This window comes from Nilaparvata lugens, chromosome 6 (genome assembly GCF_014356525.2).
Source record: "Nilaparvata lugens isolate BPH chromosome 6, ASM1435652v1, whole genome shotgun sequence".
Lineage (NCBI taxonomy): Eukaryota > Metazoa > Arthropoda > Insecta > Hemiptera > Delphacidae > Nilaparvata > Nilaparvata lugens.
Window position 1 is genome coordinate 12,360,694 of NC_052509.1, and position 228,654 is coordinate 12,589,347.

General features: G+C 33.8%; 4 protein-coding genes across 9 annotated transcripts; 3 read left to right on the forward strand and 1 right to left on the reverse strand.

Moving 5' to 3' along the window:
• Positions 1 to 44,124: 44,124 nt before the first annotated feature.
• Positions 44,125 to 47,815, forward strand: LOC111054657. Its single transcript, XM_022341721.2, has 2 exons — positions 44,125 to 44,619; positions 46,715 to 47,815. The coding sequence occupies exons 1-2, from the start codon at positions 44,480 to 44,482 to the stop codon at positions 46,986 to 46,988; spliced, it is 414 nt and encodes a 137-aa protein (XP_022197413.2). The 5' UTR covers positions 44,125 to 44,479; the 3' UTR covers positions 46,989 to 47,815.
• Positions 47,816 to 80,519: 32,704 nt separating this feature from the next.
• On the forward strand, positions 80,520 to 147,436 carry LOC111054655. Of its 4 annotated transcripts, none has more exons than XM_039430123.1 (24): positions 80,520 to 80,696; positions 89,323 to 89,912; positions 92,135 to 92,635; positions 97,463 to 97,701; positions 98,792 to 100,211; positions 100,863 to 100,999; positions 103,405 to 104,754; positions 107,930 to 108,061; positions 109,371 to 110,088; positions 112,418 to 112,548; positions 113,632 to 113,756; positions 114,472 to 114,573; positions 115,561 to 115,693; positions 116,441 to 116,559; positions 117,315 to 117,463; positions 117,875 to 118,043; positions 119,766 to 119,892; positions 121,089 to 121,254; positions 121,965 to 122,125; positions 124,621 to 127,393; positions 127,436 to 127,870; positions 128,556 to 128,632; positions 140,588 to 140,722; positions 142,907 to 147,436. In XM_039430123.1, the coding sequence occupies exons 2-24, from the start codon at positions 89,393 to 89,395 to the stop codon at positions 143,612 to 143,614; spliced, it is 10,527 nt and encodes a 3,508-aa protein (XP_039286057.1). In that variant the 5' UTR covers positions 80,520 to 80,696; positions 89,323 to 89,392; the 3' UTR covers positions 143,615 to 147,436. The 4 variants fall into 4 exon arrangements, with proteins under 4 accessions (XP_039286057.1, XP_039286058.1, XP_039286056.1 ...); XM_039430124.1 differs by having other exon boundaries at positions 124,621 to 125,432; positions 125,514 to 127,870; XM_039430122.1 differs by having other exon boundaries at positions 92,135 to 92,281; positions 92,312 to 92,635; positions 124,621 to 127,870.
• Positions 147,437 to 151,122: 3,686 nt separating this feature from the next.
• On the reverse strand, positions 151,123 to 181,855 carry LOC111054654 (CXXC motif containing zinc binding protein). Of its 2 annotated transcripts, none has more exons than XM_039430127.1 (4): positions 181,547 to 181,855; positions 155,592 to 155,814; positions 152,943 to 153,052; positions 151,123 to 151,485 (listed from the first exon to the last, which is right to left on the reverse strand). In XM_039430127.1, the coding sequence occupies exons 1-4, from the start codon at positions 181,580 to 181,582 to the stop codon at positions 151,339 to 151,341; spliced, it is 516 nt and encodes a 171-aa protein (XP_039286061.1). In that variant the 5' UTR covers positions 181,583 to 181,855; the 3' UTR covers positions 151,123 to 151,338. The 2 variants fall into 2 exon arrangements, with proteins under 2 accessions (XP_039286061.1, XP_039286062.1); XM_039430128.1 differs by lacking the exon at positions 181,547 to 181,855 and adding an exon at positions 160,018 to 160,234.
• Positions 163,449 to 222,760, forward strand: LOC111060106 (peptide transporter family 2). 2 transcript variants are annotated; one of them, XM_039430125.1, is made up of 18 exons: positions 163,449 to 163,777; positions 180,331 to 180,476; positions 185,993 to 186,067; positions 188,244 to 188,281; positions 190,934 to 191,012; positions 192,080 to 192,221; positions 193,219 to 193,305; positions 198,450 to 198,724; positions 200,539 to 200,621; positions 202,566 to 202,730; positions 204,810 to 205,058; positions 206,810 to 207,064; positions 208,066 to 208,172; positions 213,233 to 213,355; positions 214,721 to 214,823; positions 217,077 to 217,205; positions 219,866 to 219,973; positions 221,238 to 222,733. In XM_039430125.1, the coding sequence occupies exons 2-18, from the start codon at positions 180,455 to 180,457 to the stop codon at positions 221,460 to 221,462; spliced, it is 2,265 nt and encodes a 754-aa protein (XP_039286059.1). In that variant the 5' UTR covers positions 163,449 to 163,777; positions 180,331 to 180,454; the 3' UTR covers positions 221,463 to 222,733. The 2 variants fall into 2 exon arrangements, with proteins under 2 accessions (XP_039286059.1, XP_039286060.1); XM_039430126.1 differs by lacking the exon at positions 185,993 to 186,067 and having other exon boundaries at positions 163,450 to 163,777; positions 221,238 to 222,760.
• Positions 222,761 to 228,654: the final 5,894 nt, after the last annotated feature.

The following is a 228,654-nucleotide window of genomic DNA, read 5'->3' on the forward strand; positions in this document are numbered from 1 at the left end:
TCTCCTTCCTCCTTATCCTCTTCTTCCTTCTCCCTACGTTTATTTTTCCGTACCATTTTTCTCTCTCTGTATCCTTCTTTTTTCTCCGTATCCTTCTTCTTCCCCTTCTTGAATCACATTCGAATTCATGGCAGAATATCTCCGGATCTCCTGGGAAAATGCGAATTCCTTGTTAACTTCCTTCCAAGATAACGCTGTTCAACATTATAAAGCCTGCAGAATTATGTTTGTTTGGATAAATATAAGCTTGTATTACCTGTAAATTTTATAGGTAAGCTCAGAATACTACCATTATCAGTACAGGTAGCACCTGATAACAGAAGGTGAGTGTAAATTGAGAGTGGAATTTACGAAGATAATCTTTTGAAGTTCACTTCATATCTTTATTCCAATGTGAGAGAAGGCTTCAAGGCCTATCTTCTTCTTCTATAAACATAATAAGAAAGAGTAGGGTTGTGTTTGTTCGTTTGTTCGCATCAAAACATGTCAACTTGTGGATTGCATACCGGAAAAACAAGAATGATTTAGATCTCTAAATTTGCACATGGATTCTAAAAATATCAATCTCGTGCATCTCGATACCCGAATTTGAATTTTTCCTCTAGGTTTTTACTTTCCTTGCCCTATTACCATAGGTAAGGAAAGTATTGCTTTCCGAAAAAAGTTAAGGTACCCCAATTTCTAAATTTCTATACGTTTGAAGGTCCCCTGAGTCCAAAAAACTGGTTTTTGGGTATTGGTCTGTATGTGTGTGTGTGTGTGGTGTGTGTGTGTGTGTGTGGTGTGTGTGTGTGTGTGTGTTGTGTGTGTGTGTGTATGAGTGTATGTGCGTCTGTGTACACGATATCTCATCTCCCAATTAACGGAATGACTTGAAATTTGGAACTTAAGGTCCTTTCACTATAAGGATCCGACACGAACAATTTCGATCAAATGCAATTCAAGATGGCGAAAATGTTGTCAAAAACAGGGTTTTTCATGATTTTCTCGGAAACGGCTCAACGATTTTGATCAATTTCATACCTGAAATAGTCATCAATAAGCTCTATCAACTGCCTTAAGTCCCATATCTGTAAAAATTTCAGGAGCTCCGCCCCATCAATGCAGAAAGATTCCCAATTATCAGGCTTCAAATACAATTGAAACAAAAAAAATCAAGTGGAGTAGATTGAGCATGAAAATCTCTACAATTAATGTTCAGTAACATTTTCACCTAAAATTGAAAATAAGCTTTAAATTCGAGAAAATGTGATTATTCAATTGCAAATTATTGTTGATTCTATTAAATCATTCACTATGAAGAGATAGCAGACCTCATGTGTGTCTCCAGCGTTATTACCCTGTCACCAGCTGGCTCAAATCACTGAATAGTAGACTTGAGATGCGCGGGAACACTAGCGTCAGGTGATCAATTTTCATAACGGCAAGGAAAGTTGTGTGAGTGCGCCACACCAGATTCTTCAGAATTAATGAACAAATTTCATTCATGGTACATGAATCCATACCATATGTATAAATAATGAACTATAATCTAGAAAGACTCCCTCTTTGAAACAGATGGTTAAAATTTGTAACTAAATTAATAACTAGTCCAATTTTGTCAGGTTGACATTAAGTTGAGGAAGGTTTCTAAACAAGATTTGAGTTCTGTCACTTTATTAGGTTAGCACCAAGTTGGAAATAACAGGAAATAACTGGCTCATACACATACGGGATAGAAAAATTATGTTTGAAGCATTAATCAGTCCAAAAAACTGGTTTTTGGGTATTGGTCTGTATGTGTGTGTGTGTGTGTGTGTGTGTGTGTGTGTGTGTGTGTGTGTGTGTGTGTGTGTTGTGTGTGTGTGTATGAGTGTATGTGCGTCTGTGTACACGATATCTCATCTCCCAATTAACGGAATGACTTGAAATTTGGAACTTAAGGTCCTTTCACTATAAGGATCCGACACGAACAATTTCGATCAAATGCAATTCAAGATGGCGAAAATGTTGTCAAAAACAGGGTTTTTCATGATTTTCTCGGAAACGGCTCCAACGATTTTGATCAATTTCATACCTGAAATAGTCATCAATAAGCTCTATCAACTGCCTTAAGTCCCATATCTGTAAAAATTTCAGGAGATCCGCCCCATCAATGCAGAAAGATCCCCAATTATCAGGCTTCAAATACAATTGAAACAAAAAAAATCAAGTGGAGTAGATTAAGCATGAAAATCTCTACAATTAATGTTCAGTAACATTTTCACCTAAAATTGAAAATAAGCTTCAAATTCGAGAAAATGTGATTATTCAATTGCAAATTATAGTTGATTCTATTAAATCATTCACTATGAAGAGATAGCAGACCTCATGTGTGTCTCCAGCGTTATTACCCTGTCACCAGCTGGCTCCAATCACTGAATAGTAGACTTGAGATGCGCGGGAGCACTAGCGTCAGGTGATCAATTTTCATAACGGCAAGGAAAGTGTTGTGTGAGTGCGCCACACCAGATTTTTCAGAACTAATGAACAAATTTCATTCATGGTACATGAATACATACCATATGTATAAATGATGGTACATATGTATGTAAATGAACTATAATCTAGAAAGACTCCCTCTTTGAAACAGATGGTTAAAATTTGTAAATTAATAAACTAGTCCAATTTTGTCAGGTTGACATTAAGTTGAGGAAGGTTTCTAAACAAGATTTGAGTTCTGTCACTTTATTAGGTTAGCACCAAGTTTGGAAATAACAGGAAATAACTGGCTCATACACATACGGGATAGAAAAATTATGTTTGACACATAATCACGTCTAAAATACTGGACTGATTAACTTGAAATTTTGCATATAGATTCTTAATTAATCGAGGATGGCTCTAGGCCTATATCAAACTATTCAAGATTTCACTAGGTCAAGTTTTCAGTTTGTCAAGTTTCAAAATAGACCCTTGTGGAGCGAGGGTGCCTGCTAGAGACCTATAAATGGAAAAAATGAGAATGAATTATCAGGAACATGATGGTGGAAAAATTATCTGATGACTTAAGATTCAGTACAAGACCCTTCAACCAAGGATGCTGTTCATGATTTCATAAAAGTCGATTCAGAAATAGCGGGTCCAAATGAGAATGGATTGGAGAAGAACTCCAGTCACCGTAGTAGGATCCCAGTTTTTAGGAATGATTTCAAGTCTAACCGCACACTACATGTAACCACTGTACAAATAAATGCTTCAAATTAATTCATAATAATGATTATCTCGATTCGATTTATCCCATATAAGAAACATCTTTAAACACAGAGTACAATTAAATACTATGAACTTCCTCAGTAACTAAAAATTGTTACTCAAAAAAATTTACAGAAATAGAACTATTGTTTTGGAATACTATAAGGAACTACTACTATCTACTATAAGGAACTGCTAATTACTATCTAAAATTTAATATATTCTATAACCCAAGAAAATTATCTCTTTTATTTTCTGATTAGCAGGTGACCCGTGCTCCACAATAGTATATTTCGCACCTAGAGCATGAAAATGATATTTTTCCGGCTCGAAATCGGGTTTCAAGTCCGAGGCCGTAGGCCGAGGACTAGAAAAGATTGAGAGCCGGAAAAACTTTTTTGCCCGTGGTGCGAACGCTATTTTTCGCCACACTACAGGTATTGCTGACAAAATAAATAAAGAATACTTGTTATCGTACCTATCTCTTGATTTTAGTGGTAGAAGATTTGCAGTCAGGATTTCAGATTCTTTTAAAATTTCACTTGGATATTACGGGCGTCGTCATCTTCAAGCATTTTTGAAAATTTGGAATGCGCTAATCAACAATAAATAATTGAATAAAACTGGTTGCAAAGCGATTGCTGAATTAGTTTGATTGTAAGACTGGAAAACAGCTGCTTTCTGTGCAGTGTGGCGAAAAGGTCCAATTGAAAACTTTAAAATTTTAATAACAACTTGAAAACTTGAACTACTGAAAACATAAAGAATTTAAAATAGGCCTATGTCCATCCTCGAAAAATTAAGAATATATATGCATAATTTCAAAATGATCAGTTGAGTAGTTGAGACGTGATGATGCGTCATTCGTGAATTTCCTATCCCTTACGTGTATAAGATAATTCTTTCCTGTATTATGTGGATCAATTATTTACATGATTGAAATGAAATATTTTGGAAGTTCATGATAATTCTTCAAAGCGAGTGAGAGATTTGGCAACATTTTGTAGCTAGGAAAGGATAGAGATATCCGCTTCGTCGAATGATAGACAAGGATAGCAACAGCAATGTTGATAGAATAATGCCATTATAACGTGGACCTCACTATAGAAATAAATGCCTACAGTACAGAATGCAATGCTCCACATTTCACCAATAATAATTATTCTGGGAGCGGTCTTTGCCACAAAGTAATGTGCCTCAGACAGGAAGAAAGAAAGGAAGTGAGAGAGATCAATAGAGAGAGAAAGGGTTATGTGTGTGTGAGAGAGAGAGAGAGAGAAAGAAACATGGTTCAGTCTGTTAGAGAAGAGTGAGTGTGTGATTAGGAGGGAGAGTGTGCGTGTGTGAGAGATAAAGATAAAGAGAGAGTGAGTGAAAAAAGATAGCTCAGTCTGTTAGAGAAGAGAGAGAGAGTGAGAGAGTGTGTGTGTGTGATTGAGAGAGATGATTGATGGATTAATTGATTGATTGATTGATTGATTGAGTACTTTATTTATGTAGATTACAATATATACTGGCTTATACACTTATATACAATAGCTTATAATACAGCAAAATTATGGATGAATTTACAAAATATAAATTAAGAGAATAATTATTGAGCTGTATATAATATGAAAAAAAAACAATTTGTAATAACTATAGATAAAATAGATAATATTGTTATGCATCTACATAAATTGGCGAAGCTTTGGACATATTCTTCTATAATATTCGAAGTATTCTTCCCAATAACTCTCTACCGAAAGAGAGAGGATATTCGAGGTATTCTTTCCACTAACTCTCTACGAGAGAGAGAGAGGATGAGAGAGAAAGAGAGTGAGAGTGTGTGTGTGTGTGACTGAGAGAGAGAGAGTGAGAGAGAGTCTGAATGAGAGTGATGGGAGAGAATGAGATGAGGGAGACAGATAGATGGAGAGAGAGTGTGTGTGTGAGAGAGTGGAAAAAGAGAGAGTAGGAGAGAGAGAGAGAGAAAATCAGGAAGCAGATAATCACGTTGTGGTAGCCACATCTGTAACAGATGTATAACATCCAGCCATAGAGAAAATAAAACTCAAATCTCTAAATAAGCTCTCTAAATAATACCATAAAGGAACGATGGCATAAGAAGATATCCCATGGTATAGGTCTGTTATGTGCCAAATTTCAAGCCGATATTTGTTTACTTTAGCCGATTACTGTCGACTACTATCTATAATTATACTATCTCTTATTGTTACTGTATTGGCCGAGTGACAGTGTAAACGTGCGTACAGATATACACTCCGCGAACATGAGCAATTCACTTCTAATTAGCCGACTATATCTGTATTTTTACAGAAACGGTCTAAGATATAGATATAAAAAGCTTGGCATCAGCTGATTAAAAGTGAATTGCTCATTAGTATTTAATTAATTTTGCTCATTATTATTATTAATTCCATCTGAATTGCTCATGTTCGCGGCGCGTAAATCTGTACGCACCTTAAGAACGGCACAGTATGAGAGACTACAAGCGTCACATGGCTTCACCAAAAATGACTACTGGGACTTGAGTTAAAACACAATTTGGAACATGGGATAAAATCTATCCATGGGATACCTACTTATGCTATCTTTTCTCTATGCCAAACCCTACTTGGCTGATAAACTCACTAAGTTTGTTTTCAAATACGATCGCCCTTGCATTGTCCTTGCCATCTTCTCTCTATCATAATCCTATTATATTAAGCGAGCAATTTTTGTATTTATTGACCGAGCGAAGTGAGGTCTAAGATTCAAGTCGACAGTTTGGCTGGCATTTCTCTCAATGTTTGGATGTTTAAATGCTCAAATGTTTGTATGTTTTTATGTTGCGCATTTACGGCAAATAGATTTTCATAAAATTTGACAGGTATGTTCCTTTTTAAATTGCGCGTCGACGTATATACAAGGTTTTTGGAAATTTTGCATTTCAAGGATAATATAAAAGGAAAAAGGCGAAGTTAGTAGACAGAAGGTTGGTCACTCATCTGTAGTATTTCAGTTGAAATGCAATTGGAGTGGGGGAACTGCAGCCGTGACGTAGGCTGTAGTACAGAGTAGGCAGAATATCGCATTCTTGAAAATCATACGGTGACCTATAGTCAAATTATATGACACAAAAATTTTCTGACATGCAAGCTTTCTGTTTCTGTTTTACAATAATTATCAAAACATTTGAATAATACAAGCATTTTGCAATATAAAAGCAAACAACCCACCTCCTAACCTTCCCTTTGAAACCCTTAAGGTTTCTTTATCATCTAGGTCGTGTTTATATTTTGTAGTTTGGCTATACATCAGCTTGTGAATTTCGGGGATGAGATATTTTGATTCTCGTAGAACATGACGTGCTCGATACCAGCATGTGTTCAGTCAGTGCATTTATATGAATGAAATTCATTGGATTTATCGGGATCGGTTTACTGTTTTATTGCAATGCATTGGTTTATCAAGATTTTTTATGGGTTAATCTGAATTATAATAGTATGTAACCTTGTCCACTAACGCTTTTCCAGCTTATTAACTTCTTCGTGTCACGTGTTTAGATTCTAGAAAAACTTTCAACTTCATTTTATTCATACAAGTTGAATGAACTTGAAATATTAAAAAACATCATTAGAATCGGTGATTAATTCGCTATAAGTATGGAGAATTTTTAAGTTCTAGGTCAATCTTGAGGGGATTAAACGACGATGTATTTGAAGATACAGTGAATAAACTTATCTCTTTCCTGTATAGGGCTACTTGTAATATAAATATAAAGAAAATAATTAAAAATCTCAGTACCCTTTTTTTTGTGATATAATATATTTTTTTAGTGAATAAACTGTATGCTCAGTGTGGTTACTCTATCACATTTTTACTACACGTGACGTCACGCTGGCGTTCCCCCCACCACTTCGAATCTTACACCTGTGAGTGATCAACCTTCTGTCTACTAACGTTGGGAAAAAGGAGCCTCCTTCATACGTGAAGACATGGAGCCAATATTACCGTGAAAATCAGACTATAGAATTATTCATTATAAATCAGCTGACAAGTGATTATACAGATGTGTGGAGGAGCCAATCTATTGCTGTATTTCCATAAGGTCTATAGTTTTAATCAGGTACTTGTGGACGAGAATACTGCGTGAGGTCTACTGTTCACAGAACTACTAGTATATCTGATTATTTATGTTCAACGGATCTTGAAAACGGCTCTAACGGTTTTCACGAAATTAGGAACATAGTAGGCTTATGATATAAAGATTCGATTGCACTAGGTCTCATCCTTGGGAAAACTCGCTGAACGACATTGAAAGGATAATTCATCCTTGGCTGAAACAGCTGTATGCTGAGTGAGCGAGTGAGTATGAGAAAAATCAAAATATCGCATCCCCGAAATTCATAAGATGACATAAGCCAGCTGTGAAATATAAACACGATCATTTTAGAGAATTGTGTTCTGTTTATCAATAAATAAAAATAACGAGCGAAGCTCGGTGCCCCGATATTTTGCTCTGTTGATAGCTCGGAACATCAACACTGCGTGCGCCTCACTGTACTCTTGTTTCTTCGAGATTTGAAGATATCGAAATAGAAACTAAGCAAACATTTGGTTAATCAAAAAAATTTTATTGCCCACAGATATATTATATCTAGCCGTGTCAACTGATCGAACTAGCTGATAACGAGCTGATAAATTGAACCATCTCCCCCCAAATATGAGTGAAAGGAGAGACAGTTATTAGAAAAAGTGGATGATATTTTGAAGCTACGGTAGGAACCGGAAAACTAAGAATCTTTCAACATTTTTATCAAAAATTATTCTTGTAATAGAGGAAATGTCAACAAAACAAATTAATTTTTATTAATTTACTATATGACATTAATTTTGGTAATGACTTGAGTAAATGCAAAAACTTTCAGAATCACTGATTGCTATCAATATAAGCTGATCTGATGGGCTGGTTCACATACATGTCACTTGGGCTTTTGAAATTTAATTGGCCGCACTCTCAATTTGCGGAAGAGTTCACTGAAGCGAAACCCGCTCCACTGTGACCTGTCCATTCACATTTTCGCATTATACTTTTTAACCGTTACATATTATACTTGCCGTCTAGCTCGCTTCGCTCGCCATATCCGTCTAGCCAGCGGTGGTCCGCCCCCTGGAGCCCCGACTGGATCGTCCAAAAATGAAATCAGCGGGCTCGCTTCGCTCGACTGCATGTAGACCTCAACGGAACCTCTGTACCGAATTTGAACGAATTATGACAATTTGGTCTCGAAAATTTTAGAAAATGTAGAAAAACGCTGGTAAAAACACCTGCTACTATATGGCGTATCTTTGGCGAACAAAACTCGTCGACCTCAGCTAAACCTGTGTACTGAATTTTTTAAATATAATTCCATCATTTATTGAAAAAGGTGAGGAAACGCAGAAAAGCTGAGAAAAACGCTAATTTTGGGCGTATCTTTGTCGTTATTTCAAATTCCTTCTAACACAACATTATTGCACCCCAGCTGAGCTTCTGTAGTAAATCTGAACATTTTCTGTTCATTTGTTCTCGATAAAGCTAAGAAAGCGCAAAAAACGCTGGGAAAACTAAGATTTTGAGCGTATTTTTTTTAATTTTCCCCAAATCCGTTCTTAGTGCGCCTCTAAAGGGCCAACTGAACATACCTACCAAATTTGAACGTTTTTGGTCCGGTAGATTTTCAGTTCTGCGAGTGAGTGAGTCAGTCAGTCAGTCAGTCAGTCAGTCAGTGAGTGAGTGCCATTTCGCTTTTATATATATAGATTAACACTGAATTGAAAATTCATACGATATATTGTATAATAACGTTTACTATTCAATTTCAACAACTATTCTATAAAGGCACTCTGAAGGGTTTCACCATGCATAGAGAAAAGATAGCATAATTATGTAGAGATCCTATGATATTATGTCGTTTATGTTCCAAATATTTTATGTTCAGAGATTAACTATTACTCTTTCCTGGCTATTTAAAGCACTGTTCAGAGCTATTATGAGAGCATTATCATTGAGAGAAGGTAGCATAAGAAGATATCCCATGGTGAGAGCGTTTATGTTCCTAATTCCACTGTTAACTCAAGCCGATTGTCCCAGTAGTTCTTCTCCGTGAAGCTATGTGATACTGGCTCTCATATTGTGCCGTTCTTACACTCTCACCCCAACAAACCAGTGATAATAGACAGTAATCGACAGTAATCGGCTTGAGTTAATAAGAAATCGGCTTGAAATTTGGAACATAAACGACCTATACCATGGGATATCTTTCCTATGATATATTTTCTTCATAGTATTATTGATTCAAAATAACAAGTTATTTATAAATTACCGGTGTTTATGGCGAGAACTAATACAAAGAATGATAAATTAATCCGCTACTAGTCAATATTGCACAAAGTTTTCATCTTTAGGTTTCACTCAATAGAATTCTGAACTATTTTGGGATGCTTTGAAAGATTCAATAACGTTTCTGCTGATATCTTAACTGCTATTGGTTGATCTCTTTCAAGTACCTATTCTCACTCTCTCTTTCTCTTTCTCAAATTATCTTGTTCTCTCTCTCTTACTACTTCCCGCTTCCAATAATTGGCCATCTAATGACAAAATTATTATCTACTCTTCGATCGCTTCCTACTAGCTGTTATTAGCGTATCATCGGCTATGAGAAAGTGGTGTTGCAGCAAATTGAAATGTTATCCATTTTCAAAGTTCGTTGTTTTTATTTGGCTGAAGGTTATTTCCACATAAGCCTGTGGAGTGAGAATTATATTTGATCGATTCAATCTATAAGTTTAGTTATTTATCCATAGACAGTGGATACAATCATGAAAATTAAATCATAACAAAGTGAATTATAAAAATTATTGAGAGAGAAACAGCTCAAATATAGCTACTACAAATTCTTCTTTCTTTTTTCTTCTTTCTTCTTCTACTTTCTTCTTTCTTCTTCTTCTTCTTCTTCTTCTTCTTCTTCTTCTTCTTCTTCTTCTTCTTCTTCTTCTCTTCTTCTTCTTCTTCTTCTTCTTCTTCTTCTTCTTCTTCTTCTTCTTCTCTTCTTCTTCTTCTTCTTCTTCTTCTTCTTCTTCTTCTCGCTCCTCCTTCCTCTTTTCCTTCTTCTACCTCTTGCTTTTCCTTCTTGTTCTTCTATTCCCTCTCGCGGAAAACTACAAATTCAAATTTTATTAATTTACGAATTTCCTCGTCATTCTAATCTTTCTTCTTCTTCTCTGGTTATCATTTGTTTGGCTGGTTAGCAGCAACTGTCCATGCCTCTCTGTCATCCGCCATCCTTTTGAGGTCTCTGTAGTTGGCACATCTCACATCCTTCTTCAGTTGTTCTATGTACTCCAGTCTTGGACTTCCCCAGTCCATTCCCTCCATTATTATTCTGCTTCATTCTGTATTTGTCTGTGTGACTTTTGTATGTATTTCGTTTCTTGATGACTATGTCTATTGCATTATGTGTTTAATGACAATAAAGAATTCTATTCTATTCTAGTATATTAGAATATTGAATTACTCTATTTTTGTTAGCTGTTCCTCATGCTTCAAAAAGAGCGATCTAGCGGTCAAATTCGGTACAATTTCAAAATGACGAGTTCTTGAATTAATCAGCCAATCAGAAGCGACTAGCTTTGAAGTAGTGTACCCTCCTTCAATCCTATTGGTCAATGGGATGTAAGCGTCAAATGTGGGATGGCTCTAGACACGGAAGTTATTCTCAGTCCATTTCAGAGTTTTTTTGAACCGTTTAAAAGATATTCAATGGAAGCAATCTTCTGGTTTGAGTGTGATTTATTGAAATTAGAATGATGAAAATTCCAACCGGAATAATTGAAAAACAGCGTTGTCGATTCTCTACCTTGACACTGCCTTCTACAGAATATAGCTGATACCAGTACCTGATGTAATATAAACAGTTCATTCATGGTTGAAATATTTGATTACCGGTATATTTCACTTGATTTTAATTATGTTTGGTTTTTGGAGCATCTAAATTTAACCTGTTGTCGATATATGCAGTAGCAGAAGTCTTCGGGGTGATTCACAGCATTTAATTGGATTTTCGTTTGATAATAAAGAATTTGATAATTGCTATATCCAAGTAATTTCATCTGTAGGCTACTGAAATTATTAAAACACTATAATAAGATGAGATATGTCTACTTCGTGGAAAAAATTCAAGAACTGAAAATGTTGTGAAGTGAACAACTACAAGACTTAGGCCCGGTTGCACAACAGCCGGTTAAATTTTAACCGTGATTAATTTTACGAGAACCAATCACAGAAGGCGTTTTTGAAAAGACGGCTTCTCTGATTGGTTCTCGTGGAATTAATCACGGTTAAAATTTAACCGGCTGTTGTGCAACCGGCACTTAACCTGTTTCGGACTATGCGTAACCTTATCTAAATTTGGGAGAGGAATAGCACAAGGTTACCTTTTTTTGCTCTCCCTATCATTTTGATGATGTACTTGTTGTATCAATAAATAAAGAATTTATAATAATGAATTTTTATTATTCCAAGTTTCAAGTTTCAAGTTTTATTGTTTACATCAGCAATACAACAAAATAAAAAACATCTCATCAGATACCTATAACTAACAATTTAAAGATACTAAGCACTTCTGAAAGGTTAATTTGGCACTATATCATAATGTATCAATAATACAGTAGGAATTAACTTCAAACTTATAAGTACACAACTCATATCAATATTTTGGAATAATGTAACTGATGGTGGAAATGAACCTTAACATTTTATGTGAGAACCGATGCAAAGTAAATATTTATTGAGATTAAATATTGTGTTAATCAATTATATTTCTAAGTCGTGTAAAACAATCTGGCAACGTTTCGGAGCTAAAAAGGATGAAACTATCTGCTTTGTCGAATGATAGACAAGGATAGCAACACCAATGTTGATATTATAACTTGAACCCCACTATAAGTGCAAGCGAATTTTAAATCCCAGTCACGTACCAAATTCAACTTGTGGCCAATCAAATTCTCGCATAAAATATTTTGATGACATAAATGTAGCGTAGATTATTTTGCACTGAATCTCTCGGAGAAGTGAGCCGACTATAAAGAGAGCAATTTCTAAGCAGAGTCATGCGTCTTGATTGAAATATAAAATTTTATTGCTCAATTAAATTTTTAGAGAACATGACTGTAGTATAGGCTTCCTGTATACTTGGGCTCCGGTAATTTCAATATATTATAACGGTTATGCAAAATATATATTGATTGATTGGAAAGTTGGTTTAGTTCAGTCGACATCTGGTGATTTTGAGTCAAAGATTTCTGAGGAATTTTCTAAGTTAAATGAAAATGGTGTCTCACAAGTAAATACAATTTTTGCAAACCGCTTCACATACTGGGCCATATGAATAAAGTTGAGCATTTGCTTATACTTCTAAAATATGGAGCACTTGCTTCATTTTCTATGAATAAGCGTGAGCAAAACCTTTTGCTCATGCTCATCAAAAAAATAGTTTGAGCATTTTCTCAAAAGTAAAATCTTTTGCTCAGAATTGTATGAATAAACTAGAGCATTTGCTCAACTTTTGAAGAAAATGCTTCAAAAAAGGTGAGTCTACTCTGGAGCAGCTTATCACCTTTTGCTAATAGTAAAATGGCTCAACTAATTCGTATGAGGAAGAGGAAACTATACCAGATACGATCACAACCAATAGTTGAGAACTATAAAACTCTTTTTAGATTCAACCATGATATAAATATCATCATTATCCCTACAAAAGAATAAATACAAAAGCACAAACACAAGCGGTGCCCCCTACTTGCATATTTAGCGCTTCCGTGAGCTATAAAAACAAAGTAAGGCTACAAAAGCGAATCAGCTGATGAAAAATCTTTAAAATACGTGAGCATTTGCTCCAGAGTTCAAGAGTATAAGGTAAAGCTTATTCATATAAAAATAAGCAAATGCTTTTGCTTCTACCTTTTGCTTATGAGCAAAGCCTTATGCTCCATGCTCTTGCTCATGAGCATTTGCTCTGGTTTTATTCATATGGGCCATTATTGTGTAATAATATCAATTGGGCCATATGAATAAACCGAAGCATATATGCTCATGAGTATGAGCATGGAGCAAAAGGTTTTGCTCATGAGCATTAGGTAGAAGCATAAGCTTTTGCTCATTTTTATATGAATAAGCTTTTGCTCATTTTTTATGAATAAGCTTTACCTTAGACTCTTACCTTCATATTATGCTCCTGAGCTCTGGAGCAAATGCTTACGTATTTTATAGATTTTTCATCAGCTGATTCGCCTTTGTGGCCTTACTTTGTTTTTATAGCCTCACGTAAGCGCTAAATATGCAAGTAGGAGACACCGCCTGTGTTTGCGTCGTCTGCTCTGTTTTCTATTTATGAATTGAGTTTTAGGTTAGTTGAGTTTAGAATTTTGAAATAATAGCGTGAAAAAATGTCATCTCTATAATAATTTTCAGCATAATTTTATAATATCAATATCCTTCTTATAATCGTCTACACTCTCATCTTCTCAAATGTCTATTTCCTATTTTGTGATGGCTATCTTTGTATTTATTCTTTTGTAGGAATAATGGTGATATATATCATGGTTAGATCTAAAAAGAGTTTTATAGTTCTCATCTATTGGTTGTGATCGTATCTGGTATAGTTTCCTCTTCCTCATACGAATTAGTTGAGCCATTTCACTATTAGCAAAAGGTGATAAGCTGCTCCAGAGTAGACTAACCTTTTTTGAAGCATTTGCTTCAAAAGTTGAGCAAATTAATGCTCTAGTTTGTTCATACACTTTTGAGTATAAGCTTTTACTTTTGACCAAATGCTCAAACTATTATTTTGATGAGCATGAGCAAAAGGTTTTGCTCACGTTTATTCACAGAAAATGAAGCAAATGCTCCATATTTTTAGAAGTACAAGCAAATGTTCAACTTTAATCATTATGTATTCAAGATACCTTGCTACATCTCACCAACAGAAAATACACAATTTAGCGACTTCATAATAAAAATCAAGATTAATTGAATGTTGCTAATCATTTATTGTCTCTACAGAGACAACATTACATATATTGTCTCATTTATTGTCTAAGAATACAAATTTTCGTAAAATTACACTTTAAAACTCTACCACTACTCTAGTTCAAAACTCTATACTAAAGTCCACGTTGAAATGGCAGTGTTTGATTAGAATGGTATTGCTATTCTTGTCTATCATTCAACAAAGCGGCTAGTGCTATCTCTTTCCCGCTTTGCTCTGTTGCCAGATCGTCTTTTAACAACGTAGAATTCATAATTAATTAACAAAATATTTCATCTTAATTATGAAAACTCATTATTGAAAAGATCAATTTCTTGCTTAATTAAATAACAGTCATTCTGTGAACAGTAGACCTCACGCAGTATTCTCATCCACAAGTACCTAATTGAAACTATAGACCTTATGGAAATACAGCAATAGGCTGGCTTCTCCACACATCTGTGTAATCACTTGTCAGCTGATTTATGATGAATAACTCTATAGTCTGATTTTTACTCTAATATTGGAGTATGAAGGAGGCTCCTTTTTCCTTTTATATTATCCTTGAAATGCAACATTTCCAAAAACCTTGTAAATACTTCGACGCGCAATTAATTAAAAAAGGAACATACCTGTCAAATTTCATGAATATCTATTACTGCGTTTCGCCGTAAATGCGCAACATAATAAACATATTAAACATTAAGAGAAATGCCAAACCGTCGACTTGAATCTTAGACCTCACTTCGCTCGGTCAACAATACAAATTCCGTAAAATTACACTTTAAAACTCTACCACTACTCTAGTTCAAAACTCTATAGTGAGGTTCATGTTATAATGGCAGTGGAGAAAGATAGGAGAACAACGTTGCCGATCCCCTGTTTTGTCAATGCTTTCTATAGACAGTAGCTGATACAGGTTTATTGATGTAATATTAACTGTTCATTCTCGTTATAATTGTATTTTCTATTAAGCATGAAATTATATTTTCCTACAGTTACCTTGAAAAGTGACGATTCCTGCACTGATTACAGAACGCAAAGATTCACTTTTCCGCTCTAGTGCGGGAAAAAATTTTTCTGCACTCCAGATTTGCAACATGGCAACACAAAATAGTTGGTGGGTTATATGGAGGATTAGTGCACGAAAACAAAAATTAAGTTGGTAAAAATGACTGTGGTTAGATTTAGATAAGAATCATTTCAATGGCTACTCTATATTATATGATAAAATCCCAATCAAGAAATCCAAACAAGAATAATGTTCATCCAAATCATAATTAAATAATCATCATTTACGAATTCTCATCATGAAATAATAAATAATAGTTCTTTTCTATTGATAATTATTATTTCAACTCCAAGAAATGAGAAAAGTAGCAAATATACATTATAAAATTCGAATTTTGAGGTTACCTAAATGATTACCGTTCGATATTCATATAAATAAAAATAATAAAAACATAACAATACTACAATAAATATTCTCTGTTGTCTGTGTTATTTTTATAAATATTTTTCAGTTTACTTTGAGCATTTTTCTCGTTAATTTGAGCAAAAGTCTAAATTTCTGAATCGTTTTTCAGTAATTTTTAGCTGGATGAAACAAACTTAGGTACGATTCTTCCCGCTAGGTCGCACGCTTGTCGGTTCAGCCATCTTGCATCTCGGTTCAGCCAGCTTGTTGGCGTGTATTTTGAATGTGAAGTTTTTGTTCCATCTGTATTTTCCTGATTCTTGAATGAAATGAGAACTTTGGCTGAGAATTTTCAACTTCAATTGGATTATTAATTTTTAAATGAATTAAAGTTGCTATTAATGACAGCATCACACATACACAAACATTTGATGGATTTCAGCCATCATTTTACCCATAATCATGCAATCAACCACTTCACATATTCAATGGTAACTGTAGGAAAAATTAAATGTGGAATACGTGCGCAAAGTTCCTCTGCTGCACTCAAGAAGCCATTCCGCCCTCGCCTTTCTTTCGGTGCAGCAAACTGTCACTTTGCGCACTAGTTGCACAAATAACTATTTCAATAATTTTTTTAATGGATTTTTATAATTAAGATTGAATATTTTGTTAATTATTAATTCTACATTACTGTTCTATTTCACTATCCATGACGATTTGCAAGTAATAATTTATTTTTGAACAATTTTCAACGACACTAAAGTCCTATTTTCGAATATTAGTGTTATTGAAACTATTACTCACATGTGGAGCGCATTAGGGGTTTTTAAATCCATTCTCAACACTCTCAACACACTCTCAGAGTGTTGAAAATGGATGTAAAAATCCGAAAGAGCTCCACATGTGAGTACCATTTTTAATAACACTAATATTCAAAAATTAGACTGTAGTGTCGTTGGAAGAACTATTTTCAACTCATCATCTTCTTACAAGGATTAGGCTCTATTGGCCTGTGCCGGCATCCATTTCTTCCTTGGTCTTCCTATGCCTCGTTTTCCTTCGGGTTTGTACTCCCATGCTAATATTGGGAGCCTATTGGATGGCATTCTGAATAAATGAGTAGACCAATTTCCCCGATATTTCTTCAGAATATCCAATAGCGGTTCTACATTCAATTCTGCTCTTATGTTATCCAGTCTACTACAACCTTTGACCGCTAGTAAAAATCTCATTTCAGCAGCTTGTATACGAGATTCAGTTTGCCTCTTCAAAACCCATGCCTCGCTACCGTATGTTATTAACGGTATCGCCATTGTTCAGTGAAACTTCAACTGAGTATCTTGAATAGAGACTTTGTTCCAATCTATAGTAAGGTACACATAATAATAGCAGTTGAGAAAGATAGGAGATAGGCGATCTTCTGTCTTGTCAATGCCTTCTATAGATGGTAGCTGATAAAGGTTTATTGGTGTGATAGTAACTGTTCATTCTCGTTTGAAATGATCAATTATATTCTATTAAGCAAGAAATTATATTTCTCATTAATTTCATAATTAAGATGAAATATTTTGTTAATTGATTGTCAATTCTACATTGTAAAAAGACGATCTGGCAACAGAGCAAAGCGAGAAGGAGATAAGATAGCGCTATCCGCTCTGTTGTATGATAGACAAAGATAGCAATAACATTGCTAATCAACCCATACTCTCTACCCTAATCTACCCTAACTCAAACCCATAGTCCTATAGTGAGGTCCACGTTATAATGGCAGTGGAGAAAGATAGGAGAACAACGTTGCCGATCCCCTGTTTTGTCAATGCTTTCTATAGACAGTAGCTGATACAGGTTTATTGATGTAATATTAACTGTTCATTCTCGTTATAATTGTATTTTCTATTAAGCATGAAATTATATTTTCCTACAGTTACCTTGAAAAGTGACGATTCCTGCACTGATTACAGAACGCAAAGATTCACTTTTCCGCTCTAGTGCGGGAAAAAATTTTTCTGCACTCCAGATTTGCAACATGGCAACACAAAATAGTTGGTGGGTTATATGGAGGATTAGTGCACGAAAACAAAAATTAAGTTGGTAAAAATGACTGTGGTTAGATTTAGATAAGAATCATTTCAATGGCTACTCTATATTATATGATAAAATCCCAATCAAGAAATCCAAAACAAGAATAATGTTCATCCAAATCATAATTAAATAATCATCATTTACGAATTCTCATCATGAAATAATAAATAATAGTTCTTTTCTATTGATAATTATTATTTCAACTCCAAGAAATGAGAAAAGTAGCAAATATACATTATAAAATTCGAATTTTGAGGTTACCTAAATGATTACCGTTCGATATTCATATAAATAAAAATAATAAAAAACATAACAATACTACAATAAATATTCTCTGTTGTCTATGTTATTTTTATAAATATTTTTCAGTTTACTTTGAGCATTTTTCTCGTTAATTTGAGCAAAAGTCTAAATTTCTGAATCGTGTTTCAGTAATTTTTAGCTGGATGAAACAAACTTAGGTACGATTCTTCCCGCTAGGTCGCACGCTTGTCGGTTCAGCCATCTTGCATCTCGGTTCAGCCAGCTTGTTGGCGTGTATTTTGAATGTGAAGTTTTTGTTCCATCTGTATTTTTCCTGATTCTTGAATGAAATGAGAACTTTGGCTGAGAATTTTCAACTTCAATTGGATTATTAATTTTTAAATGAATTAAAGTTGCTATTAATGACAGCATCACACATACACAAACATTTGATGGATTTCAGCCATCATTTTACCCATAATCATGCAATCAACCACTTCACATATTCAATGGTAACTGTAGGAAAAATTAAATGTGGAATACGTGCGCAAAGTTCCTCTGCTGCACTCAAGAAGCCATTCCGCCCTCGCCTTTCTTTCGGTGCAGCAAACTGTCACTTTGCGCACTAGTTGCACAAATAACTATTTCAATAATTTTTTTAATGGATTTTTATAATTAAGATTGAATATTTTGTTAATTATTAATTCTACATTACTGTTCTATTTCACTATCCATGACGATTTGCAAGTAATAATTTATTTTTGAACAATTTTCAACGACACTAAAGTCCTATTTTCGAATATTAGTGTTATTGAAACTATTACTCACATGTGGAGCGCATTAGGGGTTTTTAAATCCATTCTCAACACTCTCAACACACTCTCAGAGTGTTGAAAATGGATGTAAAAAATCCGAAAGAGCTCCACATGTGAGTACCATTTTTAATAACACTAATATTCAAAAATTAGACTGTAGTGTCGTTGGAAGAACTATTTTCAACTCATCATCTTCTTACAAGGATTAGGCTCTATTGGCCTGTGCCGGCATCCATTTCTTCCTTGGTCTTCCTATGCCTCGTTTTCCTTCGGGTTTGTACTCCCATGCTAATATTGGGAGCCTATTGGATGGCATTCTGAATAAATGAGTAGACCAATTTCCCCGATATTTCTTCAGAATATCCAATAGCGGTTCTACATTCAATTCTGCTCTTATGTTATCCAGTCTACTACAACCTTTGACCGCTAGTAAAAATCTCATTTCAGCAGCTTGTATACGAGATTCAGTTTGCCTCTTCAAAACCCATGCCTCGCTACCGTATGTTATTAACGGTATCGCCATTGTTCAGTGAAACTTCAACTGAGTATCTTGTCTCGTTCGCCTTCCTATAGCTCGTCTTATAGTGCCACAGACCGCACTGAATCTCACCACTTTTTCACCAACATCTTCATCCTTATCGAATGAAATGCGGCATCCCAAGTAGCTGAAGTCTCTCACTTGATCTAATGCTTGATTGTCTTTCACGATTTTTGATCTAACTGGCCACTTTCCCCTGAATGCCATTATCTTGGATTTTTGAGGTGAGATTTTCATGCCAAAGCCCGACCCAATTTCGTTTAACTTGAAAAGAGCATATTGTAGTTTATCTTCCGTGATAAAAATGATGAAATGGTGTTAAAAACTGTAACATCTTAAATCTGGGTAGATGAAAAGCCCTAACAGAAATAGTAATAGGTCTAAAAATAAAGTAATTGGCTAATATCGCCAAGCAGATAATAATCAAGATAAGATAGCATCAGCTTGTTCTGGCTAAATGGTACAAGAACTTAAAAAGGATTTGAAGGAAGTTTATTACTCATAAATAGATTATTTATAAAATATTTGAAGATTGAGGTTAGGTAGATGTATTCACAGATCGGTGACCTAGAGATCGATCAAACCGAAGAACGTAGAATCTGACCAAAACCCCTTGGCAGAGCTTTATTGCATTCGGATGGTGTGCAATGTGAGAAAACACCCGTCCACGTGGCTAATTATTAGGTAGCATGGAAGTAATAGTAATATATAGAATATTAACTAGCATGCAAAGAGCATAAATAAAAAACCAAATAAAAATAATTTAATGTATTCAGGAAATAAGAGTTACCAGGCGCATGAATACCTAATAAAATTTGCATGCACCAATAGTAAAACGGCAGTTAATAGGCGGCAACTGTAGGCCGATTCAAAAATATTTATATATATTTATATAATGTAGTAGATTTTGTGTAAAAATTTGTGTAATCTATGTTATCAATATGGCTCGAATGCAAAGAAATTATTAATCATATAATCTAAGCAATATTTTGGCATTCTTTGTAAGATCTATTTGAATTTAATGGCGGAGGATTGAGATATTTAATTTTATGCTAATTTGAAAGTCGGAAAGAGGATCTGTAAAACTTGAGAAGGAAGAACCAGCACTCGCCAGCCAGATGCCACCATAAGAGGACCCCAAATATTTTAGAGCGAAGTACCTTATTAATAATTTTGTAAAAATTAAAGTTAAAGTAAATTATTAAATTTCTTAAAAGACTTCGTGATGCTATTGTGAAGCAGAAGTCATTTTTCATTTTTAATTAAATTTATAACCCCTTGGAGGAGACGATTCCGGCTACCATATTCCCGGACCACATGGAGTTGGATCGACATCGGCGGCTTACAAGAAGATTTTCGACACGTGAGTGATTTAAATTTGAATTTAGTGATGGGCGCCCTAGTGCTTCGAAATAATCTGATGATCAAAGCTAGCTCGCCGAAAGGGTTATTATAAATTAAGAAATTAATAAGAGTAATACTTGCGCAAGTAAAAATTAGTATTAAAGGTATTTAATTGAAAGAAAAATATATAGATCAATATTTTAGAAATTTCTATTTAATCAAAGAAGTACGAAATCTAGGCTATCAAACGTATGCATACAATATTTAATTTTTTGCAATACAATTTGCGATAATTTATCATAGTTCTAATTCACTAGATGAATGGCTCTACCTATTCCGTCAGGTGCCGAATCTTGCACCCTGAGATGAAAATATATATTCGATACAAATAAATCTACTAAATACTAGAGATTTTAATATATAGATATATTTGGATTATTAGTGGCTAATTTATCAAGCTGATCTTAGAGCACATATTTATGATTGAATTATCCAAGCCGACAAGTATTAGCAAGTACATGTCACAGCTACATGCCAAAGAATGCATATGATTTCAAGATAAAGGCACATGGTAATGATTCGTGCCATAAATCTAGAATATAAAGTTAGCCTGTGATATTTTATTGATTTCAAATATTGTTCTATTTTTATATTATATTTTTTATCGCTCTATATATATTTTTTGCCTCGACTGATCTTTGCATTATTTATGTAATATATGTGTAAAATTTTCATGGTGTGCAATTTATTTTATATTCCTCATCTCTATAGTATAAGTATCATTTATATATATATATTTATTATTATTGAATTACAAGAGTTTTGGAGAAGCCCATATCTAGGCCTATCAAGATTTTTTAAGACTGAATACTATTAGAAAACCACGCCCTAATTATATTAAATCTCATGCTTTACCGACTGATGCCAAGCAGGAGGCTAATCGTTATTTTAATATAAAGAATAACGTGACATAAAGACATGGCGCCCAACGTGGGGCTGATGATGAGAGCCAAGCTCATTGAATAATTATTTGAAATTAGGTCAATAACCATATTGAAAATTATAGATAACTTATACGAGTTGTGAGGAAAACTGGCGAAGGAAATTTGTATTACTTTTTGGGGAAACAAGAGCTTTAAATAGAGAGAATTATATGTTTTAAAGAAAATTTTATATTATTAGTACTGTGAAAAATATATTTTATAGAGAGCTATTATATTTTATGGGCCTAAACTGCTAGTCAGAAATCAATGAATAGTATTATTATATTATAAGAGCTTAAGTAATAAATAGGTTACCTGGCTTGTAATGTCCATAGGCCTATCCTCATTTGTGTCCTTATTAATGCCTTGTTGGCCAAAACTTTCACTTTTTTAACAAACACTTGACACTTAATCCATTTTTAAAATATGAGTCTCTTTTCGTCCACGCAAAGTAAGGTAGCAGACACACTGCAGACGGCGATAGTAGCGGAGATCGACGCTGAGGGGGGCGCGATGGAGTCCAACGCCCAGATATCTTCAATCACCGCCAAGAATCCTGTGAACAGTAATAAACCGTTAAATGTCTCCCAAGAAGCAATAAGGAGGGTTATAGTAGAGGGGATGATCAAGTCATTTTCTAATAGTTTAGAAAAAACAATGACCACAGTAATGAAGAACTTAAAGGCGGAAATGAAGGAAATGCGGGAATCACTGAAGGATACATCGGTAAGAATGGATAAGGAGACTGCGGAAAGAATAGATAACCTACCAGCACAAAACACTTCACAATTCATGAAATAGCTACAAACAGGAACAATAGTCAACTTATTTCCATAAATAAACAACAGAATAGTAAATCTACACAAATAGCTCACCTAAATTCTGATATAAATCAAAACAAAGTACAACTTAATTCATTGGAGACAGCCGTTGGAGAACAGCAATTATTTTCATCTGAATTAAATGCCGAAGTAGTAGATAATGAAACAGAAGCTTCTAGTCATTGGAAACAGGCCCAAGAGAAGTTGGTACAACTTGAAAGTCAAATACATCATTTCCGCACGAGAATATAGAGCCTATTCCCATAGCAACGTTTGATTCACTACACAGTTTCAATGAATTAGGCCGTTTTGACAATACAGACCGCTATCTCCAACCTAAAGAATTTATAGATCAGATAAAACTAGTTCAATCATTAACACCCACCTCTTGGAATTTTTGGCGTCTTCGTTTGACTAGTTTATTGATTGGCGAACCCCTGATGTTCTTTCGGAGTAGAGTCCATGAATTTACATCATTGGATGAGTTTGTAGCTGTCTTCCTGGAACAGTATTGGAGCAGAAGTAAACAGTTGGACGTGCTAGCGGACATTATATCATGCGATTTCAACCCTAACTTAGACGGTGCATGTACCACTTTCGTCACTGCCCTACAGTTTAAAAATTCTCAATTGAGCGAGCCCATTAACGAATCGGCATTAGCAAGTATTATTTTAAAGAAGCTACCGTATCAAGTTAGAATGGCACTCGCCACACAACCCATTACTGATTGCAAACAGCTGATAAATCATTTATATGGCATACAGTCTGTGATGGCAATATCAAACCACCGTTCAGACCAGAGATACGCACCAAATCAACATAATTCAAAATTTAATCAGTATAACAGCCAAAATTATGAATCAGTACCATATGATTGCTCACGATCTACCCCTCAATTTAAACGCCGCTATAATCATAATCAAAATAACAGCTGGAATAATAGAAGTTTTCAGAATCGTCAAACAAACCATTATCCACAGCAAACCTATGAAAGAAAGTATTATTATGGCCGTGATCGATTTAACACAAATAATGATTACACTCAGAATAATTACAATAGAAATTACAAACCGCCACCTCATCAAATAAGTACAAACTACACATTAGAGCATGCGTCCAGATCAAATAAACAAAAGACACAAGATAACCCACCACCAAACGCAGAGAAGACTACAGCTAAAAAATTACGAATACATGATAACCCCGATACAACCCACGCAAGCTCAGAAAAAATAGATAGAGAAAATAAAGATACTACAGCCTCTACTAAGTTTCCTGTTCCCCACTGAAGACCAATCACCGCCGGAGAACACAAACAGTCGACAGGAGGAGACCAACACCGCACCCGCGCATCATTTGACCCCACAGCAGACCAAGGACCCGGACCAAGAGGACGACACCAGAGAGGACGGCATGCAGGAGAAAAGAGGCATGCATCGCAAGGCCCGGAGACGGAAGCGCCCGAGGACACCGGACGGCCGACATCAGGACAGGGAGGACGGCATTCGGGAGAAGGGCATGCATCATAAGGCCCGGAGAAAGAAGCGAAAGAAACGGAGGAACCGCGCGCGCGCATACCGGCCGCATGCACGCTTCAAGAGGCCAAGGAGGATTCCGGACCGCCACCAAGGAGGACAGGAAGAGATCGCCGACGTCATGCATCCGCGGCACATACGCTTCAAGAGAGATATTGAGCGATGTGACCGGCAAAATGGATCGAATGAATGGGATAAAAACGGAGCTACTACTATGACTACTACTGATTCATGCCTGGATAAAAATAAAGTGGACTACGTATTGAGTTTGATAAGGATAAACGGTGGCTAATAAGATTGGAAGAATTAAAAAAAATATTAAGAAAGTGAAAGTACCTAGATATTATGCTATTGAAAAGTTGATAAATGTTTTGATATGGTGTTTAATATTTGTTATAATGGCTGTGATATTAATAAAATACTGTGTTGTGGATAGGACGAAAAATATTGTATTGTTGTTGTTAAATGAATCTATTATTGATAATTGGGAAGCTAATATTATAAAAATGTTTATTGTCTTGAGCCTACTAATTTATAATGAACCGAGATCAAGAATATTAAATGATAATGAAAGGAAGGATGAGTTAAGAGTACAGATTGAGGAAGAAAAATGGATTAAAAGGAATTATCATAAATGAAGCTTGGAATTATTTAAAGGAATACACAAGATACCGGGGTTTTATATTCATGAAGATTAATTAATAATAGGACAGCCTCAACAATCAACAAATGGATAGCAGATAACCAACCAGCCTACAGTGTAGCTACAAGCAGAAAGCCTAAAGATACGGGCAAACCACAACAATTCTACATGAAATATCATCAAATTTGAAATAAATATGATAAGAAATCAAGGAAAACATTATTATCAAACCGATTACTAACCTTCCTTAATAAATTTAATCTTGGTATAGGACCGCGTGGCAACAATCCAATGCTTTAATTCCTTCCAGCCGTTAGAAGCCTGCAATAAGGAAAAGAACAATTTTTAAATATGTAATTAAATCATATACATCAGATAAAAAAGGACACAAGCGGGGATAATAAAATTAAAATTGTTAATTACCTTTTTAAGAGAAAAATTGAGCAGTTAGGTTAATAATTATGAAATCGACAGCAAATTCTGTAGAACCAGTGACCAGCTGCCAAAGCCACCCAAATCAATGAATGTAATATCTGTGGAACATATGTTTATAAAAAGAAGTACTGTACCCAAAGAGTTATTTATTATTGTTATTTAGTATATTTATTAATGTCGATATATTTATTTATATGTTTTTATATTTATTACTTTTAATTATGCCACGTTTGTTACCTGAAAAGATTTAAAGTGAATACCAGTTACCAAAACCAAAGAGCCATTAGCAAAAGAAAGTATTGTACCTGATGTATAGAAAATTATTTATATTAAGACCTAAGAAATACTATAAGATATAAGCCCAGAAGTTTATGAATCGAAATTATTGTCTAAAAGGAATCATTTATGAGAATTATGAAATGTGTGTAGTTAAGTTGGCAGCCCTGCAAGCGGCGAATTCAAAAATTACTGTGTTGTAAATGGTGTCAGGAGGAGTACGTTTAGAAGTTTATATTTATGATATTTTTATGTGTGTTGAGGAGGAGAATTTGTTATTGTTTTTGATAAAGGTATAAAGGAGATGCAGCAAATATGACTGCGAAATGTGATAGAAGTAGGAGAGTATAATTTATAAATAAAGTATAGTGTATATCAGTGTATTTGAAGGGGGGTTTCATTAAAAACATTGTGATTCTCAAATATTTTGAATTCAAACCCAGGGGCGTGTGTAACATCTTAAATCTGGGTAGATGAAAAGCCCTAACAGAAATATAATAGGTCTAAAAATAAAGTAATTGGCTAATATCGCCAAGCAGATAATAATCAAGATAAGATAGCATCAGCTTGTTCTGGCTAAATGGTACAAGAACTTAAAAAGGATTTGAAGGAAGTTTATTACTCATAAATAGATTATTTATAAAATATTTGAAGATTGAGGTTAGGTAGATGTATTCACAGATCGGTGACCTAGAGATCGATCAAACCGAAGAACGTAGAATCTGACCAAAACCCCTTGGCAGAGCTTTATTGCATTCGGATGGTGTGCAATGTGAGAAAACACCCGTCCACGTGGCTAATTATTAGGTAGCATGGAATTAATAGTAATATATAGAATATTAACTAGCATGCAAAGAGCATAATAAAACCAAATAAAAATAATTTAATGTATTCAGGAAATAAGAGTTACCAGGCGCATGAATACCTAATAAAATTTGCATGCACCAATAGTAAAACGGCAGTTAATAGGCGGCAACTGTAGGCCGATTCAAAAATATTTATATATATTTATATAATTGTAGTAGATTTTGTGTAAAAATTTGTGTAATCTATGTTATCAATATGGCTCGAATGCAAAGAAATTATTAATCATATAATCTAAGCAATATTTTGGCATTCTTTGTAAGATCTATTTGAATTTAATGGCGGAGGATTGAGATATTTAAATTTTATGCTAATTTGAAAGTCGGAAAGAGGATCTGTAAAATTGAGAAAGAAGAACCAGCACTCGCCAGCCAGATGCCACCATAAGAGGACCCCAAATATTTTAGAGCGAAGTACCTTATTAATAATTTTGTAAAAATTAAGGTTAAAGTAAATTATTAAATTTCTTAAAAGACTTCGTGATGCTATTGTGAAGCAGAAGTCATTTTTCATTTTTTAATTAAATTTATAACCCCTGGAGGAGACGATTCCGGCTACCATATTCCCGGACCACATGGAGTTGGATCGATATCGGCGCTTACAAGAAGATTTTCGACACGTGAGTGATTTAAATTTGAATTTAGTGATGGGCGCCCTAGTGCTTCGAAATAATCTGATGATCAAAGCTAGCTCGCCGAAAGGGTTATTATAAATTAAGAAATAATAAGAGTAATACTTGCGCAAGTAAAAATTAGTATCAAAGGTATTTAATTGAAAGAAAAATATATAGATCAATATTTTAGAAATTTCTATTTAATCAAAGAAGTACGAAATCTAGGCTATCAAACATATGCATCAATATTCAATTTTTTGCAATACAATTTGCGATAATTTATCATAGTTCTAATTCACTAGATGAATGGCTCTACCTATTCCGTCAGGTGCCGAATCTTGCACCCTGAGATGAAAATATATATTCGATACAAATAAATCTACTAAATACTAGAGATTGTAATATATAGATATTTTGGATTATTAGTGGCTAATTTATCAAGCTGATCTTAGAGCACATATTTATGATTGAATTATCCAAGCGACAAGTATTAGCAAGTACATGTCACAGCTACATGCCAAAGAATGCATATGATTTCAAGATAAAGGCACATGGTAATGATTCGTGCCATAAATCTAGAATATAAAGTTAGCCTGTGATATTTTTATTGATTTCAAATATTGTTCTATTTTTATATTATATTTTTTATCGCTCTATATATATTTTTTGCCTCGACTGATCTTTGCATTATTTATGTAATATATGTGTAAAATTTTCATGGTGTGCAATTTATTTTATATTCCTCATCTCTATAGTATAAGTATCATTTATATATATATATTTATTATTATTGAATTACAAGAGTTTTGGAGAAGCCCATATCTAGGCCTATCAAGATTTTTTAAGACTGAATACTATTAGAAAACCACGCCCTAATTATATTAAATCTCATGCTTTACCGACTGATGCCAAGCAGGAGGCTAATCGTTATTTAATATAAAGAATAACGTGACAAAACTTGAAAATAGTTTTCTACATTGTTAAAAGACGATCTGGCAACAGAGCGAAGCGAGAAAGAGATAGCGCTATCCGCTTTGTTGAATGATAGACAAGGATAGCAATAACATTGCTAATCAAACACTGCCATTATAACGTGGACATATAGTCCTACTACACACTGAGTATATACTACTCACTTATATCACTATATGTACCCGTGTTATGTTATATGTTGTAGAGTTTGGGGGCAAGTGTTACACTTTTGTATTCATATTTATGTGCTCAAATTGCATATATTTATGTGTTATCATTGCATGCAATCCTAAAGTTGCATTACTGCATTGCTTGTAGTACCAATTAGGCTGTCATAAAGAGTGTTTGTGCAATATGTTTTATGATATCATCGGCTAAAAGTGGGTAGGTACAATGAAATACTGAAGGCAAAAATTTTCGAAAAGTTGGTGTGAAATTGTTGACTATGTTGAGAACAAGTGTGGAGGAATGAGAAAATTTAGTGATTATGGAAATTTGGAGGGTATTGTTGAGATTTTGAAGAGTTCTACACATAATCAGTTAACAGGGAGAAAATTTAGGGCGCCGGTTTCCGAGCTCGGGATTTAGCTCAGTTCTAGACGTAAACAGCTGGAGTCAGAAAATTGGCTTTCCGAAACGGGGCGTAGTCGTAGTCATTGTCAAAGTCACGTTTAATAGTATATTTCGCACCTAGAGCAGAAAATGAGATTTTACCGGCTCGAAATCGGTTTTCAAGTCCGAGGCCGTAGGCCGAGGACAAGGAAAGATAGAGAGCTGGAAAAACATATTTGCCCGTGGTGCGAACGCTATTTTTTGCCACACACAAGGATAAACTATATATATATATATATATATATATATATATATATAATATATATATATATTATATATATATGGAGAATAGTTGTTTACTAAGCATCCGAAAGCAGAAGTGAAGGTCTAGCAAATTGAGGTAATCTGAATATCAGGAAATGTTCAAAGTATTTTTATTTTTATCTATATATATATATATATATATATATATATATAATATGAGAGAATAGTTGTTTACTAAGCACTTCCGAAAGCAGAAGTGGAAGGTCTAGCAAATCTGAGGTAATCTGAATATCAGGAAATTGTTCAAGTATTTTTATTTTTTATTCTGATTTGTCTAAATAACCAAAAAGATGATGTTCAATTATGTGGGAGGTTGAGTTATACTTTTTTATTCTTTCAAATGACAATAAGATGATATTATCATAAATGTTTTAATTATTGAATAATGAACACAAATAATGAAAAGTTTTTTGATCAGGTTTTTTTGATCACCTTCCTAGTTCCATGTTAGCGGCTGGAAAGGGTACTCTTTCCGGCCTAGGCCGGAAAGAAACCTGTTCTGACGTCAGACGAGAGTCGTCTGCAAACAATGTCTTTCAGATCTACGTAGGGACTGGAAAACAGCTGCTTTCTGTGCAGTGTGGCGAAAACCATTATACAAATCAAGTTTGTTGGACAACGAAACTGTCTCGCTCCTTTGACCTTTTTGAGAATATGGCAGGATAACATTGGACTATTTTTCAAAATTAGGGAGAGAAAAAGTTTTGTGTTTATCCTGTTGATTCTCTCCCAATCATTCATGTGGTGTTGTGATTGTTAAAATAGATAGATACAGTGCCTTAAAAAATGTGTAGTGACTTATTATCCAGCTGACTGCTGATTTGTGTTTTGGGATTTATCACACAACTTGGGAATTCCTTTGGGAAGGCCAATTTGGGAATATTGTCCCTCATGCGCCGACACGTGATTTCAGCTGCCTATCATGAATTTCAATTCTGACGGTTTCCTTTACTGTAGTACATAAAATCGTAGGTCTATAGTGAGGTCCACGTTATAATGATAGTGTTTGATTAGCAATGGTATTGCTATCCTCGTCTATCATTCAACAAAGCAGATAGCTCTTTCTCGCTTTGCTCTGTTGTCAGATCGTCTTTTAACAGTGTAGAAATAATAATTGATTAACGAAATATTTCATCTTGATTATGAAATTATTGAAAAATATACATTTTTGCTTAATTAAATATAATGGATTATTTTAAACGAGAATGAGCAGTTGAAATTACATCAATTAACCTGTATCAGCCACCGTCTATAGAAGGCATTGACAACAGAGGATCGGCAACGTTGTTCTGCTATCTTTCTCTACTGCCATTATAACATTGACATCAATGGATGCCATTCCATCTCCTTTGCAGATGACACGGCCTTAATTTTTACTGGGTCAAATTGGCGGGAGGTTAAGTGTTTAGCCGAGGCTGGTCTGGCTAGGTTAAATCTTGGCTGGTTCACCACACGCTGACACTTAACATAAAAAAAAGTGTGTACATGCTTTTCTCTCCATCAGAAAGGTCTATCCCTACAGAGCTATTTCAAGATGGTGTAAAAACTCACTCAGACTCCTGTACATATTATAATCATTATGTAGAGTTGGAAGGGTTGCAGGAGAGGGATGAAAACTGTGTATGTCAGGCATTGATAAGAGTGAGGGAGACAAAATATCTGGGAGTCATGTTATATTCACAACTCAAATGGAACGCTCACATTGATAATATATGTAAAAAGATGAAACATATTATACATAAATTTTACAGGTTAAACGGGTTAGGTGATTTAAATATATTACTATTAATTTACTTTGCTTACGCCCAGTCAGTATTACAGTATGGCATTAGGGTATGGGGTGGGGCATTGGACGTACATTTTAACAAAATCTCCTTAATTCAAAAACACTTAATTAAAGCAGCACTTGGTCGACCCAGACGTTACCCTACAAATCTCCTTTTTACAGAATTCCCAGTTTTAACAGTTAGGCAACTATTTGTGAAAAACATAATATTATACATTATTAAAAACAGAAATCTATTACACCTCAAGCTCGAACCTACAATTTTCGAATGCAAGATAATTATCAGATTAACAGAACTGACATGACTGTATGCCGAAGACAATTTCCTTACATCTGCAATAGACTCATCAACCTGCTACCAGAAAACTTAATAGCAAATAGAACAACAAAAGCAAATCCTAAAAAATAGCAGAGTGGATAAAATCAATAAACACTTCTCAATTCTTACAAACATAATATAATATTAAATATCACCATCATCTCATTTCACTAACTACAGTTCATCAATAATTGTATCAATTCTCAATTATATTTCAGATATATTCCTTCCAACACAATATATATCAACATTGACTTATAACAGCAACCAATCATAAAATTTAATATAGCAGTAACTTACTCCATTTGTATTACACTTCAACTTTTCTCATATTATCAGTATTCTGTACATTTTATTGTCATACATATTTGTATTAATTTTTCTTCTCTTTCACTTGTGTATTGTACTTTTTATGATTTTTTTTGGTACTCGCTGCCAGCACTCAAACCCTTGGTTTTGCAGGCAGCGCCTATTATGTTATTTTGTGTAACAAAGTTTTTATTTATATGAATACTTTGATTGTCTATCTTGCTTAACTTTGTTTTGACATTTATCATTGTTTTGTATTATATTTGAAATGGCAAATAAAATTTGATTTGATTTGATTTGATTTTGATTTGATTTGATTTGAACATGGACTTCACTATAGCATGACGTATTCCCTTGCGTTATAACAGCCGTTAATACATTGTCCAATCTCATATAGAGATGGCCACGTTTTAATGGCAGTGGAGAAAGATAAAAGAACAGCGTTGCCGATTCTCTGTCTTACCACTGCCTTCAACAGATTATGTAGAAGGCTCTTACGTATCAGGAGCTCCTTTCATGTGGTATGAATCATAGAGTCAGGAGGAAGAGTAGATTTGGAAAGAGTTATAATTTGAGAAGAAATAGAAGGGGGTCAATGACTGGAGGAATAGAAAAGAAAAGTACATCAAAATTTGACCAGAACTTGCATCAAATGTAGAAGAAATTCCTCCTACTTTGTTCTGCCTTCCAAAGAAAATAGCTGATACAGGTATATCCGATGTAATATCAACTGTTGATTCTTGTTAGAAATGATGGATTATAATTTATTCACCAAGAAATTGTATTTTTTAATAATTATTTAATAACAAATTTTGATAATTGAGATCGAGTATTGTGTCAATTATATTTCTACATTGTTGGAAACCGATCTGGTAACGTTGCAGAGCTAGAAAAGGATAGCGCTACCTGCTTTGTCGAATGATAGACAAGGATAGCAACACCAATGTTAATCAAATACTGTAACATGGACACCTCACTACAGTTCGTGACTTGATTTGGGCTTTGGCTGCCCACAGCTATAGAGGCCTAACTTGCACAGATCAAAGTGCGTGTTTATGTATCCTGTATTTTATGTATTACGTACATTATGTGTATATATTATGTTTATGTAGCCAGTAGGATTCTGATTAAGACATAACCGTCGCATACTTTAACACGTGAGCATTTGCCCTATATTCAGTTCGTAGAGTGAATGTTTATAAAGTTGCAGCATTACAGTCGATTTAACGCAATAATGAGTTGAAATATTTAAATTTATCGCCGTGAAAAATCGAACTGAATTATAAAGGGTATAAGCTGTTGGCTATTGACTCAATATAATCTACCTCAAGAGTGGTAATATCTTCTCATTTTAAGGCTACTGAAATTAATGTTATTATTAACTCAAAGAGGTATTGAAATTATTCAAATGCTAATGAATAATTAATTCATTATTAAACGAAAATCCAAATTAAATGCTGTAAATCACCCCGAAGACTTCTGCTACTGTTAATATTGACAACAGGGTAAACAGCTATAGTGAGCTCCACGTTATAATTACAGTGGAGAAAGATCAGAGAAAAACGTTGCCGATCCTCTGTCTTGTCAATGCCTTCTGTATACGGTAGCTGATTCCAGCTGTTCAAAGTCTAGTACTAGCTAAATCACGAGCTCAGGAACCGGCCCTAGTGTGTAAACACTTTTAATTAATTAATTACATAATTTAATAGTGTTTCCTTTTCATATGGTAATTGAAAGAGCTCAAATCTACATTGGGAAGGACATTGCTATATTTATGGCGTACGAACAAATAACTAAAAACTGTGATTCTATTTGATAGGATTTACATCTATAGTGAGGTCCACGTTATAATGGCAGTGGAGAAAGAAAGGAGAACAACGTTGCCGATCCTCACTGTCTTGTCAATGCCTTCTATAGATTAGGTTAGGTCAGATTAGATTAGGATAGAATAATAAGGATGAATAATAATTATCCTTTTAATGTCCTTCAGTGAGCTTTCTCAGGAATGAAACCTGGAGCAATCGAATTTTTATATCATAAACCTACTATATTCCAAATTTCGTTAAAATCGTTAGAGCCGTTTTCGAGATCCGTTAAACAAAAATAACCAGATATATAAATACAGAAATTGCTCGCTTAATATAATAGGATTTGTATCGTAAATAAATAAGTCACAATGATTATAATAAAAGTGAATTGTAAAAAGGCTCTAAGTCATAGTGAATTGAGATCCAAAACGAATGAATAAATCTAATCTGATCAAATCTGCTCCAATCTCATTCAATTTCTCAATATCCAACGTAAAAGCTTGGCTACCTCACTTCTCCTGTCCTATATACATTTAAAAAGTATTTTCACGTAATGAATATTAATACCACTAAAACACCGTTAAAGTTTGATAACTCAATTATTTCAAGTAATCTGCTACCAGTATCCAGAACCCTCATCTGAATTTCAAGTTAGTTTCCATTTTTCTGAGAAGTGTTGCTACAAAACAAACAGATTAAGCTGTTATTTCAATGATGATATTGCAAATTCGTCGATAAAATTGACCAACTTTCATCTCAACACTGAACTTCCAATACATTTATGTAATGTATATTATAATATGGTGACAGAATTATGGCCACGTCTAGATTACCCGTTAGTTATAGAGTGCTAATAACCATCTCTCCCTACTAAACCCATCATTATAGTTACAATTTTAATACAAGATGATTATAGGTTATATATTCCCTTCCTGAACAACAAAGCCTATAGAAGAGATAATGTGTAGTGGTTTTTATATATAGTTATATAAGGGGGGTTATATTGGAGACTACCTAGATGGAGTGGTATCATATATAGTTATACACAAGGAGGTTTTAGAGTGTAGACCATGCAGATATACATGCGGAGTGGTTCGATATATAACAACAAAAAAAGACAGTTATAGTGAGAGAGAGGCAGAGTTACGTGTATATAATGTTAGCGAACTAGGAACGCTGCTCGAAATAATATTATTTAGCGAATTCTGATCAAGTTATAAGAGAAAATTATAGTTCAGGCTAATCGCTCCTGGGTTCGGAATTATAAAGAATACCGAACTTTCAACAACAAGATGCCTGCGCGAAATTATTATGAAATTTGCAAATTAAGTTGGTAAACTTACGAGCTAGCCTTATCAGTCGAACGGAACATGTCATAATGTTTACATGCGAAAAATAAGGTGCTTATTACTACAGCTTCTAGCTACCAGATAGAAAGTTTCTGGGAAGTTTATAGTAAAGTTCAGTAATGATAATAAAATATTTTTTCTGTAATAAGGTCCACGTTATAATGGCAGTATTTCATTAACATTGATGTTGCTATCCTTGTCTATCATTCGACAAAGCCGATGGCGCTATTTTCTTTTAGCTCTAGTTTTTCAACAATGAAGAAATAAGTTATAATTATCCAACAAAATATTTTATCTCAATCAATAAATGTATATATTTGTGAACAATATATTTTTTATCGGAAAAAATAATTTATTTCAAACAAGAATAAAACAGTACCGGTTTCAGCTAGTCTCCGCCTAATAAAGAATCCTCTAAAGAGGGCAGTGACAAGGCAGAGAATCGGCAAAACTGTTCTCTTATTTATCTCAACTGCCGTGAACCTCACTCTGGTTTAAATCTTCAACCATTACCTCAAATTATTGGTGAATAGCATATCAATGTTGAGTGGTAGAAAGACTTAACTCCGCCTAATAAAAAGTCCTCTATAGAGGGCACTCGGGCAGTGACAAGGCAGAGAATCGGCATCGTGTTTCTCTTATCTTTCTCCACTGCTATTATAACGTGGAACTCACTATAGGTCAAATCTTCAATTATTATTACTTCAAATGATTGGTGAATAGCAATCATTGTCAATGTTGAGTGATGGAGAATAAATAAATATTTTATTTGTCATGAATATTTCAAGAATACATGGACCATTTCAGTTCAACTCCACATAACTAGTAGTTCTGTGAACAGTAGACCTCACGCAGTTTTCTCATCCATAAGTATCTGATGTCACCTGTTCTAGTTGATTCAGTTGAATCACAATTCACAGTTGAATCATAATTTACTCTCAAAATTGTTATTTGTTTTCTCCAAGATCAAAAACTCACTCATGTTAATAAACTCAGTTCACGTTTGAATTTGTATCCCATATGATAATATTTATCCAGTCCCGAGATAATCTTTCCTGTTAAAAATATTTCTCACCTATTTAAAAATGAATTTTTTCTCAATCAAGAATATGTTTATTTCTTCGGCATTATTCAGTTCATTTGATCATTTTTTATTTTATTTTCAATCACCTATTGAATTTGTTTTTCAAATGTGAGAATATTGATACTGATGGGCACGGATCATGAGAAATATTGAAACCCCACCTTATAGAAATAGACACGGCCAGACATCTGTGTAATGCTTGCAATGAATAATCCACTTGTCAGCTGATTGATTATGAATAATTCTATACCCGTATGATTGATCCTATCTTCAAATATGAAGATAGGATCAATAATTAGACTATAGAATTATTCATAATCAATCAGCTGACAAGTGGATTATTCATTTCATGCATTACACAGATGTCTGGTCGTGTCTATTTCTATAAGGTAGGGTTTCAATATTTTTTATGATGCGTGCCCATCAGTATCAATATTCTCACATTTGTAAAACAAATTTAATAGGTGATTGAAAATGAAATAACAAATTATTGAATGAACTGAATAATGCTGAAGAAACTATAATATTCTTGATTGAAAAAAAAATGTTTAAATAGTTGAGAAATATTTTTATCAGATGAAAGATTATCACGAAACTGAATAAATTATCATGTGGGATACAAATTCATACGTGAACTGAGTTTATCAACATAAGTGAGTTTTGATCTTGGAGAAACAAATAACAGTTTTTGAGAGTAAATTGTGATTCAACTGTGAATTCAGTTTCGTGATAATCTTTCCATCTGATAAAAATATTTCTCAACTATTTTAAAATTATTTTTTTCAATCAAGAATATTATATTTTCTTCAGCATTATTCAGTTCATTTAATATTTCTCTAAAACATTTATAGTTTTTGAGAGTAAATTATGATTCAACTGTGAATTTTGATTAACTGAATCAACTAGAACAGGTGACATCAGATACTTGTGGATGAGAAAACTGCGTGAGGTCTACTGTTCACAGAACTACTAGTCTATCATTCATATTCAGAAATTGCTCTTCACTAAATTAAGTGCGGTTTCAAGAGATTCATTCATTTTCTAATTATTCTATACTCATTTCATATATTTAACTGGCAGGCAACCCGTGATCCGCAAAGGTCCAATTGAAGACTTGATCTACTGCAATCTTGAAGAATTTATGATAGGCCTATAACCATCCTCGGTAAATCAAGAATCAATATGCAAAATTTCAATTTAATGTGTTCAGTAGTTTAGTCATGATTTATTTATATATTTATTCATATACAAATACAAATTAAGGTAAAAACAACAGGCATTCGCCCAAAACTGCTCTAAAACTTAATTTGGAATACACAGTCTAAATTTAATGATGATTCATCATTCGTTAATTTCTTCCCTTCAACATGATAGAAGAAGGGAGATAGAAAATAGCTGAATCTGATGAACTCTATGTTGAAGGATAATTGAATAGATAAATTGAAGAGGTTAAGTAAAAGATAACCATATACGAGTAAACACTAAACAACAGTTAAGCTAACCAACCTAACAGCGAAAACAAACTAATTAAACTTTAAGCCAAGCTTCGGGTATTAGCGTTATCTTAACGGCACATAGTTCAATTAATTACCGTTTAATATCTAACTTTAAGTGAAGGTTCTGCTTCAAAAAGGATCAGAAGATTGGATGGCGTGGTTTTATCTTATTTTATGGGGCAGGTATTAGGTATGAGGGTTATAATCAATAACGAAACTAATTCTACAAGGGAGATTTATGGTTAGTAGGATCTAGATAAGCGCTTTTCAATTAGCTCCGGACATCGTTGGGTTTTTGATATTATTTGATACACTCTCCTTTGAGGAGAAAAATAAATATCTCAGTGCCGGTTAAGTTTTAATCGTGATTAACTCCCCCAGAACCAATCAGAGAAGCCGTCTTATTGGAAATGCCTTCTCTGATTGGTTTTCTTAGAATTAATCCTGGTTGCACAAAAGCCGGTTAAGTTTTAATCGTGATTAATACCGCGAGAACCAATCAGAGAAGCTGTCTTATCAAGAAGGTCTTCTATGATTGGTTCTCGTGGTATTAATTACAGTTGAAATTTAACCAGCGTTTATGCAACTGGGTCTTAGTCTGATATCAGAGCTTTCAGGTCAAACCTGAATTCAGGGCCTGAGAGAGACAAGACTCTTCCAATGTCTCAAGAAGATAGCAGAATACAAGATGGTTCAGTTTTATTATAGCTGGAGCTCTTTTCCCCTGTTTTCATTAAGCAAGATTTTGTCATTATCAGGAAATCAATTTTTAAGAATACTCTGTAGTATCATAGACAAATAATTATGATCTATAATACAATAAAGGAAAGAATTGGCTTATACCCGTACGGGATAGGAAAATTATGTTTCACGCATCATCACGTCTGAACTACTGGACTGATTAACTTGAAATTTTGCATAAAGATTCTTAATTAACCGAGGATTGTTATAGGTCTATTTTCAATTCTTCAAGATTTCATTGCGTCAAGTTTTAAAATAGTTCCTTGCGGAGCACGGGTTACTCGCTAGTCTATATAGTACAAAGTTTGCAACTCCAAAATGAGGCTACAAAAGAGAAGAGATCATATAATACAAGAAGATGGGGAAGGGAGATAGGATTTTTCAATAATTTCATAATGAATTCTCATAATTAGGATGAAATATTTCGTTTATAAATTTCTTAATTCTACATTTTCGAAAGACGATCTGGAAACAGAGAAAAGCGAGAAAGAGATAGCGCTATCCGCTCTGTTGTATGATAGACAAGGATAGCAATACCATTGCTAATCAAACACTGCCATTATAACGTGGACCTCACTATAGAACCAATATCAATCCGCAAGGTGCCACAATAGGTCATTCTCCTCTCTTTCGAATTATTCAGCTCTCCTACCAATCTCACGCCACATACCACTATACAGATATACAAAGCCCACTGCGAAAATTCTCTCCATAAGGCAGTATGGCTTATCAATGTGGTCCGACCTCTATAAATAGATATACAGGGTGTGATAAATCGATCGGCATAAAGCTTTATGAGTGTGATTATAAGCCTCGTAAGCCACGCATAAGGAACACGGTTACGCAATTCGCCGTCGAAGAACAAGAAAAAGAACAAGAATTCAAAGAACAAGATTTCTATCAAACTGGACCACGAGGTGAGATACGGACAGACCGTATTTTAACCGTGGTCCGTAACCGCCGTTAAATACTGCACCGGTCATTATGGACCATCGCACCAATGCAATTGCGCGGATATGAGTTGTTATAGAACTATATACATATATAGTGATCACACGATGGGAAGTTATAGAACTGTAGTATATATATAGCGATAGAATAGTTATCACAAGATGAGAAATAAATTATAGAAGTGTATATAGAGTTGATACCACAGTATAATTCCCTGCCGCAAATATCTGAAATTAACTGCACTGCATGTAATCGTTCATACATCGGCGGTTCAGTCTCATTTCGTTTTCCAGTACTAGATTTCTTACGGTACATTAATTTCGAATTCTCGACTTTCATTATTTTGTTGAACTAGATCTCCCATGCACTCGTCAATTGCGAGTTGAGAATACATTAATCTACATTGAGATCTACTTTATATACTGTAAGCATTATATAAATGGCTTCAACAATTCGCATACAAGAAATTTCAACTAACAAATTGATTGAATCTTACAAGAACCATATATTCAACCATAGAGGAAATATAGTATGAGAAGATATTTTATTGTAGCCTACAGGTCGTTTATGTTCAAATCTTCAATGTAACCTCAAGCCGATTGTCCTGAAGTGAGGTCCACGTTATAATGGCAGGGGAGAAAGATAGGAAAGATAATGTTGCTGATTCTCTGTCTTGTCAATGCCTTCTATAGACGGTAGCAGATATATGTTTATTGATGTAACTGTTCATTCTCGTTTAAAATAATCAATACTATTTTACTAGTAGTTCTGTGAGCAGTAGACCTCACGCAGTATTCTCATCCACAAGCACCTGATTGAAACTATAGACCTTATGGAAATACAGCAATAGACTGGCTTCTCCACACATCTGTGTAATCACTTGTCAGCTGATTTATGATGGATAATTCTATAGTCTGATTTTTACTCCAATATTGGCATATGGAGGAGTCTCCTTTTTCCTTTTATATATATTATCCTTAAAATGCAAAATTTTCAAAAACCTTGTATATACGTCGACGCGCAATTAAAAAGGAACATACCTGTCAAATTTCATGAAAATCTATTACCGCGTTTCGCCGTAAATGCGCAACATATAAACATTTAAACATTAAGAGAAATGCCAAACCGTCGACTTGAATCTTAGACCTCACTTCGCTCGGTTAATTAAGCGATAAATTATAATTTTCAATAATTTCATTATTAATTTTCATAACTAAGATGAAATATTTTGTTTATAAATTATTAATTCTACATTGTTGAAGACGATCAGGCAACAAAGCAAAGCGAGAAAGAGATAGTGCTATCCGCTTTGTTGAATGATAGACAAGGATAGAAATATCATTGCTAATCAAACACTGCAATAATTATAACGTGCACCTCACTATAGTAGTTCTCTTTCATGAAGCTATGTGACGCTATAGTGAGGTCCACGTTATAATGACAGTATTTGAGCAACTTTGGTTCTGCTATCCTTGTCTATCATTCAACAAAGCCGGTGGTACTATCATTTTCTAGGTCCACAACGATGACAATTATGTTTTTGACAGTGTAAAAATATAATTAATTAACGCAGAGAATCGGCATCGCTATTCTTCTATCTTTATCCACTGCCATTATAACGTGGACCGCACTATAGTAATCTCTCATACTTATTTATCCCTTATACCATGGGATTTTTCTTCTTCTTCTTCTTTTTCTTCTCGATCTCGACTAGTACACATTTAACCGTATTCCTCCTTCATAATATTGTATTGCCCAATAGAAATACATATTATTTATGCTCCAGTTTCAACTCCAACTGAGTTGACCCGACCTCCAATCAAAACTCACCTCTGGATTCAGATCAATCTAATCTAATCTAATCGAGATTAGATTGAAGTATGTCGTCATCCAGGCATGTAATTAGAGTACTTGCGGTTTGACAGGCTCAACTAGATTTATTTTAGAATGCCGGCATTCATTGGAAATTACATCTATGTTTTCCTTAAAATCAAATTCAGACAGTTCAAATTGGATGTCAGTATTATAGTACAGACTTCACACATCTATAGTTTCAGAATGAATATATATGAGCATATATTCAGAAGAATACTAAGAAGAAGAAGAAGAAGAAGAAGAAGAAGAAGAAGAAGAAGAAGAAGAAGAAGAAGAAGAAGAAGAAGAAGAAGAAGAAGTAGTAGAAAAACAATAAGAATAAGAAGAAGGAGATGAGGATGAGGATGAGAAGGAGGTGGTGGAGGAGGAGTAGGATGAGGAGGTTGGAGAGGAGAGAGAGAGGAAGAGAAGGAGAAGGAGAAAGAGAAGGAAGATTAAAGAGTAATGAACATCACTAGGAATAGGAAGTGGAGAGCTAGCATAATAATTAAAAAGAATACGTGAGAAATAGAAGAGGTCGAAGTCAAGAAGGATAAGGAGAAGAAGAAGATAAAGGAAATAAGAGAATGAAAAAGATGAGGGATGGAAAGTAGAAGATAAAGAGAAATAAAATTCAAGAAATTCAAATTTCAAATTCAAATTCAAATTCATTTATTTGCCATAAAATAATACAGATTGATAAAATAAATATTCTAATTTACAAAATGGCACTACCGGCAAAGAAAACTTGTGCGCCGGCAGTGAGTTCGAACAACTAGGTACAGCAAACATGTCAATAGAAAGAAAAAGAGCTTATTCAAACCACTAGAATAACTAAAATTATGGAAAACCAGGTCACATCTCAAAACTTACAAACGATAAGACAAAGTAACAAAATCACAAGCAAATAACAAACTTAAAAAGACCAATTCAAGGAAGCCATGACATTTTTTTTTAAATTCATAACACAAGAATGAAACACTACATAATGGATATAGATAATTTAAAATAAACATTTATCCTAGTCCAATCCAGTATAAGATTCATTATGGATTTTTTAATTCTATTAATAATGAATTCAGTTGGGACTTTATTTATAAACAAGTAACACTGATATTCAAACTGACGTCTACATACACTTAAGCTGGTAAATTCAAAATCAAATTGTAATGGATTGGAGGGACGCAAATCATATGGATTATTCCTGAAGTTGAATGTGTCACTATTCTTATTAACGAATGATATGATTCTTTTAACATAAGTTTGCCTCACTGTGAGCACCTGGAATTCTTGAAAAAGAAGTCTACTAGGGTACAATCTTGGCCTGCATAATGCAGCTCTGATAAGGTGTTTCTGTAATGTGAATAATTTGTTCATATGGATATCATAAGCAGCCCCCCATATCTCAATTCCATATTGGAAAAGTGATTGCGCAGAAGCATAATAAATCTTTTTCATTATTACCAAATCAGCTATTTGATTAAGTTTATAAAACTTATAAATTAGATAATATTTAAGCCGTCTGCACATATATTCAATATGAGTATCCCATTTTATCAAGAAAACAAGAAATGTTGGAGGTAGAGTGTATTATGTTTGTGTAGGAAGGTATCCCATGGTATAGAATAGAATGAATACCTTTATTTTTAATCTATGAGGGTGACGAAGATATCCAATGGTATAGAATAGAATGACTGCCTTTATTTTCAATCTAGGAGGGTGATGTTAGGGCACAGTCGGCCCTCTCTTACACTTAACCCTCCATAGGTGGTTTATGTTCCAAATTGCAAGCTGATTTTGTAAACTCAAGCTGATTACTGTCGACTACTGTCATATTAGTGTGTTGTTGGGAGTGTAAGAGTGTAAGAACGGCACAGTATGAGAGACTACCAACATCACATAGCTTCACCAGAAACAAATACTAGAACTATCGGCTTCAGTTAACATTGAAAATTAGAACGTAAACACCCTATACCACGGGATAATATCTTCTTATATTATGCTATCGTTTCTCTATGATAATCTTCTCGTATCATAAATATGACTAGTGAAGTCGTGATGATAAATTTCTCTACCAAAGCGAGAGGTGCCTTCTAAAAATGTATGAATACATTATATAGAGGAAGAATCCACTTTCAACAGTCAGCCTTCCTTATGGATGACTGCATTGCTTCCCATTCAGCAAACTCAGACAGTTTAAAGTGAATCTTATTCTGTAGCTTATAATTCCAATTTAAAATCGATAACTATTAATTTGAGGCATCAGCCAACTGAGACGTTGATTAACTTTCGATCTGATCGTTAATCAACTTTTTAACTCCAGCTTTTGATCTCGGATCGTTAATCAACGTGTAGGTTTGACGAGCGTCAAATTTGATTGACCGTGCGATTGTGCGCCATGTTTGTTCAAATAATTACCGCGAAAGTTGACGGACGAGTCTTTCAAAATGGCGCGTTTTTTAATTGACTAGTCATTTTTGGCTTGGACACGCACGTTCCACTGATTGATTTGTATCAATTTTGGTTTTAGGTCTGTATCAATTTGATCTCAGTTCTTTATCAATTTGATTTTAGTTCTGTATCAATTTGAGTTCAGTTCTGTATCAATTTGATCTTAGTTCTGTATCAATTTGATTTTAGTTCTGTATCAATTTGATCTCAGTTCTGCATCAATTTTATTCCAGTTCTGTATCGATTTGATCTCACGTACGTATCAGTTTAAGTTTTGTATCAATTTGATTTCAGTTCTGTATCGATTTGATATCAGTTCTGTATCAATTTGATCTCAATTCTGATTCAATTTGATCTCAGTTCTGTATCAGTTTGATCCCAATTCTGTATCAATTCTATTTCAGTTCTGTATCAATTAGATCTCAGTCTGTATCAATTTGATCCCAATTCTGTATCAATTTGATCTCAGTACCGTATCAATTTGATCTCAGTACTGTATCAATTTGATTTCAGTTCTCTATCAATATTTTTGATACAAGATCCACTTTCATAGTAACTCAATTGAGGAAAAGTCTAACAATCACTGGCTTTCCACAAGTTTTGACCAAGGTAATAATTAGAATACACTAGCAGGTAACCCGTGCTTCTAATTGAAAACTTGACAAACTGAAAACTTGACCTACTGGAATATTAAAGAGTTAGGACTATAACCATCCTCGGTAAATTAGGAATCTATATGTAAAATTTAAATTTTCAGTCGAGTAGTTCAGACGTGATGATGCGTCATTCGTGAATTTCCTATCCCATACGTGTGCAAGCCAAATTCCCTTTATTATATCACATATATTTGAAGATTAGTTGAGGCTCGTTGGAAATACAAACATAGCCTACAAAGATTTAAATATCTGACTATAGTGAGGTCCACATTATAATGGCAGTGTTTAATTAGCAATGGTATTGCTGTACTTATCTATCATTCGACAGAGCGGATAGCGCTAGCTCTTTCTCGCTCTGCTCTGTTGCCGGATCGTCTTTTAACAATGTAGAATTAACAATTAATTGACAAAATATTTCATCTTAGTTATAAAAATTCATCATGAAATAATTGAAAAATATAATTGATTATTTTAAACGAGAATGAACAGTTAATATTAAATCAATGAACCTGAATCAGGTACCGTCTATAGAATGCATTAACAAGACAGAGGATCGGCAACTTTGTTCTGCTATCTTACTTCACTGCCATTATAACGTGGACCTCGCTATAGACCCTTCTCTGCAGGAATATTTTCCCTGTGTTATGAATATTAGGCCTTCTCCTTTCTCTAAAGCAATTATTAAAGTTTCAAGGTCATCAAGATTCAGAAAAAGTATAATTGAATGAATATAGCATAATAATATTATACATTATCAAATATTATACAAAATAATAATTAAATAAATAATTCAAGTTATATTGGTTCAATCAGATGATTGGCAAGTGATAAGAAGAAACCAAACATGAAAAACTGATCAAATCAGTGTATTGAGAAACGTCAAGCTGCATCATTCAAAAATATGGAAAAATTTGTAGTTTTGTGAAATTCTTGTAACGAAATTTGTTGAAGATGTATAAAGGAAATAGATATGGACCACCACCACCTCCCAAGCCCAAAGGAATTGCCGAAATTTGCACCGAAGATGTCAACGAAAGAAGACGGGAAACTCTTATGAAAGTTTTGAATCTCACAAGAAGTCTGAATCTCAAGTATGTTTTCTTTCATGATTTAATGTCTTTATCTGACTCTAGTTCAAGTTACATAATATGGGAATACTTCACTTTGCATATTTACATCTAACTGAACTTTGGAATATTTTTTTGAAGTTAATTGCATTTTATGAACAGTCTTTCAGACTTTCAAATTTTTAAATTAATTTATTTTCACTGAATACACTAAATACACTTTATTTTAATAACAATAACGCCGTTTAATTTTTCTAATTTTGTGCTCAAAATAACATACTTAATCGATCCCAACCAAAAATTTGATGAAAGGTATTTTGGCACTGGACGTACACTTAGCCAAAAATTTTATTAAAAGTAAGAATTTCCACAGGTTAAAATCAATCGTGAACTGAGGCCGCGACAACACCGCATTTGCCAACTGAGTTTCCAAAATATTGCGGCAATTCGATGGCACTTTCTTTAAAACTGAAGCACATAGCCACATTTTGTCAACTCGTGGAAATATTTGTTTGCAACAAAATTTTTGTTTCCTACTAAGTATGGGGAATGAAACACTAAGAAAGTTGATAACAGTTTGTTCCCTCTACGTCAACTACGCTCTCCAGACAATTTTTTTGGCAACAAGTTTCCCATTATGGTTCTCTACATTTCGGAACAGCAAATTGGTATTTAACAAGAAGGATGAAACCTACTTGTAGAAAATTGTTTCGTGGGTAACATTTTGTTGATTTGTAAACTCACCTTGGAATCATTTGAAACTGCTGTATTTAATTGATTAAAAACAAAAAATATAGTTTATATTTTTAAATTGAATATTGTTGTAGAGTTTCTATTTATTAATGCTGGTACCTTATTTCACCAATAATCGTCCCTGATATCTCTGCAAATATATACAACTTTACATAAGGTTCTAGAATTTCCAGAAACTCCTATCTAGAATATCTCTAGTTTGTATAAGATGAGTTGAAACTTGAAGTGAATATCCGTGTTGCCAATTGTGTCCATCTTTTCATGCAAACCCATAATATCACTGCATAATATATTCAAATTTACGACTCTGCATCGACTGTGTTGTCAATTGATTACATTCTGTCATATAGGCTTGAATGAAAAGATTGAAATTTGGCAACATGGATATTTTCTTAGTCTCAACTCATTTTATACAGACTAGAGTGGTCGCCAAACAGTCGATCGCGAGCTACCGGTAGCTCGTGGTGTAGTTTTTGGAAGCACACAGAAATGCTTGGGTTGGCAACCAATATTTGGCCTCAAGTGCCCAAAGAAAAATATTCGAATATTATTCAAGTTGCATTTTGTATTGTAAATTTTCTATTTTTAGTTTTATCTCTATATACCTTTTATTTATCATAATGTAAGTATTTCATCCTTGTTTTCATCTCATGGGCAACCGTAGCAGAAAAAAAGTATTTTTTTTTTGTTATGATTTATTATGCGAAGTTTCTTTATAGAGCGGAGCGACCTTACTTCTCTGAGTATTTTCAGTGTTTTATTAGGAGTAGCACACCCCAATTGGGCTTATGCCTAGGGTTGTCCACTTTTATTTTACATTTTTATATATTATTTTGTTATTTTTGTGAAATAAATGAATTGATTAATTTATAAAGTTGCATTGAGTTTGAAAGCTATGTTCAGCTCTATCTACTTGTGTAAAGCATCTTTTTCAAGTATGAAATTCATGAAAAATCTATATATGAATAGACTGACTGATGAACAACTGCATCAGAATGTCGGCTACAACATATACTACAAAGAAAATATTTGATGACCAAAAGAGTTCCACTGCTCTCATTGAAATGTACATTTCAACTTTTGTTATACGTTTTGCCATGAGATAAGTAGATTTCAACAATAGAAATGTATCTTAATAGGCAATAAAAGTGTGGAAATTTCATTTCGCGTACCGTACTTTCTTCAGTCTAATATCTTTTGGTAGCTCACTAGAAGATTTATGAATGCTATTGAAGCTACATGCTCATAAGTTTGGCGACCAGACTAGATAGATCTAGTAGATTTCAGAATCTTCTGAATCTCTTGTATTATTTTTTCCAGTAATTTGTTCAATAATTTTCTATTTGTATTTCATTCTCTACCATAGGCAAACAAACAATGTAACCAGAAAACAGTTTGTCTATCCTTTGGACGGTTCTTCTTCGAATCACCAAGGAATGCGGAGAGGAGGGAGAGGAGTAGGAGGAGGAGGAAGAGAGAACAATCAGGAACAAAGGACAAGAAGATTTGTAAATCCTGCTTTGAGCAGTCGTGGTCCTGCCCTATGTCCTTCCACCGCTTACATTACAATGATGAAACTCTGCGATCGGCTTGAAAACGACATCAAAAATGAGCAGGCTGCAAAAAACACGAAAGAATAATAGCTGAAATATGGAAATTCAACAATGGAACATTGAGAACTAATCAAAAAATCACAAAAAACTTTCATAAACTCAAATAGTTTTCCACAAATGAGAGTAGAATCTCTGTCATACAATGATGACTTGTTAGAAGTAGTAGGATGGATATTGAAACAAATAGTACAAAACAACATCAAACCTAGATGATGAAAACAAAATTGGTGAAAAGTATTCTTCAAATATTATTGAAAACTATTAATATGAATTGAACATAGATACATACATCCACTTCGTGAATACAAATTCGAAAAAACAATATCATTGAAATTGAAATTGAAAATAATCAAAAATAATGTTTTCTGTGACAATTGTTTTGCGGTCTTATGACAAGCGTCAGAGTGAAACACAACAGTCTATCACCACAATTTTACCATCTAAATTGCAAGTTAAATAAATTCAAGGTTTTATTTCAAGGTCATGAACACGTTACCTTGACCTTGCATGAGACCGCTTATTTGAAAATGAAAAATAAATTTATTTTTCCAAAAAAATATTACAAAGAGAGGCAATAAGATATTTTGTCTTCATGTAGTCCTTTCTCCCGTGTATTTTTCGAGAATTTACAACAAATAATGTATCTGGAATACAAGCGAAACAAAGATGAATCAAATTAGTGAAGATCTTTCAAGAATTTTGTGATTAATTTCATTCAAAATGTATTCGAGAGAACAAGTGTTGCAATAACAGGGAACATAACTACATTATAAATTTTTAAGAGTGTTTTTAGAATCACCAATATTATAAATTATAAGTATATTCTGGAATAAATAGTGTATTTTTCTAGTGGATTTTGACTTTAATCCATCTTCTTAATGGTTGATTGTTTTTGTTATCATTTACAGTTCTTTTTCTTCTGCTTCTTTTAAATATATGAAGAAGAAGAAGAAGAAGAATCTACAGTTATGGAATTGGGTTTTGGTTCTCAATGTTAAAACGTGATCAAGTTATACCAAAGAGAAAAGATAGCATAAGACGATATTTCATGGCATAGGTCGTTCATGATCCAAATTTCAAACCGATGTTTTGTTAACTCAAGCCGATTACTGTCGACTACTATCTATTTATACAGTTTTGGCCGGGTAAGAGTGTAAGAACGGCACAGTATGAGCGACTACCAGCGTCACATAGCTTCAAGAAAAATAAGTATTAGGACTATAGGCTAGAGTTAACAGTGAAATTTGGACCATAAACGCCCTATACCATGGGATATCTTATCATGCTATCTTTACTCTATGGTAGTTCAGACATGATGGAAATCTGGAATTTTGAAGAATTCAAAATAGGACTATAACCATCCTCGGTAAATTAAGAATCAATATGCAAAATTTCAAGTTAATCAGTTGAGTAGTTCAGACGTGATGATGCATAATTTTTTGAGAATTCTCCATCCCTTACATGTATGTAAATGCCAATTCTACTCTTTATTATATCAATATTGGGGACCGAGCTTCGCTCTGGAGTACAAAAGCATAAAAAATGTATTACGAAAGAAGAAATTATAATAACATTCATACAGAAATGTTCTATCTAATCACAGTAAATCGATATTGATTCCCAGAGGAATGCAAAAATTCTCCTCACAAAGGCCCAGTTGCACAAAAGCGGTTGAATTTTAATCCTGATTGACTTCACGTGAACCAAATCAGAGAAGACCATTTCAAAAAGATGGATCTACTGGAGTTAATCAGGATTGAAAATAACCCAGCTTTTTTGCAACTGGCACTAAGTACCCGATTGAATGATTACAAAAGTTCAACAGCTGAGTCATAATTTTGACACAGTCCTACACACATGAACTCGCTCACTCACTTCCATCACCAACAGACGTCAAAATAACTATTATCAGCTGCTTTTCCAATGATGAATAATAATTATCCTTTTAATGTCCTTCAGCGAGTTTTCCCAGGGATGAGACCTAGTGCAATCGAATCTTTATATTATAAACCTACTATGTTCTGAATTCCGAGAGAATCGTTGGAGCCGTTTTCGAGATCCGGTGAAATACAAACATATAAACATCTAAACACCCAAACATCTAAACATCCAAACATCTAAATATCTAAACATATAAACAGAAGTTGCTCGTTTGATAGTATAGGATAGAAAATATACCTCTCTATAAAAATAGTAGCCTATTTCTACACACATACTAGTATCAGTCTTATTGAGCAAGTTTGTTTACGACTCATATCCAGTCTTAGAAAGACTAAGAAAGTCCTGAAAGCACGCCTAGAAAGTACCTTAGCACCTTAGAAGAACACGCAATGTGAAAGAGTGACCGGAGAACAATGGAGAATAGGCAATAGGCAGGCAAGCCTGCCTGTTTATGAGCCTAAAAAATATTATGAGCCTGGACAATGCAATGCGGTCTCTAGAACAAAGCCTCAACAAACTTAGCCTTATTTCGCCAATGTTGCTATCCTTGTCTATCATTCAACAAAGCAGATAGCGCTCTCCTTTTCCAGCTCCGTAACGTTGCCAGATTGTTTTCAACAATGTAGAAATATGATAAATGAGCATGTCATGTGCCTTTTCCAGTGCAAGTGTATTAAATTTTCACTAAAGTGAGGTCCAAGTTATAATGGCAGTGGAAAAAGATAGGAGAACAACGTTGTTGATCCTCTGTCTTGTCAATGCCTTCTATAGACGGTAGCTGATACAGGTTTATTAATGTGATATTAACGGTTCATTCTCGTTTAAGATAATCAATTATATTTTATTTAGCAATAAATTATATTTTTCAATAATTGAATTTTCATAATTGAGATGAACTATTTTGTTAAATAATTGGTAATTCTACATTGTTGAGAAACGATATAGTAACAACAGAATAAGCGAAAAAGTGATAGCGCTATCCGCTTCGTTGAATGATAGACAAGGATGGCAATATCATTGCTAATCAAGCACTGCTATTATAACGTTGACCTCACTATAGAATCATGTTGCTTGCAGATGCTTAATTTTCCAGGCATTCTGTAGACTATTTTGTTTTTGTTGGTCCCAGCTATTGATAGCATATGGTGGTACACCATTTAATCTCTATCCTTGACTTTGAAACTCATAAAAGGCCAAAATACGTTCTTCCGAACTTGGTTCACAATAATTGAAAATTAATAATTATTGATATTATTTCAATTATTTCTAGCAAACTTTCTCGCTCACACTATGCACTTATCTTTGGAAACAAAAAATGTTAGCATGTCGAAAACTTCATGTTTTCCACTGGAACATTGACGAACATAATATTATTAATTAAATAATAACTACGATATAAAAATTATCTAGACACCAATGAAAAGAAGACATCCTCCCTGTTATTTTGAAGTAGGATTCTCACTCATCAACACATCCCATAATTTTTAAGGAAGTGACATTCAAAAGAGAACCATATTTTCGCTATGTTTTCAATCTCTTCAAGGAAACTGAATTTCAATCTTTCAATCCTTCAAACCTGAATATTTTTCAGCACTTCTGAGATATTCATATTGAGATGTAGATATTCTACATCCAATTCTGTGATTAAATAATAAATTTGACCACACTGTTCTTCTATTTTTCTCCACTGACATTACAACGTGGATCTCACTATAAAGTAGATATACTTGTGATTCAATTATATCGGTATGTCATCTCTGATCTAATGAACATTCTCGATTCTATGATCAATATTTATTTTAAATCTATAAAGGAAAGAACTGGCTTATACACGTACAGGATAGGAAATTCACGAATGACGCATCATCACATGTGAACTACTGGACTGATCAACTTGAAATTTTGCTTGTAGATTCTTAATTTACCAAGGATTGTTATAGGACTATTTTTAATACTTAAAGATTCCAGTAGGTCAAGTTATCAGTTTGTCAAGTTTTTAATTATTCCCTTGCGGAGCACGGGTTACCTGCCAGTCTCAAATATAAATGAATATTATATTTATTCGAAGTTTCAAGTTTTTTTTAGTTTGTTTTAAAGTTTTAAAATGTTTAAAAGAAAAGGATACTTCATTTTTTATATTGTTTTTATTTATTTTACTTGTTTGTTTTGCTGTAAATTCCTTCATCGTTAGTTGTCAATGCGAATCAGCTTTGATTCAGCGACAGGAAGTCGGTTCCGTTCTGGAATGTCGACCGCAAAACACATGCTACGCTGTTGCTTGTTGAAAATTCAGTGAATCACTCAAGGATCTTTGATAATTTATTAGTCGATTTCTACCGTGTTATGTCACCAATTTGTGAAATCGTGTTTTGAAAAATGGAACAAATCAATCAATTATTGGGATTTCAAGTGATTCATTCAGTGCTTAAATAATGCATTATCGACGATGATGACTATAGTGAGGTCCACGTTATAATGACAGTGGAGAAAGATAGGAGAACAATGTTGTCGAATCTCTGCCATGCCACTGCCAGAGATGGATGAATATGAGGTTTGAAACAGGCAGAGATACCTTAACCCTGAATGGAAGAAGGAGTTGAGGAAGGGTATCTGTGTAATCTTTCATTTTCCATCTTGGAATTTTTATAATTTTCATCGCCCAATCCTCTCCTTTCATTACAATCTTTCTCTCTATTTTCCTATCCAAAACTCACCTTCACCCCTCTCTCTCTCTCTCTCTCTCACTCTCTCTCTCTGCTATCTCTTCATAGTGAATGATTTAATAGAATCAACAGTTGCCAACAGTTTGTAATTGAATAATCAACAATTTCTCAAATTTCAAGCTTATTCTCAATTTCAGGTGAAAATGTTACAAGACATTAATTGAAGAGATTTTCATGCTCAATCTTTTCCACTCAATATTTTCAGTTTAAATTATATCCGAGACCTGATAATTGGAAATCTAAAATCAAACTTTGCATAGAGCTCATGGAGCTCCTGGAGCTCCTGGAATTTTTACAGATATGAGACTTGTGACAGTTGATAGAGCTTATCAATTACTATTCTAGGTATAAATTTGATCAAAATCGTTGGAGCCGTTTTCGAGAAAATCGCGAAACACCCTGTTTTTTACAACATTTTTGCAATTTTAGCCGCCATCTTGAATTGCATTTGATCGAAATTGTTCGTGTCGGATCCTTATAGAGGAAGGACCTTAAGTTTCAAATTTCAAGTCATTCCGTTAATTGGGAGATGAGATATCGTGTACACAGACGCAAATAACTCATACACACACACACACACACACACACACACACACCACACACACCACACACACACACACACACACACACACACACACACTCACACACACACATACAGACCAATACCCAAAAACCACTTTTTTGGACTCAGGGGACCTTGAAACGTATAGAAATTTAGAAATTGGGGTACCTTAATTTTTTTCGGAAAGCAATACTTTCCTTACCTGTGGTAATAGGGCAAGGAAAGTAATAATGTAGAGCTGAATCTCAATTATGAAAATGTATTATTCAATCATTGACAAATATATTTTCTTGACGAATAAATTAATTGTTTGAATTAATCAAATCATGCACTCAACATAACCTCTGGACTGTTTATTTCAAAGTATGGTTGAAAGCAGTTTTGGCTGAATGCCTGTTGTTTAAACCTGGATGTGTATCTATTGTCTATGAATGAATAAATGAATTGATTATTATAAACGTGAATGAACAGTTAATATTACATCAGATATACTGGTATCAGTTACCTTCTATAGAAAGCAGTGTCAAGGCAGAGAATATTGAACGCTATTCGACTATCTTTCTCCACTGCCATTGTAACGAGGACCTCACTATACAGAGTTTGCTAAACGTTTCTGAAAATGGAGTCTCTCTTTTGAACATATTCTTAAATTTGGGCAGTTTAATTTTTTCAAATTCCTTCCGCTATTATTTAGTTCTTCGGTCAATATTTGCAGTAGAAGTCCCTAGTTCATTTTTTTTTGATAAAGTTTTTCACTGGTTATTTCAAATAATTTATTATACAGTGATAATTCTTTGATTCTATGCTGGAACTCCCTTATCAAGGATTATAATCTATTGATTCAACATTATTTTTCCGTAGGTCAGAAAGTTCTAAAGTTTCTAAAACAGTCAGGCTCGATTCAAGACATGAGTTATAGTCTACTCTGAAACTATAGTGAGGTCCCCGTTATAATGGCAGTGGAGAAAGATAGCAGAACAACGGTGCCGATCCTCTGTCTTGTCAATGCCTTCTATAGAAGGTAGCTGATACAGGTACATTGATGTAATATTAACTGTTCATTCTCGGTTAAAATAATCAATTATATTTTATTAAACAAGAAATTATATTTTTCAAAATTTCATAACGAATTTTCATAATTGAGATGAAATATATTGTTAATATATTACTAATTCTACATTGTTAAAAGTCGATCTAGCAGCATAGCAAATAAACGAGAAAGAGATAGCGCTATCCGCCTTGTTGAATGATAGACAAGGATAGCAATACCATTGCTAATCAAACACTGCCATTATAACGTGGACTTCACTGTAGTATGAAACTAGCCTAGCCTGTCCACTGTCTATCCTGCCTTATGCTCGGTCGATTCTGGAATGTAAATTATTCCATCTGCTCTATTCTGGAATGCAAATTGTTCTATCTGCACAGTAGGGTGACCTTTTCTCCAGCGCTATCTACTATCATTATTATGTAAGTGAATATAGTTTAGGATATATTTTCCCCATTTCATTACTTTTGCAAGCAAATATCATCAACACAACTTGACTGAAATATAAAGGGAACTCTTCTCTATGGTAACATCCACTGAGAATTCGGTGAGAAGGTGGAGGTAGAGAAAGGGAAGAAGAAGGAGAAGAAAAAGAGAAAAGAAGAAGAAGAAGAAGAAGAAGAGGAAGAAGAAGAAAAAGAAGAAGAAGAAGAAGAAGAAAAGAAGAAGAAGAAGAAGAAGAAGAAGAAGAAGAAGAAGAAGAAGAAGAAGAAGAAGGAAGAAGAAGATAAGAAGAAGAAGAAGAAGAAGAAGAAGAAGAAGAAGAAGAAGAAGTGAACCACAAGTAGTGGATAGGAGAAGAATCGTTTGACATTTAATATAAAAGCAAATATATGATGTAGACATCACGTATTATAATGTAGATTGGGTCTGAATTTGTCTGCTATAATGAGCTTGAATTTTCTATACAATAATTATTTTATATAATGTGGGAAAAGTTGATGCTCTTCTTCAATCACATTAGATTGTGCCTAGATATAAAACGACTAACAGTTTTTAAATTATATTTCGAAAAACTAGAAAATTGAAAACAAAATAAAATGAAGAGAAAATAGTGTAAAGTTTCAGGTATTTTGAATTATTAAGGAATGTTTTATTTAGTCAAGGATAAACGTTTCCAATTATAGAAATGAGAAAATAAAGATTATCACGAAAACTACGACTACACCCCCGTTTCGAAAAGTCAATTTTCTGACTCCAGCTCTTTAAAGTCTAGAACTTAGCTAAATCCTTAGCTCGGAAACCGGCCCATGATGTGTGATTTGATAGTGCTTCATGCAACAGTGGGTTCAACATCATGATTCTAGTAGTTCTGTGAACAGTAGATCTCGCGCAGTTATAACGACGTCCCAAACCATAAGCACATCCAAACTGATAAACTAACTATTTATTTGATCAGATCATGGTTACACAAGATTTAATTATCATATAACGCTTTCCGGAGTTTTGCGCGAGAAAACCAGAAAACATCTAGGCGCCCAGACGAGCTGTTATAAGTTCTTTGCATCCTAATTTTAATAGTGCATAAAAATTGCATTCAATGAGGCATGCAATTTATAGTCTACACAGCTGCTAATTTTTTACCAAGTTACATTGAGATAGTCAACTCGACAGCTGATTTATGATGAATAAATCTATAGTCTGATTTTCACTCTAATATTGACGTATGAAGGAGGCTCCTTTTTCCTTTTATATTATCCTTGAAATGCAAAATTTCCAAAAACCTTGTATATACGTCGACGCGCAATTTAAAAAGGAACATACCTGTCAAATTTCATGAAAATCTAAATGCACAACATATAAACATATAAACATTTGAACATTCAAACATTTAAACATTAAGAGAAATGCCAAACCGTCGACTTGAATCTTAGACCTCACTTCGCTTGATCAATTATAATGAACATAATATTATTCCAACTGGAATTATTTCAGAAGTTTTTAGCACGACAAAATAAAAATGACATTGATGGTGGTAAGACGTAGAAGAACAAGACGAAGAAGAAGAAGAAGAAAATTAAATAATAAGAAAGAGTAGACGAGTTACTAATATAGTTGAGAGCTCGAATCAATAAAATGTATTGAGAGCTTATAGCTGTTGTTGTCACACGTCATAGAGTTGCAAATTTGATATCAGAAGAAAATAGATTGGCGGGGAAAAATGAAACACATAAATTCGTTTAGATGATTTTATATTGGCTAAGCCAGCAGACACGACTGATCATTCATCAATAGCGAAGAAACACACTTCTTAGATAATTATTTAATGTAGTTCGATCTTTTCGATTGTGACATTTCTGACTTGCTTTCGCACATTTCAATGAATGTGGCTTGCTTTGCTCATACACCGCGTCCTGTTTTGGATAACTAGATGGAAATGTCAAGGACACGAAGAAAACTTGACGATAAAGATGACAAGAGAAGACACTTACAAGAATTTCGGTGATTTGGTGACTTTTTAACTCAATTTATTGAATGGAATCGATGAGAGAATTAGTTGGAGGAAAAATTTTGTTTGAGTTTGTATTGTGGAGGAGAAGGAGAAAAAGAATAAGAAGAAAGAGGAGGAGGAGAAGGAGAAGGAAAAGGAAAAGAAGAAGAGGAGGGAGAAGGAGAAAGAAAAGGAGACGGTGGAGGAGTAGGAGAATAAGAAGAAGAAGAAGAAGAAGAAGAAGAAGATGGAGAAGAAAAAGAAAAAAGAAGAAATGTAGAAGAAAACAGAAGAATGAGAGGAAGAAGAATAAAGAGAATAGGAAGGAAAGGAAAAAGATGAGGAAGGATGAGGTGAAGGACTATATGGAGGAGGAAGAAGAATACGACAGGAGAAGAAGAAGAAGATAAGAAGAAGAAGAAAAAGAAGAAGAGAAGAAGAGACAAGAAGAAGAGAGCAGGAGGAGGTAGGAGAAGAAGAAAAAGAAGAAGAAGAAGACAGGAGAATTAGAGAAAGAATTGGATAAAGAAAAAGAATAATTGGAGGAGGAAAGAGGGGAAGAAGTAGAAGAAAAAGAAGAAGAACCAGAATGAGTGATACGTTTTTCCTCTGTATCCTTCTTATTCTACCTCTTTATTCCCCTTCTCATTTAGAATATCTCAGAGTAACAGGAAAGACCCACAGTGGAAAATCAGGTGATGCTGATCGTGTATATAGTGAGGTCCACGTTATAATGGCAGTGGAGAAAGATAGCAGAACAACGTTGCCGATCCTCTGTCTTGACAATACCTTCTATACACGGTAGCTGATACAGGTTTATTGATTAACTGTTCATTCTCATTTAAAATGATCAATTATATTTTATTAAGCAAGAAATTATATTTTTCAATAATTTCATAATTAAGATGAAATATTTTGTTAATTAATTTATTATTAATATTCTACATTGTTTAAGACTATCTATAACAAAGCGAGAAAGAGAGATAGCGTTATCCGCTTTGTTGAATTATATAGACAAGGATAGCAATACCATTGCTAATCAAACACTGCCATTATAACGTGGACCTTAGTGTAGTGATTCATCAGGCATTTCCTCTCCAACTCCACTTTCTTCCAAAGTGAGATCCGAACTGTCTGCATTCCTTGCTAATAATATATCATGGCTTCCCATTCAATCTTTTCCGACACTTCACAGTCAATCATACTTTTCAAAAATCGTCTTTCTATAGTGAGGTCCACGTTATAATGGCAGTATTTGATTAGAATTGATGTTGCTATCCGTGTCTATCATCCGACAAAGCAGGTAGCCTTATCCTTCTCTAGCTCTGCAAAGTTGCCAGATCGTGTTCTAATGATGTAAAAATATAATTAATTAACAAAATATCAAATCTCATTCATTGAAATAATTATTCAAATATTGAAAAATGTATTCCCTCAACAAATACTAATTGAATATAATTCAGTTCAAACAATAATGTACAGTTGATATTACATCAGATTTGCCAAAATCAGTTATGATTTATAGAATTATCAAGATTATTAGCTCAGACTAGCAGGTAACCCGTGCTCCGCAAGGGTTTATTCTAAAACATCACAAACTGAAAACTTGACGTAATCAAATCTTGGAAAATTGATAATAGGCCTACAACCATCCTCGGTTAATTAAGAATCTTTATGTAAAATTTCAAGTTAATCAGTCCAGTAGTTCAGACGTGATGATGCGTCAAACATAATTATCCTATCCCGTACGTGTATAAGCCAGTTCTTTCCTTTATTATATTATAGACTAGCCGTCAGGCTCGCTTCGCTCGCCTGCATGTAGACCTCAGCGGAACCTCTACCGAATTTGAACGTATTATGTCAATTTGATCACGAAAAACACCTGTTACTATATCGGCGTATCTTTGGCGATCAAAATTCTTCCACCTCAGTTAAACTTGTGTACCGTACGGATTTTTTTAATATATTTCCATCAATTATTGAAAAAGGTGAGGAAACGCAGAAAAGCTGAGAAAACGCTAATTTTGGCTAATTGGATAAATTGGTATTTAGGAGGTCCTGGATAAATGCATTTCAATCTTCAACTTGGTACCAACCTAACAAAATCAACTCAACTTAATGCCAACCTGACAAAATTATTAATTTAGTTACCAGTTAACAACTGTTTCGAAGAGGTACTCTCTCTAGATTATAGTTCTATATTAACATATGGTATGGACATTTTAATATTATAATTTTAAGATATTGGAATAAGATGAATATACATGCTAAAAGAACTTTAAACCTTTAAAAACCATCCTTAGAGTAGAAATATCGCCAAAAGATTTGTTAGTGCGCCTCTAAAGGGCCAACTGAACATACCTACCAAATTTGAACGTTTTTGGTCCGGTAGATTTTTAGTTCTGCGAGTGAGTGAGTGAGTCAGTCAGTCAGTCAGTCAGTCAGTGAGTGCCATTTCGCTTTTATATATATAGATAAATCAACAACTAATACCAATAAAAACACAGATTCCGGTCGTATTGAATAAGGCAGTGGCTAGACAAAGAATCGTGAACGCTGTTCTCCTATCTCTCTCTACTGCCATTATAACGTGGACATCACTATAGTTGTGAAAGGACCTTCTGTCCTTTTTTAGCGGCTGTCAATTCTAATTTGATGGACAGTTTTGCACTGGCAAAATAATTGGTAATTGAAGCCTGTGTATTACATATCTATGTAACTTACTATGTATCTTCAGATCATATCCATATTATATATTATGTATATGATTCACACCAGTACACTGAACCTCTCACATGAAAAAATCTGTAATTTTCACTTCAAAATGTCGGCATACCTTATACCTTGCTCCCCATTGCAGACATTTTGAAAGAATCTTTCGACTCCTAGTCAGCTGACATACACGTCCAACATAACTAATATGCTAGCATATAAAATATGTTGATCATTGCCTTATATGTCGGCCACATATATCGCGTGTAAAATCGCCATTAACGGCGTAAGACATGTTCGATAACCATTAACGGACAGACACTTCCATTTTTTTCAAATCACTCCTGAAATGAGGAGAAAATTCTGGTTTAAATTGATACATATTCGCGATACAGATCATGATATACATATATTCATCTGTAGATGACAATCCAGATCATTATTGATTCATATTTATATATTTTCTACTACAGATTACATGAATGCCCTATTGGAAGAGAGATTGGATAGACGTGTGGAATGTCCAGTATATAATGTTGGAATATACGGGTTCAAAGATCTAGCTTTCTAAACACACTTTTACAAAAAATAGATTTCTAGAATATTTATATCATTTGCAAAAGATCACTGGAAGAGTGAGTTCAATGTACAGTCATTATTTAACACCTCTCTGTATGTTATTTGTAGTTGTTATGAAATATATTTCCCTGTTTGTTTTGCCTTTTCAATTAAATGAGAAAGATGAGAGATGTCAAGTGTTTGTATAATAATTTGAATTTATAGATAAGTTATTTATAGTGTTGTTGAAGCTGGAGTTATAGCAGGTGTTATATATTCTTATTATTCATTTATTTATTTATTTATATATGGATAGATACAAGATCATTCTCAACTATAAATGATCGGAACAACAGGCATAAAGCCCAAAACTTTTCCTTTCCAAAATTTGGATAGAAATTGTCCAAAAATAGGTTATGTTTACACTTCATAAGTTTTGTGCAATTTTGATTACATTATGTATGTAATGGTTGTTGATTGTAATATGGAGAAAAGATGGCATAAAAATATATTTATTCCATGGTATAGAGCGTTCATGTTCAAAATTTAACCTTTATCAAAAGCCGACAGCCCTAGTATTTGTTTTTTGTGGAGCTACTATAGTGGGGTCCACGTTTTAATGGCAGTGGAGAAAGATAGGAGAACAACGTTGCCGATCCTCTGTCTTGTCAATGCCTTCTATAGACGGTAGCTTATACAGGTTTAGTGATGTGATAATAACGGTCCATTTTCGTTCAAAATAATCAATTATATTTTATTAAGCAAGAAATCATATTTTTCAATAATTTCATAATGAATTTTCATAATTAAGATGAAATATTATTTTAATTAATTATCAATAATTCTAGATTGTTAGATGACTATCTGGCAACAGAGCAAAGCGAGAAAGAGATAGCGCTATCCGCTATTTGTTGAATTGAGTTTGTTTTTCGGTAATTCTTCAGAATATTATATTTTTAATATGTGAATATTTCCTATTTTAGTCATAATAATGTAAAATATTCGTTCTATGTTTAGTTTTGAAGCATCTAAATTTGAAAATCTAGTTTGTGAAAATACTTGAGGACTGAAAATTTTGTGAATTGAAGAACTACAAGTCTTGACCTATTTAGGACTATGATTGTGTTATCTGAATTTGGGAGAGGAATAGCACAAGGTTACCTTATTTTTCCTCTCCCTATCATTTTGACAATGTACTCATTGTATTAAAAGTAAAAAATGAATTAATAACAAATGAATGAATAAAGAATGAATGATAGACAAGGATTGCAATACCATTGCTAATCAAACACTGCCATTATAACGTGGACTTCACTATAGTGACGGTTCTAAGGGACGGTTCTAGTAACAATTTGAGCAACTAGATAAAAACTGTTTAAATTGATAGCTCAAGCAATTATGCATATATAAGAACACAGATTACAATCGTGTCCATCTGGTGTAACAGTGATCCGCAATAATTTATCACTACCATTGCATATACAGTGATGACAGTTAATTTAATTTGAAATAATTGCAATAAATCTTGGCTCGAAGCTTTAGTTTCACATCGAGACTATAAATCATGAAATGAAGTATTCTACCACAGGTTAGAGAACATCCATGCAAATGTTATTGGTATATACATGATACATAATATGAAGTTTTTAAGCTTGGTATAGTTTATTATGTAGTAACTACCTTTCAAACAGGATTGAGTAACATGTTAACAAAAAAGTAACTGTTACTGGGATGTAACTGTTACTGAAATGAATCGTGACCTATTGGTAATTGACCAGGTTTTTTTGGATGATGATTTATCATAAGGTTTGCACTAGATATACATGATGCGGAATCGTATAATGATTTTGACGATGCCATGCATTTGTATAAAAATCTGGTGTGGCGCACTCACACAACTTTCCTTGCCGTTATGAAAATTGGTCACCTGACGCTAGTGTTCCCGCGCATCTCAAGTCTACTATTCAAAGATTTGAGCCGACACACATGAGGTCTGCTATCTCTTCATAGTGAATGATTTAATAGAATCAACAATAATTTGCAATTGAATAATCACATTTTCTCGAATTTAAAGCTAATTTTCAATTTTAGGTGAAAATGTTACTGAACATTAATTGTAGAGATTTTCATGCTCAATCTACTCCACTTGATTTTTTTTTGTTTCAATTGTATCTGAAGCCTGATAATTGGTAATCTATCTGCATTGATGGGGCGGAGCTCCTGAAATTTTTACAGATATGGGACTTGTGGCAGTTGATAGAGCTTATCGATGACTATTTTAGGTATGAATTTGATCAAAATCGTTGGAGCCGTTTCCGAGAAAATCACGAAAAACCCTGTTTTTGACAACATTTTCGCCATTTTAGTCGCCATCTTGAATTGCATTTGATCGAAATTGTTCGTGTCGGATCCTTATAGTGTAAGGACCTTAAGTTCCAAATTTCAAGTCATTCCGTTAATTGGGAGATGAGATATCGTGTACACAGACGCACATACACTCATACACACACACACACACACAACACACACACCACACACACACACACACACCACACACACACCACACACACACACACACACACCACACACACACACACACCACACACACACACACACACACACATACAGACCAATACCAAAAACCACTTTTCGGACTCAGGGGACCTTGAAACGTATAGAAATTTAGAAATTTGTGTACCTTAATTTTTTTCGGAAAGCAATACTTTCCTTACCTATGGTAATAGGGCAAGGAAAGTAAAAATGTTCTCTGCAATAAAGAAACTTGAATCTTGAGCCTTGAGTGAAAAAGAGCATAAGAATATATCTCATGGTATAGAAAGTTTATATTCCAAATTTCAAGTCGATTTTTTGTTAACCCAAGACAATTACTGTCGACTACTGTCTATCATTACTGTGTTGTTGGGAGTGTAAGAGTGTAAGAACGGCACAGTATGAGAGACTACCAGCGTCACAACATAGCTCCACGAAAAATAACTTGCCAGAACTATCAGCTTGAGTAGGTATCTATTGAAAATTAGAGCTTGAGAAGCATAAACCATGGAATATCTTCTTGTGCTATTTTTTCTCTATGACAAGAGACATACATCAGTGAGGCATCATATAGTAAGGTCCGCGTTATAATGGCAGTGTTTGAATAGCAATGATATTGCTATCCTTGTCTATCATTCAACAAAGTGGATAGCGCTATCTCTTTCTCGCTTTGTTCTGTTGCCAGATCGTCTTTTAACAATGTAGAATTGATAATAGATTAGCAAACCATTTCATCTTAATTATGAAAATCCATTATTAAATTATTGAAAGATATAATGTTTCGCTCAATGAAATATAATTGATTATCTTAAACGAGAATTAACAGTTACTATTACATCAATAAACCTGTATCGCTACCGTCTATAGAAGGCATTGACAAGACGGAGGATCGGCAACGTTCTTCTCCTATCTTTTTCCACTGTCATTACAACGTGGAACCTCACTATACATCAAGGTATGATTGTTTTCATCATATTTTCTTCCGGGACACGATTTGACCAAATTTGGTCATTGGAATAAAATTATGATTTCAGAATTAGTGATATTGATACGAATTTTGACCACTTCTCAACGCCAAAAAATGAATTTTTCCATAAGATGAATAATGAGCTAATTCTCATTAATTTGTAGAAGTGCTCATATTTCGGACTATGTGTAAGCTTAAGTTATCTAAATTTGAGAGAGGAATAGCACAAGGTTACCTTTTTTACTCTCCCTATCATTTTTTATGATGAACTTGTTGTATAAATCAATCAATGAAAGAATCAATCAATGCTTGTATGACAATTTTTTTTAATTTGAATGTAAATAATGATGGTTTAGTGAAATATTTCTATTCAATTTGGGTTTCAACTTATCTAAATTTTAAATTCCCAGTTTATATTCTAGATTCAAAATTTGACAAAACTTATGAAGTGATAAACATAACCTTTTTTGGACAATTTCTATCCAAATTTGGGAAAGGAACAGTTGTGGGCTTTAAGCCTGTTGTCCTTTACCAATCATTCATAGTTAAGAATGATATTGTACCTATCAATGTATAAATAAAGAGATAAAAACAGGTGTATCCGTTAGGCCTTCAGGTGCAATATTCCTTCCTTTATAATATTAAAGATAGCTAGATATATCTGATAGATAAGACTGGTCAAGTTCCAAACGTTTTTTCCACGACTTTCACACAATCATCTTCCAACAAGCCGTTCCACAACCAACATGCATTTACAAAGAGACCGCTCCTGAAATAATTTACACACAGCAGAAACAGATCACCCTGGGGCCATACAATCAGAGTTCAACCTCTTCAAATCATTCTTTCTCTCTCTCTCTCTCTCGATCACTCTATCTCTCTCCTATTCCTCTCATTCATATTCCATCAGTAGCCAACCGATTACAAATCAACGTTTATGAGACACAAAAATGACATAATGTCCGTGTAATGTGTGCTCGTCGGATTCACTTACAACTGGCAGCATCTCTTATGGGAATACAGCAATGCTTCCCATGCAAATAACGCTGACAGGTCGAGTGAAATAGCTACTGGAAAGATGATTGAACCACGCCCATGCTGAAGCTATAGAAATCTATGAATATATAGTGATAGAATACATGCTAAAGTTCATGCAAAAGATATAGTCATAAATATATAGTAATTCAATACATGCTAAAGTCCATACTAAGGCTATAATAATCTATAAATATATAGTAATACCATACAAATCAAAGTCCAAGCCAAAGATATAATAGACTATGAATATATAGTAATACAATACAAGCTAAATTCCATTCCAACCCTATACAAATCTATGGATATATAGTAATAGGATGCATTTGTTAAAGCAAGTGGCATTATAGACGCGATATGTGGCGGAGTCAGACATTATTGTTATTGCAACGGCTGATAATACAAGTCCAGGCATTTGTATAATTATCTACAGTGGCCATCAGCTGTGGAAATTATTGCAAGTTCATTCTTGTGGTATGGAAGCCACGCTTATTACCTCTATCTACAGGTATGCTGATAAATACAGATATGTAGAGCAAGAATGGACAGCCTTATTTGTTTATAATACAGTTATACTATGTCTAGATCCAGCGAAAACCCTTGAATATTCATATACAGTTATACTAAGTATATTTGGGCGTAGTCATGCATCTTATCATCTCCATCTACAGATATTTATAAAACACAAATAGTGAACATAGACTATGTGTAATGGAACAATATGTGTACAAACCCTTATTTATGTATATTTGTGTATTTATGTTATAGACTCTTTTCAAGTCTAGACTCACTATTCTACACTAGTAGGTAACCCTTTCTCGGCAAGAGACTAATACAAAACTAGACAAACTGAAAACTTGAACTACTAGAATCTTGAAGAATTGGAAATAGGCCTAGAACCATCCTCGGTAAATTGAGAATCTAGTTGCAAAATTTCAAATTAATTAGTTGAGTAGTTGAGACTTGATGATCCGTCATTCGTGAATTTCCTATGCCGTACGTGTATAAGCCGATTCTTTCCTTTATCGTATTATAAAAAAATATCGGGGCACTGAGCTTCGCTCGTTATTTATTTATTGATAAACAGAACACAATTCTTTAGAATGATTGGGGAAGGACAAATAGGCACAGCCCAAAACTGTTTCTTCCCCGAATTTTGATTTATACACTATAAATGGTCCAAAAAGTAGGTTATGTTCCATACACTTGGATTCAGGTCCAATTTTCAGTCCAAATATTTAAAAATGGGGAAAGTTCTAATTTAGATTGTTTACAAACCAAATTGAATGAAAAAAACACTCACTAATCACTTAAAACTATAAAATAATAAATAGCTTTGAATATAATGATATACCATGTCATGTCAACAAATCGGATTATTTTGATCGAGTCTATTAAAATTTCTAGATTTCTCGCGAGATACGGTAAACTGATTGATTGCACAGCTGATCTCCAACACAGGCACACGCATCTTCTGTTATCGACAGATAACGAAATTATCATATGTTTTTTCAAGGATGGATAATTATTATCCTTTTCATGTCCTTCAGCGAGTTTTCCCAAGGATGAGATCTAGTGCAATCGAATGTTTATATCATAAACCTACTATGTTCCAAATTTCGTGAAAATCGTTAGAGCCGTATTCGAGATCCGTTGGACATAAATAACCAGATAACCATATATAAATACAGAAATTGCTCGCTTAATATAATGAGATGTACAGGTTTTCAGAGCAGAAATATAGCAGCCTCATTTATAAAAACAGTTATAATTAGCATTGGATTAACTGGAGTTGGAGCAAGAGTAATTATGCAATGGTCATAATCTATTGGAAAAGCATTGCAGATTGGAATATCCAGTGGATTATTGACCTCTCAGTTCAACCTTTCAGACTTTGTCTCTACAATATTGACGATTTCTCAACCATTTGTGAATAGATTTTAAATAGAGATGTAGCCCACTGTAATTATGATTGCTTTAGTGAGGTCCACGTTATAATGACAGTGGGTAAAGATGGGATAACAGCGCCGATTCACTGCCTTCCCAATGCCTTCTATAGAGGAAAGCTCAAATATCTGATGATGAAGGCTATAGTGATGTACACGTTATAATGGCAGTGGAGAAATATAGGAGAAGAGAGTTGCCCATTCTCTGCCTTGCCACTGCCTTCTATAGAGGAAAGCTTTTATATCTGATGATAGAGTATAGAGAGGTTCACGTTATAGCAGTGAAGATTGATAGGAGAAAAGTGTTGTCTTGCCACTGCCTCACTGCCGGTAGATCTGATGTAATATTCACTGTTCATTCTTGTTTAGAAAATAATCAATTATATTTTATCCGTCAAGAGAATATACTTGTGAACTCTAACTAGAGATGTCAATCCCGGGATCCCGGGCCATTTTTGGTACCTAACAATCCCGGAATTTTTCAGCGTCAATCCCGGGATTTTCGAGATTAGAAAACCTGAAATTGTGAATCCTATTTTTTCAAAAACGATTCAATACAGAATTTATTTACGGTGATGAATATGAGTTTTGCATAACTAATTTATTGTTCCAAGTGTTTGACTAATTTATTAGACAGGCACAGCCTACAGTTGCATATACAGTACATAATACTGTATACGGTACTCTGTACTGGCTAAATAGAATTCGAATAATCGATCCGCATCATTCGCAGAATGGTTATGCCTCAACATTTGTTTCTGTTTATACAGCACGACTATTACCAGTCTAGACGGCGCAATATTTGCAATCGTACTGATACCTTGAAATGCAATCAGATCTTTTAAAAGTCTTCAGAAATCAGAAATAAACAAGCACCATCCAATTATTCTCTCTCCAATATTATTCCTCATCCCTTCTATTTCTCTATCATAAGTAGAATATCTAGTTGAAGTAAATATAGTTGGCTCTACGAAATTTTATTTAGTAGTGGTTCAGCTTTTGAAAAAGTTACTCCTAATCTTGAAAACATTTATAGAGATAGAATGTTTAATTTCAATATTATTCCTAAGTATTTTTCCATTTCAATAATATCCTCTCCCTCTATAATGAGCCCTTTTTCATCTCCACACACTCATGTAACATGTAATTGAGGAGAAACAATTGGTTAAAAATGCATGAAACTGTTTTTTGCCAATCCTGGGATCAGTCCCGGGATCTCAGGTTTGATATTGGATAGTCCCGGAATACCGGTATTGCAAATCAGTCCCGGGATTGACATCTCTAACTCTAACTGATTAAACGGAACTTGACACACATAATCTGTTTGACATCATCCGTTTAATCCAATAGAATTTATCGATGAAAATATTAAAAATCTATGTGTGTATGTAACTGGCTTAACAATACACCATTCTTCATCTCTTGATACCATTATCGAATTATAGGAGAGCACACACACATGCTTTCGTAACTTTTAAACTTCACAAAAAATACGTCTTGAACTTTTCTCTTGTTTATTCGAAATGGATAGCTTTGGATATATAGCATTTGAATCAGACGAGTGACCTGGATTGGCTGCATCTGACATTTGAAGCAGAATAAGTGGATGCTCAGTGGGTTGACAGCCGAGATGAATGGAGTCAGCACTCGAATTAAATGAAATTACAGCGATTCGCTCGTAATGTAGTTGGAAAAATGTTGACCCTCTTGCTTGTACGTCCAGTGAGTTTGACCGTTGTTAAATTACGTCATTGTTCATAATGGATGGGTCCGTAAAATGACGTTGTTAAATCACCAACTTTGCAAGTCTAACAATGTCAGTTGTTGAATCTCAAAAGAAGAAAAAATATAGATCTAGATTATCTATAGTTGAATTGAATAAAAGGGGACAAACTCGAGAGGTGGTCCCTCGAAATTTTAAAACTATATTGAGAGCAAAATCGAGAGGTTGACTCTCAAAATTTCAAAACTATAGCGAGTCTACGTTTTAATGAACAGTATTCAATGTACATTAGTTTTTTTCCTTTTCTTATCATCCGACAAAGCAAATAGCGCTATCCTCTTCTACCTCCGCAACATTGCCATATAATTTTCAACAATGTAGAAATATCAACAAAAAATCCGAACTCAATCATGAAAATTTATTTTTGAATCATCATTTCTCCCGTTACTCATGCACAAGTTCAGGCTTCATTTGAGCATCATCCTCAACAATAAAAGTGGTGATACACCAGAAAATAGCTCGTCAGGATCTCTAGGTCACAAGGAATCCAAGATATTTCAATAACCTCTATTCTGATAACGTATCATGCACTAGTCTACGGTTGATTTGAGCATCATCCTCAACAATGAAAGTGATGATACACCAGAAAATAACTAGTCGAGATCAGTATGTCACAAGGGATCCACGATTTTTCAACAGCCTCCAATCTTATAACGTATCATGCACAAGTCTAGGCTTCATTTGAGCATTATCGTCATCAATAAAAGTGGTGATACACCAGAAAATAGCTCGTCAGGATCTCTAGGTCACAAGGAATCCAAGATATTTCAATAACCTCTATTCTGATAACGTATCATGCACTAGTCTACGGTTGATTTGAGCATCATCCTCAACAATGAAAGGTATGATACCTACACCAGAAAATAACTCGTCAGGATCTCTAGGTCACGAGGAATCCACGATATTCTTACAACATCTATTCTGATAGCGTATCATGAACAAGTCTAGGGTTGATTTGAGCATCAACCTCAACAATAAGAGTGATGATACACCAGAAAATAACTCGTCAGGATCTGTAGGTCACAAGAAATCTACGATATTTCAACAACCTCTATTCTGATAACGTATCATGCACAAGTTCAGGCTTCATTTGAGCATCATCATCATCATCATCAATAAAAGTGGTGATACACCAGAAAATAGCTCGTCAGGATCTCTAGGTCACAAGGAATCCAAGACATTTCAATAACCTATATTATGATAAAGTATCATGCACAAGTTCAGGCTTCATTTGAGCATCATCATCATCATCAATAAAAGTGGTGATACACCAGAAAATAATTCGTCAGGATATGTAGGTCACAAAGAATCCAAGATATTTCAATAACCTCTATTCTGATAACGTATCATGCACTAGTCTAGGGTTGATTTGAGCATCATCCTCAACAATAAAAGTGGTGATACACCAGAAAATAACTCGTCAGGATCTGTATGTCACAAGGGATCCACGATTTTTCAACAGCCTCTAATCTTATAACGTATCATGCACTAGTCTATGGTTGATTTGAGCATCATCCTCAACATTTAAAGTGGTGATAAACCAGAAAATTATTAGTCAGGATTTATCTGTATGTCAAAAGATTCCACGATATTCTAACAACCTCTATTCTTATATCGCTTTGAACTTTAAACCTATGGCAACAATGCCGCTCTATATTGTACCTCCCAGTTAATTGCTAAAATTGCACTTTTGTTATTCAACACTTAACTACTTCCCTATTTTCTCCGAGTTATTAATGGGGCTGTGATTGATGTCTGGCGAAAACGTAATTACTATTCGTTATCCTATTATTCTTTCATGATTCCCTAACATGACAAATGAGTCGTTTGTCTATACAGTAACGGTCTTTTATTTCCACTACAGTGCGGTGCACGTTATAATGGCAGTATTTGATTAACATTGGTGTTGCTATCCTCGTCTATCATTCGACAACGCCGATAGCGCTATCCTTTTCTAGCTAGGGTACCTAAAGTTTCTGTTACACCTTTTCCCTTCCTGTTATACCTTATCTGCCTATTACTTGGGGAATCATAGATGGCAAGATATTCTCCTCCTCTTTCTCCCAGCAAACCACTTTAGTTTAGCAACATTGTCTTACATTTTATTGTATTTTACAGATGGAAATGAATTGGAAGTTGCATTTGTTCAAATGCCAATTAATGAATAATTATTATTAAACGAAAAGCCAAATTAAATGCTGTAAATTACCCCAAAGACTTCTGCTACTGCAAATATTCGAATTTCCATCTAGCTCTTTACCATGTTGTCAATATTTGGAATAGCAGAAGTCTACGGGGTGATTTACAGCATTTAATTTGGATTTTCGTTTGATAATAATTATTGTATTTTAGTCATTGTTACAGTAATTGTTATTGTTCTATTGAAATTATTATTTCTAGCGGTATTTTTGTGAACTGTGAATGAATTGGATTGGATAAATGAATTGAATATGTTTTGTCCTTGAAGTGAATCAGTCAGTCAGTCAGTCAGTCACGAATAAGCTTGATTTCTTCAATAATTCAAATCAAATTACTGCATAATTTGAACAAGTTTTGGACACAACGCATTACATACGCAACACTACATTAATCAGTGCGAAAGCAGTTATAATAAGAACACAGTTACTGTGTTATGAAATACAGTACTGTACTTACTTGGCTACTTGGTACTCTGACCTGTTCAATAATATAAAGAACAATAAATTGGTGCAGTAATAATTTGAGAGAGAGGAAAGAGAGCAATGAGGTCATTAATGTGGTCAACTCCTGACCTAAATAAAAGAAGAAGAAGAAGAAGAAGAAGAAGAGAAAGAGGATGAAAAATGAGTAGTGGAAGAATATGAAGAGAAGAAAGAAATTAGTAGGAGAAGAAGGAAGAAATTAGTAGGAGAAGAATAAGAAGAAGATGATGATAAATAAGGAGAAAAACGAATTCAAAAACAAGAAGAAGAACAACAACAACAAGGAGGTGGAGGTGTGGAGGAAAAGAAAGAGAAGAAGAAGAAGGAGTTGGAGAATGAGAAGAAAGAAGTGGTGGAGAAGGAAAGAAGGGAAAGAAAATGGTTAAAAATAAGGAGGCGAAGAAGAAGCTGGAGAAGAAGAGTTGGGAGAAGAAGAAAAACATTGATAAGAGAAGAAGAAGAAGGATAAGAATATGATGATGATGATGGAGAAAAAGAAGATAGAAGATGAAGAAGAACAAGAACTAGATCAAAAAAATTAAGATGAAGAAGAAGATAGAGAAGGAGAAGTAGAAGGAGAAGGAGAAGGAGAAGGAGGAAGAGGAGAAGAAGAAGAAGAAGAAGAAGAAGAAGAAGAAGAAGAAGAAGAAGAAGAAGAAGAAGAATTTTGTACTTAATCTAAAGAATAAGTTTCATTTTTTACAAGTAGCAGGCAACCGTGCTCAGCAAGGGCCTATTTAAAAAAACTTGACAAACTGAACACCTGACCTACTGAAATCTTGAAGCATTCAAAATAGACCTACAACCAAACTCGATGAATTGAGAATCCATATTCATAATTTTAAGTAAATCAGTTGAGTAGTTCAGACGTGATGATGCGTCATACGTGAATTTCCTATCCCGTACGTGTATAAGGCAGGTCTTTCCTTTATTAAATTATACACTAGCCGTCAGGCTCGCTTCGCTCGCCATATCCGTCTAGCCAGGGGCCCCGCCCCCTGGACCCCCTACTGGATCGTCCAGGAATGAGATCAGCAGACTCGCTTCGCTCGCCTGCATTTTTCATTTGGGCATTTTTATCATAAACGTTAGGACGATCCAGTCGGGGGTCCAGACTAAACGTCTGGCTAAACAGATATGGCGAGCGAAGCGAGCCTGACGGCTAGTAATATAATATTCCCAGGAATAGCTCTGATTGAAGTAGCAGTGCCCAATCAATTTTTCCGCGATAAAAGCATTTCAAACTTCAACTTGGTGCCAACCTAACAAAGTCAACTGAACTTAATGCCAACCTGACAAAATTATTAATTTAGTTACCAGTTAACAACTGTTTCGAAGAGGTACTCTCTCTAGATTATAGTTCTATATTAATATATGGTATGGCCTTTTTTTCAATTATAATTAAGAGAATAAGAAGAATATACATACTAAAAGACGAACTTTAAACCCTTAAAAACCACCCCTAGAGTTGAAATATTGTCAAAAGATTTCTAAGTGCGCCTCTAAAGGGCCAACTGAACATACCTACCAAATTTGAACGTTTTTGGTCCGGTAGATTTTTAGTTCTGCGAGTGAGTGAGTGAGTGAGTGAGTGAGTGAGTGAGTGAGTGAGTGAGTGGAGTGAGTGAGTGAGGAGTGAGTGAGGAGTGAGTGAGTGAGTGAGTGAGTGAGTGATGAGTGAGTGAGTGATGAGTGAGTGAGTGATGAGTGAGTGAGTGAGGAGTGAGTGAGTCAGTCAGTCAGTCAGTGAGTGAGTGCCATTTTGCTTTTATATATATAGAAACATTATAGGTTTTATTTTTGTATGATTTATATACTTTATAGTAGATATTTCATCGATAATTATTTTCAGTTCTGTAGTATTTGCTATGAAGGTGGGAATTAATAGAGATTTCACAGTACTGTAGTTACATTCTCTCGGTTATCTAGTAGGAAGGATGTCCGCTTGTAGACAGCTCCACCAACAGATACAATTATCATAATTTCTGAGCTTCCAGCAAGAAACACTTTACACTAAACATGCTTGTAATCCAGTTAGCCCGAATTTTGTAAATGTCAACCGCATAAATTAATGCGGTCGAAATTTATAGCGTTCGATAATTATTTGCGTGAATGGTTGCACTCATTCCATTATGTTTCAAATTCACTTCACTTCCTAGCTGGGAAGCCAGCAACAAACCTGTCCGAGTGTTTTTTAAAAGTTTTTTCACTCCTAGCTTGGGTGGTCTTCATGGGAGCTGAGAAACTGAGTGAAAGAAGAGAGAGAAGGAGTGTGTGTGAGGGAGAGTGTGTGAGAGAGAGAGACAGTGACAGAGTGAAAATTAGTGAGAAATTTCGCCTCCAGTTATCAGACATTTTTCATTTAGCAGTTTTGCCGCCTTTTTCCGTCACTGCTACCAACCTTACAGTGTTTTATTCAAATTTAGTTTACAGTAACATAATACTGTATTTTGAATAGTGCTAAACTGTCTTAGAACTGACTTATGGCTTCCACTATTTGTCTTCTTTTTCTTCTTCTTCTGGTTTTTGGTCTAGTTCTTCTTCTTCTTGTTCTTCTTCTTCTTGTTCTTCTTCTTCTTCTTCTTCTTGTTTTGAATTTGTTCTTGTTCTCCTCATGTCTTCTTCATCTCTTGGTTCTTTCCCTTATTTATCATCATCTTCTTATTCTTATCCTACCAATTTCTTCCTTCTTCTCCCACAAATTTCTTCCTTCTTCTCCTACAAATTTCTCCCTTCTTCTACATATTCTTCCACTACTCATTTTTCATCCTCTTTCCCTTCTTCTTCTTCATCATCATCATCATCATCATCATCTTTCCTTCTTTTTTCCGACTAATTCTTTACTTCTTCTTTTCCCAACACTTCTTCTTCCCTTCCTCATTTTTCATCATCTATCTCTCCTTCTCCTTCTCTTCTCCTTCCCCAATGTATGAAATATTTTGTAAATTCTACAATGTTGAAAAAGACGATCTAGCAACAGAGCAAAGCAAGGAAGAGATAGCGCTATCAGCTTTGTTGAATGATAGACAAGGATAGCAATACCATTGCCTTTATAACTTATACTACCTCACTATAGGAACACTGTAGCTTAGACAAGAGTGGAATTAACATTGGTTGAGTTATAGTCTAGTAACAGATGTTCGTAAATTATATTTTATTTCTTCAACACACCTCCAAAAACGAGCTGAGTTTTCAGTTAGATTCACATTCTACTGTCAGAATTCCTCATTGATTCCATCAACGTTTCCCATTTAAATAATGCTGTCAGTATATGGACGTATTTCTTCAAAACACCTTTAAAAACTAGGTGATTTTAGTGCTGAAATTCACTTTATGCTGTCAGAATCCCTCATAAGAGCACATCAATGTTTTCCATTCAACGAATACTGACACTATGTAGCAGAGGCGTGATAGTTTGCTGACCCTTAGATCGTGGTGTTAACTTCCACTAAGGAAGTAAAAGAACTTTCTCCTTAAAATGTTATTGCAGCTATCGGCTACTAGTAGATCTTTGAACAGTAGACCTCGCGCAGTTTAAAACCACAAAACCTCCTCTAATATTGTCCCATCGGAGTAACAGCCTCTGTCTTGTCCTGTCGGCGAGATATCGGTGTGAAAACAACTCATGGCTGTTTGGGTTGGTGTATGGATAATGCTAAGCATCAGTAAAAAACTATCATCAAAAGCTGACGGAGTTGAAAGCAGAGAAAAGCCGGGATGAAGTACTATCACTTTGGCTCAACCCACACTTACGTGTAGGGATGTCAATCCCCGGACTGATTTGCAATCCCGGTATTTCGGGATTATCCAATATCAATCCCGGGATCGGAAAAAATCAGTTTCATGCATTTTCAACCAATTGTTCCTCCTCAATTACATGTTACATGAGTGTGTGGAGATGAAAAAGGGCTCATTATAAAGGGAGAGGATATTATTGAAATGGAAAAATAACAAAACTTAAACATTCTATCTCTATGAATGTTTTCAAGATTAGGAGTAACTTTTTCAAAAGCTGAACCACTACTAAATAAGATTTCGTAAAGCCAACTATATTTATTTCAAATAGATATTCTACTTATGATAGAGAAAGAGAAGAGATGAGGAATAATATTGGACAGCGAATAATTGGATGGTGCTTGTTTATTTATGATTTCTGAAGACTTTTAAAAGATTGATTGCATTTCAAGGAAATTGATATCAGTGCTATTGCAAATATTGCGCCGTCTAGACTGGTAATTGTCGTGCTGTATAAACAGAAACAAATGTTGAGGCATAACAACCGATCAACAACCACCATCATTCTGCGAATGATGCGAATCGATTATGCGAATTCTATTTAGCCAGTACAGAGTACAGTATACAGTATAATGTACTGTATATGCAACTGTAGGCTGTGCCTGTCTAATAAATTAGTCAAACACTTGGAACAATAAATTAGTTATGCAAAACTCATATTCATCACCGTAAATAAATTCTAAATTGAATTGTTTTTGAAAAAATAGGATTCACGATTTCAGGTTTTCTAATCTCGAAAATCCCGGGATTGACGCTGAAAAATCCCGGGATTGTTAGGTATCAAAAATGACCCGGGATCCCGGGATTGACATCTCTACTTACGTGACTCAGGTCGAGAAGAGACTCGACTCTAGTGGAGAGCATGTGTTTCCAAATGGTGACACTCAGACCAGTCGATTCTAGTCTCCGCGACGTCACCATTTCAAAATACATGCTCTCGACTAGAGTCGAGTCTCTTCCCGACCTGAGTCGCGTTAGTGTCAGTTGAGCCTTTGAGTTATCAATCGCATGTGTTACTGCATGCAATTAATAATCCACTAGACAGCTGATTCATGATGAATGATTCTATAGTCTGATTTTCATGGTAATATGGGCTTATGAAGAAGTCCTTTTCATTCCATGTGTTATCTTTAAAATACAAAATTTAAATACCCTACATTTATAAAACGACGCGCAATTCAAAAATAAACATACCTGTCAAATTTCATGAAAATGTGTTGCCGCGTTACGCTGTACATGCGGAACATATAATATTTAAATAAATAACATTGAAACATACATGAAGAGAAATGCAAAACCGTCAACTTGAATCCTAAAACTCACTTTGTTCGGTCAATAATCATAATCATCAACAGGATCATGATAATCGATCAGCCATTGCACGTTTTCACACCGATATCTCGCCGACACGACAGGACAGAATTTATTCTGATGGACAGTATTAAAGGAAGATGTGGTTTTTTAACTGCGTGAGGTCTACTGTTCAAAGAGCTACTAGTGATACATGATTTTGATTTTGATGGCCGATTGTCATCACCTATTGTCTCCTAGGGCTGGTGTCAGTGTTTTGGCCATTGGTTTATGATCATCGAAAATGTTCATCAATGAAAATCTATACTATAACTAGTAGTTTTGTGAACAGTAGACCTCACGCAGTATTCTCATCCACAAGTACCTGATTGAAACTATAGACCTTATGGAAATACAGCAATAGACTGACTTCTCCACACATCTGTGTAATCACTTGTCAGCTGATTTATGATGAATAATTCTGTAGTCTGATTTTTACTCTAATATTTGCGTATGAAAGAGGCTCCCTTTTCCTTTCATATTATCCTTGTAATGCAAAATTTCCAAAAACCTTGTATATACGTCGACGCGCAATTAGAAAAGGAACATACCTGTCAAATTTCATGAGAATTTATTGCCGCGTTTCGCCGTAAATGCGCAACATTTAAACATTTAAACATTAAGAGAAATGCCAAACCGTCGACTTGAATCTTAGACCTCACTTCGCTCGGTCAATAAAGGAAAGAACTGGCTTATACACGTACGGCATAGGAGAATTATGTTTGACGCATCATCACGTCTGAACAACTTGAATTTTTGCATATATAGGTGCTTAATTAATCGAAGATAGTTATAGGCCTATTTTCAATTCTTCAAGATTCCATTACGTTAAGTTTTCAGTTTGTAAAGTTTCTAAAAAAGACCCTTACGGAGCACGGGTTACCTGCTAGTTGTAAATGAAAATGATCATCGCTAGAGGAGGTGAAATTAGAGAGCAACAGCAATATTGATGGTGCTGTAATCACTTGTCATGATAATTAATAATATTATTTTGGATGATGCTGTTACTCGGCTGATGATGATTATGAAGATGATGATGATGATATGATGATGATGAGATGATGATGATGATGATGATGATGATAATCAATGCCACAACACCAAAGTCTGTCTGTTTCATTCATGAATGAAAAAATGCCTACTCAGCCCCAGGCTATTGCATTCGTTTTAATTGGTCTTCACGTCCAAAATGTTACTTTCCATTTTTGCTACCAGCTGTTATTTTTCTATTTCTTTCCTCTTCCGTTTCTCTTGCATCTTCTTCTTCGTCCTTTGGTAGAGAGTTAGTGGGAAGGATATTTTGAATATTGTATATAAGTGTATAAGCCAATATATATTGTAATCTACATAAATAAAGTACTCAATCAATCAATCAATCACTTCTTTTATATCCATCTTTTATTGATCACGTTCTTTCCTTGTCAGACTATCGATTCTTCTTCTTCTTCCCTCTTCTTCTTCCTCCTCTTCTTCTTCTTCTCCTTCTTCTTCTTCTTCTTCTTCTCTTCTTCTTCTTCTTCTCCTCTTCCTTAGCCTTCCTTGAGTGAACGCTTTTCGTCACTCTTCTTATCAGATACATCCCCTCTTCCTCATCCTATTCCTTTTCATTCTCCTCCACCGACTTCTCTTCCTTCACCTTCTTCTGTCCCATTCCCTTTTCCTCTTCATTCTCCTCCATCTCCTTCGCTTCCTCCTCATCCTTCTCCCACTACTCCTCCCCCTCCACAATAAGAAGAAGAAGAAGAAGAAGAAGAAGAAGAAGAAGAAGAAGAAGAAGAAGAGAAGAAGAAGAAGAAGAAGGCGAAACAGTAAAGGAAGAAGAAGAAGAGTCTCACCCTTATTCTTTTTCTCTCTCTAATCTTTCACTGCAGATTTATCAATGAAATTTCTCCGCTCCAACTGTACACAATAAACGAAGTAACAGCTGTTAGATGTTAGAGTCTGTGACGTCATCATAGGCCTCAAGGCAGACGCATTTCTCACCTTTTGCGAGAGCACTATCGCGCATGCGCGTACTTCTGAACCACAACATAACAAACAAGATGACCTGAGGCTATAGAGTCACACTCACACCAAACTATAGCTATAGAAAAAACATCATGTATTCTCTGCAATGTTCTATATAGATCATTTTCAGTACCACACTGAACCATTGTAACACCTTATACAGCCAAATATATTCACTATATCTTTACACAAATGTATTTAGAACTATATTGCAATGGACGTATATTTATTTCAGTTTATTCACAATGTGTAACTCGCTATAGAAGTACCGGATTATTATGAATATCGGGGAACCGAGCTTCGCTCTGGAGTGTAAAAGCATAGAAAATTTGTAACGAAAAATTGAATTTAGGCCTATAGTTTATATTTATCTATTCATTTTTTTCAGTAGTACAATTATTTTTACAGTTACATGAGAAGGCACAACAGGCTTATGCCCAAAACTGTCCCTTTTGAAATTTATACTACAGTCCAAATCAAAATCTAGGTTAACCTACTATCACTCATCAAAATAACAATTTATTCACACTTCAAAAAACAAACAGATCATCAATTACAAATAAATATACTATGATTTCGATTTAGAATGATACAATATTTGTTAATATACTATGTACTTATTCCACACTAACAGCATCTAGTTATCTCTTTTCTGTATAGGGCTACTTGTAATATAAATATAAAGAAAAATGAAAAGCATCTAGTTACTATTTTGGACTTTCTGGAGTAAATGTTTTCTAAAAAAAAGAGAAATAAACAAAAATAAGTTTTTCTTGCTGAATTATTCTTCTCGTGAGATCAGCTGAGGAATAACCCACACATGCACTCGCTCACTCACTTCCATTACGGTATCGACAGACGACAAATTTCCAGCTGTTTTTCCAAGGACGTATTTATCCTTTTAATGTCCTTCAGCGAGTTATCTCAGGGTTGAGACCTAGTGCAACAGAATTTTCATATCATAGACCTACTTTGTTCCAAATTTCGTGAGAATCGTTAGAGCCGTTTTTGAGATCCGGTCACATACAGATATAAATATAAACATAGAAACATATAAACATAAATATTGCTCCTTTAATAGTATAGGATAGGATAAGGTAGTGTGTTGAGAATACCTCTACCGTACGTACATCAATCATGTTTTCTATGAATCTTGCACTATATAAATAATCAAACACGGAAAGCAGATAGATGTGACAAGTCAATTTATTTAAAATTCTATCTATTTTTGTGGGAATTCGATCATCCCATTGGAATACATCATGTGTTAACAGGAAAAACAATCAGACCCGGCATTCTTTGCTTTCGTCTTCAAACGATGAATCCATTTTTTGCATAGAAGAGGATGTGTTTTTTGAAGAAGACCTTGATCTTTAAAACGCAAATTAGTGTAGTGAAATCCACTCCTATAGTGAGGCCCACGTTATAATGGCAGTGGAGAAAGATAGGAGACAACGTTGTAGTTCCTCTGTCTTGTCTATGCCTTCTATAGACGGTAGCTGATACAGGTTTATTGATCTAATATTAACTGTTCATTCTCGTTCAAAATAATCAATTATATTAGCAAGAAATTGTATTTCTCAATAATTCATGATGAATTTTCATAATTAAGATTAAATATTTTGTTAGCCTAATTGATTATCAATTCTTCATGGTTGAAAGACAATCTAGCAACAGAGCAAAGCGAGGAAGAGATAGCGCTATCCGCTTTGTTGAATGATAGGCAAGGATAGCAATACCAATGCTAATCAAACACTGTCATTATAACCTGGATCCACTTCGAAATGTCCGCATTGATTGAGAATAAAATCTCTGCTTCTCATTCAAATTCAATCTATGCTCACAGCTTGAAGTGAATAGCAGATCGTCTGCCGGTTTGAAGACTGACACGGATCTCATTATAAAATGATTATTAAGGTTGACGTTTTGTAAACCTTATTCTGCCTCGGAAACTACTATTCTGAGATCATTTTACATTGAGAAATATGGGTTTATTGGACCAATAAATTTATACATTGTAGTTGACATCGCAAGAAAATTTAAATAGAATCTCAAATTAAATTAGACAAAGGGAAAAAGTGTTATTTTCAAAAGTAATTATCTTAGGCCCGGTTGCTCAAAAGCCGGTCAAATTTTAACCGTGATTAACTTCACGAGAACAAATTAGAGACGAAAGCTTTATCGAAAAGACGGCTTCTCTGATTGGTTTCTCGTGGAATTAATCACTGTTAAAGTTTAACCGGCTTTTGTGCAACCGATATTTCAATCAAATAGTAATAGGAACCAATATTTCCTCTATTAGATCTCTCCAATCCGACTCTAAATTAATAGTCTGACTATGCCAGTATAATCTACATTAGGTCTATATAGGGTCACATTATACTGATATATGTCTTTCCCTCTTGCATACGCCAATACCCCTTGAAAATTTCATGCTACAAGGGTTTCTTAGATCGTTGATATCTCAGCTCCTATTCAAGTTATCAACTTGAATTTGATATAATTTTACTAAAAATATAATTCACTATATTTGTTGTTATATTCACTTTTATTGTCAACGTAAGCGTTCCGGAGTTATTGCGATGTAAAGTGAAAACAAATTCAATTGCATTCCTCAATACCCCTTGAAAATGTCACTCTACAAAGGTTTCTTAGATCGTTGATATCTCAGCTCCTATTTAAGTAATCAACTTACTCATCTTACTAAAAATATAATTCACTATATTTGTTGTATATGCACTTTTATTGTAAACGTGAGCGTTCAGGAGTTATTGCAATGTAAAGTAAAAACAAGTAGGATTCTAGCTTTGCAGGAGTTTCGTTAATCGTTAATGTCTCAGCTCCCTCTTGAGTTTTCAATTTGAATTTGATCTCATCGTATTGAAAACAAAATTTCATACTATTTTGTATTTCAATATAGGAGTGAATTATTATATGAACTATATATTTCAATATATAGTTTTATAGTGAATTATTATCCAATACATTTTTGACGTCAATGTGAACGTTCAGCAGTTATCGCGAAATAAAGTGGGAAATAATTTTCAGCCTCAGACTGTGACATTTTTACAAATAAAAATGTCAAGAATGATTTGATGAAAGCATGTTTTAGATAATCTTGTAGCCCACTTCATAAGCTTTAAATTGATGTATAATAACCCATGGTTTTGACACTTTGAAATTGAAAAAAATTATGTTATTGTGCGCTATACAAGATCCTTCGGCGCTTGGGTTATCTGAAAAAGGCTTTGTGAAGATTTTTCCGTGCCAGAATTCAAAGTCCAGAATCATACTTCTCTGCCACCTGGTGCTAGTAATTAGTATTAAAATATTCAAAACCTGCAAAGTGTTTCTATCTAGCGGTAGAAAATACAACTAAACTAGAATCAGTTGTTAGAAATCTTGTATAATCGATATAATTATTCGATATAAACTTAACTCGACTATCAATAAAGAATCGATCTTCAACTCGATAAATCGCTCAACTAAAGTTTAGCAATTTAGTAAAACCCGTTCAAAATTGTTTTCAACTCTTTTTTGTAGATTAGATTAGATGTTACATATTTTAATGCTACTAGATACTAGATTAAATCGTTACAATAATTTTCCTATTTGTTTTTCATACAACCTCCATCAATTTTATAAGGTAAGTAAAAACTACTTTCACTTAGCAGCATAACCTCCAAAAATAAAACGGTCATTTTAGGATTGTACTGGTTTTCAACTGCTATTTCTTTTATTTTTCCATCAGAATATACATTTTACTATAACATAAAGTATACATATTTATGAATAGATAGAAATTATTATTTTTATACCATTTGATTTAATTTTAATATTAGAAATAGCTGTTTCAAAACTAACCTTATTCTATAGAATGGACGATTCTAAATTATAATGATTTGTATCAACTATTATTAAAGATATTATGGGACTAAATTTTTTTAATGAAAGAAGAAGAAAAAATACGTGTCGGTAACTGAATAACAATTCTAATCAATGAAATTTAATGTTATTAATATTAACAGCAAATTTTGAATTTTGTCCAACCTATAATACTATCATGTTTTTACTAGCACCATAGAGTTGTAGAGTTATAGAGTTGCTGCTCTATTCTCTACAGGTCACAAATTTGAAGCATGCTAAATAGAGTTGTCATCGGTTTTTGAAATTGCTCGATAAGAAAGATTCCGATTTCAACTTGTTCGATTAATGATTCAAGAGTTCAATATTTATTTTATTGTTTTTTTATTGTTATTGTTTTACAAACTTCAATTTGATATATTTAAATTATAATTTGTTCTACATTTTTCCCATTATTGGAATACTTAATACATAATCGGGGAGTCCGATCTCACTAGGCATCAAACCTGCATCCTTGTAGAAACCAATCTGAAAAAACAAACCAATTCAAACTTTTTTTTGAAAAAATTGGAAACCCCAATGGGTACTAAATTTGTAAAGTCTCATTTAGGTATTAATAATTAAAGTTTATTTATTTATTCAATCATTCAGAATTATACAACTTACAGAAAAGTACCACAGGCTAACTTATGCTTAAAACGGTTCCAGTTATAATTTTCACTACCTATCTTCAATTTTTTCAAAAAAAAAATCCAATTTTGGGAAAAAAATAATTTTGAATTAGAACTCAAATGTATCAAATTTGAATAAAAATTCTAATTCCATCAAAGAGCTAACCATTACTGCTGACCACATTTTCTTCTGTATTTAATGCTATTGATGAAGTTGATAGGAAATCTGGAAAATATCAAAAATGTGCCAGTTGTTTGCCTGAAAAATGTTGAGAATATTTTTAAATGGAGCTAACCATAATTACTGCTGACCACATTTTCTCCTGTATCTAACGATATTGATGAAACCCTACCTACCAAAGTTTGATGTGACTATCAAACCTTAAGTGATGAAGACTGAGCAAGTCTGAGGGTTGCTCAGTCTTTATCTGGTAAGGCTTTGTTATATTAGGTTGGAAAATGCTTGGTTAGAGGGGAGCTCAATGGTTGGGCTGGACTGCATTTGTTAGTTCGAGTTAGGCTTTGTTGGGTTGGGGATAATAAAAAACTCAGGTTACAAAGGTTTGGGTTGAAAAAGGTTAGGTTAGGGGAGGTTAGGTTGGAAAGATTTTGCATAGAAAGGATTTGGTTAGGAGGCATTAGCTTAGAAACACTTAGGTTGAGAAAATCTTAGGTTAGGAGATACTTAGGCTAGGAAACTGTTGGGTTGGGAAAAATTAGGTTAGAAAAAGCTTTGGTTTGTGAAAGCTTAGGTTATGAAAAGCTTTGGTTGGGGAAAGCTTCGATTGGGAAATGCTTAGGTTAAAAAAAGCACAAGTTAGGGAAAGCTTAGGTTGGGGAAAAATTGGTGAGGAAAAGCTAAGGTTGGAAAAATCTAAGGTTAGGGAAAGCCTATGTTAGGAAAAGATAAGGTTAGGAGAAGCTAAGGTAAGGAAAAGCTTTGGTTGGGGAAAGCTTAGGTTAAGAAAACCTTGGGTGAGGAATAAGCTTAAGTTGGGAAAAGCTCTGGTTAGGAAAGCTTAGGTTAGGAGAAGCTAAGGTTGGGAGAATCTAAGGTTGAGTGAAGCTTAGGTTAGGAAAGCTTTGGTTAGTGAAAGCTTAGGTTAGGAAAAGCTTAGGTTAGGTTAGGAAAAGCTTAGGTTAGGTGGGTTAGGTTAGGTGGGTTAGGTTAGGTTAGGTTAGGAAAAGCTTAGGTTAGGTTAGGTGGTTAGGTTAGGTTAGGTTAGGAAAAGCTTAGGTTAGGTTAGGTTAGGTTGGTTAGGTTAGGTTAGGTAGGTAGGTTAGGTTAGGAAAAGCTTAGGTTAGGTAAGGTTAGGTTAGGAAAAGCTTAGGTTAGTTGGGTTAGGTTAGGAAAAGCTTAGGTTAGGTTAGGTTAGGTTAGGAAAAGCTTAGGTTAGGTTAGGTTGGGTTAGGTTAGGTTAGGTTAGGAAAAGCTTAGGTTAGGTTAGGTTAGGTTTGGTTAGGTTAGGTTAGGTTTGGTTAGGTTAGGTTAGGTTTGGTTAGGTTAGGTTAGGTTAGGTTAGGTTAGGTTAGGAAAAGCTTAGGTTAGGTTAGGTTAGGTAGGTTAGGAAAAGCTTAGGTTAGGTTAGGTTGGGTTAGGTTAGGAAAAGCTTAGGTTAGGTTAGGTTAGGTTAGGAAAAGCTTAGGTTAGGTTAGGTAAGGTTAGGTTAGGAAAAGCTTAGGTTAGGTTAGGTTAGGTTGGTTAGGTTAGGTTAGGTAGGTAGGTTAGGTTAGGAAAAGCTTAGGTTAGGTAAGGTTAGGTTAGGAAAAGCTTAGGTTAGGTTGGGTTAGGTTAGGAAAAGCTTAGGTTAGGTTAGGTTAGGTTAGGAAAAGCTTAGGTTAGGTTAGGTTGGGTTAGGTTAGGTTAGGTTAGGAAAAGCTTAGGTTAGGTTAGGTTAGGTTTGGTTAGGTTAGGTTAGGTTAGGTTAGGTTAGGTTAGGTTTGGTTAGGTTAGGTTAGGTTAGGTTAGGTTAGGTTAGGAAAAGCTTAGGTTAGGTTAGGTTAGGTTAGGTTAGGAAAAGCTTAGGTTAGGTTAGGTTGGGTTAGGTTAGGAAAAGCTTAGGTTAGGTTAGGTTAGGTTAGGAAAAGCTTAGGTTAGGTAAGGGTAGGTGAGGTTAGGTTAGGAAAAGATTAGGTTAGGTTGGGTTAGGTTAGGTTAGGTTAGTTAGGAAAGCTTAGGTTAGTTAGGTTAGGTTGGTTAGGTTAGGTAGGTTAGGAAAAGCTTAGGTTAGGTTAGGTAGGTTAGGAAAAGCTTAGGTTAGGTAGGTTGGGTTAGGTTAGGTTAGGTTAGGTTAGGAAAGCTTAGGTTAGGTTAGGTTGGGTTAGGTTAGGTTAGGTTAGGAAAAGCTTAGTTAGGTTAGGTTAGGTTAGGTTAGGAAAGCTTAGGTTAGGTTAGGTTAGTTGGGTTAGGTTAGGAAAGCTTAGGTTAGGAAAAGCTTAGGTTGAGAAAAGCATGGGTTAGGAAAAGCTTTGGTTGGGAAAAGTTAAAATTGGGGAAACCTCAGGTTAGGAGAAGCTTAGGTTAGGAGAATCTAAGGTTAGGTAAAGCTTAGGTTAGGAAAAGCTTTGGTTAGGGGAAGCTTTGGTTAGTGAAAGCTCAGGTTAGGAAAAGCTTAGGTTGGAAAAGCTTTGATTAGGGAAAGCTTTGGTTAGTGAAAGCTTAGGTTAGGAAAAGCTTTGAGTTAGGAGAAACTTAGGTTAGGAGAAGCTTGGGTTAGGAGAAACTTAGGTTAGGAAACTGTTGGGTTAGGAAAAGATTAGGTTAGAGGAAGCTCAGGTTAGGAAAAGCTTTAGTTAGCAAAAGCTTTGGTTTGTGAAAGCTTAGGTTGGAAAAGCTTTGGTTGGGGAAAGCTTTGGTTAGTGAAGGCTTAGTTGAGGAAATCCTTTGAGTTAGGAGAAACTTAGGTAAGGAGAAGCTAAGGTTAGGAAAAGCTTAGGTTGGGAAAAAGCTCAGGTTAGGAAAAGCTTAGGTTGGGAAAAGCTTTGGTTGGGAAAAGTTAAGGTTAGGTAAAGCTTGGGTTAGGTAAAACTTAGGTTAGGAGAAGCTAACGTTAGGTAAAGCTTAGGTTAGGAAAAGCTAGGGTTGGGGAAGCTTTGGTTAGTGAAAGCTTAGGTTAGGAAAAGCTTAGGTTAGGAAAGCTTTGAGTTGGGAAAAACTTAGGTTAGGAGAAGCAAAGGTTAGGATAAGCTTAGGTCAGGAAAAAGTCAAGTGTTAGGGAAAGCTTAGGTTAGAAGAAGCTAAGGTTAGGTAAAGCTTATGTTAGGAAAAGCTTTGGTTAGTTAAAGCTTAGGTTAGGAAAAGCTTTAGGTTGGGAAAAACTCTAGTTAGGTGAAGCTAATTTTAGGAAAATCTCAGATTAGAAAAAGTTTAGTTTAGGAGAGATCTGTTCTTGGCCCAGGCTCAGTAAGCTTTGGTCATACTTGTTCAGGTTAGTAATTATTTGACTTGATTCAAGAGTTCTGTTGTGTATTTTTGAAAGAATAAGAACTCTCAGTAGAATTATTTCAATGATCTTTATTGAACACTTTATATTATTGTTAAGTCGAATACGATACAGAATAGAAAATACTAGAACAGGTGAACAGCGCCTTATGAATGTGTCTGTCTTTGTGTTTCAAATTCAATGCCTGTCTGATCTTTTTGAATGTTGTAGTGTAGAAATGTACAATGGATAATAATTTAGATTATAATGCAAATGTTTGTAATATTCATATCATATTCATGTAAAATAAATGTTGTTGGTAATAAATTGAATCAGTGTTTTCTTCATTTCTGTGCAATATTTTATGTTGACTACTCTGTTTAGGCGGTAGTTCAAATATATATATAACAAGTTCATTCAATTAAAATGTATCATTGTCATAAGAAAATGTGATTAAGAGTAAAGGTTTGTACATTGTCCACCACTTCTTCAACTCCTAGTTCTTAACATTATAGTTCTTTCCATACTCAAAGAGTCTCCACTATTGAAAAATCTCTTTATCTTAACTCTTGAATCCTATCTCAATGTTCAATTGTTCTATTCAATCATCTTAATTACTATAAATATAAATGACTTGAACCTGACATAAATTGACCAGAACCTAATTGTTTTTTTAATGTTTAAATTAGTATTTTAGGATAGAATTTATATTACCGACACCTATTTTTTCTTCCTCTTCAATTTAAAAAAAATTGATTGATATCTTAAAAAATAGTTGAGATACAATTTATTGTGAGATACAATTATTGTTAGTCACATAAACCAAAATTACCAATTTCTGTTCTGTTTCAGGGTCAGCTTTAGAAAGTTAATGTTAATTTAATGAAAAACTCCCAGAATAATATCTATTTCTATTTAATTCATCGATTAATCAATTATATTGTATTCCAATGTCCATGCTTGCCTGTAGTTACCTCTTCAATCACTTTCGAAGAAGTTGAATTGATGCGAACATTCATTCGAGCAATCGCTTATTTTGAAATCTTTAATTCGGCCATAAAATATGAGTCAGCTGTGCTATTGGCTTCATTAATCACAGTTCATTCTTCATTGTTTACATAACATCATTCTTCATTGTTGAGTCTCACTTCAGAAATTCAAACTGTTTTTTTTAATGTTTTAAAAAGTCTTTCAAAATAAAATTCATAGAAGCAACACCTATTTTTCCTTCTTCTTTCATAAAAAAAAAAATTGAGTTGATACCTTCAAAAATAGTTGAGATAATAATATATTTAGAATCGTCCATTCTTCAAAATAAGGTTAGTTTTGAAACAGCTATTTCTAATATTAAAATCTAACTAAATTGTATAAAAATAGGCTAGCGCGCTTTATTTTTTCCTCCTCTTTTATTTAAAAAAAAATTTGAGTCGATATCTTCAATAATAACTGAGATAACAGGGGGAGCATGCCGGCTAGAATTTTGCCAGTTTCAACTTTTAATTCTTCAGAAATATCATCGAACTAAATTTATGATTTATTCGACTGTATTTTAGAACAGAAGACAGTAGGCCTACCGTTATCCTAGAGAAATTTTAGGATAAGAAAATACTTCATACTTCTCTCCTTAGTCATGACCAGATAACTGGATTGACTGTGTCAGAAAATGGACCTGACTTGGTCCTTGTCGTAGAGTTGACATAAAACTATGTCCGTAATAAACACTTATTTACGTTTATAAACTTAGTCAAACATATAAATATTATTACAAATATCCCATGGTAGGCCTAGAAAACGTTCATGTTCCTAATTTCATTGTTCAAGCCGATAGCATAGAGAAAGGATAGTACAAGAAGATATACCATGGTATAGGGCGTTTATGTTCCTATTTTCAATGTTAATTCAAGCCGATAGTCCTAGTAGTTGTTTTTGGTGAAGCCATGTGACGCTGTTAGTCTCTTATACTGTGTCGTTCTTAAAGTCTCACCCAAACAAAACAGTAATAATAGACAGTAATCGTCTTGAGCTGACAAGAAATCGGCTTGAAATTTGGAACATAAACGACCTATTACATGGGATTGTGTGCAAAGGCACATTACAGTGTAAACAAATTTATGGGTGATAATTTGAATTTTTATTGAGAGCGTGAGCAATGGATCGCTGCCATCTGAACTGTTACAATTTTTTTTCATGTGTTTTGTACGTGTTTTGATTTTTTGTCGCCATCGATCCCACAATTGTTAGTAATGTATGAAGCTAAAGGTATTAAAGGATATCTTCTTATGCTATCTTTTTTCTATGGCAGTATTCAGATCTATACCTGTTCTCCCTCTCTCATTGCTATGCTTGACAATTAAGGAATAATATTTCTGATAAACACCAAACATGAAATATTTTCAAATACTTGTAGAATAGTTCTACAATGCAGTGGCGGATCTAGAATTTTATTTTGGGGGGGGGGGGGGCTGAACAGGGGAAAAGGGGGGGGGGAACCAGCGCCGACGCCTCTAGGGGAAACCGCTAAGTCACTGTATGTGCGTCCTCTATAGTGCGCGTTTGTTTCAATGAAACCAGATAAACGGAGCGGGCAGGCAATGTAAATGTAACTAAGATATTATACAAAGTATTAAAACGTTAACGGATATCATACAATTGAAGACGTAGTAGTGGAATTAGGTCATTCTTGCCAATGAATATACTTTACCAGCTTCAAACTAATTATATTTGTATAAAATTTACATTCTTACAAAAAAAAATTTAGGCGTTTTGGGGGGGGGGGCTTGAGCCCGAAAGCCCCCCCCCCCCGTAGATCCGCCACTGCTACAATGGAATCTTTTCTTTTTCCTTTAACCGGCGCTACAGCCGTAGGTGAGCCCTGGCCTCCTTCACAACACCCTCCATACTTTTCTGTTCATGGATCTTTCTTTCCACCTTCTCACCCCCATTTTTCTCAGGTCATCCATCACTTGGTCCACCCATCTGTTCCTTGGCCTACCTTTTTTTCGTCTGCTGTGCAACTTGCTATTAAATACTATTTTGGGCATTCTAACCTCACTCATCCTCAACACATGCCCCAAACCAAAGACCTTAAAGAGATATAGACCCACAATGCCATTGGGGTATTTTAGCACGAGATATTATATCTATATATCTGTAATGTTATAGATTACAAAGGCATTAGTATGTAATAATATTGTAGGTTGCCCCCTCAATGGCCGATTTTAATTCCAAGTACGACACTAGCGCTGCATGTGAGTCTATGCATCTTTAAGGTCTTTGCCCCAAACACCTTATTCTTTGGGCCTTAACGAAGCATACTATTCTACAATAATTAAAGAATGATATTCCTGATTGAACACTAAACATTAATCTTCATTGAATACTTGTTGTAGAATTGGTCTATAATCAAATACAAACACAATAATATGTTGTATTTACCATTATCACTTCAGTTGTAAGCCTCAATCTTATAGTGGGAACAGAACTATCAGCAAAAAAGTAAACACAGCATGTCAAGTTTCTTCCCCATATTGATATCATTAAAAATTAATGAGTAGCTATAATATCACAAATTATTTGTAGGCTATAATTATAATCAATTATAAATACATTCCTTACTATTAATTAATACATACACTCCAAATAACTATAGTGAAGTCCACGTTATAATGGCAGTGTTTGATTAGCAATGGTATTGCTACCCTTGTCTATCATTCAACAAAGCGGATAGCACTATCTCTTTCTCAAATAACTTTTTCTAAGTTTGACCTAATGACGCAATCTATCCAGGAAGTGCTGGTCATGGATGGAGAATACTGAATTTCTCACTTTGCACTGTGGCCAGATCGTATCTTAACATTTACCGTATTAATCAATCAACAAAATATTTCATCTTAATTATGAAAATTCATTATGTAATTATTGAAAAATATAATTATTTTAAACGAGAATGAACCGTTAATATTACATCAATAAACCTGTATCAGCTACCGTCTATAGGAGGCATTGACAAGACAGAGGATCGACAACGTTGTTCTTCTTTCTTTCTCCACTGCCATTATAACGTGGACCTCACTATGGTAATGAATATTATTGACAGTAGCATGTCCTTAACCAATAACCAATCATTCACACCTTACCAGATAAAATTTATAAAACAATTGTTTTATTCTCTCTGACCTTAGACAGAAAAATATCTTTTAACAATCCTTCCTTTATACACAGAAGTTATTTCATTGATGAGAAATGTTACATGGTTTGTATTACCATAGGAACTACATTACTGTAACTTATCTAAAAATATTTCTTTTATTTTCAGATGCAATAGCCTTCAACCCACTCTCACTTTCCAAACAAATGCAGGATAACTCGAAACCCATTACGACATCATGGATTTTGGGGAGTTTATGGCCTCATGGGAGCCTATACCAAGGGCAGAAGAAGATAATCAACCAGCTCAAATCTCTCAACCAATCACAAACGTGCCTTTATCCCGGTCTGGTCACCACGATAACTGGGTAGACCCACAGAGGTTCTCTGGAAACTCGAAAGTTTTGGGTGATGATTTTGGAAAGCCTGTAGTTGATTCCAGAGATGTTTCCAATAGTAGAGGGATAGATCCTGAGGGAGATGTTCCAGGAATTCCAGAGGATATCCCCAAGGAAAATACAAACCCGGAGGAATGTTCGAGAAAACTGAAACGAAAAGTAATGGTACTACCACCGTCCGAAAGCTATCGCGGATTTTGCAATATCGACCAAGTGACAACCGGCGCAAGGAAGCAACGGCAAACTGTCAGTCCCCAAAGGGTGACAGGGGACCTTGTGACGTCATCACAGCCAAGGTCAAGCAAGCAGGTCAAGGTCATGCGATTGGTGTCTCCTGAGAGGACTGCTCAGCAGGTTGGGGGTGAGTTCTGTCGTAGAGAAACGATGTAAAACAGGTCCTACATATTCTTATTACGTGTGTGATGGTTGTTGATTGTAATATCGTAGAGAAAAGATAGCTGCGTTTACACCAAAGTTATTAACTAAATATTCAATTTCCGTCCTTATAGATTCTATTAAATTGAACGGAACTCGACAACACATATGTTCATCATGTGTTTGATAAGTTATGTTCAATCTAATAGAATCTGATGCGGTGTGCGTTTGCCTTCAGTCTCTATAAAGACCTAGAATATGAATAATTACTGATATCATTGTAAACTGTAGTCTAAAACCAGTGCAAAGGACTGCTTGCTTTGTTCAGAATTTTTATTTCATTGGTTCTTATGTGAGAGTTCACACATGGGCAGACTGCAAATGTATGAACTTTCTCATAAAAAACAATTTGTTTCATCACTGTTTCTGATTTTAAACAGAAAAGAGTTGAGTATCATTGGAAAGCAGGGCTTGATATTTTAAGACTTTTCCAAACAGCTGTGTAAATATTTACATAATTCAAATAACCTAACTAGTAAAATAGTTTGTTTTCAGTTTATTCAACTTACTTAACTTTATTTTGTCTGAAAATAGTTTGTTCCTTATCAAATAATTGGTAGATTTTGGTCTGAAAGAAAAGATAGCATGAGAAAATATTTCATGGTATAGGGATACGTTTATGATTCAGTTTTCATTGTTTTTTCAAGCTGATACTCCTTGTAGCTCTTTTTTGTGAAGCTATGTGATACTGGTAGTCTCTCATACTGTGCCGTTCATACACTCTTATCAAGTCAAGACAATCAACAAGATTAGACAATTAGTAATCGATAATAATTGGTTTGAAATAACACACAAATTTGGAACAAAAACGCCCCACTTAAACCATAGGATCCAATCATATTATGGTATATATCTTCTCATGCTATATTTTTTCTACGTTATGGTTCACATAACTCCATTCACAAACTTAGAATTATAGGTCTACATATCAAATAGGTAATTTTTAAACTATTTCCCAATTATCTAATAAAATATCTAATTATAAAAAAGTAATATTTTGATAATTATTTATAATAAAAAAAAATACTCGTATCATTTATTTAGCGTATGGCAGATACACAGAAAATATATAGCTAATCAGTCTCAAATGCCTGGATATACACTGTATATTTCCAAATTCTTTGAGATGTTGTGTAGTTTTTTGTCAGGAGAACATAAGTTTGTCTGACCGCCATTTGCTAGTCCATTCAGCGTTACCCAATGTGCACCATTGAGGCGAACTAGCGTTACATTCATAATTAAGTTGAAAATCTGATTTGTAGAACAATTTTGAGGTTAAAGAAGGTTGAAACTCAATTTTCACAGTATTTTTATATAAACAAAATATAATTTTCACTCGAATCAAATTCACTTTAAACTGATAAGCTTTGGTTGAATGGAAAGGTTTAATGTTATAAGAGAATTGAATAGAATCAGTGCCTTCATCTTGACCATGGAGGGTGCGAATTTAGGGCGCAGCCGGCCCTCTCTAACACTCAATCCTGAACTGGGTTAAGATATGCGGACAGTTGTATGTTAATATCACCATGCAGAAAAGATAGCATAAGAAGATATTCCATGGTATAGGGTGTTCATGTTTCAAATCTCAAGTCGACGTTTTGTTAACTCAAGCCGATTACTGTCTATTATTAATCTACTGTTTTGTTGGGGTGAGAGTGTAAGAACGGCACAGTATGAGAGACTACCAGCGTCACATAGCTTCACAAAAAATAAACCATTGGACTTTTGGCTTGAGTTAACAGTGAAATTTGGAACATAAACGACAAATGACCTTTACCATGGGTTATCTTATTATGCTACCTTCTCTCTATGATTCAACTCTATACCATTTTTAGATTATTAGGTACTCTGTATCATTATTCTTTTATTCTTTATTGATTCATACAATAAGAACATCATAAATAATGATAGGGAGAGAAAAAATAAGGTAACCTTGTGTTATACCTGTCCCAAATTTAGATAAGTTCACACATAGTCCAAAATTGGTTAAGTCTTGTAGTTGTTCTTGTTAAGACTTGGGCTATTGAATATTTATGTATCATTTTAACTGTCCAGAATTTAATAATAATATCGAGTGTCCTGGCTGGCTCAGGTCTGGTGTCAGAGGTTTCAGGTCGCTATCAATAAAATTTAATCTTTCTTTTTCAGTCAAGAGTCGAAAAATCTGCACACTTCAAACCAGTCCAGCTAAAGAGTTTAATGTTAAAATGATCAAACCGTCACCTACTAAAACCACCGAAACCGTTGAAAATAAACACAGACGAGATGAAAATTCAACAAAACCTTACAAACGAGATGATAATTCAACAAAACCTTACAAACGAGATGATAATTCAACAAAACCTTACAAACGAGATGATAGTTCAGCCAAGTCAACATTCTCCTCTGGTGTAACCCAGCGAAAACCGGTTGCAACTATGAAGAAAGTGATGAAAATATCATCTTCACAGGAAAAACACGAGGATTTGGACGATCATTTTAATAAACTGATGAAGGAAGCCAAGGCAATTAATAGTCAAGTAGAAATGATTAGGGGAAGCGTGGATGCTTGTGAAGATGGGGGTGAAGAGGTGAAGAAAAGTCAGCCGAGAGCTGTGAAGAAATTGGCAACTGCTAGTCCTCAGAAGGCGTTAAGGAGGAAAAGTACAGGTGAGTACAAAATTTATTCCTAAAATGGAACACTAGAATATTGGCTAATAATATCACAAATTTCTTGAAAAGTTACATACATATTTCAACACCTATAAGGTCCACGTTATAATGACAGTGATGAAAGATAGGAAAACAACGTTGCCGATCCCTTGTCTTGTCAATGCCTTCTATAGACGGTATATTATATTTTATCAAGCAAGAGATTATATTCTCCAATAATAACTTCATAATGAATTTTCATAATTAAGATGAATTATTTTTTAATTGATTATTAATTCTACGTTGTTGAAAGACGATCTGGCAACAGAGCATAGCGATAAAAAGATAGCGCTATCCGCTTTGTTGAATGATAGACAAGGATAGCAATACCATTGCTAATCCAACACTGCCATTATAACGTGGACCTAAATATAGTTCTTTTTCGTGAAGCTATGTGACGCTGGTAGTCTCTCATACTGTACCGTTCTTACACTCTCACCACAACAAAACAGTAGAAATAGACAGGCGACAGTAAATGGCTGAGCTAGCAAAAATCGGCTTGAAATTTGAGACATAAACGACCTATACCATGGCATGTTTTTCTTATGTGCCGTGCTATGAATTTAGAAAGTTAATTTTGAATTTAGAAGCACACACTATATAACTTAATAAAAGGGATACTTGATAAACATACCTAGTGCTAGAGAACGGGAAACCAGAAATGACAAGAGAGACAACGAAATAGAGAGAGAAGGTATCAACTATATTGTCACCTCTTACAGTTAAATTCAACAATAAATAAAACAAAGAAGTTACATCATGAAAACCGAAAATAAAATTACTAAATTTAGAAAGTTATCTCTGATATACTTAATTCGGTAATAACCTACTCTGTATGCTCTACATTTGAAAACGTTTTAGATTGAATCATAAAAGCTTAAAGGACTCTAATTTCAAAAGAGCAATTATTGAAAATTATCATAGATATGTCTCAGAAGTTAATCATAAATGACAATTAATATTTTAAGAAAAGATCCACATAAAATTCATAAAATTCTTAGAACATTAAATATAGAACACACTTGGAAACTTAAAAAACACTATCAAAACATTATCAAATATTAATGATCCCCAATAATAACTATTCTGTATCTTTATATCATGAAAGCTGCAAAGACAAACATTCCTCAAGTATCACATCATGGAATACTACCTTGGAAAAACTATTCAAAAAATATATGTCATCAAAACAAATTTAGAAAAGGTTAGGGTCCTTGAAACTTCATTTGATCCTTTACAACTTTAAGATGAGAATTATTTTAAAACATTAATTTAATCAATAAGGGACCTTTAAAAATCATATACTCATTCAACTTTTAGTAGTTCAGAAGATTATAATTATTTATAAATTTAAAGAAAACTGAAATTCCCAGCTGGATCCTTACAGAGAAAATATGGCCTCACATTTCAATGTAAAGATACTACCGAAAATCTATTAGGCCTACCCAAACCAAATTAATAAAATAAATAATCTATCTATCCCCAATAATATCTCAACATTACGATTTAACAAAAAGTCTAATTCCGCACGTTTTAATTGATTGAAAGTCTGTCGTCACTAAAACCCATTTTGTCACATCCGGAGTTCCTGGGACGTTCGTTTAATTTGGAAAAAGTTGTTACCTCATAGCCGTTTCTTCAATTTGAATCTAGGTTCGGTGATCGAGCTCTACACGTCCAGATGGACAGGAGACAGCATACCCCAAGCTTCTAGGACGGCCATCGATTCAGAGGCGTCTCAGCGGCTTAAAGACACACGTTCATGAACCCGTGAATTGATGGATTCGTACGTTGATCCCATACTTGATGTTCCCGTACTTACACCGCTGTTAGAATAAAAAATAAACTAGGATAATACAAATTAACTTAACTTCAGTTATATAAAAAATCAACCTATCTTAGGTTATATAAAACTCAAATCAATACTTATTACTTTAAAACATAAATAGACATTACCTACTTCAATCTCTTGATTCAATAGAATAGAATTTATTTGTAATCAGGGTTATGCCCTATACACAAAGCGATGAGTCCATAGTTATTCCATAATAGGCCTACATAATTCACAAGTTGATTGAATTACTTTTCATAACAAGGTATTTCGAGTATTGTTGTTAGTTTAGTCAGTTCTCTTACGTAAATTACATATATGGTGTAATTTTAAAAGAATAAATTACATGATAGGTGTTTCCTAAATAATCAAGAAAGCTTTTCATTAGAATCAAAAAGACAAATAAAATCTATAACAAAAATACTGATAGAACTCATAATAATATACTATAAACATCAGTCAATTTGGATTTAAACAACAGTAATTGAAATTTAGGTTAATAGCTTCCTCTTCAAAAATAATTTAAAATCAAAAATATCATTCTCAATTCCTTCTTCAGAATGGTACTCTACATTTCTACATATTACACTCAAATGCATCTATCACAACAAATTTAACACTCTGATGGAAGCTTTCATCGATAATCATTTCCTTAATTATTATTATAAATCTATGACGTACCTTTAGTAGCGGTTATAGGAGGAAAATCTCCATTGTGAGGTGACAATTTGATACTCTCTCTCTCTCCTTAATTAAAGCAACTCCTGAGGCAAAAAAAACTAAAAATGCTACTGGAACAAAAGGTTCCAGAGCCAAATACTAAAAAGGCCTAAAGCTGGCATGAGAGCCATGATTAACACAAAGTTCTGATCAGACTACATTTAGTACTTCTTATGTCGGAGGACAGACGCTGAGTGAATGCACTTCGCTTTTCTCGTATTGCCGGAGAGCTGCAAACGGCCTCACTAGATGGGAAGCCAACCAACGCCAACTGTGATTGGTAGCCACTATTCTCTAGAAAAATTTCCACCAATAGAAAGGAACGTTACAACTACAATTTAAGTTACATTCTCCCACCAAGTGACAGCTATTTTTCCTTGACAGCTATAAATTCCTTGCCTTATAAGGTTGTGAACCAGACTGATATTCTAGGAAAATCGTTGATCTTCCCAGTACCACAACTTCTACACACACACCTATAGAGTCGACACTACACAACGCAGAAAAGCAAGGGTCATGAACTAGGCTGTTGCTCCAGGAAAATCGATGTTATTCTTAGGATCATAGCTTCTACGCACACACTTACAGAGTCAACACAACACAACGCCGAAAAGCAAAACAGCAAAATCCATTTTCACAACAGGCTAACTTCTCAGGCTAATTCACATAATTCTCATCACTCACAATTGTAACAATAAATATTGTTACACTTAGTACCTTAATACCTTCTTCTCCAGCCTTTACCCTCACTTGTGTGGGATCGATGACGTCATAATACAAAACACTACTCAACAAATGCTATACTTATAATTATTATTTAACGAAAATCCTAAATAAATGCTGCAAATCACCCCGAAGACCTCTGCTACTGCAGACATTGACAACAGGGTTCAACAGCTAGATGGAAATTCCATGAAAACTATTCAGGAATGCTTACCCTTACACCAAACTGACAATCTCTGGATAGCAGCGCTCATTTTATACGAAGCCACAGCGGCCAACCAGTTACAGATGGAATTAAATAGAGAATGCATTTCCCGGGCTGGCAACTAATTTTTGGATAGTAGTTCTCATCGAATCTCCATCTAGCTGTTAACCCTGTTGTCAATTTCTGCATTAGCAGAGGTCTTCGGGGTGATTTGCAGCATGTATTTAGGATTTTCGATAAATAATAATTATATATCAATTAGCATTTGAATAAATGCATTCTCTATTTAATTCCATCTGTAAATGCTATACTATTACACATGCTTCTTTGGCTCAACTCACACTTACGGGACTCAGGTCGAGAGCATGTGTTTTCAAATGGTGACACTCAGACCAGTCGACTCCAGTCTCCGCGACCTCGCAACTGTGAGACTGAGTCGAGCGTCGACTCTACATGTTGGTCGAGCTTGTGATGCTTCGACTTGAGATGCGTAGTACCGTGCATTTTTAATAAAAGCGAGGTTATGTTTCATGAAAGTGATGTTCTATAATTTTAGATAATACAATAATAGGAATTAGAACAGTAATATATTCATAATAACTATTATAAAAACTTGTTACATGCCCAGAAGTGACGAATTGGATTTTATATTTTCAATAATGTGAGGTTAGAAATGGAGTTGCATGGAACTGAAGTAGTGACAATGAGCAAGATAGACGTAAAGTCGAGAGACTGGAGTATCCTCGTCTGGAGTCGTACGATTCGAGTCGAGGTAGTGTGATTGAGCCTTATGCTATGCTTATTCTCTCTATGGTCTTCTTTTTGTTTTTTCATGTTTCAGTATTTTCTTTACTTTGTACTGTCTCTTTAAGAACTCACAGCTAGCGCACAAGTCAGACTTTGCTGGTTGTGCCAAAACATTATAATGTATTATACTTAATTTACATTTGTCTTTTGTATATATTATTTTGGCGAAATAAATATTCGAATCTATTTTTATTGTATAGTTAGGCTATCTAGCTCTCTAATAATATTGTATTTGAAAATGATTCACTTATCCACTGTCACATAGAATAGAATATTTATTTTGCCAAAATACAAGATACATTAGACAAATAATGTACATTCATTGTATTATGGTTGAATAAATAATTAGTTATATTGTGATGACTTGGCCACTTTTATATGTATTGTATTATTTTATCCCGTTCGTGTATAAGCCAGTTCTTTCCTTTATTATAGTATAGATGATCTATTGTATTATGGGCTGAATAAAGAGAATAATTACGATCCTTCAACCTCACAGATCGAGACAAGGATAGCGCCAAGGACGACCAAAAGAGCGAGAAAGATAAGAAATACGACCGAGATGCGGCTCTCTCCTATATGAAGCAGAAGAAGTTACAGATGAAGGAGAAGCAGGCGAGAGAGATGGATAGAAAGCGGAGTGAGGAGGAGAGCAGGCAACACAAGTTGCAAGCGTTGCAAGCAACGCAACTCAAGTTGCTACAGAATGCGCTGAAGAGGAAGGATGCTACGCAACAGGTTAGTTAATCAATCAATAAATTAAGGGTTTTGGAATTGAATAATTAATCAATTCATAGAGCAGGCAACATGAGTTGCTATCATCGCAACTTAAGCTGCAAGCAACGCAACTCAAGTTGCTACAGAATGCACTGAAGAGGAAGGATGCTACGCAACAGGTTAGTTAATCAATCTATTGAGGGTTTGGAATAGAATCATTAATCAATTCATAGAGAAGGCAATATTAGTTGCAAGCAACGCAACTCAAGTTTCTACAGAATGCTCTCAAAAGGAAGTTTGCTACTATAGTGAGGTCCACGTTATAATGGCAGTGTTTGATTAGCAATGGTATTGCTATCCTTGTCTATCATTCAACAAAGCGGATAGCGCTATCTCTTTCTCGCTTTGCTCTGTTGCCAGATCGTCTTCGAACAATGTAGGATTACTTTACTCTACTTTACTTTTCTTGTTCGTGATAATTATTAAACTGCATTAAGGGAGCAACGATCCCGCAGTATATGACACGTCAAAGTTTAATCTAATATCTACCATCCTCCATATTTCAACACAACAGATTTCACATAACACACATTAATCAAACATTAATCAACAAGGAAGTCTGCTAACCTGTAAGGACACAATACTATAAGGAATTCCCTGAGTGTTTTTTGAACTCCTTCAAGCCATCAATTTCTCTCATGTGAGATGCGATTGAATTAAATATTTTCATTCCCATATAAAACGGGCCACTCTCCATTGATTAATTGACAATTGATTAATAATCGATTAAAATAAAATATTTCATCTTAATTATTAAATTTTTGAAAAATATAATTTCTTACTTGATAAAATAGAATTGATTATTTAAACGAGAATGAACAGTTAATACAGTATTACATCAATAAACCTGTATCAGCTACCGTCTGTAGAAGGCATTGACAAAACAGAGGTTCGGCAACGTTGTTCTGCTATCTTTCTTCACTGCCATTATAACGTGGACTTCACTATAGAATTAAATCCTGTCTGGCATTTATCTTGTTTTGTTTCTTTTGTCTATCAAATAAATGAATTAAAAATTCCTTCATTAAAGACATTTTTATTAATTTTACAGGTCCGTCGCAACTGGGAAGGACCCGTTAATGGCGAGAGCTCTCCCCCACCCCCCTTGCCTGTACATCGCACCAATTCGGACGCTCGTATCAAACATCGAAAATCCAACTCAGATGATCTAAACCCTCCAAAAACTTCAAATGACATCAAAAATCACCCTGAAAATATCGAAGCTGGTCCTAGTTTTATGTCTGCTAATGAAGATAATCGTGTGATCCAGGCTAGGAAATCGAAATCTATCAGGAAAAACAGAGAAAACAACGAAATTGGTCCGAGTTTTGTGGGTATCAATGAAGGAAATGTGATAGATCTTCCTCAAGAATCAAGTGATTCGAGGAATCTTCATGTAGATCATCCTCAAGAATCAAGGGATTTGAGGAGTCTTCATGTGGATCATCCTCAAGAATTGAATGATTTGAGGAATCCTCCCGTAGAATCGAACATTGGTCAACAAATTGCTGGAAATCTAGAAGCCGGGCCTAGTTTCATGGGAGCTATTGATGAAAATTTGGATATCCCTTCGAGAAAACTTAGTACCGGTGGAAAAAGTAGTGAAAATTGTTCAAGTTTTGTGGCAGTTGGTAGTGAAAGTTGTCTGAGTCCATCTAGAAAAAGTGGGAGACGAACTTTTGAAATTACTGAAGGTGGACCAAGTTTTATGGGGATAAATGGAAGTGAAACCTGTATTATTCCTTCCTCCAAGGTCGGTAGGAGAAATTTTGAAAATTCGGAAGCAGGTCCCAGTTTTGTGGGAATTAATCAGGGGGCTCATGTTAATCTTTCAAGAGGTACGGGAAATGGGTGGGGAGGTTCAGAAAATGTGGAGATTTATCCTGGTTTGGTTAATGGGGAGACTTGTAGGCTAGATTTGAAAGAGCTAGGAGATCCTGATGGAGTGATGAATTTTGAGGATGAAGTTTCAAGAGGTCCTTCAGTTTCAAGGGTGCCTTCGGCTTCAAATTCTGTGTCACAGTTTAATCAAGTTTCAAGACGTCCAAAATCGAAGGAATCCATGTTTGATCATCGGGGAATTTCGGGAAACGGAGCTTCGAGACGTTCAAATTCGAAGGAATTTATTTTTGATCATCAGGGAGACAATGTACCTGTGAGAAGCAACGAGAGAGGCAGTATTGGAGGAGCTCTCAACGAAACTGGACCACAAAAGAGAAACGAAAATGATGACAAAACGGAGATAAATTCCAATTCCTCCGCTTCCTTCATCCCGGTTTACGAAGATGAGATGAGGGTAATAACTGAGGAAATAAATCATATCGAAGCTGTGTTGAAGGGGATAGTGGGCAGGAATGATACAGCGGGGAGCGGAGGGGATAAGAATAGGGGAAGAAGGAGAATGGAGGAAGAAGAGGGGAGGAAGAGAGAGGAGAAGACTGGTGGAAATGCGTCAAAGGTTGCGAAAAGTGGTGAGTTGAACTTTATGTTTGGTTTTAGTGTTTGATTTTTATGCTTAAGACTGGTTTCCGAGAAAAAAAAGTATTTTTCAATGATTAAATAATACATTTTCTTAATGATGTCTTATTATTTAATCTACTTCAATTCCTCAAGACAAAAATTCCACTCGTTATTTTACTTTCAATCTTATCCAATTGTTTCCCTCAACCCAGTTCCACTTCTAAGAAGTCCGTTGAGCTCTTGATCACCAATTCCGACTCAATAATCAATAATTTAGGTGTTTCATTGTGTCTTAACCTCCTACTCTGATGTATCTGTAGACACATATAATTCGTTTTTAAGAAGCTCACTTTTATGCTGAGGGTGATGCTCACATGAGCTCTTGTCTTGTGCGTGGGCTCCATGATTCATGTTTGTATGATGCATTATCAAGAATTCTATGTTGCTGCTAGTTCTCAATAGAACTTGCACATTCTCTAAGACTAAAAAAATCAAGTCCCCTTCATTTCTGTTCCAAGTTTGAAGTTTTTTCACTAATTGAACCAATCAACTAGTGATCAAACTAATTAACTAGTAATTACAATGATTACATTTATTGTTATATTACATTGTTATTCTGGACTCAACTAAGTTTATAATGTTGTTGCTCTTGTTTTTCTCAGGAAGCTGGTGTGAGCTATTGAGATCGAAAAATCACTCACGAAAAGAGAGAAAAAATCAGTATGATGAAGAAAACGATTCTTCTGATCTGCCTCACACTACAACACAGGATGACTCTATCAGTGGAGGTCCCATCAATGTGAGTTTCTACAAAATTTCAAGATTATTATTTGTCAAGTTTATTCTTGCAATATTGCATGCATTGCTACTCAACAATTTCAATTGATTCATACAATAAGCACATCATTTAAATGTTAGGGAGAGAAAAAATAAGGTAACCTTGTGCTATGCCTCTCACAAATTTAGATAAGGTTACACATATTCCAAAATAAGTTAAGTTCATTTAATAGGTTAAATAGGTTTTAGATGGGCTAATTGCTGTTCGTACATTGTCACATGTTAAGGTGGGTGCACACAGATCTTCATCGGACGGATCGGAAGATTAGATTTGATGCATTGTTTTCAATTGGATCCGCATCGTATAGGTATGCGCACTCCAATTGAAAACAATGCATCAAATTTAATCGACCGATGACGAACTGTGTGCGCCTACCTTTAAACGGATTTTCAGTTTATACTGGATGAAATCCATATTCAGTCTCGTTTGCTATAATATGGCTCATTTTGAAATTAAACCATCAGCTGATTCAATCGATTTTAGGCGTTTAATGTGCAATCGGCCCTAAGTATCTTTCAAATATCAAGCACAATGAATTTCATTTTTGTCTTGTTTTTGCAATCTAGTCTGAAAAGCCTAATAAGCAATTAGGTTATATACAGTTATGAACACAATCTTGTAGCAGAGAATACATACAGAATGTAAAGTATCGATTTAACCAATGCATTTTCATTACGCCAAGACTTGAGTGCACCAATACCACGCCACATGATCGCGCCATCTTGTTAGAAATTAAAATTACCGCTACTGTTACAATGCTGAACTTTCTTTCAAGATGGCGGATTTTGGCGTCAGGATAACAGCCGACTTCCCATTCTGTATGTATTCTGTGCTTATAGTATGCACCATCTCAATTTCAATTCTTCATTCTTCTCAATTGTCCTTATTTCAGAAGGCTATTGTATAAATTAATCATCTACCTGTAATTTTTATGATAATTTGGTTCTTTCTATCAATAAGAGTTGACAGTTTCCATTTTAATATTGAACCCCGTTCAATAAATAATTTAATAAAGGAAAGAACTGGCTTATAAACGTACGGGATAGGAAAATTATGTCTGACGCATCATCAGGTCTGAACTACTGGACTGATTCACTTGAAACTTTGCATATACGTTCTTAATTAACCGAGGATGGTTATGGGCCTATTTCCAATTGTTCTAGATTTCAGTACGCCAAGTTTTTAATTAGATCCTTGCGGAGCACGGGTTACTTGCTAGTATTAAATAAATTAGACTTATTTGACAGACTTTAGCTTGTAAATAGGTCCAGTATAACGTTCACAGTGACTGTCATTAAATTTTCAAATTAGTTCTCAGTTATAAATATAGGTTCTTCACAGGTTGTTCCACAGTATATTCATTTTTCACATTGTGTTCAAATACTTGAATTGAGGAGAGCTGCTATAGTGACGCTCCACGTTTTAATGGCAGTGTTTAATTAGCTATTGTATTGATATATTTGTCTTTTATTCAACAAAGCGGATAGCGCTATCTCTTTCTCGCTTTGCTCTGTTGCCAGATCGATTTTTAATAATGTAGAAATATGATTAATTAACAAATTATTTTATCTTGATTATGAAAATTCATTATGAATGCATTGAAAAATATAATTTCTTGCTTAATAAAATATAATTGATTATTTTAAACGAGAATGAACCGTCAATAAACCTGAATCAGGACTTCCTATATACCGGACCTGCGCCTACAAAAAAAATGGCCGCCGTATGTGGTGGCCGGCATTGATATTTGAAACGGAAACTAGATGAACTGAGATTTCGACAAACTGAGATGCTCTCTAACAGCTGATTAGTGATTTTTTCTCAGTAGGAATTTCTATAAGACCACCACATACGGCGGCCATTTTTTTTCTAGGCTCAGGTCCGGTAGTATATAGGAGTTCCTTCCTGAATGAACAATGAACATCAATAAACCTGTATTAGCTACCGTCTATAGAAGGCATTGACAAGAAAGAGTATCGGCAACGTTTTTCTCCTATTTTTCTCCACTGCCATTATAGCGTGGACCTCACTATAGTCTGAAAAGCCTAATGATCAATTAGGTTTTATTCAGTTATAAACACAATCTTATATATAGTATGCACCATCTCAATTTTAATTTTTAATTCTCATCAATTGTCCTAATTTCAGAAGTTCCTTCACAGGTCGTTCCACAGTGTATTCATTTATTAAATTGTTTCAAATACTTTACTTGAGGAAAGCTTATGCAGTAGCGCCATTGGATGCGAAGGAACTATTTTGACTAAGATAAACATATTAACTGACTAATAAATAAATAAAATAAACTGATAATGATGAAAGTTTTATTAAACTTTTATGTCTCAATTCTGTTCCTTCGTATTTTACAGGAATTAACTGACGAAGAAAACCTCTATCAACTGTCTTCACAACAGCCCTCAACTAGACCACATCATCAGCTCAACATTTCAACAAAACTTGAAGAAAAAATCGTCCCCGAATACATCAAGGCTTTAGACCGTGAACCCAATCCTCTCAACTTCATTACCGCTTATAAGAGTAAACTAGATATGCTCAAACAACAACGGGACAGAGTTGGTGCTGAAGAAATGTCTAGAAACAAATCAGCTGATCGGGGGAAAGAAACAGCTGATCGGGGGAAGGCTTCTAGAAACAAAACAGCTGATAGAAAACAATATGGGAATGAATCAGCTGATAGGGGGAAGACGTCTAGTAATAGAACAGCTGATTGTGGGAGAATATCTTGGAATAAATCAGGTGATAGGAAGGATAGAATTGGAGGAGGTTTTCAAGGTAGTGACTTCAAGGAGAACCTGACACTGCAGGACCTTGAGACTGGTTCAAGGAGTGGAGATTTTTCAAGGAGGAATCAAGGAAGGATGTTTCAAGGAGTGGAAGAAGGTGTGTATCCTCTCACAAGTGAATCACCGGAACTAGTTTCCAGACAAGATGGCTACTATCAACCGCTCTCCATGAACGATTTGAAATTGAACTTTCCGCCCAGTTTGAAGAGTGATGACACTACTACATCCGGGAGGAATTCTGAGTGTTGTGAGTCTGAGGATATTTTAGTTGTGAATGAAAATAACAGAGGTGGTTTCCTCATAAATAGTGAGAAATTGTTCAAGGCGAAAAGTGATTCACAACTGGAGAAAAAATTGCAGCCCTCAATCACAACAGATCTGGTCAGATCGTTGACACTGGGGCACAGTTTGGCAACACTGGAGGTTGTAAAAAGTGCCAACAGTGGAAGTGGTAGTTCGTTGAGTTTAACAGCGCCCAACGATTGTGTCCGTATGGGTGGTACTACTGGTTGGGACGGTGGTAAAGTGGGAAAGGTTGGTAACACTGGTAGACAAGAACGTGGCTACACTGGTAGACGGGAGAATGAAGCTGGCAACACTGTTGGGAGGGACAACGAAGGTTTGAGACAAAGTGGTGGTGCTTGGAGCGAGATTTTCGGCCGGAATGAAGTTGGCAACACTGTTGGACAGGAGAAAGACGGTTCGAGGGGTACTTGGAGGGAAATTGTCGGCCGGAATGAGGTTGGAAACAGTGGTTTGAGGGAAAATAGTGGTGCGACGGTTGGCAGCAATGATTTGGCGGGATTTGTTGAGCCAAAACGTGTTTGTCGTGAGAGAAGCCGCCCCGCCAAAGCTACGTTGCCAAGTGGTGCTGGCAGGGAGGCGGCTGGTGGAATGATGGAGATTGGAAATGTGGTGAGTGATTACTTCAATTGTTTGATCTTGTTTCAAAATAATTAGGTTCTAGTACAAAGTGAAATGAAATAAATGAAAAAATACGTTCTATTCTAAAGTTGTGTTTACATTGAATGCATATATTATGTGCAAGTGCACGTCGACGAGAAACAAAAATCGAAAAGTGCCATTGAAACACGTTGTGACTTGCATGTATCTGCTCACACTGAACACCACCAGCAAGTGCACGCGTTCGGTATTAGTGTTCCTATTACTGCTTTTTTCCAGAATTTGTATCTTATCTTTGTCTTGGTACTTGCACATATACGCATCCAATGTGATCACACCTTTAAGCTGCGTACAGATTTACGCGCCGCGAACACGCTAATTTCACTATTCATCAGCTGATTATACATGTATTTGTACATAAACTGTAAGATACAGATATGAAAACCTTGGCATCAGCTGGTTAAAAGTGAATTGCTCGTGTTCACGGCACGAAAATGTGTACGCACCTATAGATGACCTTCATACAGAATAGCCGGGGGATACCAATTCCAAAACTCTGTAGCTACTCCATAAGGTTCACATTATTTGCGATAGTAATATTCACTTCTAATTATTCCGGCATTCCTAATAAACAACATCAGGACTTCTCATTCAATTAACGCTGACAATTTGACGTGGATTCCACTATAGTGGCGTTGCTATCAGCTTAGTTTGAACAACACATTAAACTTTCTGGTCCGGTTGCACAACAGCCGGTTAAATTTTAACCGTAATTAACTTTACGAGAACCAATCAGAAAAGGCTTTTTTGAAAAGACGGCCTCTCTGATTGGTTTTCGTGTAATAAATCACGGTTAAGAATAAACCGGCTTTTGTGCAACCGGCACTGATTGAATGTACGTGTAAAGTAGATACAGTAAGTAAAACGTATAAAATGTTTATTTGTAAGCTATCTATAATATACAAGATAATATACTAATATTATAATTTACAACTATTATGCTTCCAAGGCTAGACGCACACCAGTTAGTCAAGACAAGACATGATCAGACACGTTTAGTCACAATACTTCACATAGTTGCTTATGACGCAACTCACACTGATTCTTCTTCTTCACGTGCCTGCTCCGTTTCGGATGTTGGCGATCATAATGGCTATCCTGATTTTGTCGACGGCGCTACGGAACAGCTCTGCAAATGACTGGTGAAACCATAGCCTCAGATTTGCCAGCCATGAAATTCTCCTTCTGCCAGGTCCTATTTTTCCTTGAAGGATCTCTTGCAGAAGTCTGTTGAGCTATTCCTCATAATGTGGCCGAGGTATTGGAGTTTTCTACTTTTAATGGTATTCAGGAGCTCCGGTTCTTTATTCATTCTCCTGAGAACCTCTTGATTAGTAACTTTTTGCGTCCAGGATATTTTCAGCATTCTTCTGTACAGCCAGAGTTCAAAAGCTTCAATCTTTACCATTGTTTCTTTTGTGAGGGTCCATGCTTCTACCCCATACAACAGAACGGAGAACACATAACAACGCAATAGTCTCAATTTAGTTAATAGAGTAAGGTCGTGACTCTTGTACACCTTACTCAATTTATTGAAGACAACTCTTGCTTTTTCTATGCGGCATCTTATTTCTTGTGTGTTATTCCATTTCTCATTGATGATGATACCCAGGTAGTTATAGTGTGAGACTCTTTCTATTGCATTTTGATTAATAAACAATTGTACTCCACCTACATTCTCCTTGCTTATTACCATGAGCTTTGTCTTATTAGTGTTGATTTCTAAACCATATTGCGAACACTTTTCCACCACTCTGTCCATCAACTGTTGCAAACCTTCAATGGAGTCAGCAAACACAATAGTGTCATCTGCTTACCGTATGTTGTTCAATCTTTTGCCATTCACTGATATTCCTCCATCTTGATCTTCCAGTGCCTCTCCAAATATACGCTCCGAATACAGATTGAAAAGGATGGGCGACAAGATACATCCTTGTCCAACACCTCGCAAGATTTTCACCTCCTCTGTCTGCTCATCTCCCACCCTCATAACTGCTGTCTGGTTCCAGTACAAATTGATGATGATGTGCAGGTTTCTTGAGTCAATGCCACTGTCTCTGAGCACTTCTATCATTTTATCATGCTTGACACGATCAAATGCTTTCTGATAATCAATGAGACATGCAAACACATCACAATTCACGTCGCGACACCTCTGGAAGAGGACCTGCACACCAAACAGAGCTTCTCGCGTTCCAACAGCGTTAAGGAAACCGAACTGATTAGGAGAAATTTGCTGCTCACACAGTTTGTAGATTCTCTTATGGATTATTTTGAGAAACAATTTCAGTAGGTGGCTCATGAGTCTTATTGTTCTGTAATCGTTGCATGCTTTGGCACTAGCTTTCTTGGGAAGTGCAATGAATTCGGACTTGAGCCATTCTTGAGGAATTTTTCCTGACCTGTACACTACATTGAAAATGTCTGTAAGCCACTTCACACCCTCTTCATCAATTAGCTTGATAAACTCTGCCTGGATATTGTCTGGATCAGCTGCCTTGCCATTTTTAAGCTGATTAACAGCTGCACTGACTTCTTCTTGTAGTATATCTGGACCACTATGCTCCTCTACCCTTGGTTCATTCTCAATAATTTTGAATAATTCTGAATAATTTTTCAATGTATTTTTTCCATTCTTTTTTTCTTTTCCTCAATTCCTATGACTAGATTTCCTTCTTCTGACATGAGAGATTTGCAACTTTTCTTCTTATAAATGCCATTCAATTCTCGAACCTTTTTGTGGACATTGAAATTATCGAATCTACTTTGATGGTACTCTATCTCCACACATCCTTCTTTGATTTCAGCCTCCTTTGCTTCACGAATTTTATTCCTAATCCTTCTATTAACTTGCCGGTATAGAACTGATTAGTCATTGCAATTAGACATGTCTTCATAAGAGCCTATGTGAAGTATTGAGACTAAACGTGTCTGATCATGTCTTGTCTTTTCTTGACTAACTAGTGTGCGCCTAGCCTTAGAGTAGCCTACAGTAGGTGAGGCAAAAATAATCAATATCCTCAATCCTTTAATCCTGCATTACAATATCTGCAAATCGAATTTCAACTTCTCTTATCAATACTCTCTAGATTTTTTAAAATCTTACAATTTGTTTATTGTTTAACAGTTCAGCCCAGCTGCTATTCATCTACAGTTCCAAGCCGAATTGAGCAAGCTGGATGCCTATGAAGTGGGCCTACAGCAGTTGACTGACTCTGAACGCCTGCATAACATGGCATTGAAATCACTACACAATCAGGTAAATATTAATTCTCAGTCAACATTGATGAAATCGAGCTAAATCCTGATTTATGAGGTTTAGGTACGTTTTAGACGAAAACGTTATTGTACATTTCTCTCCAGATTCAAATTCTCTACGATATTACGTAGGTAATTCAAAATGCCAGTATCACAATAAGGTATCCTAATCCTATATCTTTGGAGTTGAAAACTTATGTTTCTCAACATATGTGTGAAAATACTTGAGGACTGAAAATTTTGTGAATTGAAGGTAGACTTAACCTATTTTGGACTATGTGTCATCTAAATTTGGGAGAGGAATAACACAAGGTACCTTATTTTTCCTCTCCCTATCATTTTGATAATGTACTTATTTTATAAATGAATGAATAAATATATATTTCGCCCAATATCTCAATAGTAATTGGAGTTACAAACTTTTTACTGGTTCTGTCGAATTTCTCAACTAATTATACATAAGAACTGATCACTCTTGATGCCGCTACAAATCTATATAATTAAAAATCTGAAGAAAAATGTCATCCATTACTTTCCGCCATCATTATCTCGGTAACTGCATTTTAGAACCTCGACTGAGTCACTGTCGATGTTGTAGAACCGTTCCATAATGACGATGTGTGTGTTTTTATTTCATTTTAGAACCCATGTTTACTTGAACTTTTTTCTTTCTTTTGATGTGGGGAAACACCTCACTTAGTTTACAGACACTCTGTATAAATTACAATGGAAAAAGTGAACTTTTATAATTTCGCCTGTAACTAGTTTTTTTTTTTTTAATTTCAGGGATCAAGGATTACATTTTAAGAACTGTTAAAGCACGCTTTATTCCAATCAGAACGGTTCAATAATTCTAAGAACTGTTAAAGCACGCTGTAATAACCAATCAGAACGGTTCAATAGTTCTAAGAACTGTTAAAGCACGCTGTAATAACCAATCAGAACGGTTAAAGCAAACTGTGCTTTGCTAAGACAGTTCTTGAAATGATTTTCAATACAACCACACGAGCATTGAGTACCTACTAACTTTTGTACAGGTGTTATGATTCATTCAAATCAAATCTTTATTTGTCCCAAAAAAAAACATCATCACAATGACAAAAATAGACTTCTCTAAAAAAGAAAAAGTGAAGAAAAAGAAAAAAGTTTCATCGAACTCATTGTGAAGTAATAAATGCATTCTTTAGCTGTTCAAAAATAGTTTATATTGGTTTTCACACTCAGAAATACACCTATTTTACAAATAAGTTCAAATTTTTTCTTGAATAATTATTAAAGAATTAAACCTATTTCCTTATTGTTCCAAACAGGCAAAATACGAGCAACAACATAAATCAACCTCAATTGACAACCTGAACAAATGGAAGACAACAACTGTTGAAAATAAACAATCGGATGTTGACGATCCCATGGTGATGACGTCAAGTCATCATTCGCCCTCATCATCATCACTATCATCATCATCAAATCCGACCACCAATCACAGAGGGTCCCGCCAAAAGGAATCAGTTACGTCATCGCCTGATCAGCGAGGTTCCCGCCGAAAAGGATCTGTGACATCATCACCTAATCGCCAAGTTTACCGACAGAAAGAATCAGTGACGTCATCACCTGATCACAGAGGTTCCCGACAGAAAGAATCAGTCACGTCATCACCTGATCACAGAGGCTCTCATCAAAAAGAATCAGTGGCGTCATCACCTGATCATCGAGGCTTTCGCCATAGAGAATCAGTGACGTCATCGCCCAATTATAGTAATTCCCGCCAAAAAGGTTCCGTGACGTCATCATTGAAAAGTATTGCAGAGTCCTTGATTTCGTCGGGTGAAAATTTTGAAAATTTGGTGAAACCCAGCGATCGTTTGGTGGATGACGGTTCGAATTTGGGGAGAGTTGGGTCAGATCAAAATTTTGGAAAAAATGGGTCAGATGGAAATTTGGGACTGACCCTGAACCCTGAGGCTCAACTACATGCTAGTGTTTTGGAGCAGACCATTGCTACCCTCATATCGAACCCTGGAGCCCAAGGTAAGAAGATTTTCGAAATTGAGTGAATTTTTGGGAAATTGAAGAGTCATGCATGAACTGAATTTTAGAATTCTAAAATTTTACTATTGTCACATTTTGTTGCAGTTTTTAAAAGTTTTATTGAATTGAATTTGAATGGATAAGGTCATACTGTGTCAGTTTTTAGAGGTGTTTTACTGAGTTGAACTTGAATGAATAAAGCCAGTTTTTAAAGGTTTTACTGAGTTGAAACTTGAATGAATAAAGCTTTACTTTTCAAGTGTTGTGAATTTCATTGGTAGTCAAAGTTACTATTAATATCAACTTTAAAAGTAGGAAAGTAAGGAAATCTGAATTTCATTGAAAGAATCATTGTTTATCATTTTAAACAGAAATTTCAAAATTTTTCGAACTTCAATTAATACTCAAAACCATTCTTTTCCAAGTCACACAATTCTGGAGATGTTTTACAATCTCTATTACAACTTCTTATTCACTTAGTTAATTATCGTTAGGCCTATTTATCAATGTAGATAATGGTGTAAACAACCCAAAACTTACTTATTTTTTAATGCTTTGAATTTATTTGCTCATTTAGATAACGAAACCAAAACCAGTTTCTAGTTAAGTGGTTGTTGAAGAAATCAAAGTATTTTCATTCATAATTGACAATATGGAGGGAGCTAAAATTTGAAAGGATAAAAGAGGTTCAAACTATGTAGACTATCATTTTATTACTTAACATGCTTCTAACATATTATTGACTATTCAGAGTGAATAAAAAATGCATAAATATATGTCACATTGATGCATAATTTTTCTAGTTCAAGCTTCTATGAAAAAAAACGTATTACAGCATACTGAAACTTCCATATCCAATAAGTGTAGTAAGCTCTGTTTTCGGATTCTTCTACCAACTTTGAGTACTGTTCTGCAATTATAACTAATTATGCCATTCTTAGTCCCGGTTGCACGAAGGACTGTTACATTTAAATCGTGATCAAATGTACCAAAAACCAATCAGAGAAGACTTCTTTTCGAAAAAGCTTTCTCTGATTGGTTCTCGTGGTATGTAATTACGATTAAAATTCAACCGGCTTTTGTGCAACGCATTATTACAGATGGAAATTACTGAGATATTGCAATTATTCAAATGCTAATGAATTAATTATTATTATTAAACGAAAATCCAATTGCTGTAATTCCCGGGCTGAAAAATAATTTTTGAATAGTAGCGCTCATCGAATTTCCATCTAGCTGTTTACCCTGTTGTCAATATTTGCAGTAGCAGAAGTCTTCGGGGTGAATTACAGCATTTAATTTGGATTTTCGTTCAATAATAATAACAACCCATTATTATTATTATTATTATTATTATTATTATTATTATTATTATTATTATTAGCGTATGGCTTTGAATGGTGGGGAGACCCAAGGGTAGTTCCACCTTGCCGTATATATAGTACAAAGTTCCCTAATGGGAAACCGGACACTAACGGTATAGTGATGGATGTGCAACCCATGTTATTTAATGATACTTAGAGATGCTTTAATTTTATACAAGTATAAGGCTCCTCTACACTAGACGTGGATAGTACAGCGTGCTATGTTAAAATTTCATTTGACGTGTGTGTGGGAGCCTTGTTTCTGTATTACAGAGATTCTGTGTATCTTTGAAATATGGCCGAGATCTATAAAGATTACTATAGCGAGGTCCACGTTATAATGGCAGTGTTTGATTACCTATTGTATTTCTATCCTTGCCTATCATTCAACAAAGCGGATGGCGCTATCTCTTTTCGCCTTGCTCTGTTGCCAGATCGTTTTTTAACAATGTAGAATTAATAATTAATTAACAAAATATTTTATCTTGATTATGAAATCATTGAAAAATAAAACTTCTTGCTGCTTGATAAAATATAATTGATGATTTAAAACGAGAATGAACAGTTAATATTACATCAATAAACCTGTATCAGCTACCGTGTATAAAAGGCATTGACAATACAGAGGATCGGCAACGTTGCTCTCCTATCTTTCTCCACTGCTATTATAACGTGGACCTCACTATAGAATGAACAAATACTGAAATGCATAGATTTATAAATTTGGAAAGGTACGGTTTTGGGCATAAGCCTTCTTATATGAGTGTAATAATAAAAATGTACGTGACTGGATAAATAAATGCTTACATTTGTATTAAATGTTTTTTTCTGCATACATTTATGAATTTGGAAAGGGACAGTTTCGGGCATAAGCCTATTATGCCTTTAATATGAGTGTAATAATATGTACATGGCTAGATAAATAAATAAATACATGCCTGCATTTATATTGAATGTTTTCTCAGTTCTAGACAATCTCCTGAACGATAGTAACGGATTCGAACATCTTATGTCATCTACGCATGCGCTAACTCCTTTACTGGATGACCAATCATCGTGTGCCTCTCCATTCCCAAGCTCCTGCTCTAACAGCATTGTAAGTTAAACTTCTTCTATTTTTTAATCTGAAATTGTAATTTATTTTCGTTTCCCAAACATTTAAGACGGCAGAATGAATGCTTTTGCGCACAAAATGAGCTCAGCAAGTTCTGAGGTTAGCAAATATGAGCATGAGTTCTTTTGTTGATTTATTGATTGATACAATAAGTACATAATCAAAATGATAGGGAGAGAAAAAATAAGGTAACCTTGTGCTATTCCTCTCCCAAATTTAGATAAGGTTACACATAGTCCAGAATAGTTTAAGTCTTGTAGTTGCTCACTTCACAAAATTACACTGTTATTTAAATTTATTGCTTCTGATTATACTGTTCCCACCCAGCACGGCGCCTATAGTGAAGTCCACGTTATAATGGCAGTGGAGAAAAATAGTAGAACAATGTTGCCAATCCTCTGTCTTGACAATACCTTCTATAGACGGTACCTGATACAGGCATATTAATGTAATATTAACTGTTCATTCTCGTTTAAAATAATCAATTATATTTTATCAAGCAAGAAATTATATCCATAATGAATTTTCATAATTGAGATGAAGTTAGTTAATTATTAATTCTACATTGTTAAAAGACGATCTGCCAACAGAGCAAAGCGAGAAAGAGATGGCGCTATCCGCTTTGTTGAATGAAAGACAAGGATAGCAATACAATTGCCATTATAACGTGGACCTCACTATAGCGAGTATGAATAATCCCATTTGAACTTACAGAGATAATATTCTCACTGTACCGGTAACTTTAACTGTCCACTTTGTGTGTGGGAATTCAGCTTGAAGATACTGGTAGGTTCCTTCCCAAAAGCTATGAATTTGTTTCTTGTCGAAATAATCTGTTCAATTAATTCTGTCTCTATTCTTCATTGATTGACTCATACAAATACATCATCAAAAATGATAGAGAGAGAAAAAATAAGGTAACCTTGTGCTATTCCTCTCCCAAATTTAGATAAGGTTACACATAGTCCGAAATGGTTAAGTCTTGTAGTTGATCACTTCACAAAACTTTCGATTCATAAGTATTTTCACAAAGTAATATTTTAATTTAGATTTTTCTGTTTGCAGTTTGACAAATGCATCTCATATGAAGAAGCCAGATCTGAACATCAGCTGAATGTTTACAAATCGAAGGAGAAAGAGCTGATAAATCGTGTCAAAGTCCAGGTTTCCTGGTTGGAATTTCAGAAAAAGTAAGTTGTCAAAGTCAAGTCTCAAGAAAGGAACTTTAAGCATAGAGAAACAATAGCATAAGTAGATATCCCATGGTATAGGGCGCTTATGTCGCAACTTTTACTGTTATCTCAAGCCTATAGTCCACGTAGTTCTTTCCTGTGAAGCTTTATTACGCTGGTAGTCTCTCATATTGTGCCGTTCATACACTCTTACCCGGACAAAACAGTAAAAATCGACTATAATCGACAGTAATCGGCTTGAGATAACAGTAAAAGTTGCGACATATACGCCCTATACTATGGGATATCTACCTAAACTATTGTTTCTCTATGCTTTAAGTTAGTTTTCAAGATGTGAATTCTATGGATCAAGATGGACTTAATCTATAGTTTATTGAATTACCAATCAAATTCCATTCTATTTAATAGTGAGGTCCACGTTATAATGGCAGTGGACAAGATATGAGAAGAGCGTTGCCGATTCTCTGCCTTTCCACTGCATATTTGTAATTTTGTTTGTACACTTTGAGATCATTGTGGGAGACTAACTCCCACACTGATTATTATTATTTATTAGCCTGTATTATTATTTTATCTGCCTGGATACATCCTACTGCTTAAAAGTACTTTATTCTTTCAAATCTCATAGCCTCCTCTGATCTATGGTTTTTGCCCATATTCTTCTATATCTTCTTATTTATATTCTATTTCAATCCTCATATTTTGTTCTCAGGAGAATGAAACAAAAAGGACTTGAAGAAGAAGCGAAAAACATAAAGAAGAAGCAACGAGGGCTCATTCTTAAATCACAGCAGATCCGTGAAGAAATTCAGCGGTAAGATTAAATTGAAATGAAACAAAAAAAGGTTACTTTTAATTCTTTATAATTGTCATTAAAGAAGCTGTAACCAATATTCTTTCATTGCTTTATTTATTCAGTAGAATCAATTTAAAATTGTTTTTAAAAAAATTGAGTATCAAGAACTCGGTACCACAAGTTGTCTAATAATATTATTTGTCTGATAAACTTGAAAACGGATGTTATAATCTATTTACATCTTGGCTCAACTCACACTTATGCGACTCAGGTCGAGAAGAGACTCGACTCTAGTGGAGAGCATGTGTTTCCAAATGGTGACACTCAGACCAGTCGGCTCTAGTCTCCGCGACGTCACCATTTGAAAACATGTTGGTTGAGCCTCGACTTGAGTTATAATACTTATTATAAAAATTTGCTACATGCGCAGAAGTGACGAATTGGATTTCATATTTTTAATAATGTGAGTTTAGAAAAATGGAGTAGCATGGAACTGAAGTAGTTAGTGACAGTGAGCAAGAAAGCCGTAAGGTCGAAAGAATGGAGTGTTGAATGAAAAAGACTAAGAAATTGTCAAAAAACCACAGATTTATTGATACTTAGAAAGACCGGTTTCGGTTATTACACCATTGTCAATCGCTGATAAACTGTTTATCATTGTTTACCATTGTTTATCAGATATTGACAATGGTGTATTAACCGAAACCGGTCTTTCTAAGTATCAATAAATCTGTGGTTTTTTGACAATTTCTTAGTATTTTTCATTCAATATGAATAATTACCACAATATCAACTTCTCAACTACACAAAAAGAGAGACTGGAGTCGTACGATTTGAGTCGAGGTAGTTGAGCCAAGCATTCACATTTTTAGATGTTTATTTGTCTGATGAATTCGGAAACGTATGTTACAATCCATCTATTTCTCATATCACTACTTGTTTTTATAAATCTCTGCTAATATTTTCAACCTGTTAATTTGTAATATTTTACATTTGTTTCGACAGGTTGATGAAAGCTGAAAAAATGGCTTCCGAGGAGAGGAGAAAATTGCTCCATCAGCAAAAATTGAGAGCGATACATCAGTTGTCAGTCAAAGATTCGACCAAAAAACGCAGAACAAACGAAGTTAATCTCAAGGTGACTGATTTTTCCTACAAATTATTAATTAGTAAAATCTGTATATCTGCTCATTTGCAGAATGAACGTGTGTGAAGACTCCTATAATAACCATGCATATTTAACCTGGTAGGTGATTCAAGTTTATTTCACATATATCTTGTCGGAGATTGGTAGAGATATATACCATGAGAACTTATGGTATAACCTTGTGATTCAAGGTTATGTTTCATATCATGTCGAAGATTAGAAGATAATATACTGAGTTGGGGTATGGATGATTTGAAATATCAGTTACACACTCATTTTTAAACGAAATCAAAATTAATTTTTTAGTGTGTATCTTGGATGTTGCCATTATAAAAATTAATGAGGAAAAAATTAAAATATTGATTATGTACGAAAAATATCATCTGTTAAAGGCTGTCTATTTTTGTCCATACACTCCTGTAGACGTTATGATAAGTTTTCCATACTCCTCAGAAGCATTGCACGTGGTACCGCTTGAATTTATTGTGTTATTGTTTCACTCAGGGCTTCAAGGGTTCGTGGTTTGTTTATACACGTGCTTTTAGGTACCTACTATCGGCTTGAGTTAACAGTGAGAATTGAAACATAAACGCCCTATACCATGGAATATTCTCTTATGCTCTACTTTCTCGATGGTATAATTTAGCAAGGTCTATTGAAAATTAATAAAATTATCCTCAGGGAAAATGATCTAAAACAACACATTTTTAATTTGTTCAATTTTATTTTATTTTGCAGAAATCTTTGCAGTCTACAAGCTCGTCAACCACTTCAGTTGTTGAAAGTTTATTATCAACGGAAGAGGGGTCTGTATATTCAGAACCCAGGTCGCTCCAAAATGTTGACGAACCGAAAAGGTACGTTGATTCTTTGCTCTGTCCTGATGATTATTTACATACTTTTGTTATTTGATTGAGCAGATTAAATTTCAATAAATACGCGATCAGGGTATGGCCCTGAAGACTTCCTCATAGGATTAAAGTTTGAAATTCTGCATTTGATTGACATTTCAATAAATATGCGATCAGGGTATGGCCCTGAAGACTTCCTCATAGAGATTCAAGTTTGTAATTCTGCATTTGATTGACATTTTTCGCTACTCATTTCTTAAAGACTTTCTTATAGTCCTTAAAGTCTGCATCTGATTAATATTAATTTGCTATCCTTGTCTGTGTTCAGACAAATCAGCTAACTCCATCCTTTTCGTTGTTGAAATAATGAAAAGGGTATATTTGTTGTTGAATAAAATATATTTGAGATCTGATAATTGATAGGAACTTGATTCAACAAGAATCAAGGACGATTATTAGATCCATTATAGTTGCAAATGATGTCTATAGCTGAAGGAAAATGTAAACGGATTATTAGTATTTGACAATTAGATTATCTATTGACTGCGGTGAAGACCTAAAAAACTGAAACCAAAACACTTCTGCTGAGAAATATTTGCTCTGGACAGACTCAATTTAATCATTTTTAATCAATTATAAATCCTTCTAGAAAGTGTTTTTTGTTATTCCATTCATTATCTGTCTTCATCTTCTTCTTTTCTGCCTCTCCCCAGATCTATCTCCCATTGTCCATCTGATTCAGTATTTTCTTTTATGTTTAGACATCTCCTGGAAAGGAAAAAGACAGCGATAGCACGTAACAGACCCGTTGACGTACTTTCTCCCAGTAAGAAACGTTTTGAAGAGAAAGATCTGAATGTAGAAGGAGTGGAACTCCGTAATGTCAATTCTCCCAAACAGACTACAGCTCGTGAGTATTTATTTTATTAATATTATCCATTCATTCACTATTTATTTTTTCTTAGCTCAATTCCTGGATTTCCATAAAAAGGAATATATTCTTAGGCTAACTCTTTAAACGTCTGTAATGAGAAATGTTGCATATATTGCAATATAGACTTGAGAGTCTTTCCAATTTTTTTTTAATTATCAATGTCAGTTTTAACTATGTTATTGAATTTGTGTTGGAAATTATTTGAATGGCTAGTATCTTTCTAGTTTGTACTTGTCTCAATTACTTTCGTGCCAATATTATTTATTATATTTCATTCTCGTTGGTATTCAAATAACTTATGTATATTTACAAGTAACTTATGATATTGATTGATTGAACTTATGTATATTGTATTTAATGTTGTTTTGATTTGTTGTAATTTTGTAGGCTCAGTGCTGGACCGTAGTACATCTCCGTTTCAGATGAGTGTAGTGTCGGAAAACGTGGAAACAGCTGTTGGCTCTGACACTGCCAAGTCGCACAGTGACGTCATTGAGGAAGACATCCAAGAGGAAACAGATAATGCTAACAGTGTACCTGAAGAATTGGTCAAAAGGTATGTTACGACTCTGTGTTATTGGAATTAATACTTCAATTTAAATTGATGCAAAAAAATAAATTAGAGAACAGCTTTCATAATTTATCAAGAAGAAAACTGAAGCTGTCACGTGAATCCAGTGTACCTGAAGAATTAGTCAAAAGGTATCTTACAACTCTGTGTTACTGATATAAATACTTACTATTAAACTAAAATCCAAAGTTAAATGCTGTGAACCAAATATGAAATAAATGCTGTGAAATAAATTCAAATAGATGCAAAAAAATAAATAAATTTGGGAACAGAATTTCATCATCTATCAAGAAGAAAACTAAAGCATTGACTTGAATCTATTAATTTACACATTTATTCCTATATTAAGGCTCAAGTTATAAAGTCAGCACTAAAATTGATTTACTATCCATGACTTCCAGACAAAACTGATAGCTCTATCCCCTTCCAGCTACGAACTGTTGCCAAAACGTAACGTTAGTGACTGACCATAGACTATATCTCAGGCCATCTCAGACCTTTGCTGATTTTTCCTATATATGTATTTGTTTTGCAAATAAATAATTTTCTTTGATGATATTCTAACGGAAAGGAATTGAAATAACTAATGCGAAAACAAGAGTTCTGTTGAAAACGTTTTGTTTCGTTTGAAGTTGAAATTTGTGGAAAATGGGTTTGTTGAAAACATATCTCCACTGGATCATGGAATATGAGTATGGGCCGGTCGGTTTCCGAGCTCGGGATTTAGCTAAGTTCTAGACTTTAAACAGCTGGAGTCAGAAAATTGGCTTTCCGAAACGGGGCGTAGTCGTAGTCCATGTTCGAATTAAACTTCGAAAAACTAGATAATTGAACACAAAAAAAAATAAAGAGAAAATAATGTAAAGGTTCAGCTATTTTGAATTATTTACGAATGTTTCATTTCGTCAAAGAAAAACGTTTCCAATATTATAGAAATGAGAAAATAAAGATTATCATAGAAACTGCGACTCGCCCCGTTTCGAAAAGCCAATTCTCTGACTCCAGCTGTTTAAAGTCTAGAACTTGAGCTGGGTTTTCGTTAGTGCGTAAATGCCGTCGTCAACCACGACAGGGTGGGGATCTCAGATTGGGTAGATTTCAATTTGTCTAAATAACCTAAAAGATTATGCTTTAATCGGGAGGTTTATTTTATAATTTTAGATGGCAATATGTTGATACTATTAGAAAAGTTTCTATTATTGAATAATGAGCACAACTAATGAAAAGTTATTTGATCAGCTGTTTTAGCACACTTGAAATTTGGACAATATGAATGTCAACAATGCTTGTCGTCGTCGACTGCGGAAGTTTACGCACAAACGGAAATGCACCTTTAGCTAAATCTCGAGCTCGGAAATCGGTCCTGAATTTTCCATTTGAAGATGGAATCCGGAGAATAAGAGTTTACAGTAAATAGATGCATTGTGTTTGTACTTCTTGAATTAGAAATATTGGATAAGTTTATAGTTTTATAAAATGAATAGAAAAGAATACATTGTCTTTTCTACTACTTGTAATATAAATAGAAATACCCTTTTTTGAATTACTTTCAAGTAGACTTGAAAATGGCTTCAATGTCCGAAACATGTTTTAATAAAATAATTTTAAAAAAAATGGTACTGAGATTTGTATTTCTATTTATAAGAATAAACTGGTATATTATGAACGCACTCTGGAAATTAATTTTGTTATTGTTTGCTTTTATAGTAACCAATCGGACTCAGTGGAATCTCATGTGACTGAGGAATTGCCTCAATACTCTGAATCCACCTTTGAACAGCCGTCATTCACAATTCACTCCAGACAACCGACGCCGCTGAGGACTAGAACTGATGTGAGTCAACTTGATTAATTATTGACATTTATTTAATTACTAGCAGGTGACCCGTGCTCCGCAAGGGTCTGATTGATAACTTGACAAACTGTACCTACACTGAGATCTTGAAGCATTTAAAATATGCATATATGAGAATCTATATGCAAAATTTCAAGTTAATCAGTTGAGTAGATCAGACGTGTTGATGCGTCATTCGTGAATTTCCTATCCCGTACATTTATAAGCCGGTTCATTCTTTTATTATGTTACAACAGCCGGTTAAATTTTAATGGTGATTAATTCCACGAGAGCCAATCAGAGAAGGCCTTTTAGAAAAGACGGCTTCTCTGATTGGTTCTCGTGAATCACGGTTAAAATTTAACATGCTTTTGTGCAACCGGCACTTAGACATGAACAATTTATTGATATCTATAACATAATAAAAGAAAGAACCGGCTTATACACGAACGGGAGAGAAATTCACGAATGACGCATCGTCACGTCTGATCAACTCAACTGAATTGAATATAAATGAAATAATAAATGAATTATAGATATGTAATTTCTAAAATATGATTAAATTACTTAATGTCATGGCCATACATATGTAGATATTTAGCCGCACCAACAAAGTCCCTCCACCTCTCTCGATTCTCCGCGTCCTCCTCGGTTGCTCCAATTCTCTCCATATCGGCCTTCACCTGACTCCACCATCTATAGTGAGGTCCACATTATAATGGCAGTGTTTGATTTGCAATGGTATTGCTATCCTTGTCTATCATTCAACAAAGCGGATAGCAGTATCTCTTTCTCGCTTTGCTCTGTTGCAAGATCGTCTTTTAACAATGTAGAATTAATAATTAATTAACAAAATATTTTATCTTAATTATGAAATAATTGAAAAATTTTATCACTTGCTTAATAAAATATAATTGATTATTTTAAACTGAAATGAACAGTTAATATTACATCAATAAACCTGTATCAGCTACCGTCTATAGAAAGCATCGACAAGACGGAGGATCGGCAACGTTGTTCTCCTATCTTTCTCCACTGCCATTGTAACGTGGACCTCATCACTATACGTCGTGGTCTTCCTCTCGGTCATCGTCATTCCGGATTTCTTTTGAACACTTGATTGAGATTGCTGTCATCTTTTAATAATTGAATTATTTATGAGAATATGTTTCAAATTATGTGAATTTGTGTTGCAGCAAACCGATTCGAGATCGTCACAAACTAGAACGGCCAGCGATCGTAGGACGGCGCTGTCAAGTATGATGATCCCTATCAAAGTACCGCTCTCGCCCCGCCTTCAGGGATGCACTCGCAAGCGATATTCTTCCGGCTCCGAGGACTCTATCACCTTCTCACAGAATGGTTAGGAATTTTTCATAGAATCACTGAATCTTTCCAGTTATAGGATAGAATTATGTTATGGTGTTTGTAAATTGTCGGCTCAGAATTTTCTTTTTATTCCAATACTAGCAGGTAACCCGTGCTCCGCAAGGATCTATTTTAAAACTTGACAAACTGAAAACTTGACCAAGTGGAATCTTGAAGAATTGAAAGGCTTATAACCATCCTCGGTTAATTGAGAATCTGAAAAGTGTAAAGTTTTTAGCTCAAAAATTTCTAGTTTCATTCAAAATTTAGACTTTTTGAATAATTATTAAGTTACTGTTCTAGATTTTTTGATTTTAGACTCTAATAGTATCTATTTGATTCAAAATTAGCTCGTTTATCTGAGCGTAAATTGTATTTTGAAAAGCGAAAGTGACATAACCAACATTTTGATTTGGACAGTGTAGTATAAATAATTGGAAATGGGACAGTTTTGGTCATGAGCCTGTTGTGCCTTTCCTCATGTTAAGTATTTGTTCACAATGTGATAAATAAATATATGCAAAATTCCAAGTATCTTCTACTTCTACAGTCCAGTAGTTCAGACGTGATGGTGCATCAAACATAATTTTCCTATCCCGTACGTGTACAAGTCAGTTCTTTATACTTATTATAGTATAGATTATTATTGAATACTGCATTCTTCCGAGTCCAAAAATATATGAGATGACATTTTGCGATTGCAGAAACGTTCTCGGAGCAGAGCGACATTGAGATCAGGCTGTCGGCACTTCACGAACAGCTGCGTCAGCGAAAAATGGAGGCGGACCGACTGCGCCGCGAACAGAAGCGCGCACAACGCGAACGGCTCAAGTGCAAGGAACAAGCGCTGCTCAAACAGATACAGGTACGGAACTTAAAACATACCTATTGTGAGGTCCATGTTTTTATGGCAGTTTATGATTAACATTGCTGTTGCTAATCCTTGTCATTATAATGAACTGTAATTTGAATATTCATTGATTCATTTGTACAATAAGTACATTATCAAAATGATAGGGAGATGAAAAATAAAGTAACCTTGTGCTATTCCTCTCCCAAATTTAGATAAGGTTACACATAGTCCGAAATAGGTCAAGTCTTGTAGTTGTTCACTTCACAAAATTTTCAGTCCTCAAGTATTTTCACAAAGTAGATTTTCAAATTTAGATGCTTCAAAACTAAACATAGAAGAACGATTTCAAGTTATAATCATATATATTATTCTATCTACAGTTATAATCATAAATATTTCAAGAATAACATTACTGCCTCTATCCTTGTTTACCATTCTAGCTGTGCATCGTTGCCAGATCGTTTTTCTACAATGTAGAAATATAATTAATTTAAAAAAAAAACAATCTCAGTTATGAAAATTTAAGATTAAATCATTGTGAAATATATGTTCTTGACGAATAAAATATAATTGATTATTTTAAACATGAAGGAATAGTTGATATAACATGAGCTGATATTATCAAGATCTACATCCAAGCATACCGGTAATTTAATGATCCATTAATATGAATTGTTATGTTGCTATTTAGTTCTATTAGGACATTTTTTGAGACTAACGAATTCAAATCCCATTTATTTCTGTTTCAAGTTGAAAACTTATTGACTAATTAAACCAATAACTATAGTGAGGTTCACGTTATAATGGCAGTGTTTGATAAGCAATGGTATTGCTATCCTATAACTCTATTTTCATGCGATGTCAACTACAATGAATAATTTCTATTGACCAATGAACCCGTATTTTTCTATGTGAAATGATATCAGAATAGTAGTTTCCAAGGCAGAATATTGTTTACAAAACGTCAACCTTAATATAATCATTTTATAATGATATCCGCATCAGTCTTCAAACCGACAGATGATCTGCTATTCTCTTCAAACTGTGAGCATGGATTGAATTTGAATAAGAATAAGCAAGCATTCGGATGTTATTTTCAACCAATGTAAAGAACTGATAATGCTAAAAATTATACTGTTTAAATTGAACTTCTCTTTAATAAAACTTGAACATTAATTAATGCGGACATTTCGAAGTGGATCCACGTTATAATGACAGTGTTTGATTAGCAATGCTATTGCTATCCTTGTATATCATTCAACAAAGCGGATAGTGCTATCTCTTTCTCGCTTTGCTCTGTTGTCAGATTGTTTTTTAACAGTGTAGAATTAATAATCAATGAACAAAATATTTCATCTTTATTATGAAATTATTTTAAAATATAATATCATGCTTAATAAAGTATAATTGATTTTTTTAAACGAGAATGAACAGTTAATATTAATTCAATAAACCTGTATCAGCTACCGTCTATAGGAGTCAGTGGCAAGTAAACACTGTCCCCTATATTTCTCAACTGCCATTATAACGTCGACCTCACTATAAAACGACCGTCACTGAATTCTCTGCCTGCACGGCACACATGTCTTCCATGTTCCGGCGATGATGTCCTAGGGCCAAGCCACACGAAGCGTTTTTCAGACGAGTCGGCAGGGCAGGAAGCTCTCCGATTTGGCTGGTTATCAGCTGATTCCCGAACGCAAGCAAGCAAACCCAATCAACCAATCAGAGGGCTTTCTGCGCTGCCGACTCGTCTGAAACACGCTTTGTGTGGCTTGGCCCTTACTTATGTAAAATGGAATTTGATACTTACAAAGTTGGATAAGCTGATGAGCATTCATCACCTGATGAAAATCGTACGGCCTGTTTTTGTGCCGCGAATGTCTGTCTGTACACATCTTCAAGGGCCGGTTTCCGAGCTCGGGATTTGGCTAAGTTCTAGACTTTAAACAGCTGGAGTCAGAAAATTGGCTTTCCGAAACGGGGCGTTGTCGTAGTCATTGTTTAAATTTTGAAACACTAGAAAATTGAACACAAAATGAAATAAAGAGAAAATAGTCTAAAGTTTCAGCTATTTCGAATTATTTGGGAATGTTTAATTTCGTCAAGAAAAACGTTTCCAATTTATAGAAGTGAGAAAATAAATATTATCATAAAAACTGCGACTACTATAACGTTTTGGAAAGCTAATTTTCTGACTCCGCCTGTTTAAAGTTTAGAAGTTAGCTAAATGTGATAAATAAATAAATAAATGTGATAAATCCCGAGCTCGGAAACCCGCCCTAAAACTTCCAAGCATAAAAATCAAACACTAGAACAAATCATGAAGTTATAACTATAGAAATGAGAGAATAAAAACTGCGACTACGTCCCGTTTTGGAAACCCAATTTTCTGACTCCGGCTGTTTAAAGTCTGGAAGTAAGCTGAAGCCCTAAATGTTCATTTATACTGTCTGTATTGATATATTATTTTAATGAGTATTAATAATATTTTTATTTTATTTCAGGCTTACGACGCCTACATAGAACAAGTGAAGAAAGAGCTTGAACAAGAATTGGAATCCCCCTCCACTGTCCCCATCATGAGACCACAAATCAAACAGCCCAAGTTCGTCGACAAGATCAGCCTCCGCAAACCGGAAGCCGCCGTCAAACCGGAACCGGAAGTGGCAGCCAAACCGGAAGTGACCTCGAAACCACCCACTTCCGACGAAGATCTCAGCAGTTTGAAGTCGGTATCGGAAGCTTCGAGTCTGGAAACCACAATAGAGAGCCCAGGGAAACGAGGTGATGGTTCTCTAGACGACCACCAGAGTTCGTTGAAGGTTGTGACGTCATCAACGTCCCCGGAGTCGGAGGGAAGTTTGAAAAATTTGGCGCCAAATATTGGGGAAACCGGAAGTGGAGGGGTGTCGTCTGCTACGTCACCTGGAAGTGTTTCAGAGGTTTTGGGACTGAAAAATGGGGGTTCAGTAGCTGAGGAACAAAATTTTGAAGATTTTTCTGCAAATTCGGGGTCAAAAGTTGAAAATATCATAACATCTGTGACTTCTCCACCTAAATCTGTAGAAATTTCGAAAAATTTGAGATCTGAAAATGGATATTCAGAATCTGGTGACGTTTTAGTAAAATTAGGACCAGGAAATGTGTTGGAAAAATCTGTTGGAGAAGTGGAAATTCTCAATGAAAATTGGGTGGGAGCGGCCGAGTTTTTCAAAAATAAAACTTTTGACTCCCCGATGACTGAACGGGTCAGGAAAACTCAGCATTACACTTTGGAAGAAAATCTGGGGAAAACTGTAGATGATGTGGAAAAATCCTCGGTGAAAACTGTAGATGATGTGGAAAAATCCTCGGTGAAAACTGATGTGGAAATTCTGTCATCCGTGGCTTCCAACCACTCGGGAAAATCGAACGGTGAAGAAACACTGTCAGAAGTTGAGGAAATTCTGAAGGAAAGCCGGGAAAACTCGGAAAGTGTTGAGAGCATTGTTGAACAGATTGAAGCGAAATCAGAAGAAGGGGAAGTGGTTGAAGAAATAGAAGAAAAAGAAGAAGAAGAGGAGGAGGAGGAAGAAGAAGAAGGGTCCAATGATACAGTAGATACAGAAAGAGTTGAAGATATACTTAGTGAGAAAAGCTCTAGTGAAAGTTTAGAGAATAATTTCGATAAACAAGATAATATTGACACTATTTTGAACAAATATGTTGATGATAATAATCGTTCAAACAAAGTGAACGATAATTTTTTGAAGGAAAGTTCAGTTGACGATATTTTGACTAGTGCTAACTCAGCTAGAAGTCCAGAATTGAAAGAAAATAGTGTAGTATCCGAACTGGAAGTAATTCCCGATGAATCATCTGATAAAGACTCGATAAAGACTGGTCAAAGTGCATTAGAAACTGAAGAAATAGCTGGTAGTGCCTTGAATAAGAGTTCCTTTAGTGTTAAAAGTGGTGCCTTAGAAGTAAATCCGTATGATTCTGCCGAAGATACGTTTGAAAGTGACATTGATGCTTCAGAAAACGAGTCGTCCATTCCAGAGTCGAAACATTCCAGTAATCTGAGCATTCCAGATATGTTTCCGTTGCCTGTAGAGGTTAGTGAAGGTCGTAGAAGTGTTGAAAAAAGTCTGAAAAGTGTTGAGGATGGTCTTAGAAGGGTTGAGAGAGGGTTTGAAAGTGTGAAAGATGGTCAAAAAGGGGTTGAAGATGATCGAAAACTTGTGGATGAAGATAGTGAGGGCGTTGAAGGGTCTAAAATACCCGTGGAAGATCTTAAAATGTCGCTAGAACATCATAGAATGTCTCCAAAAAGTTCTAAAATATCTCCTGACGGTTTTGAGAGCCTGGATGGTCATAAAACACATCTAGACGACCTTGAAATATCTCCAAAAAGTTCCAAAATGTCTCCTGACTGTCTTGAAAGTCGTGAAGGTCATAAAACACCTCTAGAAACCCTTAAAATGCCTCTAGAAAGTCATAAAATATCTCCCAAAGGTCATAAAAATGAGGAATTATTGTCAGAAGATATTGGAAAGTATTCTCAGTTGCAACTTCCTGATAGCACCAATTTATCATTAGATTTATCAGCTCTGGGTGGTTCAAACAGTTTTGTACATGATGAAACTTCTGTATCTAGCTTGAAGGATGATTTGATACGTGTTGCCAATTCTGTGATACGCGACGAGACTTCTGTTGCCGATTTGGACGAGAATCTGATACGTAACGAGACTTCTGTAGTTGCCAATTTGAATGAAAATCTGATACGCGTTGAGACTTCTGTTGCCAATTTAGAGGACAATCTGATACGCGATGAGACTTCTGTTGCAAATTTGGAGGACAATCTGATACGCGATGAGACTTCTGTTGCAAATTTGGGGGATGATTTGATACACAACGAAAAATCTCTTGGAAATCTGGTAAAAACAGCTGACGATGAATTTCCAACGGGTGAAGTTAGGGAAGAAGATGACCTCTCCGAAGTTAGTGAAGCACTGTCCTATAACAAGGAAGAAAACCTATCGAAAACTAGCTCCAGTACAGAATCTTCATCCGAGTTTACCGTGCAGAAAAAAGCGAAACTAGTCAGTTTGAATAGTTCGGATAGTGATGATAAATCGAACCAAGATTACGAAACAAGTTTTAAAGAGGATGAAGTGATAAAGGTGATATTAGTTGAGAAGGAGAAGATAGTGGGAAGAGGAGATGATAATCAGGGGTTCAAAAGGGTGAGAGAAGAGGAAGAAGTGGAGGAAGAGTATGGAGAAGAAGAAGAAGGTGAAGATGAAGGGAAGCTAGGAGAAGAGGGAGAAGAAGAAGAAGAGGGAGAAGTTGTTGAAGAGCTTGAAGGAGACGATGAAGAGAAAGAAGATGATATTCTGGTAGAAAATGTTGGAAAGAAAGAAGAAATTGGAAACAAAGATGAAAAAATCGACAAAATCACAGATAACATTCTTCTGAACTTGTTGAACGAATCTTTAACATTTTCCCCAAAAGTTTCAAGCACAACTCAGGAGTTCACCCACAGAGAAAACTGTGTCACTAACGAGAAAACACTCAACGGAGCCGTGGAAAATTTGAGATTTGATGAAAATAAGGAAAATGGAGAAGAAGAGGGGGAAGAGGACATAAAGGATGCGACGGATAGTGTGCTGAAAATCTATGGGAAGAAGATGGGTGGAAAGGGATTGGAGTTGAAGGATATGGAGACGAGTGGAGAAAAGGCTGGTGATGAGACTAGCAAAAATATACCAGGTTAGTAGAATTTCATTCTTTATTCATTCATCAAATTGATTCATTAATCTGTTTATTAATTCATGATTAATCATTCATTAATTTTTTTATTAATTCATGAATTCGTTGGTTGATACGTTTTGATATTAATTTTTAACTCATTAATAAAATAAATCAATTGATTGAAATTGAAAATATCTTTATTCTTCTTCTTAGAAAGTACAAACAATATACATATACAAACCTTTAAGGCTGTGCAAAGGCTAAAATTAAAATTTCTACTGGTGAAATTTTTCAAAGTTTTTCGATTTGTATACTATCAAGCTATCAAAATTCAAAAGTTTTCTCAGGAAAACATTTTTCTTCGATCATTACTTTTTGAGATATGAGCGCCTAAAGTTTAAATTTTTGTGCCAGAACATTTCAAGTTCGGTGAAAGATAAAACCATGAGATTTTAAGGATAGATTCTTCATGGTATTGTTGATCTAATAAAACAAAAATTTTCTGAAAAAGTTATTCAATTTACCAAAAATGACCAATAATAACTTTTAGTTGAGTTATTTCGGTCATTTTTGGTAAATTGAATAACTTTCTTAAAAATCAGAAGTACTAAATAAGATGGTAGATTTATTAGAAATTTCAGTTGATCAACTGCTAAAATATTATTATTATTATAGTACTAAATTATTTTTTAACATTTTCCAGAGTTCAATTCGCCATCAAAGGATTCATCTTTCGACTCAAACGATGGCTCTTGGCTGAAAGATGAAGCTGAAAATGAAGTAAGTCACTTTTCGTTTTTACTACTTTCTTTTTTCCTTCCTTTCTTCCATCTTCTTCTTCTTCACCGTTCTTCTTCTCCTCCCTTTTCTTCTTCTTCTCCATCTTCATGTCTTCATGTTTTCATTTCCTTTTCTCTATTCTTCTTTTTCCATTTGTGTTCTATTCGAAGCACTGGGCCGTTAGCCAGACGCGGTTGGCGCAATTCAAGAGATTTAAATAATTTTAGAGATTTTAAATTTGAGAGAGATTAGAGTGGGAGATGGTGTAAAAAATGTGAAGAGCGCGTGTTGCCGAGTGTCAACATCATAATAATTGGAGAGAGGAGCGAGTTGTGTCGAGGAGCTGTTTGCAACAAACTTAGGTAATGCCACTTCTCTAGCTTCTATGATACGGAAACCCCAACTTTGTATCTCGAGTTTTGAATGGTGTTTAGAATAAAACTCTGCGTCATTGAAGACAAAATCCTAATAGTCAATTGAAAATATTCTACAATAGAGTGCTGGGTGAGAGTGTATAGGTGCGTACAGACTTTCGCTCTGCTCCGCAACCGAACGTCTTCGAGGGCGAAGCGATGGAGGAACGAGGGCGGAGCGGGTTGGAGGCGCGTATATCTGTACGCAGCTTAAGAACGGCACAGTATGAGAGACCACCAGCGTCACATAGCAAAAACTACTATAGTGAGGTCCACGTTATAATGGCAGTGTTTGATTAGCAATGGTATTGCTATTCTTGTCTATCATTCAAAATAGATTTTGTCTATCTCCAAATTCTATAGGCCAGCCGCAAGGTTTGGATTCCATTAAAATCCATAATGTAAATTGCAAAGAATCGGATTGGATAAATTGTACATGCTCAAAGCTAATAGAGAACATCGTGTTAATATTTGGGTGTAATGATTGATCAACATTTGCGTTGGGATGTTCATATCAATAGTACATGTAACAAACTCAGACATTGGATAAGTAAATTCCGTAATATCAGCCAAGTTAGTAATAAAAAAATCTCAAGACTCATATATTTTGCCTACATTCAATCATTTCTGCAATATGGAATAAAAATTTGGGGTGGAACATACTCAAACCACTTGGAGAAACTTTTTGTAATTCAAAAACACATTATAAGAGCTATATTGGGAAAACCCAGACTCTATCCAAGTGAGTACCTGTTTAGTGAGCTAGATGTTTTAACTGTCAGGCAGCTTTACATAAAAAATTTAATCATCTACATAAATAAACATATGAATCTTTTCAACCTGCTTGTTTCACCGTATAACCTCCGTCCCTCATCTATTACCTTTCAAATTACAGATACTATTTTATCAATTTGTAGAAAACAATTTTTATATCAGGTATCAAAGCTCATCAATGTTATCCCTAACCATTTTATCACTAGTAAATTGAATAGTAAACTGCTAATTGAAATTCATACATGGATAATCTCGAACAATGTAATTTTGACAATGTAATTTCCTCATAGCTTAGTATAAAGACTTCTCATGTTTTTTATGTAATCTTCAACTATTCTTTACTTTCCCCTATGCCTTCACTCTGCTCTTTCTCTTCCCTTCCTCACTCACTTTTTCTTTTCCCTATTTCTTAATAATATCCCATTATTATTTTCATGTACTATTAAGCATTGAACACTCGGCCTCTGCGCTCAGGTTCCTCGAACCTTGCAGGGACTTCCCGTTTTAATATAGTTATGTATAATCCTATTAATGGTATTTTTTCTTTTTCATTTTATATTGTATTTTACTTTTTCATTTATAACCATTTTTGTCATTGTAATTATGTTTTTGGGACAAAATAAAGATTTGATTTGATTTGATTCAACAAAGCGGATAGCGCTATCTCTTTGTCGCTTTTCTCTGTTGCCAGATCGTCTTTTAACAATGTAGAATTAATAATTAATCAACAAAATATTACATCTTAACTATGAAAATTCATTATGAAATTATTGAAAAATATAATTTATTGCTTAATAAATCCTTTCTTTCTTTTTTCTTTATCCGGCGCTACAGCCCTAGGTGAGCCCTGGCCTCCTTCACAACACGCCTCCATTCTTCTCTGTTCATGGATCTTTTTTCCATCCTCTCACCCCCATCTTTCTCAGGTCATCCATCACTTGGTCCACCCAACTGTTCCTTGGCCTACCTTTTTTTCGTCTGCTTAATAGATTATAATTGATTATTTTAAACGAGAATGGACAGTTAATCTTACATCGATAAACCTGTACTAGTAGTTCTGTGAACAGTAGACCTCACGCAGTATTCTCATCTACAAGTACCTGATTGAATCTATAGACCTTATGGAAATACAGCAATAGACTGGCTTCTCCACACATCTGTGTAATCACTTGTCAGCTAATTTATGATGAATAATTTTATAGTCTATAGTTTTACTCTAATATTGGCGTATGAAGGAGGCTCCTTTTTCCTTCTATACTATCCTTGAAATGCAAAATTTCCAAAAACCTTGTATATAGGTCGACGCGCAATTAAAAAAGGAACATATCTGTCAAATTTCATTAAAATCTATTACCGCGTTTCGCCGTAAATGCGCAACATATAAACATTAATAGAAATGCCAAACCGTCGACTTGAATCTTAGACCTCACTTAGCTCGGTCAATCAGCTACCGTCTGTAGAAGGCATTGACTAGACAGAGGATCGGCAACGTTGTTCTCCTATCTTCCTCCACTGCCATTATAACGTGGACCTTACAATAAGTTCTTATTTCAATGTTTGTGTTACAAACTTGGTTTGCAATTTTCACAAACTGAAAGATATTACAAACTCTGCAAAATCTTATAGCCTGGCCCTCATGTTACTAGTTCCTCATTGGTAGATCCATACATTACTAGATCTTTATAATATAATGTTATCTTCAGATATGAATTATAATTTATTTACAAAGGCAACTTTCCACAAGTATTTAAAGCCCATGTGAAGATGAGGGAATGAATGATAATATACAGTACAAACGTTACTATTTATGATGATTTCATGAATGGATCAATAGAGAGATAATTCTATACTATATTTATTTATTTATTATATAAATCTATACTATATTGTATCAATCAAAACCACTAAAATCTTCAATAATCACCAGTTCTTCAATTTTGCTTACTGATTCCATTAATTTTATCGTCTCATTGCCATATGAAGTGAACTCATTCTCAGGGAAAATGTTAGTTATTCACATGATATGTTGACTTGTATAACAAAATTATTATAATAATCAATAATTATTATTAAACGAAAATCCAAATTAAATGTTGTAAATCACCCCGAAGACTTCTGCTACTGTCTGAATGCAACTTTCAATTTATTTTCATCTTTAGATTATAATAATCTATAATACGAGTATTGTAAAGGAAAGAATTGGCTTATACACGTTCAGGATAAGAAATTCATGAATGGCGCATCATCACGTCTGAACTACTCAATTGATTAACTTGAAATTTTGCATATAGATTCTTAGTTTACCGAGGTTGGTTATAGGCCTATTTTCAGTTTTTCAAGATTTCAATGGGTCAAGTTTGCAGTTTGTCAAGATTTAAAATAGACCCTTGCGAAGCACGGGTTACCTGCTTGTCCATAATATATTATAATAAAGTAAAGAATTGGCTTATACATGTAGGGGATAGGAAATTCACGAATGACGCATCATCACGTCTCAACTACTCAACTGATTAACGTGAAATTTTGCTTATAGATTCTTAATTTACCGAGGATGGTTATAGGCCTGTATTAAATACTTCAAGATTTCAGTAGGTCAAGTTTTCAGTTTGTCAAGATTTTAATCGGACCCTTGCAGAGTACAGTTAGTTTTGTATAATTTTAATTTTTAGTTTCCTAATTTTCAAGTTTTTTAAGCCAATGAATTTCTGTCTACTTTGTATCATGTGGTGATACAGAGCAGTTGTATGTGCGACGCCAGACGATGCTATGACGTCACAGGCGTCAGACAAGACCAGCGTCGCGACGCTATTATGACGTCAAATAACAACTATTACACATATCATCACTTCTAGACTGTCTGTCAAGTATCTACCAAATTATACACACCGGGCTCTCACTTCTTTTCTTCTAATCTATTTCTTTTTCTTCTTGTTCGTCTTCTACTTCTTCTTTTTTCTTTCATCTTCTTCTACTTCTTCTTATTCTTCTTCTACTCTGTCATCTTATTTTTATCATCTTCTGTCAATACTCGTTTTATTCCTTGCTTTTCTTCCCCAAATCTTCCTTTTAATCCTTCAACTCTATCAGTATCTGTTTAGAAAATTTATGTTTACTTAGTATTGATAGAATTTCAGGTGTATTCTCATTTCTATTCTGTATAACAAATATGTTCTACTCTTTGTTTCTAGAAGTTATCTACTCATCTACATATTCATTTTCTGTTCTGAATAATATGTAAATTGTTCATTTACTTCCATTATAATGTTGCGTCAGTATGCAATGGGTCTACAAAAAAAACCTCTTTCCCCAACTCCTCTTTCTCCTCATTCTGCTCTTCATCTTTTTTCTCTTTTCTGCATTCTTCTTCTTCTTTTTCTACTTTACATCTCCAACAAATCTTTCTTCTTACTCACATCATATAATATTTACCTTTTTTCTCTCTTTCTTCCCTCGCTCCATTCACACGTCACTAACTCTTATTATCCTTCTTCAACTCTTCTATCTTCATCCCCTTATTCTCTATAATTAGTTGGTAATTAGAAATTAGTATATTTGAAGTCGAAAGAATGATTTAATAGTACGATATAGGAACAGTGAAAATAATTTGGAAACCTGATAATAGAAATAGAAGTTAGTAAAAAATACATATTTGAAAATAAACATTGGAACAGTCTCTCAGAAATGAAGTAAGTCGTCATAAAGCCAGGGAGAGTAGGGTGGCATAGGTGGACTATAGGGGGGAGGGGTCAATCTCAAGTCAGCTGGGATCTGATAAAAATAGACGAAAGAGAGAGAAGGAAATAGAAGAAACTCAAGAAGAAGATGAAGCAGAAGAAAGGAGACAAAAATAGTGAGAATAAACTTAGTCCAATGCCATTTTGATCAATGAACGCCTACACACTTCTCTCATAACACTACGGCGTAAACTAATTTAGTGCAGTTTTGCTAGAAGACTGGCCGTTCGATTCCCGGCTAGGTCTGGCATTTTGGCATTTTATCGTGTTTAAACGACGGGGTTTGTGTCATTTATGTCAGGGTTTGTTGGTAGAATTTACCGGTTCGATTCCCGGCTAGGTTTGGCATTTTATCGGGCTTAAACGACAGAGTTTTGGGTTGATTCGTGTCAGGGTTTGTTGGTAGAATTTACCGGTTCGATTCCCGGCTAGGTTTGGCATTTTATCGGGCTTAAACGACAGAGTTTTGGGTTGATTCGTGTCAGGGTTTGTTGGTAGAATTTACCGGTTCGATTCCCGGCTAGGTTTGGCATTTCGTGGGGCTAAAAAGACTAGGTTTGTGTTGATTTGTGTCAGGGTTTCGGGGTATAACTGACCGGTTCGATTCCCGGCTAGGTTTGGCATTTTGTGGGGCTGAAAAGACGGGTTTGTGTTGATTTGTGTCAGGGGTCTGAAAAGTTGGGATTTTGTGGGTACAACTGACTGAGTAGATGCGACTCCTGGCCTGATTTGGCCTGATTATGTTTCAAATTTTGTAGGGTTGAAGTAGTTCCATGTTTAGTTTTTATTGGTAATAGTTTATGGTCTTGAAAACTTAGAAAAGTATACTGAGAAAAAATTGTTGAAAAGTAGGCCTGTAGAAAAGTGAACTATTTGTACGTTTAAAATGTTGAAAAGTGTTAGAACTTGAATACAGTATTGGAATAAATTTTGGTGATTGTGTAGTCTAAGCTATTATCATATTTGCTGTGAGAAGAATAAGCCTTAATTTGTGATAGAAAATCACAGACTCAGTGTTGTGGTATAGGATGACTTTTTCTAAAAACAGGAATTATATAGAAAAGCAATGGTAAGTTTTCAAAATGCAATTTATTTATAGATTCCCTCTCCATATCGCCCTAATTTCTACTTTCTACACTAGGCCTACTTCTATTTTCAGTTGCCTTCAAATCTCTTGTTATTGTTATTAATAGACACCAGAATCTGAACTAGTTTAGGCAATCATCTATATCTATATATAACCTATAACCGATGATAGCATAAATAAAATTGAGTATGATCTACATCTACAATATAATTACGTTATATACACAAAAGTATTTTCTAACTTTTATATTGTTTGCTGTATTCAGTAAATTAATAATTTTATTTATTCGAATGCAATAAATTTAATATAATAAAAAAGGTTTGAAACAAAATACTGGAGGCCGAAAACTACGTATATAGTTATAGCATGATACACTCGAGTAGGCTGAAATCTATATTGAGGTCCACGTTATAATGGCAGTGGAGAAAGATAGGAGAACAACGTTGCCGATCCTCTGTCTTGTCAAGCCTTCTATAGACGGTAGTTGATACAGGATTATTGATGTAATATTAACTGTTCATTCTTGTTTAAAATAATCAATTATATTTTATTAAGCAAGAAATTATATTTTTCAATAATTTCATGATAAGGATGAAATATTTTGTTAATTCTACATTGTTGAAAGACGATCTGGCAACAGAGTAAAGCGAGAAAGAGATAGCGCTATCCGCTTTGTTGAATGATAGACAAGGATAGCAATATCATAGCTAATCAAACACTGCCATTATAACGTGGACCTCACTATAGGTATAATGAGCCTAATAGGAAATAGTTACAAATAGTCGTTGTGTTGTTTTGAAATACAGTCATCGTTTTCTATAACAGTAGCAAATAGTTTAGTTCAGTTCCAGTTGTAATTATTTAGTACGGTAGCTCACATATTCTGAAAGGAAAAAGCTTGACATTGTTTGCGAATATTTGAAGTACGGTATCTAGAAAATTTGTGAATACTCAAATTTTGGATTAATCTTCAAAAACTAATGTTTGAATGTAGTCTTGGACTTAATTTAGTGAGTTAAATCAGTTTTTTAATTAGTTTTTAACAAATTATGTATGTGGAAGACGTAGTTTGAAAGGAGTCAGTTTGACTGTATTTGCGAATATTTGTGTTTGGAAAAAGTTTTTTGAATCGTCGAGTGATACCATCTTGAACGTAATTTTTTGAGTTTTATAAGTTGTTTTTTATTATTTCTTAGCAAATAAATTATGTGGAAGACGTAGTTTGAAAGGAACAAGTTTGACTGTACAGTATTTGCAAATATTTTAAAGGTTTGAACAATTTGTGAATACTCAAACCATGAATTAATCGTTAAATGCTAATGTCTGAATGTAGTCTTGGACTTAATTTAGTGAGTTTTATCAGTTTTTTAATTAGTTTTTAACAAATAATGTATGTGAAAGACGTAGTTTGACAGGAATAAGTTTTACATGACAGAATTTTCGAATATCTAGTGTGTTTGGACATCTTTTTAATACTCAAATTTTGGATTAATCTTCAAAAACTAATGTTTGAATGTAGTCTTGGACTTAATTTAGTGAGTTAAATCAGTTTTTTAATTAGTTTTTAACAAATTATGTATGTGGAAGACGTAGTTTGAAAGGAGTCAGTTTGACTGTATTTGCGAATATTTGTGTTTGGAAAAAGTTTTTTGAATCGTCGAGTGATACCATCTTGAACGTAATTTTTTGAGTTTTATAAGTTGTTTTTTATTATTTCTTAGCAAATAAATTATGTGGAAGACGTAGTTTGAAAGGAACAAGTTTGACTGTACAGTATTTGCAAATATTTTAAAGGTTTGAACAATTTGTGAATACTCAAACCATGAATTAATCGTTAAATGCTAATGTCGGAATGTAATCTTGGACTTAATTTAGTGAGTTTTATCAGTTTTTTAATTAGTTTTTAACAAATAATGTATGTGAAAGACGTAGTTTGACAGGAATAAGTTTTACATGACAGAATTTTCGAATATCTAGTGTGTTTGGACATCTTTTTAATACTAAAATCGTGAATTAATCGTCGAATACTAATGTCTGAATGTAGTCTTGGACTTAATTTAGTGAGTTTTGTAAGTCTTTTGATTATTTTTTGTTGAAAAATTTGTAGAAGACGTCGAAGGTTTTGTGAATTTTGAAAAGGATTTAAATATTTTGAAAAGTGAGTAGTTTGAAGACTGGTATTCTCGTTTTTAGTGCAATAAGTCTATAAGATTATTGATATTATTCTCTGAATTCTTTGACGACGGAGATGATACTGTGTTCATCGATACTAAAAATTTATTTGCCATCACAACAAGTTTTTATAACTTTTTTTCATGAAATTTCAATCCATGATGAAGATCATAATTAGATTGGGATATCTTGCGCTTCCCATTTTAATTTAACAACTTCTGGCAATGTTTTCGATAAACTACAAAAATATTTGTACGCTAAACTTGTCCATATTCATTTATTTATACATTGATACATAGGTTACAATACAATTCTCAACTATGAATGATTGGGAAAGGAACAACAGGGTTAAAGCCCAAAACTGTCCCTTTCCCAAATTTGGATTGAAATTGTCCACATATAGGTTATGTTTATGGCATTGTAGATTCTAATCTAATTCAATGAATAACCTTCAATGGTATTTCAATTCCCGTATATAGAAGGCTTGGAATTATGCTGAATACGCTTGTTGATAGAATACTATTGATCAATACTTTTGAGGAACCTCTGTCTTGTCAATGCCTTCTATAGACGGTAGCTGATACAGGTTTATTGATGTTACGAGATATATTAACTGTTCATTCTTGTTTAAAATAATCAATTATATTTTATCAAGCAAGAAATTATATTTTTCAATAATTTCATGATAAGGATGAAATATTTTGTTAATTCTACATTGTTGAAAGACGATCTGGCAACAGAGTAAAGCGAGAAAGAGATAGCGCTATCCGCTTTGTTGAATGATAGACAAGGATAGCAATATCATAGCTAATCAAACACTGCCATTATAACGTGGACCTCACTATAGGTATAATGAGCCTAATAGGAAATAGTTACAAATAGTCGTTGTGTTGTTTTGAAATACAGTCATCGTTTTCTATAACAGTAGCAAATAGTTTAGTTCAGTTTCAGTTGTAATTATTTAGTACGGCAGCTCACATATTCTGAAAGGAAAAAGCTTGACATTGTTTGCGAATATTTGAAGTACGGTATCTAGAAAATTTGTGAATACTCAAATTTTGGATTAATCTTCAAAAACTAATGTTTGAATGTAGTCTTGGACTTAATTTAGTGAGTTTAATCAGTTTTTTAATTAGTTTTTAACAAATTATGTATGTGGAAGACGTAGTTTGAAAGGAGTCAGTTTGACTGTATTTGCGAATATTTGTGTTTGGAAAAAGTTTTTTGAATCGTCGAGTGATACCGTCTTGAACGTAATTTTTTGAGTTTTATAAGTTGTTTTTATTATTTCTTAGCAAATAAATATGTGGAAGACGTAGTTTGAAAGGAACAAGTTTGACTGTACAATATTTGCAATTATTTTAAAGGTTTGAACAATTTGTGAATACTCAAACCATGAATTAATCGTTAAATGCTAATGTCTGAATGTAATCTTGGACTTAATTTAGTGAGTTTTATCAGTTTTTTTAATTAGTTTTTAACAAATAATGTATGTGAAAGACGTAGTTTGACAGGAATAAGTTTTACATGACAGAATTTTCGAATATCTAGTGTGTTTGGACATCTTTTTAATACTAAAATCGTGAATTAATCGTCGAATACTAATGTCTGAATGTAGTCTTGGACTTAATTTAGTGAGTTTTGTAAGTCTTTTGATTATTTTTTGTTGAAAAATTTGTAGAAGACGTCTAAGGTTTTGTGAATTTTGAAAAGGATTTAAATATTTTGAAAAGTGAGTAGTTTGAAGACTGGTATTCTCGTTTTTAGTGCAATAAGTCTATAAGATTATTGATATTATTCTCTGAATTCTTTGACGACGGAGATGATACTGTGTTCATCGATACTAAAAATTTATTTGCCATCACAACAAGTTTTTATAACTTTTTTTCATGAAATTTCAATCCATGATGAAGATCATAATTAGATTGGGATATCTTGCGCTTCCCATTTTAATTTAACAACTTCTGGCAATGTTTTCGATAAACTACAAAAATATTTGTACGCTAAACTTGTCCATATTCATTTATTTATACATTGATACATAGGTTACAATACAATTCTCAACTATGAATGATTGAGAAAGGAACAACAGGGTTAAAGCCCAAAACTGTCCCTTTCCCAAATTTGGATTGAAATTGTCCAAATATAAGATTAAATTAATATTAGATTCTAATATGAATGAATAACCTTCAATGGTATTTCAATTCCCGTATATAGAAGGCTTGGAATTATGCTGAATACGCTTGTTGATAGAATACTATTGATAAATACTTTTGAGGAAATTCTGTATCGTATTTCTAGGCTCAATATAGTTATTTTAAGTCTCACATTGTTCCATTGATGATCTGGAATGAATGGAATTTTCACTTTCTTTCAATTTCATGAGTCATCAGTTTTATAGATTGAAAATGTTGAAAGTAAACAAATTTTGGTCTGAAGCATCCTACAAAACAAATTATATTATATTCTCATCTATTGAATTTCCAATAACTTCTCACTTAGATGTAGGCCTAATAGGGCGTAATACATCTATAATTTAATGGAATTTTCATAATTTTTATTGATATTTTCTCAGAGATTCTCTATCATAGAGGTTTTTCTGCTCTTATTGGTTAGCCAGTTGGTTTTTCAACTCTTGTTCATTCTAATATTGTTCAACTCTTCTTCATTTGTGTGTGTATTTTTGTATTTTAAAATCATTTTTCATAATTTCATGCATGAGCCGAAAAACAAAATCTGTAAAGAACCAATGAAACATTGTGACTTTTCTGTAGCTTCACATACTTTAAGGTACGTGCAGACTCGAGCGCCTCGAACACGCGTATTTCTCTTATCATCAGCTGATCATGCTTATTAATTTATCTGCCCTTACTGTTTCTATACAAATACAGATATAATCAGCTGATAAAAAGTGAATTGCGCGTGTTTGTGGCGCTCACGTCTGTATGCAACCAGCAAGTGTACGCCTTCAGCGTAAGATCTTTCCAGATTTTGTTGGTGATGCATGACCAAGCGTGCACTTGCAAATATAGATATCCAATATGATCATACCCTTGAATGCCGTACTCTGGTTTTTTCTGAATATTGTTTTACATTAATTTGAATCCAATTTTTTATTTGTGCACTTTCAATGCTATATTAATCATTTTTATTCTTTCTTACTCATTTTTTGGTCATGCATGACCAAGCGTGCACTTGCAAATATATACATATCCAATATGATCATACCCTTAAATGCCGTACTCTGATTTTTTTCTGGGATTTTTCTCATCAATTTCAATCCAATTTTTGATTCGTGCATTTTCAATGCTGTATTAATCATTTTTATTCTTTTTTACTCATTCTTTGGACATGCATGTCCAAGCTTGCACTTGCAAACATACGTATCCAATGTGATCATACCCTCAAATGCCGTATTCTGAATTTTTTCTGGAATATTTTCACATCAATTTCAATCCAATTTTTCATTCGTGCATTTTCAATGATATATTAATAATTTTTTTCTTTTTTACTCATTTTTTTGGTCATGCATGACCAAGCGTGCACTTGCAAATATACTTATCCAATGTGATCATACCCTTTCTGGAATATTTTCACATCAATTTCAATCCAATTTTTGAATGTTGCATTTTGAATGCTGTATTTATCATTGTGCTTCTATTACTTTTACTAATTTTTTGTCTGTTTTTGCCCAGCTGGAGGGATTTTTTTCTATGTTTTAGTATTATCTTTCATTATTTGCATTAATTCTCATCTTTTCTCCTTTTTTCTCTAGTTGGAGGTGAGTGGAGGAGACAGTGAGGCATTCTGGCTGGCAGAGGGTGTAGGGGGAGACCTAGACATGGGTCTGGAGCACTCCTGCAAGGAAGCCAGGCAGTTGCAGCTGCAGAGGCTACAAATAGAGCAAGAGGTAACCATAACATTTATTATTTCATTATTTTAAAAATTGAAGGTTCAACACTCTCAGCTATCTTGTCTGATACCCTCCACCTTCGCAAAGATAGCGACTCAAAAAAGGTTGAAGAGCTCCAAGGTGAACATCAATCTTTCCGATTCAACCAATGCTTTTCACTTAAAGTGATAACTCACCGTAGAGTTCTTCAAATATTAGATATCAGCAAAGAATTATTTATAAGGTGACATTTATTTCAAACTGTAAGAATTCCGTTTGTGACTTTTTGTCTCTGTCATTCAATCTCAGCTGTTTACCATGCATGAAATCAAGCCGGTAAATAGCTGTTTGCAGAGCAAATAAACATATGATTCTCATTACAGCATACTCTACTGCAGTGGTTCTCAAAGTATGGGGCGCGACCCCCAAGGGGGGCGCGATGAATTCTCAGATGGGGGGGCACAAAGCTTTGTTGGAAAATTATTTAAATTTACTTCTGAAATAATTACGATAAGCCATCATTCTACTCTTAAAATTCTACTTAAAAATATTTTTATGAGAACTTGAATGGTTTGGCATGGATTCAAAACCCATTCAAATTCTCAATCAATGAGTGCTCCCTCAACATGATAGAAAATGAAAACCTCATTGATCTCCAAGGTGACTACTGCGCTTAAAATGAAGTTTGAAGAATATTCGCTCACATCCTTTTGGATTGGTCTGCAAAAGGAACACCCAATTTTGAGTCAAAAGGCATTGAAGATATTGACTCTATTTGCGACAACTTATTCGTGTGAAACTGGGTTTTCTTCTCTAGCCGCCATGAAAAGAAAATTTACATCAAGACTGGATGTGACCCAGGAACTTAGAGTAGCGTAATCAGAGCTGACACCTCTTTTCAACAAACTCTGTGCGATAAAACAAGCTCATCCTTCACATTGAAGCTCTTTTTATTGTTAATTGCTATGAGAAACAAAAGTAACAACTATGTACTATAGTAGCTATAGCACCTGAATAAATTATTATTGTTTTTATAGAATTTGTTATACGCTTATACATGTAGGGGGGCCCGGCTTACAGCTGAATTATGCAGATGGGCTCGAAGTGAAAAGTTTGAGAACCACTGCTCTACTGTAATGAAACCATATATGTTTTCTTTACAGTCGAATATGTTTCCTAATTCCGAAATAGGAACAGCAAAACTGCTACAAAAAAACCATCTTCAGCGCTCCAGGTGGAAGCTTTGTCAACTTCCACAAAATTCCTAATTCGGAATTCATAAACTAGGTTATGTTTATAGAATGCATGTAGTAACTTCAGCACAAGTAGGTAATGTCATAGAGAAACAATAGCATAAGTAAATATCCCATGGTATAGGGCGTTTATGTCGCAACTTTTACTGTTATCTCAAGCCGATAGTCCACGTAGTTTTTTCCCGTGAAGCTTTATGACGCTGGTAGTCTCTCATATTATGCCGTTCATACATTCTTACCGGTCAAAACAGTAAAAATAGACAAGAATCGACAGTAATCGGCTTGAGATAACAGTAGAAGTTGCGACATAAATGCCCTATACCAGGGCTCTCCAACCTACGGCCCGCGGGCCACATCCGGCCCGCGGATGGAATTTGTCCGGCCCGCCGAGAGTTATTGCAACAGATCTTTTAAAATATATATTTATACGCATTTTTGACAACTGTACAGTACTCTCCTCTTACAAGCCACTCCATTTCTTAATAAGTGTAGAATTAGCTGTAAAGAAGCAGCGATCAACCATTGCGAGACATTAGCAAATGGTTCAACAAGCAAATTCCACGTACATCCTTGTTTTTGGCCCACTAAGCCTCCCTAGAATTAACAATGTGGCCCTTGGATAAAAAAGGTTGGAGACCCCTGCCCTATACCATGGGATATCTACTTATGCTATTGTTTCTCTATGGTAATGTTCTCTATTTCTCAATTATTCTTCTTTACATTATTATGACAAAAAATAGTTTACGTTACTTGGACGTGAATGTCTTTTGCAGTGCTGAAATGAAATTCAGAACCATCATTCTCGCCTGTAAAAGGCCCCTTCCCGTCATTGTCACGTAAGATACTATTGTTGTATTTGACAATAATTTCATTATTAATTCTTCTGGAGTGGGCGTAGTCGAGTGATTTATTTTATATTCTATTAAAAATATTTTTCTTTGTTTTTCAGATCAAACAACTGCAACAAGTCCAAGACCAGATCCCGTCCTACTACTTCCTAAGGGAAATTCCCAACAAACCTCCTCCCCCGTACACCCCGCCCGGACAGGCGCGGGCAAAACTGGCCGCCGATCAGATCCCAACCGAACGCCACGAGATTCTGGAAATCGTCAACAATTTAACCGAATATATCTATACACAACATTCCCAGGGTAAGGACATACACACCCTGACTCCACCAAAGAACTTGATAGCTGGAGAGGACAGTTCCCAAGGGGTTTATAAGAGGTTCCTTTTTGATTTGACTAAACAGATAGTGTTTGAGAATAAGTACAAATTTGAGGAGGAAGATTCTAGGAGTCTGTTGCCTTGGGAGAAAATCGATTACAAACAGAGGTGTGTCGTTGCGAGGAGTCTGGACGAGTTGAAAGCTGTGACGTCACGTCGAGTGAAAGTTTTGTACGGCTTTGAGCCTCAAGTTAACCGTGAAAATTTGATTGTTCAGTGGTCGAAAAAACATAACAAGATTGACAAGTTTCTAGTGAATGAATTGCAGGAAGAGGAGTGTGAATGGACGGATTTTTCTAAGCAGGAGCTGTTGCTGAAGAATAAGGTGACAGCTGATTTGTTGGATCAGCTGATTGGGGAGACGGCTGACGTGGTGGGGCGAGCTTGGGCGAAGAAGGTGGAGAGAGGTAGTGGGGGTAACAAGACTTGATGATTGGGGGAGGTTTTAGAAAATAATGATTGTTGGAAGGTTTAGGGGATGAATTGACGAGGATTTTAGTATCTAGTGTTCAATTGATCATTAGGTGAGGTTTTAAAAATTGTTGGATTGTTGAGGGTACAAATATTAACAAGATTTTTAGTATTTTAAGTGTTCAATTAACATGTGAGAAATGTTTTGAAAGTTGTTGGATTGTTTATGGTACAAGATAACGAGGTTTTTAGGACTAAAAGTATACAATTGATGATTGAGAGAGGTTTTAAAAATTGTTGGATTGTTAGGGTACAAGATAACAAGGGTTTTAGGATTAAAAGTATGAAATTGATGATTTGGAGATGTTTTAAAAGTTGTTGGAAGGTTTAGGCGATGAATTAACGAGATATTTAGGATTTTGAGGACAAATTAACGAGGTTTTTAGTATCTAAATTGTTCAATCGATGTTTGGGTGATTGTTGGATTGTTTAGGGTACAAGATAACGAGGTTTTTAGGATTAAAAGTATGCAATTAATGATAGGGAGATGTTTTAAAAATTGTTGGGAGATTTGAGAGACAAGTTTACGAGGTTTTTCAGGATTTTAAAGAGTTCAAGTGATCTTGCTATTGAATTTATCATAGAGTAGCAGTAAGACTTTAGATTTTGAGAAGGGAAGTCGTATTAACGAAAAAGGTTCTTATAGAACTTGTCATGGTTTCAAGTGATCTAATTAATTTGAAGATAATGTGATGCAAGATAGAAAGGTTTAATAGTTTTGATGTTTAAGGTTTATATCAGTCTTAATTTTACATTCACAAAAAGAACTTGAGGTCTTACGCAACTGACAAACTATATTATCAATTGATATTGGACGCATTTATTCAATAAATTTATTGAAGTATCAATGAGAAATTTTGCTAGATTTAGGAATAAATTTTTCAAATAAAATTGTTCAATTTTGATCAGAAAATTAGACATTGATGCGGACTTATTCTCTTGAATGTATTCCAAACGCTGGTTAAATTTTAACCGTGATTAATTCCACAAGAACCAATCAAAGAAGTTTTTGAAAAGACGGCTTCTCTGATTATTGGTTCTCGTGGGATTAATCACGGTTAAAATTTAACCGGCTGTTGTGCAACTGGGCCCAATTCTCTCAAATGTATCACAGTGGTAGCTATAGCTCGCTATCAGATTTATAATAATATTTTTACAAATAGTAGTGAGTGAGAGGGGTTAATGGAAGGTAAATTGATGATAATTCTAGGGTGTTATAGGCTATTACATAGTATTGTGACAAATGTAAGGAATTAAAGTGAATTGAACTGCCTTATATGTACATTAAATAGTGATAAGAAATGTTGAATTAAGAATGTTTTTAGTACCTATTTTATAAGATTGCCTCGATAAATGTTTTAGTGTTATTTGTACAAAACCAATTAAATAAATATGCATTTTTTAATATTGAACTCGAGCAGTAACGATCGTGAATGAAATCAATCAATAATATTTATAAATACTATATCGTGAGGTCCACGTTATAATGGCAGTACTTGATTAAACATTGGTGCTGCTATCCTTGTCTATCATTCGACAAAGCAGATAGTGCTTTCAATAATGCCAGATCGTATTTTAACAATATAGAAATATAATTAACAAAATATTCAATCTCAATTATGAAAATGTATTACTCAATCATTAAAAAATATATTTTCTTGACGAATAAAATATAATTGATCATTTCAAACAAGAATGAACAGTTCATATTACATCAGATATCAGTATCAGCTACCCTCTATAGAAGGCGGAGAGTCGGCATCGCTGGTCTTCTATCTTCTCCATTGTCATTATAACGTGGACCTCACCATAGAATATGTTTCAGTTTCAAACAATATTTTCTACTTGACTATACACTGAACTGTTTTGTGATACTGAATGAACAAAGTTCTTCAATTTAAATAATGTGTCATGTTTTTAGTCTAAAACGATATATAGATCTAAGTAAAGTCAACATTGACAATACCTTATTCACTTCTATACAAGTAAGCTAATACTTTTTATAATATAAACTGTATAAATTTAATGCCTTTACACAATAAAACATGACAATTGTTAAGAACATGTTATTTTTAAGAATAATATCAATATTATAAGCACTTTATACTAGTTATTTATAAGAATAAATTTTTATTTGCTGTACCATAACTGAAGCAATATTGTATCTTATATTTTTTCTGATCTTTTATTAATAAACTAGGGCCATATGCTAACACTACGTTTAACGCTAAACCACGTTTACTTGTAGATATGGTTGCATTTATCATAATGTGTTTCATACGGGGTTTAAACGAACAGTTAACATTTCTCCGTTTAAGACTAGTATCTGCATACGGGCCTTAGATAATCACTACAATATTCTATGAATGTTAGTTTGAAGAAGTTATATTTTGTACCCTAAAACTTTTTGATTTTCATAATAACTGTTTTGTTTTTTTAACAATTTAAAAAATAAGCAAAAGTCTTGAAAATTTAACCTAAGGTTGAATAGGTACCAATTTATTCTTATTTTACAGCAAGTAATGTTTAAAACTGATGTTTAACCTTAAATTCAACACAAATTTATGGTTATAGTAAAATTTAAATTAATATTCTCACGCTTCTCAGCCTCCTTAATTAAATCTAAGTCTTGAAGTGATACAAATATGAATAAAGTCAACATTGGCAATACCTTATTCACTTCTATACAAGTAAGCTAATACTATTTATAATGTAAACTCTATAAATTTAATGCCTTTACACAATAAAACCTGACAATCTAAAGCAATTAAAAAGTGATATCAATGTACTTAAATCAATTAAATGTCAATTTATAAGGTTTTGCACTCAATTTTGATATATTTCCTGCTTTCCAAAAAAATTCTGTCCTGCTAAGCAGGAAACAATACTATTATTTTTTACGGGAGTGTTCATACATGAACAGACTGCTCACGTGTGAACACTTCCATAACAATTAATGGTGTTGATATCCTGGTTCCACCCAGAAAGGCAGAAATGTATAGGAAAGTAGGTGTTTTAGTGATAATCTTGTATCTTATTTAATAAGGAAAGCAACCACTGTATTTTTATAGACAGTATTTTATTGAACTGGTAGATTTTATAGCTGATAAATATTAAATAATTAATTTTTATAGCTGATAAATTTTAGCTGCATAAAATTATTTAGTATATCTTGTGAGAAGGATGATTCAAATGATGTGTGAGAAGATATGAATTTAAGCATAGATAAAAGATAGCATAAGAAGATATTCCATGGTACAGAGCGTTTAGGTTTCAATTTTCACTGTTAACTCAAGCCGATAGTCCTAGTAGTTGTATTTTGTGAAGCTATGCGACGCTGATAGTCTCTCATATTGTGCCGTTCTTACACTCTCACCCCAACAATACAGTAAAAATACACAGTAGTCGACAGTAATCAGCTTGATTCAACAAAAAGTCGGCTTGAAATTTGGAACATACACAACCTATACCATGGGATATGTTCTTGAGCTATTTTTCTCTATGATTTAAGGTTCGGTAAACTATAATTTATACAGTATTAGTATTATTGATATGAATTTTGTTAGAATTTTCTAGTATTGTTTTAGGATACTGTTTATGCTTGTAAAGTTGTATATTTTTTTCTATTAGTTTTGTTATTATTTTGTAATAGTCTGCTAGTTTTTACTGTATGTTGATAGTTGTAAGAGCTGCACTGAATGTATTTGAATGAAGTTGATTATTGTATTTATAAATGTACTTGAAGTTTATGAAAGAAATACACAATTTTGTAATAAATTTATGAGATATGTTTTATTTATAACCACAAATCAAGATCTTCAACATAGTATCATGATACCTACCGGTACCTTAATCCTTCAAGACTCTTTCAGTCGTTCGCATGAAAGTTGGATAAAATTTAACCGCTGTATAATGACATCATTAAAAATGATCAATTCTCCAATAACAAATGAACAAATCTAATGTCATTTTACGGTAGCTGAATTCAATTTAAATGAGACGTTTCGCTACAATACAGAGTGAGTTATTCACTGAATCATAAAATCTTACCTCTACTCACAGATCAGAAAAATCACTCATCTTCAAATGCTTATAACTCAAGAATTGCAGTGAATTTCGCCAATGTATAGTGACATATTATTGTTCCTCTCGTCAAGTACTATTATTCCTGAGAGGGTGAGCGATTTTAATTACTGACCATTTTTGCAAAAAATCCATGAAGCGTATGCGCTTTGAAACAGTAAAACATAAAATTTTCAAATGGTCTTATCTCCTGAACGGTAAGGAATTTTGCAAATACGATTCCAGATTCGTGTTTCTCGCATCAAATACCATAAGATCACGAAGTTTGAGTGATTTTTATTTTTCACAAAAGATGATGGAATCCATGGATCGTAAAATACACTGAAAAAAAAGTATCTCAGATTTTTGACTGAAATTTGTACTATAGATAAAGCTTGACCTGAGAAATGTCGGAGCCAAATTTGGCACCCACAGCTACTATACAGACTGAGTTATACAGCTCCAAACATGAAATTTTCAAATGGTCATATCTCCTGAACGGTAAGGAATTTTGCAAATCGGATTTCAGATTCGTGTTTCTCGCATCAAAAACCATAAGTTCACGGAGTTTAAGCGATTTTTTATTTTTCACAAAAAATTGATAAAAATCATGGACTAACCATCGTGAAACACACTGAAACAAAAAGTATCTCGGATTTGACTGAAATTTGTACCATAGATGAAGCTCTACATGAGAAATGTCGGAGCCAAATTTGGCACCTCCAGCTACTGAGTAAGTTATGCAGCTCCATATATAGAATTTGGACATTTTCAAACGACCATATTCAATGAACAGTAAGGAATTTTGCAAATCGGATTCCATATTCGTGTTTCTCGCATCAAAGAGCATAAGGTCAGGAAGTTTGAACGATTTTTATTTTTCACAAAAAATTGAGAAACACCATGGACTAACAACCATCGTGCGTTTTGAAACAGTAGTACCGGTAAGAAAAAAGTATCTCAGATTTGGCACCATAGATCAAGCTCTACCTGAGAAATTTCGGAGCCAAATTTGGCACCCACAGCTACTATACAGACTGAGTTATGCAGCTTCAAACATGAAATTTTCAAATGGTCATATCTCCTGAACGGTAAGGAATTTTGCAAGTCGGATTTCAGATTCGTGTTTTTCGCATCAAAAACCATAAGTTCAAAATCGTGAAACACACTGAAACAAAAAGTATCTCAGATTTGGCTGAAATTTGCATCATAGATCAAGCTCTACCTGAGAAATGTCGGTGCCAAATTTGGCACCCCTGGCGACTATACAGGGTGAGTTATGAAGCTACAAACATGAAATTTACAAATTTTCAAATGGTCATATCTCCTGAACGGTAAGGAATTTTGCAAATCGGATTCCAGATTCGTGTTTCTCGCATAAAAGAACATAAGGTCACGAAGTTTGAGCGATTTTTATTTTTCACAAAAAAATGTGAAACACCATGGTTCATGAAAAATGCAAATCTCCCAGATTTGTTTGATATCCGGGCTATGGATAGAGGTTGACCTAACAAGTGTTGTGCTATAATATGAGACGTTTCGCTACAATACAGGGTGAGTTATTCACTGAAACATAAAATCTTACCTCTACTCTCAGATCAGATAAATCACTCATCTTCAAATGCTTATAACTCGAGAATAGGAGTGAATTTGGCCAATGTGATGACATATTATTGTTCCTCTCGTCAAGTACTATCATTCCTGAGAGTTTGAGCTATTTTAATATTTGCAAAAATCCATGATGGATATTTCATGGATTTCATGAAAAATGCAAATCTCCTAGATTTGGTTGATATTCGGGCTATGGATAGAGGTTATCCTAACAAGTGTTGTGCTATAATATGAGACGATTCGCTATAATACAGGGTGAGTTATTCACTGTAACATTAAATCTTCCCTCCACTCATAGATCAGGAATATCATTTATCTTCAAATGATTATAATTCCGGATAAAGGCTACCGGTATCAGGTACCCTCTATAGAAGGCAGTAGCAAGGCAGAGAATTGGCAATGCACTTCTATTTTTCTCCGCTGCTATTATAAAGCCAGTTACACACACATCAATTTTTGGACGTACGATTTTTAGCTGTCCTTACAAAATCTATTAGATTAACCTTCCGGTAGTCAGTTCGCGACACGAGCAGTCGCGTGTTGTATTTTGTACAACATCCAATTTTCCAAGTGTTATGTACTCTGTTTACTGTCAAAATATTAATAAATTGTATAATTACTTTTTCCATCTTCTTGGATTATTTTACGCCTATGAACATTTTGATGATTACCATTTCATAGCCCAATAAGGTACACCAAGCAAAGCCATTAATTCTGTGTTATTGGTTCGTTTAGTGCCCGTATACAGTCTTTCCCTATCTTATGCACTGTGGCGACTAAATGGCACCTAACCTAGCTCCGCAGTGCAAGCTGGATGCTTGGCTGAATCGGACTAGGCGCTGAGACAGCAAATAATAGCAGCATTGGTGGGAATGCGAGCGGCCGCAGTAACATCTTCCACCCAGCAATGGTCGGCGTAGTTCCGGCTAGCGGACAGACGAAAGATCAAACCAGTCGGTTATTTGATCCCTCCAGCCAGGCTCAGCCAAGCAGCCGAGACAATAGAACAATGGAGTGACGGTCTCATTCGCGTTCATCAGCAGTTTTCTTTCTCACGATTATTTTGATTTTTGTGCTACCTATAATCAATAATAACTCCAGTCACCAGTAAAAAGTTTCCAGAAACGTGATGTACTACCATATTAATGACTTTTCATGATGATTTTTAATTATTTAAAAACATTGTTGACATTCTGAGCCTTAGGCTAAGCTTGGGGTCGCTGAGAACGAATCTGCAATCAGAATTTCTCTATCACGAAAAATAACGAAAAAGACCCAGCTGTTGATCTTCCGGCAACCGTTAATAGTCATCCTGCAATGCGGTCGAAACACTTCCAAGCCAGACACCCATCTCAAATGACAACAACGCCAAGCTGTGAGAAACCATCCTGCACTGCGGCGCAAGGTCTAAAGACTGAACCATTGCTCGGTTGATACTGCAACTCGTGGAGTGATGGGGGAAAGTTTTGGAATGCATAGGTGACTCATTCACTGACACCACCCCATTCAAAAGTTTTGTGCAGCAAAAAAACTGACACTGTTGTACTTTTAACAACAGCGCGACTGCCGGAAGGTTAAACGGATGATGTTTGTCAAGATCCATTTAATCTGGTAGAGTTTATATAAGGACGGAAAAAAAATCGTACGTCCAAAAATCGATGTGTGAGTGTGATTGGCTTAAGGTGAACCTCACTATAGCCTGAATATATCATTTAAGCCGTCAATGAGACTAAAACTGTTTAATATTAATGAATACGATAGATATTGTTTCGAATAAATAAAACACAAGTCGAATTCAACACCAGTAACATACTGTACTTTTTCTGAGTAGTATCTTGTTCACTTGTAACTTGTCGTGTTATACTTTTGTTAATATTTTGTATGAATTTCGAGTGAATAAATTTGATTTGATTTTATTTAATTTGAATTAGCTATTTATTTACAAAGAGTGTTGTACCATGGAGAGGACATAGCTTATGATATAGCTTTTCCCTATGGTTGTACGTAGTGTTATTTGACTCTTTCGAATTGAGAGGTGAAATCGTAGATGCCAACAGTCTCCTGCTCCTTAGTGTCATAATCGGCCCAATCATTGTCACTTAAATCGATGTCACCAAATTTAGAGCCACTTGTCACCGATTCAGCTTGCCAGGGACCCTGAAATTTAATAAATATTCATGAAAAATATTAAAAATACTCTAGTTTTTTCTACTTTATTCTTTATCCATTTATAGAATAAGTACATTATCAAAATGATAGGGAGAGGAAAACTAAGGTAACCTTGTGCTATTCCTCTCCCAAATTTAGATAACACATACCCCGAAATAGGTTAAGTCTTGTACTTTTTGTGTAGTTGAGAAGTTGATATTGTGGTAATTATTCATAATGAATGAAAAAGACTAAGAAATTGTCAAAAACCCCAGATTTATTGATACTTAGAAAGACCGGTTTCGGTTATTACATGATGTTTATCAGAGATTGACAATGGTGTAATAACCGAAACCGGTTTTTCTAAGTATCAATAAATCTGTGGTTTTTGACAATTTCTTAGTCATGTTCATTCAACATCAAGTCTTGTAGTTCTTCAATTCACAAACTTTTCAGTCCTCAAGTATTTTTACCAAGTAGATTTCAAATTTAGATGCATCAAAACTAAACATAGAAGAAATATTTCACATTATTATAACTAAAATAGGAAATATTCACATATTAAAAATATAATTTCGAGAATTACCGAAAAACAAACTTAATTCCAAACAAACATACTCATTCAATAGATCCAAAATACAAAATTAAAAGATACAGAATGAAACACACACTCTCATTTTCGTTGATTTACTAGAATAAGAGCGAGACCACATCAGGCATTTCTTCAGACGAATCAGCATGGCAGGAACCTTTCCGAACGGCTGATTATCAGCTGATCCCCGAACGCCAACCCAATCAGCCAATCAGAGAGCTTCCTGCTCTGCCGACTCGTCTGAAAAACGCCTGATGTGGTTTCGACTCAAGTCGTGTTGAATAAAAACGATCATAAGACTGACATAGTTTTGACTTCATTGAAAACAAGGTCATTTATGTCCACAATAATTTTCCACACCAAAAAATGTTCTCTTGCAAAAAATGATTGAAACTAGGCTAAATGTTTGATTTCGATAGAAATCGTTGTATGGTGAGGTCCACGTTATAATGACAGTGGAGAAGGATAAGAGAACAGAGTTGCCGATTCACTGCCTTCTGTAGAGGAGAGCTGATACTGGTATATCTGGTGTAATATTAAATATGTTCATTCTTACAGCATTGAAATAATATTTTCTTATAAACTGTTTAAAATAATCAATCATATTTTATCTGTCAAGACCATATATTTTCCAATGTTTTATTTATAAATTTTTGAATATTTTGATAATTAAATATATTTATACATTGATAAGGATAGTGCTATATGCTTTGTAGAATGATAGACAAGGATAGCCACCAATGTTAATCAAATACTGCCAATAGAACGTACACCTCACTATAAAAGAAGCAAATGAGTGAAGGATAGATTTCTGTAATTTTGGAGTACATTTTAATTGAAATTTGAATAAATAAAATTTGAATAAACTCCTCACTTTTGGCAAGAAAAATATCGGCTCCAATCCTCTACAATCAAACTTCACTAAAGGCACAAATTTTTCTCCTTGACTCGCTTCAATTTTCTTCAGACTGTCTTTCACTATGTCTGCAAAAAGAAAAAATTGCAATTAATTGGGTCATAAGATATCAATATTATATTAACGTTTTTTGGTTGCAAATTTCAAACAGAATTCTATATGTGGATTGTTTTTATTTGATAAATTACTATTTGAAGCAATTTTGTAATGTTGAGGATTTTGAAAATGTTTTTTTCTGTGAAAATTGAAAATTGAGTTTCAACACTCTTTTCAACCTACTTTTTAACCTCAAAATTGTTCCAGCAATAAAATGTTCACATTAATTATGTGTAACGGTAGTTCGCCTCCAAGGTTCACATTGGGTAACGCAAAATGGACTAGCAAATGATTGCGGTCAGACAAACTTATGTTCTCTTGACCAAAAACTACACAACATCTCAAATAGTTTGGAAATATACAGTGTATATCTAGGCATTCGAGACTCATTAGCTACATTATATATTTGTTGTGTATCTGCCATACGCTAAAATAATAATTACTGTATTATATCGAGTCACTTTAATAGTTATAATCTTGAATTTAGGTAAAAAATTTATAGACAATTTTTATCCAATTATTCATAATAATTATGATGAGTCTGGGCGTTCAACTAAGGAATAGATAGTATATCACAAGTCTGGCTTAAGGTGCGTACAGACTTTCGCTCTGCTCCGCAACCGAACGTCACTCCAGCAGAGCGATTGATGATCGACCGGGGAGCAACAGTGGTTCGACCGGGGAACGCGAGAAGATCTAACATCTTCCGTAACGTTCATGATGGGTGCGTGGGCGGCGCGACTGTGGTTCGATGGAGGAACGAGGGCGGTACGAGGGAGGAGCGTGCTCGGTGCGGGTTGGAAGAGCGTATATGTGTACGCAGCTTTAGCTGGCTAGAGTTAGGTCCGTTTTAGTGGTAGTGGAGAAGTGTCGGAGAACAGTGTTGCCGAATCTCTGCCTTGTCACAGCCTTCTATAGAGGATAACTGATACCGGTATATCTGATATAATACTAACTGTTCAGTCTTCTTTAAAATAAGCAATGAATAGAGACACATGGTTGAATATACGAGTTAACATTAAAATAAACTGACGAGGAGGAATCTACGATTACATGAATGTAAGGACACATTTATTATAATTTGTTTTATTCCCGGTAGGAACTAGCAGCTGATTTCAGAAGAAAGCTGTAAGATTGATTTGTGGTCTTCCTTACAGAGGTCACTGTAGAGAGAGTTTCAAATCCATTTGTATTATGACACTTCCCTCATTATATATTTATCAATGTTTAGTTTATGTTAAGGAAAACCATAGCTCATATGTTCAACAGGGTGTGTGTCATAAATATAATACCAGGGGGAAGAACAATCTTGCTATAAATTTTTGCAATTACTCTAGGTCACAAAAAAACTTTTACTACATAGCTATTAAGCTTTTCAATGCTTTACCTGAGAGGATGCAGAGTTTGCCATTGAATGTATTTTCAAAAATTATCAAAAGATTCCTATTAAAGAATGCGTTCTATACATTGGAAGAGTATTATGAAAGTGTGTGTTCTATGAATATTTTCCATGACAATTCATCATAAATGTACTGTAGTTACCTCCTGTAATGTGTTTGATGTATTGAGACTGTTATTGATTGCTATTTGGATTTTCTTATTAGTTAGTAGTGAGACTCTGTTGCTTGTATGTTTAATGTTTTTTGTTGATAGTTCTATTTATTTTTTATGTTTCTACTTTTGTTACCATTTGACGTTGTAATGCATTTGATGTTCTCTTTTGCTGCTACAATAAAACATTTATTTATTTATTTATCTCCGTTTAAGCCGAGGTGGTGCATATGGGCCTTAGTAAGGAATACAGTGAATGAATAGAGAGATAGAATGAATAAAAACAAAATACAAAATGATCAAGTATCCATTATTTTATTGCAACATTACTAGTTTCAACTCTTCAAGGGTGAATTCTCAAATGTAAATTTACACTTGAAACAATCAAACTAACTAGAGTATTTAGATTAAAAATTATGATTCCCTAGTTTTAATGACAAGAAACTTGGACTGTTGATTGTTGTAGACAAGTTTGTGACATGACACATGTCAAGAATGGATTGTTAAAGTATTGAATGAAAGGCGAAGAGAGACGTAAAAATTCCGCAAGCTGTCAAAAAGTTGTATCGTTGATGCTACAGTTTCCACACATGTCATATTATTATGCAAGCATGATTTGATTCAATTACTTCAACTTAAAGTGCCGGTTGCACAAAAGCCTGTTAAATTTTACCAGTGATTAATTTCACGAGAACCAATCAGAGAAGGCCTTTTTGAAAAGACGGCTTCTCTGATTGGTTCTCATGGGATTTATAAAGATTAAAATTTAACCGGCTTTTGTGCAATCGGGCCTTAGTGTTGCAATAAAATTAAGGATACTTGATAATTTTTGGGTTTTAATAATAAGTAGCCCAAAAAATAGGAGTGTAGATAGTTGAATAGGCTATATGAGTTAAGATTCCAAATAAACTCAATCATTAATTTGATGTTGTGATTAAGGAATGTAATGTAATAACTCACCTAAAGAATTCTCTCTTGAGCAAAATTTGCATTTGTAGACAAAGTTGGCACTTCCACGACCTCCCTTCAGCTCATGACTGTCTCCAACTCCAAATGTGTGCCAGTTGGGGGATTCCTCTCCACAGCCACAACATTTCACCTTCAGACACCAGTCGTAGTCTGTGGGGTCTGCGGACAGTATGCCGACACCCTCGAACGTACACTTCACCTTCAGACAGAACACCTGTAGACAGAGCGGGCTGTTAGCGCAAGAGGGACGGACGGTTGACAGATTGTTAACAGACTGTAGGCATCTGCATTGGAAAAATAAATTTTCTTATTGTAAATTTTGAATTGAGAAGTTAATAAATATTGAGCAATTGACTTACAGGTGGCATATAGCTGAGGCCCAGATTAGTTCTATAGTAAGGTCCACGTTATAATGGTAGTGTTTGATTAGCAATGGTATTGTTATCCTTGTCTATAATTCAACAAAGCGGATAGCACTATCTCTTTCTCGCTTGGCTCTGTTGCCAGATCGTCTTCTAACAATGTAGAATTAATAATTGATTAGCAAAATATTCTATCTTATATTATGAAAAATTATTGAGAAAATATAATTTCTTGCTTTAATAAGATAAAATTGATTATTTTAAACGAGAATGAATAGGCTATATTACATTAATAAACCTGTATCAGCTACCGTCTATAGAAGGCATTGACAAGACAGAGTTTCGGCAACTTTGTTCTCCTATCTTTCTCCACTGCCATTATAACGGGGACCTCACTATACACTTTTGCGTGTGTGAACAGACGATCCTACAGCTTGAGGATGATACTATATAGGGCGTTTTTTCAGACGCAAACGGACCACCTGAAATGGGACGGAGTCCATCTAAACTGGGAAGGATCAATGATACTAACAAAAAGCATGATAGGAGCACTCGGGGTCATGTTAAACAAGAAAGGACACCCAAACGAAAAAATAGCCTCAATCACGCCTCACCCAAGCTAAATCAAGTTTTGCAAGCAAATACAGGGAAACGTCATGGAAGCCATACTGAATACGCAAATATCAAAACAAATAAAAATAACAATACACAAAAAAGATCTAATATGAAAATTATGTTTTTGAATGCACGATCCATATTTAACAATATAGAAATGATAGAATCAATATTGCATGATGGGAGATGTGACATTGTATGCATAGCGGAAACCTGGTTAAATGAAGTGAAAATGAAGAAATTTAAAATTGAACATTATAGTGTATCTGCTGAATTTCACAGGAGGAAAAAAATCGGAGGTGGTGTAGCAATACTAAACTCGGTTTCCAGCATTACAAAGTTGAGTCCTATAACAAAACTGAATGAGATCTCAACTGAGGAAGTATTTGAATGTTGCGCTGCTCTCGTGAAGTGCAGTAAGTTCAAATTCATATTATTAAATATATATAGGCCACCTCATCGGACAAACTTCAATCATTTTATAGAACTGTTGGAGATTACCATCAACATGATCAAAAATGACTATTGCGATCTACAAATTGTGATATGCGGTGACTTAAATATTGACAATTTGGTGGATGATTTTAACAAGGAAATTTTTAATGATTTACTAATGTCACGTAATCTTCAAATCACTTTTAAACATCATACAAGAGTAAATACAAGAACTGAACGTCACAGCCAACTTGATTATTTCATAACAGACATTCCAAACCAGTATTACACAATTGAGTTATTGCCGCCAATTCTTTCTGATCACGACATTATTGTTCTAAATCTTAATATAGCGACATACAGAGTAACGAAAAAAACCGAGAAGAGGAGATTTACAAGACCACAGCAGGACCTATTCAAGTATTTATTGGCAGTTCAAGATTTGAAGGTTGGTTTCCATGACAGTGTTGAAGATAGTTTTAATCACTTTTACTCGACTTTTCTATCGACTTTTGACAATTGCTTCCCAAAATTAATATTTAAAGACAAAGACAATTCACATGTTAAATGGGTTAAACAGGAAATTCTTGAAGCACAGGAGCAATTGAAAGACATGTACTGGCATGCTAGGTATGAAAGAACATTGAACTCTAAAGAGAATTACAGAAGCACTAAACAAAAATACTTAAATCTACTAAATGAAACAAAAAGAAAGTTCTATAAATTTAAGATTGATAGCGCTAAAAATGTTAGCAAGGTCTCCTGGTCCATCATAAGAAATTTAACATGTGATGAAACTGTAAATAATTGTAATATAGATTTAAAAAGAAGTGACGAACTCATTACAAACCCGGCAATCGTGGCTAATATGTTTAACAATTATTTCATATCTGAAATTGAAAAATTGACTTGTCGGGGTGGAGAGAAATTGAGTGTAATTGACAGTGAGATGCAGGGGAATGATTTTGCTTTGTGGCCGGTGACTAAGGATGAGATAGCAAACATAATTGTTCAAATTGGTTCAAAGACTAGTGCGGGGGTGGATGAGGTGCCTTGTAGTTTGTTGAGTGTCTGTATAGACACTATAGTGGAGCCATTGACATGTATTGTGAATAAATCATTTGAGCAGGGCGTCTTTCCAAGTGCAATTAAAACATCTAAAGTGGTTCCAATATATAAGACTGGTGATAAAAGTAAAGTTGAAAATTTTAGACCAGTGTCAATACAGAGTGTTTACTCGAAGATCTTCGAAATTGCCTTCTTAAAACGACTCATTCCATATCTAGAGAAAAGGAAATTACTAAATAACAGACAATTCGGATTCCAGAAAAACAAAAATACAACGGATGCCATATTTGACTTGTTAATACGAATATATGAAAATCTGGACGAAGTGGGTGAACAGATATGTATCTTTTATGACATGACAAAGGCTTTTGATCTTCTATCTCATGAAAACCTTTTGAATAAATTATCAAGAATGGGGATTAAAGGAAAACCTCTGAAATGGATAACCACTTACCTGGAAAATAGAAGGCAAACTGTCAGTATAAGACATTCAGGACATGATGGTATGACTCGAACTTATAAATCCACTATTTCGACAGCGATAAACACCGGGGTTCCGCAGGGGTCGAACTTGGGGCCAATCTTGTTTCTGTTACATGTGAATGATTTACCTGAGAATATTACTACAGGAAATGTATGGCTTTTTGCAGACGATATCAGCCACTTAATACAGGACCAAAATAAACACAGCCTCCAAGTTAAAGCACAATCTGGTTTAAATGAAGTGAGTAAATGGTGTCATATAAATACATTATTGCTAAACAAAGGGAAAACCAAAATTCTGCAGTTCTACAATAGGAAAAAGTATGAAAGTACTCCTCTCCTCAGATTGGAGGGATCTAGTGTGAGTGTGGTGGAGAGTACAAAATACTTGGGCATATCCATATCAGACAACCTGGACTGGCGACTACACATTGAGAACCTATCAACAAGACTGACAGCTGTTTGCTATATGATGCGCCGTCTTCAACCACTCCTAGATCGAGAAGTACTTATGAATGTTTACTACGGCTGTTTTCATAGTATAATAAATTACGGTATACTATTCTGGGGAAACAGTCCACACATGGAAAGAATATTGCTTCTGCAGAAACGAGTTCTAAGGACTATCTTCAAGCAACCATACCTCGCCCACTGTAGACCCTTGTTTATGGAGGCTGGCATTCTAACACTACCTGCGCTGTTTGTTTTAGAGGCATGTTTGATGACTAGAAGGAAACCAGATATTTTTTGAGAAATCAGCAATATCACCACTACAACACCAGACGAAGAAACGACACTCATGTGACAGTGGTACGATCCAGACTGACCCAATATGGACCAAAATATATCTACGCTAGGATATACAACTGCTTGCCAGATGAATTGAAGACCTTGGAAAACTTGAGTCAATTTAAAAATGAACTGAAAAAAATTCCTCACAATGAGACCATATAGTCTACAAGAATACTTTGAGGAAAGAATCTCACCACACCGACACCAGGAACCACAAGGAAATTGAGCACTACATTATGATGAAAAAATCTGACGACCATGGCGCATACGCGCTTCCAGTGGGAGAATATCAAGTATCAAGTAAGTATCAATCAGCCAATCGGAGAGCTTCCTGCAGTGCCGACTCTGAAAACGCCTGAAAAAAACGCCTTATATGGTCACGCCCCAAGGTGGGTTCCAAACCACCGGGAAGTGATTTATAAACTTATTTTATGTATAATAGGTTAGGAAATTTTTATTGATTTTAACCAATTGTTGATAACAACTTTCCTGAATTTTCTACAGCTGCCTCAAAATTATTGCAGTAATATTCTCAACATTAATTGAGAGGTAAGCTATTTGAAATAAGCTTTATTTCAAAATAGATAGTAATAAGGAGCTAGAACTATGAGAATTAGTTTAAATAATTAAGATAATTAAAAATGTAATATTTGAATACTCACAACCATAGTAAGCCGCTATTCAGCGCATAACAATGACTATTCAGAATGAATATTGAATTATCACAGCAACATGAATTATTTTTCAGTCTTCAATTATCTATCACCACTCTTTCTCACATAGAAATTTATCATTTTATTACTAGAAAATTGAAAACAGCAACATAACCTCAAAACTCAATTCAATCACCAAATGACCAAATGATATGTCGATAAAATTATATCGTTTCAAGTAATCGATAATTTGGATGAGATCGATCAAAATCTATCAATGCCTTCCATGCAGTTTAGGCGCTGATTTTTAAAAGTTCGTATTGTATGAAAATAGTAGACTAATAAAAAGTGTTTTCATGTTTTTATTTGCCAATTTATTGATTCCACAGAATCAGTGGATCTTCAAGACTTCATAATATATCAAATAAAATAGACTATAATATAACAATTCGATTGCACTAGGTCTCATATCCCTGGAGAAACTAGCTGAAGGACATTAAAAGGATTATTAATATTCATCCTTGGAAAAACAGCTGATATTAATAATTATTTCATCGTCTGTTGATGATGGAAGTGAGTGAGCCAGTACATTGTGTGTGGGACTGTGTCAAAATTATTACTCAGCTGTTGAACTTTTGTAATCATTCAAACAGGTACTTAGTGCCGGTTGCAAAAAAGCCGGGTTATTTTCAATCCTGATTAATTCCAGTAGATCCATCTTTTTGAAATGGTCTTCTCTGATTTGGTTCACGTGAAATTAAACAGGATTAAAATTTAACCGGCTTTTGTGCAACCGGGCCTTTGTAAGGGAAATTTTTGCATTTCTCGGGGAATTAATCTCAATTTACTGTGATTAGATAGAACATTCCTGTATAAACTATGAATTTATTATAATTTATTCTTTCGTAATAAAATATGTTTTATGCTTTTGTACTCCAGAGCGAAGCTCGGTACCCGAAATTCAATTTGGAGTGTTTGGTGAACCGGTACCTTCTGTAATAAAAACTTGTAAATGAAACTCTCGAATTACATTTCAGAAATATTTAAGCTAGCCAATAGATTGGACTACAGAGAAGAAAATTATTTCTACTGCAAATGATCATTGATAAAATATTATGTTATACATATCGGAAATCAACTACAAATACATTGGACTATAAAAAGTAGATGATTATTACTGCAGATATTCATTGTTAAATATGTTATATTCATCGAAAATCAACTACACAACACATAAATCAAACTGATGTTAAATAAATATGTTATATTCATCGAAAATCAACTACACAACACATAAATCAAACTGTAAATATATTAGGACATTGCTAATTGCTAATCATATAAATCACTCAGCAACCATATAGATGACAAGGGACTTCCCCATTGCAACATTATAATCATCTCAAGATTGTAGCTACAATAATTGATGATCGAGCTTCAAAGGAAATCACCTGCAATTTCGTTGAAAATTTACAACAACTGATGAGCACTGAAGGAAATTACTTACAATTTGTTGAAAACATGACGCAATTTCTGCAGTCACTTTCGTCACTGATAATAAAAAAGATCGGTAGACGTAATAACACTCTCTTGTGATTTCTTTTTGCTTGAACTTCGCGGAAAGTATTAGTAGAGAATGATGATTGGAGGAAAGTTATTTTACTGTAAAATTTGAATGATAATATGAGAAAAGTAGCGTTGAACTATCAGCTTTATCATAGATACTTTTTATCATCTTAAATGAAAATCACATTTAATCACTTGATGGAGCAAAGCTCTAGTGTTGTATGAAAAGTGAACACAAATAAAAATGGGAACAATAAAGAATGAATGAATAAATTAATGAGATCATGATACATATCAGAACATTGTCTTTTCTTGTTAGGGCTACTATTAAATATGAATAAATAGAAATCTGAGTACCCTTTTAATTTTTCTACTCACAACATGTTTCGGCTATATGATGTCATCATCAAGTGATTGGAAAATAAATAAAATTACATTAGATAAATACTATTGCAAGCTTCTTATAAAAAGAAGTTTATAGTTCTTAAAATAATAATATATCCTGATTACAATAAATAAGAAGATTATAATATTCTTCTGATTATAATAAGAAGCTTTCAATAGTATTTATTTAATATGTCATTACATATTTTCCAATCACTTGATAATGGCATCATATAGCCGAACATGTTGTGACTAAATAATTCTAAAAAGGGTACTCAGATTTCTATTTTATTTATATCAGAACATGCATGGTCTTAAATTGCAGTGGAAGTTTTTAAAAAAAAAATTAAAAAGGCAAACTTTGTAAAGGAAAATATTCCAAATAATAGATTTCAGGCTATCTTTGAAACGATCAGGATACAAAAAGTAAAACTCTATACAAACATAAACCAAAAGAATTTGTTGTATATTAGGAGATGGAATAAACTATCCTCATATAAAAATAGAGTGTATTGTATGTATTAGCCACAACATATCATTTCCACAATAAGGCCGGTACCGCATTTAATATTAATAACAAATACTGTAATGGTTTATGAAAGGTTGATAATAATTTTCTCTCATTCTCTATATTTTCATCATCTTTTTTAGTAGAAGCCTATCATAGTAGTATAGTAGAATGGTAGATTATAATTGGGAAGAATTAAATATTAATGTAACTGCAGCGATTGAAATAAAAAAAGGCGGAAAAAAAGGATTTTGGAGATGATAGTAGGAAAACGGTAAATATACCCCTGAGCACCTCAAAAGATGTTTAAAATCAATATTTGAATACCGCAATGAAGAATACGATTTTTTGTTGAAGGTGATGCCCACATGAGCTCTAGGCTTGTGCGTGTGCAATGAAGCTAATGATAATGAATGATGAATGAACCCAAGGTAGCTAGAATACATGTAATTTGGATACATTGAATGAACATACAGTTTCAAGTGGGATCCGAACCACCGAGAAGCGATTTTACAACTCATTCAGAGGAGTTGGATCAAGCGGTCACCCAATCTTTGTATTTTTAGGATACATTTCACTTGTAAGTTCATGACATCAGAGAGAAAGATAAAAATTCAATCCTTGAGCCACATTTACAAAAGATTTGTCAAAAAAATGTTTTGAACAACAATAATTGAACAAAATTAGAAAAGGAAAAACATTTTTTTAAAAAAAGAGATTGGAAAAAAAACTTAGGAGATGATGATATGAACAGAGCCTGTATGAAAATAGATAAAGAGAATGATTCAGTACAGTGTGTCATTATTGCAAATGACGGAACGGAACAAAAAGTCAGTGAAGCTATCAAGCTGTAGAAACAAAAGAAGAACAAAAAATGAGCAACAATCCGGAAGCAGAAAGTCCTGGCTTCACTCACTTCACCACAGATTCACTGATTATTTTTCCCCCACTTCTTTCCCCGGCATTCTTGCCTGTACTAGATTATAGAGTACACACTATCTATCAACTCTCAGTTGTTACTCTACTCCGCTCTTAACCGTGTCATGTTTTAGTTCGGATTTTTTACATGTTTTCAACTGTTTTTTTTTCAAGTTATCAGTATTTTTGTGAGTTTTGAGTTGTGTAGAGAATACATTTTGGGAGATTTGTTTGTGTTTTGTGTAGGGACTTTTGGAAGGCTTCACTGATCCTTCCTTGACCTACTAAGCTCTGTTGAGCCCTACTTACTGGAAGAAGTACTCGCTTGACTGGTTGTATCAAGTCACGCGTTGCTTGATAACAAACCAAGTTTGTTTCTACGGATGTTTACAGGTAAATACCGATTAATTACCAATCATAATCTATTATTTTTTATAGTAGTAAATTTATTATCATGAAGTGTAGGCTATACAGAAAAAGAATAACAATAATACATGTTATAGCGGTTGGATACTCTTATTGAATGAAAGAATCAAATTGTTTGATATATTATTTAACTTTGCTGAAGTTCTGACACTGTGTTACTTCTCAAATATTTACTAGTAACACAGTGTCAGAACTTCAACAAAGTTATTATATAGTGTTTCGTCATGGAAAGCAACATCAATATATTATTTATTTATTTTTGTGTTTTTAAATTGTTTATTTAATGTAATAAATTGTTATAAAATGTATTTTATGTATTATTTAAACTAGACTGTGTCATTCGGAATAGGTAGATCAAAAACGGACATTTCATGAATGATTTATCATTTTTCATAGCACTAAAAATATTATTTTTTTCAGTTGATTATTGCCGGTGAATTTGTTTGTGACAGTTCAGTAGAGTAGATAATAATATAGAGATTAATAATATAGATAGGCCTACTGTACTGTCAATACATGATAATAATAACGATTGACAGATAGAAATTACTGAGATATTGCAATTATCCAAATGCTAATTCTCGGGCTGACAAATCATTTTTGAATAGTAGAGAGCTCATCGAATTTCCATCTAGCTGTTTACCCTGTTGTCAATATTTGCAGTAGCAGAAGTCTTCAGAATGATTCACAGTATTTAATTTGGATTTTTTTTTAATAATAATTCATGATAATGATTATTATTCTCTTTATTTAAGTTTGGTTCCAAACGTTTTGTACCTATTTAAAGTTTTTCATAGCATATTCACATTAAGACCTATGTGCCTATCAGTCTTCAATGAGTTGCCTATTTTTCTAAAAAAAAATTTGGAATCGATGTGTTAGTTCAATAATAATAGTGTTATTTCAGTTAAGGTCAGTGTCATCAAATCATTACCGTACTCCTCCAATTCCTTATTATTCATTGATTGATACAATAAGTACATCATCAAAATGATAGGGAGAGAAAAAATAAGGTAACCTTGTGCTATTCCTCTTCAAATTTAGATAAGGTTACACATAGTCCGAAATAGGAAAGAGTCTTGTAGTTGCTCACTTAACTAGCCCTTAACTATTTCCACAAAGTAGGTAGATTTTTTAATTTAGATGCATGCTTCAAAACCAAACATAGAAGAGTTATTTTACATTATTATCACTAAAATAGGAAATATTCACATATTAATTGTGTTTAAATTAATTCAAATGTAAATCGGTGCGGTATTAAATTATTTTTATCTATGATGAATGAATTTATGAAAGGCAGTAGTGAAGATGTAGTGTTTATGAATATTATAAACTCTTACGCAATTAATTGAATTTTGTTCAAGTAAAATGGATTCTTTTAATAACATTGGATACATCTAGAGAATATTGTGAAATCAAAATCTCTCAAATAGATTGGTGTATGTGTGTAGTGTTTATGAATATCATAAACTCTTACGAAATTAATTGAATTTTTTTAAAGTAGAATGGATTCTCTCAACATTAATAATTGATACAGCTAGAGAATATTGTGAAATCAAAATCTCTCAAATAGATTGAAAAGTACAGATTATTATCAGAGCGCTTTGTCAACTTTCAAGGTCTTCTCTTATCAAGTTTTATCAATTCTATCACTTGCTGATTACAATAATTATTCTTGACATTATTCGCTCTGACTGTGACAATGCCACTGTAATTTTAATTGTCTCCTATGTCAACTAAAGTCATACAGCCTGACAATGTTGACTATATTGACAGTAGGCAGCTATAGTGAGGTCCACGTTATAATGGCAGTATTTGATTGACATTGCTGTTATTGCTATCCTTGTCTGTCATTCGACAAAGCAGATAGCGCTATTCTTTTCTAGCTCCGCAGTGTTGCCATATTGTTTTTTAACAATGTAGAAGTACAATTGATTGACAAGATATTCAATCAAATCTATTAAAATATTTAATCATTGAAGAATACATTTTGTGGAGGGATAAAATATGATTGGTTATTTTAAACAAGAATGAACAGTTGATATTGCTATGGTATCAGCTATCTTCTATAGAAGGCAATGGCAAGGCAGAGAATCGGCAACGGTGTTCTCCTATCTTTATTAACTGCCATTATAATGAGGACCTCACTGTAGGCATGGAGTAGATTGAACCATCTTCTTCAGTAGAAGTTCAAAGATTGGAATAAAAATTCTGTATTTGATCAGATTTTTCATCAAATTCAATATAGGTACCGTATTGAGAGGATAAAATTCAACGGTTGCTGATAAAAATATGGAGTGCTATTAGATTTGTCATTTGATTTAATAAAAATGTTCTAATATAATATTTTAATTAAATCTGAGGGCATAATTTAATCAGCTCTTATGAACTCACATAGAATTTGATTATGTATCTTACCAGTGCACATATATTGATTTAAAAATAATACTAGTGTAGGTTCTATCATAGAGTAAAAATAGAGAGAGTACCTTTATTTATTTATTTGGTTAGCACAAACGATACAATGATTGGAAAAGAAAAAAACAGGCTATTGCCTAAAACTTTTCCAATTTCCTAATTTAGTTTCAAATTATCCAAATATTATACATAGGTTATGTCCATTTGAATTTCTACACCAAATCACAATCTGAGAATATAGATTGGAATAAAACAAAAAAAATTAAATTTGGGTAGATTGATAGTAAAACTTTTGTAAAAACATGAAACAAAATTTAAATTCACAAAATAAAGAATGAAACTATTTATTTGGTTCTTCTAATTAGAGGACCTGAAGTACGGTACCTACCTAGAGTTTTTTTTCAATGATTCAATGAGGTTCCATTTCACATAAACTTTAAAATCATATCTTCATCAGATTTTGATGAAAATGCATCATTGATGATAAGCCTACGTAGAAAATGTCTAGAGAGGTAGAGTAGAGGCTATGTAGGAATGATTTAGACTATTTATTAGAGATACCGTAAGAGAGAGAACAAATTAACGGAAATTCAATGATGATGGAAGAAACAAAGAGAAGTAAAAAGAAAAAATGATAAGAATTATAAAAGAATAAGAAGAAGAAGAAACCTTCCAATTACAATATTGTATGATGAAGAGAAAACAAGGAAAAGTGAAAAAATTAAGAGAAATAAGAATGAGAAAATCTTTTTAGTGAATTCATTATTATTATCAACAATAATCCAAGAAGAAGAAAAAAAAGAAGAAGAAGAAACCTTCCAATTACAATATTGTATGATGAAGAGAAAACAAGGAAAAGTGAAAAAATTAAGAGAAATAAGAATGAGAAAATCTTTTTAGTGAATTCATTATTATTATCAACAATAATCCAAGAAGAAGAAAAAAAAGAAGAAGAAGAAGAAAAAGAAGAAGAAGAAGAAAAAGAAGAAGAAGAAGAAAAAAAAGAAGAAGAAGAAGAAGAAACCTTCCAATTACAATATTGTATGATGAAGAGAAAACAAGGAAAAGTGAAAAAATTAAGAGAAATAAGAATGAGAAAATCTTTTTAGTGAATTCATTATTATTATCAACAATAATCCAAGAAGAAGAAAAAAAAGAAGAAGAAGAAAAAGAAGAAGAAGAAACCTTCCAATTACAATATTGTATGATGAAGAGAAAACAAAGAAGAGTGAAAAGAAAAAAGAATAAAAATAAGAGGAATAAGAAGAATGAGACAATCTTCATATATAGTAGTAGACTTATCAACAATTATTCAAGAAGTAGAAGAAAAAGAAAAAAGAAGAAGAAGAAACCTTTCCAATTACAATATTGTATGATGAAGAGGAAAACAAGGAAAAGTGAAAAAATTAAGAGAAATAAGAATGAGAAAATCTTTTTAGTGAATTCATTATTATTATCAACAATAATCCAAGAAGAAGAAAAAACGTTTTCAATAACAAAATAAAATAATTCGATTAAATGCAGCATTGCTGGTTCAATATTGTTATTTATATTTAACATATTTTAATGTGGATGTGACAACAATAAAACTGTGTTTTTTTAATATGATGAAAGAATAGCACAAGGTTACCTTATTTTTTCTCTCCCTATCATTTTGATGATGTACTTATTGTATGAATCAATAAAGAGTTTAAATAAAGAGAGATTATATTGAAGGAATAAAACAGCAGTTCAACAGTAGGCTATATATATATAGATATATATACGAGGTACAGTAGTACACGGTATAATGTATTACTAAATAATGAACTAACACTTGTTACTATATATAAATATATATTGAGAAGTGACTAGTTTGTAGAAGTGGTTGACCTTCAACTGCATACTATTTGCAAAAAATTTACTGCTACACGTGATAAATTATTCATCACCCGATTACCTACCCACATAATATATCTTTATTTATAGGTATACATTCAACATCTATATCTGAATGATGCAACTCATTCAACCGATTATCCACATTATATAGCTATATTAATAGACCTTGTAACATATATATGACTGGTGCAACTCATTCAACCGATTATCCACTTAATATATCTATATTTATGGTCCTTTAACATCTCTTATGACTGATTCACTTTTATTAACTGGCTTTATGACTTACCAAGTCCCCCGGATTCAAAGGACTTCGTAAGTCCTGTACAAAGTCCCCGAACTCAAATCAAAGGACTTCATCATACTTGATCTAACAAAACAATTATTTTTGAAATCGACTATTAATTAAAAAATTACTTTCTAAAAAGGAGCATTTTCTTATTCAAATACTGTGCAGTTCTTGATTGAAGTTCTTGAGAAATCATACAGATAAGATTTTGTTTGAAGAAATTTTAATGTTACATGTTTTAATTATATTGAATAATTAACACTGCCGCCTGCCTCAACGATAAAAATGTACTATTACTTAATGTGTAGGCTAAAACATTTTTTCCCTTTTCCTTTTTATTTCATTCCTTTCTAATAAATTTTTGTTTTTCCCTTTTTTTATTAATTCTGTACCCAAAACCTTTGGGTTTGGCAGGACCCTCAATAATTGTTTGTATTGTGGATAAAAATTTTAATTGATTGATTGATTTTGTGAAAATTGTTAGAAGCTATCAATTTTGATGGATATGATTCAAATAGATGAATAAATTTATCCAATCTATTATAATTTATATCTACACCAACATAATCTATATTTTTATCTCCATTTTTATAGCCTCTATGTATTCATCCTCAATAGTATAAATATAATATAATAGGTATCTATTCAACCTTCTGTATTTATTCAACTTTGCCGTTATTTTTGCACCTATATTTTTTGAATGTACATCGTATACAAGAGGAAGAAGACAGGAGGAGAAGATGAAGAAGAAGAAGAAGAAGAAGAAGAAGAAGAAGAAGAAGAAGAAGAAGATGAAGAAGAAGAAGATATCTATAAAGAATATGCAGACAGTTTTTATAGTGAATCTATATATCTATATCATAGAATGAGCTCTGAAAAACGCCACAAAATATTAGGCTAAGGTTGAATTCTATAGCTTGTGCCAAAAAACTTAGGAAGCCTACCTACATCATTATGTATTATGCGTGTAATAAAAGAGTGTCAGGTGAAGAGTAACGAGTAATAAGTAGGTTAACGGTTCTTTTTTATTGAACTGTTAGTATTTATTTGGTAGGCTATCAAAATATGAAAAAATTATGCAGAAAATTTGCAGAAGCAGGTTAAGGATTTCTTTTCAATTCGTTACATGTTGAAAGTCGTTGTTTAAAACTACAAAGTACGGTAGTGTGTATGTGAAATATTTCTTCTATGTTTGATTTAGAAGCATCTAAATTTAAAAATCACCACTTTGTGAAAATAATTAAGGACTAAAAATTTTGTGAAGTGAACAACTACAAGACTTGACCTATTTTTGACTATATGTGTCACCTTATATAAATTTTGGAGAGAAATAGCACAAGCCACAAGGTTACCTTATTTTTTCCCTCCTCATCATTCTGATGATTCCGCAGATTGAAATTAGAATTTAAATAATTATTAACTATTTGCAATATTGAACGATAAAATGATAGAGCATCATAAAAAGGCCATTTAATAATTCAATATCGGATAATATACATACTCAAGAATAGAGACTCTCCAGTGAATGGAATATTCAATATTTAGTTTAATTGGTATTTAAATAATTATTAACTATTTACAATATTGAACAATAAAATGATAGAGCATCATGAAAATGCCATTTAATAATTCAATTGGATAATATACGTTCACAAGAATAGAGACTCTTCAGTGAATGGAAAAGGCCAATAGAGAGGTCCACGCTAAAATGGCAGTGGAGAAATAAAGGAGAACAACGTTTCCGATCATCTGCCTTGTCAATGCCTTCTATAGACGATAGCTGATACAGGTTTACTGATGTATATTAACTGTCCATTCTCGTTAAAAATAATATAAATTATATTTTATTGAGCAAGAAATTATATTTTCCAATAGTTTCATGATAAATTTTCATAATCAAGATGAAATATTTTGTTATTAATTATCAATTCTACATTGTTAGAAGACGATCTGACAACAGAGCAAAGCGAGAAAAAGATAGCGTTATCCGCTTTGTTTAATGATAGACAAGGATAGCAATATATCATTGCTAATCAAACACTGCCATTATAACGTGAACTTAACTAAATCTGGTATTTAGTTCACAATTTTGGGAGTCAAGTGCTCAAAATAAAATTGGTTTTACTCCAAGTTCGACAATTATTTTTTCAATTTACTGTTATTGCTTCAGTTGTTCATTGAAGCATCCTTGAATTGTCTTTTTTCAAGCACTTGCTTCAATTTTACGATGACATTTGAAACAATAGACAACAAAGAATGGAAGTTATTGGAAAAAATACATAAAAAAATGCATTCCACACATATTGAAACTTTGACAATTGTTGACATGTGGACCTAGTGGGAAAGTATATAATTATGTAAATGATCAATTGAAATTACACTATAAGAAAAAACTAACATACATGACAAATTAAAAGCTGTTGAATGAAAAGTTAAATGGATGTTTTTGAAAAAAACATAAAAAATACAATCCTAACATATATTGGAACTGTGACAGTAATTGATAACATGTGAACAAAGTGAAAAAACGGTTAATTGGAATTAGACTATGAGAAAAAACTTACATTTTTGTTCTAGTAACAATTGTGGGGGGGATTTCAATAAGTATGTTGGTTTTTGGCAGTAGATCTCAATTATTTTTTATACATCTCTAAAGTTTATTTCCAACATAATAGTCACCAGTTCTTATCTCTCATCCGTCTTGTTATCATCGATCATGTGCATCATTATGTATCTTGTTATCAATGTATTCGAGTCAGTGAGGATAATATTGTGAACCATATCATTGTTGAAGTGAATAACCGGTTCTTGTTGAGGAGTGAATTCTCATTTCTCATAATTCACGGTTACTATACTATTAATTATTTACAAATATTTTCAAACTTCAGCTGTGTTCGGTAAGTAGGGATTTCGTTGTCAAGTGTTTGTAGTCCAGTCAATATAGACATAAAAAAGGGGATGTGCTTACGATTTATATTGTAGTTCTGATTTTTTAATATATTATTTGGGTACATAAGAGAAGTCCAGAACCAATTTCTTCATGCAAAATTTCCTTGTGCTAGGTACAGGGTAGAAATTGACCATTTTTTGTGTATTGGAATATGGGCTTAAGTACACTCAACAATAAATATTCCACTTTTCGACCGAATTTTTATTTGTATCAGAAGTTATAAGTGTTTGAAATTTTGATCCTTGAGGTGTCCTTAAGCGCGCCTCTCCACTAGGAAATACTGAAATGAAGTGCATCTAACGGGTGATTCTCATAGAACATAATTTTATGAACTTATGTTATTGTGCTAAATATCAATGTGAAGACTATGTAGTTGGTGGTGATGGTTGAAGCTGAAAATTAGGTGTTTTTCACAATACAAGGAGCATTGTTGTCAGGTGTACTTGGAAATCTATAGGAGATAGAGCGCTCTACCTGATCTCAGATTGTAGAGCACAAAAATACGCCAGAGGGATTCTGAATTATACATCTAAATGGTAACAATCGGAAGATATTGTTGATCAAAATCTAAAATTCATCAAAAATGTATTCTCTCTTCAAATTGCACTCATTTTTGAAAAATCATAACTCAGTACTCATTGGAGATAGAGAGTTCCGAATGATCTCATTTTATACAGAATTTCATATTCTAGAAAAAAGGCGATAGCAAATTTTTCTGTCCGACAACAAGATTTTGCAGAAATAGCTGAAAACTGGAAAATGAGCCGAAAATACGAGGTTTTTGGGCCACTCTGTATCTAGCACAAGGAAATTTTGCATGAAGAAATTGGTTCTGGACTTCTCTTATGTACTCAAATAATATATTAAAAAATCAGAACTACAATATAAATTGCATGCACCAATGAATATAGTGGCTGGATTATTGAAGATTAGACCAGATTATAGCAGGACCTCCTATATACTTGGAAGTCCTGATTATAGGGACTGTGATTGAATTTATAAGATGTCTAAAGATTAGGTTACCTGTTTTAAGATTTCAAGATAAAATCATAATTAAAAAAAAATAGCACTCGAAGATATCTAATGGTATGGTTCGTTCATGTTCTGAATTTCAAACCGATTTTTTGTTAACTCAAGCCAACTACTGTCGACTACTGTTTTGGCCGGGTGAGAGTGTAAGAACGGCACAGTATTAGAATGATAAGATTTTTTTATTCATGTATGTTACAATATTTACTGGCCTATACACTAATTTACATTAAACAACTGCATTGCTAATTATTCAAAGAATTTTACAAAGAATAAAAATTAATCAATGAGAATAAAGATTGAATTCAATTGGAATAACGATAGTATATAATATATTGTGATATAACTTCATAAATCTTCAGAAATACTGTAATTGTCGATTCTCTGAGAAAGATAATTATAAAATAATATCCTTCCCATCAACACACGACCGGACAGACCGTGTGAGAGACTACCAGCGTCACATATATAGCTTCACCAAAAACAACTACTAGGACTATCGGCTTGAGTTAACAGTGAAATTTGCAGCATAAACGCTCTATACAATGGGATACCTCCTCATGCTATCTTTTCTCTATGGTATAACGCTTTGAAAAGTACGGTACCGTATAAAAGTCTTGTTTTGCAGAAATATTTTTTTTTAGATTTTCCTCTTTTGAATGTGCTATTTAGGCCTTGATATTATGATAATGTTTTAATAGTAGGTATAACACATTTATTCAAGACGGTTGGACATGACCTTAGCTTCATTCTCTCTTGATAATCCATCCCATTTACTTATTTTTTTCATCTCACTTTTCAATCATTTCTTTTAAAGGCGCCAACATTTTTTTCTTTTCATGCGATAAAGAGAGACTCAGTGTGTCAGTCACCCATTCACTTGACCCATATTTCTGTACTGCTAGTTCACTTACAAAATGTCAGCATGTGTTGAATGGGAAGCCTATAGTGTTATCTATGAGTAATACTGACAGTTTTTAAAGTAAATTGAACTGAACTTTGCTGTAATCTCTCAAACGAGATAGCTTTGAATAATTATTTTACTTACATTTCACAATTGATTAAGTATAAGTTTGAAATTGATTTTTGAAAGCATGTTGACATTTCACTTGTCAAGTTTTAATTAGATGCAAGTGGGTGCTCTGATATAAAGTATAAAATATATAGTGATGTTCACGTTATAATGGTAGTGTTTGATTAGCAATGGTATTGCTATCCTTGTCTATTATTCAACCAAGAGGATAGTGCTATCTCTTTCTCGTTTTGCTCTGTTGCCAGATTGTCTTTTAGCAATGTAGAACTAAATAGTTGACAAAATATTTCATCTTAATTATGAAAATTCATTGTGTAATTATTATTAAAAAATATAATTTCTTGCTTGATAAAATATAAATTATATATATAAACCTGTATCAGCTACCGTCTATAGAAAGCATTGACAAGAAAGAGGATCGGCAACGTTGTTCACCTATCTTTCTCCACTGCCTAACGTGGACCTCACTATATTTGAATAAATATTATCGAATGAATCCTCTTTACCTCTTTCTCGCTTTGCTTTGTTGCCAGATCGTCTTTTAACAATGTAGAATAAAATTAATAGATAATTAAATGTAGAATAGTTACTGTAATACAATGTAGAATTAATAGTTTATTAAATATTTCATCTTAATTATGAATATTCATTATGAAATAATAAAAAATATAATTTCTTGCTTGATAATTTATCATCTTAAACTAGAAGAACAGTTAATACAAAATGTATTATATCAATATAAACCTGTATCAGCTACAGTCTATAGAAGGCATTGACAAGACAGAGGATCGGCAACGTTTTTCTCTACTGCCATTATAAAGCTGTAGTGAATTTAACTGAACTTTGCTCCAATCTCTGGAACGAGATAGCTTTGGATAATTATTTTACTTACATCCCACATTTGAATAAGTAATTTTGAAATTGATTATTGAAAGCATATGTTGACATTTCACTTGTCAAGTTTTAATTGGATGTAAGTGGGTGATCCGCTTTGAAGTGAATAATAAAGTAATAATATAATGTCACTGCAGAAATAAACTTTCACTTCTGACCATATTTGCAGAGTTGAGTTTTGATACATGATTCTTTAGTGTCAATAATTTTATTCTTGAAGAGAAGTCGATTGAGAACACATATACACTGTCTATCAGACTGGTTACTTTTCCAAGACATTGTGTTCATTAAAATTAAAAATCTGGTGTGGCGCACTCACACAACTTTCCTTGCCGTTATTAGAATTGATCACCTGAAGCTAGTGTTCACGCGCATCACAAGTCTACTTATAAACAAAGATCTAAGCCAGCTGGTGACAGGACAATAACGCTGGAAACATTCGAGGTCTGATATCTCTTCATAGTGATTGATTTAATAGAATCAACAGTTGCCAACAGTTTGCAATTGGATAATCACAGTCATTTTCTCTAATTTCGAGCTTAATTTCAATTTTAGGTGAAAATGTTACTCAACATTAATTGTAGAGATTTTTATGTTCAATTTTCTCCACTCGAATTTTTTTGTTTAAATTGTATCTGAAGCCTGATAAATGAGAATCTGAAATCCAACTTTGCATAGATGGGGCGGAGCTCCTGAAATTTTTACAGATATGGGACTTGTGGCAATTGATAGAGCTTATCAATGACTATTCCAGGTATGAATTTAATCAAAATCGTTGGAGCCGTTTTCGAGAAAATCGCGAAAAACCCTTTTTTGACAACATTTTCGCCATTTTAGCCGCCATCTTGAATTGCATTTGATCTAAATTGTTCGTGTCGGATCCTTATAGTGTAAGGACCTTAAGTTCCAAATTTCAAGTCATTCCGTTAATTGGGAGATGAGATATCGTGTACACAGACGCACATACACTCATACACACACACACACACACACACACACACACACACACACACACACACACACACACACACACACACACACACACCACACACACACACACACACAGACCAATACCCAAAAACAACTTTTTTGACTCAGGGGACCTTGAAACGTATAGAAATGTAGAAATTGGGGTACCTTAATTTTTTTCGGAAAGCAATACTTTCCTTACCTATGGTAATAGGGCAAGGAAAGTAAAATATATGGTGACACAGAAAAACGGGAACTTTTAAAAACGCCATAAAACATTAGTGGGAAGGGCAAAAATGATTTTATTCAAACTAATGTAAAGTTCAAGACTTGCCATTTAAGAATTATCACCGTAATAACATCTATCACTTATTGGCAATTACTTCTTCAAGATGGCTTCCTCCTGAACGAATACACTCTTGAAATCTGTGTTGACGATTCCTCATTGATCGCTGCAACATCTGCGTTTCCTGGTCCCATGATCTGTCCACCTACGATTTTCTGTTTGTGGAGCTATCTCAAATCAAACGTTTTCACAACTTGACCTGTGGTTGAATCATAACAGACAATTCAAAATGAAATTAACAATATCCCAGCTGAAATGTTGCAGCAATCGTTCTATAATCTCAACTCAGATTTAAAGAGTGTATTCGTGCAGGAGGAAGCCATCTTGAAGAAATAATTAACCGAGCGAAGTGAGGTCTAAGATTCAAGTCGACGATTTGGCATTTCTCTTAATGTTTAAATGTTTGAATGTTTAAATGTTTGAATGTTTGAATGTTTGAGTGTTTGAATGTTTGAATGTTTGAATGTTTGAATGTTTGAATGTTTGAATGTTTAAATGTTTAAATGTTTGAATGTTTGAATGTTTGAATGTTTAAATGTTTATATGTTTATATGTGCGCATTTACGGCGAAACGCGGTAATAGGATTTCATGAAATTTGACAGGTACCTATGTTATTCCTTTTTAAATTGCGCGTCGACGTATATACAAGGTTTTTGGAAATTTTGCATTTCAAGGATAATATAAAAGGAAAAAGGAGTCTCCTTCATACGTCAATATTAGAGTGAAAATCAGACTATAGAATTATTCATAATAAATCAGCTGTCGAGTTGACTATAAATTGCATGCCATGACGCATGCAATTCAATATCTCAATGTAACTTGGTAAAAAATTAGCAGCTGTGTAGACTATAAATCGCATGCCTCATTGAATGCAATTTTTATGCAATATCAAATAGGATGCAAAGAACTTATAACAGCTCGTCTGGACGCCTAGATGTCTTCTGGTTTTCTCGCGCTAAATTCCGGAAAGCGTTATATGATAATTAAATCTTGTGTAAGAATGATCTGATCAAATGAATAGTTAGTGTAGCCTATCAGTGTGGATGTGCTTATGGTTTGGGACGTCGTTATAACTGCGCGAGGTCTACTGTTCACAGAACTACTAGTAATTGTCAAAAAGTGGAAGATGTTATTAATAATTATCAAATAGCAAGTCTTGAACTTTACATTAGTTTGAATAAAACCATTTTTGCCCCTCCCACTAATATTTTATGGCGTTTTTAAAAGTTCCCGTTTTTCTGTGTCACCCTATCATTGACACAGAATGAATAGTTTAACAAATGAATGAATCGAATCTACAGAAATGTTGATGAGATTCAGCCTCTATAATGTTGAATCAATTTCTAATATCTATGAATCAACACTGGATGAATCAAATAAATTTCTATCAATGAAACAATCACAATCTGAACTGCAACTCAAGGCCAACACACAAGGTTTCTTATGTTGGCAGTGCCAAATATTACATTGATAATATTGTTATACTCAAGTTAAAATCAATGTCTATTTGTATTGTATACTCTTGTAATTATTAATATTGTACAACTATGTATTTGTAATTTTGGCAATAAATTCAATTCAATTTCAATTTTGAAGCTTATTCAACAACAAACCGAACAAACAACATGGGATGAATCAAAATGAATTTGTGTGAATCATATAGTACTGTCACATTCATCATCAATTAATTCTTGATGAATCAACAAGCTAATCAATTGAAAGACATTTCGAATCAATCTTCACAAAAAGTTCTATAAAAATTATTTATCATGAAACAAAAATTCAAAGTTCATTGCTCATTTTTATCATTTGAACAATTGTGCAGCAGTCTCATTTGAACAATTATCGAACAATTTCGATAATTCCATATGTGTGAATTATTGTTCTTTGCTTTCTCAATTATTCAAGATAAGATCAGACAATGCCAAACCGAGTCAGTGACAATAGAATGATTGCAAAGTCACGTGCATTGCTTTATGACTCATTCTAATCTGAATAGGATGACAAATAGGGTTACACAGCGTTCATATTCATGAAGTATACTAAAGCGCAAATTGTGTTGGCGTATGCTAAACTACCTACATTAGGCTACTACCGTAATAGATCAAGTGTGAAATCTGGTATATTATAGTGAGCTCTATCATTGTACAGAGACAAAGCAGATAAAACTATAGTTAGGTCAAGGTGAAATGAAAATATGTTGTCAATTCCACAAAATTTTTATTTGAGTCCAAACTAGTTTCGATGCACTTGGCATTATTTATTTATTTATTTATTCATTTATAGTCTATAATATGACAATTCCCACTGAGTCTAACAAGACCCATATTAGTACAAAACAAAATAGCACTGTACATGAATAAACTATACAGTAAGTATTAATGTAAAACTAAAAGTATAATAGATGAGCACAGTAAAAATTAATATAGATTACTTCAAAAACAAGATAGGAATAGAAAAATGAGAAGGAAAAAAAAAAAAAAAAAAGTCATGCAGTTCGTGAACCCATGCAAAAATTTATTTCATAGGTAAGTAATTATAAAAAAAGGAATAGGGTACAACTTCTCCTCACTACCAGCCATAAGTCAATACCCAGAAGCAAGAGCTAGGTGTCGATGCACTCTCTTTTGAAATAGTGATAAGGATGGGGAAAGGATGATATATGGCATCATCAACAGTGCTGGTAGACTGATGAGTGGTAGACAGTATACCACTGATGATGATGCCAAGTGCATCGAAACTAGTTTGGACTCAAATAAAAATTTTGTGGAATTGACAACATATTTTTATTTCATCTTAAGATGGAGAAATTCCACATCTCTGTGCAAAGTGTTAATTTTATAGTGAGGTCCACGTTATAATGGCAGTATCTGATTAAAATTGGTGTTGCTATATTTGTTGATCATTTGACAAAATGTAATCAGTCTCATCTTCCAAGAATTTCAATCTTAACTATTGATGTATTGCTTCGTATGAAGAGGAAAAATAAATTAATCTATCATTAATCACTCAAAATCAATCAATTAACATTTTTCTATTAGCCTACTTGAAGAGGTATTAGATGGTAATATAGGGTTAACTCCAACTGATATATGTAGCCAGTTCAATCAAAATGAAAAATCAAAATTTTTATTCACAATACAAACAATTGAGGGTCCTGCCAAACCCAAAGGTTTTTCGGCGGGTGCCCAGTTACAGAAAAAAAGGAGTAACAAAAGATAAATAAACTTAGACAAAATAAATATTATACATCAAAGAATTTAATAAGATGAAAGAGAACAAATACAAATTGCAAAAACAAAATACGAAATATACTTCAGATTTTGATAGAGAATTAATGAAAAAAGGGAGAATAACGAAAACGTATTAGAAAGGAATGAAGAGTTTTTGTCATTTTTATAATATATAATGGTTTTAAATTGATATTATGATGATAATCAAGCTTGTAATAATAAATTTAAGCTTAATTTGATAATAAATTTAAGCCTAATTTGATAATAAATTAAATTTAAAAATATATACTGTGTGAAAATAATTAGAGACTGAAAATTTTGTTAAGTGAACAAGACTCAACCTATTTCGGACTATGTGTAACCTTATATCTAAATTTGGGAGAGGAATAGCACAAGGTTACCTTATTTTTTTCTCACTGTCATTTCTTATGATGTAGGCCTACTTATTGTATGAATGAATGAAGAATAAATAATAATCAAGCTGAAGGTTGCCATAAATACGAATTTAATCCATTCTCTCATAGATTATAGTACAAAATAGGCTGAAATCAAATAGTTTTATTATTTGTTCTCGAGCAAGTACTCATACAAATAGGAGTTGCTATCCCAATCAGATACATAATGCATTCTTCATTGACAGAACAAATAATCAAAACACAAACATTACAAAAAATCCTGCTACGATAGTATAATAACAATATTCAAAATTAACATTAGAAATTATAAAAAATACACAAATAGTTTGAAGGAGAATTCCATGGAAATTTACAAATATAGCAATAAGAAAAATTAACCGACAATGTGATGTTAGATTAGGAATTCTGTAGCTACATTAATGTGTGAGAATTCTAAGGTATAAAATTATTACCAACATAAATATGCGAAATTTAATATGTGAGAAACTATAAAAACAAGTAATAAAATTACCAGTAAATTCGTGAACGACTAGAAAAGAGTTAATTTTAACAAGCAATCTTTGAAACGAAAAATACAATACGAAATACAGCCTACTATAATTTCTCTGAATGAATATAGGCCTCAACGTCGATAGAAAAAACTGTCTGTAGTATTCTTGACTTGAACACTTTGAAAAAACTTTCTTGTGTATTGGCAATTGGAGAATGATGTAAAAATATGTTACACTTAGATAATATTCAACGTCTTGAAGTGTGTTAGTAGAGCTTGAACTATCTATCATTTCAAGAGTGATTTATCGCATTTTTTATACATTATTTTCCATTCAGTTATCTAGGAAATATTCTATTACAGACATAATACATACTTATGTGTTTGATAAATTTGGAAAAGAAATGTCGGAATTCTACTCTGTAGTCTGATGATCTGTGAATATTTCTTCGAATTTTCATTCAGTTATCTGACGAATATATTCTCGCAGACAGAAACTTACTCGTGATTGATAAATTTTGCAGACACTTTACTCGTGTTTGATTGATAAATTTTGAATTTTCTGTTCTAGGAGCTTCACTCTATGCAGTCTGATGGTTTATGACTGAAGTAATTTAATCAGACAAGTGTCTGAAAGCTGTCTGGATGTGGGATAAGTTTGTGCTTGAACTCACTGCTTAGTGCTTACAACTTAGATGGATTCAAAGGCAAGTAATGGTAAGTTATCAAATTGATTTGGAACTTATTTAAATAATTATTAATCTAGATAAGAAAGTAAGACAAATTAAATTTTTTCAAAGTATAATTATTATAAAAAAGTACTTGTATCCTCTATAAATAGCCTAGTTTATTTGTTCTATATAAACGAATATTTGTGTTTATTATTTGTTGTTTATTATATAAACACAACTAGTTTCGAGCACTCATTCCATTTTCAAGTGTCAAAATGAAATAGTATTCAGTAATAAATAAACATCTTATCTTCAAATATTTACTTATCTTCAAAATATTTATTATATCATCAAATTTTTAAAAATAATGGGTTGAGTGCTAGATTTTCATTAGTCAAAGGCTTATTTTTTCAACTTATCAACTATATTATCTAGTAAATTATCTAATTAGGGCTATCACTTGATTAGTTAGTTGAAAAATAATCCCATAGTACTCTCTCAAGAAAAACTTGAAAATGAGTTCGAAATGCCGAAGCTGGTTGCTATTTTGTTTTATATAAAATGTCTTTGAAACAAGAGGTTCTATTGATTTATTTTTTATAAAGTATACATAATATTCTACAGCTAATATACAGTCATATAGTACCTGTCTTCTGTTAATTTGAATGACAATATTAATGTAGCCTATTGACAGATTATTCATGTACGGTAAATATTTTTTTCTCAATGATAAACTATAGCTATTTTATTTTATTTTGTAGCAAACTTATTTTTGAATCACTTATTCAATAGCTTCACCAAAAACTTGAAAATTTGCCAATTCTAAAAATATTTTAATAATACAAATCGTTGATTTGAATATTGAGTTATTGAATAGAAATATAATATTTCAATCAATTTTGCAGACCATAAATATTTCAGTTCAAATTAATTTTCTTATTCTTATAAAGTGGGCGTACTACTCTATTCTATCATATTTTGTCTTGCGTTTAAAATTTCAATTTAAAATATAAGTAAATAAATAAAGAATCAAATAGTAATAAATCACTGCTAGCAAGGAATTAAATGGAAGATAATAGACTATGAGTTGAAATAATTGAATCAAATCATGCTTACATAATAATATGACATGTATGGACATTGTAGCTCCATGTCGTACAACGATACAACTTTTTGACAGTTTGAGAAATTTTTAGACTGTCTTCGCCTTTCAATCAATACTTCTGCATTCCATTCTTGACAAGTGTCATGTCATGTCACAAAATTGTCCACAACTATCAACAGTTCACGTTTTCTGTCATTAAAACTAGGTACTCATAATTTTTTGTCCAAATACACTACCTTAGTTTATCTTTTTCTGTTAGGGCTACCCTTGAATAGAAATAAAAAATAAAACTCCAAATCTGTGTTTACACCAAAGTTATTAACAAAATGTTAATAACTTAATCTTTATAGATTCTATTAAATTGAACGGAACTTGACAAACACATATGTTCATCATGTGTATGATAAGTTATTTTCAATCTAACAGAATCTGTAAGGATTGTATTATTAAATTTTGCTGATAGCATTGATGTAAACACAGCTTTAGTACCCTTTTTAAAATTGTTACAACTGTTTAGTTTGATTGATTTTAGTTCTGTACGTACAGGTTTTAAGTTATCTGCTAATAGCAAACGAGTCAAATTGAAACAAGTAATGCATTTCTATTGCGTTTTCAAGTTCACCAGAACCTTTTTTCTTTAGAAAGACAATATTTTTTAATTGCAAAATTACAGTTTTATTCTTGTCACCTCCACATTTATAAGATTTGCACACAGGACTGTAGTTCTGTGTTGAAACCAACACATCTTCAGCTGTACTGCAGTCCTCTTGACTACTTTAATAAATAAAATTGAAATTGGAATTATCTTTATTCTTCTTCTTAGAAAATACAAACAATACACAATATACATATACAAAACTTGAAGAAGGTTCCTCACATGGGCAAAGCCTGTGTGCGAGGAAATAGATGAAAAATAATTATTGCTAGCATAAATTTCGTTTTACATTCAATATTCAATATTCTTTATTGATTCATACAATAAGTTCATCATCAAAATGATAGGGAGGGGAAAAAGTGAGGTGTAATCGTGTGCTATTCCTCTCCCAACTTTGGATAAAGTGACACATATTCCGAAATAGGATAAGTCTTGTAGTTGTTCACTTCACAATTAATTCTACAGTTTTGGAAATTATATGACCGCTTTGACAACAAATAGTTTCTTGAGTTTTTTATTGAAATTTCAATATTTTAATGTGGATGTGACAACAATAAAACTGTTTTAATATGAAGGAATAGCACAAGGTTACCTTGTTTTTTCTCTCCCTACCATTTTGATGATGTACTTATTGTATGGATCCAATAAAGAATCAATCAAAGAATCAATTTATATTTTAAAAAATCAAAGACAATAGTATATTGAATAATGAAGAAATTAAAATAATATGTTAGTCAGTAACTAATGTTGGATTTGCTAGTCTAAATAACTGATGAATAATAGAGAAATTTGAGAGATTATCAAGTATTAATTTGAGGACATTATTATCTGTTAATTGATTTACCTAATAATTAATTTTCTATCGCTTTTTTAACTATAGTGAGGTCCACGTTATAATGGCAGTGTTTGATTAGCAATGGTATTGCTATCCTCGTCTATCATTCAACAAAGCGGATAGCGCTATCTCTTTATCGCTTTCCTCTGTTGCCAGATCGCCTTTTAACAATGTAGAATTGATAATAAATTAACAAAATATTTCATCTTAATTATGAAAATTCATTATGGAATTATTGAAAAATATAATTGATTATTTTAATCTAGAATGGACAGTTAATATTACATCAATAGAACGGTATCAGCTACCGTCTATAGAAGGCATTGACAAGACAGAGGATCGTCAACTATCTCTCTCCACTGCCATTATTACGTGGACCACACTATAACTAACTATAATTTGACTAAAATGGTGTCTGGCTGATAACATTTCATTTCCGGTGCTGGTATTAATTCTTTCATAATATGCTTAGAAATTCTGCTTCAATAAACTATTAAATTATGTCCGTTCACTGTCCAATTTTCCATCCACATTTATATAGTTCCTTCATCCATACCATGTTAATATAGGAAATTATTATTCAACTTGAAGAATATCATATATTTATTATCATTCCCCTACCTCTTATTATTATTGATAAGGCTATTCATTCATTCATAAAATCACACATCTTTGAAATAATTTTGGGATAAGAACAAAAGCAACAGTGCGAAGCTAGACAAGGATAGAGATATTTGCTTCGTCTAATGACAGACAGGGATAGCTTTGATGTAAACGTAGCTTGACCTTTGAAAATGCATACCTCAATTCGCCAAGAAAAGTAAGTGTTTTTCAAATATTCACAAATGTAGTACAGTGTCTAAACTACAACAAAGTTCCCAAGTAGCACAATTTGATGGGCCAACGTTGGCAAAGCGTGGGTCAAAACAGTTGGTCAACCGTTAGAGATGGCGGTTGGCGCTCTGTGGGGCCATTGTACAAAACTCAACTGTTTCCCAACCTATTGCCACTCATTACCCAACAGCTCATAACAGTTCCCCTACCAAATCAACTGTTTCCCTACCAATGCCAACTTTGCCACCCATTGCCCAACAGTTCCCCTACCAAATCAACTGTTTCCCTACCCAATGCCAACTTCAATACAACAGTTCCCCTACCTAAAGCCTCCAATGGTACAATAATTCCCCTACTCAATGCCAACTTCAATTCAATGGTTTCCCTACCAAATGCCAACCATAGTGCAACAGCAGTTTCCCTCCTATTGAAACCCATAATTATAGAATGGTTTTCCTACCAAATATCACAGTTTTTGTAGCTGAAAACTGTGAAATTTGGTAGGTACACCATTCTATTGTTATGGGTTTCAATGAAAAGGGAAACAGCTGTTGCATACATGGCAGCAGGTAGCATTTGATAGATATATTGTTTATTATAGTTATTTTTCTCTATAAAAGCTATAACAGCTAGGGTTTTGTCAACTGGAGCAAAAATAAATAGTTTGAAACATTTCAAAAAGTTGGTTTTGTTTTGAAGAAGCACTAGCAGTAATATAGTAATATAGAACATGAACTAAATGTAACAAAGAGGCTTGTTTATATGAATAGTGTAGAATTCAGAGACAGTATAATCACAGTGTGGCCATTTGTTTGAAAAAGCCAAATTATGGAAAAAGTATGGTGCATTCAAAGAAGCTAAGTAATCAAAATTGAGACATCAAATAAGCACACTGTAATTATACTCTGTAGTGTGAAATAAAGGAAACAAATATAAACTACATGAAAAATCCTGTATATTGTAAAATTATTACAAAACACAGTCTTATAGGCTAATAATAAAATAATAGTGATAATCATAAGTACAGTATAAGTATCAACAAATTAATCAACCTATATTCTTAATACAATAGTAGGGAAAAGAAAAATCTCCATAAAGAAATTTCAATAATATTCATGTGTTAGACTTATTACACATACTATGTAAGAGATTTAAATAATATTCACATGTGTAAGTCTCACACAATAAGTAATGAAATTCATAAAGTGAACTCACTTCTTGTATTAGACAAATCAAATTCTATTGTTAGAGTTTTCAGAAAGAAAACCAGAACAAAGTACCATATGATAAAATAAAAGAAAATCACATTCTATTATGTACTAAGATATTGTAAGTACCATATAGGCTAATAATAAAATAATAGTAATAATCATAAGTACAGTATAAGTATCGAACAAATTAATCAACCTAGTATATTCTTAATACAATAGTAGAGAAAAAGAAAAATCTCCATAAAGAAATTTCAATAATACTCATATGCTTAAGTAATAAAATATTTCTTAAAGAAACGTCAACATTATCTTCAAGTTTCCAATGCCCTTTCTACACAGAGCCTTTTGATATGGAAGAATGATACAACAATTTGATACAGAGTCGGATGATTGCTGCAAAAAGGAAGCTTCTTTGACACAAAACATTTTCTGCAGGATGCAACAGATTCAATTATTTTATTTGAAGTTTGTCAGCTGATATATCCCAAAAATGTTTTAGATGGAATAATAAATTCTCAGATATATCAGCTGACCAATTTCAAATTAAATAATTGAGTCTGTTGCATCATGCAAATGTTTTGTTTCGAAGAAGCTTCCTTTTTGCAGCAATCATCTGACTCTGTATCAAATTGTCTTATTATTCTTCTGTATCAGAAGGCTCTGTGTAGAAAGGACTTAAGAAAGATCATAGATGATTATTACCGTAATAAATAATATTTATCGGCGGCTTTTGATATATTGAACATTCAAAATTAGAATAATAATTCATCAAAGAGATTATCATCAAGGGAAAAAATCAACGAAGATCATTGTCATCCATCAATCATCGTCGTCATCATCATCATCATTGATGCCAGGCACCAAATTAGAGTCAAAATATTGAAATTTATTTAAAATTGAAGAAATTATTTAAAAATTACAGTTGTTGCCGGTGTGAGTCAAGGTCTGCTTGATAACAGACAGCATGCAAGAGGATACAATACATTAGCCGAAGAAGGTACCTACTCAATTTTTATTTTCAAGACAATTTTTTGTGTCTTACTATGTTACTGTAGAACTATAATCTAGATAGAGTACCTCTTCGAAACAGTTAACTGGCAACTAAATTAATAATTTTGTCAGGTTGGCATTAAGTTGAGTTGACTTTGTTAGGTTGGCACCAAGTTGAAGATTTAAATGCATTTATCGCGGAAAAATTGATTGGGCACTGCTACTTCAATCCTGGGAATATTATATTACAAGCCGTCAGGCTCGCTTCGCTCGCCATATCCGTTTAGTCTGGACCCCCGACTGGATTGTCCTAACATATGATAAAAATGCTGAAATGAAAAATGCAGGCGAGCGATGCGAGATCGAAAAATGCTGATCTCATTCTTGGACGATCCAGTCGGTGGTCCAGGGGCGGAGCCCCCTGGCTAGACGGATATGGCGAGCCAAGCGAGCCTGACGGCTAGTAAATACATATACCTAAATCAAACAAAGCTCAACATAGCAACACAATCCAACCAAAATGTAATAATAATAAAAGGTAAGTGAAAAAACCACTGGCACTTGTTTATGTCTTGTCATGTGTTTGTCAAGTTCCGTTTAATCTGATAGAATCTATAAGGATTAGGTTATTACCATTTTGTTAATAACTTTGGTGTAAACACAGCTTAATACTATGAAAAAACCGGTATAGCATATATTCAGTATTGGGAATGATTTTGGAATACCCTTAAGTAGGTAGATCTTCCATCTACTAGTATTTTTTAATAGTAGTTTGAGTGAATAAATGAATATCTACAAAGTTTTTGTATGGATTTTATGAACTGATTGTACATTTGTGAAAATTTGGAACTGAATGGAAAAAGTTGTAGTAAATTCTATGAATGATACATTCGTTGGGTTTGAATGGTACGTACGGTAGCCTACAGTTTCCCTATCTTATCCTCAGTCACATCCTCTTCTATTATCTCCAAAATAATTATGTTTTATGTACACAGTACTTATCACAGCTCCTTCTTATTAAAATCGACTAATAAACAACTTTCTAGTAAAGTATTTCAATGAGGCTACTTGATTTGTTAATTAATAAAAAATAATTCCACAGTACCCTTTTGTTTTAAACATTTTTTCAAGTATAAAACACAATAATTGATTAAAATAACTATATCTGCCATTGTGTTTTTTATGAAAAAGGTTTTAGAACAAAAGGGTACTATGGAATAATTTTTTATCAATAATCAATGAAAATCTGGCCTACATCATTTAATTAAGTATACCCTACTTCTACTAGTCGTATACTACCATAGCCACCTCTAATAGAAGGCCCTGGCCTACGATATTGCAACGTCGCAGTGTAGGCCTAGAATTTAATACCATGATTGGTGAAAAAATCAGCTGGTATTTTCAAAAATCTTTTTCACCAATCATGGTATTAAATTCTAGGTCTACACTGCGACGTTGCAATATCGTAGGTCAGGGCCTTCTATTAGAGGTGGCTATGATACTACTTATAGTTCAAAGCCTATTTATTGAATCATAACATACTTTTATTAAGTGACTCATCCAATTAATTCACTAATAAATATTTCATCTATTAATATAATTATATTATATCGAAGCTGCTTTTAGTATTCATTCTTCTCTTGCTTAATTTATACCAATAAGGCAATCTGATAATATTGATGCTATTACAACTTCTCTGGAGTGTGAATAGAATGAATGATTTTCAATAAATTATTGAAAAAATGGTCTGTTTCATAATGATCCATGAATAATATATGCTTCATGAATATGGTATAGATAAAAATAATGATGGCTTATTGAATAATATGCTTCAGGAATGATGGTTTATCTTTTTTTCTCACAAGAGATAATAAGAATTGAGAAAATAACAATAAATTTGTTGACCTATTTTAGAATGGATAGTGATAATAATTTTGTCTTCTTCATGATAAATTTATTAATTTCAAGTTTTCATTCTCTATTAGTGAGAATGAGATTTATTTTTTATTAGTTTTTATTCTCTAGCTTTGTGGCGGATGTATATTTATTTAAATTATTTTACTGATTTGTGTTGTGATTTGTGTATTGACTCTCTAGATTGTGGATGATTATTGATATTCTCTTGAGAACAAAGGATATTTACTAATTTTATAATTTTGTGTACGTTATATTTATCTTTGCAGGTACCTCACAAGGGACCATTGATGTGGAAAACTCTAAAGTAAGTTTGATCCTTCTTAAGAAGGATTTGAATTCAAATAGTTCTTTAATATTCTTGTTAGTGTTATATGCTAGATCCTTCTTCAAATGTTTCCTAAATATTTTTTTCAGTGGAATACAATAATTCATATTATCTAAAATACAAGTACCTTACCGTACCACTACCTCCGTAAACAAAGCCATAGTGCATTCGTGTGACGTCAGCACAGGTAGGGTTCCTACACCAATAAAAACACTAGCTGATATAGATCAGCAGAAATCAACAAACTTTTATTGGTGTAGGAGCCCTACCTGTGCTGACGTCACACGAATGCACTATGGCTTTGTTTACGGAGGTAGTGACCGTACTTATTACCCCCACAATAGATTAAACACATGTTAGGATTGGAATATAGCAAGTTTAAAAATAATTCTTGACCAATTATTGGTCAAAAGCACAGTAAGTCTTTGTAGCTTATGAAGTTGAGAATTTGGGAAAACTGCAAAACTATAGCCTAAGGTATTATACAGTAGGTACATACAGTACTATATTAAGGTACAGTACCCACTTATATTTGGAAATGTTGAAATATTATTTGATAATTCAGAGTTTAAAGATGAGAATGTGGTTGAAAATACAATACAGTTGAAAACCTACATTATTTTTGGTAGACAAGATTAATATCATGAATTGAATGTTCAAATTATTCGAGTTGAGAAAAAACAGTTTATCTTAGGTCATGAAGGCATTCACTGTGTTAGTAGAGCAAGTAGTAGATAATAAGCAGTTCTCTAACTTTGGCTATCATTTTAGAATTTGAGTATAAAGCGAATATTTATTTATTTATTCATTTACAAAGGCAACTCTCCGTACAAGTGTTTTAAGCCCAAGGGGATGAATGATAATACAATACAAACGTTTTTATTTGTGATGGTTTCATGAATGGATCGAAAAATCTATTCTTATCAGATATAAAATTGAAGATAAACATTTTTAGTTATTTTTCTCTTGAAGCTTCAGTATTCTCCAAAGCCGTGAACCAATATTTTCTTAGTAGACTTCACATCGAGAAATGCAATAAATAAATAGAGCGAAACTACTCAACAGTTTTTTCAAGCCTGACTTTAAATTCCCAAGTTGAGAAAAAAACATGAAAAATGGAGCGCTAGTCATGACATTTATTTCACTATTATTTGTTTGTTAAATATTCTCTCAGTTCTGTTGGGCAATAATTCATCCATAAATTTTGTAGGCCCACTTAAAAATATGTTGTTGCTCTGTGGCTCAATGATTGCCATAATTTTCATTCTTTCCTCCTCAGTATTTTCCTTCCTTCTTCGTTATTTTTATGGTTGTCTTGTACTACTCTTAAAAATAATTTTCTCTTTCCTCTATCTTCTGAGTTTTCACGGTTTATTTATTTTTGTGAATAGTCTATAGCTCAACTTAAAAAAAAAGCTGCTTTGTTTCTTGTAGTTCTTCCTTATTCATGATTTCTATGGTTGTCTTGTACAGCTCTTAAAATAATTTCCTCATCTTCTGAGTTTTTACGGTTTATTTATCTTACTAAATATAATTCAATTTTTTCAAACAAACTGTTTTGTTCTGTTTTAGCTCCCCAGATAATTTCATTCTAGAGAAGTGAACATTATATTCTGCAGTTTTACTTATATTTCACAAGCTTTTTAGCAATATTACCTACCATAGAGTATTTACTCTCTAGTCACAGATTATTGTCAGATTCAAATTTTCAAATTCAAATTCATTTATTTGCCATAAAATAGTACAGTTGATAAAATAAATATTCTAACTGACAAAATGTCAGATTATTTCCTTTGATTGAATTTTTGTCAGTTTATAGTCTTTGATTGTTGTCAGATAATTACTCTCACGTATTTCCTCTGCTATGAAAAGAACCAGTATTAGGGTCATATGCTACCGTAACACTTCGTTTAACGCTAAACCACGTTTACTTGTGTATATGGTTGCATTTATCATAATGTGTTTCATACGGGGTTTAAACGAACAGCTGACATTTCTCCGTTTAAATCGAGTTTCTGCATACGGGCCTAAGAGTAGATTATTTTAGAATTCAAGTGGAATAGTAGGATTGTCCACTAAACTAAGCCCATTGACGATTCTTTATACTGTATTTAAATACTCAATTCATTTTAGTACTTTGTGCAATTGTATATTTAATAAATTAGCACTGGAGGCTAGAGCAATGGATGAGAATCATTTTAAGTCCTATATAAAGGAAATACTCATTCAAAAGTTCTTCTATTCTATTGAGGATTACTTCAACTCAGATTTTACACTTAGCAGTGTGTCGTTAAGTTCTTGATATGTGTGCGAACTCAATTTCAGTTGCTGAGATATTTATATTATTCAATGAAAGCTCCTGTACATTATTTGTGTAATTGTTTATTTGTGTTGTTTGTGTAATTTGTAGCCTATTTATGCTCTGTTGTAATTTTTCAGCTACTGAAGTTGTTATAAAATTGTTCAATGTTTTCGGCAATGAAGATTTTATTTACTACATAATATAATGATACTTTATAAGTGGATACTATACTATTTTACTTATGATCACTCATCCTTTTTTGCTTTATAAGTGGATACTATACTTATTCTACTCAACGTATGATAACTTATCCTTTTGCTCTTTTCCAGAGACTGAAATATCCAAAGTCTGTATTCTTCATAATCAGCAATGAATTCTGTGAAAGGTTCTCATACTATGGCATGCGAAGTGAGTTCAAAATTTTTTTCATTCATAAATTTACAAAAATAGTATTTTGAAGGATATTTGCTAGACTACCTTGTAATTTTTTATACAGAAATATTAGAATTCAATCCTTGTAACATTGTTATCATTATCATTATTTTATGTAGGCTATCATGAATGTTTGTTATCAACTGTAGTGGATTCTGTTCCTGCAAAATTATTTCGTTAATATCTGATATTTCCTATTTTAGTCATAATAATGTAAAATATTTCTTCTATGTTTGGTTTATTATGATCTTTCCAATTTTATTATATTTCTATTCTGATCTTTCCAATTATCTGAGTTGATAATAATGTGAAATATTTCTTCAATATTTGGTCTTGAAGCATCTAAATTTATAAATATTTTTTGTGAAGAGGACTGAAAGAACTGAAAATTTTGCGAAGTGAACAACTACAAGACTCAACCTATTTCGGACTATGTGTAACCTTATCTAAATTTGGGAGAGGAATAGCACAAGGTTACCTTATTCTTCCTCTCCCTATCATTTTGTTGATGTACTTATTGTATCAATCAATGAAGAATAAAGAATAAAGTAAAGAATGGATCATAGAGTGGACTACAGAGTTGATTCAGATTTTTCTTGATACAATATCTTAAACTTTGATGAATATATTCATTCTATTTCATCTAATAAGTTTATCTAATGAGTAATCTTAAACTAGATGAATATACAGATAAATTTGTTTATTATTATGTCATATAATAAATTCATCTAATGAGTAATAAATCATCCATAAATCGATTCCAGTATTCCATTATTTTAAGCTGATTTTAGTTTTAAATTAGTTTAGAAACTAATGATAGGTACGGTACTAACTTATTTGTAATTGACTCATGATGAATTGTGCATTATAAAAAGGTTTATAATTCTAACTTATAGACTGAACCCATGTGTACGGTAACCTTATCTAAATTTGGGAGAGGAATAACACAAGGTTACCTTATTTTTTCTCTCCCTATCATTCTGATTATGTACTTATTGCATGAATCAATGAATAATATGATCTAAATAGTATTTTTTCCGCAGCAATTCTTGCCTTATATCTACAAAACCAGCTGAAATACTCAGAAACTGACTCGACGCTAATCTACCATTCCTTTGTGATGCTCTGCTATTTCTTTCCTCTATTTGGTGCTATACTGGCTGATTCCTTCCTAGGAAAATTCAAGTAAGTGTTTCAGAAATATCCTATTTTTTGTCATCAATTTTATATCATTAACATGAGACAAGCATGAAATGTTTGCTGTCCAACGTTAGCATTTTTATTCATAGTATGGAATAAATCATTATGTTTTTATTAGAGTATCAAAGAAATATTAAAAAAAGGTGGTGTGAAATTATACATCAGGTATATCAAGTATAATGATAGTACGTAAGGTAATATTAGAATATAATCCAGACTTATTGTAATGTACCTATTCTAACTGAATTGAATTTTACTATTTAAGTTTTTACAGTTGAAGAATGTGGAATTGAAAATGATTTATTAGGAAAAAGACTTCTAATAGTTAAATAGAAACCAACCATAGATTATTTGTAACAGGAAAAATGTGAAATAGCTTCAATGTGGAAGACACCAATATTTTTGCAGTAGGCAACAAATATTTCAAATCATGAGTTATTTACAGACTTTATTTAACTTATTTTGAAAAATTATTTAAAACATTATTATACGTTACTCGTTATTACTGTATAATGTAGCCTACAGTCAGAAAACTGAACATTTACTGTACGATGATGAATAAAGTTTCAAATATATACTATCATTTCTTTTGATATTTGAAAGCGTAATTGCAAACATTTTGCTCAACCTCAAATTTTAGACTGAAACTGAATTTAGTTTCATTCGTCTCTCATAAGAGAATTAAATTAATGCAAAAATACGACCGAGAATCTAATCAATTTTGAAGTCGGCCTATTATTTGAGTATTTTTCACGTATTAAGACAGCATTTTTTTCACTTCATATTCATTTTGAATTCCATTCATGAGTTAAGAGTGAGTTCATGGAAAATCTTACATAGATTCTAAATTATTTTTAGAATGCTCTTATTCTTCCTGAATAATTTATTAATTTCATGGAAGATTATTCATCAAATTTTTTCATCTGTAAATCAAGTTCTCAGCTCAGTGAGAAATATTTTAATTTATCTATTAATTTTACAGGACGATATTTTACCTATCAGTTGTGTATGCTATTGGCAGCATAACATTGTCATATTCCAGTACTGGTCTGGTACCATTTCCTGAAAGGTCAGTATTTAATATGTTTTAAAAATATATTCATTAGGTTGAATAAAATTATAATTAAAATGATATAGATTGATCTATGCTCTACTTCTATGGAAATTATAGCAACATTGTTATAATGTGAGAATTCGGGGCTACTTATTTCTTTTTATAAAATAGAATAATTATTTTAGTACTTTTTTCGAAATTAATAGAATAATCGATTTAAAATATTGAAACTAGTTGTTATAATTTGTATTAGGAGTGGCCGTAGTCGAGTGGATCAGATGCTGGCTTTATGATTCAGAGGCCCGGGTTCATATCCCGGCCCGGGCCAAGATATTTATCTCGGGCCATTTCCGTGTTTCGGATGGACACGTTAAGCCGTCGGTCTCGGCTGCCTAAAAAGCAGTCGTTAGGTCATGTCAGAGGCCCTGAAATTGATCAGTTGTGACCTGAAAACTCTGACACCAGACCTGAGCCAGCCAGGTCACTCGATATTATTATTATTATTATTATTATTATTTGTATTTTTAATCTGTTATTTTATTAATTTCGAAAAATGGTACTATAATTTTATTTTATGAAAGTTGTTATAAATTATAGGTACAACACGTTTCAGTTACTCCTATAAAAACAGACTTCGAAAATTGTTAGTAAGATAAACAATTAAATAATAATTGCCAGTTAACTAAACAATTGAAATAATAATAGTCTTCTGTACCCAGATCATATTATAGTTGATTACAGTTTAAATTTAAAGTATGGATGACATAATTTATTTTTCCTCCACCTACTGTCTAAAGTACTTATTTACTCCCTGAAACCTAATACTAAAGTGTCACTTTTTCGCTCTCGGTAGTAAAAAACAGTCTTACTCCCTAGGGAGTAAGAGTGACTCCATTTAAATAACATGGGGGAGCATCTCTATTTTGAAACTTACATTGTAATAGGTTAGAAGGTCTAAGCTCAGATGAGAAAGCATAATAGAGGTGTCTGTCATTGAGTCAACTGAATTCAATACCACAACCAGAAATTTGATTAACTCATGAAATATATCGTCCCCGATCTGGCAAAACTCACTAACTACAAAAATGCTCATTTTCAGTAATGTATTTTGATAGGCTCAAAACATGTAGTTCTTTGAGTAGGCAGAACTCACCAAGTCATATGTTTCATTACTATTTCTATTTTTCCACTTTATTAGATCTCACTAAGTTGCTAGACACATATTTCTTGTCTGGCAAAATTCACCAAAGTCCTTTAGTTTTCAAGGAATCGCCTAGCAATTTTCACTAACCATCATTAATGAGTTTTCATCCTCATGAATACAGAGCTTCATCAAGCACTATACATAAATTCACTATTCATCACTTCACTAAACATATTTCGTGAGTTCTGCTTCCCACAAACTAATTATTAATGGATAGTGATAACATTATTCAGGAAATGGTGAGCAATATTTGCTGTTTGGTAGTCAGGCAAAACTCACCAAGTCAAAAACTACAGTAACACTTGGTGTTATAACACGTACTGGCAAAACTCACCAAGTCAAAAACTACAGTTTTGAGTTATAACACTTGGTGTTATAACACGTACTGGCAAAACTCACCAAGTCAAAAACTACAGTTTTGAGTTATAACACTTGGTGTTATAACACGTACTGGCAAAACTCACCAAGTCAAAAACTACAGTTTTGAGTTATAACACTTGGTGTTATAAACGTACTGGCAAAACTCACCAAGTCAAAAACTACAGTTTTGAGTTATAACACTTGGTGTTATAACATGTACTGGCAAAACTCACCAAGTCAAAAACTACAGTTTTGAGTTATAACACTTGGTGTTATAACACGTACTGGCAAAACTCACCAAGTCAAAAACTACAGTTTTGAGTTATAACACTTGGTGTTATAACATGTACTGGCAAAACTCACCAAGTCAAAAACTACAGTTTTGAGTTATAACACTTGGTGTTATAACACGTACTGGCAAAACTCACCAAGTCAAAAACTACAGTTTTGAGTTATAACACTTGGTGAGTTTTGCCAGTACGTGTACGATATGTTTGTATGATAATTATTATATTCTTAATATTAGTAGACGATAACAATTTATACAATTTTTAAAATATTTTATTCTATTCAAAATACCAGCCAACAAATATTTTTGATCTGCAATTCAAATCTGAACCGCTTGATCCGGAGTCAGCCATTTTTGGTAGCTGCTCAGCTGATATAATTGTTACAACTTTTGCTGATAGATAGCGCAATCGGCAGTGCCAATCAGACGACCGGTTTTTAGGTTTTAGATTCAGGTTATGTTGTTAGGAATCATTGTCACCAATACGTAAGTTATTAGAATGATTTTATTTGCAGTTTCTATAACAAAATGTAGATGGAGGAAAAATGTTGTCTAGCCTACATCACGAGCGAGAAATACTTTTTCTCCCTCAGGAAAATTGCTGCCCTCGGCTTCGCCTCGGGCTTCAAACTTCTTCCCACACGGAGAAATAGTCGTACTTTTCACTCTAGATATACAAATAACTATTATTGCTTACCAGCAGTCTGGCAAGTCATTTTTCATAATGTATCATAATATTCTTACCCTTACTTTTCTCACTATTCTTCTTCTTCTTCTTCTTCTTCTCCTTCTTCTTCTTCTTCTTCTTCTCCTCCTTCTTAAAAGGAGAAGAGAAGAAAAGGAGAGCAGGAAAGAAAAGAAGAAGACAAAGAAGAAGGAGAAGGAGTAGATTCTAGAGTATTGATGAATAGGCCCAATTGAGAAATTTATGAAAAATTGTTATGATAGTTTTGAATATATGAATGAGGAAACAAGAAATTTGCTAGGTCCATTGATTCATTTCAATACAGATATTTAAGGAAACAGGAGAAATTACACATTATTCAGCTCTATAAATCTTTTAAAATTGAGAGAAAAATCAATAACTCACATGAAAATTGTAGAAAATTTTATTCTCTACAAAAATGGAGATAACATAAATTGAGCTACAATGAACCGTTCAGGAGTTATAAGCGAAAAACTGCGAGCCTATCATCATTTTCAAGCCATGCTTATCTGATTTTTATGATCAGAGGCAAAATCAAGCCACTGAGAGCTGAGTGGAAAAACTGAACGCTTGTGCTATCTAGCGGTTTAAACTGAAACTATCTGCAGCAAGAATGTAGACAAAGTACAACGGCTCGAAATATTGTTATATAATTTTATTAAAAGGCAAAGAACAGGATTTGTAGAGAACTAATTGAGTTTTACACGTTTTGAAGTGATAAAAGCAATATTTTATCGAAAACCAACTCAATATTTAGGCTACAATGATTATTAGGCTAACCTACAGCTTTTAATTGAAAGCTTGAGAAATGAGCATAAATGTTATTTATCGTATTTTTCCAAATTGCAGTGTGACTGATTATTTGAATGAAATAAAGAACATAGAACGATTCATAGGAAATTTTGTCTTCTACAATATTGGTCTCCAGACACTTCTCATATAAATTGATGGTTTGTCTGTAATTTGACAAAAACTGGAGCAATGTATGGTCAGAGCAGAACTTTGGTAACAATTTTACGTATTTTCGCAAATTTCAGTTGAATAGCTCATTGAAAGGAAAAAATTAACAATGAATGATTTATAGGAAATTTAATTTAATACAAATTTTGTGATTTAATTTTTTTCATAAAGTTGATGGTTTGGCTTCAATTTGACAAAAACTGGGGCAATGTCAGCACAAAACTTTAGTTGCAATTTCGACCGCTAGATGTCATGAGCTGTCTGGTTCTGAAAAGTGCTCAACTACAATCCCCTGAAACCTGATCATGGACTTCTGTAGGCTTATTTGAGAAAAGTGAGTTCACAAAAAAGGTAGTTGTAAACGTTTTTCACCTATAACTTCTGAACAGTTGGTTGTAGCAAAATGGTTGTGATAACAATTTTTGTAGAAAACAAAATTCTCTATCAGATGCACATGAATAAATCGATTAAAATCCAATATTAAACAAGTTATAGGAATATTAATACGAAGAAATTACCAATTTTGACACATTGCCCAAGGAATATTTTATGAAGAAGGAGGAGGAGAAGAAGAAGGAGAAGAAGAAGAAAAAGAAGAAGAAGAGAAAGTTGAAGATGCTGTAGATTGATAAATAAGATAAGAGATGTTTTTTGTTCATCTTCAATCACTACTTAACTTTTCCTTGTTCCTCTTCTTCTTCTTCTTCTTCTTCTTGCTTTTCATCTTCCTCGTTTTCTTTTTTTCCCCCTTATCTTTCCTCTTCGTCACCTCTTCCTCCTCCTCCTCCTCCTCCTCATCCACTGTCCACTTTTATCTATCATTATCCTCTATCTTATTCTGCTTCTTCTCATCTTGCTTCATGTTCCCTTTCCTTTTTACTGTCTACTCCTTCTTCTTCTCCTCCTCCCTCTTTCTATTTCCTCTTCTCCTTTCTCCACCTCTTCGTTTCATCTGTCTTCTTTCACCTCTAGAGTCTTCTTCTTATGCTCCTGTCTTCTTTTCCTCCTTCTTCTTCTTTTCTTCTTCCCCTCCTTCTACTCCTCCTGTCTTCTTCTGTCTTCTTTTTCTTCTTCCTCCTCATCCTTCCTCTCCCTCTCCCCCTGAGCTCCTTTGTTTACTGCTATTCCTAACTATTCTCAACATTCTGCTGATTCTTCTCATTCTACCTCTTGTTCTCCTCCCTTCTTTCTTGTGTCCTTACTCTCCTGTCTTCTTTCACCTCCACAGTCTTCTTCTTCTCCTCCTCCTTCTTTTTCTCCTTCTTCTTTTCTCTCCTTCTTCTTCTCCTCCTCCTGTCATCTTCTCACCTTGTCTTCTTATTTTTCTTTTTTATCCTTCTTCTCCTGTCATCTTCTACTCCTTTCACTTCCTTCTACAGACGTATTCTTCTTCTTCTTTCTCTTCTTCTACTTCCTCTTCTTCTACTTCCTCTTCCTCTTCTTCTTCTTCTTTTTCTTCTTCTCCTTCTTCTTCTTCTTCTTCTTCTTCTTCGTCCTCATCCTTTCCATTTTGTTCCCAATTTACAGCTTCACTTTTCAATTTTTCCACTTTAATCTAAGTCTACCCTTTTTTTGGTTTCATCTTACACAAAATTCATTAAATTTATAATTGAAATTTGAATGTTTGGTTACCTTGACAGATACGCAGCCCTTCTAGGTCTACTCCTAGTGGCCCTAGGTACAGGAGGCATCAAGCCGTGCGTCTCCTCGTTTGGAGGCGACCAATTCACTCTGCCCCAACAACAGAGACAGCTGGAGCAGTTCTTCTCCGTCTTCTACTTCTCCATCAACGCCGGCAGTGTGTTGTCCACCTTCCTCACACCTGAACTCAGACAGGGAGTCACCTGCTTGGGTCAGGACACCTGTTATCCGCTCGCTTTTGGAGTTCCTGCTGTCCTCATGGTTGTGTCTTTGAGTGAGTCATAAATTCTTCATTCATAAAATACGTACATCATCGAATTGATAAGGAGGGATTGTGCTATTCCTCTCCCAAATTTAGATAAGGTACACATAGTCCGAAATGCGTTGAGTCTTGTAGTTCTGCACATCACAAAATTTTCAGAAACAGTTCAATTGGAAGACTATGTTCCAATTAATATTATTGAAATTTCCTACAGTTTTTTCACCAGTATTGTACCTACATACGAGTACGAAATTGAATGGGTTTGTTAATAGATTACCAATTACCAAAAGAGTTAAAAGATCACAGAGCTCTGTTGTTTGCTGATGACACATCGCTTATTATTTATTAGATAGTCTAGAAATAAATTCTTTTACTGGAGTACAGTCAATTGTCCAATTCTTGAAGCAAAGGCAATTAACAATAAATAGTAAGAAATGTCAATTCCTACAATTCAAAAGTAAATATAATTCAGTAAAGGATAGAGAAATAAATGTGTTTGTAGAGGAAAATGAATTAGACCAAGAAGAGAAAGTAGCATTCTTGGGAATTTTATTGGACAGGAAATTAACATGGCATCCTTACATTGAGAGGATATGTAATAAGATATCATCTGGGGTATTGTCCTGCGGCAGCTTGCTAGGCTGAATGATAAAAAACTACTGTTAACTGCTTACCATGGACTTATACTATCTCATATTAGGTATGCTATTTTAGTATGGGGTAATTCATCTCAACAAAATATGGACAGAGTGTTTAAGATTCAAAAGAAGGCACTCAGATGTATAGAGAAAGTGAATAGGTTAGACTCTTGTAGGCCTTTATTTAAAAAGCTTGGTCTATTAACTGTGCCATCTTTGTATGTATATGAAGTTGTAATGCATGTGAAAACGAGTGGTGTGATCCAGAATTCAGATGTTCATGAGTATAATACGCGAAACAGAGCAGATTATCATATAATGGGTCACAATAGTAGGTTATTTGAACAAAAACCAGATTATATTGGTAGGAAATTTTATAACAAGCTACCTCAAATCTTGAAAAGTAATGATGATTTGAAGATTTTCAAAAAACAAATGAAAAAATATTTAGTTGATAAAGCTTTTTATAGTGTACAAGAATTCCTTTCAAACCTAAACTAGGTTGAACTACTTAGTGTTAGAATTATTATGTAATAACATGACTTGTCTTATACTCCATGACTGGAGTCTTTAGGACGTAATCTAAAAAAAAAGATTATTTAGCCTCGCTTATCAACTAGGTACCGTATTTGAACAGAAACATTGTTTAATTAATTCTATTGTTCCCCTTTCAATCATTGTTTTTATTCTGTACTTATTTAATTATAAGAGATTAACATATTAAATGAATAATAAGATTATATCAACACGACTATAGTGAGATCCACGTTATAATGGCAGTGTTTGATTAACAATGTATTGCTATCCTTGTCTATCATTCAACAAAGCGAATAGCGCGATCTCTTTCTCGCTTTGCTCTGTTGCCAGATCTTCTTTTAACAATGTAGAATTATTAATTAACAGAATATTTCATCTCAATTATGAAACTTCATTATTGAATTATTGAAAAATTGCTTAATAAAATATAATTTTTTATTTTAAACTACTATTTATAGCTATTACAATACAGAATAAGTTTTAAATATCGAAATAATGTTAATTGTGATTTTTATCTATCAATAATAGGCTACATAATTATCATTTAATTATCTTATGATACTTATGATATGATATCTAATTATATGATAATTATTATACAATTATTCAATTTTGTCAATGAATAATGTATAATCTGTCATAACTTTTCAGTTATATTTGTGGCTGGAAAATGGATGTACAAGATGAAGAAGCCAGGAACCAATGTGATACTGGATGTTACCAAATGCTCACTCGTAAGTAAAATTGGACATTTTATTCAATATCTAAATCACAGCTAAGTAATAGGGATTATCACGACATCATTTCAAATATTATAGCCACAGACACCTCAATATATTTTGTGGTCTCCAATATATTTTTAATATTTTTTTCCACTCTCCAATTCACATATTTACTTTATATTTTACTCTTCAATTCACTTTAAATCAAGTGATTACAATCATTTCCAATAATTTACAATCTTTTAATGGTGATTGCTAGAAGACTTTGCTATCCATTGTATTGAGTAGCTCTCCTGGAAACCAGTAATTCAATAGATAAGCCCGGTTGCACAAACGCCGGTCAAATTTCAACCGTGATTAATTTCAAGTGAACCAATCAGAAAAGAGTTTATGGAAAAGACGGCTTCTCTGGTTGGTTCTGCTGGAATTAATCACGGTTTAAATTTAACCGGCTTTTTTGCAACCGGCACATAGAGAGATCACCAATATAGCCAACAGATGTATTATAATAATAATAAATCATTTTATTTGTTTCGACAATTATTGCCATACAAATGAGTTGAGTCATTTACACATGAATATAGATAATTTTTGTATATATAAATATTTTTTTACATCAATATTATAACATGATAAACCAATCATAATGCCACCAACCAAGTACAGAAAAGTAAGAATGACTAATAACAAAGATTGAAAACACGAATACCTCTATACATCTAACCTATAATATCTTAAGGCTGGCAGTGACTGATAACTATCGTAATTATCATGCTTATCTATCGGTGGTCGACACCATATTTTCTCTCTTGATAAGTGCTTTCACAGTATACTGATATACCTGTTTGATTTTCTCATCATTAAAGTTAGATAACAGTACCATCAATTTGTCTACATTTTGAACTACATTATTTACATAAGGTAAAATATACTGTAATCTAATATTTTCATATTCCGGACAGATCAATAGAAAATGTATTAACGATTCGAAATCTAAATCACAGGCAGGGCAAATTTTCTCTCCGTCAAGCTGATATCTCTGACCGTTTATGTGCAAGAATGTACTCGTGTTTGATACTCTGTACTGTGTCATACAACGAATCATTTTAATTGGCAGATCATACGTTAGCTGTTCTCCTAGTTGATATTCGGGATTAAACAATTTATAAAAAGGAGAACTTTGCGAATTCTGAGCCAAGTATCTATCCTCATCCATTATTTTCATTACATATCTTTCAAGAATTCTCTCTCTACTATTATATAGTTCAATAGCATCAAATTCAATATCGTTCCTTAAATTTTGAAACTCCAACAGATGTATTATTTGAAATTTTATTCATCTTGTGGGAGTTGAAGTGATTACAACCATTTGCATTCATTCCTAATTCTTGAATAGTGGTTGCTAAAGTATAATGCATTATTGTATCATAAGTAGTCTCCCTGAAGACCAGTGCTTGATTGGATAAAGGGTCTCACCAACTATAACGTTACGTCCACGTTATAATGGCAGTGTCTGATTAGCAATGGTATTGCTATCCTTGTCTATCATTGAACAATGCGGATAGGGCTATCTCTTTCTCGCTTTTCTCTTTTGCCAGATCGTCTTTTAACAAAGTAGAATTAATAATTAACTAACAAAATATTTCACCTTAATTATGAAAATTCATTTTTTTTCCTTAATAAAATATGATTGATTATTTTAAACGAGAATGAACAGTTAATATTACATCAATAAACCTGTATCAGCTACCGTCTATAGAAGGCATTGACAACACAGAGGATCGGCAACGTTGTTCTCCTATCTTCCTCCACTGCCATTATAACGTGGACCTCACTATATTTTGATAAATATTATCGAATGAATCCTCTTCACCAATGAACCCATGTTGATGAGTTATTATTTCTTCTTATGAACTATTATTTATTAATCTATTTCCATCTCTTTCTTAATTACAGTTTGCTCTGAAGCAGAAGATATGTTCAAGTGAGAAGAAAGATCACTGGTTGGACCATGCCAAGGGCAGATTCAGCAATCGACTCGTTGAAGACTGCAAAGTTGTCATGTCCATTATTTTACTATTCTCGCCAACCATCTTGTTCTGGTCGCTGTTTGAACAACAGGTGAATATTCTTCATAAAAATTCATTCATTTTATTCATCCATTTGTACAGAATCACTCACCACTACAATGATATTGTAAGAGTGAAAATAGATGCACCCTTTAATATTCCTTTAATATTACTCATTAATTCATATTTCTCGTTGTCTCTTATAATTATACCGTTCATAGTCCTCTAATATTTCTTGAATATTACACGTGCATCTCTGTCGGATGTCGTATCACTATTCTCTTATACCCAGCTTCCAAATATTCTCCTCAGCATCTCAGCCTTCTACGTCCTTAATATATTCAAAACTCCGCCAATTCATGTAGATAGAATACAACATTATCTTGATAGAATTTTTAAATCGCAATTTTCATATCTTGTACAGTTCAATAATTATTATCATTCCAGTTTATATTATGTAAGGTGGGTGACCAACCACTAAAGCTGCCATATCTCAGTTGATATTGGTCCAATTCAAAAAGATCGGTACAAAGATCGATAGGCAATTTAATTTACTGAAAAAAGTTATTCTTGTAAAGTTTTTGTAAAACCAACGGTTTTCGACTTATTTAAGAAACAACATTTTAAATAGCCGCCATCTTTTTATGAATTTGAAAAGTTATCATAATTTTTTTTAGCTTTTTCCAGTTGTTAAAAATGATTGTGCAAAGTTTCAAATTCGTATGTTTAATAATTATTTAGAAAAAAAATAATAAGTGAAAAAAGCAAAATGGCTACTGTGTGAGTAACTGAAGACTTCCGGAAATTGAAATATGATATTTAGATATGTTTTTTACCCAGGAACAATGCCCTGGAGTGTTGGTAGGGAGTTCTTAAACACTCTGTATATGCAAAATTTGAAGTTGATCGGTTGAGTAGTTCAGACGTGACGATGCGTCATTCGTGAATTTTGTATCCCCTGCATGTATAAGCCAGTTCTTTCCTTTATTACATTACTAGCAGGTAACCCGTGCTTCGCAAGGGTCTATTTAAAAACTTGACGTAATGAAATCCAGAAGAATTGCAAATAGGCCTATAAGAATCCTCGGTTGATTAAGAATTTATAAGCAGCATTTCAAGCAAATCAGTCCAGTAGTTCAGACGTGATGATGCGTCAAACATAATTTCCATATCCTCTACACGTTTGTATACGTCTTTAAGCCAGTTCTTTCCTCTATTAAAGTATAGAAGATGATAGATGGATGGATATATCATCCATTTATCTAACATTTTCTATAGACTACTATAATAAAGGAAATGAATGAGAATAAATTTTGAAAGGTTTGAGATATCAATGTGCGGTTTTCACCATACCTTTTCTCTGGAAATCCTGTATCGGAATCATGTATCATATTACCACCTTTCAATTAAAAAAAGAAAGTTGTATTGAAAATGGTGGTTTCAAAATGGCAGAAAAAATTTGGGTGCGACGGAAAACCTGTTTTTATCATTCGAAAAGGATCCCCAATCATACCTATCTTCTAATTTCCCTTTTAAGAGAAATGTTCTGCTGCTTCCTAACAACAACTAAAAGCATGACAAATAATTGAAAACTTGATGTAATCAAATATTGAAGAATTTAAGATAGGTTTATAACCATCCACGGTTAAGCAAGAATCTATATGCAAAATTTCAAGCTAATAAGTCCAGTAGTTCAGACGTGATGATGCGTCAAACATAATTTTCCTATACTACTTTACACCTGTATATACGTGTATAATCCAATTCCGACCATATGATTTGGTGGTTTTTTTATGAAATCGTATGTACTATTAATGAAGTTTTAACATTAATTCTGAAAAATCTAGAAGGAAAATTGAAATTTGGTCTTCCAGGTGCATGAGATTGATATTTTCAGAATCTATGTTCAAAATTAGGAGATCTAAATCATTCCCGTTTTTCCGTTATGCAATCCACAAGTTGACATGTTTTGATGCGAACAAACGAACACACGAACAAACACAACCCTACTCTCTCTTATTATATAGATGAATGTTCATGTATTTTGTGGATATCAATGGATAATTAAGTTCTTAGTTCTTGAATTTCATTCTTGATTCTTGAATTCAAATTCTTGATTTTATCTCAATAGGGTACAACCTGGACTTTCCAAGCCACCCGCATGAACGGGGAGTTGGGTGCATTCACGATTAAGCCGGATCAGATGCAAGTCATCAACCCTGTGCTAATCATGCTGTTCATCCCCATCTTCGAGATTGTCATCTACCCGCTGTTGGCCAAACTGCGAATTGTGCGAACTTCGCTGCAGAAGTTGGTGGTGGGAGGGTTGCTAGTGGCGCTCTCCTTCGTCATTGCGGGATTAGTCGAAACTAAAATACAGGTGAGAATCCGAGAATTGAATTCCATGGGAAGAAGAAGTATGTTGAAAATAAATGTTTGTTTTTTAAGAAGTCTCCTTGGGCTCAACTCTTTAACTTTCCTCAGTAAGAACATAACCTATTTTTTCGGACATTTTATTATTTATCAAAATTTGGGAACAGGATAGTTTTGGGCTATGCCTGTTGTTCTATCCCGATCATATTGATAGGATTTGTAATTGTTTCAAAAAAAAAAATAAATAAATAAACTCACACTCACGCGACTCAGGTCGAGACAAGACTCGACTCTAGTCAAGAGCATGTGTTTCCAAATGGTGACACTTAGACCAGTCGTCTCTAGTCTCCGCGACTGTCACCATTTGAAAACACATGCTCTCGACTAGAGTCGAGTCTCGTCTCGACCTGAGTAGCGTGAGTGTGAGTTGAGCCTTACAGAGAATATTGCATAAGAAGATATGCCTTGATATAGGTCGTTCACGTTCCAATCTTCAAGTTGATTACTGTCAACCACTGTCTATAATTACTGTTCCATTACTGTATTAATACTGACTACTGTTTTGACCGGGTGAGAGTGTAGGAACGGCACAGTGTGAGGGACTAGCAGCATCATATAGCTCCATAATAATACATTTTAATAATTCAGATTGAATATTGTCAATTACATTCCTACATTGTTAAAAACGATCTGGCAACGTTGTGGAGCTGGAAAAGAATAGCGCTATCAGCTTTGTCGAGTGATAGACAAGGAAAGCAACACCAATGTTAATCAAATACTGCCATTATAACGTGGACCTCACTATAGATGAATTTTCTACAAGCTATTTCTCTCAAAAATATATTGAGACCAAACATATCAGTGTTTGGATGTGCTGACGAATCATAACCTATTTTTGACAAATTTTCAATCAAAATTCGAAAATGAGATAGGCTATAGTAAGGTCCACGTTATAATGACAGTGGAGAAAGATAGGAGAACAACGTTACCGATCCTCTGTCTTGTCAATGCCTTCTATAGACGGTAGCTGATACAGGTTTATTGATGTAATATTAACTGGTCATTCTCGTTTACAATAATCAATTATATTTTATTAAGAAAGGAATAATATTTTTCAATTATTTCTTAATGAATTTAATTAAGATGAAATATTTCTTCAATTTATTATTAATATTACATTTTTAAATGACGATCTGGCAACAGAGCAAAGCGAGGAAGAGATAGCGCTATCAGCTTTATTGAATAATAATAATATCGTGTGACCTGGCTGGCTCAGGTCTGGTGTCAGAGTTTTCAGGTCGCAACTGATCAATTTCAGGGCCTCTGATATGACCTGACGACTGTTTTTTAGGCAGCCGGGACCGACGGCTTAACGTGTCCATTCGAAACACGAATGCTTTATTGAATGATAGACAAGGTTAGCAATACCAATGCTAATCACACACTGTCATTGTAACGTGGACCTCACTGTAGAGCTCATGTTTGCGTACATCACCCTCAGCAAAAAAATGTTTTTCTTCTTCTATGTTTGGTTTTGAATCATCCAAATTCAAAAATCTACTTTGTGAAAATAATTAAGAACTGAAAATGTTGTGAAGTGAACAACTACAAGACTTGACTTATTTCGGACTATGAGTAACCTTATCTGGATTCAGGAGAGGAGTAGCACAAGGTTACCTGGTTCTCTCCCTATCATTTTTGATGATTTACTCTTGTATTAATCAATAAAAAATTAAAATAATATAATTTTGTTTCCAGCCATCGTACGCCATCTTACCGCAGAAAGGAGAAGCTCAGCTAAGGCTCATAAACGGTTATGATTGCGATGTCGGCATGAAATTCGTAAACAAGAACCCAATTGACGATCAAATAGTTGACAAATTTGACATCCTGCAATTACACTCAATCAAGAATATCACAGGATTTGAATCGTATAATGTGAGTCTGAGTGCTAAAGGATGTCCTGGATTTACTGGTGAAGTGAAGGACATCATTGGTCTCACTGAGATGCAGGTAAGATAGGCTACATTTGTTTCAAATGAACGAGCGTTAGCGAGTTCTCACTTTTGACTTACTGAGGGCAACGTCGTTTTCTGTCTGTTTGTATGTTCAACAAGAACTTTATAGATAATTGATCAATCAGCTTCAAATTTTGAACACGAATTCTTCGAGCCTTTTTATAGGACAAGTTTGTTGGGCAACAAAATTGACTCACTTCTTCGTCCTTTTTCAGGATAACATTGAAAGTGCATGATAAAATGAAATTTTTGTTTCATTCAGTCAGCTGACATTAATTGCATGTTATTTTTCTTTAACTTTTCCTTTCATTTTAAAAGCTGATGCTATTTGGGAGATATCACACAGACTGTCAGACAGACAGACTTTATGCGCCGACACATGATTTCAGCTGAATAATACCATAGATAAACAATAGCGTGAGTAAATATCCCTTGGTATAGAGCGTTTATGTCGCAACTTTTACTGTTATCTCAAGCCCATAGTCAACGTAGTTCTTTCCCGTGAAGCTATGTGACACTGGTAGTCTCTCATATTGTGCCGTTCATACACTCTTACCCCAACAAAACATTAAAAATCTGAAATAATCGACAGTAATCGGCTTGAGATAACATTAAAAGTTATGACATAAACGCCCTATACCATGGGACATCTACTCACGCTATTGTTACTCTATGGTAGAAGCTACTATTCTATTAGATATATTCAGCTATTTCAAGAATAATTCTCACTAACTCTGTGTGATTGCAAGTTGCGGATCTCAGATATCAATACAGCAGTTCGTGAGCGAGTTCTTCAACCCAGGGGGTCTCTAGTTTATTCAATTCAATTCAATCCACATAAAATGGAAATTCATAATGGGAGTAAATTTACAAGTGAAGGAAGAAGCCTTACCTACTTTTTTAACTCTGTGCCATTACCTAAATTTGGAAGAAAAAATAAAATAAGATTATTATTTTGATAAAATTAAAATGTTAATCTCTGTTAATTTTTTGCAGAGCACAACTTACTATCTAAGAGAAGCCAATGGAAAGCCGTCTTTGATAAAAGTTGGAAACAACTTCGATGTCATAAAAAAGTCTGAGCTGGGAGCGCCACAACTGAGGTTAGACTTAGACTTAGACTCAAACTTAGACTTAGAATCGAACTTGGACTTAGACTTAGACTTAGAATCGAACTTAGACTTAGACTCAAACTTAGACTTGGACTAAGACTTAGATAGACATAAAGACTTGGACTCAAACTTAGACTTAGACTAAGGCACAGTTAGATATACTTATTCATATGAAATATATTTAAGCTGATTCGGAGTTTTATTGAAGAAGTTTCTGTTTGTGATGATGAGGGTTGCAGAGAATCGGCAAAGCTGCTCTTCTATCTTTCTCCATTGCCACTATAACGTGGGCCTCACCATACAGACAGGGACATGGTATATTTATTATGTTTCAAGGTGTATGTCGTAGTTTTGTTGAAGACTGACAGGTAACCCGTGCTGCGCAAGAGTCCAATAAAAAACTTGACAAACTGAAATCTTGAAGAATTTAAAATAGGCCTATAACCATCTTTGGTTAATTAAGAAACTTTATGCAAAATTTCAAGTTAATCAGTCTATAGTGAGGTCCACGTTATAATGGCAGTGTTTGGCATCATAGCCACCTCTAATACAAAGCCGCGGCCTACGATATTGCAACATCGCAGTGTAGACCTAGAATCTAATACATGATTACTGAAAAAGATCAGCTGGTATTTTTACTTTCCTTGCCCTACTACCATAGGTAAGGAAAGTATTGCTTTCCAAAAAAAATTAAGGTAGCCCAATTTCAAGTTTTCTATACGTTTCAAGGTCCCCTGAGTCCAAAAACATGATTTTTGGGTATTGGTCTGTGTGTGTGTATGTGTGTGTGTGTGTGTGTATGTGTGTGTGTGTGTGTATGTGTGTGTGTGTATGTGTGTGTGTGTGTGTATGTCTGTGAACACGATAACTCCATTCCTAATCAACCGATCGACTTGAAATTTTAAACTTAAGGTCCCTATACCATGAGGACCCGACAATAAGAAATTCAATAAAATTCAATTCAAGATGGCGGAAAAAATGGCGGATAATTACTAAAAAACCATGTTTTTCACGTTTTTCTCGAAAATGGCTCTAACGATTTTCTTCAAATTTATATCATGGATAGCTATTTATAAGCCCTATCAACTAGCATAAGTCTCATTTCTGGGAAAATTTTAGGAGCTCCGTAATATTCTTGAGAAAAATGGCGGAAAATGACTAAAAAACCATGTTTTTCACGGTTTTCTCGAAAACAGCTCCAACGATTTTCTTCAAATTTATACCATGGATAACTATTTTTAAGCTCTATCAACTGGCATAAGTTTCATTTCTGGGAAAATTTCAGGAGCTCCGTAATATTCTTGAGAAAAATGGCGGATAATGACTAAAAATCCATGTTTTTCACCGTTTTCTCGAAAACTGCTCTAACGATTTACTTCAAATTCATACCATGGATAGATAGATATTCATAAGCACTATCAACTGGCATGAGTCTCATTTCTGGGAAAATTCCATGAGCTCCGTAATATTCTTGAGAAAAATGGCGGATAATGACCAAAAACCAGGTTTTTCACGGTTTTCTCGAAAACGGCTCTAACGATTTTCTTCAAATTCAAGCCATTCATAAGTCCTATCAAATGACATGAGTTTTTTCCTTGGAAAATTGCAGGAGCTCCGTAATATTCTTGAGAAAAATGGCGGATAATTACTAAAAAACCATGTTTTCACGATTTTTTCAAAATAAATTGACCGATTTTTTTCAAATTCATACTCTGTATAGTTATTTATCAGCTCTATTAACTGGCATGAGTCTCCTTTCTGGGAAACTAATGGGGGGTCCACCCCATCCTTGAGAAATGGACTTTGTAACCTCCTTCTCGTGCATGAGGTAGGTAGGTAGAGCAGTTCATAAAAAGAACACATAGTCGAGATATTTCATCTGTAGAACAGCTGTTTTGACGACTTTAAAAAAATGACGACTAAAAAATCATTGAATTTCACAATTTACACAAAGGAAAAAGTACTCTGAAAACAATTATATATACACATATACAAAAGTCTGATCGTAGTTTCGAATATGAGCAAGGAAAGTTGTGTGAGTGTACCACACCAGATTTTTTTTAAATCTTTTTCACCAATCATGTATTAGATTCTAGGCATACACTGCGACGTTGCAATATTGAAGGCCGCGGCCTTGTATTAGAGGTGTGGAGAGGCTATCATTCAACAAAGGAGATAGCGCTATATCTTTCTCGCTTTGCTCTGCTGCCAGGTCGTCTTTTAACAATGTAGAATTAATAATTATTCAACAAAATATTTCATACTTATCATGAAAATAGTCTACATTATGAAATTATTGAAAAATATAATTTCTTGCTTAATAAAATATAATTGATTATTTTAAACGAGAATGTACAGTTAATATTATGTGACATGGATAAAATTTGATTTCTTATTTTATTGATTGATTTTTTTATGTGTTTTTGATTTAAGATTTTTCAAGAGAAAAGACCCTGATATTAGAATAATACTTTCCGTAGTTGGACTTTAGTGGGGAAATATAATTTAGTGAGTGTAATTTAGAAATATAATTTAATATAATTGATTATTTTAAACGAGAATGTACAGTTAATATTATGTGACATGGATAAAATTTGATTTCTTATTTTATTGATTGATTTTTTTCATGTGTTTTTAGATTTAAGATTTTTCAAGAGAAAAGACTCTGATATTAGAATCATACTTTCCGTAGTTGGACTTTAGTGGGAAAATATCATTTAGTGAGTAAGTAGTATTATTGCAGCGACAATAAGATTCTGCTAACTTATGTCTAAACGACTCTGGGAACCAGCAAATTCAGGGATACTTGCTAGCTCTCACGGATGAGGCGGCTCCACGAGGCAAGGACAAGGCGGATGTTTGGTAGCCTGTAGATATTTTCACAGAGGAATACTGCAGACCTGGCAAGTACCCGCTTGCCGAATCCCGTGAGAACCGACTCTTCCACTAGCAGCAGTTAGGCCTTCTGGCACACTGACGTGGAGAGGGGGAAGTTTTCCGTCCGGATCGTTAAACAACCCAGGTACCAAGCGGATCAAAATCCATACCGTATTGCAAAAAGTTAAGTTATTTTTCCGGCATTATGATATACGTGAGTGTCCTGTGGTTTGGGATTACGGTGGGAGTGATAGCTGTGGGTAAGTGCCAAAAATTCTAGCTCCTTAATAAACATTTTCACCCGGCCGAGACCCTAATTAGTAAAACTATTGTTGTAGTAAAATTTCTAGTTAGCAGAATCTTATTGGCAGGTAGTTTCTGTAGGAATATTTGGATAAAATGTACTGCATATTTCATTCTTTAAATTTCAAGTAATTAACATAATAAATGAGAAATTCTTTAGGTAATACAATGTCTATCCAGTTCCCATGACTCCCTTGAAGTAGTAAATAAGATTTCTTCAACCCCCATCAAGGGCGGTTACAATTACATCAATAAACCTGTATCAGTTACCGTCTATAGAAGGTATTGAAAAGACAAGGGATCGGCAGCATTGTTCTGCTATCTTTCTCCACTGCCATTATAACGTGGATTTCACTAAAGTAGTTGAGACATGATGATGCGTCATTCGTGAATTTCCTAACCCGTACGTGTATAAGCCAGTTCTTTACTTTAATAAAAAGTATAGATTTGTGTTTGTAATGCGGGTTGCCAATCCTGTTCCTTCAAATTTATCACAGTCCTTAACATACCCCTGGTTGAATGGAGGGCTGATTTGTAATGCGTGTAGTCTACACAGCTCCTTCGTGCTTTAATCCTCAAACAGTATTAAGCATACAATATATGTTTTCTATTATTAATAATGAAAAACTAAGAACTCTTTTAGATTGCCCTTTAAGTGCCCTAACGAAAAAAGACAGTATGTTTTCTCTTTTCCCATCCTTTTTCCTCTCCTTTCACATCTACTTTTATCACTACTCACTTTCTCCCTTTCCATCCTTTCTCTGTTGTCTTTCCTCTCCATTTTTCTTTCTTCTCTCTTCTTCCTCTACTTTCCTTACCTTCTTTCTGTTCATAAATGTCTCTCATTTTCTTTCTTTCTCTCTTCTCCTTTTCTATTCTCATTCTTCCCTCTCTCTTCCTCTACTTTCCTTACCTTCTTTCTCTCCATATCTCCATATATGTCTCTCATTTCGTTTTCTTCCTCCCTCCTACTCTTTCTTTCTCATTCTTCATTTCCACTTCTCCACTTTCATCCCGATTTCTTTCTCTATATCTTTTTCCTTTCTTGTATTTTTACTTCTCCTCTCTCTTTCTTTTCCTGTCCTTCTTTGAGATTTTTTTATCAATTCCATTCCTTCTATTTCCTTCTCTCTTCTTAATTACTTTCTTTCCTTCTCTCTTCTTAATTACTTTCTTTCCTTCTCTATCCTTCTTCATCCCATTTCACCATTTCTCTCCTTTCATCCTACTTTCTTCTCTTACGTGGTCTTTCTTTTTCTATTTTTGTCTTCCTTTGCCTCTCCCTTTGCTTTCTCTCTTACCCTTCTTCTACATTTTCTCTCCTTTCTCTCTTGTCTTTCTTCTTCTCTTCATTTTATTATCTTTTCTTCTTTTTTCTCTCCTTTATAACCTTTTTATCTCTATTTTCCATTCTTGTCTTCCTTCTTTCTTCACTGCTCTTTCTTTTCCCAACCTCTACGTCGCTTTCCATTCATTTTCTCCCCTCTTTTTATTCCTCTCACTTCCCTTCCTATACTTTCTATGTTTCTGTTATCTCCATTCTTCTCCCTCCTCCTTCTCTTTCTCTTTCCTTCATTCTCGCCCCTCCTTCTCCACTCATATCCTCTCCTTCTACTAGTTTCAACTTCTTATAAAAATATTGAGTTGTTTATAAATTTTACATTCAAATTCTATAATATTCAAGTCACCTTTCTATAATTTCTTCTCCTCATGTTATTTCCATTCTTCTCTCTCCTCCTTCTCCTTGTTCTTCCTTTCTCTTTCCTCCATTCCATCGCCTTCTTCTCCTCGTTTTCTCTCCTCCTATTAGTTCCATGTTTTTATAAATATCGAGTTTTTAATATTTTACATCTATAAATATTTTTTCGCAGGGTGGTTTATAATGCAGATTTGAGTGGAGATTTGGAGTTCGTGAAGGAATCCAAAACAGTTTTCAAATTTGTGTTGAAGGCCGGTGATAGTTATGTGGATACCAAAAACATTAATAATGGAAGGTAAGCATAATTTCAACAGCTTAAATTGTGATTTAATTCATTTGATGAATAGAATAATTTATATGATTAATAATTAAATATTTATAATTCTAATGTGATTTCTCATATCATTATTAATTCAATAAGAACATCTTATCATAGAGAAAAGATAGCATCTGAAGATATCCCATGTTATATTATCTACACTGTATATTATCTACAGTTTGTTTATGTTTCAAATTACAAGGCGATTCTCTTCAAGTCAACTCAGGCCGATTACTGTCGACTACTGTCTATTATTACTCTTTTACCGGGTGAGAGTGTAAGAACGGCACAGTTTTGAGAGACTGCCAGCGTCACATAGCTTGACGATAAAGGAATATGTTTACTATCGACTTAAGTTAATAGTGATATTTGAAACATAAACGCAATATACCATGGGATATCTTATTATGCTATATTTTCTCAATGGTCTCAGCCATTATATAATAGTATTTGGTACATTCAAGCTTGTATGTTGAATATCTTGAATGATAGTATAGGTAATGATAATAATTATTGGTACAACGAAATTTCCATTGGATAATGGATGGTGTAGGCCACCCATTGGGCAAATTGATTTTCGAAATTTGAAGAGGTGATTTTGAAATGATTTATTATATTATAAACATCACTCATTATTCTTGGATATACATGGCATTGAATTTTATAATATAACTTATTCTTCTTTCTCCTTCGGTTTCCTTCTTCTGATTATTATTATTATTATTATTAAACGAAAATACAAATTAAATCCTGTAATTCACCCCGAAGACTTCTGCTACTGCAAATATTGACAACAGGGTAAACAGATAGATGGAAATTCGATGAGTGTGCTACTATTCAAAAATTATTTGTCAGCCCGGGAATATTTTCCATTCCCTATTTTTTATTCTATTAACTATTTTTGAATAGTAGCGCTCATCGAATTTCCATCTAGCTGTTTACCCTGTTGTCAATATTTGCAGTAGCAGAAGTCTTCGGGGTGAATTACAGCATTTAATTTGGATTTTCGTTTGATAATAATAATTATTCATTATAATTTGAATAATTGCAATATCTCAGTAATTTCCATCTGTAAACTTCTTCTAATTCTTACTCTTCTTCTTCTTTTTCTTCTTCTTCTTCCTCTTACTTTTCCTCTTCTCCTCCTTCTTATTCTTCTTTGACTTCTCCTTCTCCTGTCTGTTTACTGCTTCTTCTTCTTCTCCTGTCTTCTTCTTCTTCTCCATCATTCTTCTTCTTCTTCTTCTTCTTCTTCTTTTCTTCTTCTTCTTCTTCTCTTCTTCTTCTTCGTCTCTTCTTCTTCTTGTACTGTATTCTGTTTTTTTTCGCTTATGATTTCAGGTTCACTATAAAATTGAATGGAAAAGAGTTACCTAATGTAATTGATATTGAATTTGCTGGCGTTTATACATTGATGATTGAGAAAACAAGTAACTCAACTGTGGTAAGTAACTTAACTTACTCCTCTTGTCTTATTAGAAAATTTTCATCTATCTATAATATAATAAGGGAAAGAATTGGCTTATACACGTAGGGTATAGGAAATTCACAAATGACGCATCATCACGTCTCTACTACTCAACTGATTAACTTGAAATTTTGCATACAGATTCTTACAGAGGGTAAGGTACAGATAATTTACAGAGGGTGGTTATAGGTATGAATTTTCAATTCTCCAAGTTCATTTATCTATTTATTCATTTATACATTTATACCTGCAATATCATTCTCAACAACTATGAATGATTGGAGAAGGAACAACCAGATTGTTTTCAGTTTGTCAACTTTTCAATTGGCCCCTCGTGGAGCACGGGTTACCATTCATCAATATTGAAACCAAAGTAGACAAATCAATTCAGTGAAGTCAGAGTTTTTATTATTTGTTAACTTCTCGTGGGTTATTTCCTATAGTGAGGTCCACGTTATAATGTCAGTGTAGAAAGATAGGACAACATCGTTGCCGATGCTCTGCCTTGCCACTGCCTTCTGTAGAGGATACCCGATACCCAAATACCGATGTACTATTAGCTCTTCATTCTTGTTTGAAATCATCGATTATATTTTATTCGTCTAGGAAATATATTTTCACGTGATTAAATAATAAATTTTCGCAATTGAGATTGAAAATTTTGTTGAATACATTTCTATTATGCTTGAAAACGATCTGGCTATGTTGCGGAGCTAGGAAAGGATAGCGCTATCTGTTCTGTCTAATGATAAACAAGGATAGCAACATCAATGTTAATCAAATACTGCCAATATAACGGAGAAACATAGAAGAAAGATAGCATAAGAAGATATACCATGGTATAGGTCGTTTATGTTGCAAATATCAAGCCGATTTTTTGGTTAATTCAAGCCAATTACTGACGGCCACTGTATATTTATTAGTGTGTTGTTGGGAGTGTGAGAGTGTAAGAACGGCACAGTATGAGAGACTACCAGCGTCACATAGCTTCACAAAAAACAAACTACTAGGACAGTCAGCTTGAGTTAACAGTGAAATTTTAAACTTAAGCGCGCTATATCATGGGGGCCGATTTTTGTTAATGCCCCGTTCTCACGACCCGTGACTTACTCAAGCCAATTACTGTCACAAACTGTCTTTTATTAGTGTGTTGTTGGGAGTGTAAGAGTGTAAGAACGGCACAGTATGAGAGACTACCAGCATCACATAGCTTCTCAAAAAACAACTACTAGGACTGTCAGCTTGAGTTAACAGTGGAATTTGAAACTTAAGCGCACTATATGATGGGGGCCGATTTTTGTTAACTCAAGCCAATTACTGTAACCTACTGTCTTCTATTAGTGTGTTTTTGGGAGTGTGAGAACGGCACAGTATGAGAGACTACCAGCGTCACATAGCTTCTCAAAAAACAACTACTAGGACAGTCAGCTTGAGTTAACAGTGAAATTTTAAACTTAAGCGCGCTATATCATGGGGGCCGATTTTTGTTAAAGCCCCGTTCTCACGACCCGTGACTTACTCAAGCCAATTACTGTCACATACTGTCTTTTATTAGTGTGTTGTTAGGAGTGTAAGAGTGTAGAACGGCACAGTTTGAGAGACTACCAGCGTCACATAGCTTCTCAAAAAACAACTACTAGGACTGTCGGCTTGAGTTAACAGTGAAATTTGAAACATAAACGCACTATATCATGTGGGCTGATTTTTGTTAACTCAAGCCAATTACTGTAACCTACTGTCTCTTATTAGTGTGTTGTTGGGAGTGTAAGAGTGTAAGAACGGCACAGTAGGAGAGACTACCAGCATCACATAGCTTCACAAATACAACCACTAGGACTGTCGGCTTGAGTTAACAGTGAAATTTGAAACATAAACGAGCTATATCATGGGGGCCGATTTTTGTTAACTCAAGCCAATTACTGTCACATACTGTCTTTTATTAGTGTGTTGTTGGGAGTGTAAGAGTGTAAGAACGGCATAGTGTGAGAGACTACCAGCGTCACATAGCTCCACAAAAAACAACTACTAGGACTGTTGGCTTGAGTTGACAGTGAAATTTGAAACATAAACGCGCTATAGCTTGGGGTATCTTCTCATGTTATATTTTCTCTATGGTGAAGCTTACTAAAAGCTGTGTAATTTCATGTGATGATTTCTTAGAAAGGAGACTGATTCATCTTATTCATTATATATCTAATTTCAGAATTATAATTTATTTATTTTTTGCAGATTACAAGACTGTATACAATCACTTCGCCGAACACAGTTCATATTCTCTGGCAGTTGCCTCAAATCCTGGTTCTCACCGCTGCTGAAATCATGTTCTCAATTACTGGACTTGAATTTTCCTACTCACAGGTGAATATTAGACGTTCATCATGAAAACTTAACATTGTAAAATAATTTTTCCTCCACCTACTGTCTAAAGTACTTACTTTACTCCCTGAAACATAATACTAAAGCGTCACGTTTCCGCTCTCGGTAGTAAAAAACAGAAAAACTCCCTAGGGAGGAAAAGTGACTCCATTTAAATAACATGGTAAGCATCCATATTTTGAAAACTTACATTGTAAAAGGTTCAAAGGTCTAAGCTCAGATGAGGAAGCATGTAGAGTAGTCATTAAACCAACTAAATTCAATACCTCAACCAGACATTTGATCAATATAATTATGAAATTTATGTTTGTATGCTAAAATTAATACAAACTTCATATCACTAAACTAAAAAATGAAATATCTTATCCCATGTTATTCAAAATAGCAGCCAACGAATATTCCTCATTAACTAATCAAATTTGAAACGGGAACTTCATCATAGCTGTAGTTGTGGCGGCCATTGTTGATACAACTTTTGCCGACAAATAGCGCTGTCGGCGGAGAACTGTGATTACAAGCCAGCTGTTTCTGTTTACTTTTTACTTTCCTTGCCCTATTACCATAGGAAAGGAAAGTATTGCTTTCCGAGAAAAATTTAAGGTACCCCAATTTCTATATGTTTCAAGGTCTCCTGAGTCCAAAAAAGTGGTTTTTGGGTATTGGTCTGTATGAGTGTGTGTGTGTGTGTGTGTTGTGTGTGTGGTGTGTGTGTTGTGTGTGTGTGTGTGTGTGGTGTGTGTTGTGTGTGTGTGTGTGTGTGTGTGTGTGGTGTGTGTGTGTGTGTGTTGTGTTGTGTGTGGTGTGTTGTGTGTGTGTGTTGGTGTGTGTGTGTGTGTGTGTGTGTGTGTGTGTGTGTGTGTGTGTGGTGTGTGTGTGTGTGGGTGTGTGTGTGTGTGTTGTGTGTGTGTGAGTGTGTGTGTGTGGTGTGTGTGTGTTGTGTGTGGTGTGTGTGTGTGTGTGTGTGTGTGTGTGTGTGTGTTGTGGTGTGTGTGTGTGGTGTGTGTGTTGTGTGTGTGTGGTGTGTGTGTGTGTGTGTTGTGTTGTGTGTGTGTGTGTGTGTGTGTGTGGTGTGTGTGTGGTGTGTGTGTGTGTGTGTGTGTGTGTGTGTGTGTGAGTGTGTGTGTGTGTGTGTGGTGTGTGTGTGTGTGTGTGTGTGTGTGTGTGGTGTGTGGTGTGTGTGTGTGTGTGTATGAGTATATGTGCATCTGTGTACACGATATCTCATCTCCCAATTAACGGAATTACTTGAAATTTGGAACTTAAGGTCCTTACACTATAAGGATCCGACACGAACAATTTCGATCAAATGCAATTCAAGATGGCGGCTAAAATGGCGAAAATGTTGTCAAAAACAGGGGTTTTCGCGATCTTCTCAAAAATGGCTCCAACGATTTTGATCAAATTCATACCTAAAATATTCATCGACAAGCTATATCAACTGCCACAAGTCCCATATCTGTAAAAATTTCAGGAGCTCCGCCCCATCTATGCAAAGTTTGATTTTAGATTTCCAATTATCAGGTCTCAGATATAATTTAAACGAAAAATTTTGAGTGGAAAAGATTCGGCATGAAAATCTCCTCAATTAATGTTCAGTAACATTTTCATCTAAAATTAAAAATAAGCTCGAAATTTGAAAAAATGTAATTATCCAATTAATGCAAACTGTTGGCAACTGTTGATTCTATTAAATGATTCACTATGAAGAGATAGCAGACCTCGTGTGTCTCCAGCGTTATTGCCCTGTCACCAGCTGGCTCAAATCTTTGTTCATAAGAGTAAACTTGAGATGCGCGGGAACACTAGCGTCAGGTGATAAATTTTCATAACGGCAAGGAAAGTTGTGTGAGTGCACCACACCAGATTTTTAGATTATGTTGTAACAAATTATTTGGTCACGTAAGTTTTTAAAAATTATTTTATTTGAAGTTTTTATAAAAATGTAGGTGGAAGAAAAATGTTGTGTATATCATGAGTGAAAAATATTTTTTTCTCACTCAGGAAAATTGTTCCCAAACTTCAAACTTTTCCCTCAGGGACAAGTACTTTTCATTCTAGATATACTAATAACTATTACTATAGTGAGGCTCACGTTATAATGGCAGTAAAGAAAGATAGCAGAACAACGTTGCCGAACCTCTGTCTTGTCAATGCCTTCTATACACGGTAGCTGATACAGGTTTATTGATCTAATATTAACTATTCATTCTCGTTCAAAATGATCAATTATATATTATCAAGCAAGAAATTATTATATTTTCCAATAATTTCATAATGAATTTTCATAATTGATTTCGGATATTTTGTTCAATTCTACATTGTTCTACATGAAATTATATTTCTCAATAATAATTTTATAATGAATTTTCATAATTGATATGAAATATTTTGTTGATTAATTATCAATTCTACATTGTTAAAAGACGATCTGGCAACAGAGCAAAGAGAGGAAGAGATAGCGCTATCCGCTTTGTTAAATGATAGACAAGGATAGCAATACTATTGCTAACCAAACACTGCCATTATAACGTGGACTTTAGCAAAATAAATTTGATTTTTTCAATTTCTAGAAAATATGAGTTGAATGCTAGCTATTATTTTACTCTTCCATTGATTAATTATTATTTATTTTTGTTTTTTAGGCTCCCAAAAGTATGAAATCAGTGATGTCTTCACTTTGGCTTCTCACGGACGCTCTTGGAAATGCGTTGGTTGTCGTTTTTGAAGAATTTCTGAGACTTGATAGTCAGGTGAGCTAAAATTAATGTTCTTCCCATTATACAGTATAGATAAAAAAGGTGAATCAATATGGTATATTTTCTATTATTTTCTTTTCTCTCATTATATAGACCCTCTTTTGTTTTCACACTAACATTGAAGATTATTCCGGGCTCCGCTAGGAAACTTGATGAACTGAAAACTTGACCTACTGAAATTTTGATGGATTCAAAATAAGCCTATAACCAGCCTCGGTAAATAAGGAATCTGTACGCAAAATTTCAAAGTTATCAGTCCAGTAGTTGAGACGTGATGATGCGTCATCCGTGAATTTCCCATCCCGTACGTGAATAAGCCGATTCTATCCTTTATTAGATTATGGATTATTCTACTCGTTCCACCTCCTTTATTATATTATAAATGATTTTTTTCCATTATACCTCCTTCATTCATAATTTGTTTTTTTACATTCGATTCTGATCTTTATTTTATTATTATTTTATTTGTTACACGTCCTTCATTCATATATTGTTTTCTTTTACTTTCGTTTCTGATCTATATTTTATTACAAATCTATTTCTTACACCTGTTTCAACCATAATTTGTTATTTTTCATTTGATTCCAATCTATTTTTTTATTTTTTTCTGTTCTCTCATTATATAAACCAATTTTTGAAGATTATTCCTATTATTATTTTACACGTTACACCTTCTTTTCATTCATAATTTGTTCTCATTTTCATTCGATTCTGATCCATATTTTATATTTTATCCGTTACACCATTTTAATTCATAATTTGGTTTCTTCTACATTCGATTCTAATCTTTATTCTATTATCATTTTATTCGTGACACCTACTTCATTTATGATTTGTTTTGTTTTACATTCGATTATCATCTATTTTATTATTTTTCATCTCATTGTTCCCAGGTAGAACAGTTCTTTCTATTTGCTGGTTCAATGGTATTATTTGTTAATATTTGTTTATCTATTTGTATTTATTTAAAATCAGATTTCTATTTATTTCAATCTATTTTCCAATCCATTTTCTATTTCCTTTGTTTCTATTTTCAGGTAAAACAGTTCTTCCTTTCCCCGAGCCTAATGGTATTCGATAATCTATTAGTATTTATTTCAATTATATTTCCCAATCAATTTTTCATTCCCTTTGATTTTTTTTCAGGTAAAACAGTTCTTTCTATTCGCTGTTTTGATGGTATTTTATGTTATTCTATTTGTATTTATTTCAATATACTTACCAATCAATTTTTAATTTCCTTTGATTTTGTTTTCAGGTGAAACAGTTTTTCCTATTTGCGGGCCTAATGGTTTTCGTTATGCTAGTTTTTGCTTTGCTAGCCATGCGCTACGAATATGTGACACCAAAAGAAGATGATGAAGAGGAAGAGAGAGACGAACAAGGTGGAATGAGAGAGGAAAGAAGAAGAGAAAGCAACGGAGAGAAACCGATGGAAAGAGTAAAATCACAAACAAATCCCGTCTTTGATTCAACTGAATAGTTTAGTTTTGAAACGATCTTGCTGTGATAATTTATTGTTAAACAATTATTTTTGTCCCTTATTTTAATATTTATCTCCATAAAAAATCAATTTTTTGTTGTTATTGTGAAATGAAATGAATATTTGAATAAATTTTGAGAAATGCTCATTTCATAAATTTTAATAAAAAATCATTTCGATATTTATTGTATATTTTCATTTCAAATTATTTGTTTATTCAATGTTCGTTCATTTGAAGTATTTTAGTGTCTAAAGAATAATACCTCCAATTTTCAAATTTCAATTTTAAATTGACAATTTCATAAATTTTTATAACAAATCATCTCGACATTTATTGTATATTTCCATTTCAAATTATTCGTTTATTCTATGTTCGTTCATTTAATGTTGTATTTTAGTGTCTAAAGACTATTACCTTAGATTTTCATGTTCAGTTTTCTAGAAATAACAATCTATACACCTTACTCAAATATTCAAATAATGACATATTTAATATTAACTCCTTTATTCATTAGATAAAAATTACAATATCGGAATGAAAATACAAAAGGCGCTATTCCAAAACTTCTTCAGTTCCTAAATTTGGTGCAATAAAATGTTTAATGTGGTAATATGCAATGTAATAGCAAATAATGAGATAGAATATTTTATATTTTATTTTGATTAAATCGTTCACCATTATATGTATTCCATTAACTAACTGATGATGTATTTTTGATGGAATCTAGCTCGATTTGAAAATCTTTCTTCAATTGTTCTAGTTCAAAATATTGTTCATCAGTACATTTCCATGTCTTCCAGTGTAAATTGATTTATTGAGCATTGTTATTTCTATAAATTTTCGGTACCATAGCCTACAAATTTTAAATTCCTTCTGATTGATTTTAGATGTTACATTTGAAGCTTTAATATTTTTTTGGATTTTGAATAACTTGTTTGTATACCGCTATCTGTATTGCTTTAAACCAATTGTGTTTGTCAAACACTAAACATAAAATTTTCAACTCAATTCCAAAAAATTACAAACTTTTTGCCTTATAAATATTTTATCAAAATTGATTCTGTTTGAAAGATTGATGCTGTTAATGCCACTGTATACACTTATGATTTTAAATTGAAACTTTCAAATCAGAGCGATTTCTTCTATGTCATATCATAAACAATTTCGTCATACTCGTGAACCAATCAATCTATTAATAGTTTCAAGGCTTTAAGATGTTTTTTGTACAGTATTCAAATATTTGTATGTGTCTATTCATTAATATATCTACTATTAATAAATTTTATTTTTACTAAAACTGTCTTTAATTTTATTAAGTTTATTATTTTCCTACCTCTCATTCACACACTCAAGAATATCAGAGGAACAGAATGAACAAATTTCTATATTTCCTAAACATTTCATTTTCACTAAAATTGTCTTTCACTTTTTGTGTAGTTGAGAAGTTGATATTTTGGTAATTATTCATATTGAATGAAAAGACTGAGGAATTGTCAAAAAAAGTTAAATCAGTGGTTTTTTTTGACAATTTCTCAGTCTTTTTCATTCAAAATTGTCTTTTATTATATTAAGTTCATTATTTCCCTACCTCTTATCCACTCAAGAAAATTAGAGAAACAGAATTAACAAATTTCTAAATTTTCTAAACATTTTATTTCTACTGAAATTGTCTTTCATGATATTAAGTTTATTATTTTCCTACCTTTTACACACTCAAGAAAATTAGAGAAACATGGTTAACAGATTCTTAGAATTTAATAACCAACAGCAGGTCAACGTTATAATGACAGTAAAGAAATATTGGAGAACATTGTTGCCGATCCTCTGCCTTGCTACGGCCTTTTATAGAGGATAGCTGAAACTGGTATTTCTGATGTAATACCAACTGTCCATTTTTGTCTGAAATAATCAATTATATTTTATCCGTCAAGGAAATATATCTTTCAATGATTAATGATACATTTTGTTGTGATTGAATATTATGTTAGTTTATTATATTTCTACATTGTTTAAAAATCATCCGGCAACGTTGCGGAGGTAGAATAGGTTAGCGCTATCTGCTTTGTCGGATGATAGACAAGGATAGCAACACCAGTGTTAATCAAATACTGCCATTAAAACATGGACCTCACTATAGAACTTTTCAACTGAAATCTATCACAGCAGTTCAAAATTTTATTAATAATTTCTTACATTGATCATTGAAGGATGATTTTACTGATAATCTATGAACTTACAAAATATCAAAATAGTATAAATCTATTTAACTGATGAAAAATATGCATGTATTGAATTCTATCAACGTTTTTATTCCTTTTTCTAACGTTAGTTCAGTAAATTCAGTTTTGAATATGAATTGTATTTGTCTTTATTCTTTATTGATTCATACAATAAGTTTATCATCAAAATGATAGGGAGAGAAAAAAGGTACCCTATGCTATTCCTCTATCAAATTTAGATAAGGTTACACATATTCCGAAATAGGTTTGTCTTAGTGCCGGTTGCGAAAAAGCCGGTTAAATTTTAACCATGATTAATTCCACGAGAACCAATCAGAGAAGCCTTTTCAAAAACGCCTTCTCTAATTATAGTGAGGTTGACGTTATAATGGTAGTGTAGGATTGACAATACTGTTGCTGTCCTTTTCTATCATACAACAAAACAGATAGCGCTATCTCTCTCTAGCTTTGCAATGTTGTCTGTTTTCCAGAATATTTTATTTTTACTTTTGACAAACAATTCTCAGCCGCCATTTTTTTCTTAATTCTATCAAAATACTCTAGTTTACACAAGTCGTATAATTGATTTAAAAAGTATTTTTGGAACAATGAAATAATTTTTAGACATTAGCGTATGAGAAACACAAATTAAAATACCTGAAATTACATTTTAAAAGTTGATAGGTTGATAGAGGTTAATAGGATAAAGTTGACGTATCGGTTAGACCTACTCGTACCGGTATAAATAATATTGAAAGGTTCTTTCAGAACTACTTCCATTGAAATTACTTAATATTTTTAATGGGATTTCTATTTTTCTATTATTTTTAAAATAAATTGGAATAGAACACCTACTAAATAACTTAATTTCTGTTGTTTTGAAATTCAAATTGGTGTATCATAGCTTTTTAAATTAGCTGCCATTTCAGGTTTGTATAAAAATGAAATCTGATCTCAGTTGTGGAAGCAAATTTTCGATCAAATTATGAAAAAATATATATCTTGATTAATTTGACATTAAATTGATTATTTTATCAAAGAAATGATAATAATTAGATCAAATTTAATGGGATGAATTGAGTAACAGCTGTGTACACTCAGTGACAAAATGGAGAGACTTGGCAACGTTTTTCTCCTATCTTCCTACACTGCCATTATAACGTGGACCTCACTATAGTTCTCGTGGAATTAATCACGGTTAAAATTTAACCGGCTTTTGTGCAACTGGCACTCAGTCTTATTGTTATGTTAGAGGATCATATTTGGGGTTTTACGTGTTGCTTCCATTTAAATATTTTGAATAAATAAATAGATGAACTTTCCTGATGTTGCAATAATTTTAGGTTACAAATACCGTAATGTAACAACACTGTTATAACCTGTAGAGTTGGATAATTATTGAATCATATCTGATTGCTAATTCAAGATAGCTTGATAAAAAAAACAAAAAGCTATTGTGATATTATGATAATATTATCTCCCTCAAAGAAATTACATAAGGGACAGGACTAAAGCCACAGGTGTTTTAATGCTTGATCGACTATTGAGATTATTTGTCTATTATCTGTTATCTATTCTATTTATATCTATTAACCTACCACAATCACTCCAATTTAGTTTGTTAAGAAGTAGGTCATCAGCGTGACTTTTCGACAATAAATTAATTGAGATGAATTTATTTTCCATTCATTCCTCCATTCAATGAATCTTCTACAAGATACATATTATCTATTTTTACTGAATAAAAAGTCTAGAAGTTTTCTAGCTTCTAGTTGCATTGATAACTATTAGTTCTGTTAACAGTAGACCTCACGGAGCTTTCTCATCCACAAGTATCTGATGTCACCTGTTCTAGTTGATTCAGTTGAATCATAATTTACTCTTAAAAACTGTTATTTGTCCTCCCCAAGATCAAAACCTCACTTATGTTAATAAACTCAGTTCACGTTTGAATTTGTATCCCAATGATGATGTTTTATCTAGTTCCGTGGTAATCTTTCCATCTGAAAAAATATTTCTCAACTATTTTAAAATGATTATTTTTCAATCAAGAATATTATAATTACTTCGGCATTATTCAGTTAATTAAACCATTTTTACTTTATTTTCAATCACCTATTTAATTTGTTTTTCGGATGGGCAAGCATCATAAAAAATATTGAAACCTCACCTCATAGAAATAGACACGGCCAGACATCTGTGTAATACATGCAATGAATAATCCACTTGTCAGCTGTTTGATTATGAATAATTCTATAGCTGATCCTATCTCTAGAGTAGATTATATATATAGTGATATCAGAGTATGGAAGAATTCCTTTTCTTTTCATAGTATCCTTAAAATGCGAAATTTCAAAAAACCTAGTGTATACATCGACGCGCAGGTGAAAAAGGAATATTCCTTTAGAATTCTTTCAACGCGTTTGGCCGTAGTCGCGTTACATACAGACAGACAAATCGAGTTGAAACATAGACCTCACTACGTTCGGTCAAATATAGTGAAGTCCACGTTATAATGGCAGTGTTTGATTAGAAATGGTATTGCTATCCTTGTCTATCATTCAGCTAAGCGGATAGCACTATCTCTTCCTCGCTGTTGCCAGATCGTCTTTTAACAATGTAGAATATTGATAATCAATTAACAAAATATTCCATCTTAATTATGAAATTGTTGAAAAATATAATTTCTTGCCTAATAAAATATACCGGTAATTGATTATTTTAAACGAGAATGAACTGTTACATCAATAGACCTGTATCAGCTTCCGTCTATAGAAGGCATTGACAAGACAGAGGATCGGCAACGTTGTTTTCCTATCTTTCTCACTGCCATTATAACGTGGACCGCATTATATTACAATTTATCATCTCCACAAATACTCTGGAAGTTATCTTCTTTCATAGAATAGTATATTTTTCGCACCTAGGGCCGAAAACTAGACTTTTCCGAGGTTTCAAGTCCGAGGCCGTAGGCCGAGGACTAGAAAAGATTGAGAGCCGGAAAAACATTTTTGCCCGTGGTGCGAACGCTATTTTTCGCCACACAGAAAAATAAACAATATATATGATAATAATTGTTTACTAAGCACTTCCGAAAGCAGAAGTGGAAGGTCATAGCTCTAGCAAATCTGAGGTAATCTGAATATCAGGAAATTGTCCAAGTATTTTATTTTTTATTTTGATTTGTTCAAATAACCTAAAAGATTATGTTCAATTAGGTGGGAGGTTGAGTTTATACTTTTTTATTCTTTCAAATGACAATAAGATGATATTATTATAAATGTTTTAATTATTGAATAATGAACACAAATAATGAAAAGTTTTTTGATCAGCTGTTTTTTGATCACCTTTCTTAGTTCCATGTTAGCGGCTGGAAAGGATACTCTTTCCGGCCATAGCCGGAAAGAAACCTGTTCTGACGTCAGACGAGAGTCGTCTGCAAACAATGCCTTTCAGATCTATGTAGGGACTGGAAAACTGCTGCTTTCTGTGCAGTGTGGCGAATATTATATTTCAGAAATAAAAGGCTGTTGGAAATGTCATACATTATTCAATTTAGATGGAATTTAATTTAAGTGATGAGACATTTATTAAAAATAGCCCAACGTCAAATTTTGACAGTAGGGAAAGGAGCCTATTTTTATTGAAAAAACCTAATTCTATTAAAATCCAAAGTCTTATCAATCAGAAATAATGTTTGGTAATATAAGCTGTTATAAATAGGTGGACAGCTAATCCTAATTAATTAGTACATGCTCAAATGAGATATTTTTGAAGTTTTGAAGGAAAACAGTTCCAAAAAATTGTGGCCTGCTAATTTTATATGAAAATAACAGGTGTTTTCTCTACAGCAATCTCAAATCTGCTCTACAATATCTGTTCTTTATTATGTAGCATTATTATCATTTTTACACCTCATTATCACATTTTTATACCTTGTTATCACTTTCTAATACCTTTTATCACACCACTTCTTCTTCTTCTTCTTCTTCTTCTTCTTCTTCTTCTTCTTCTTCTTCTTCTTCTTCTTCTTCTTCTTCTTCTTCTTTGTCTTCTTCTTCTTCTTCTTCTTCTTCTTCTTCTTCGTCTTTCTTCTTCTTTTTCTTCTTCTTCTTCTTCTTCTTTTTCTTCTTCTTCTCCATCTCCTGTCTTCTCCCTGATAGAGCGCTCTCCCTAAACTCAAATTGTAGAGCACAAAAAAACGCCCAGAGGGATCTTGAATTATACATCTAAATGTTTACAATCGGAAAATATTGTTGATCAAATACTAAAATTCATTAAAATTGATTTTTCCTTCAAATTTCACTAATTTTTGAAAAATCATAACTCAGTACTAATTGGAGATAAAGAGTTCCGAATGATCTCATTTTATTCAGAACTTTATGATCTAAAAGAAAGGCGAGAGCAAATTTTTCTGTCCGATCACGAGATTTGGCAGAAATAGCTGAAAACTGGAAAATGGGCCGAAAATACGAGGTTTTTGGGCCACTCTGTATTTAGCACAAGGAAATTTTGCATAAAGAAATTGGTTCTGGACTTCTCTTATGTACCCAAATAATATATTAAGAAATCAGAACTACAATATAAGTTGCAAGCACACCCCTTTTTTATGTCTATATTGACTGGACTAGTGTAGAAGGGCATTGGCATGGTACTTAGATCACTTAGAAACCAAAAAAAAAAAAAAATTGGCACTGAGAAATTTCGCTTTGAAATGAAAGCATTCAGAAGTTTTTTAATAACAAATCAAAGAGAGACCTGATGAATTACGTTATTAGATACTATTATTTGATCACTATATTATCAGTAATTGAAATGGCCCCTTTGTAAAGTGCAGTACAGTACATGATTGAGTAATTCTGATTAGATGGATATGCTATTGAACACGTGCAATTAAAATTAGCATACCGGTTGATAAGCGTGACTACATCTTGCATAGTGTAACTTGAAGGTCCTATTTATATTATAGTGT

Excerpts from the sequence above, each read along its gene's own strand:
- LOC111054657 (XM_022341721.2), top strand. The coding sequence starts at position 44,480 with ATGTATAAAGGAAATAGATATGGACCACCACCACCTCCCAAGCCCAAA. Across the intron at positions 44,620-46,714 it reads ACAAGAAGTCTGAATCTCAA|GCAAACAAACAATGTAACCA; the intron begins GTATGTTTTCTT and ends TCTCTACCATAG.
- LOC111054655 (XM_039430121.1), top strand. The coding sequence starts at position 89,393 with ATGGATTTTGGGGAGTTTATGGCCTCATGGGAGCCTATACCAAGGGCA. Across the intron at positions 100,212-100,862 it reads GTCAAAGGTTGCGAAAAGTG|GAAGCTGGTGTGAGCTATTG; the intron begins GTGAGTTGAACT and ends TGTTTTTCTCAG. Across the intron at positions 110,089-112,417 it reads ATCGAACCCTGGAGCCCAAG|TTCTAGACAATCTCCTGAAC; the intron begins GTAAGAAGATTT and ends ATGTTTTCTCAG.
- LOC111060106 (XM_039430125.1), top strand. The coding sequence starts at position 180,455 with ATGGATTCAAAGGCAAGTAATG. Across the intron at positions 191,013-192,079 it reads CTCATACTATGGCATGCGAA|CAATTCTTGCCTTATATCTA; the intron begins GTGAGTTCAAAA and ends TTTTTTCCGCAG. Across the intron at positions 207,065-208,065 it reads TTGGTCTCACTGAGATGCAG|AGCACAACTTACTATCTAAG; the intron begins GTAAGATAGGCT and ends AATTTTTTGCAG.
- LOC111054654 (XM_039430127.1), bottom strand. The coding sequence starts at position 181,582 with ATGGAGCTACAATGTCCATACATGTCATATTATTAT. Across the intron at positions 153,053-155,591 it reads CTCAAGAGAGAATTCTTTAG|ACATAGTGAAAGACAGTCTG; the intron begins GTGAGTTATTAC and ends TTCTTTTTGCAG. Across the intron at positions 151,486-152,942 it reads CGATATTTTTCTTGCCAAAA|GGTCCCTGGCAAGCTGAATC; the intron begins GTGAGGAGTTTA and ends ATTAAATTTCAG.